This window comes from Pan troglodytes, chromosome 14 (genome assembly GCF_028858775.2).
Source record: "Pan troglodytes isolate AG18354 chromosome 14, NHGRI_mPanTro3-v2.0_pri, whole genome shotgun sequence".
NCBI classification, from domain to species: Eukaryota; Metazoa; Chordata; class Mammalia; order Primates; family Hominidae; genus Pan; species Pan troglodytes.
This window is the reverse complement of record NC_072412.2, coordinates 93,957,820-94,178,544: the sequence shown is the minus strand read 5'-3', so window position 1 is coordinate 94,178,544 and position 220,725 is coordinate 93,957,820. Positions and strand designations below refer to the sequence as shown.

The 220,725-nt window shown below is 35.3% G+C and overlaps 1 long non-coding RNA gene across 1 annotated transcript; it reads right to left on the bottom strand.

Annotated features, from left to right (window-relative positions):
* Positions 1-52,247: 52,247 nt before the first annotated feature.
* Positions 52,248-206,330, bottom strand: LOC107968073 (uncharacterized). Its single transcript, XR_001708956.4, has 5 exons — positions 205,847-206,330; positions 132,946-133,138; positions 91,038-91,152; positions 58,704-58,778; positions 52,248-53,583 (listed from the first exon to the last, which is right to left on the bottom strand). It is a non-coding gene; the product is annotated as an uncharacterized LOC107968073 (long non-coding RNA).
* Between the last annotated feature and the right edge of the window lie 14,395 nt (positions 206,331-220,725).

Genomic DNA, 220,725 nt, shown 5'->3' with positions numbered 1-220,725 from the left:
CTGTGAGGCTGTTTGTTGAGATTAACATGTATGGTAGACTGAATAAAGCAGACTGTCTTCCTTTATGTGGGTGTTAATCATCCAAATCAATTGAAAGTGGGAATAGAATAAAACATGTTTGACTCTCCTCTGAGCAACAGGGAACTCCTTTTGCTGAATGGATGAGCTGGAACGTGGGCCTTTTCTAGCCTCTGGACTCAAAAGGAAACACCAGCACTTGCTGGGTCTCCAGTGTTCTGGCTTTCAGACTGAAATTTGTGCCATTGTCTCTCCTGGTGCTCGTTGGACTGGGCTAGAACTACATCTTCTAGGTCTTCAGCTTTCCAACTGCAGATCTTGGGACTTGTCAGCTTCCATAATCATGTGAGCAATCCCTTATAATAAATCTCTTTATCTTTGTGTATATACATTATATTGGCTCTGTTTTCTAAAGAGCCTTAATGTAATGCCAATTTTTCGCATGCTTGCTTCCATTTGGTCAGTGCGAGGCACCAGAGGAAATGGGACGGTCTAAGGAATGTTCTCCGTTAGGACTAGCGGTTGTAAAAGATCCTCCACTGTTCCCATGACTTTATTTATAATGTTAATTTTTAAAATGTGAAATACCTTACTGTAATATGATTTTTATCCATGAATAAAATAAAATGTCATTCACTTAAAAATTATAAATCTGGCCAGACTCAGTGGCTCGCGCTTGTAATCCCGGCGCTTTGGGAGGTCAAGACGGGCAGATCACGAGGTCAAGAGATTGAGACCATCCTGGCCAACATGGTGAAACCTCATCTCAACTAAAAATATAAAAATTAGCTGGGTATGGTAGCAGAAGCCTGTAATCCCAGCTACTTGGGAGGCTGAGGCAGGAGAATCCCTTGAACCTGGGAGGCGGAGGTTGCAGTGAGCCGAGATCGCGCCACTGCACTCCAGGCCTGGCCACAGAGTGAGACTCCATCCCAAAATGTGTATATATATATATATATATATATATATATATATATATATGACCAGCAAAGAACATATATATATATATATATATATATATATATATATATATATATATATCTTTTCTTGGCTCAGGGAACTTCTTCTCTGCTTCTCTTCTAAATACTAAGAAATATTCTTTCTAACCACATTGAAGAGGAATTTTACAATGACAGCTAGTAGGTTTTATTTCTGCCATGCTTTTGTGATTGATTTTGTTAAGTTTTGCTTCATTTCCTTTGAAACATCTTTTTCCCCAAGTTGAAGAATCAATATAGCTGCTACAGTTATATATAATTTAATAGGAATAGTAGTTTAAAATATTAACCCATCATAGTTTTTTTTTTTTTTTTTTCTTAAATGCATTTCTTTTCATCCTTTCACTAACTAACTTGAGTCATGAGGGTTCTCACCACAGCATAAGTAGTTTGGTGGTAGCTGATTACAGTAGGAAAGATGGGGATATTTGAATTGTTCTTTGCCGGTCCAAAAACAAACACCACAAAGAGAGGCATATTAAATAGTGTGAGGACAGGAAGGAAAATAGTATTGAGGCAGCTGTGTTTGGAGGCAAGAAAAAAGCTTGTATAAATACTCTGCAATTGTCTTGGCACCAATATAGCATTGAATGGATCCAAAGTTCTTCAATACACCAACAAAATATAGTAAATATCAGCAAGTGTCATACTGGGGTGACTATATAAGAGATTATTTAGGCAGAAGAAAGTGACCAGGTACTTGAGGGCTTTGTGGCAGTCAGTTCTGGCAAGGAACAAATTTGTGTCCTAGCCATATTTCAGAACATGCCAAAAAAGAATAAAGTGTGGCCAAGTCATTAGTGGAGGACCATAATGTACAAGCAACTCCAAAGAAGAGACCATATGTTCTCCAAATTCTAGAATCAATAACAGATGCCGGCAGAAGTTCAACACCCAGTAGAACAGGAACCGTTGCCCCTGTGACCAGTATAGTCAACACATTGCTCAACTCCAGGATGCCTAGAGTGTATCACAATGTAAAACAGTACAATGTAGAGTACCTAGAGGTTTATAGATCCTGTCTCCTTGATACAAGCACATGACACAAGCTTCTTTAACCCAAGCACATGACACAAGCTTCTTTAACCCACCATCAACATATATACATCAAAATTCCATAGGGAATAAAAAGAAATCTCAAAGACAGAGATGTCCTTTCTTTTCCCATAAAACTTATATTGATAGAATTAAAAATTGATTCAAAATTGATGAAATTCAAATGCTTATGTGTAATGAGATTTTACATATTTTATCTTTGAAAATGTCTTTTCATGCAGACAGGTACTGCCAAATGCTGATTTAAATGCACAAGTATATTATTTTAATGAGCATATTTATTAATTACAACGTATTTATAGAGTTCTATTTTTTTCTTTTCTTTTTTCCTTTTTATAAGAGACGAAGTCTCACTCTGTTGTTTAGGCTGGAGAGCAGTGGCATGATCATAAGGAGACCATTATATTTGTGAAGAATACTGCTAAATCTAAATGTTATTTTCATTTGATAAATTAATATGAAATATTAAGGCAGCTCTATGATAAGTGTTGAATCATTTCAATGAATGAAACTGTGAAAGTTCTGGTGAAAATTTGTCTTTATACATACTTATCACATGATTCAAAAACAAAATAAAAAGGCAGGATAATACCAATAATTTAGTAACTCTTTTATGTGCTTTGACATCTCTGCCAACATATATACCCTCGTTTTCCAACTATTTGGACTTAATTTTACTTAAAAGTGAAATAGATTGTTTCAGTTATAGGAGAGAACTAAATTCCTATTTTGTCTCTGTTTTCTATAGATTTGTTTCCTGATATTAAGTTAGGTTTCTTGGTGTTAATTCTACATTCCAATTTCAGGACTCTGCAAAATGGTAATAAAATGTTAAGTGAATAAACTATATTTGCATTATGTGTCACATATCAATAGATAGGGCAGATAGGAAGAAAATAAGAAATGGAAGAAAGAAATAACAAATGAAGAAAGGAAAGAAGAGAGGAAATTAGGGAGGGAAGAAAAATAAATAAGAGGGAAGGAAGGAATAGACATATTAAAGATATAAGTAATATTAGGAGTGTTCTCCCACTCCTTTCCCGTTAGATATCTGTATAGCTCATGTTTTGCTAATGTTATTTGAACTTTTTGATTAATCTACGTGTTATACAATGTACATACATCTCACTAGACGCATAACAGTCAAATTGTTAAAACAAATAAAAATTATTAACAAAATTGAGTTTCGTTTGGCTTTGATATTAACCATGGTTTGGTCCTCTTCTCAAAATTAAGAAAAATCAGGCTGCCTTTGATATTTTTAGTCTATCTCTTAAAATTAAAATTTAATGTATGCTAAAGTTTCCTGCACATATATTTCTTTAGAAAGTACATTATATTTTTCCTCAAATCATGTACATGTAATGTTGAAATATGGAAAATGTGGAATTTCTTATTCATATTGGAGATGCCACGAACATACCTTTGTAATTCGCTATTGTCAGAAAAAGTTTCTTTCTCTATTTTCTACATGTTATGAATAGGAATACAAAGAATTTAATGATATTATAATATACTTCTTATTTAGGTTTTAAAAATACCATTAAGTGAATAGAAAGTAAAACAGTTGCAATTACAAACTTATAATCTCAGGGCTATAACATAGTATAGTCAAATTGCATATGCTAAATATACACATATTTATATAACTAAAAATATTTTTATAAATTTTAAATATAAATATTATTTTTAAAACTATGTTTAATTTAAATTTTTTTTAACTATACCAAAATCACATTTCTGTAAACTGTGACAGAGTATGCAATTCATAGCTCCTTTGCTGAGTTTTGGACATCTATAAATTAAATGTTTGGTGAATTTAGAAATAAGACAAATTCCTCTTTACAATATTCCTAAAGGTGTGTTCAGTGATACTGATTTCTTGTCATCATTTTGAGGTAATATTTGTGTGAAACATCTTATTCATAATTGTGATTATTCTTTGGGCTACCCCAGACTTCTGTTGCTGAAGTTAAATCATGAGTATATGTGGCTGAGAATCGGGGGCTTTCTACTTATTTTCTGGCCCCACCAATAGGACAAGGTTCTCTCATTGGCATAACACCACAGGGAATACTGATGCCAGGATCCCCATTAACCTTGTACTAACTTGTGGTTCCACACAGAGATAGGTCAAGTGTGACCTGCACTGCTGCTATGTGTTGAGGAAAAAATATTGCTGTAAATGTCTATATTAGGAAAACAAGACAAATCTCAAATCTATAATTTAACCTCACCACTAGGACATTGGGACAAAAGAAATACAAACTGAACTTAAAAGAACTGGAAAAAAGAAATTATAAATACAAGAGCAGAAATGAATTAAGTATGGAATGACAATGAAAAGAAATAAAAAGGTGTCCTTTGAAAAGTTTAAGAAAATTGACAAATCCTTAATTGGATTGACCAATTGAAACAAAGAATACTCTATTAAAATCAGAAATTTAAAAAAGGGTAAAATATTGCCAATTTTGCTGAAATTTGAAAATAAGTAAAGATAAAGGAATACTATGAACAACTGTGTGCCAGTAGACTAGACAACTCAGATAAAATGGAAAATTCCTAGTAAGACAAAAATTATCAAAATTGACTGAAGAAGAAACAAACAATCTTTATAGACTCACAATATATAAATAGAGTAATTAGTCAAAATAATTCTAATACCAAAAAAGAAAATTCCAGACCAACATTGATTTGCTGAAACATTTTACCAAACATTTGAAAAATAAAATGTTTTATTTAATTTTTCACAAACCATTACAAAAATAAGAAGAAACCCTTTCCAACTATTTCTATGGTGTGACTATTAACTTGATATTAATGTCAGAAAAATACCTCAGAAGAAAAGAGACTACAGATCAATATATTCTATAAATATAGAAATAAAAACCCTCAACACAATACTAACAAACTGAATCCAGCAACATTGAAAAAATAATTATATAACAAGACTAATTTGGACTTCTCACAGGAATGCAAGTTTGGTTTAACACCCAAAAGTCATTCAACATAATACATCATATAAATACAATTAAGAAGAGGCATGGTAATATCGATAGACCAAGAAAAAGCATTTAGCAAATACAAATTGTCTATAATGAAAACAAACTCAACAAGAAATAAAAAAGGCTTTCCTAAACCTAATTAAAGTATTTATAAAAAACTCAAAGCTAATATGTTATTTAACACTGAAAGATGGGTAGCTTTACATATAGCTTTGAAACAAAACCAAGATGTCTGTTTGGCCCATTTTATTTAGCACTGTACTAGAATTCTACCAGAGCAAAGGCATGAAAAAAAATTAGAAATATCCAGAATGGTAGGGAAGAAACAAATTTATCTACATTAAAAAATGGCATCATTACACCTATAAAATATTAAGAAATACACTTAAAATAGTTTAAATTAATAAATGTGTTGATCAAGGTTGCAGGATGCAAGATCAATACACGAAAAGTAGTTATATTTTATACTCTTGCATTGAACAATACAGAAAGGAAATAAAGAAAACAATTCCATGTTATGTAGCATAAAATAATAAAATATTCAAGAAATAATTTAACCAAAAAGAAAAAAAAATATGCTTTGAAAACTACAAAACCTCATTGAAGCTAATTAATTATGATCCAAAAATATAAAAAATCATTCCATGTTCATGGATTTGGAGATTTCACACTACCAAGGTGACAATACTCCCTAAATTAACCTACAAGTTCAATATATTCCTAATAGAGTTTCAGCTGCTTTTTTTCTAGAAATTCATAAATGGATTTTAAAACTTACATTGAATTGAATGGGGCCCTTAATAGCCAAAACAACATTGAAGAAAAGAATATAGGTGGAGGACACACACTTCTTGATTTGAAACTTACTACAAATCAATAGTTAACAAGTTAATATGGTACTGGCATAAGAGAAGACATATATATATATATATATATATATGTAAATGGAATAGAATGGAGAATTCTGAAATATATCTATGTCTCCATGGTCAACTGATTTCTGAGAAGGATCAATAAGATTAAAAGGGAATGCATAATCTTCTCATAAATAATGCAAGGGCACCAGGATAGCCACATGCAAAACAATGAAGCTGGACTTTTACTGCAGGGCATATCCAAAACAGATCAATGCCTTACATATAAGAAGAAAAACAATATTATGTTTAGAAGAAAGTATGAAGCTATATATTTACTATCTTGAATTGGGTAATGGATTCATAGATATGATACCAAAAGCACAAGCAATACAGGAAATATAGATAAGTTAAGCTTTGTAAAAGATAAAAATACTTTTCTTTTAAAGGATACAATCAAAAAAATGAAAAGAATTCACAGAATGGGAAGAAATGTTTGTGTGTTACATATCTAATAACAAACTTGTATCTAGAATATATAAAGAACAAATACAACTTAATAATAAAAAGACAAATAATTCAATTGAGAAATGGGCAGAGGACCTAATAGACATTTCTCCAAGGAATATATACAACTAGCTGATAAGCATACAAAAAGATGCTCGTATCATCAGTCAGGGGAAAACGAAAATAAAAACTGTGAGATATCACTTCACACACACTAGGATGGGTTAATGAGAAATCAGATAATAACAAGTGTTGGTCAGGATGTGAATAAACCAAAACTCTCATATACTGCTGCTGGAAATGTAAAGTGATTCTGCCACTTTAAAAAAGTCTGGCAGTTTCTCAAGTGGTTGAGCACATTAAACATTGAGTTAACATATGACCCAACTTTTTCACTTATAGGTGTATATCCAGAAATAATGAAAATGCATGTCCTCAAAAAAACTTGTACATGGATGTTTTTAGCAACATTATTCATGGTAGCCATAAACACCCATCAATAGATGAATGGATAAACAAAATGTTGTATATCCATAAATGGAATAGTTTTTGACCATAAAAAGTCAAGTACTAATATGTGCTACAGGATCAATGAACCTTGAAAACACTGTGCTAATTGTTAAAAGCCAATCACAAAAGCTATACGTTTCCATTTATATAAAATGACCACAATAGGCAAATGTATATCAACAGACGAGATGCAGGTTATTCACCACATAGGGCTGGAGGAATTGAGGAATAGGGGGTGAGAGCAGAAAGTGTACAGAGTTTTCTTTTTTTTTAAGTTGTCAAACTGTTTTAAAATTTACTGTGTTGATGGTTGTACATTTCTGTGAATGTTAAAAACCATTGAATTGTCCATATTAAAGGCTTGCATTATGTGGTTTGTGAATTATATCTCAATAAGGCTGTTACAAAAAACTTACAATAAGTATAAAAATGACTGTGAAGTTAGTCCCAATAAAATTCAGTGCATAAATTCCCATATAAATTGTGTTATAGGTGTATGGGCACATGTATATTTCTGAATACTTATACAGACATACACATGTGCCCATACATGTATAACACAAACTTAGTATTTAGAACCCAAATGGAAAATATTTTTCCATTGATACATGCACATTTTTATATTTATGTATGTACTCATACTTGCTTGGTATATTCCAAAATGGCATAAAAGCAATTTTATGAAATGAATAGTCATGGAGTATTCACATGCTTAGAGGTTAAATAACAAAGCATTTCACATATTCATTGCAAAATAGGCTAAATAAAAATAAAATATAACACTAAATCTTTTTGTTTCCTCTGTCTATATTCTTTATTTTCTCTACAATCATGGACAACTCTGATATATTTCATCAAAACTTAATTATAATTTCCAAGGCATTAAAATTTCATTAGTTTATCAATTGTAAAATTAACACATTTTGGCAAATGACTGTCATGTTACAATTTTGGGACAATTAATCAGTTTGAACTTATAAAATTACATTTTGATTTTAAACATAACAGAAGAATAAAAAATAGTAATGTAAGTTAAAAGATTATGGTATGTATCATGCTGCTGTTGCTTCTTGATTTTGCATTGTCTGTTTAGGTCCAAGGTTTTTTTCATCTACAAATCTGTTACAAATTAGCTTTTGGAAATCTCATTTATATATTTGTTGAATCTATTAGTAAATCACATTGTTATCTGTTTTTTCAGTAGAATAAAATTGTTTTTTTTCTTAAGTAAACAAATTTAACTGAGTTTACTCACCATTACATAATGTATTAATTAGTTCTATTAGAGAAGATAATACAAATTAAGTGATGCATCTTTGGTTTATGCACAACACCTTAGGAAAAATTAAAAGTTTAGGTTTTAGAATCATTTTCAAAAGTGAAAATAATCTTACATGTTCATAATCTGACCTAATTGTAGTTTAGTGAGATACTTAACTATTCTTAACTGAAATAAAGCTAAAATATTTGTAAGCAATTTTCTCATACTGGTTTTGCCTGGTGTTGTCGTTTGCATGAATGTAGTATCAATAGATTTTATGCTTATTCAAACTAGAAAATAGAAACTATATGGTTAAATGATAGCTGATATAATTGGGAATCTATTCCTAATGAACAAAGTGGTAACTATCCTTTGGGATTTTGAATTTCATTGTAATCTCCAGATTCTTTTTTTTTTTTTTCATTTTTGAGACATTGCTACCATTGTATACATATAAACAGGACTCTAGGTAGAGAATGCTTGCATAAATATTTTGCTAAAAATGCCTGAGAGCTTCTTTGCTCTTTTCTGGAGTAAGTTATGCTTGCTTAGCTGTCAGAATTAGATTTTGAACTCTCTGCCACAGGAGTATCCCTTTAATAGAAACAGATGTGTATCATTGAAAAATATATTTTTAAAAAACCCTTACTTAAAAAACAATTGTACAGATTTAAAAATATGTATTTTCAAACTGGTTCTAATAATAGTATTACATTTTGTACTTCGAAATTAATTTACCTTGGTCATTTTCCTGTCAAAACATAAAGATCTGGTGGAATAACTTAGATGCAATGGGTTTTGGCCACAGTAATTTATTCTATAAGCTTACCTTTTCAGTTAACATTAATTAAAAGCAGCTTTTGAGCAGAATGTGCACAGTGAGGTAAATAGCAGCAGATACTGTTATACACATTGAGAGGTACAAAAACTTTCAGGTAGAGTTAGGAAGTCAAGAAGAATTTGTTCTGATCTAACTATTATATTCTGAGTCAATCTTCATTATCCATTACTGGAAAACGATAAAGCCTAAGACATTTATCCTTTCCCTATCTTATCTGCTTCTTTTGGAACATACCAATTATTTTATTTGATCTAAAATGCTACAGATATTCTTAGAATCAGTGAGCGATTACTCCCTAAAATGGGGAAGAGATAAGTTTATCCCTAAAGCATAATTTATTAACATTGGTTGGGAGACTAAAAGGAGGAATTTAAGTCTTAGTCACTTGGGAAATGACATATATTTAACATGGCAAATGCTTTGAGAGAAAGCTAGATGAAACTCTAAATAGAAAGAAAATAGTAGCACAAGACACAGAAAATGTCAAGCATTTTAAATATGAAAGTAAATGTAATGCAGAAAAATTAAGAAAAATATGTAATTATTAGAATGGTGATAGAGATGGAAATTAGTAACCTGGATGTGATTTTTAGTATCTTTAGCATAAGAATGAATAAGAATTGTAAGGGGAAAATAAGGAACGGGTTTCTACTCAATGACACCCAGAACATAGAAACCATTAGAATAAGTGTAAAACTATAAAAAAATATATATTTTATATGGTATTTTCATCCTCCAAGGTTTATAAGCAATAAATTCAATAGCAAACCAATAAAGTGAGATTGGTGGGCCAGTAAAGGAGAATGTGTGTCCTGTTAATATCGTTCTCCACCTTGCTGAAGCAGACCACGTGTGTGTGATTTCCCGACTTTCACATACCTCAAATCTCCGAGGCAGGAGCAGAATCCGCCGGAGGCGAGAGTTAATGCATGAGGTCATGTGTACAACTGATAGAGCCAGCAGCCACACAAGCAAGGAATTTTAGATCAGATGAATCCTAGAAAATATTTTGAAATGTGTGTAAAAAGGCTTTTATTTCTAGAGAATTGATGGTAAATTCACAATTACCCGTGAAAGAAAACAGAATCTTGGAATCCCAAACTTGCTATTTCAAATGGAGAGTTAAAATTTGGACCTGAGACACACAAAACTGCCTTCCTATTGTTCTCAAACAGACAGCTGTAATTTCACAAGCTTATGTCATAACGTCATACATAAGCCAGGTTCCCACAGTGGTAGAAGGCTACAGGTCTTCCCAGATGGCCTGTCTCACAAATGTTGGAAAAAATTTCCTAGTGGGCCCCAAATTGTTTAGAATGCATGCTCCCCCTTGAAACTAGCCCTGAAACCAAGTTCTGTTAAATCTTTTCTCGACAGTGTCAATTACCAGCTTATCTTCACAGGTACAGACAAGACAAGGACAAAATTAGAATTCATCCCTCTTCCCACTCTGAGATGAATGCATCATTGATTTTTTCCTCTACTGTCTGCGCTTTCACATGTAAAATGTAGATTCACTGAGCAGTAATTCGAGCCTCGTGAGAATGTAACCACTTGCTTCATTGCTCACCCTCCCCTCTTTTTTTGTTCTTCTCCTTCTGCTTGCTCTGTCCCCTTTAAATACTGAGGTTCTCAAATGCCTCTTTGGAAAACGTGCAGGTCACAGATGCTCCTGTGATTTGTGTTTCTCCTGGGCACATTCTCGACCCTGGCAAAATAAACCTCTAATTGATTGATACCTGCCTCAGTCACTTTTTCATTTATATACTCTACCCTTTATTTTTTTAAGATAAAGACAACACATAATTCATTAAATAGCCCTGAAAAAGTAAACAATATTTTGTTTTTTAAAGTTAGAGTTTTATAAATTTAAAATTTCAATAAAATTTTGATTTTGATTTCCAACACCATTATTTAAAAACATCAAAAGAAGGAAATTATAAAATTATCCCCAATAGATACTGAAGCACAGTTTCATTATAAAGGTGGCTTACTGTAAAAGTATACATGTATAAGATGCATATATATGTGTGTGGATGTAATTATACATACAATAATATGTTAAATATATTCTTACATGTAATTTCCATCAGTAAAAAAAATCCTGGGAAGATTAGAAGTTATTTCAAAACCAGAATGTAAAGTTGTATTAGGATTCTCTAATACGAGATATAAGATCCTCTATCTATATCTGTATCTATATTTAAATCTAAATCTATCTATTTACCTATCTATCTGGAGAGAGAGAGGGAGAGAGAGAGGGAGAGAAGAGATTTATTATGGGAGATTTCTTACAGGATTATGGAGGCTGAGAAATCCCACGATATTCCTCTTATGAACTGGAGAAGTAGAAAAGCTGATGGTGTAACTCAGACCCAGTCTGAAGGCCTGAGAACAAGGAGTTCCTATGTCTGAGGAAGGAAAAGTTGGATATCTCAGAGAAAGAGATACAATTCACCCCTTCTTCACGTATTTATTCTATCTGGGGCTCTCAATAGGTTGGATGAGTGTATAAGTTCATTCTCACACTGCTATAAAGAACTGCCTGAGACTGGGTAATATAAAGGAAAGAGGCTTAATTGGCTCACAGTTTCAAATGGCTGGGAAGGCCTCAGGAAACTTACATTTATGGTGGAAGTGGAAGCAAATATGTCCTTCTTCATATGGTGGTGGGAAGGAGAAGTATAGAGTGAAGTGGGGGATAAGCCCCTTATAAAGCCATCAGATCTCATGAGAACTCACTCAGTATCATGAGAACAGCATGAGGGTAACCACTCCCATGATTTAATTACTTCCCACCAGGTCCCTCCCATGACACTTGGGGATTATGGGAACTATAATTCAAGATGAGATTTGGGTGGGGACACAGCCAAACCGTATCAATAAGGCACACCCTAATAGGTGAGAGCAAATCTTCTTCATTCATTCTACTGACTCAAATCCTAATCTTGCCCAGAAACACCTTCATAGACACAACTAAAAACACGGTTTTATCAGTGATCTGGTTATCCCTTGGCCCAGTCAACTTGACACACAAAATTTACCATCACCACAGTGTTTTTGGAGTGAGAGAATCCTGAAATTAGAACAGTAAATAGTGTACTAGAAGTAAGAAAGAAAAGGATGGAATAATTATCACAGATTTAGAATTATTAACTTGATCTTAAACACAAAGCTGGAGGGTGGTGGATATCTGTGCTTTACTAGTGCAAGTTTGTCTTCGTTTATTGAGCTCACATAATGGCCTGGTTATACTTACTTTAAAGTTGTGTATGAGCAAGTCTAGGCTTGACTATGTATTACAAATATACTCAAAAAGCACTGTTGTAAAAATGATAGAAGGCTATTTTTTACGAATTGTCAAACAAGTACAGGAATCATGAATCCAAGACTTTTAATCCACTTGAAGGTGAGATAGATTAGTTACTCTCAATCATAGTCCTGTACTTTCTTATTTTCTTTTCCCAGATTTACCTCTTAGTACAAGATTATAGCTGAAGATTCAGCAGTTACACTTGGCATTTCAAACAGCAAGAGTAAGAGAAGATAGATACAGGTCTCTTCTCTATAAGAATACTTCTAAGAACTATTCTTGAGTGCCAACCCTATGAATTTAATCACATTAGCAAAACTGTCTAAAAAATCTCTAGAATATTCAGTCTGTACTTTGCACCTATGCATCTAACCAGATTTTCATTAGTGAGAAAGAAAGATTACACACATAAACATTTCATAAATATATAGAGGGACTTCTAACATCAACATTCAGTTGTAAATCAGTATAACCTTGAGTTAATAATGACACGCCAACATTGGTTTACAGACTATGAAAAATGCACCATAGTAACCTATTAGCATGCTCAATGTTTCACGTATTTCTAGGTAGAGTGTTGGAGATGCCACCTTGTTTCAATTGACTGCCTATAGTAAAATTAAGAAGGAGATACATGAGGTTAAAATTTAATAAATATCTTTAAGAATTTAAGCAAAAATTAAAATCATATTAATAAGATACAGCTTTCTGGGTTTAAAATTTAAATTATTTTTTATTCTCTCCTATTCAAGTTTCTCAAATAAGAAGGGACTTCAGAGGAAAAGTTAAATTCAGTATGTAAATATAATATCATTGGCAAAGACCACAGAAAAATCCAAATTAATGCCTCAAAAATATTCAGTTAGACAAAATATTCATTAATTATTAGTCGGCATGCCTCATACTTTTCACTGAAGTGCATCTGAAAATATTAAGAAAAGTGTCCTAATCACCCTTACAGGAAATTCAAGGCAGAGAAAGTCTTATGTTGGAGATTTTTATTGTGTCTTTTGTCTAATGGAGTGAATAACCAATTAATTCATAAGACCCACAAAAATGTTATATAGAGCTATTTAAGCTTGAACTAGAAGGAACAGAAACAGTGCAAAATTAAAGGGGATCTTTGGACCCTCAGACTTCTAAAGGCCAACAGCAAGCTCACGAAACGATTTCACCGGCCATCTCTGCACAGTTGTGCTATGAATGTTTGTATCTTCTAGATGTCAGCCATTCCTCTCCCACTTTTGAGTGGGAGTGGCTATAGTGATTATTCAATTTCTGTTCCACCATTGTATTTGGGTTGAGAGGAATACCTTGTCTTGTTGGTTCTTTATTCTTTAATTGAGATAAACTAAATGTGCAATGTTTTACCAAAGAAAACATTTCTGAGGAACTCTATTGATACATGGGCCAGATTCTCATGTGCAGACCTTGAACCTCAGGAATGAACTTGTTGCAGTAGATCAGTAGTCAGCAAACTGTGGGCAGCACAAATGTGACTCCACATTTCCTTCTTGTACTGCCCTAGCAGAGGTTCTCCATGAGTACCCCACCCCTGTAGCAAAATTATGCCTGGACATCCAGGCATTTCCCTACATCCTGAAATCTACAAGTCCTTTTACCAAAGGAAACATTTCTGAGGAACTCTACTGATACTGATACATGGGACAGATTCTCACATGCAGACCTTGAAACTTGAAGAAGCACTTCAGTGAAAAGTATGATGCATGCCAACTAATAATTAATGAATATTTTGTCTAACTGAATATTTCTGAGGCATTAATTTGGATTTTTCTGTGGTCTTGGCCAATGATATTATATTTACATACTGAATTTAACTTTTCCTCTGAAGTCTCTTTTTATTTGAGAAACTTGAATAGGAGAAAATAATCTGAACTTGTTGCAGTAGATCAGAGGTCAGCAAACTGTGGGCAGCAGGGCAATTCTGACCCACATGTTTGTAAATGAAGTATTACTGAAACACAGTCATATACATTCATTTACACATTGTCTGGGGCTACTTTCAAGCTATAATGGCAGAGCTAAGTAATTTGGACAGAGATTGTATATACAGTACTAAAAACATTACTGTTTCATATATGATTCTTTGAAAATGGGTCTTAGAAAGTGGGATATATTTTTTTATATGCAAATAATGTAAACCTCATGTGGCCAGAGGTCAACAAAAAGGTCTGCACATATTTTGGTCAATTCTCCAAGCTATATTTGCGTGTACTTTCTTTCTCCTCAAATATAGGGTCACCTTAATTTCTAATTTGTAATGTGTACACTGCAATAGAAGTAACATTGTCTAAAGCATGGTACTAAAAATTATTACAGCTCTTGCTGTCCTTACTTTTTCTCAGGACACACACTCTTGGAACCCAACAACTATGCTATAAGAAAGCCCAAATTAGCTTACAGGGAGAGAAACATAGAGAAGTCCAAGTAGAGAAAAGTTGACAGCCCAGATGAAAGCCACCAACAACCACCAGGTGGAAGTCGGAAGAATTTTCAGATGATTTTGGCACCCTAGCAAATAAGATATGAATGTACAATCTTGAGACTTATTGGTTGTGGTAGATATCTCACTATTTAGAAGTAGCCAACCTAGTAAAATGGTAGAATGTCTTATAAAATCTGAGTTAATTTGCCAGACTGGAAACAAGACCCTGTGTGTTTGGATGTTTTCCTCTAAGATGCAGTATATGAAATAAAATATAGTGCTGTGTCCCAAACTACTAGAATTTGTGACTTCAGGAGTAATATTGCCCCTGCTCTTTGTAAGTCCCTGTGGCTCACCTGTAGAATTTTTGCTTAAATCCTCACAACTTCTGGCTCTGCAAATTTGAGATCCTGATTTTGAATTAGGAATATGAGTGCATATCTAATAAACAGAGTTGTAAGAATTTCAATAAACTCAAAGCTATGAATAACACCTGGTCATTTAGGACTCCTCATTACCTCATTAAAGATGAAAAAAGACTGTATGAATACTTATTATAAGTTTTAAGATTTTTTGTGGTTAACTATTTGATAATTTTAGTATACATTACAAAAACTTACAAAAATATATGTTCTGGATGTGAAAGATTTAAAGCTCAATTGTACTATTTTCTGTTTTTACTTTTTATTATGTTTTTGATTTGTGATACACTACAATTGGTAAATCTGAAGAAGATTTTATGTTTCCCATTATAACTTTATTTATGCTTTCTTAAATTATTTCTGCATTTCTTACAGTTTTTGGCTAAAAAAAGGTATGCTACTAAGCTCACTTGGAATTTGTATTAGTCTGTTTTTATGTAGCTGATAAAGAAATACCCGAGACTGGGTAATTTATAAAGAAAAAGAAGTTTAATGGACTCATAGTTCCATGTGGCTAGGGAAGTCTCATAATCATGGCAGAAGGCTAAAGCCATGTCTTACATGATGACAAGAGAGATAATGAGATCCAAGTCAAAGGGTTTTCCCCTTATAAAACAATCAGATCTTGTGAGATCTATTCACTATCACAAAACAGTGTGAAGGAAACTGCCCCTATGATTCAATTATCTTCCAGTGGGTTTCTCCTACAACACATGGGAATTATGGGAGCTATAATTCAAAATGAGATTTGGGTGGGGACACAGCCAAACCATATTATTCTGCCCCTGGCCATTCTCAAATCTCATGTCCTCACATTTCAAAATCAATCATGTCTTCCCAACAGTCCCCCAAAGTCTTAAATCATTTCAGCATTAACTCAAAAGTCCACAGTCCAAACTCTCATCTGAGACAAGGCAAGTCTCGTCCACCTATGAGCCTGTAAAATCAAAAGCAAGTTAGTTACTCCCTGGATACAATGGAGATACAGGCATTGGGTAAATACAGCCATTACAAACGGGAGAAAATGGCCTAAATCGAGGGGCTACAGGCCCCATGCAAGTCCAAAATCCAGTGGGGCAGTTAAAGCTTCAAAATGATCTCCTTGGACCTCAGGTCTCACATCCAGGTCATGCTGATGCAAGAAGTGGATTCCCATGATCTTGGGCAGCTCTGCCCCTGTGACCTGCAGGGAACAGTCCCCCTCCCAGATGCTTTCAAGGGCTGGGTTTGAGTGTCTGCATCTTTTCCAGTTGCACGGTGCAAACTGTTGGTGGATCTACCATTCTGGAGTCGAGGACAGTGGCCCTCTTCTCACAGCTCCACTAGGCAGTGCTTCAGTGGAGAGCCTCTGTGCACCCACAGCCTCAACACCAAGAAGAAGTTGCCAAGGCTTGGGACTTGAACCCTTTGAAGCCATGACCAGCGCTTACCTTGGCCCTTTTTTTTTTTTTTTTTTTTTTGAGACGCAGCCTCGCTCTGTCGCCCAGGCTGGAGTGCAGTGGCGTGATCTCTGCTCACTGCAAGCTCCACCTCCCAGGTTCATGCCATTCTTCCGCCTCAGCCTCCCTCCCGAGTAGCTGGGACTACTACACCCGCCACCACACGCGGCTAATTTTTTTGTATTTTTAGTAGAGACGGGATTTCACCGTGTAAACCAGGATGGTCTAGATCTCCTGCCCTCGTGATCTGCCCGCCTCGGCCTCCCAAAGTGCTGGGATTACAGTCGTGCTCCACCGCTGCCGGCCACCTTCACCCTTTTAAGTCGTGACTGGAGTGGCTGGGATGCAGGGCACCAAGTCACTAGACTACACACAGCAGAGGGACCCTGGGACCGGCCCAGGAAACCGTTTTTTGTTTTTTTTTTTTTCCTCGTAGGCTTCTGGGTCTCTGATGGGAGGGGCTGCTGCAAAGGTCTCTGATATGCCCTGGAGACATTTTCCACTTTGTCTTCGTGATTAACATTGGGCTTCTCATTACTTATGCAGATTTTTGCAGCTGACTTGAATTTCTCCTCAGAAAATGGGATTTTCTTTTCTATTGCACTGTCAGGCTGCAAATTTTACAAAGTATTAGGCTCTATTTCCCTTTTAAAACAATGCCTTTACCAGCACCCAAGTCACCTCCTGAATGCTTTGCTGCTTAGAAACTACTTCTGCCAGATATTCTAAATCGTCTCTCTCAAATTCAAAGTTTCACTAACCTCTACGGCAGGGGCAAAAATGCTGCCAGTTTTTTTATGAAAACATAAAAAAGAGTCACCTTTGCTCCAGTTCCCAACAAGTTCCTCATCTCCATCTGAAACTACTTCAGCCTGGATTTCATTGCCCGTGTCATTATCAGCAACTTGTTCAAAGCCATTCAACAAGTCTCTAGGAAGTTCCAAACTGTTCCATATTTTCCTGTCTTCTTCTGAGCCTTCCAAACTGTTTCAACTTCTGACTGTAACCCAGTTCCAAAGTCGCTTCCACATTTTCAGGTAACTTTTTAGTAGAGCTCCATTCTTGGTACCAATTTACTGCATTAGTCTGTTTTTACGCTGCTGATAAAGACATACATGAGATAGGATAATTTATAAAGAAAAAGAGGTTTAATGAACTCACAGTTCCACGTGGCTGGGGAGGCCTCACAATCATGGCAAAAGGTGAAAGTCACAACTTACATGGCAGCAGACAGGAGAGAGATTGAGATCCAAGTGAAAGGGGTTTCCCCTTCTAAAACCATCAGATCTTGTGAGACTTTTTCATTCCCTACCATGAGAACAGTATTGGGGCAACAGCCCCCAGGATTTAATTATATCCCACTGGCTCCCTCCCACAACATGTGGGAATTATGGGAGCTAAAATTCAAGATGAGATTTGGATGAGGACACAGCCAAACCATATCAGACCCCTATAACCAGGAAGGGCTAAGGTAACTTCTGCATATTTGTAGTAAATACCAGGATGTTTGGAAGCCATATCTGAACTTTGTGTCAGAAATTTTTTACATATTCCTCTTGTCAGGCCTCTGAGCCCAAGCCAAGCCACCGCATCCCCTGTGACTTGCAGTTATACTCCCAGATGGCCTGAAATAACTGAAGAATCACAAAAGAAGTGAATATGCCCTGCCCCACCTTAACTGATGACATTCCACCACAAAAGAAGTATAAGTGGCTGGTCCTTGCCTTAAGTGATGACATTACCTGGTGAAAGTCCTTTTCCTGGCTCATCCTGGCTCAAAAAGCACCCCCACTGAGCACCTTGTGACCCCCACTCCTCCCCGCCAGAGAACAAACCCCCTTTGACTGTAATTTCCCTTTACCTACCCAAATCCTATAAAACAGCCCCACCCTTATCTCCCTTCGCTGGACTCTCTTTTCAGACGCAGCCCGCCTGCACCCAGGTGAAATAAACAGCCATGTTGCTCACACAAAGCCTGTTTGGTGGTCTCTTCACACGGACGCGCATGAAATTTGGTGCCGTGACTCGGATCGGGGGACCTCCCTTGGGAGATCAATCCTCTGTACTCCTGTTCTTTGCTCCATGAGAAAGATCCACCTACGAGCTCAGGTCCTCAGACCGACCAGCCCAAGAAACATCTCACCAATTTCAAATCCGGTAAGCGGCCTCTTTTTACTCTCTTCTCCAACCTCTCTCACTATCCCTCAACCTCTTTCTCCTTTCAGTCTTGGCGCCACACTTCAATCTCTCCCTTCTCTTAATTTCAATTCCTTTCATTTTCCAGTAGAGACAAAGGAGACACGTTTTATCCATGGACCCAAAACTCTGGCGCCGGTCACGGACTGGGAAGGCAGCCTTCCCTTGGTGTTTAATCACTGCAGGGATGCCTCTCTGATTATACGCCCACGTTTAAAGGGTGTCAGACCACACAGGGACGCCTGCCTTTGTCCTTCACCCTTAGCGGCAAGTCCCACTTTTCTGGGGAAGGGGCAAGTACCCAACCCCTTCTCTCCTTGTCTCTACCCCTTCTCTGCTTTTCTGGGGAAGGGGCAAGTACCCCAACCCCTTCTCTCCTTGTCTCTACCCCTTCTCTGCTTTTCTGGGGAAGGGGCAAGTACCCCTCAACCCCTTCTCCTTCACCCTTAGCGGCAAGTCCCGCTTTCCTGGGGCAGGGGCAAGTACCCCTCAACCCCTTCTCCTTCACCCTTAGTGGCAAGTCCCGCTTTTCTAGGGGGCAAGAACCCCCAATCCCTTATTTCCGCACCCCAACCTCATATCTCTGCACCCCAATCCCTTATTGCCGTGCCCCGACCCCTTATTTCCGTGCCCTGACCCCTTATTTCTGTGCCCCAACCCCTTATTTCTGCACCCCATCCCTTATTTCCACACCCCAACCTCTTATCTGTGTGCCCCAACCCCTTTTCCCACTTTTCTGGAAGGTAAGAACCTCCAAACCCCTTCCCTCCGTTTCTCTACTCTCTCTTTTCTCTAGGCTTGCTTCCTTCACTATAGGCAACACTCCACCCTCCATTCCTCCTTCTCCTCCCTTGGCCTGTGTTCTCAAAAACTTAAAACCTCTTCAACTCACACCTGACCTAAAACCTAAATGCCTTATTTTCTTCTGCAATGCCGCTTGACCCCAATACAAACTTGACAGTAGTTCCAAATAGCCAGAAAATGGCACTTTGAATTTTTCCATCCTGCAAGATCTAAATAATTCTTGTCGTAAAATAGGCAAATGGTCTGAGGTGCCTGACGTCCAGGCATTCTTTTACACATCAGTCCCTTCCTAGTCTCTGTGCCCAGTGCAACTCGTCCCAAATCTTCCTTCTTTCCCTCCCGCCTGTCCCCTCAGTCCCAACCCCAAGCATTGCTGAGTCTTTCTAATCTTCCTTTTCTACAGACCCATCTGACCTCTCCCCTCCTCGCCAGTCCGAGCTAGGTCCCAATTCTTCCTCAGCCTCCGCTCCTCCACCCTATAATCTCTTTATCGCCTCCGCTCCTCACACCTGGTTGGGCTTACAGTTTCGTTCTGTGACTAGCCCTCCCCCACCTGCCCAGCAATTTACTCTTAAAAAGGTGGCTAGAGCCAAAGGCATAGTCAAGGTTAATGCTCCTTTTTCTTTATCCCAAATCAGAAGCGTTTAGGCTCTTTTTCATCAAATATAAAAATCCAGCCTAGTTCATGGCTCGTTTGGCAGCAACCCTGAGAAGCTTTACAGCCCTAGACCCTAAAAGGTCAAAAGGCCGTCTTACTCTCAATATACGTTTTATTACCCAATCTGTTCCCGACATTAAATAAAACTCCATAAATTGGAATCTGGCCCTCAAACCCCACAACAGGACTTAATTAACCTCACCTTCAAGGTGTACAATAACAGAAAAAAGTTGCAATTCCTTGCCTCCACTGTGAGACAAACCCCAGCCACATCTCCAGCACATAAGAACTTCCAAACGCCTGAACCGCAGCAGCCAGGCGTTCCTCCAGAACCTCCTCCCCCAGGAGCTTGCTACACGTGCTGGAAATCTGGCCACTGGGCCAAGGAATGCCCACAGCCCGGGATTCCTCCTAAGCCTCGTCCCTTCTGTGTGGGACCCCACTGAAAATCGGACTGTTCAACTCACCTGGCAGCCACTCCCAGAGCCCCTGGAACTCTGGCCCAAGGCTCTCTGACTGACTCCTCCCCAGATCTTCTCAGCTTAGCGGCTGAAGATTGAGACTGCCCGATCGCCTCGGAAGCCTAGACCATCACGGATGCCAAGCTTCAGGTAACTCTCACAGTGGAAGGTAAGCCCGTCCCCTTCTTAGTCAATACAGAGGCTACCCACTCCACATTACCTTCTTTTCAAGGGCCTGTTTCCCTTGCCTCCATAACTGTTGTGGGTATTGACAGCCAGGCTTCTAAACCTCTTAAAACTCCCCAACTCTGGTGCCAACTTAGACAATACTCTTTTAAGCACTCCTTTTTAGTTATCCCCACCTGCCCAGTTCCCTTATTAGGCTGAGACACTTTAAATTATCTGCTTCCCTGACTATTCCTGGACTACAGCTATATCTCATTGCATCTCTTCTTCCCAATCCAAAGCCTCCTTTGTGTCCTCCTCTTGTATTCCCCAACCTTAACCCACAAGTATAAGATAACTCTACTCCCTCCTTGGCGACCGATCATGCACCCCTTACCATCTCATTAAAACCTAATCACCCTTACCCCACTCAATGCCAATATCCCATCCCGCAGCACGCTTTAAAAAGATTAAAGCCTGTTATCACTCGCCTGCTACAGCATAGCCTTTGAAAGCCTATAAACTCTCCTTACAATTCCTCCATTTTACCTGTCCTAAAACCAGACAAGCCTTACAAGTTAGTTCAGGATCTGCGCCTTATCAACCAAATTGTTTTGCCTATCCACCCCATGGTGCCAAATCCATATACTCTCCTATCCTCAATACCTGCCTCTACAACCCATTATTCTGTTCTAGATCTCAAACATGCTTTCTTTACTATTCCTTTGCACCCTTAATCCCAGCCTCTCTTCACTTTCACTTGGACTGACCCTGACACCCATCAAGCTCAGCAAATTACCTAGGCTGTACTGCCGCAAAGCTTCACAGACAGCCCCCATTACTTCAATCAAGCCCAAATTTCTTCCTCATCTGTTACCTATCTCGGCATAATTCTCATAAAAATACACGTGCTCTCCCTGCCAATCGTGTGGGACTGATCTCTCAAACCCCAGCACCTTCTACAAAACAACAACTACTTTCCTTCCTAGGCGTGGTTAGCGCGGTCAGAATTCTTACACAAGAGCCAGGACCACACCCTGTAGCGTTTCTGTCCAAACAACTTGACCTTATTGTTTTAGCCTAGCCTTCATGTCTGCGTGCAGTGGCTGCTGCTGCTTTAATACTTTTAGAGGCCCTAAAAATCACAAACTATGCTCAACTCACTCCCTACATTTCTCATAACTTCCAAAATCTATTTTCTTCCTCACACCTGACGCATATACTTTCTGCTCCCCGGCTCCTTCAGCTGTACTCACTCTTTGTTAAGTCCCACAATTATCATTGTTCCTGGCCCAGACTTCAGTCCGGCCTCCCACATTATTCCTGATACCACACCTGACCCCCATGACTGTATCTCTCTGATCCACCTGACATTCACCCTATTTCCCCAAATTTCCTTCTTTCCTGTTCCTCACCCTGATCACGCTTGATTTATTGATGGTGGTTCCACCAGGCCTAATCACCACACACCAGCAAAGGCAGGTTATGCTATAGTACAAGCCACTAGCCCGCCTCTTAGAACCTCTCATTTCCTTTCCATCATGGAAATCTATCCTCAAGGAAATAACTTCTCAGTGTTCCATCTGCTATTCTACTACTACTCAGGGATTATTCAGGCCCCCTCCCTTCCCTACACATCAAGCTCGAGGATTTGCCCCCACCCAGGACTGGCAAATTAGCTTTACTCAACATGCCCAAGTCAGGAAACTAAAATACCTCTTAGTCTAAATAGACACTTTCACTGAATAAGTAAAGGCCTTTCCTACAGGGTCTGAGAAGGCCATCGTAGTCATTTCTTCCCTTCTGTCAGACATAATTCCTCAGTTTAGCCTTCTCACCTCAATACAGTCTGATAACAGACAAGCCTTTATTAGTCAAATCAGCCAAGCAGTTTTTCAGGCTCTTAGTATTCAGTGAAACCTTTATATCCCTTATGGTCCTCCGTCTTCAAGAAAAGTAGAATGGACTAAAGGTCTTTTAAAAACACACCTCACCAAGCTCAGCCACGAAAAAGGACTGGACAATACTTTTACCACTTTCCCTTCTCAGAATTCAGGCCTGTCCTCGGAATGCTACAGGGTACAGCCCATTTAAGCTCCTGTATAGACACTCCTTTTTATTAGGCCCCAGTCTCATTCCAGACACCAGACCAACTTAGACTGTGCTCCAAAAAACTTGTCATCCCTACTATCTTCTGTCTATTCATACTCCTATTCTCCATTCTCAACTACTCATACATGCCCTGCTCTTGTTTACACTGCCGGTTTACAGTTTCTCCAAGCCATCACAGCTGATATCTCCTGGTGCTAGCCCCAAACTGCCACTCTTAACTCTTGAAGTAAAGAAATAATCTTTGCTGGCAGGACTATGCTGAATCTCCTTAGGCACTCTCTAATCAGATATCCTGAGTCGTCCCAATTCTTAGACCTTTTATACCTGTTTTTCTCCTTCTGTTATTCCATTTAGTTTCTCAATTCATCCAAAACCGTATCCAGGCCATCACCAATCATTCTATAGGACAATATTTCTTCTGACATCCCCACAATATCACCCCTTACCACAAGACCTCCCTTCAGCTTAATCTCTCCCACTCTAGGTTCCCACGCTGCCCCTAATCCCGCTTGAAGCAGCCCTGAGAAACATCGCCCATTCTCTCTCCTTATCAACCCCCCAAAATTTTTGCCACCCCAACACTTCAACACTATTTTGTTTTATTTTTCTTATTAATATAAGAAGGCAGGAATGTCAGGCCTCTGAGCCCAAGCCAAGCCATCGCATCCCCTGTGACTTGCAGTTATATGCCCAGATGGCCTGAAGTAACTGAAGAATCACATAAGAAGTGAATATGCCCTGCCCCACCTTAACTGATGACATTCCACCACAAAAGAAGTGTAAATGGCCGGTCCTTAAGTGATGACATTACCTGGTGAAAGTCCTTTTCCTGGCTCATCCTGGCTCAAAAAGCACCCCCACTGAGCACCTTGCGACCCCCACTCCTGCCCGGCCCCACCCTTATCTCCCTTTGCTGACTCTCTTTTCGGACTCAGCCCGCCTGCACCCAGGTGAAATAAACAGCCGTGTTGCTCACACAAAGCCTGTTTGGTGGTCTCTTCACAGGGACGTGCATGAAACCTCTCTAGCCTTTTCATTGTGTGTATTACCACAGCAGTCACAAACTCAGATACATCACGTTAGCAGAAAACAAAGAACTGAACATCAAAAATGCACACTATGATTTTTAAATACTAAATATAAACATGCCTTCACTTTGAAAGCTATAAAATGAGCATTTAAAAATATTCTTGCAAATAAGTTGAAGCGGAGATATCATTTGAAATGATGCAACTACTATATTTTTTATTTCCTGTAATTTCACACATTGGAACAAATGTCAAATCTTTCTTTCTCTTGTCACACATTTTCTCTTTCTTCTAGCTTTGTGCCACACAACCTCTTCCCTTCCTCCAGGAAGAGTCTATATATTAAGCTAGGAACATTTGTTTATTTCCAGAACAAGTTGGTAAAGGGGCAAAAAAAAAAAGATGTAAAATCAGAATTGAACCATATTTCCAAATTTGAGACAGAAAGTTGAAAACATTGGCCAAAAGCCCTATCTAATTCTGAACATGCATTCATCTCCTTGATTTAAAATATATTATCAAAGATATTTGATTTGCTTTGTATTTGAAATTAATTTTCTAGAGAATTTTTTAAATATAATAATTTCCGTATCACCTTTTGTTTCACTATCACTACAATTCCCCTGAATAAAATTAATCTCTATTCTCTTCAGATTACTTTGCTGGCTGGTAGCAAAGTGCTGATTTTCAGCAGGATAATATTTACAATATTAACTGATTATTTGGTTTTGAACATCCTTTTCATTTCCTCTTCCATGTTCAGTTTGCTCATATCTTTTTTCTCTCTCAATATAACAGTGAATGAATAGCACGATAGAATACAAAACTGCTTATCCTTGACTTTTTACTGAAAAAAGAGTTTGGAAAAACAAACATTTTTTTTTCAATATCAAAACCAGCATACTGAAGTGAAAATAAATAATGTTTATATCAGACGTAAGAAACTGAGAATATCACAGACTATGAGGAAATAAAAGTAATATCTTGTTGGGAAATTGTTTTAAGCTAGTGATAAAGAGAGCTAAATTTCTTCCATTTATCCTTCCCACCTCCACTTGCTCCCAGGGTAATGCCTACAGCATGCAGAAAGGAGTAGGGGGAAATATACATCCAAGAAATGTGAAACAAAAAGTTTTAGGAAAATGTATATCAGAATAGGACAGTTCTGCACTTCTGGGTAGAATTTGGGGAAGCAGCAAAGCTGTGCACTCATCATGACTCAGAAATAGCAGAAGCAGGAGATTTGAGATGGCAGACATGTCCTCAGATGAGAGTAACTATTTCCTACATATCAATGAGAGAGGGGCTAAGCAGTCTGGAAAGAACTTTTAGTGAAGAAGGTATACTGCAGTCTAAAATAAAGATTTCTCACAAATATCATTAGATGATGAACGAGGACAAAGATTCTCCCCTGTTCAAAAACAAAATAAACATATTACTTGATTTTCCTTAATGGCTTTGTAGGTTATTCTGTCCTATCCAGAATGGGATGATGAGAAACACTAAAATTTATTTATTGAGACTAAGTTTCACAGACTGGGGGAAGAAAGATTCTAAGTAAAATTCAGACTCACTTACTAAAATAAAAAATATAATTTCTTCCATATCTATATTTATGAAATGAAATATTTTAACTGCTATATTCAGAAATTTAGGCAATTAAACATTAAACGCTAATACTATTGATAAAAAATGTTAATGTGGAAAAATATACTTTGATGTAATGTGTCTAACTAGTACATGAGCATGGCATTATGTGTAAGGCACAAAATTCAGTGTTTAAGAGGAATTTACTTACTTCAAAGAGTAATAATTATAAGTCACGTAAAGAAAGAAGTCACAAAATGTTCTTTTTTTTTTTTTTTTTTTTTGAGATGGAGTCTCGCTGTCTCACCCAGGCTGGAGTACAGTGGTGCGATCTCGGCTCAGTGCAACCTCTGCCTTCCAAGTTCAAGTGATTCTTGTGCCTCAGCCCCCAAGAAGCTGGGATTACAGGTGTGCATCACCATGCCCAGCTAATTTTTTTGTATTTATAGTAGAGACATGATTTCCCCAAGTTGGCCAGGCTGGTCTCGAACTCCTGACCTGAAGTGTTCTACATGCCTCAGCCTCCCAAAGTGCTGGGATTACAGGCGTGAGCCACCACACCTGGCCAGAAGTCACAAAATATTCTATATATGATTATTTTTAAAATTACAAGAGATATCAAAAATATATTTAAAAATTAAAATTAGCTAAAATTTGTTATATTAATCTGCTTAGGCTGTGATAACAAAATATCAGAGACTGTGTGGATTAAACAACAGATATTTATTTTCCCATAGTTTTGAAGTCTAGAACTTCCAGATCAAAGTCTGGCAGAGATGATTGCTGTTTAGAGCCCTCTTTTTTATTCACAGACAACCACATTCTTACTACATCCTCACATGGCCTGGCCTTATTTACATATGTAGGTTAAGAGAAAATTTTCTGATTTCTGTTCTCTATGGATATTAATTGATATTGTGTGGATATTTTTTCCTTCCAAATCTTACGAGTTGTGATTCCTAGTGTTGGAAGTGGGGCCTGGTGGGAGGTGATCGGATCATGAAGGCAGATCCCTCATGAATGGCTTAGCACCATCCCCTTGGTGACAAGTGAGTTCTCACTCTGATTTCATGCAGTATGTGTTTGTTAAAAAGAGCATGGTATTTCCCCACTCTCTCTTTTACTCTCATTCTCGCTGTGTGGTATACCAGCTCCCCTTTCTACCATAACTGTAAGCTTCCTGAGGCCTTTGCCAGAATTAGATACTTCTGTATAGCCTGCAGAACCATGGGCCCATACTTCCTGTGAGCCTGCAGAACTGTGGACCAATGAAGCTTCTATTTCTTTATAAATTACCCAGTCTCAGGTATTTCTTTATAGCAACAGAAATAGCCTAACACAAAAAATTCGTACTCGAAGTGAAACATTGCTAAAAAGATACCTGAACATGTGAAAGCAGCTTTGGAACTGGGTAATGGGCAGAGGTTGGAAGAGTTTGGAGGACTCAGAAGAAGACAGGAAGATAATAAAAAGTTTAGAACTTCTTAGAGACTGCAAAAATGATTGGGACCAAAATGCTGATAAAATATGGCCAGTGATGGCTAGGCTGATGAGGTCTCAGATGGAAAAAAGGAAGTAATAGGGAATTGGAGTAAAAGTCACCTATGTTACACCCTTGCAAAGAGCTTGGCTGCATTGTGTCCACATCCTAGGAATCTGTGTAAGTCTGAACTTAAAAATGATGACTTAAGTTATTTGGTGGAAAAAACTTCAAACCAGCAAAGCATTCAAGAAGCACTGCAGCTGCTTCTAACAACCTACAATCATAGATGGGGGCAAAACATGTTAGAACTTATATATAACAGAGAAGCAAAGCATAAAAACTTGGAAAATGTGCACCCTGGCTGTTTGATAGAAAAGGAATAGGCATTTTTCAGGAGAGAAATACAAGTGGGATGCAGGGCAGCCACTTGCTAGAGAGAGTAGCATGACTAAAAAAGAGCAACGTGCTAACATACAAAACAATGAGAAAAAGGCCTCAAAGGCATTTTCTGGGATATTCAAGGCAGCACCTCTTAGGACAGGTCTAGAGGGCTAGAAGGAAAAAATAAAAGGCTTCAGGGACTAGGCCCATGACCCCATTGCCCTGCACAGCCTCAGGAAACTGTTCCCATCATCCCAGCTGCTGTAGCTCCAGCAGTGGTTCAAAGGTCCCCAGGTACAGTGTGGACCAACACTCCAGAAGGTACAAACCGTTAAGTCTTGGCAGCTTCCACATCTTATTAAGTCTGCAGGCACACAGCATGCAAGCATGAAGGAGGCTTGGAAGCTTCCCCTAGGTTTCAGAGAATGTATAAGTAGCCTGGGTTCTCAGACAGAAGCCTGCCAGAGGGGCAGAACCCTCACATAGAACCTCTATTAGGACAGGGTGAAGGGGAAATGTGGGGTTCGAGCCCCCAACAGAGTCCCCACCAGTGTACTTCCTAGTGGAGCTGAGGGAAGCCCTTCAGATTCCAGAATGGTAGAGCCACAAGCAGTTTGCATTCTTGTCTAGAAAAGCCACAGGTACTCAACTCCAAACTGTAAGAGCAGCCGTGGGGGCTGCACCCTGCAATGCCAGAGGAGGGGAGCTACCCAAGGCCTCAGGAGCCCACCCTTTGCACTGGTGTGCCCTAGATTTGGGATGTGGAGTCAAAGGAGATTATTTTGTAGCTTTAAAATTTAATGACTGGCCTGCTGGATTTCAGACTTGTGTAGGGCCTGCAGTCACTTTCTTAAGTCCAATTTCTCCCTTTTGGAGAGGGAATCTTTACCCAATGCCTGTACCACCATTGTGTCTTGAAATTAAATGACTTGTTTTGAACTTTCAGGTTCAGAGGAGGAAGAAACTTGGCCTTGAGTTGCAGATGAGACTTTGGACTTTTGATTTAGTTGATGCTGAAATGAGTTAGGACTTTGGAAGACTATTGGGAAGGGATGATTGTATTTTGAAACTTGATAAGGACTTGAGATTTGAAGGGCAAGGGTTAAATAATATAGTTTGGATGTTTGTCCTCTCCATGTCTCATGTTGAGATGTGATTCCCAGTCTTGGAAGTGGGGCCTGGTGGAAGGTGATTAGATCATGGGGATGAATCCCTCATGAATGGCTTAGCACCATCCTCTTGGTGATATGTGAGTTCTCGCTTTGAGTTCATATAAAATTTGATTGTTTAAAAGAGTGTGGCACTTCCCCTTCTTTTTGCTCCTGCTCTCACCATTTGATACAACTCCCCTTTCACCTTTTGCCATGATTCTAAGCTTCCTGAGGTCCTCACCGGAAACAGATGCTGGCACCATGCTTTCTGTACAGCCTGTGGAACTGTAAGCCAATTACACCTCTTTTCTTTTTAAATTACCCAGTCTCAGATATTCCTCAATAGGGATACAAATTGCCTAACACACTAGTCTTATCAAATCAGGGCCCACTCTTGTGCCCTCATTTAATCATAATTATGTCCTTACTCTAAATATAGACACACTGAAGTTTATAACTTCAGCATATGAATTCTGGCAAAACACAATATTCAGTCCATAACAGTCACCATCCTGAGATGAAATACAATAAACATAATTTTTTCATGAATTCTATAACATAGCTTATGTTATATTACACCTGAATTTTTTGTGTTTTTGTTTTGTTTTGTTTTGAACTTGGGCACATATATTTACTGAAATGTATAAGGGCATTTTTTATTGACTTAGTTCTGCATGGCAGAGGAAACCTCAGGAAACTTACAATCATGGTGGAAGGCACCTCTTCACAAGGTGGCAGGAGAGAGAATGAGTGCTAGCAGGGGAAATGTCAGATATTTATAAAGCCATCATATCTCATGAGAACTCACTGGCTATCATGAGAACAGCATGGGGGAAACTGTCCCCATGATTCAATTACCTCCCACTGGCTACCTCCTATGATACATGGGGATTATGGGGATTAAAATCCAAGATGAGATTTGGGTGGGGAGACAGGCAAACCATATCATTCCATGCCTGGCCCCTCCCAAATCTCATGTTCTTATATTTCGAAACACAATCATGCCTTCCCAATGGTCCCCCAAAGTCTTAACTCATTACAGCATTAAACCAAAGTCCAAATCCAAAGTCTTATCTGAAACAAGGCAAGTCCCTTCTTCCTATGGGCATGTAAAATGAAAACCAAGTTATTTACTTCCTAGATACAATGGGAATATAGGCATTGGGTAAATACAACTATTCCAAGTGAGAAACTGGTCAAAAGAACGGGGCTACAAGGCCCCATGCAGGTCTGAAATCCAACAGGGCAGTCATTAAACCTTAAAGTTCTGAAATAATTTTCTCTATGTCTTATATCCAAGTCATGCTGATACAACAGGTGAGCTCCTATGGCCTTGGGCAACTCCATCCCTGTGGCTTTGAAGAGTACTGTCCCCTTCCTGGCTGCTTTCACAACTGTCATTGAGTGTCTGCAGGTTTTCCAGGCACATGGTGCAAGCTGTCAGTGGATCTACCATTCTGGGGTCTGGAGGATGGTGGCCCTCGTCTCACAGCTCCACTAGGCAGTGCTCCAGTGGGGATTCTGTGTGGGGGCTCTAACCCAGGTTTTCCTTCTGCACTGCCCTAGCAGAGGTTTTCCATGAGGACACCATCACTACAGAAGACTTCTGCCTGAACATCCAGTCACTTCCATATATCCTCTGAAACCTAAGTGGAGGTTCTCAAACCTCAATTCTTGTCTTCTGTGCACCTGTAGGACCAACACCATGTGAAAACTGCCAAGGCTTTGGGCTTGCATCCTCTGAAACAATGGCCTGAGCTGTACCATGCCCCCTTTTAGCCACAGCTGGAGCAGTTGAGACACAGAGCACCAGGTCCCAAGGCTGCACATAGCAGGGAGACACTAGACTGAGCCCAGGAAACTATATTTTCCTCCTAGGCCTCCATGCCTCTGATGGAAGGGGCTGCCATGAATGTCTCTAACGTGCCCTGGAAACATTTTCCCTATTGCCTTGGCAATTAGCATTTGACTTCTCGTTACTTATGCAAATTTCTGCAGCTGGCTTGAATTTCTTCCCAGACAATGAATTTTTCTATTCAACTGCATTGTCAGGCTGCAAATTTTCTAAACTTTTATGCTCTGTCACCTCTTGAGTGCTTTGCTGCATAGAAATTTCTTCCTCCAGATACCATACATCATCTTTCTCAAGTTCAAAGTTCCACATATCTCTAGGGCAGGGACAAAATGCCACCAATCTCTTTGTTAAAGCATAGCAATAGTCAATTCTGTTCCATCTCCCAACAAGTTCCTCATCTCACTATCAGCATTTTGGTCAAAGCCATTCAACAAGTCTCTAGGAAGTTCTAAACTTTCCCACATCTTTCTGTCTTCTTCCGAGCCCTCCAAAATGTTCCAACCTCTGCCTGTTACCTAGTTCCAAAGTTGCTTCCACATTTTTGGGTATCTTTGTATCAGCACCCTACTACGTCAGTACCAATTTACTGTATTAGTTTGTTCTGACACTGTTATGAAAAAAATACCTGAGAGACAGGAATTTCTAAAGAAAATAGGTTTAATTGACTCACAGTTCCACGTGGCTGAGGAGACCTCAGGAAATTTACAATCATGGTGAAAGGCACCTTTTCACAGGGCAGCTGGAGAGAGAATGAGTATCAGCAGGGGAAAGCTAGATACTTACCAAACCATTAGATTTTGTGACAAGTCACTCACTATCACAAGAGCAGCATGGGGGAAACTGCCCCCATGATTCACTTACCTTCCACTGGGTCCCTCTCATGACATGTGGGGATTACAATTCAACATGAGATTTGAGGGGGGACACAGCCAAACCTTATCTATCAAATAGATAAGCCACTAGTTAGACTAATAAAGAAGAAAAGAGAGAAAATTCAAATAAACAGAATCAGAAATGACAAGGAGAATATTAACACTAACCCCACAAAAATGCAACCATCAGAGAATATTATGAACACCTCTATGCACATAAGCTAGAAAATCTAGAAAAAAATGGATAAATTCCTGGACACAAGCCAGAAGAAATTGAATCCCTAAACAGATGAATAATGAGCTCTGAAATTGAGGCAGTAATAAATAGCCTACAAACAAACAAATAACAACAACAACAACAAAAAGCCCAGAACCAGATGAATTTACAGCTCAATTCTATCAGATGAACAAAAAAGAGCTGATACCATTTCTGAAACTATTCAAAAAAATTGAGGATGAGGCATCCTTCTTTAACTCATTCTATTGTATCAAGCCAGCCTCATCCTGATAACAAAATCTGACCAAGATACAACAAAAAAAGAAAACTTCAGACTAATATCCTAGATGATCATCAATGCAAAACTCCTCAACAAAATACTGGCAAACCAAATCTAGCAGCACATCAAAAAGCTTATCCACTACTATCAAGTAGGCTTTATCCCTGGGATGCAATGTTCGTTCAATATACACAAATTAATAAATGTGATTTATCAGGTAAACAGAACTAAAGCCAAAAAACACATGATTATCTCAACAGATGCAGAAAAGACTTTTGATAAAATTCAACATCTATTTATGCTAAAAACTCTTAATAAACCAGTTATTGAAGGAACATACATGACAATAATAACAGCCATCTTTGACAAACCCATGGCCAACATCATACTGAATGGGCAATAGCAGAGAGAATTCCCCTTGAAAACTGGCACAAGACAATGATGCCCTCTCTCACCACTCCTATCCAGCACAGTATTGGAAGTCCTCGCCAAGGCAATGAGGCAAGAGAAGGAAATAAAGAGCATCCAAATAGGAAGAAAGGAAGTAAAACTATCCATTTGCAGACAACATTATTCTGTATCTATGAAACCCCATAGTCTTGCCAAATGCTCCTTAAGCAGATAAACAACTTCAGCAAAGTCTCAGGATACAAAGTCAATCTTCAAAAATCACTAGTGTTCCTATAAACAAACAACAGTGAAGCTGAGAACCAAATCAGGAATGGGCTCCCATTCACAATTGCCCACAAAAGAATAAAATACCTAGGAATACAGCTAACTAGGGGGGTGAAAAATCTCTACAATGAGAACTACAAACCACTGCTCACTCAAAGAAATCAAAGATGATGCAAACAAATGAAAAAAATATTCCATGGTCATGGGTAGGAAGAATCAATATCTTGAAGATGGCTAAATTGCCCAAAGCAATTTATAGATTCAAAGCTATTCCTATTATACTGCCATTGAGATTCTTCATAGAGCTAGAAAAAACTGTTTTAAAATTCATATGGAACATGAAAATAGCCCAAATAGCCACGGCAATCCTACACAAAAAGAACAAAGCTAGAGGCATCATGCGACCCCACTTCAAACTATAATACGTGGTTACAGTAACCAAAACAGTCACCAAAATAGTATGATACTGGTACAAGAACAGAAACATAGAACAATGGAACAGAATAGAGAACCTAGAAATAAGACTGCACACCTATGACAGTGTCTTTTCTACTAGCATATGCATTAGATACTTGAAACCATTTTTTCATTATTTTCAGGTTAATATTTATATTTTGACAACATTTTAAACCCTAAAATAGTTAATTATTAATATGTGTCATGTTCTTTGATTCTATAATGAAAGAACAGTATTTGGACCTTTGTTTTATCATATCTGCCATGCGTGATTTCAATGATAATCATTCATCATTTTAAACTGCCTTTTACCTTTTCTTCAGCAAAGCTGACAAAGACAAGCAATGGGGAAAGGATTCTCTATTCAGTAAATGGTGCTGGGATAACTGTCTAGCCATATGAAGATTAAAACTGGACCCCTTCCTTACACCATATACAAAAATTAACTCAAAATGGATTAAAGACTTAAATGTAAAACCCAAAACTATAAAAACCTGGAAGACAACCCAGGCAATACCATTGAGGACATAGTCATGGTCAAAGATTTCATGACAAAGATGCCAAAAGCAATAGCAAGAAGAGCAAAAACTGACAAATTGAATCTAATTAAACTAAAGAGTTTCTGTACAGCAAAAGAAATTACCAACAAAGTAAACAGATGACCTACAGAATGGAAGAAAATTTTTTGCAAACCATGCATCCAAAAAAATACAGGCGGTGGCCCAAACCTGTAATCCTAGCACTTTGGGAGGCCAAGGTGGGCGGATCACCTGAGGTCAGATATTCAAGACCAGCCTGACCAACATGGAGAAACCCCGTCTCTACTAAAAATACAAAAAAAAAATTAGCCAGGTGTGGTGGTGCATGCCTGTAATCCCAGCTACTTGGGAGACTGAGGCAGGAGAACCTCTTGAACCTGGGAGGCAGAGGCTGCAGTGAGCCAAGATTGTACCATTGCACTCAAGCCTGGGTGACAAGTGAAACTCCATCTTAAAGAAAAAAGAAAAAGTTTTCAAAAGACATGAATAGACATTTTTCAAAAGAAGATATACATGACCCCAACAATCACTTGAAAAAAAGCTTAACATTACTGATATTAGAGACATGCAAATCTAAACCACAATAAGATGCCATCTAACACCAGTCAGAATGGCTATTATTAAACAACCTAAAAACAGCAGATGCTGGTGCGGTAGTGGAGAAAAAGGAACACTTATACACCTGCTAATGGGAGTGTAAATTAGTTCAACCCTTGTGGAAGACACTGTGGCAATTTCTTAAAGAACTAAAGACAGAAATACCATTCATCCAAGCAATCCCATTAGTGGGTATATACCCAAAGGAATATAAATTGTTCTACTATAAAGACACTTATATGTGTATGTTCACTTCAGCACTATTCACAATAGCAAAGACAGTGGAATCTATCCAAACACCCATCAATCATAGACTGGATAAAGAAAATGTGTATATGTGGAATATATACACCATGGAGTACCATGCAGCTTAGAAAAGAATGAGATCGCATCCTTTGCAGGTGCATGGATGGAGCTGGAGGCCATTAGCCTTAGCAAACTAAGGCAGAAAGATAAAACCAAATACTGCATGTTCTCACTTATAAGTGGGAGCTAAATGATGAGAACACATGGATACATAGAGGGGAACAACACACACTAGGGCCTATTGGAGGGTAGGGGGTGGGAGGAGGGAGAAGATCAGAAAAAGTAACCAATTGGTACTGAGCTTACTACCTGGGTGATTAAATAATCTGTATAGGAAACCCCTATACAGATAGACATTACACAAGTCTATCTATGTAACATGCCTGCACATATACCCCTGAACTTAAAAGTTAAAAACAAACTTTGCATTAAATATAGCTCTATAAACTCATGGCTAATCTTAGACAATATTCTTATAGTATTCAAAACATTTTCACTGACGATTTTATCCCAAAATTAGTACACGTAACTCTTTTGTGTGCTATTAAAATCTGTACATCATTTTGCCTCATCTCTAAAATTTTAGTAGTATGAAGGTATTTGGAGGAAATGTTATTTCTCTTTGTAAATAGTTAAAAGTTATTTTGGTTGTTGAGCATCAGGTCCTCTTTCAATTAAAATGTCTGTTATTTTGGGAAAGCAGCTAAACATAGATACTAATAGCATCCTCTGCACTCAGATTACATAGATGCAAATCATCACTGTGGGGAGAATTACTTAACATTTCTATTTCTTAGTTGCTTTCTCTCTAAACTGGGAACACTAATATTATTGACTTCATAGCATTTTTGTAAAGATTAAATGATGGATATTAGAATGTTGCTTGGCACATGGTAAGGAATAAAAATGAAAGGCTCTGGTTTGAATTTGTGCTAGTGAAATTCCTGCTCCGTGTAGCAACTATAAGCTTTGCTTTTATAAATTTGTCTCTGCTTTGAAATATATTGAAAGGTATTCACACTGGGTAAATATGACGTCTTTATAGCTGCATATGCATTTTCTGAAAAGAAAAGAAAATACATCATCCAATCGCCCTGGTGATGAATATTTATGTATAAGATGTGCCTGAATTTCAGCACTGTAAGTTATACTCTCAGGATATAAAGTAGCCATGTTTAGGAGCTAATGTAACACTCTGATACTTTCAAAATTTACTATTTCAGTGAAATCTTAGTTCTTGTGTGCATGTGGAAGTTAATTTGCTTGTTGTACAGTGTCTTTTCTATTAGCATATGTATTACTTAAAACAATTTTTTCGTTATTTTCAGATTAATATTTATAATTTGACAACATTTTAAACCCTAAAATAGTTAATTATTAATTTGTATCATATTCTTTGATTCTATAATGAAAGAACAGTATTTGGACCTTTGTTTTATCATATCTGCCATGCATGTTTTCAATGATAATCGTTCATCATTTTAAACTGCCTTTCACCTTTTCTCAAGATCCATTCCAAAGTAATCTTTAGAGCAGAGCTGCCTGCTCTTTCGTATCCTCACCTCAGTATATGAATTGGTAAACTCTACCCCATCTTCAGCATGTGAGCTGCATAACAGATTCTTTAATTAATATGAAAATCTGACAGGAGTATTGTGCAAATTTTATCTACAAGGGATGATTAATGAGGTTTTGACTGACAACAATTAAAGAAAAAAACTAAGACTCATTGGTTTAAGTACAGGGTCTATCAAAAGTGACTTATAGGCTACTAAATTTAACACTAATGAGAATTTTATTAAAGTTTCTAAAAAATCGGAATTCCAAGTTTTTATAAAAAGGAAATGATTCCTGGATTCTAAGTACTAATACAGCTTATTGTTATGGGTAGTATAAACATGGATTTAACTGTGATATATTTAAAAATAGTCAAAAATAAATTTATCATGAGTTACTACAAATCATGCTTATATTTACAAGTTATTTATAAAATACTGATCCACAAATAAATAGTTTCTATATTGTGTATGCCTGTGCATGTAAAATATCTATCCATTAAAAAAAATGGTGATGAAGAGGTGCTACACAGAAGCTATCACTTTTCAATACTGTACCACTATTCAGAGACTGAGAAACCAGCTCTGTGTGTGTGTGTGTGTGTGTGTGTGTGTGTGTGTGTGTGTGTGTATGTTGAAGTTGGCTTATCCCTTAGATTTCATCAAATACAAGCTTTGTATTCCCACAACTGAATTTAATAACATATATTAGGTTGGTGCAAAAGTAATTGCAGTTTTTCCATTAAAAGCAATGGCAAATACCACAATCACTTTTGCACCAGCCTAGGGATTTCCCCCCACCTTTTTTTTTTGAGATGGAGTCACGCTCTGTTGCCCAGGCTGGAGTGCAGTGGCGCGATCTCGGCTCACTGCAAGCTCCGCTTCCTGGGTTCACGCCATTCTCCTGCCTCAGCCTCCTGAGTAGCTGGTACTACAAGCGCCCGCCACCTCGCCCAGCTAATTTTTTGTATTTTTAGTAGAGACGGGGTTTCACCATGTTAGCCAGGATGGTCGCGATCTCCTGACCTCGTGATCCGCCCGCCTCGGCCTCCCAAAGTGCTGGGATTACAAACGTGAGCCACCGCACCCGGCCCCACCTTCTTTTTTTTTTGAGAGAGAGTCTGGCTCCTTTGCCCAGGCTGGAGTGCTGTGGTGCCATCTTGGCTCACTGCAAACTCCGCCTCCGAGGTTCAAGCGATTTTGATGCCTTGACCTCCGGAATAGTAGCTGGGATTACAGGCGTGCACCACCACGCCAAGCAATCCAATACATATAACTTGGTGTCAGTCATAGATTAGGCAGGTGAAAAATAATGGTTTGAATGACTTAAAATATATTTCTCAGTAACACAAAAAGTACTTTATTGGAAGATATCAAGATAAAAAAGGGACCTCTTTACAAAACAGTGAATATTAAATTTGATAGTATCTTATTGTCAATTTTTAATATAGACCTGGCTAGCGATTAAGCACCACGTGGTCATTCCTCATGTTTCTTTATTTTCTCTACTTACCTTGGATGGCAGTGCTGACAGTCATGCAAAAGCAGCTGTAAAATACAAACTCAATTTTTTAAAAAAGGCAGAGAAGATCCTCAGAAAAATTAAATAAATTGTGTGCATGTGTGACGTGCATACACAAAGTGCTTTTCTTAACTAATTTTCATTTCTGAATGGTACTATTACTTTCTAATCAAGAACGAACTGTTAGAATTGACATCTGGCTATTAGTGCATATTATCTACCAATATTATAGAATATGATACTAAAAAGTTTAATCAAATGTGCTTATACAACATATATATATATCTCTCTCTAAATTTTACTACTCACTACATGAAGTTCAATTCCCAACATGTAAAATTAGAATTTGCATATGATTTTATGCAAATAAAATTATCCAAAAAAATAATATCCCATATTCTTAGCATTTCATATAAATAAAAGTTGTAATTTAATAATATATCACTCTTTCATTGACATGTGAAAGAATAATGTAATAATGTAAATTTCCAACATTTAAACATATTTAGGTGTAAGTAAATATATTATGGAACATTTTAGTCTGCAGTGGAGCTATGTCATTTGGATTTAAGTTAAAAATAATGACTACTAAAACAGTGAAGCAAATAATTTTTTTTATAAATTAAAAATATGAGTTACAAATCATTGTATATTCACTTGATCAAAATTTACACTTATGCATTTGAACATTAAATTGATATTTGATAAGACATTTTAATTAATTTTTTAAACTGTGCTAATGATATTGTGTTTATATTTTTTAAATAAAACTTTATCTTTTAGTGGTGCTTACTAACTTTTAGGAATGTAATGGGGATGGAGAACAAATGGTTGAGTATATACGTAAAACAAGATTGTCTATAAGTTGAGAGCTTTTTAACTCAAGTGATTTATGCCTGCGTTTTTTGTTGTTTTTTAAATTTTTCTACCTACTGTTATATACATTTAAAATGTTTTTCTTAATAAAATATCTTAAAGACAAAAAAATTAAAGCAGAGTAAACTTTAAATTTTAAATCAAAGCTATCTTAAATAATTTTACATAAGAAAATATAATATTACATAATATATTACAGTGCTTATACAAGAAAGCTCTGTAATCCTGACATTTTTACTTTAGAGATGTGTGTTACCAATTGCTTGCCTCTATACCTGTCTAACAGAGTTGATCTTCCCTTAAAGTTGTTGTCAATGTGTTGTGATACAACTGGAACACACAGCTCTGCCAGCAGAAGTAGAATGCAAAAATTATTCTATAAACATGTTTGAGAAATTGTAGGCAGCAGGGACACACACTTGTGCCTAAACGTGAATCAAGCATATCTGAGCATAAATGGTGAAATGCAGATTCATCCCATAAGTAGTAAATTTTCAAATGTTGTTTTAAATGCTGTTTTTCTTTACAAAGGAGGAGTTTGAAAATGTCTTCAGGGGGCTGGGTGCAGTGGCTCATGCCTGTAATCCCAGCACTTTGGGAGGCCGAGGCGGGTGGATCACGAGGTCAGGAGATCGAGACCATCCTGGCTAACACGGTGAAACCCCGTCTCTACTAAAATAATACAAAAAACTAGCCAGGCATGGTAGCGGGTGCCTGTAGTACCAGCTACTTGGGAGGCTGAGGCAGGAGAATGGCATGAACCTGGGAGACGGAGTTTGCAGTGAGCCGAGATCGCGCCACTGCACTCCAGCCTGGGCAACAGAGTGAGACTCTGTCTCAAAAAAAAAAAAAAAAAGAAAGAAAGAAAGAAAAAGAAAATGTCTTCAGGGGAGCAAATAATATGATACTCATCTTGGGAGTGTTTTCAGGACTGGTTTCTTGACTTAGATCAGAGCCAAAAGTTTGTTGACCTAAGTTTTAGGGCTTCTTTTACAATGTAATATATGAGATAAGGAAAAAGAAAATACTCTTAAATAGCAAAATGTAGACATATGGTGAAACATTTTAACCACTTCTGGTTGAAACTCAGTATGGTTTAGCTAAATGAGGGCTCCGTTGCAGCTTGGACAACTAGGCCAGCTGCAGCTTGCACCCTTGGCAGAGATGCAGCTTTTTCACTGACAGCTCCATGTTCAGAGTCAGGGTACACTTAACTTCAAGGGAAATAAGCATTGTGAACTGGAAATCTGTGCACTAGATATCATTAAGGGTGAAGGAAGACTATATGTGAGGTCATATGTGATGGATACACCCAACAACTGAATGAGACTTTTGAGCAGGGCTACAATAATCTCTGAATTATGAAGTTGGAAGCATGGTTCAAGAAATGTCAGCTACTCCTGTAAATGTGACCATATTAGAACAATCATCTGATCTGATCTCGGAGAATTCTATTAAATGCACTCCATAAAGTACAAAAACATCTCAAGTCCACTATGCTAATGCAGGTCAAATCTACACAAAACATCATTTTGTTTTGTTTTGTTTTTGTTTTTGGACAGGGTCTGGCTCTGGCTCTGGCTTTGTCACTAAGACTGGAGTGCAGTGATGTGATCTTAGCTCACCGCAACCTCTGTCTCCTAGGCTCAAGGGATTCTCCCATCTCAGCCTGCCCAGTAGCCAGAACTACAGGTATGTGCCAACACACCTGGCTAATTTGTTATATTTTTTTGTAGAGACAGGGTTTTGCCAAGTTGCCCAGGCTGGTTTTGAACTCCTGAGGTCAAGACATAGACCCAATTTGGCCCCTCAAAGTGCTGTGATTACAGGCATGAGCCACCACAACCAGCCCATTTTTTTTTTTTTTGAAAAAAGTAATATTAATAATGGTTCAGAGGAAAAGGAAAAATATTTTGTAATTGGAATATTGTGTATGTCATTGGTATACTTCTACAAACACAGATCATATATTTGTATAATATAAAAAATAGATTAAAATTAAAAAATATATATTTAAAAAATAAAGTTGTAATATAATATTAGTAGAATGAATATCCAGGATATACTTCTTATCTTACCAACCTTACTACCTCCCTAGTCCCCAGAGGGCTGTTTCAAGCTCTCTTAAGAACAAGGGCTGACTTTTATCATGGTCACCATTGTACCTGTTACGTTCGCAGCTCATCAACTTCAGTACCCAGGTCCAGCTCAGTTGGAACCACGCAGACCCTGACTTTTCCAGTGAATGCCAGACAGGGCAAATTAATACAGGTCACAAATGTGGGGGTGTTCAACCCATTGAGGCAAACTGTAACAATAAAATACAGGTGACATAAAGGAGTTAGCCAGATAAACATCTTGATTCACTTTCTCTAATACCTAAATGGACAATTCCAGACGTAGTGACTCCAAACATCCTGTTAAGAGATGCCTTTGCAACTCAGCAAGCCCTGTATTCCTTGTGAATTGATGGATGGTTATTCACTAACATGTATTTCTTCCTCTCCTTCCTTCCCACCTTCCTCATATTTATTCTCTCAGCCTTGTTGTCCTGGTAATGCAGCAATCCTTCTACCACCTCTCACCCCTTATATATATATAATCATACATATACATATGCTATACTTGTGGGTAGATTTTCAAAATAATCTTTGATAAGATAATTGGTTACATTAGTGGTCCTATAAATAAATCCCCAGGATGAGATTTTAGCCTTGCGCTTACCATTGATCTGAAGTCAATAGAGATATATTTCTGTGGGTAATTAGGGCAAGTAATAATCCCTGGGATTCGTTGGTATCATATTTATTAAGGCTTTCAGCAGTGCTTAATCAGGAAGAAGTTCAGATGCAGTGTAAGAAGTTAGAAGGTGACTAAACTTGTTTTGTGTAGAGGAATGATAATTATAAGAAATGTCATATGGGGTGTCTGTTTTGACAAATTTGACAAATTTGGAGACCTTGAACAAAACACGCACACACATACACACACACACACACAGAGAGAGAGAGAGAGAGCGCGCTCAGGACAGATTTTTCTTCGACCTTAAGGGTGCTATAAATATCTCACGAATTCCTTGGTAGTATTAAAAGCAATTTTAACTACTTTAACCACTAGAAAGATTAGGCTGAAAATCAGGCCGAAGATGATGGTTACAAGTTTGGAAACACTGCAGTGAAGACTCAACACACAGTCTTGGTATATCTCGACCTTTATAAGGAAAGAATGGGACTGTGAGAAAAAACTGGCAATATTTGGGATAAAAGGATTGAAAATATTGAAAACCTAAATTTTCCTGAACTCTGCTGGTCAGGAGGCCTCATGAAATGACCTGGTCTATAGCATGTGTCTTAAAAGATGATGATGTTGTTTTCAATATCTGCTGACTTTATATGTTAGCCTCCAGATTTATAAGAATCAGTTCTGAGCATAGAGTGGGGAAGTGCAAGTCCTGGTCAGGGAAAAAAAAAATAAAGACAAAAAAATAAAACAAACCCAACAGCCTACACACCATGGGGATGTGGAAGATTTCACCTGAAGGAATGGGATGGTATATAAAAGAGTTGAGGCTCAGGTTGCTGTACAAGTTGCCTTACAACTGCATCATGTAACACAGAGTATTTGATGGTCCTCTAATTATCCATGGAGGATAGGAATGCTAAGTAATGTCTTTGGAATGCCCAGCAGAAGGTGAAGGCTCCCAAGGTTCTGTATCAAAGCCAAGCATGGTAATGTTTGTTTTCTAGAGAATGAAAAATAGCACATAGTCTACATGTGACTTATTGTTTCCTGTTGATTAAATTAATTAAGCATTATTTGATTGTCTTTCATAACTACTCAGTTTATTAAAAGACATGTGTAGCCAATCCTTTCTTTTTCCTCAATAATTATTTAAGGAAGCCTATTAGTCACAATTTTTTTACAATAGAGATATTACTGGTAACAGGTAAGTCACAACAAGCAAATCTTTTGAGTCTTTAGATGAATGTTATAAATCAATGAACATTTAGGTTAAATTAGAATTTCACATGCTGACTTTCAACCTAGAGAACACAATACTCTCATTATACTACACTGTACCTAAGTATCAAGATCAATGTATCTTTAGAAACACTCTTATTCATTCATTTCTATTAATGAACATCTGATCTACCATGTGTCAGCAAGCCCAAGGCCTTAGTATTAGAATGGAGTACAAGACAGACACTCCAATTAAGGAAGTAACCCACAGTTCACACTGCCATGACACACAAATCACATATAAATAACTTGGAAATATCTTACCCTAGAGCTATGCAACAATACCTGCGTTTTGGATACTAAATCTTATATGGTGTCAAATATACCATAAATAAAAAAGGTGACTTCAGAGAATGATCAGTTCCATGGAAAAAAGTTTAAAAGTCAATGAGATGAATAGGGAGTAATGGGGAAGAAGTGTGCTTTATCTGGAGAGGTTGGTTGGAAGCCAGTTTAGCTTATTTGAAAATGCCTAGCAACAGGAATCTCTACAGAAAATCATTCTGAGCAGAATTAATTGCCAGTGCAATGGCTCAAAAGTAAAATAAAGATAACTTTATTGGCATCTTTGAGGGCCAATTTTTTAAAGTCATTCTGAGTGGGTTGGGAATTAGGTAACAGTATTGCTATATAAAAGCAGAGAAAGAGATAAGGTCCAGGTAATACAGGGTCATACATGTCATAGAAAAGGATTCATATTTCAATTTCAGTCAAAATTTCTTGGTGCATTTTAAGCATGTAACATGTACTGATTTGTGCTATAAAGTTATTACTCTACATGAAATGACAAGAGGAAATTGTAGGGGAGTTGAGAAGAAGTGAGACTTGTTAGGAAGTTAACTCACAGTTTTCAACCCTGAACAACTGACTGGTGAAAGCATTAATTAAATGGAGAAGGCTGAAGGATTCAAAGGTGTTGCAGTTTAGGAGATTTTCCTTAGGACACAGGAATTTTGAGGTGTCTCATACATATCAAAGTAGAAATATCAAGCAATTGTTACCAAAATGCAAGGGGCTCTGTCTAGGTCCTGCTGCTCACCTCGCAAAAAGCCAATCACTGAAACAATGAGTATTTCCAGAGAAGAAGGCTTTATTTGGTTGCTGCAGCAAAAGAGATGAAAGATCAGTCTCCAATCAGTCTCCCTGAGCAACTCTAATAGTGAGTTTATATAGAAGGAAAGGAATGTAACTACATGCAGGTAAACAGGAATTAGGGAGGGGTAAGAAAATCATGAAAGATATGGGTCTTGTTTTTCACTGTCTGAATATAGTGATCTAGGGAGTTTCAGCTCACTGATACTATCTGGAAGGCCTGAGGGTTGGTTTTCTGAGGAAGAAACTCAGGTAAGACAAATGTAAGTTTTAAGCTTTAAGACCGGGAGAGTCCATTTCTATGTTTATTTTAAAACACTGTAAACATCAGTTCTATGGGACAATTGGGCCTGTTTTAAGTCCCCCGTTTCTATTTATCAGTTCCAGGGAATTAGGTTAAAGATCTCTTTGATTGTTTCATGCTGAGGAATGGCATTGTGAGATAATCATGAGGAATGAAAATATTACCTCTGTTATTGGAAGTACTCATGAGTACCTGGTCAGCACCTGGCTTGTTGAAGCACCACAGTCTGAGTACTTTTATTAATGGCTTTAGAACAGCATTTTAACCCAAGTTGACTAGGATGATTAATAACATAATCAAAATTTAAAAATATCAAAGAATATGGAATGAATATCCTAGAGAATCCAAGAGAATTATCCTGAAAACCACATTTTCCGTAGGGTATTTGGACGGGCTTTGAATATTAACATAAAGTCATCCAACAGTTCATAAAACCAATCCCACAGGGACTGGTTTTATCTAAGTTTGGTAAATCCATGGCTTACCATCAGCTAACTTGACAGATTAATGGGTGGTTATAGTACTTCAAAAGGCCTGACCCATGGTGGTTGCAGCTGGTTTTCAACTTGTTTGAATTTCCAGGTCTTCAGAAAGACCTGGTCCTTTAGTTTCAAAGCGTGACGAGGCATGTCTATAGGGAACTGAAGCCTGTTGGAAGCAAACTCAGAGAGACTGGTTAATACATCTCCTAGTTGTTTTATACATGACCTAGCTTCTTTATCCAAGTAAATGCCCCTTAATTTTAATAATGGTAAACAGAAGGTAGCTTGAGAGAAATCCCAGTCAATCTAATTTTCTTAGAAAGTCAGTCTTCCCCAAACATTAAAACTTCCTACTCACATCACAGTTTTTCCTCATTAACTAAAGGAAAAGATCTAAAACAAAATCAAATTATTGATTGAATTGAATTACATTGGTAATAAACACCATTTAAAGATTTCTACTCTCACCTACTTTTCCAAATAACAAAGAATTGATTAGTTCTGTTCAGAACTTATAAAAATGAGTCTTTTTTTCCCTCCAGGAAGCTTAAAGCTCTGATAGCTCTGTAGATCATCAGAAGTAAGCAAAACCAATCGAATATTGAATGGCTGATGTGCTCTAGCAATTTTTGGAGGCTTGACAAAGGTGGCTTAGAAACTTTATATTAATAAAGCAAATGATGAATTGTTGGAAATGCATAAGAAACAAAATGACATTCCCTGAAAAAGTTTTCATTAGAAACTGCCAACATCAATAGTTTTATATATGTATATATAAGTAAAATCCAAAGTAGACCAGATAGCAAATGAATGAAAATTAGAAGCCAAACCAAATAAACAGGAAACGAATCCCACTTTTTACCCTCATCTTTTTTTTTACCAAAAATATATATCTTCGTATCCATAACTTTCTGTACATCTCTCTCCCCTACTTATTGGTTCCTTTCTATGTTACTTCCTAAATAATCTTTCTAAGTCCATAATCTGAGTTAATCTTTGGATAATTTTTGAACTGGACAAAATGATTCTTTTTCTCAATAAAAACACATTTTTTGGTATGTTTTATATACAGAATTACACATTAACTAGAATTCTTATTCTTAGCAATTTCACTAAATTCTTAATTTTTTTAATTTTTTTTAATTTTTTTTTTTTATATGGAGTCTCGCTCTGTCGCCCAGGCTGGAGTGCAGTGGCGCGATCTCGGCTCACTGCAACCTCTGCCTCCCAGGTTCAAGCTATTCTCCTGCCTCAGCCCCCTGAGTAGCTGGGATTACAGGCATGCACCACCACGCCTGGCTAATTTTTTTTGTATTTTTGTAGAGATGGAGTTTCACCATGTTGGTCAGGCTGGTCTCGAGCTCCTGACCTCGTGATCCATGCGCCTAGGCCTCCCAAAGTGCTGGGATTACAGACATGAGCCACCAGGCCCAGCCAACTTCACTAAATTCTTAATTTTAGTGAAAATCTAGGAAGCAAGAAATCCTGAACTATCAGATATTAGTTCTGATTGGATGCCACAGTGTTAACCAGAGCCTTAAAAAGAATATGTGATAGATATTTTGTTTCTGGCATACAAATTAATGCCTTTAGGTCTACTAAAACCATTATACATGTGTGCAGCTAACAAATTCACTTCAGGCACATGATGAGTAAGTACAGTAATGCTAGTACCACCTTTGCAGAATAGCAAATATAGTATGAAAGAAAGCAATGCAGGCATTTTTGTGAAATTTGGCTTCATGCTAAATTTGGCTTCATGCTTAATTATATTAAAAAAGAATTGTCAAACTGCCAATGTATTTCCTTGCAATATTTCTTATTTTACCTTTATCAAGATTAAGAGCTTTAACTATGAACAATGTCAACTGGCCAAATTTCTCAAATTTCCTATCAGGTTTTACAGAATATTTTACTATACAAGCTTTTGCAACTTCCTGTTTTCTCTGTATGTAGATGAAGATACAGAGAAACAAACAAACAAAATACTGCATATGACTTACACATACCATCTATAACATGCTTAAACTTTCTGTTTTGTCCTAAAGTTTCTTCTTGTTTTAAATACTTATTTTAAATTTATCATACAAGATCATTTTTCATATAAAATTATTCTTTTTTCTTTATAAACTTCTTTTATCAAAATATATATCTAGAAGGTTTTCATTAGAAACTGCCAAAAACAATAGTTTTATATATGTATATATAAGTAAAACCCAAAGGAGACCAAATAGCAAATTAATGAAAATTAGAAGCCAAACCAAATAAACAGGAAACCAACCCCATTTTTTACTTCCATCTTTTACCAAAAATATATATCTTCATCTTCATACCTTTCTTTATATCTCTCCCCTACTTATTGGTTGCTTTCTACTTTACTTCCTAAATAACCTTTCCAAGTCCATAATCTGAGTTAATCTTTGGATAACTTTTGAACTAGACAAAATGATTCTTTTTCTTGATAAAAACACATGTGCTTTGGTATGTTTTATATACTGAATTATACATTAGCTCAAATTCTTATTCTTAGCAACTTCATCACAAATTCTTAATTTTAGTGAAAATCTAGGAAGCAAGAAATCCTGAACTATCAGATATTAGCATTTTATAGATGAGAAGATTCCATAATTTTCAAAAATATGTTTTCCCATATTAAAACCCTTTCTCACTTGGAAATGACTCAGACAATCTAAAGGCATCAAAAATAATTTTGAGATTTTAAATGGTATTGTACCAATTTGCATTGCATTCACTTTTCTCATTTTTAACAGTTTTATCGAGATTACTTTTCAGAACTGAGATGTTAGAAAAAGCTCATCATTATTTTCCTGTTAACCATTTTATAACATGTGAATACTAGGTGTTCATGTAACTTAAAGTTACTTCATGGGTATTTTCACGAAGAATTCAGACAATTCAGCTATTTTCATTAAACCAACAATATTAAATAGTCTTAATTAGTTAAAGGGGTCACACATACGAAGATCATTTTGTTTTGTCTGGGTTTATAGTTTAATCACCTTCTGTGCCAAACTCTGACACCTCAAAATATCTAGCAGAGACATATGTAAAACTCAGACAGAAATATGTGCTGACAATTTCAAAGACATTTTATTTATATCTTACCAATAATTTTAAAGATAGCCTGTTTATTAATGATTTACTTAAGTCATGTGAGTTAAAAAATGCTTGGATATATTTACTTAATATATGAGTGCTCTTTCATTTATAAGTCAATTTGGTAGACATAACATATGACATAATAAATGTACATACACATAAACACATCCAAACATGTATATACGCAAAGATTCAATAGCTTTTACCTTGAAACTGTAGTCATGAGACAGCAATACAAACTCACCAGTCTATAAACATGTTCAAATGGTTAAACGTTGTTTCCCACAATAGGTAATCTACTGAAGGCTGTGAACCAAAATTTCAGGTAAAGTAGTTTCCATGGCAGTATAATTTTTAAAGGCTAAAACCTCCCCAGACTCCAGAGAGTACTGGGGCCAAAAAGCACCACAGAAGAACATCACATACTAACCAATCCCAACCCTGTTTAAAACTGCGCCATAAAAGCTTGGATACATAGAACTCAATCCAATTTTCCCTTTCAACCACAAAATAGATCCAGAAAGAGGCAAAACTTCCCTGGATCCCAAAGAATATGGGGCCAAACAGTATTACAAAAGATTATGAGTTCATTAATTCTGATTTCCTTGACTATATTGATACACAATCATCAAAACAAAATCCAACTGTTGCAGTAACTAACAAGCCCCAAGAATATCCAAACTGAAACAGTCAGGGTGATTTATCCTCTCCCGGTCAGCTTGGCTTGTTCAACCTGTGAAGAGAAACTTTCTCAGTATTTCCCAAATTGAGTGGTGCAGATTCCACTGTCTGGTACCAAGAAAAGAGACTCACTTGTCCAGATACAGATGACAAATTTCAAGGGATGTTCTTCCTAGGCAATCAGGAACACAGCTGGGGCTGGAAGTGGAGAGATCAGAGAGAAACCACAACCCAACTTCAGCCAATGAAAGGGCCTGGCAACTGCTTAGGAAGGCTTCTGAAACTTCAAGTCTGCAGCAGCCATGCCACGAGCAACATATTCTTAGTTAGGGAATCAAAATCTGTTTCCAAAGTGGTAAGAATTTGGTAGAGGTCCTTTTGTTCACAACACGGAAAGCCAATCACTGAGACAATGAGTATTATCAGAGCAGAAGGCTTTATTCAGGTGCTGCAGCTGAGGAGGACAGCAGATCAATCTCAAATCCATCTACCTGACCATCTAAAATTGGGAGTTTATATAGCAGGGAGTGAATATAACTACTTGTAGGTAAACAGGAATCAGGAAATGGAAAGAAAATCATAAGGGATGAGAGGTCTGGCTTTTCATTATCTGAATGTTGTGATCTTGGGAGTTTAACTACTTTTATACTATCCAACAGGCCTGACGGTTGGTTCTCTAAGGAAGGACTCAGATAAGACAAATGCAAGTTTCATGCTTTAAGATCAGGAGGGTCAATTTCTATGTTTATTTTAAAAAATTATAAATATCAGTTTTATGGGATAATTGGGCCAGTTTCACATCATGTGTGCTAATGTAAGTAAGGTTAAAATTCAGATAATATGATAAATTCTGGAATATTTGCTATGTAGATTAAATTGTAATCCCTTTCTTTCCCACTGCACAGACAAAACCAATTTACTGAGACAGCAGCATTGCAGTAGAGAAAGAGTTTAATAATGCACTGCTAGCCAAGAAGGAGAAAGGGAGTTTATTACTCAAATCAGCTTACTTAAGGACTCAGAGACTAGGGTTTTTATGAATAATTTGGTGGGCAGGGAGCTAGGGAATAAGTGCTGATAACTGGTTGAGAATGGCATCATTCAGGTGTGGAAAATGGTCCTCATGTGCTTAGGGCAGGGGCCACAGGACTGATGGAGTCATGAGTCATAAGTCTGGGTGGAATCAGTGGGTACTAGAATGCAAAAGTCTGAAAAACATCTCAAAAGACCAATCTTAGGTTCTGCAATAGTGATCCTATCTACAGACACAATTAGGGAAGTCAAAAATCTTGTGGCCTCTGGCTCTATGACTCCCAAGCAGCAGGGGATTATAGAAAAGCAAACTAGGAAACAATGGCTGGTTATTGTTTAACTATGCCTACTTCTGAGCAGTATTCAGGCCACTCCCATAACCCTAATTTTGTGGCCTTTTATTTATCTTATAAAGGTCATTTCCATTTCCAAACAAGGAGGAGATCAGTTTTAGGGAGGGGCTATTATCATCTTTGCTGGTAAGTTAAAGTACAAACTAAATTCTTCCCATGGTTAGCTTGCTCTACACCCAGGAATGAGCAAGGTCAGCCAGCCTGAGAGGATAGAAGCAAAACTGAGTCAGGCATTCTAGCCTTCTCTCACTGTCATAATTTTTGCAAAGTCAGTTTCAAAATCACCTGGTGCTTGGGGATTAGTAAAACAGACTGGAACTTAGTGACAGAGCCCGGGTACTCAAATATTTAACTGAACAAACAAGGTGCCAGGACTTTAAAAAGACAAAGAAAGTATACCAGAAGAGTTTTGGGGTGCAGATAACAATACTCCCAAGTTTGGTTCTTTGGCATGCTGAGTACTTTGAGTTAGAAGAAATTGGAGGGTCTTAGAAGCTGCTTCAGAACCAAGGACTTCCTAATCTTCTCTTGTTTCTTCCCACACACCCCACCCCCACGTGCAAGGAAGGACTATCTTTGGAATTTTCTTATCTGACTAAGAAGACTTCTTTCCAAGAGAAATGCAATTGTCTTAAGGTCCCCTCCCTAGGAATCTCATCAAATAACCAGTAAAGATCAGCCTAGAAAAAAAAGAGACTAAAAATCACAGTACCCAGATAGGTTTCCTGCCTATTCTTCTGAAGGAAGCTTTGAGAGAGATTACCTAGGAGACTTTACCTACATAAAAAGACAACCTTTGCTCACAGTGCAATTTGGGCCCTCACCTAACTTGTTGGACACATTTTGTTTTCTAAAAAGAATCATTTACAAGATAATGTCTACTGCCTAGGTTCATTCATTTTCCCTAAAAAGTATTTATTATTATCCACCTAAAATTTCCTATAGCTCTCTCAGTTTCCTCTCCCCTAATAAGAGAATATTTAAGCCTCGATTATCAGGTCCTTTGAGTCTCATATTTGAGGGATTTTCATGTTCATATGCACATTAATAAATGTGTGACTTTTTCTCCTATGAATGCAACTATTGTAAATTCATTTTCAGTGAAACTTCAGAGGATAAAGGGTAAACTTTCCCTATTCACCCCTACAAGAGGAAGGTATCATGGAAACCTAGAAAACATTTCAAGAATGACATGGTGGTAAACTGCATTTAAAATATTGAGATATTAAGGTAAGTGCAAGAAATAGAAAATTGGAGGCAAGGTTTCCCCACTTCCATAAATGGCCTTATAGTGACCTAAGTCAAAAACTTCAAGTCATATCTAACTCTATTGTTCTCACCCCGCCTCCTACCTATCAGTACAATATGTTGCATCTATTTTAAAATACATATCTGTAATGAGAACATCTACTGTAATCTCTAATGCTATTATCCTGGTCCAAGTCATAACCAAGTCATAATAGCCTTTTGAGTGGTCTCCAAGTTTCTATTCCAGTCCTCTTTTATTCTATTCTAAACACTATAATCAGTGTGCTCTTATTAACTTGAAAGTTACATTATAAAAGCATCCTACTCAAATCTTCTAAAGGCTCTTCATCTAATGACAGTAAAACTAACATTTTTACAGTGTTCTATCAGCCTCTTCCCCTTTTAGCCTCTGTTGCTTTTTGTACCATCACTCCTACTATAGCTTAAGTCACTCCAGTTGTTCTGGTCACCTCTGTTCTTTAAATATGCAAATATCTCCTCCTTCAGAGTCTTTGCCTTTTAATGTTGTCCTGTGAGATATTTCTCCTAGACATTGGCAAGGTTTTCCCCTCAACTCCTCTATGTCATCACTTAAAGGTCATTTTTTGGTTAGACATTCCTTGACCATTGTGGTAAGTAGGATAAAGAATATTCTAACTCCATAATCTGCAAATATATGTTAACTTTAAATGGAAAAGGGGACTTTGCAGATGTGATTTAGTTTTCTGAGTCTGAGGTGGGAAGATTGTCTTGTATTATCTAGATAGGCAATACTTTAATCATATAAGCCTTTAAAAGTGGACAACTTTTCTGTCTATATTGAGTGAAAGAGAGAGAACCAGAGAGATGGCAGTGTGAGAACCACATGTACCTTTTTTAACTTTGAAGATGGAGGAAGGGGTCATGTGCCAAGCAATGAGGGTGGCCTATAGTAGATGGAAAAGGGAAGAAAATGGATTCTCTCCTAGAGCCCTCAGAAAGGAATAAAGCTCTGGCAACACCTTAATTTTAGCCAAGTGAGACTTGTATCAAACTTATTACTTGAAGAAATATTAGAGATTGAATTTTTGGTTTAAGCCACTAATTAGTAATCTTTGAGAGCAATAGAAAAGTAGTAGAGCCAAGCTATCTAAAATTGCAAACTTCCCATCAAATCTCCCATTTTTTTCTGCCTTTTTTTCATAGCACTCACAGCCCTCTGCCTCCATTTTTATTCATTCATTTCATTTATTGACTGTATTTTTTTTTTTTTTTTTGAGACAGAGTTTTTCTCTGTTGCCCAGGCTGGAGTGGAGTGCAATGGTGTGATCACAGCTCATTTCAGCCTCGACCTCCCGAGTTATTGCTGACAGCCTTTTACCACTGGATTATAGGTTAAATAAGCAGAAATTATTGTCTCTCTTTTTCTTTTTTTTTTTTGTCTTTTTCAATTAAAAAGGTGTTCTGCTATACCTCAGAATCCTTTTTTAAATGTTTTATTGACACATAATGATTATACATATTTATGGGGTACATGTGGTCTTCTTATACATGCATACAATGTGTATTGATCACATCAAGGTATTTAGGATACTCATCAAACATTTATCATTTATTTGCTTTGGGGACATTAAAAATCTTGTATCAATTTTGAAATATACAATATATTGTTGTTAACTACAGTCACCCTACTGTCCTACTGAACACTAGAAATTATTGCTTTATACCACAAAATTCTTGATAATCATTTAATCCACAAGAGCTCTTGAATTAAATCAGGTAAAATAACTAACAAATTAATAAACTAATATACTCTAACCAGGTTTATATTTCATCATTCAAGTAAAACAACTGCAGCTCTGTCATCCCCGGCTGAAAAATCCAGTAAATAGTTTTACAGGCTCAACTTTCTTGACTCCCTAAAAGTCAAAACTCACCGAAGAGAACCAAGTTTTTGATAACAAAACACTGTTTCCTCCTCTTTTATGATTCCATATTCTCCTATAATCTCTTATTTACTAAAAATATTCAAGTAAAATTATCTTAAGGACCCAAACTAGGTCTCTTTCTGCACATGCTCACATTAGCTAGCTTCATGGATTCCCACATTAATCACACCGCCTATATGCTGAACACCAGCTGTACTTCTCCAGCCAAGGCCTGTTTTCTGGGTTTCAGACATCTATATCCTAATGTTTGCTAAGCATTCCTACTTGGTCCCACAAAAGGCATGTCAAATGCATCCCCTCCAGTTTGAACTCTGAAATCTTGCTGACTGTATGAAGACAGTCATTTTACATATTTAATCTAAGGTTCATAAACCAATAAAGTTCTGGAATCACCACGCATTTAATACTTACACTATACTAAGATAATTTCCACAGGAAAATTAAAAAAAAAAAAAACTTAGACTGTGATAGAGTCAAGTGGGTTTAACACTATTCTAATGGAGTAAAAATCATCCTTTCTTCTGAACACAGTGTTTTCTATCTATCATCTGGAATAGAGGATATTTCACCACTGTCACTCTTGGTATATTCACTATTATTGGAGATTGGAAAAAGGAAAGGAGATTAGGCTAAATTAATCTGTTTTCTGTAGGGCATACACTTTTATTGAAACTGCCAGTTAAGGTGATATTCCATTTTAGCTGCCAGGTCTCTTACGTTGGCTTTACCTTCCTGGGTTAAATGACTATCAGTTCTTTGGAAACAACCTGTCACTGATGGCAGGTGATGCAAAGAATGAGGAGCTCAGGCAGCTCACTGGTGGAATCCTCCTGTTACTTGACTCATTTAGAGAGGAAATTAATGGCATTCCTTACCCTAAAGGAAAAAATAGAAGCAACATTAAAATACAATAAAATAATTCATAGGTAAGAAAACAGATATCATAGCTCATCTCCCAGTTGAAACTTAATTTGGTTAATGACTTTCTTTAGGTCACTGGTTGAAATGATCATAGTATTGTTAGACAAGAATAACCAATAATATTGTTAAACAAGTTTAATTTGAACTTGTTAGACAAGTTTAATTTGTCTAACCTTATAGACAAGTTTAGTTCAAGGTTTTCTTGAATAATTCTACCAAATTATTTTGTTTCTTTTTAAGCTGTAGGGAAAGGACTCACCTCTAATCAAGCACGTGAAGGCTTGGAATATAATAATAACAATCATAATATTTATCAAACACTTAATATGTGCCAGGCTTTGTGCTACATACTTTACGTATTTTGTCTTCTTACATTATTCCACCTCTATTTTCATAGAATGAATTCACTATGAATCTAAGATCTCCATGAGTTTTCTATTTTTTTCTAATATTTGGAGGTTTTAGTCTGAAAAATATTTGTCTTCTTATTTCTCACATATCTGTTTTTTTTATTTTAAAGTAGTTTTCTGCCTTTTTAATATTAATATTTTTACCTTCAATTTCTGGCTTTTTTTCAAATATCTGATAATGTTTTGTTTTTCAACAAAATCTTACCTCAGAAAAGTATTGGCACACAGTAAGCAGTTAAGTGATTCTTAAAATTATTATTTCAAATTATAATTTTTCTTGTAATAATAAGAAAAGATTAGTTATATAGAGGCTTTCCTTTACAGTGAGCATGAGAGGAACTAACCCTTATGTTCAGGTTTATCCAAATGCTAGAAAAAGGAAGGCTATTCTTAAATTAACAACATCCATATTAACTGTACACTCTTTTCCCAGAGGGATTATATAATCCATCAGAAAAGAATAGTATTTTTTTTTCTCTTGGTAGGCAAATTCCTGGCTGCCCTGCAATCTCTAAATAAAGGCAGAGGTGGGAAGTGTGAATGCATAATATACTGTTATGTAAATGACATTCAAGTTTGCAGTTAGGATTTCTGATTTCTGCCTCCACCTCTCACTCCTTTCCTCTGATAAACCTGCTGTCTCTAAGTCCAGAGTTCCTTCGGTTTCTTTGTTCTTCTTAGCATCCTTCATCAGACTGTGACTTTCTCTGCTCTAAGCCATCCATAAATAGTCTGTCATCCACTTTTCAAATTCTAGAAATTCGTTAAAATTTGTCATCCGTGGAGATGCTCCTTTAATTATTATGAAATCATGCTCATTAAATGCTCCTCTATTGACTTAATATGGTTGGGAACAAGGAATATTATGAAAGCATGGACTCAGTCTTTTATTTTACTCTAGAAGTCACTTTGAGGATATTTATGACTTTAAATTTTTATCAGCCTTCCAGCTTCCAATCCAGATTACAGAGACCTGGAAAGAACATTACTCCAATGCTTGCAACAAAATGTGAAGTTATTTGGGCTAACAAAATTCACAATGTTTTTAACCTATTAAAGAGGAGAGCACAGAGCAACCAACTTGGACAAAATTCTCAAGACAGGATGGAGGCAGTGAAAAAAGAACTGTGAGGATTCATTTATCCAAAGTAGATACAAGGATAAGAAGAGTTCAGTTAGAATAGATGTGGACCAATGAAAGCTGAGTGTGGGCTGGCAGGACAGTGTGAAACCACTGGGAGCTGAAGATATTGGAGTTTATACCTTCTTTCAAACATCCACCATGAACCCTGCTGAGTGCAGGCTGGCAGGACAGTGTGAAACCACTGGGAGCTGAAGATATTGGAGTTTATACCTTCTTTCAAACATCCACCATGAACCCTGCTGAGTGCTCAGAGGAAAAATTGGAAGAGGCCCTGAGAAGTGACCATGTGGTGCAAACCTAGGGTAGGAAAAAGCAGCTGCACAAAAGGGCAAGAAATTCCACGTGGACTTGTTTCCCTCTCTGCTACAGAACAAAACCTTTACTCTTTGGGAATGAAGGGAAACCAAGAACTGCAATCCTTAGTGCAATGGTGAAACCACATTGCAGTTGGAAAAAAAAATGTCAGGGTTAAAAAGCAAAAAAACAAAAGCTATTGTTTGAAAAGTAGTTGGATGATACATAGAGCCCACAGCTACAGTCAGAAGACAAGCAGCAGGACAAAGAAGGCTGTATCTCCCAGATCCTGAGACATCACTCCAGGTCAAATACTGAGGTTTAACTACTAATTAGAGAATGCATCTCATTTCATGAATTAGAGAATGTACACCGTTAAGTGAAGCAGCTTCAACTTGTAAGTCGCAGCAGAGCATGCCAAGAGACTTTCTGAGGCTCAGCACAGGGGCAAGGCCTGAGACTCAGCATTGGAAAGGCATTGCTCTGGAAAATCAACCTTGCTCTAAATACAAGGTATTTATACAGAAATTTGAAGCCTGTGGTATACTAATAGCAACCATAGCAATAACCCTACAAAATCAGTACCACTCTTAAATATGTTGATGCAGACTTTTCCATTAAATATTTAGGGGAAAGGTGTCCCCAATTCCAAGTACACATATTATTTAGCTCAAACTGTGCTTTACCTACATATGATGTCACCAAGAAAATGAAATATGATGTAAATGTAAAAGCAAGAAAAAACATTCTGAAGAATACAGAAAATAAAATCTGAACCAGACTCTGATATGACACAGGTATTGGACTTGTCTGAGAGGGAATTTTAAATCACTATAATAAATACCTTAAAGGCTCTAATTAAAAAGATGGACAAAATGTAAGATGAAATGAATGATTTCAGTTGAGGGATAAAAATTCTATAAAAGAATAAAAAAATGGGGAAAATAAAAACACAGCAACCAAGACATTTAATAGAGCCAAATAAAGAATCAGTGAATTTAAGAAGCAGTCAATAAAAATTACACAAATTAAAACACAAAGGGGGAAAAGAGAATAAAAAAAAAAAACCCAAAACACTAGGAAATTCAAGAGCTGTGGAACAATATTAAACATTCTAACTTAGGTGTGATAGGAATCCAAGAAGGAAAAGAAGGAAGTTATTTTAAATAATCATGAAAAGTTTTCAAAATTAATTATAGTTAATATAGTACATATCCAACAAGCTCTTGAACACTAATCAGAAACAAACACACATCAGATACTAAAAGGCTAAGGACAATGAGAAAATATTAAAGTTAGCCAGAGAAAAAAGAAACACTACAATGAAGCAAATAAAGCAATATCAGAAATTATGCAAGCTGGATGATACTAAAGAACCTTTAAAATGAGGAAAGAAAATAATTCAGTCTTCCTAACCAGAAATTTATACTTGCAACCCATATCTAAAGAAATCCATATCTAAAGAAAATAGCTTTTAATAATAAAAGGGCAATAAAGCCTTCCACAGGAAAACAAAAACTCTAAGAATTCACTGCTCACAGACTTTCTCAACAAAAACATTAAAAATGTTCTTCACGCATAAAATATATGATGTCAGATTGATATTTGGATCTACAAAGAAATGAAAAGCTCTGGAAATGAAATAAATGTATGGTAATGAATTAACTTTCTTGAGCTCTCAAAAAAGTGAGATAAAAAAGAAATGTATCAATGCCTAACATGGTCTCTTTTTTTTTCTTTTTTAAAAAGACAGGGTCTCGTTCTGTTGCCCAGGCTGGGGTACAGTGATGCCACCTCATAGCTCACTGCAGCCTTGAACTCCTGGGCTCAAGCCATCCTCCTACCTCAGCTCCCTGAGTAGCTGGGACTAATGGTATGTGCCATCATGCTCATTTTTATTTTGTTTTTCACAGAGACGGGGTCTTGCTATGTGCCCAGGCTGGTCTTAAACGCCTGCCCTCAAGCGATCCTCACATCTGGGCTTCCCAAACTGCTGGGATTACAGGCCTGGACCACCTTGCCTGGCCCCAAAATGCTCTTTCAAAGAAACTTTTTTTTTTTTTTTTTTTTTTGAGACGGAGTCTCGCTCTGTCGCCCAGGCTGGAGTGCAGTGGCGCGATCTCGGCTCACTGCAAGCTCCGCCTCCCGGGTTCACGCCATTCTCCTGCCTCAGCCTCCCGAGTAGCTGGGACTACAGGCGCCCGCTACCACGCCCGGCTAATTTTTTGTATTTTTAGTAGAGACGGGGTTTCACCGTGTTAGCCAGGATGGTCTCGATCTCCTGACCTCGTGATCCGCCCGCCTTTTTTATTCACATATCAATGCTCAGGAATAACTGCCAGGTTGTTATGGATCAACTTTACTCAAAGTAGTGAAACAAAAGCTGTGTAGACCAATTATGCTTGATACCAAAAGTGTAGATATAGACATGTTTGCATAAAGTGAAAGCTATAACAATTAGAATGTGAAATAAAGTTTATAAATGTTCTTCTTTAAAAGTAATTTGGTAATTTATACATTCTTCAAGTTGTTTTTAAACTCAACTCAATGATTTTGTAGCTAATTATATCAAAGTGTTTTCATGCTTGAAATTCTGATGGTATTTAAAATATATATTTTTCTCATTGTAGAATATGCTTTGATTGGTATTTATCAAGCATAGGCTTTGATATGAAAATCAAAATTATTATCCAAAAATACTTAATTTTTATGGTTGAATTGCAATATATATTGTCAAATAAAGTAGTAGGGTGGAAAGATGACTTGTCCAATAAAAGCTTTCAGGGAAAAAGAAACATTTAGAAGGTGTGAGGATTCTCCTTCTGGCTTGAAACCAGAGTGAGACTTCTAAAATGGAAAAAGCACTTGTCTTTTTTTTTTTTTTTCTTTAAATGTTGTCAAAATTTTTGATTGCCTTAAAAAAAGTTAACACTGTTTGATATAGTTCTAGAAGTCATGGCCTGTTTATCCTGCCTGCCTTATTTTTCTCCATCCATAACTTTTACCTCCTCTCACCTCACAGCTATGGTTATATTGAACACCTCTCAGTTACAAGCATAAAATGTCTTTGGATTCTCAAACAATTTTTCATCTGCCTCAAACAATTTTGACCATTATACTTTAGTTATCAGATGAAATGTAATTCCTACTGACCATCCCTAGGCTGATGTGTTAGATAATGTTTTTAGATGTAATTTGTGAAGCTTTTTTTTTTCTTTCTGCCTTACCACATTTTCTTCTTTCTCTTTCTCTGTAATTTTTAGCATAGCGGGTCTCATGTCTTTCTGCCTCAGGGGAATTGTCTGCCAGGTAAAAAAATAAATAGAACAAGTCAGCAGGACTTCTGGATTTTGCCTTAAAAATCTTAAAACCTTCAAGAAAGGCTAGGGTTGTCAGTAAAAAGGTGTACATTAGTAGAAGAAAGAGAATCGACCCAGTCAATAGTCATAGGAAAACATTATACCAGCAAAGGAGAAGCAAGAGAGTAGTGTTGGATCTATACAGCTCAACACCTGGACTTTGTTCCCTGCCTTTGTCCAAGTAAGATGAACACTAGAGATGATTTATGCATCTGCAATATATTGGGGGATACAGAGGTGTAAGATGTAGTGTTTATTAAAGATACTCAATAAATGTTCTTTAACTATATGATTGCACCAAAATATAAATGCAGAACAGAATAATGCTAGAATTAATGAGGCAGCATCTCCTAAGAGCCTAGAGGTGTTGAAGGATTGAAGAACAAATTGAATTAATTTACAGGAAATTAAGTGACATTTCTTTATACCTGTGTGCCTGGAGACATAGTGATACTGCTAATAGTAATATATGGTCCCATAGAAATTTATCACTATTGTAATAAAGTTTGCCACATTTTATGCCTACTGTTTAATTGTGCATGTTTTCCCCTAGAATGGGGACAGTTTGGGATTGTCCACAAGTCTATTTTGCTTTACAATTTATTCTCAAATGCCTAACAATAAATGACAATTAATGATCTTATGTTTAAAGAATAAGATAAGAGATGAATGAAAAGTTTGATCGCCTGGGATGAATTCAGGTTCAAATAACAGTATTGTTACTGGATATTTTAGAAACTATCTAATTCAGAGTTTTATCTGTCATCTAAAATTCACTCCACTCTGTGTAGTTCGTATCGGTCTTTTTAAAACTGCAACCACATACCTTGCTGGCTATGGTATGTAAAACATGCAAAGCGATGCATACATTTACTTTACTTTCATTGGTATTGAAAGATAATTTTCTCCTGGATAAGAATTTAAATCTATTAAGAAAGAAAGACGCATATGAAGATCACTTTGAGAAGATGATATATATCTGTGGACGAGTGGGGTTCATAAAGCACTGACTGTAGGGGTCTGACATTGGGGACTGCCCTATAATGTTTTCACATGAAAATGGAAAGGAAACTGTGTTGTCTGCAGACAGGTAGTTAAGAGAAAAAGAAAGTTGTTGAGCCAAGAATTCCTAGTTCATTATTTCCAAATTTATCAGTTAAGTATGTCAGAAACTTGGCTCATCTTACAATCACTGAAGGCTAGGTAGGATGTTGAATTTGTTGTCATTGTGTTCCATGAGCATCAAACTTTCAGGATGGGCTTTAGCAGCTGGGAGGAAAATTCTGAGATAACAATTCTTAAAATTGTTATTTTGAGAAATGTGGCAAACCAAGCCTCTTGATTTCTCGGAGGTTGATATTGTATGAAGAAATATGAACATTGATGACTCTGAGTACAAACACATTTCAAACAGTCATTAGACCATTTATTTAATTTGTTTTCCTTCCTCATGTATACACATGAATGATACATAATAAATATCTAGGTCTAATTAAACTTGAAAGACTTCTTTCTGTAAATATAAAATAAAAAGGCAACACAATCAGAAATCTTTCCGTAATTGGATTTGTAAATTTTTCTATTAATTAGTGTTAACAGAAAATAATGGTGTGCCTTGTAATTGATGGCATCTTATGTTAAAGGAAGTAAGATAGTTCATTGAAATACACTTGTAATTAACAAGTCCATATCCAGTGGGAGTAGTACTTACTTAGTATTTCAAAGTTAACCACAGAACAGGCTCTTGCTCCTTTGGAAAATTGACTATGGATATTAATTTAATTCAAATAATCTAAGTTAGTAAGTAATAAAGAAAATGCTATTTGAAGCAAGATTCCTGTGAAACATGCTGAACACTTGGATGGTAATAGCTTAACAGTTACTTATCTTTTTTAAATTAAATTCTGGCCCCCAAAACCTACTTCTGCCTTCTAGAATGAGAAAGTGTGACGATACATTTTATTTCTATTCCCCTTTTGCTGTGAAGAAATAAAATGTCATTAGACTAGGCAAGTTCCTTGCAATAATCTTGGCTATTGTATTCATGTTCTCTTCATAGATCTTTTTCTTAGCAGATAAGATTTAGATATTCTCTTTTCTAGCTAATATAATTTCAAGCCCTTGTTTCATTTTCCTTAATTTTTGGTATTCGGTGTGAATATCTTGGCCATAAGCTGTCCTCTTTGGCTCCCAGGTCTCTCGATTTTACTCTTATATTCATGTAATGGATCTGTATTTTCTACCATAGGGCCTTCTTTTTATTACAGCTCAGCCTTTACCTTGGGTGAAAATTCTTCACTGAGATCCTGGACTCCACAAGTCCTAGAGAGAGTCCTCTGTCTTCCTGGCAGACAGCAGAGTTCATTGGGCATGACCCGCCAGTGTTTCTGCTTTAATAAATCTCCCATCTCTCACTGATCTGGGACACTTCCTCAACTAACTTGTCCAGTTTTCCAACCACCTCTATTTTTACAGGTAGAATTAAGCTCTTGGAATCTGTTAGAGACTTTTCTGGTTGTGCTCACAAATAACTGTATATTTTAAGTTCCAGAATAGTACAATATCCATTCATGTTGTCTCTTAAGTATCTGGTTTAATATAGTTTTGCATTAAAAAAATTCTGAAGCTTCTTTTTATAAAAGTGCTTAGCTTATTGGAGTAGAAATAACTCGACTTTACTTTTTGGACATAATATCTCAGCTCCAGCTGCTATTTCTTTCTATCTTTCTCTCCTGCCCCTGCAATTTCTCTTTGTGATGCAAACTACAGAATAACCCACAGGTTAGCAGCATGCAGTCAAATAGTTCTTATCACACCTCTTAAATTTTTTTGACTAGTTAACTTTCACTACTATTATAGTACCCACTTTCAATTATCTATACTTCCAACTGCCAATCTGCTGAAATTTCTAGATAATAGAAAATTTTTATAAAACATAATTTAATATATATTCAGTTTTTCTTTTTTTGTTTGAGACGGAGTTTTGCTCTGTCGCCCAGGCTGGAGTGCAGTGGCGCGATCTCGGCTCACTGCAAGCTCCACCTCCTGGGTTCATGCCATTCTCCTGCCTCAGTCTCCCCAGTAGCTGGGACTACAGGCACCCGCCACCACGCCTGGCTAATTTTTTTTTTTTTTTTTCTGTATTTTTAGTAGAGACAGGGTTTCACCGTGTTAGCCAGGATGGTCTCTATATCCTGACCTGGTGATCCACCAATCTTGGCCTCCCAAAGTGCTGGGATTTTCAGGCGTGAGCCACCGCACCTGGCCTATATTCAGTTTTTCTAAACTCATGTCTTCATATACCAATATTCTTGTCTTCTATACAAAAATTATTCTTTGTGACTCTTTTAAACACAGCATATCAGAATACCAGATATTGAAATATAATTTTATAGTATAGTGTTCACATATAAAACTACATGTATTTTGTGAAAAGGGGAATGTTTGGTTTATGAAAAAGTAAATAATTTTCTGAAGATATCAAACATCTAGCTTCTTCTCAGATCACTGTTATGGCAGTGTTGTTCTTATTTTCCTACTATGTATTTAAATCATATCAATCAACCATAGAAAAACTAATGTATACTCTCCCTTATTTTGCAATTGTGGAGGCCATGAAAATAACAATTAAGAATGAACATTTTGTCTAAGAAATTTAAAAATGGAATTTAGACATTCAGCAAGTATTGTATGAGTGTTCGTTCACCAAGAATGATTTTGAAAGTAAGGCAAGTATCCTGATATTAAGAATAACAATAATCACAAATTGAGGTTGTCCCAACAAACCAAGAAGGCAAAGTCTCCATAATTATAAATATATCCCTGTCTAACATGTAAACACTTCTTGACTTTATTTAGTTTACCGGACTGACATAACTTTTTTTCTTTCTTTCTTTCTTTTTTTTTTTTTTGAGACAGAGTCTCACTCTGTCCCCCAGGCTGGAGTGCAATGGCGCAATCTCGGCTCACCACTACCTCCGTCTCCTGGGTTCAAGCGATTCTCCTGCCTCAGCCTCCTGAGTAGCTGGGATTACAGGTGCACACCACCGTGCCTGACTAATTTTTGTATTTTTAGTAGAGACGGGATTTCACCATGTTGGTCAGGCTGGTCTCAAACTCCTGACCTCATGATCCGCCCACCTCAGCCTCCCAAAGTGCTGGGATTACAGGCGTGAGCCACCATGCCTAGCTGACATAACTTTTTTAGGAGCAAAATGAAACTATTGAAAGAACTTATATGTATACAAATACATACATAAATATGTATGTTATATACACGTTATATACATAGAGTTGATTTATGAGCTCACAGAGAGTATGCATTTCAATTTTTGCTAATGAGTGTCAAGTTGTCTTATAAAAGAACTGTACTTAATTATATCCTCACCATTGGTGGAAATCTTTGTCAACACTTAGTACTGTCAATGTTTCAAGTTTTATTCCTTGTTTTTCATTGTTGCCAATCTGGCCATTGTAATATGTTACTACTCTGTGGGCTTGATTTACATTTATCTAAAAATGTACTAATACAGAATACACTTCCTATATTCATTGACCATTCAGTTTTCCTCACCAGTGAAATTCTTGTTTTTCTCGCCATGCTTGCCTATTTTTGTACTGGGTTTTTTTTTTTTTTTTCTCTCTCTGATTTTCAGGTGTTCTCTATAGATTCGGAATTCTAATTCTAAGTTGGGATGTATCTTCTTCCAGTTGCAATTTCCCGTTTTATTTTTATGTTGTATTTTGGAGCACAGGCATTAGGTATTTCAGTATGTCACACTTTATAATTTTTCTTTTAGGTGTTATGCTTCTTTTGCATTTTTGAAATATTGTTGTTTTAAATTCTAAAATTTATTCTCATATAATCTTTTATAATTTAAAGTTTTTATATAATTTAAAGTTTTATATACTTAAGTCTATGAAACACCTTGAACTGAATTTTATAATTGCACATATCAAAAAAGCAATTTTTAAAAGACATTTTATCAGTCTAGGTTTGGTTAGTAAACTGGAACCACTATAAGTATTACAGACACTAAACATAAGAAATTAGATGTTAAGTATGGTGGAAAGTGGCAGAATCTGGGTGAATGAAGATCTAGAAAAGAGTAGAAAGATGGCAGAGTGTGTCACTAACAATTTAATCTGAAGCACAAGATCTCATGGAGCAGCTGAAGCTTGTGGGGAAATTTGAAAAGCAGCCTGTATCTGTCTTCCTACGTAAGGTTCTGAAGCAGGAGCTTGGAGAGAATCCTGCAAAGAGAATGCATCTTTTAAAGATACCCCATCTGATAAAACCAGGGTTCCTAGTGAAGCTGCCACATCTGATTGCTATAACATATCAAGAATGATAGCTTCTGTCTTACTTCTGCCTTCACTATGGCACTTAGTTCCTTTCTAAACCTGGCTAGAATTTACAGGGCAAGGAATTATAGAAAATATATCGCGCAGCTTTATCCTGGATAGGTAGCACCAATTCATGGGCAATTCAGACAATTCCCGAAACTATTTATTAAATAGTTGAAAATTTACATACTGCTCTTCAGTTTGGCCACACGTGTGTTATAACAAGTTTCCATATGTGGATATGTATGTTCTGGGTTTTCTTTTACTTCTTTCAAATTGCTCTTTTTCTTCTGTATCTGTATCTCAGTCTTAATTATTCTAGCTTTATGTTAAGACTTGATATGTGGTACAGCTACATCCCCATAATGTTGAAGAAGCATCTCTACTTTTCCCAATAAAATGCAGAATCAGCTTGTTAAATTTCATTTTAAAAAATAAAAACCTGTTGGTGTTCTGAAGATAATTTTATTGCATGTATACATTAATTTGGCTATATTTCCCTGCCAAACAGTTCTGTTCTTTACCTTCCTCCAACTTTCTGAGTCTTAATTCAAAACCACTTCTTCTACTGATAGCTCAGGACTCTTGTCCTATCTCAGTGATCAGGCACCAAAACTGTGTGTAGCCTATTACAGAATTACAACTGAAGAATATTAGCTTTCTGGAGAGGAAGGTCCATGTATGACATTGGCTATGAAGCTGGAAGGGACAAATTTTTCTCCACTGGGACAACTACATCCCAGGCCCTGACTTTAAGAAGTGATTATAGATCTAATCTTTTCCTTAGATAGGATTCTGTAAACTGTTTTACACTAAAGAAGCCAAATTCCAGGTAACATTTTATTGTTTTCAGACCTTGAACCCAGCAGGCCTGCAGCCTCAGTGACTAACTTTTGGTATTGGCTACATTTATATTTTATTATTAAAAGTATGTATATTCATGACCAGCCTGGGAAACATGGCAAAAACCCATCTCTACAAAAACTACAAAAATTAGCCAGATGTGGTGGTGCGGGCCTGTAGTCCCAGGTACTTTGGAGGCTGAGGTGGGAGGATCGCTTGAGTCAGGGTGGTCAAGGCTGCAGTGAGCTGTGATCATACCACTGCACTCCAGCTGGGGTGACAGAGTGAGACCCTGTCTAAAAAAAATACATATATATATATATCATTTTCTGTCAGTTTTTTTCTATTTGTTTTACATTTCATCAATTACTGCTATACGCCTGTAACAGAGGGAAGTCTCGCAGTGAGAATTCACTAATTGTTTTGTCTGAAATTATCATTGGTGGACATTAGCATCATGTCAATCCTTTAAAAGTGAACTTTTATTTTATTTTCCGTATTTCTTTTTTATTGTAAAAAAATTAAAAATCCACTATATTAACCAGTTTACAGGTACAGTTTAGTAGTTTTAATTATATTTACATTGTGATGAAACAGATCTCCAGAACTTAACTGTCATTACTGAAGCTCTATACCCATTAATAAACAACTCCCCCTTTTCTCCTCTGACCAGCTCCGAGTAAGCAATATTGTACTTTTTATTTTGATTTTGACTACTTTAGATACCTTGTAAAAGTGGAATCACTGTGTTTGTCCTTTGGTGACTGGTTTATTTCACATAGCATAATTTCCTAAAGAATTATTCATGTTATAGTATGTAACCATATTCTCCTCCTCTTTATGGCTACATAATATCATATGTATTACCATACTTTCTATATCTGTTTAACTACCAATGGACATTTGGGTTGCTTCCACCTCTTGGCTATTGTAAGCAGTGCTTCTATGAACATGAATGTGCAGATATTTCTTAGAGACCCCTGTTTTAATTTGTTTGGATACACAGTCATGCATTGCATAAGGACAGAGATTTGAGAAATGTGTTGTTAGATGATTTTATCATTGTGCAAACATCCTAGAGTTTACTTACACAAACCTAGTTGGTATAGTCTTCTACACACCTAGGCTAGATGGTATAGTATTTCTCAGAATGTATATGTGGTCCATTGTATATGTGGCTTGTCATTGATTGAAACTTTATGCAATACATGTCTGTATAACCAGAAGTGTGATTGCCAGATAATATGATTGTCCTGTTTTTAATTATTATTATTATTTTTTGATACAGAGTATCACTCTGTTGCTCAGACTGAAGTGCAGTGGCACAATCAGGTCTTATTGCAGCCTTGACCTCCCAGGCCCGTGTGATCCTCCCACCTCAGCCTCCTGAGTAGTTAAGACTACAAGCATCCATGACCATACCTAGCTAATTTTTAAAATTTTATTGTAGAGACGGAGTCTCTCTATATTGCCCAGGCTGGTCTCAAACTCCTGGGCTGAAGTGATTCTCCTGCCTTGGCCTCCCAGTGTGCTGGAATTACAGGTGTGAGCCACCACACCCAGACTATTGAAGAACTACCATAGTGTTTTTCACAGAAGTTGCACCATTTTACAATTCCGCCACAGTGCACAAGGGTTTCAGTTTCCCCAAATCAATTGTTTTTTTATTGTAGCCTTCCAAATGTAAATGTGTGTGAGGTTTTATATACATATATATGTGTGTATATATGTGTTTATATACATATATACACACATATATATGTAGTGTGTGTGTCTGTCTTGTGTTTCTCTGATTAGTCATTCTGTTTCTCATGTTTTAATAAAGTTCTTGGGCATCTGTTTATCATCTTTGCAGAAATAGCTATTCAAGTCCTTTTTCCATTTTTTTAATTGAGCTTTTTAAAATTATTGAGTTGTATGAGTTCTTTATATATTTGGGGTATTAACCTGTTATCAGACATGTGATTTGAAATTATTTCTTCTATTCTGTAGATTTCCTTTGTACTCTAAAGATTTTATCCTTTGATTAGCAAGTTTTTTTAAGTTATATGCAGTCCTCTTTGTCTACTTTTACTTTTTTTGTTTTTTTTTTTTGCTTGTGCTTTTGGTGTTGTGTATAAGGTATCATTACCAAATCCAATGTTGTGAAGCTTACTCTGCTTTTTTTCCCTAGGAATTTTATAGTATGGGTCTTCTATTAGGTAGTTAATCCATTTTAGTTTTTTATGGTGAAGATAGGGGTGAACTTCATGCTTTTGCATGTGGCTAATTTTTCTAAAACCATTTGTTGAAAAAACTGTCATTTCTTCATGAATGGTCTTAGCATCCTTGTCAAAGATTTTTTGATAATAAATGCAAGAGTTTATTCTTAAACAATCTCTTTTATTTCATTAGTCAATACATCTGCCTTCAAAGGATGTTGAATATTGTCAAATGCCTTTTCTTCATTAATTGAGATAATTGTGTACTTTGGTCCTTCATTCTATTAATATGATATATTACATTGATTGGCTTTTGAGTGGTGAACCATCCTCAAATTCCAAGAATACATTCCACTTTGTATTGATGAATAATCTTTTTAATGTGCTTAAGAATTTTATTTACTAGTATTTTGTTGAGATTTTTGCATCAATATTCATCAGGATTATTGGTCTATAGTTTTATTTTCTTGTAGCGTCTTCATATTACTTTGCTATCAGTTTAACACTAGCCTCACTAGGAGCCTGGAAATGTTTTTTTCTTCAATTTTTGTAAAGAGTTTCAGGAAAATTGGTGTTAATTCTTCTTTATGTGTTTGATTAAATTCTCTACTTAAGCCTTCTGGCCTTGGGCTTTTGTTTGCTTGGGGTTTTTTGATTATTGATTTAATCTTCTTATTATGTTGGTCTGTTTAGATATTCTATTTTTGCATAATTTCGTAGGTTACTTTGGTAAGTTATGTGTTTCTAGAAATTTATTTCTTATAGGTTATCCAATTTGTTGGCATACAATTGTTCATCATATCCTCCTATAATGCTTTTGATTTCTGTAACATTGGTAGTAATGCTTCTTTAATTTCTCATGTTAGTTACTTGAGTCTTCTCTCTTTCTTAGTTAATCCAAATAAGGTTTACCAATTTTGTTGATCTTATTTCTCTTTGCTCTAACTATTATTAGTTTGTTTCTGCTAGTTTTGTTTGGTTTCATTTTCCCAATTTTTTGAGACATAAAGTTGTTAGTTTCAAATATTTCTTCTTATTTAATATTCTCAATATTAAATATTTTAATAGTTTCAAATATTTCTTTTTATTCATGTTTGTAACTACAACTCCACTCTTAGCTGTGCTTTCCATTCATCCCACAAGTTTGGGTTTGTGGAGTTTTTGTTTTCACTTATCTCAAAATACTTTCTAATTTACTTGTATCCTTTTTTGACTCATTGGATGTTTATGAGGGTGTTATTTATTTTCCACATATTTATAGATTTTCCAGTTTTTCCTCGTGTTATTGATTTCTAGTATTTTTTTCTATTGTAATTGGAAAAGATGCTTTGTAGAATTTAAGTGTTTTTAATTTATTGAGACTTATTTTGTGGCCTAATATGTGGGCTATCTTGGAGGATTTTCCATGTGCACTTGAGAAGCATGTATATACTGCTGTTGCATGGAGTAATCTTTACATCTGTGTTCAGTCAAATGGACTTATAATGTTTAAGTCCTTCATTTCCATACTTCTGTCTGGTTCTTCTTTCCATTATTCAAAGTGAAGAAATGAAGTCTACTATTAGTGTGTGACTGTCTATTTCACTCTTAAATTCTGTTCAATTGTGCCTCATATATTTAGTGTATAAATATTTATACTTGTTATATCTTCCTGGTGAATTGACACTTTTATCTTAATATAATGTCCTTATTTGTCTCTTGTAACAGAATTTTTTACTTAGTTTATTTTGTCTGATGTTAGTATAGCCATCTTTGTTCTTTTCAATTACCATTTGCGTAATAGTTTTATCATCATTTCACTTTTAGCCAACATACGGGGTTAGACCTAAAGTGAATGTCTTATAGACAGCATGTAATTAGATTCTGGTTTTTTTTTTTTAATCTATTCAGTCAAACAATGTATTTTGATTTGGCAGTTTAATCCACTTACATTTAAAGTATTTATTGATATAAGAGCCTTTTTGTTCATTGTTTCTGAATGCCTTGTAGCTTTTTTAAAACTTTTTAGTTCAAGGGTACTTTTCCAGATTTGTTATACACATAAAATTGTGTCATGGAGGTTTGTTATACAGATTATTTCACCAACCAGGTATTAAGCCTCGTACCCATTAATTATTTTTCCTGATCATCTCCCTCCTCCCATGCTCCACTCTCTGATAGGCCCCAGTGTGTGTTGCTCTCCTCTATGTGACCTTGTGTTCTCATAATTTAGCCCCCACTTATAAGTGAGAACATGCAGTATTTGGTTTTCTGTTCCTACAAGTTTACTAAGAATAACGGCCTCCAGCTTTATCTGTATTCCTCCAAAGGGCATAATCTCATTATTTTTTATAGCTGAATAGTATTTCATGATGTATGTATAACATATGTTCTTTATCTAATCTACCATTGATGGACATTTAGGTTGATTACGTGTCTTTGCTATTGTAAATAGTGCCCCAGTGAACACTTGTGTGCATGTCTCTTTATGACAGAATGATTTATAGTCCTTTGGTTATATACCCAGTAATGGGATGGCTGGGTCAAATGATATTTCTGTTTCTAGGTCTTTGAAGAATCACTACACTGTTTTTTACAATGTTTGAACTAATTTACACTCCCACTAACAGTGTATAAGTGTTCCTTTTTCTCTGGAACCTTGCCAGCACCTGTTTTCGACTTTTTAGTAATAGCCATTCTGACTGGTGTGAGATGGTATCTCATTGTGGTTTTAATTTGTGTTTCTCTAATGATCAGTGATGTTGAGCTTTTTTTTCCATATGGTTGTTGACTATATGTATGTCTTCTTTAAAAAAAGTGTCTGTTTATGTCTTTTGCCTACTTTTTAATGGGTTGGGTTTTTTTTCTTATAAATTTGTTTATGTTCTTTACAAGTGCTGTATATTACACGTTTTCCAGATGCATGGCTTGCAGAATGTTTTTCCTGTTCTGTAGGTTGTCTATTTGTTCTGTCAATAGTTTATTTTGCTGTGCAGAAGCTCTTTAGTTTAATTAGATCCCATTTGTCAATTTTTGCTTTTGTTGCAATTGCTTTTGGCCTCTTTGTCATGAAATCTTTGCCTGTGCCTATGTCCTGAATGGTGTTGCCTAGGTTGACTTCTAGGTTTTTCGGTTTTTGATTTTACATTTAAGTCTTAAATCCATTTTGAGTTAATTTTTGTGTATCTTGTGAGTAAGGGCTCAAGTTTCAATCTTCTGCATATGGCTAGTCAGTAATTTCAGCATCATTTATTGCATAGGGAGTCCTTTCCCCAGTCCTTGTTTTTGTCACCTTTGTAGAAGAACAGATGGTCGTAAGTGTGTGGCCTTATTTCTGAGATCTCTATTCTGCTCCATTGGTCTATGTGTCGTTTTTGTACCAGTACCATGCTGTTTTCTTTACTGTAGCTGTGAAGTATTGTTTGAAGTCTGGTAGCATCATGCCTCCAGTTTTTTGTTTTTTTTTTGCTTAGGATTTCCTTGGCTTTAGGGTTCTTTTTTGGTTCCATATGAAATCTAAAATTTTTTTCTAGTTCTATAAAGAATGTCATTAGTAGTTTGATAGAAATAGCATTGAATCATCTTGGAATTGGTGTGGGCAGTATGGTCTTTTTAAATATATTGATTCTTTGTATCTATGCACATGAAATGTTTTTCCATTTGTTTGTGTAATCTCTGATTTCTTTGAGCTATGTTTCATAGTTCTCCTTGTAGAGATCTTTCACTTCCCTAGTTAGTTGTGTTCCTAGGTATTGTATTCCTTTTGTAGTAATTGTAGATGAGAATACATTCATGAATTGGTTCTCTTCCTGACTTTCGTTGGTGTATTGAAATGTTAGTGATTTCTGTATGTTGATTTTTTATCCTGAGACTTTGTTGAAGTTGCTTATCAGCTCAAGAAACTTTTAGGCTGAGAATATGGAATTTTCTAGATAATGGCATCATGTCATTTGCAAACAGGGAGAGTTTGACCTTCTCTTTTCCTTTATTTCTTTGTCTTGTCTGATTGCTCTGGTTAGGATTTCCACAACTATGTTGAATAGGAATGGTGAGAGAGGGCATCCTTGTCTTGTGCTACTTTTCAAGGGGGAATGCTTCTAGCTTTTGCTCATCCAGTATGACATTGGCTGTGGGTTTGTCATAGATGGCTGTTATTATTTTGAGGGATATTCTTTCAATAACTAGTCTATTGAGAATTATTTTTTAAAAAGTGTTGTTGAATTTTATTGAATGCCTTTTATGCATGTATTGAGATAATCATGTGGCTTTTGTCTTTGGTTCTCTTCATGCGATGAATCACATTTATTGATTTCCATATATTGAACCAAATTTGCATCCCAGGGATCAAGCCTACTTGATCATGGCGGATAAGCTTTTTGATGTGCTGCTGGATTTGGTTTGCCAGTATTTTCTTGAGAATTTTTGCACTGATGCTCATCTAGAATATTGGCCTTAAATTTTTGTTGTTGTTTTATCTCTGCCAAGTTTGGGTATCAGGATGATGCTAGCCTCATAGAATGAGTTTGGAAGGAGTCCCTCTTCCTCAAAAAACTATTTTGGAATAGTTTCAGTAGGAATGGTACCCACTTTTCTTTGTACATTTGGTAGAATTCAGCTGTGAATTTACCTGGTCGTGAGCTTGTTTTGGTTGGTAGGCAATTGATTACTGATTCAGTTCCAGAGCTTGTTATTGTTCTGTTCAGGGATTCAATTTCTTCCTGGCTGAGTCTTGGTAGAGTGCACGTGTATAGGAATTTATCCATTTCTTCTAGGTTTTATAGTGCATAGAAGCATTTGTAGTCATCTCTGATGGTTATTTGTATTTTTTTAAGGTCAGTGGTAATATCTCCTCTATCATTTCTAATTGTGTTTATTTAGATCTTCTCTCAGTTCTTCTTTATTAGTCTAGCTAGTGGTCTATTTGATTAATTAAAAAAATAAAAGCTCCTGGACTCACTGATATTTTGAATGGGTTTTTGTGTCCCAGTGTCCTTCAATTCAGCTCTAATTTTGTTTATTTCTTATCTTCTGCTAGCTTTGGGGTTGGTTTGCTCTTGGTTCTCTAGTTATTTTCATTGTAATGCTAGGTTTTTAAGCTGATATTTTTCTAACTTTTTTATGTGGGCAGTTAGTGCTACAAATTTCTCTCTTAATACTGCCTTTCCTTTCCCAGAAATTCTGGTATGTTGTGTCTTTGCTATCATTAATTTCAAAGAACTTCTTGATTTCTGCCTTAATTTCATTATGTACCCTCAAGTCACTCAGGAGCAGGTTTTCAAGTCCCATGTAATTATATGGTTTTGAGTGAATTCCTTAGTCTTTATTTCTAATTTGATTCCACTGTGGTCTGAGAGAGTGGTTTCTAGATTTCAGTTTTTGCATTCACTGAAGAGCCTTTTATGTCTAATTATGTGGTTTTATGTCTAATAATATGGATATTCTTTTGTTTTGGAGTGGATTTTTCTGTACATGTCTATCAGGTTCATTTCATCCAGTGCTGAGTTCAAGTCCTTAATATCTTTGTTTATTTTCTCCCTCCATGATCTAATACTGTCTGTGGCTTGTCAAAGTCTCACACTTTTATACCCAGCCAAACAAAGTTTCAAAAGTGGAAGAGAAATAGCATCCTTTTCAGATAAGCAAATGTTGAGGAAATTTGTTACCACCAGACCTGCCTTGCAAGGGTTCCTGAATGAAGCACTAAATATAGAAAGGAGAAGACCATTACTGACCACTATAAAAACACACTTATGTACATAAACAAGTGACACTGTGAAGCAACCACATAAGCAAGTCTGCATAATAACCAGCTAACATCATGATGATAGAATCAAATCCACACATATCAATACTAATCTTGAATGTTATTGGGATCAATGCCCCAATTAAAAGGCACAGAATCACAAGCTGGATAAAGAATCAATACCATTGGTATGCTGTCTTCAAGAGATCCATCTCACATGTAATGACACCCATAGGCTCAAAATAAGAGGATGGAGAAAAATCTACCAAGTGAATGGAAAACAGAGAGAACCAGTGGTTGCAATTCTAATTTCATACAGAACATACTTAAAAGCAACATAAGGTCAGCCAGGTGTGGTGGCTCATGCCTGTAATCCCAGCACTTTGGGATCCCAAGGTGGGCAGATCATCTGAGGTCAGGAGTTTGAGACTAGCCCGCCCAGCATGGCAAAACTCTGTCTCTACTAAAAATACAAAAAATTAGCTGGGCATGGTGGCAGGTGCCTATATTCCCAGCTACTCAGGAGCCTGAGGCAGGAGAATCACTAGAACGCGGGAGGCGGAGGTTGCAGTGAGCTGAGATCACACCACTGAATTCCAACCTGAGTGACAAGAGTAAAACTCCATCTCAAAAAAAAAAAAGAAATCACCTAGATTTATAAAGCAAATTCTTAGAGGCCTTCAAAATGTCTTGTAGCTTTTGTTTTTCCTTTCCTGTCTTATTGTCTTCCTTTGTGTTTCATTTATATCTTTTGTAGTAACATGCTTTTTTCCCTTTACATTTGCTTTTGTGTATATTATACAGATTTTTTTGTGGTATTACCATTGCAATTACATTAAAAAATCACAGTATTCTACTTTAAACTGATAACAATATAACTTCAAGTGCATACAAAACTATACTTCTATGTAGCTCCACCCTTCTTCTACTTTACTGATGTTACAAATTGCATCTTTATATATTGTACACCCACTGACATGGATTAATTGTTATTTTTATTCTTAGGCTAGGTGCAGTGGCTCATGCCTTTAATCCCAGCACTTTGTGATGCTAAGGTTGGGGGAGCTCTTGACCCCACGAGTTTGAGATTACAATGAGCTATGTTCATGCCGCTGCACTCTACCCTAGGCAGCAGATCAAAGTCCTGTGTCAAAAAAACAGTAAAACTTATTTTTATTGCTTTGCCATTTTAAGTCTGCACAAGAACTAAAAGTGAATTTATGCACCAAATTCACATAAATTAGCCCATGTGTGGCTTCAGTTGGCCCAGGTGTGATAGAGGTTGCAATGAGTACCATTCCATAGGGCACAGGTGGTAAACCTTGTAGGCTTCCTTAAGGTGTCATTTACACAGATGTGAAGAGTACACAAATTATTAGGATGTGGTTAAATCTACCTAGATTTCACAGGATGGAGACAACTGGAGCATTGGATGTGCAAGCCAGGCAGGTCACTGTGAAGGTAGTGCACCACAAACAGCCCCCACTAGGGGACTGCCTAGCGAAACCATGGGGAGGGTAATACCTCCATTAGGCCAGTGCCTTATAAACCCAAAGGGCCTAAGTGACCTCAGCTATCCCAAACTGATAAAGCAACTGGTGTGCAACTCTAGCTAAAGAGAGCCTCAGGTGTGCACCTTTAACCCATGACAGTGGAGACAAGGGCTGTGCCCATCAAAGCTATTGGGGCGGAGCATCCCGGAGCTTAGGGGACTGAACTCCCATCCCTGTGTGCTCAGAAGATGGGGTATTGAGTCAAAGAAGATTATTCCGTAGCCTTAAGATTTAATGTTGTTTACCATTTTGGGCTTCAGACCTACATGGAATGTGTCATTTTTCTTTTCCTTTCTTTTTTTTTTTTTTTTTTTTTTGAGGAGTCTCTCTGTCACCCAAGCTGGAGTGTAGGGGCATGATCTCAGGTCACTGCAACCTCTGCCTCCTGGATTCAAGCAATTCTCCTGCCTCAGCCTCCTGAGTAGCTAGGACTACAGGCCTGCAGCACCATGCCAGGTTAATTTTTGTATTTTTAGTAGAGACAGTGTTTTGCCATGTTGACCAGGCTGGTCTGGAACTCCTGACCTCAAGTGATCCGCCCACCTCGACCTCCCAAAGTGTTGGGATTACAGGCATGAGCATGAGCCACTGTGCCCAGCTTCTTTTTCCTTTTCTATTCCTCTCTTTTGGAATGAGATGATCTGTACTATGCCTGTTCCACCACTGTGTTTTGAAAGCAGATAACATATTTGACTTAACAGTCTCACTGCAAAAGGGAAATTTGCCTCAAAATGATTTATAACTTGAGTTTCACTCATATCAGATTTAGATGATATTTAGGTGAGAATCTGTACTTTAGACTTTAATGTTGATGCTATTGGGATGGAATGCTATGGTCTGAATGTATGTCCCACCAAAATATATATGTTAAAACCTAATATTTAATGTGATAATATTAAGAGGTGGTGACTTTGGGGGAAGTGATTAATTCATAGGGTTAGAGCCCTCATGAATAGAATTAGTGCCTTTATATGAGAGTCCCAGATAGCTAGCTAGCTCTTTCACCATATGGAGATGAAATAAGAACAAGTCATCCAAAAGAAACTGGGCCAATGCCTTGATCTTGTAATTCTCGGTCTCTAGAACAGAGAGAAATAAATTTTGGATGCTTATCTGCAACCAAGTCTATGGCATTTTATTATTAACAGTCCAAATGGACTAAGAAAATATTCATTTTGCCTATGCATTATTTTCCTGATTTTGTGTAGTTGACCATCTGTTAGCTCATTTAACATCTTTAAGAGAGTTATATGATTTTTTTTGTCAGACAACTCATATTTGTAATTTTTTTTATTTTTTTGGACAGGGTTTTACTCTGGCCCAAGCTCACTGTAGCTTCAACCTTCTAGGCTCAGCCTCCCAAATAGCTGAGTCCACAGGCATCCACCAGCATGTCTAGTTAATTTAAAAACAGCATGTCTAGTTGTTGTTGTTGTTTTTGGGAGATGAGGTATCACTTTGTTGTCCAGGCTGGTCTCAACCTCCTGGACTCAAGCAGTCCTCTTGCCTCAGCCTCTCAAGGTGGTGGGATAACAGACGTGAACTATCACACATGGCCAGATTTGTATTTCCTCAGGGTAACTTTCTGGAGATTCATTTTGTTTCTTTGATTGAACCATGTTTCCCTGTTTCTCTGAACACTTTGTGTTACACTGTTGTTGTTGTTATTGAGACTTAAGCATTTGGAAAAAAAAAAAACAAGTAGTTCCTCAGTGTTTCTGGATTGTCTTCTTGCAGGGGAAGACCTTTGTCTATCAGCAGAGCTAGAGGTCTAGGAACTCTCAAACCTTTCTGAGTAATCTCTTTTCCAGGTTTGTGCATGTGCTTTAGTTATCTGAAATTACCCAAGGAGGTTTTCACTACTTCTTTTCAGAATCTCTTGTTCGCACTAGTTCCTGCCTGTGAAACTGCAGTTTTAACATGCTATGGTAATTGTGTCTGTTTTCGGTGGCATCCAAACAGTGCCTTTAGTTCCATCAGTGTTTCAAGTCTGACACAACAAATATAAGTCCCTCAAGCAGCTCCCAGACTAGCTTAAATATTGGATTCTTGGCTCATGTTTTGGTTTCTGTTTCAAGCGGGGATTCCCGCTGTGGGAGATTTTCTTCTGATTGAATCACATCTGATAAAGAAAGGTAAAATTCTCCTTGTTTTTCTTCAACTATGTTTTCCAGTTATCAAAGTATACATTTTCAAGAGTACATTTATTTTGTTATACTTATTATTAAATATATTATTATTTGTGATGCCATTCTTAATGGAACTTTCTTAATTTTAACTTTTGTATTGTATTTGATAAAGAAAGGGATACAGAGAGGCATATACATAGAAACTCTTCACAGATGAATAATATTCCATTGTATAGATATGCCACATTTTGTTATCCATTTGTCCATTAATGAACTTTGGGGTTGTTTCCACTTTTTGTTTATTATGGATAATTCTGCTATAAATATTTGACTACAATTTTTTGTGGACATATGACATCATTTCTCTTAGATGTATAAATAGTAGTAAAAACTGCTAGTGAAATAGGATAACTATGTTTACTCATTTGAAGAATTACACTGTTTTTCACAGTGTCTGAACTATTTCATATACCCCCCCAGAGGGTTCCGACTTCTCCACATCTTTACACTTGTTATGTGAGTTTTTCCATTTAGCCATCTTAGTGATATGTAGAATTATCTCTTCATGGTTTCGATTTGCATTTGCATGTCCCTGATGAATAATGATGCTGAGGATTTTTCCATGTGCTTATTGCCATATGCATATCCTATTTGGAGAAATGTTGATTCAGATTATTTGCCTATTTTTAATTGGATTATTTGTCTTTTAATTACCAAGTTGTTAGAGATGGTTATATATTCTAGATAGAAGTATCTTATCATATATCTGAATTTGCAAATATTTTATTCCATTCAATGGATTGTCTATTCACTTTATTGATGGTGCCTTTTGAAGCAGAAATTTTTTGTAGCCTTTTGCATTTCCATATGAACTTTAGAATCAACTTTCCAAACGCTACAAATAAGTCAACTAGAATACTGAAAGGGATTGTGTAAACCAGCAGATCAGTTTTGGAAGGTTTGCTGCATTAAAAATAGTGTCTTCCAATTCATGAATTTGATATATTTTTCCTTTATTAAAATTCTCCTTGTTTTTCATCAACTATGTTTTCCAGTTATCAAAGTATACATTTTCAAGAGTACATTTATTTTGTTACACTTATTATTAAATATATTATTCTTTTTGATGCCATTCTTAATGGAACTCTATTAAGTTTTGTATTGTTCATTGTAAGCACAAATACAATTGATTTTTACATTTTGATCTTGCATCATGCAGCCTTGCTAAGTTAATTTATTAATTATAATAGTTTTACAGCAAAACCTCTCACGATTTTATTATCTGTGCCTAGAGATATTCTTAATTCCTGTTTTTCAATCTGGAAGCCTTTTATTTATTGTTATTGTCTTATTGCCCTAGCTAGAACTTCCATTACAGTGTTGAATAGCAATAGTGAAAGTAGGTATCCTTGCATCAGTTCTTAAGTTGATACTGTCTAGTCTTTTGCCTTTATCTATGATGCTAGACGTGTGTATTTCCTAGGTGCCCTTTCTCAGACTGAAGAAGCTTCCTTCTATTTCTAATGTGTTGGTGTTTTTTTATCGTGGAATTGTAGTGGATTTTGTCAAATGCATTTTCTTTATATATTGAAATAATCAGGTGGTTTTTATATTTTGTTGCCATAATGTATTAGATTAATTGACTATTATATATTACACCAACATTGCATCCTTATGGTAAATAACTTGGTCATAAGTATTTAGTTTTCCTCGTTTTTTTTTTTTCTTTCTGGTCCTGAGACTGGTTAATTTTAATTGAACTATGTTCATGTTCACTGATTCTTTGTCTATGCAATTTGCAAAATATTTTCTAGAACTGCATCCCTTGCTACAAGAATCATAACTACTGTGTAGGGATATGGGGGAAAGGTGAACAAATAATAATTGCAATGATATTACCAAGAACCCAGGTTTTCACTGTGAAAGAAGAAAATACAAATGAGGAGTATCTGAGGGCAAAGGATCCTGTGGGTAAACAGAATAGAATTTAAGGTAATACTTTTAATATATAATTTAATTCAAGAGCTCAGAAGTAAAGCTACCCTGATAGCAATGAGCACAGTTAGCATTCTAACTTCGATTTATAATTTCATTACCCACTAAAGAAACTAGAGCTCCTTGGAGAAGTGGCTGATTCAAGACCTAGGACAGGAAAAGTCTAAGGTAAGCCCTTAGCATCTAATTATAATATAAAGTAAAAAAGTCCTGTGCTCTTCCTCCTGCCAAAATGTTAGTAGGGCATGTTAAAAGAACACAGAAACCAAGTTGACAGGCCTCTTCTAGCCAAATCTGGGGCAATTTAAACATTACATTCATCAAGAACAATAATGAAATACAAATAATAAAATACATGTAAATAAACAGAAAAACATAGACATAACTCCCAATAAACTCACGATGGAAAAGGTAAGAATCTTCCTGATAGGAGAATGGAGACTGATCGATGTTCACAAAATGCTGAAGTTAGAAAATCATCATTTTCCAACCATCATAGTGTAGGCTGCTCCAATCAAGAATAAACCAATGGATGCTAAAGCAGAGTCAGGGACGTGAATGAAAGGTGTTAGGAGGGGAATATTCCCATTGTCTCAAATGTCTTCTTACAGATTGCTTGTTATTTGCAAAAAGAATGTGATAGCTATGTGATGGTGAAGCCAGAGAATACTGTGACCAGATTATCAAATTTAAAATCACAAATGAGGAACAGAAGAAATGTGAAAAGTTCAGAAGTAACTTATGTAATGTTCTGACTTGAAATGCAGAATCTGACTCTAATCATGAGAAATTATTTCAGATTAAAAGAGAATAAGGAGCTATGATAACATTATGCAGGATGCTATCCTGGAACTGGTCCTATACTGGAAATGGGAAACTGCTGTAAAGGTCATTCATGATTTTTAGGTAAACTGACAAAACAAAATAAAAATGGAAATTAAAGAATCATATCAATGCCAATTTTTGTTTTTGTTATGTAAGAAAATGTCCTTGTTTTTAGTTAGAACCAGACAGGATATATCCAGAAAACTTCCAAATAATTGAGGGAAAAAAGTGTGTGTGTGTGTACACTTTCAGAGAGGAAATCATTTTTAAAATGGAAGAAAATGTTATCAATAAATATTTTTTGGTAAAAAATACATTGAGGATTTTTTGTTTTTTCAGCTCTTCTGTAAATTTGATACTATATTCAAATGAAAAGTTTCTCTATATATAAAGGAAAGAAGGGAAGAAATATGATTAACAAAAACACAAAATCTTCATTAAAAATTTACTATCAATCTCTCAGTTGAACAATTTCATAGCATTTTTATATTTATCACTGTCTTTAATCTACACTTGCGTTTTCTTTGATATGCCAACATTGTCTAATAAACATATTGAAGTATATAGCTTCAGACTTGGACACTTCTGAGTACATAACAATGATCTAACACCATTTACTGAAAGAAAAATGAATAAGTGAACTAATAAAAGGAAAGATAATAAACATGCTTATCTGTAAGGATGTTGAGGTCCACACTGATAAACGATTTGCATCACTTTAAGTATTGCATCAAGAAGTAGTTTGATTCCTTCTCCAAATGACTTCTCAATTATTTTGTTCTATTCAACAAATTTACCTGAAATGTACTGCCTGCAACAGAACTGTCAGAATCCACAGCCATGTAAACATGACTTAATTTGCCCTCAGGCAACATTAAGCTTATGGTAGAAATGGTAAGACATTCAGCATGCCTATGAAGTGGAATATTTTAATTAGCTAAAATTAATTTTAAGTTCTAGTAATTATGTTGTAAATTTTGTTTTTTAAATTGCAAATGTATTGCTGCTACATGTAAGAGTTGTGAATATAATAATATGCAGCCCACAACTATTTTTATTAAATCATATCAATTATATTTAGCTCTCTAATTGTGAACTCTAATGATTACTTCTTTATGAATATGATTTACGTGAGTTTTGTGTTTGCTGTGACCTTTTCCTAAAAGGTCTAAATTTTTAATTACCTTACATCAAGTAGTCTTTTGGTGATTTTTTGTTATTGCCTTGAAAATATTTCTCAGAAAGGTTTTTTTTTTTTTAATTTTGTGATGTTGAAAATGACTATGAAGAGCTGTGGGGATACTGTGAATTGTATTCCCTCCATGTAATTTTTTTTACCTGTCACAATATTCATAATATTTTTCTTTATCTTTGCAGTTTAGTATGTTACTGGAATATATTTTATTTGATTTGACTTTATTAAATTTTTCTGGAATATTGTGATACATTTCAATCAACAGATTCAAGCTTGAACTTTTACAATTTTGAATAATTTTCTGTGCTTTTTTTTGCTAATTTATGTACATTAGTTATAATATGTTTGGTATTTATTGACTGCCCTTTTTTATACCCTTTATTCTTTTATCACATTTATCTTTTTTCTTATTTGTCTGCATATCATGCAGTTTGCTCAGGCTTTCTCTATTAACTCATTTTCATTTTTCCTTTGGGTAAATTCTATACATTGTTATATGTCACATGTATTTATATTATTTACACTTCTAATGTTTACAATACATTTTCTGCTTTTTAAAATTCTGGTTTTATTGTGGATTTATAGAGGAGAGAATTTTCAGATTACCCTTATCACAGATTTTGTTACCAGATGTCCTTGAAGTAATTTTCTCCTGTTAATTTAATGTTAGTGTTTTTCCAAAAATCTCTGTCATATTTCATTCTACATTCTGATACACCTATTAAAATATAAAATATGTGTTCTTAAATATATAATATTTTCAGTGTCTCTCTTTTAAATCTTCATACCTGTTTTTTTCTATAAATTATCTTTTTAAAAACCTTTTCAAACACTCGCTTTTCCCTTAAAAAATATTAGCTACGTGTCCATTTTCCTAGTAACGAACATTTAGATTACATCCAAATATCTTCCACGAGAAACATCGCTATTGTAAAAGTATAATCATGAATGCTATGGTTTTGATGTTTTCCCTCAAAACACATGTGGAAATTTAATCCTAACATTGGAGGTGGAGTTTATGGGAGGTATTTTGGTCATGGGAAAACATTCTTCATAAATAAACACGTTCTCTGAAGAGTAGAGGAGAGTGAGTGATTTTTTTTCTCTATTAGTTTTCCTGAGAACTAGTTGTTTAAAAAAAAGTCTGGCACCTCCCCTCTCTCTTGCTTCCTCTCTCCACATGTGATCTCTGCACATCTGGCTCCTCAGCCTTCCACCATAGTGGAAGCAACCTGAGGCCCTCATCAGATGCAGATGCTGCTGTAATGAAACTCATACAATCTTCAGAACTGTGAGCCAAAGAAGCCTTTTTTTGTTTATAAATTACCCAATCTCTGTTATTTCTTTATGGCAACAAAAAACAGACCTAGACAATAAAATTTTTGAAAATTTGTTTGGAATATAAATCAATAGATGAAATTGCAGTCTTCAAGTATACACATACTGATTTCACTGAATAAAACCAGATTATTTTCCACAAGACAGATGTTCCTTGATTTATGATGGGTTTGTGTCCCATCACATGTTGACAATATCATAGGTTGAAAATGCATTTAATATGCTAACATATTGAACATCCTGTCTTAGCCTGGCCTACCTTAAACGTGCTAAGAACACTTATAGTAGCCTAGAGTTGGCCAGAGTCTTATAACTTAATGTCTATTTTATAACTTGAACACAGGACATTGGAGAGTACAGTACTCATGAGAGCAGTATTGCTTGGCTGACTGGGAGCTGGGGCTCACTGCTGCTTCCCAGCATAACAAAATAGCATTGTATTGCCTATTACTTGCCTAGAAAAGAACAAAATTCAAATTTGGAGTATGTTTCTACTGAATGTGTTTCATCTGCACACCATTGTAAAGTCAAAAAACTGTAAGTCAAACCATGGCAAATCAGGGAACTGTTTGTGTATTTACCAGTTCAAATGCTCAGCAGCATTGGAAAATAGTACTAATCTCCCAAAATATGATGTTATTCAACATTCAAAGTTTTACAAGTTGACAGCTTTGAGGTACTATCATGTTGTTTCAATTTTCATTAATCAACTTATGAGCGGCAACACAAAACATAGTCATATATAGCATTTAGTTATCTTACTTTTCCTTTCTATTCCTATTTATTACTTGTGCTCATTTCCATAATGTATTTCACTTCTTTTTCTTGTCAATTTCTAGTTCTTTGTACATTCCAGATATTAGTAATTGTTTTAAAAATTAAGACATTGTAATCATGTTCTAATATTATGGTGACACTTTTATTTCATATCAAGTTTCCCATATGCATGTGTCTATTTCTGAGCTGTTCAGCTGTTCCATTGGTGAGTGTGTTGGTATTGGCCCTAGTCCCTATATATATTTTACTCTTGCCTTGCCATTATTATTTAATATTTGATACGCTGAGTATCACCCTTTTGGGATTTTTGAAGTACATTTGCTATTTAGAAAGATTTATTCTTTTGCATGCATTATACTATTTTAATAGTTTAACTGTATGGCATACACATGTATACATAAAATTATAAATAAAATTGCTATAAACTACCTCTGCCTTATCCTATAAGTAGTTTGGAAGATCTCTGTACAGGCTTCTGTGGCATACATACTTAGAAAAAGCATAACTGTATCATTGAATATGTATGTCTTCAATTTTAATAGATAATGTCTAACAGTTATTCAAAATGTTTATACAATTCATTTCCAATAGCAGTGCTTTGGAATTGCATTTGATTTTTGACACACCATATTGTTAATCTTTCAAACTTTTTTAAAATTATTTTTTAAAATACAGCCATTTTGGTGGGTGTGCTGTGGTTTCCCAGTTTGAATTTGCATTTTCCTTATGACTGTTGAAGCTGGACACCTTTTTATATGATTCTTGGTCATTTAGGCATCCTCTTGTGATATGCCATTGGAAGCATTTTGTCTAAATTTCTGTAGGGTTGTATGCCATTTTTTTCTTAATTTCAAAAATTAAAAAATTATTATTATAAGTCATTGTTATATAGATGTAAATATGTTTTATACATAATACATATCTTTTAATTATATAACATTTAATAATGTTTATATGTAATTATATATGGTTATATGTATACATATTTCTATAAACATATGTGTATTTATTTGGGATTCAAAAAAGCTATTCTTAGGCATCTCTGGCTTTTTATGACTTACTGGTTAGATACAACATTATCGATGACAACAACAATAAAACAAATAAGATCATTTAATGGCTAAGAAAACCTGCAAACTGCACTACCCACCTATGGATAATAATGAATATATATTATAGTGTTGATATACAAAGTTCCTCATTGAGCCATTATTTCACCCAGTAGTACAAATTTACTTCTCAAGTTGCTATGAATTACACACCACACAGAGTTTATATAAAGAACAAGATTAACTTAGGAGTAACAAGACTTTAAATTTTGCTTGAAACCCTAAAATCCCTGAAGCACAGTAAAAAGTACAGTTTCTTAGTCATTGGTGTGTAAACATATAAATCATGAAGGTTTACATAAACAGAATAATATACATGGAATGGATAGATTTTCTATGTTCAATGTAAGTTTTGTGTTTGGACTAAACCTCCGTACTAAAACTCATACCTTAATATATTGGTGCACAAAAGGATGTTTGAAATGATAAACTTTCATTCACATATTGAATACACAAACTAAATGCTATTTGTGGTCCCCCCAAAAAAACAACAAACAAAAAAGTTATTGCACAATGTTTATGTTCTTCCATCATTTTCTCCTTTTCTTCAGAGAGTTTATAATATCCAACACCCTTAGTTAGAGGCTTTTGAAGTATAATTATTCTTTAAAGTTCACTATTACAATTCTTAAGGCAGTTAGTACTATATTTAAATATTTTTACTGACCTTGACATTCGAATTGTAATCTTTACTATTCTTTGTTTGGCAATTCATTATTTGGGCTCCAGTGGTATTTACTTATTATTGATACATGCCTCTTCAACTTGGATGACTTAACAACCACTTTCCTTTGCTGTTTATCATTGATGTGATAATTTCAGACATATTCTTGCTTTCATGATTCTCTTAGACCTGTCTTAAATAATTTGTAACATAACCCGATACTTTATCTTTTATGTAGTGTTTTACACATGATATACCCATTTGATACAGTTATAATTTAGATATGTTTGATGCTGAGATTATTTAGCAATTTAATTCAATATAACTTACAACTATTGAGCACCTATTACGTGACAATAATTGAGTTAATTTTAATGAAGGAACAAAGTTGAATAAGGCAGTCACTACTGAGAAGTACATATTTATTCACAAATTTAGGTAATTAAATAGTAATTGTGAGCAAAGTATATATGGTAAGTGTCAAATCCAGGCAAAAATACCACAGTTAGGTGGGCATCTCTCTTTTAGGCATATTTACATGCCATAAGAAATAATCTAAAGAACTCTGTCTTCATGGATCATAAAAATAAGAGACAATTCAACCTTAGCCTGACTCCCATACAAATTGGTCAATTACATTATTATTTGATTTTAATATATTTCTCAACTGCCACTATACCATCAAGTAGAAACTTTGCAAAAAATAATAATAAAGTATCTACCTTAAGACTTCTGGAAATTCATTCAATTATATCCAATATAAAACAATATACGTTTGTTATTGGAATAAGTTTTACATTCATATTTAATAAAGATTTGATAAAATCGTGATAACACGAAGAGCAAACTGCCAATTGAATTTCCTAGAGAATATAAAATGATCTAAAGTGAAAGAAATTATATTGTACTGTAAAGTGCAGAGGCAAAATCTGTTTTGTGGAAACACACTGGCATAAGTAAGAGTGTCATAAAAGTAAAAGCAGTGCCTAAGGCATAGAAAATGTAATAGATCAATATAAAATGTGTCATAAGTAATTAAATCTAGATACATGACTCAGATACACCATATCATTGAAGATAGGATTAGTGATGGCAACTCTATAAAGATGAAACCTACACTATTGGATCAATATTCAATATGATTCAATTTTTCCTTGTTTGTTTTATTGTAAATAACTAAAAAAGAAACACATCCAGTTGTAATCTGACACAAAAGACTCCAACAGTGCAGATATGAAGTGTGTTTTTTTAAGTTGCAAAATATTTCACAGATGAAGGGAATGCTCATTCAATGTCATCATTTTAACTTTGTTTTTATATACATATTTTAAAATATTTGTAAAAAACACAGGTTAAGTTAGCTGTACTCATGCTAGCTATTACTTTTATGTGAAAATATTGTATTAACTTATAGCAAATTTGTATGAATTTAGCTCAGCAGTGTAGCATATAACCTAATATCTCTTGGAAAACATACATATGCTGTCTCTCACACACATATTAATACATGAAGTGAATTCTGGAATAATTTAATAATTAGAAGACTTAAGAAAAACAATGATTCTATGACTTGAGAAGTAAAGTCTGAGTTAACAGAGGGTATGTTTTATATGTATAGTAAAACAAGGAGTAATGACAAATGTAGTTAAAAATGAGGAGTATCTGGCACCCATAAGAGCAATTTTAAAGTAAAATATATAATTTCATCAGTTACAGCATTCAAAATTTATTATTGACTTTTATTAGATGAGAGAAAGAAGAAAATTCTTTTTTTTCTAACTTTTCATTCAACGAAATATGTGTTCCTTAAAGAAGAATGTTAAAAGGGTAGGAACAAATTCCACTGGTGAAATACTGTTGAGAGGGGTAAAAATCTTATCATGGTAGAAAGAATAACCAAGACAAAGGAAGAGACACAGGAAACCAGTGCATTTGACTATTGTGTTAGAATCATCAGATGCTCGGCTTTTAGGTATAGACTTATCAAAATTGACATGGTTGCAAAAGATAAGGATAAGCTCAATAATTAAAATACAAAACAACAGAGATTCAAGAAAATGGCCTCAAGAACGATGTCAAAAATTATCTGGCCTATTGGTATACTTAAGGAAAATAAAGTACTATTGTAAACAACTTACAAATGATAAAGCAAAAAATTGTGATGGACAAATTACAAATGTCTATAAAAGTAAAATACTCCACAAAATAGTAATATTGTTCTACTTAGTAACAAAAAATAATTTGCTCACTTTGTTTATTTTCTAATTTAATCTAGTTACCACAATATTATGCATCTATTTTAATTCAAGAAGGTTGCATTTCCTGTATTTTAGGAGGACTCAAAATGTCCGGTGAAAGGTGTGAGACACTGTATATTGTCTAATGAAATGTCAATTACTATTGAGATGTAACAAGTGATGTCTGGGAATAAATGCTGTGGCTAGAAAACTTTACATGGGTGACATTTCCACAACCATGCAATTTGCTTATTAACAGGTATTCTGTGACCAATCACTCCACTATTATTTACTAATAAGATCTTAAGGATGGTTTTATATTATGTTAAAATGTTACTTTGTATTTTGGAACAAAAAAAATCATAAACCAAATCAGAATATGGATTCAATAACAAACGCTAACATCAAAATATCTTTATTACAATGATAATTTTTATAATTATGAACTAAGAACGTTAATTAGCAGGTGATATCCCCTCTTTTTCTCTCTGTTCCCGTTGCCACATTAGCAACAGAGTTAATAAATGTATATTTTATTTACTCACAATGCAAACCAAGCAAAATTTGACATAAACACTATACTAGGTTCATTCCCAGGAGCAGCCTCTAATTCTTTCAATAGGCTTGAAACTGACACACAGTCTTCTCATACCCCTATAATGGGCTGCTCCAAATTTGATGATTTAGTCAGACTTTGTTAGATAAATCTTCTTTCCTACAAAACACTATTCCACTGCACTTTCTAGGCCTATATTTAATTTTCTTAACAGGAAAATTTTAAATCTTGAAAAATTTATCTGTTATTATACTAAAAAAAAGAGAAAAAGGCCCAATCAGCCTTTGTGTGTGTGTGTGTGTGTGTGTGAAGAATAGGGCTATTCTCGTCATAAATCCCAGAAATTCTAAGTTGAGGACTGGTGCTTTATAGCGATACCCAACTTAGAATTTCTGGGATTCATGAAGTAGAATGAATTTGATTAAGGGAAAATTTTATCAGCATCAAGCAGCACTATGAAATTTATTGAAAAAAGTTTGAGCACACATCATGTGTGTGTATATCCAGTAAGTTAAACACTACCATAATGTAATATCAATACGGCACATCAATTTGCAATTGGCTTGGCATTTGCAAATTACTTTCCCAAATATTGCTTCATTTGTAATTATAAAAATAATTATAAATATCATTTACATTTAAATTATGATAAAATTTATTGTAGACTACTTGTTAAAGATTACAAGGTAATAATTAGCAGAGTGGAACTCAAATCCAAGCTCTGACTTTTTGCGATCTTTTTATTTTATGACACTTGCTGCTAAATAATTGCAAAAATAAAATATTTTGTTTCGTTTTCTTTGAATGTTAAAGATTCCTTGTTGTTTTTCCTCATCTCCTCTCCTCTTCTGTTCCAGTGAAAAAGACCTCTGATTTTTAGCTGCTGTGTTACAGGATAGAATAAATATTATTTCCTAAACCTCCTCGCAGGAGGGTGGGGACATGCATCTGAATTATGGCCAATGAGTTGCATATGTGAAACAAAATAAGTGAAACTTTGCTAATGTACATTTTCTTAATTTTTATTTTTAGTTCTGGGGTACATGTGCAGGATGTGCAGGTTTGTTACATAGGTAAATGTGTGTCATGGTGGTTTGCTGCACCTATGTACTCATCACCTAGGTATTAAGCCCAGTATGCATGAGCTATTTTTCCTAATCCTCTCGCTCCCCACACCCCGACAGGTCCCAGTGTGTGTTGTTCCCCTCCCTGTGTCTATGTGTTCTCATTGTTCAGCTCCGATTTGTAAGTGAGAACATTCAGTGTTTGGTTTTCTGTTCTTGTGTTAGTTTGCTGAGGATAATGGCTTCCAGCTTTCATATATATATATATATATATATATATATATATATATTTTTTTTTTTTTTTTTTTTTTTTTTTTTTAAGACAGTGCCTTGCTCTGTCACCCAGTCTGGAGTGCAGTGGTGTGATCTCAGTTCACTGCAATGTCCGCCTTCTGAGTTCAAGTGATTCTCCTACCTCAGCCTCTGGAGTAGCCGGGACTACAGGCACATGCCTCCATGCCCAGCTACTTTCTGAATTTTTAGTAGACACACGATTTCACCACGTTACTCAGGCTGGTCTTGAACTCCTGAACTCTAGTGATCCGCCAACCTTGGCCAGCTTCCACACTTTTAAAAGGAGAGATATTTCTCCTCTTCCTTCTATTCTATGACCCTGACAACTGATGTTTTAAGGAGAGATCTTGGAACAAAAGGAAAAAAAATTCTAGGGATGCTAAGAAATAAAAAAGAAAAGAAAAGAAAAGCAAAGGTTCTTTTTTTTTTTTTTTTCGAAGTCTTGCTCTGTCGCTAGGCTGGAATACAGTGGCAAGATCTCAGCTCACTGTAACTTCCGCCTCCCGGGTTCAAGCTATTCTCCTGCCTCTGCTTCCCGAGTAGCTGGGATTACAGGCGTGTGCCATGATGCCCGGCTAGTTTTTGTATTTTTAGCAGAGATGAGGTTTCACCATGTTGGCCAGGCTGGTCTTGAACTCCTGACCTCAGGTGATCCACCCACCTCGGCCTCCCAAAGTGCTGGTATTACAGGCGTGAGCCACCACAGCCAGCCAACATGGGTTCTTAAATTAACCACTGCAGTAAATTTATCAAGCTGTCTGTTATGGAATGAACTATGCACCACCACCTCCAAATTCATATGCTGAAGCCTTAACCTCCAATATTACTGTATTTGGATATCGGGCCTTTAATGAGGTAATTAAAATTAAATGACCTTATAAGGAGTTGGTCCTAAGCTGATAGGACTGGTGCCCTTATAAGAAGATAAAGAGACACCGAAGTTCTCTCTCTCCACTCACACGCAGGGAAAAGACCAGGCAAAGTCACAGAAGAAAGATGGCTATTTGCAAGTCAAGAGAAGAGGCCTCCCTAGAAAGCAACCTTGCTAGCATCTTCGTCTTGAAAGTCCAGTCTCCGGTACTATGAGAAAATACATTTCTGTTTTTAAAGCCACCCAGTCTATGGTATTTTGTTATAGCAATCCCAGCAGACTAGCATACTATTGCTTGAATATCTGTCCATCCTATAAAGCAGCAGTCCCTAACCTTTTTGTCATGAGGGACCAGTTTCACTCAAGATAATTATTCTACAGACGAGGAGGGGGAGGATAGTTTGGGGATGATTCAAGCACATTACATTTTTGCACACTTTATTTCTATTATTACATTGTAATATAAAATGAAATAATTATACAACTCACCATAATGTAGAATCAGTGGGAGCCCTAAGCTTGTTTTCCTGCAACTAGACAGTCCCATCTGGGAATGATGGGAGACACTGATAGATCATCAGGCATTAGATTCTCACAAGGAGCACACAACTTTGATCCCTCACATGTGCAGTTCACAATAGTGTTCGTGCTCCTATGAGAATCTAATGCAGCTGCTGATCTGACAGGAGGTGGAGCTCAAGCAGTAATGCAAGCAATGGGGAGCAGCCTCAAATACAGATGAAGCTTCGCTGGCTTGCCTGTCACTCACCTCCTGCTGTGTGGCCTGGTTCCTAACAGGCCAGGGACTGGTACCAGTCTGTGGCCCGGGGGTTGGGGACCCCTGCTATAAAGGATAATGTCTTAATAGATTATTGGCAATATTGTGGAAAAAAAAATGTTTCCTAAGAAAAGTCAGCGTTTTCCATACTTTGATGTGACAATTTCAGAAGCAGAATAAAGTTGTCATTTTTCTGTAATCTTTAATAATTATTAAAAATTATTATATTATTATACTATCAGCTGTAGTATAATAATAATACAATTATTATAGTTTCAGCTATACAAACACTCAGCTGAAAATGTTACATCATCTGTCTAATTTACATTCATTTCCTCTTTAATGTCTGATTCTAAAATAGAACTATCAGATGTCTTATTTTGAAAGCAAACTAATGTCATAGTCCAAAGGTGAATCTGAGGTCAAAATTCTTAAAAATGTAAATAAAGTTAATTAAAGATAAAATAGCTAATAGTAAAAAGCAATTACACCTTTATCATCTTTCATATCAAAATAAAAATTATAGTGCCTTTCAAGTTATTTTATTCTGCCTACTTTTCCTCATTTTTTCTAAAAAACTCTTGAAAACTGTATTCTTTGTTATCAAAAACTTCCTTTCTTCCCACTCAGTTTGACCCTTCATAAAACAGTTTTCACCTTCTGGGTTGTACTGAAACATCTTTAACTACTTTACTCTGTTCTTACCTTCCTCTTCAAATTTGCTTTTGTTGTTGACATAATCAATCATGCACACCTGTAATGCCTTCCATTGCTCTATCATCTCCTGTTGTTTTTCATCTCCCGTTGCACTGGAGTATGCCTTAGAGACAAAGAAGAAAAATAAAACAGCAACAACTTTTTATGATAGTTAAAGATGATAGAACAACTTAGACCTTACTTTCATAAAAACTTTTATTAACTGAAAATAGCAAGAATAACACAAAAGTATTTACACAGAAATACATTATTTACAGTGAGATAACATTGGCATCATTTTTCTAACCAATATTACTTAAACTAAGAAATTTATATATTTAAGAAAATTACACATATTATTTTTTCTTCTTCTTGACTTTATATTTTTAATTGGAAATATACCTCATATGCATTAATTAGAATTTAACTGCATAAGCAAAAATTATTTAATAACCAAGTTATTTGAGGTTTTAAGGCACCTAGTAACAATATATTTATTATGTTATGTAAATAATAAATATATGTAAGAAAAAACTAATCAGTCTTCATTTTTAGAACTAGGACAAATTTTACTACAATGTTTGATATTGAATATTTATTTATAGTCTATCTCTCAAAAATAAGCTAAGTAATGTATTTACACATGCAATTAAAAACATTAGTCATAATAAATATTACATTTCATTATGAATGAAACCTAATGACTCATAGTCTTACCTTGCAGTAAGGATCCACTTAAACATTAGTATCAACATGTAGAGAACCATTTGCATTTTTAAATGTGCCATTTAACTCATTAGTAAAAACAATGGATTGAATTGTGTCCTGCCAAGATTCATAAGTTTAAAAGATAACAGGCATGCATGATGGCTCATGCCTGTAATCCCAGCGCTTTGGGAAGCTGAGTGGGGAGGCTCACTTGAAGCCAAGAATTTGAGATCAGCCCGGGCAACAGAATGAGACCTCATCTCTACAAAAAAATTAAGAATTTGCTGGGTGCAGTGGTGCATGACTGTAGTCCTAGTTACTCTGAAGGCTGAGGCAGGAGGATTGCTTGAACCCAGGAGGTTGAGGTGGCAGTGAGCTAGGATCCCGCCTCTGTACTCCAGCCTGAGCGACAGAGCGGGACTCTGACTCGAAAACAAAAACAACGATGAAAAAAGAAAGTAACATAGACCAAAGACCTTAACAGACACCTCATCAAAGAATATATACAGATAGCAATTAAACATAGAAAATGTTCTACATCATACATCATGAAGGAAATGTATATTAAAACAACAAGATATTACCATATACCTATTAGAATAGCCCAAATCCAAAACACTGAAAACACTACAGGCTGGAGAGGATGTGAAGCAATAAAAATGCTCATTCACTGCCGGCAGGAAAACAGAATTGTCTGCCCACTTTAGAAGACAGTTTGATGGTTTCCTAAAAACCTAAAAATACTCTTAATATAGGATCCAGCAATCACACTTCTTGGCATTTACCCAAGGAGTTGAAAATGTATGTTCACACACACACAAAACCCAGCACACAAATGTTTATAGCAGTTTTACTTAATAATTTTCAAAATGTGGAAATAACCATGGTGCCCTTAAGTAGGCAAATAGATAGATAAACTGCGGTATATCCAGACAATGAAATATTATTCAACAGTAACAAGAAATAAACTTTCATGCCATGAAATGACATGTAGAAACATTAAATGCATATTACTAAGTGAAAGAAGCCAAACTGAGCAGGGTACTTACTGTATGATTTAAACTATATAATGTTCTAGAAAAGATGAAGCTAGGAAGACAGTAAAAAGATCAGTGTTGGCCAGCGGTTAGGAGGAAGGGAGGGATGAATAAGAGAAGCACAGAGGATTTATACAGCAGTTAAAATACTCTCTCTGATATTATAATAGTGGATACATGTCATTATATATATATTTTTTAATCTATAGAATATTCAACAAGAAGAGTGAACCTTGATTTAAACTAAGGATTTGTGATGATAATGATATGTCAATGTAGGTTAATCAATGTAACAAATGTAGCACTTTGGTGTGGGGATGTTGATAATTGGGGAGATCATGCATGTATGGGGCAGGAGTAATTGGTAAATTTCTGTACCATCTTTTCAATTTTCCTCTGAACTCGAAACTGTTCTAAAAAATAAAGACTATCACAAAGAAAAAAGGCAAAAAAAGAAAAATTATATACCGAAGTGCTTACCCCCAGTACCTCAGAATGTGACTTTGAGAATAGGGTTACAGCAGATACACATAATTAACAAAGTTACAATGAGACTGGAATAGGGTAGGTCCCTGATCCAATATGTCTGGCAGGTATTTGGACATAGGCATGCACACATGGAGAAGCCCATATGAAGATAAAAGCAGAGAGTGGCAGATGTGGAAGACTAGGAATGCCAAAGATGGCCAATAAAGCACCGGAAACTGAGAAAGAAGCATGGAACAGATTCTTCCTCACAGCCTTCAGGAGGAATCAACTCTGTTGACACCTTAATCTCAAGCTTTTAACCTCCAGAGATGAGAGACAATAAGTTCCTATTGCTTAAACTGATCAAGAAAGCCGTAATTTTCTGCTCAGCTTGATGAAACTTTAGACAGCACTCTTCCTGACTACAGAATTTTCTTAGAGCATTCACTTAAACTTGCAATTTAAATTTTTTTCTCTTTTTTGAGATATAAATCTTCTTCCATTCCTTTACCTGTTTTATAATCCATGAATTCTTTCTCAAGGACTTGGGAGCCACCCCTTTGAAATGTAAACATCAGATTAGAGCCCCTACCTCCCCTCCCCCATCTCTGTGGGAGAGTAGGAGTCTGTTTTACATAGCAATTAGCAAACACAGATGACCTACTCATCTTGACCAACCTGCCCTCTGTCCTCCTCCAATACTTTTTTATTAGCTCACCCTAGTACCTAGAAACTCGCTCACCTTTTGTTTTCTCAGCAAAGTTGAGTCAATTCTCTCTTTCCTATTAGAGTAGTCCTGAATAAAGTCTTCCTTCCGTGTTTAACTTGTCCAGTACAATTTTTCTTTGACAAAGCCACCTAGTTCATGGAACTTTGTTACAAAAGCCCTAGCAAATTCATACTCCACGGATTGTGTACAGTACGTTTGGTAAATTAATAATACTCAAATGCTAGATTTAGAAAGAGTGGGCATTAGAGGAGCAAGAGTTCCATATGTAGAACTGAATAGCTAGTTACACTTCGCTATATATAGTTCACACAAATCTAAGACACAGTTTTGGCAGCTATCGAATAGCATAAAAAGAGCATCAACTAAGTGTATGTTGAGACATAAATGAGATAAGATATGCAAAGTATTGAAGGCACGGTTAGCGTTCATTTATAATCTCAAATGTTAGCACATATATTTATTTGTATATATATACATATAGACATGTGTGTGTATAAAAGCTTATATATACATACATATTTAGTCATATTTAGTTACTATTATTAAATGTAGATATTCTAAAATTTTTGTGTAGATATAGGTGTGATTAATATTAAATTTTGTAAAAGCACTGCTGAATGATCTTATGTTTTTTATTTTCATTTCCTTTGTAGATAGATGTTAAAGGCATTACCTGCTTATAACTCTTCAGAGAATCCCTCTCATGGAGAGAAATAAGACAATGCATACAAGTTTTTTCTTAGATATTTCTGTAGCATCACATCTCACAACTCCCCACCATGCTTTTATAATATGCATTTATTTGTCATTTCCTTTTATACAACGTATTTTTCAGGCCATCTTTCTTTTCCTTATGCTAATCCCTGTTAGGAAAGCCCTTATCTCTGTTCTTTGCCAGCCATACTCATGCTCATTTCTTCCAGAGTGACCCTAGGTACTGTCTCTTCTATGAAATCCTCCCTGAATGAAGAGGTTGAAAGAATTACTGCTGTGGTGTGGGGTGATCTTTGTGTCTTCTTGTTCTTGAACACTTTCCATATTACATACAAATAATCAGTTTTTATGCCTGATTTCCTCAGAAGATTGTAAAGTCCTTGAGGGCATAGTCTAGGGCTGGTATTTTATAAATGTTCAATAAATGTCTGTAAAAACAAACAGAACTGTCAATTCTGTTTTTTTCTAGGTAACATATGGGTAAGTAAATATTTTGTATTTGCTTACAATCATATAAATTATTGTTATCAATATATCCAAATCAATGTAACTCATGGATTTAATGTACATAATTTAAAGACTTTTAATTTAAATATCAGTGACCAAACCACTGTTCCTGTAAGAAAAAGTGGCTGTTTTCTTCCCTAAAACCTTCTAATTTTATATGAATACTCAAACATTTCACTTTATTTTCCAAAAGTTCTACTTTCCCACTCCTCCCTAGACTGCTGAACTCTCACAGTGGTTGCATCTGCCACTCATGTGTTTACACACTGAAAATAAATCATTCTGTGTGAGAAAATAAAAAGGATGAAGAAGAAATACAAAATACTATGTGTTTCAACATTCAAGTCTTAGATATTTGACATGGTGTCACACAGTTGTAATCTGATACACCAGTTGTCAAATGCTATCTTCAGCCCTGTTCATCTTTCTAACCTCTAATTCTGTGCAGTAGGACCATGTTATAATTCATTAATTAGTGTAATGTGCTAATTAAATTACTAAGGATGGGATTTTCTTCTGAACCAACATTTCTGAGTAAATCAATGTTCCCAAATGTATCCTCTGAGTCTGTAACCAAGCCATTATCCCTTACATCTGGATAACTGGAACCACTTCCTAACACATGTCTTTGCCTTCTCATTTCCACTCCTATGATCCATTCTCCACACTACAGTCAGTGTGAAATTGTACCACACAAATCAGATTATGTTATTTTCTTTCTTAAAACCCTCCAATGGCATTCTATTGCCTTAAAATAAAATCTAAACTTCTTCCCATGACCTTGTAGGCAGTACAGAGAGGACCTCTGCCTTATTGCTTCCCCACTCCCTCTCACACACTCACTACAGTCCACAGGCTTCACTCTGATCCTCAAGTATACCATGTTTTTTATTTTTATTTTTTTGTGATCTTTGAAGGCACTGATGTCTCTACTCCCCAGAAAATTCTGACTGCAAATTTCTTTATGAGTGTCCCCTTCTCATTTTTCAAATTGCTACTCACAGTGACATTTCTTGACCCCCAGTCTAAAGGATGTTGGCGGTTGAATAAATAAGAGAAACTTGGCCTTTAAACATTTATTGAATAACTAATATCTTTTATAGAACTGTTGGGACATTCATATTAGCTTGTTACACTATTATATACTAGTTAGACCAATGACTGGTATGTAATAGTGTAAAAAATAATGTGTTTTTATTTTATTATATTATAATAATTATATATTGTTATATTATATTATAATAATTGTATATTATTATATTATATTATAATAATTGTATATTATTATATTATATTATAATAATTGTATATTATATTATAATAATTATATTATTATATATATTATATTATATTATATTTTATATTATATATAATATTATATTATAATAATTATATATTATATTAATATATAATAATTATACATAGCATTATATAATAGTATAACAAGCTAGCATTTATTGGGCTATAAGTATAGCATGCAGTGTTTTAAGTTATAATTGTAATTTTTAACAGTTAAAATATGATCTAGGTGCTATTTTATCCTCCTGTTATCAAGGAAGACCTTTAGGCACAAAAAGGTTAAATAACTTGGCCAAGGTTGCACATCATATATGTGAGTAAATGGAGATTCTTACACAAGCACCAATATTCACATATGCTACATTGAAAAACTACATTGCAAATATTATTCCTCCGCAATTCACCTATCATCATTACTATGAGAAAGTATGCAACTGTGCAACCTCAATTCAATACTACCGTAAATTGAGCAATCTTTTTAATTCAGTCACAAAAGTGAAGTTCAATTTGTTAATTAAAATCCAGGGTAATTTTCTATCTATTCTTAATAATAAAACAAATTTTTTCTTACATAACTTTCCATGTATTTATCTTATATTTCTGTAAGATATATGTATGCATAAATTGTATTTACATTTCATTTTCAAGTATAAGAATGTGTTTTTGCTTGAGTTGGCACAACTGAAGTCATACATTTAAAATAATAGCATGATGTATAAATGTAAATCAAATGCATTTAAATGAATATGTACTTACCACTTATGTGTACTCAAAGACAAACTGGGGATAAAAAGAAAGTAATATAGAATAATTCCAATTTTAGGAAATATTTTAATACAAGTAAGTGAACAAAAGGCAGAGATTATTATATATTTTCAGCAGATAATGGTAAATGCCAATAGTTGCTGCAGTGTTCTAAAGTGATAAAGAACAGAATTGGCTCAAGATCCAAGTGTTAAAGGATAATAATACAAGACGGCATCACAGGAAGGGTATAATTTTGACAGGCAGAAATTAACAGGGACCAGTCTGGGTTTTAACACTGTAATTCTTTCTAGGAATAGCAGATTAACTTGAGGAAGGGCTAGGGTCCCAAGAAGCTAAGGCACCCATGGTTGATTAATTAACCTGGGAAGTGAGTCTAGAGAGTAAAGTTGTAAATATAAGTCCCATCTCTGCATTAGTACACAGTATGAGGCAATAATGTTATAGTGTGTTTTGCAATCAATGAATCGTTCTGAAAAAGAGAGAAAGAAGAGAGAGAAAGAGAGAATTAGAGAACTAGAACAAAAAGTAGATTAAGTCTTTCCCCATTTCATGCTTTGGAATGAGGAAGAATTTGTTCAGGAGGAACCATGGTTTATACACAAACACACAGCGATTTAATATCTTGCAGGTGAGAAATTGTATTGACTATGAGCTCATTAGATCACAGTGCAAGTCTCTAGAAAGACTGGCTATTGTGAGAAACTAGAGTTTCCTGAAGCAGAGACAAATGAGTACATTTCACTTAGTAGAGTTCTTTCAACAACAAATCTGAGAACTGAATCCAGAAAAGCACTTAATTCCAGGTTCAGCAGCTGGAGGAGGTGAAAATATTTTGGAGACATAACTTTTCAGTAACTATGTGCAGTTCAAGATGTAATATTGCATGCATTTTATAATCTCTGTGGTTAACAAAAACTTTTTTTTTTTTTTTTTTTGGAGATGGAGTCTTGCTTTATCTCCCAGGCTGGAGTGCAGTGCTGCAATCTCAGCTCACTGCAACCTCCACCACCCAGGTTCAAGCAGTTCTCCCACCTCAGCCTCCCAGGTAGCTGGGATTACAGGTGCATGCCACCATGCCCGGCTAATTTTTGTATCTTTTTTTAGCAAAGATGGGGTTTCACCATGTTGGCCCAGCTGGTCTTGAACTCCTGACCTTGTGATCTGCCCACCTCGGGCTCCCTAAGTGCTGGGATTACAGGGGTGAGCCACTGCACAAAGCCAACAAATACTCTTAAAATAAATTTATGCCACAAATTTGTCCTATTTTTCAAAAATTCTGAAAGTGCTGTTCAAAAAGCAAATATATTTCTTATGATATTTCCAAAAACTTGCTTGTTTGGAAGTTCAAGAGACAGAAAAATCTTTATTGGGAGTCAACAATTATTTTTCAGTGAAATGCTTGCCATTGGTGGCTCAGCCTGGTTTGGAGGTATCTGTGCCCTCATGATTAGGGCCGTCAAGTCTCTGCAGCAGCATGTACTTCCCCTTGTTGTTTATCAGTTGTGAAGCCGTAAAGTCACTTTCCGCTTCAACTACAACTTGGAGGAGTTCACATTTATATTTCTCAGCTTGAGTGGAAGAGGGATTCCACCCTTCTAAGTATTTCTTTTTTTATTCACGGTCAGATTTACCCTCTGCTAAACACAGCTGGCAAAAATCCACAAAGCTGAAAACTACTTGATTATATTAAGGGAAAAAAAGAGAAGTATTTTCTGTACCAGAATGTTTCAATTTTCTTCTTTACTGTTTGAAAAATAAACTCCAGTTGTTGTGAAATAGGGGAAAAAAGAAAAATAAAAACAATGATTTTAGCTGTATAACTTGGTTCATGTGATCTCAGAGCAGGTTTTCTAAAAATACTGATCTACCTTCAGGATCAGAACTATTTAGTATTTGCTGATATTTAGATTCCTGATTCATACCATTTCTCCCTCTCTCTTTTTTTTTTTTTTTTTTTTTTTTTTTAATAGAGATGGGCTCTCACTGTGTTGCCCAGGCTGGTCTTGAATTCCTGGGCTCAAGTGATCCTCCTGCCTCGGCCTCCCAATGTGCTGGAAATACAGGTGTGAAACACTGTGCCAGGCCCAAACCACTTCTCATTTGAGTTAGAATATCTGTAGAGTAGAGGCTCTGTATTGTTTCATGCATTCCACAACTTCTGTTATGCTAATTTATGCTAATTACTGAGAAATTTTGTCCAAAATCTCCCAACTGCCTATAAGTCCAAATTCCATGATTCATATTACAAAATTAATTGAAAACTAGTCCTAGCACTTTTAAAATCAGTTTCCCTTTCACCTTATTTATTTAACAAAAACATACATAGCACTTACCTTATGCCAGTCACTGTTCCAGGCACTTTACAAATGTTAACTTACTTCCCATATAAACATTATTTTCTTCACTATATAGATAAAGGAAGTAAAGTACAGGAACAATTTAGGTCACATGACTAAAGAGAAGTCAGTATAACGAGCGTGAATTTCCAACATTTTGGTTTCAGAGTATTTTCCTTTCCCTCCACAATTATGCTATTTTATTGCTCTAAACTTTGCATATTGAATATACAGGTTTTTGTCAAACTTGATGTGGGTCTGTCTTTAGGAGATTTTCTTTACTCTGTTGTTTCTTCTTGGGAATCAGACATGGTAATTCTGATTGCTTTTTTAAAAAAAATATGAAATATAATTTCATTTCCCTGATGCATCCTTTTTCAATCACTTTCTACCTTCATCTCCAGTGATGTAGGTTCTTCCTTTCTAAAGAAGAAATAAAACACATCCCTTCATTTTTCACAGAGTAATATTTCATCATATTTTAAATAAGGGAAGTGGTTCCTGTTCACCTATATCACAAGTGATGGTATTTTAGGAAATACTTGGAGAAACCATAAAATAAAATATCAATAGAAGATGACTTAAAGAAGGATAAAATCCAATATTTACTGAGAGATTACCATGTACCAGATATTATACTGAGTATCATTTTTCATATGTTAAGTATATCATGGCCTCTTAATGACCCTATGTATTGGGTGCCAATAGCATTACTTTATACCATTGAGGACACTGAGGCACAGTAAGGTTAAGAATAAAAGAGGCTAAGAACTAGTATTCGAACCCAGGCAGTCTGATGTTAGAGGACAAGAATATAACTTCAGCATTCTATTATTTTCAGTGGGAGATAAAAAGGAGGCAATGTTTTTGTGTCAGAGTTTATATATAATCTTCTGGCTGGGTGTGGTGGGAATTCACAGTAAGGCCAAGACTGCACAATGAACCTTATCAGGCAAATAAAAGATAGGAAAGTAAAAAGGAAAATGTGTGTGTTCTCTATTAAAGTTAAATGATATCTTATATCTTCAGATATGTGTATGTTCTCTATTAAAGTTAAATGATATCTTATATCTTCAGATATGTGTATGTTCTCTATTAAAGTTAAATGATATCTTATGTCTTCAGATGTACACCATTACATGTGTAAGTATGAATCAGAGATACTTAGTGCAAATAAGTACCACTTACAAATAATTTTCAGGCCACCTGACATTAGGTAATAAAAACCTTCTCTGCCAATTATCATCTAAATATATTAAGCTTTTTTGAAAAAGGGTTCAGACATATATATTTATGCATATTTGATATGCACAGGAGGCAGAGAAATACTGGGTAGAAGAAGGTGGTTCCCAGTAAGGGCCACACCCTCAAGCGTGGAAAAATGCCCCAAAGTGAGAACATGCATTCCTGTTTTCCTACTTGAATGTTGCTTTTTGGCCCATCCCACCCCCCATTCTGTACCCATAAAAACCCTAGGCTCCACTGGCAGAGGGGCACCAGCACAACAGAGTGGAAAAGTGGAGGAGAAGAGAGGGAGAGTGGAGAAAAACCAGCCAGACTTTGGAGAGAACCATCTTGACTTCAGAGGAATGGCTTGACAGTGAGACTTTAGAGAAGAGTTTGGCTGCAGACTGCCGAACTCCAGGAAAGACCACCTTCGCACTCCATTCCCTTTCCAGCTCCCCATCCCACTGAGAGCCATTTCCACTGCTCGATAAAATCCTACACAGTCACCACCCTTCAATCCATTCGTGTGTCCTGGATGCCAGGACAAGAACTCAGATACCAAGATGGAGGGTGCAAAAGCCTGTCACCCTGACCCTCCACTGAGCTGTTAAACACTGAAACCATCTGTGGATGGCAAAGCTAATACATGCTGTCTGGGTGTCTGGGGTCACGGGTATCCCCCTAGATGCTGCTGCAGGGCCACTTGGAGTTCATCCTGGCTGCTGCACTCACTCACCTGCATGCTCCCGTTCCCATGAGGGGTTGAGAGCTGTGGGCTGCGTAAATGAATCAACCTCTTCACAAGTACCATGAAGGGGTCCATAGAACTACCCTGTTTTATCTTCATATTCACAGTCAAACACACATACATATATTTCTATTTTGTAAACAAACAAACCAGAGGGGCTTATGTCCATTACACTTTTCAATCACAGCTATTAAAATGGCATACTGGTTGCAATTTAGAAAAAGACAAATAGTAGTCTTGTTTTCTAGCTCTATATCTCAAGATACATATTAAATAATTGTACATATTAAATAATAAAGAGAATGGAGATTCAAAAAGGGCTATGACCAGATGTTAATCTAATTAATATAACAAATGTGGAAAAGGAGGCATACTTCAAGTAAAAATTGTTCAGCATTAAAAGTTGTATGGAGGCCGGCCGCAGTGGCTCATGCCTATAATCCCAGCGCTTTGGGAGGCTGAGGTGGGTGGATCACGAGGTCAGGAGATCAAGGCCATCCTGGCCAACACAGAGAAACCCTGTCTCTACTAAAACACACAAAAACAATTAGCCGGGTGTGGTGGCATGTGCCTGTAGTCCCAGCTACTTGGGAGGCTGAGGCAAGGGAATCCCTTGAACCTGGGAGGCAGAGCTTGCAGTGAGCTGAGATTGCACCACTTCATTCCAGCCTGGTGAAGAGTGAGACTGTCTCAAACAAAACAAAACAAAAGATGATGGACGATGTGGCTCTGAGATACAGTGAAGCAGGAAAAGCAAGTTGATCTCTCTGATGTTAATATGGTACAATCAACTCAAATACTAGGCAGGCAGTTAGATTGAATGTCTTTTAAAAAATTAAAACATATAGTATATTGCTTCTTTCCATGAATACAAGAAATAACACAGTGTAAAATCAGGAGTTCTCATCTCAGAGCACAGCTCAACCCACTGAAGGTTCTCACAGGTGCAGATTTGTTTTAATTGACAAACAAAAAGTGTATATATATCTCTTCTGTGCAACAGTGTTGTTTTGAAATATGTATACATTATGGAATGCCCAAATGGTCTGGGGGTGTGGGAAGATATTGGTCAAATGATACAAAATTTCAGTTAGGAGGAATAAGTTCAAGTGATTTATTGTACAATGTGGTGACTACAGTTAAAATTGTATACTTGAAAACTACAAATAGAGTACATGTAAAGTTTTCTAACAATTAAATAGGATAATTATGTGAGGGAATGAATATATTGATTAGCTCAATTTAGCCATTCCACAATGTATTGTAAAATTTTATATACAAAATGGCATCCGTGGTTCAGAGCTCTAAAATGGAGCCTGGAAGCCATTCTAAGAAGGACTCCCTGCATGACCTTGCAAAACTGTAGCTTGCCTTGAGTATTTCAACTGGGCCGTATCACCACAACAACATTCTGGACAACAGCTAAATTTCACCAGCACTGCAATTCCTGAACAGCAACAATCATGAAGTATGGACTCATACTAAACTAACCACCTCCACCAATGATAATTCTTTCAAAAAAACCTGTCATACACCATCAGGGTTCTTTTAAATATTCCTAATCTCCTTCCTTTTGCAGAACACAATTTGGCTTTTAGTCAAATCTGTATGTCCCAGATTGTAATTTCTAAGACCCCAATAAACACCTTATCTTAGGCACTTTTTGCCTTTGGTCTTTCATCTCTTCTTGGTTGGCAGTATACATGTTTTAAATGCCTTTTTTTTGAGACAGAGTCTTGCTCTGTCACGCAGGCAGGAGTGCAATGGCACGATCTCAGCTCACTGCAAACTCTGCCTTCTGGATTCAAGCAATTCTCCCACCTCAGACTCCCGAGTAGCTGGGATTAGAGGCATCTACCATCACTCCCGGATAAATTTTGTATTTTTGTAGAGACAGGGTTTCACCACGTTGGCCCGCTGGTCTTGAACTCCTGATCTGAGGTGATCAGGCCGCCTCAGCCTCCCAAAGTGCTGGGATTACAGGCATGAACCACTGCACCCGGCCTTAAATGCCTATTAAAATACATTCAAACTCTGAAATTCTGAGATTCAGACCTGAAAAATTAAACTGTTTCTAAATGAGATCATATTATTTTCTGGCATAAAAACAAAAAAGACTGTTAACATGGTTGTTACTTTACTAATAGAAACTTTCTAAGATTGTTCCTGGGGCATGTGTTTCTTACACATGAACATACATATTTGTGTGAATATGTCTTTGTTTATGTGTGTATGAGTAATTGCTATATTTAAAACTATTCTAAAGATTTTATTTTTATCCTGATGGGACTCTATTTTAAAACACAATGATTTGCAGGTGGCAGCCACATTTATCTTATCTTTTGTGTTGTAAATGTAACATTTATTGTAGAAAATATGAAAGCTTAATTTAGATTGAAAACAAATCAGGCCATAACTTAATCTTCACTTCTATAAGTTTTATTGAAGTAGAAGCAAAGCCAAAATGCATATCTGTTTTGTTAAATTGGTAAGTGTATGAATTTGATTCTTTTTAAATTTATGGTTATTCATATTCCTAGGTGGATAACTGTTTTTTATCTATATACAGAGGAAATCATACCTGATATAGTTTGTGGAAAATGTAGCACTTTGTTTATATCTGCTGCCTAAATGTGTGTATTTTTATCTCTGTCTAAAATGGTTTTATTATCATATTAACTTAATTAAACAATTCAAAAACATTAAATATACAGGTAAAATAGAAAGCAAAGTACTATAAATATTACAGCTGTGTAGTTGCAATAAGTTCTCCTTTCCCAGGAAACATCCTGGGATTTATTATACAAGGTCATGTCTGGAAAAAAAGATTAAATATTGCAGGACCATTACAGTCTACAACAGCTGCTCCTTGCACTTTTATTTAAAGGCTACATGATTGACACATTTTATTAGCTAGCTCTATGCCTGCAGCTTTGTCATAGCAATTGCTAAATTAATTTACAAACTTCAGTCAACTTGTTGTATTTGTATCGCTGTCTCCCTGGATATCCTTCACAATACTAGAATTCCCTCTAGACAAAGCATTGCTGTTAAAACCTTAATTCTTCCCTTGTTAAATACTTGCGTTCTTTTGATTTCAGCATAGGTCTAAAGGGTATGCTTTCCTGACATACATTCTATTTTGTCAATGACTACTTCAGGAAGAAGTCAAATTGCAATGTGTATGGGATGGGTTATTTACATTTTATTTTAATAGAAGCTATTATAATTCATTGTATTCTACAATAATTAGGTTTTAATGTAGTCATTGGCAACAAACTTAAACTCAAGGAAGGGTAGCAGTGACTCAGAGAAAGCTGAAGATAGCTTGACGGTTACAAAAAATGTTTACAAAGGAAATATGGTTTATGAATAAATCAAATAAATTTGGAAAAAATATTCACTGGAAGAAGTCTTCAACAATGAACAGGTACAATGTGATCCTTTTAGCTTCCTAGTGACATCAAGCTTATTTTGTCTTAAAATAATCAAATGTTTATGTCATTTATTTTGCTTCAAATAAAATCTTATTCCTTTGAGACTTACCTCACCTTTCCTGTACTAATACCTGTGGGATCATTTAGGAACATAGGAGACATACAGAGATTGTCTTTGGACTATCAATGCTTAAACATAGGTATTATTGCTGGATGGTTCCCTACTCTTCCATGACAACTTCACTGAAGGTAATCTTTTTCACAAATTCATAGGGAGAGAAATGAAAAGATGCTGGAATATATTTATGAACTGGAGGAGATGAATGAAGGAGGCAGGGCGATTCAGACATAATGAGACAATGTTAGGTAATAACAGGTTCTCATAGTTTGGAAGAAAAACTTCACTCAGTATGTCTATGTGATTTTCTTTGTTGATTTCTAGTAGGCAAAATTTACTTCAGTTATTCATGCAGACACAAAACAATACCACCACCACCACCATATCTAAAGTCTCATAAAAATATTTACAAAATGCCTATTCCTTTCATTTAACTTAAACTATGTGTTTCCTATTCTTCCTGAGTGCTGAGATTTTATGTATAGGCCTGAAGATAACGTTTGCAGTTTGGCAAAATTATCCACTACTTTAAAGAAACTTTTTAAACATAAGTTTAATGAATATTGAAATATTTTCCATATATTATTTTCTAAGCAAATCTTTGTGTAATGTAATTTTTGGAAACCATATATGTAAATAATAAATTTAAAAATGCATTGAAGTCCATAGACATTAAGCCACATAGTCAAGGTAATACACCTCATGAGTAGCAAAGTTAGAATAAACACTCAAGCCTGGCTGATTCAGTATTCCTTTTTAAAAAAAAAGAAAAAAAAAACTACACCCATGATCTGTTAAGCTGCTTCTATGTTTAAAATCAGAGTTACAACCAAAAGCATAATATAAATTTCAGCTTTCTGAATTTAGGCCTTATTGCTTTTTGGATAATTTCTTACACTATTAGTAGGCTCAGTTAGCCATGATTCTACTGATGAACTTCAGGTAATGTTTCAGAAAAAATAACTCTCAGCTTGATGCTTACATTGAAAATTCATTGTATGTCTTAGTCAGCTTGGGCTGCTATAACAAAAATATTGTAGACTATGACGCTTAAAGAAAAGGTTATTTACTCCTCATAGGCTAGGAAGTCCAAGATCGTGATTTCAGCTGATTCAGTTCCTGAAGAGGACTCTCTTCCTTGTCTGCAGATGTGCACCTTCCTGCTGTATGAGGGGGAATCGGAAAGAGAGACAGAATACGAGGAAGTGCTCTAGTATCTTCTCATATAAAGACACTAATCCCATTATGTTGGTTCTACTCTTACAACCTAATTATCTCCCAAAGGCCCCACTTCCAAATACCATCACACTGGTTATTAAGGGTTTTAATGTATGAATTTTGGGGGAACATCAATATTCAGTCCACAGCATTGTACAAAGGAAATCTAACCCAATTAAATATTGTATTAACCATGATGTCAGCTCCAATCTCAAAGTCCTTACTTTAGGACTCTTAATTAGCCAGGTACCTTCAGAAAAAAATCAACCAACCAAACGAACAAAAAACTATATAAGAACTGTATCTGGCTTCCCATGTTTTATAGTAAGGAATTTTTTTTTTTTTTTTTTTTTTTTTTGTAAAGTGCTTATACAGGCCTATAATCCCAGCACTTGGGGAGGCTGAGGCAGGTGGATCACGAGGTCAGGAGATCAAGACCATCCTGGCTAACATGGTAAAATCTCACCTCTACTAAAATACAAAAAATTAGCTGGGCATGGTGGCTGAGGCAGAGGAATGGCTTGAATCTGGGAGGCAGAGGTTGCAGTGAGTTGAGATCGTGCCACTGCACTCCAGCCTGGCGACAGAGCAAGACTCCACCTCAAAAAACAACAAAAAAAAGTACTTATACAGAGATTCTGTAATTTGAAATATAAGAATAGAAATAAAAATAAAAACAACTATAATATAAATTGTGATACTGAGGAAGATGTTTGAATCTTCTATAAGATTAGAGAATGGAACATTAACTTCTATCTGAATTGATCTAAGAAGATATTAAATTGAATCTTAGAAATATAGTATGTGTTATTTTTGCTTGATACAAAAATTAGCAAGATTGTGGCAATCAGAAAACAGGATACTCATCAAATAATATTAAATTACTCAAATTTCTGGATAGTAGAATTCTGCATTAAGATTATATATACTACTCCAATATAGAGTGTTGGAGTAGTTAATTGAAATAGTAGTTAACTTAAAATGAATTGCCTTTGAATGTCAATCCAAGGATTTTGAATTTTAGGTTTATTTTTAGCAAACAGCTTTATCATGGGAATATTATTCTTACAGATATATCCAGTATGTCCTGAGGAAAAAAAAAGTCATGACAATTGGAGGGTGTAACTATAAGAATAAGGTAATATGGGCCGGGCGCGGTCACTCACGCCTGTAATCTCAGCACTTTGGGAGGCCAAGGCAGGCAGATCAAGAAGTCAGGACATCAAGACCATCCTGGATAACACAGTAAGACCCCCGTCTCTACTAAAAATACAAAAAATTAGCAGGGCGTGGTGGCGCACGCCTGTAGTCCCAGCTATTCGGGAAGCTGAGGCAGGAGAATCCCTTCAATCCGGGAGGCGGAGTTTGCAGTAAGCGGAGATAGCTCCACTGCACTCCAGCCTGGGGGACAGAGCAAGACTCGGAGACTCTGTCTCAAAAAAAAAAAAAAAAGAATAAGGTAATATGGGTTAAACAACATTGATGATGGTAGTAAAGGGTATGAAGAAAAAGCACTTTTATTAATGGTGTCTCTCAAGGTCTGAGTACTGGCCTGACACCCTTTGAATCACCCTTTTGGCACCTGCAAACAATTACATACAATTGGCTATTTAAATGTTTGTCTCTCACTAAAATGTAAGAGCCATAAGAGCTAGGACTATATCCTATTTTTCACTGAGTTGTAGTAACATCAAGAGTTAAATTCTAGGCCAGGCGCTGTGGTTCATGCCTGTAATCCCAGCGCTTTGGGAGGTCGATGCAGGCAGATCACGAGGTCGGAGTTCAAGATCAGCCTGGCCAACATGGTGAAACCCCATCTCTACTAAAAATACAAAAAAAGGCCGGGCCCAGTGGCTCACGCCTGTAGTCTCAGCACTTTGGGAGCCTGAGGCAGGTGGATCATCTGAGGTCGGGAGTTCGAGACCAGCCTGACCAACATGGAGAAACCTTGACTCTACTAAAAATACGAAATTAGCCGGACGTGGCGGCACACATCTGTAATCCCACCTACTCAGGAAGGCTGAGGCAGGAAAATCGCCTGAACCCAGAAGGTGGAGGTTGCAGTGAGCCAAGATCGCACCGTTTCACTCCAGCCTAGGCAAGAAGAGCGAAACAACCTCTCAAAAAAAATAAAATAAAACAACCACTTAGCTGGGAGTGGTGGCACATGCCTGTAATCCCAGCTACTAGGGAGGCTGAGGCAGGAGAATCGCTTGAACCCAGGAGACAGAGGTTGCAGTGAGTGGAGATCGTGGAGATTGCACCATTGCACTCCAGCTTGGGAGGTATCTCAAAAAAAAAAAAAAGAAAAAAAAAGAGTTAAATTCTACTGTGTACTTACCTGCGATTTGGATTCTACTGTCTAGCAACCTGTGATTTAGAAAGTATCTAAACCAACCTGTGATTTAGATACTGCCCCATATTATAGTTGTTTTTAAACAAATTCAAATATCTAGGTAACTTGTCCCAGATCACACGGAGTACATGGAAGAGCTGGAACACGAAACTCAGGTATTTATCTGCAGCACTGTTTCTATCTATGCACAGCAACAAAATTTATCTTTATTTTCACAAAAATATGAAAGATGAACGCATATTCCAAAGAATGCCTAATAGTGTTTTAGCGGTATAATTTTTAAAGTATTTTTAATAAGTGAAAAAAATGACAATTTTCAAATATCATAGGAGAGAAATCAGATGCTCATGAATTAAGACTGGAAGAATACTGAGGAATACACATTGACCTATTATGAAACTGATGAGGCCGGGTGCAGTGGCTCAACCCTGTAAACTCAGCAATTTGGCTGCGAAGGCAAGAGGGTCACTTGAGGCTAAGAGTTCTAGACCAGCCTGGGAAACATAGGGACACTCTGTCTCTACCAAACAAAAAATAATAAACATTAGCCAGGGTTGGTGGTGTAAGCTCGTAGTCCCAGCTACTCAGGAAGGTGAAGCAGGAGGATCACTTGAGCCCAGGAGTTTGATGCTGCAGTGAAACATGGTCATATCATTGCCCTCCAGCTTGGGTGACAGAGTGAAACCCTGTATCAAAAAAAAAGAAAAAAGAAGGAAAGAAACTGAGAAATAGTACTCTTACCAAGGGCATGCTGTGTGCTTTATCCTTTGGTGACTCTGGGGTTATCCTCCAATGCATGTTTGCTAATTCTTTTAGTACTTGCACTCCATTTTTCTGTAGCTAGCTTTATTGCAAATTTTGTCTAGAAAACTACTTTAAAGTTCATATGGAACCAAAAAAGCACCCGCATCGCCAAGTCAATCCTAAGCCAAAAGAACAAAGCTGGAGGCATCATGCTACCTGACTTCAAACTATACTACAAGGCTACAGTAACCAAAACAGCATGGTACTGGTACCAAAACAGAGATATAGATCAATGGAACAGAACAGAGCCCTCAGAAATAATGCTGCATATCTATAACTATCTGATCTTTGACAAACCTGAGAAAAACAAGCAATGGGGAAAGGATTCACTATTTAATAAATGGTGCTGGGAAAACTGGCTAGCCATATGTAGAAAGCTGAAACTGGATCCCTTCCTTACACCTTATACAAAAATTAATTCAAGATGGATTAAAGACTTAAACGTTAGACCTAAAACCATAAAAACCCTAGAAGAAAACCTAGGCATTACCATTCAGGACATAGGCATGGGCAAGGACTTCATGTCTAAAACACCAAAAGCAATGGCAACAAAAGCCAAAATTGACAAATGGGATCTAATTAAACTAAAGAGCTTCTGCACAGCAAAAGAAACTACCATCAGAGTGAGCAGGCAACCTACAAAATGGGAGAACATTTTTGCAATCTACTCATCTGACAAAGGGCTAATATCCAGAATCTACAATGAACTCAAACAAATTTACAAGAAAAAAAACAAACAACCCCATCAAAAAGTGGGCAAAGGATATGAACAGACACTTTTCAAAAGAAGACTTTTATGCAGCCAAAAGACACATGAAAAAATGCTCATCATCACTGGCCATCAGAGAAATGCAAATCAAAACCACAATGAGATACTATCTCACACCAGTTAGAATGGCAATCATTAAAAATCCAGGAAACAACAGGTGCTGGAGAGGATGTGGAGAAACAGGAACACTTTTACACTGTTGGTGGGACTGTAAACTAGTTCAACCATTGTGGAAGTCAGTGTGGCGATTCCTCAGGGATCTAGAACTAGAAATACCATTAGACCCAGCCATCCCATTACTCGGTATATGCCCAAAGGACTATAAATCATGCTGCTATAAAGACACATGCACACGTATGTTCATTGAGGCACTATTCACAATAGCAAAGACTTGGAACCAACCCAAATGTCCAACAATGATAGATTGGATTAAGAAAATGTGGCACATATACACCATGGAATACTATGCAGCCATAAAAAATGCTGAGTTCATGTCCTTTGTAGGGACATGGATGAAATTGGAAACCATCATTCTCAGTAAACTATCACAAGAACAAAAAACCAAACACCACATGTTCTCACTCATAGATGGGAATTGAACAATGACAACACATGGACACAGGAAGGGGAACATCACACTCTGGGGACTGTTGTGGGGCGGGGGGAGGGGGGAGGGATAGCATTAGGAGATATACCTAATGCTAAATGACGAGTTAATGGGTGCAGCACACCAGCATGGCACATGTATACATATGTAACTAACCTGCACATTGTGCACATGTACCCTAAAACTTAAAGTATAATAATAATAATAAAAAGAAAATGTGTTTTATGGTGAATATTGTTTCAAGTTATTAAAATCGATTTGAAATTACCTCTCTTGAAAAATGATTGTGAGATCACTGGAGATGTTAATGGATGTTTTTAACTGTCTGCTTCTAGTACTATTCTTTCTTCTCCATGAGAAAAAATAAATAAATTCACTGTGCCTCTGTGTATGAGGCTTCTAATATACGTAAAATGCAGAAGTCAAATATGTAAGCAGAACCATTTCAACTATTGGTGAAGGGCATAGAAAATTTCTGGATCTAATGAAGGCTGCTGTGTACTGACTGTCCTCTGAACTCACAATTAATCAAATTTGACAACTGACTACAAAATGCAGATTACTTGGCAGATAACAACTTAGGTATCAAATATTCTCCTTACTCTCCTTGAACTATGTGTTTGTTTTTTACTCCATGAATCTGGTGTTTTATACATACTCAATAAATCTATTATCCAAAGTTGCTTTAAATAGCTACTACTTATGTGTCCATTTAATTATCTGATACGTTAGCAATGTATCAAGTGACTTGAACTGCAGTGAAGAATGTTTGATTTCAAGGACACTTATTTTGTTTGCCAATAATCATAATGCATGTTTTGAATACATGTAGAGTCCTATTTTTGATGGAAAAAGGATAATTTATTTGTTATATTTCATTGCCATAGTAAAAACAATATAACTGATTATTATTACTAATACTAATTGTAATTAAGTAAAACATTTAATAATTTTCATAGCCAAAAATTTTTTTAATATATATTTAATACTAAATGTATCACTGAACATTAATCATCCATAATCTAATTTTCCAAGTGTTATTTTGTAAAAATATATGGAGTATTAAAAGGTGGCCATTATCAAAAATTGTTAAGAAATATGCAGAATAAAGGCATTTACTTGAAATAAATGTGGAATGAAATGAATCATATAAGTTGACTAAGAAATAAAATAGTGAGAAAAAATATAGCAAATAGGATTATAATAATTGTCAAGCAAAATAATAAATATCCCCTTCAAAATACCATGGTTCCCTGTTGGTATTTGTTTGTTGAGAGTACAGCAGTGGAAAATGCATGGATGTGGATAATAATTTGTTGAAGATAAATCAATTGAAATACATTAAAGGAAAAGAAGCTTATTTGTAAATTAATTTAACCCACTCAAGTGCAGAATTATATCATGTTGATTATTGTTGATTATTATTTCCAAACTTTGGAGCAGGAGATACTTTAGATACAAATATGTACACATAATTAATTACTAGAGAACCAGATTTGGCTATTATTTTCCCTCTATGTTTTATAAATAATCACATGAAACAAACAATCTGAGTTTGCTAATTGCCTTCTGAACTTTAATTTTGAAGTATACTGGAGGATTCCAGATACTAATGCTACTTATAGCAATGACTAATTTTAATCAGTCATTTTATGGAAGTGATGATTAAAAAAAAACAGAAGCAGATGATAAAAAAAAATCTCAGACGGAGTGAAGTATTCCTTTAAATAGAACGTTGCATAAACGGTAAAGTCATAAACTATTCTAGGCTTCAGGACAAAATCAGCAAACTAGAATACTGTAAATACTGTAGTTTTATAACTGTAATCAAAAAGATATAATGACCATATATATGGAGTTATATTTTAAATACTCTGCAAAGACCTTTCTACTTCAAGTCATCAGGTGGATAAATACATTAATTTGTTACTGTAAAGTAGAAGTCATTCTACCATAAGTACAAATGAAATGCATAAACATACTTACTTCATTAACATTTGACTAGAAGTTGGTGTAAAATATGAGATTGGCTTTTCTTTGTCCTAGTTCAGTTGCTACAAGAAGATATCTATTATCAGTGGTCATACTGAAACCTAGCTAAATTTGTGAAATTTGTGGCATGATGTGCAAAGTTAGAACCAGCAAGCCTCAGTCATTTGTATTATTTATATCTATGATCAGGAATAAAATCATAAATGTAAGAGTTTACTGATAGTCTTGGTACATGTATTCAGGGTCTCCGGATAAAGAGAACCAATATAGTATTTATATTTATTTATTTATTTATTTATTTATTTATTTATTTATTTGTTGGTTAATTATAAAGAATTTGCTAACTTAATTATGAAGGCTAAGTACCAAGATAGCAAGATGGCAGGGTGAGTTGGGAATCTGGAGACCCAGGAGAGCTGATATTGTCTTTCCAGTCCAAATCCAAAGGCCTAAGAACCAGGAAAATTCATGGCAACTACCTCAGGGAAAGGCTGTTCCTCAGCAAATGCAGGGTTAATCTTTTCAGATGGGAGCGGAGTGGCTGCTTCCACTGGCAAAGAAGACTCATCGGAGTCTAGAGACTCAATGGCTCCAGCTTGATCAGTTTCTTTTCACATCTCCATTTCAGTTTTTAGTTTTTCATTCTTCCCAATCAATGTATTTATGTTAAGAATAAACACTCTGAGAGGTGGGGACATTAACTCTCATTGGGATTCAGTCAGTTGCAAGATGACATTCCGAATTGATTTTTAGCAATATCAGCCCTGCAGCTGCAGGACATAACGGTCTCCATCAGGGCCCACATAGAAGCTTTAAGGTAATGTATGTAGTGCTTGAGGCAGGAATTCAATTCACAGTGCTCATCATTTTATTTCCATATTTTGTCCAGGAAACTCTAGAAGCAACCAGCCAATGCCATTTTATTTGTTAGTTTGACAATTATGGTTAAAAGTATCATATATACAGTTACTCAGATTCTTATTTATAAGTGGTTGGTTAGGAGTGTACAATGGTAATATTTTGCTCGTCTCTATTGCCACATCATACCATGAACTACTAGCTTTCTTATTACTGGAAACAGAGCTATTGGCATATTTAAGTATTATCATATTACATATCCAATTACAGAAACCCCAGACCCAATTCAGAAAATTTATCTTTAAAATTTTATTATTCTAGAACCACTCTTGGTACTTAAATATGTATCAGTCAAAGTTTTCCAAGAAACAGAATGAATAGAATATAGATAGATAAACAGATAGTAGATGGGTAAAAATATAGGATATATATATATGTATATAATAGGATATAAATGACAAAATAATAGAATATATATATGTATACATGCACACAAAAGATTTACTATAAAAAATTGGTTTACATGATTATGGAGCCTGATAAGCCCCAAGATTTGCAAGGTACATTTGCAAAGAAGACCTAGGAGAGCCGTGGTGTATTCCAGTCCAAAGGCTGGCAGTCTTGAAAACCAGGAATAAGCAATGTTTCAGTTCAAGTTTGAAGAAAAGAAAAAGTGAATGTTCCAGTTTAAAGGTAGTCAGCCAGGAGGAATTTCCTTTAACTCAGGGAAGAGTTAGTATTTTTGTTCCATTCAGGCCTTCAATTAACTGGTTGATGCCTACTCACATTAGAGAGGACAATCTACCTTACTTAGTCTTCCAATTTAAGTGTTAATCTCATCCAAAAGCACCATCACAGAAACATCTAGTTTAATGTTTGAGCAAATATCTGGAAACTCCATGGTCCAATCAAGTCAACACATAAAATGAGCCATCACAGCCTGTATGTTCTAGCAATTTCTGCTAAATAGTATAAGAAGAATAAAAATTATTTTTAGATATACATAAAATGTTAGCTTTCAATTGCTGTGTAACAGATTACCATGTTGAGTGGCTTAGAATAACACACATTAGTTGTTTCATAATCTACTTGAGTCAGGAGCCTGTGCACAGCTAGAAGGGTCCTCTGCTTGAAGTATTTCACAGTTGCAATTAAACTGTTGACTGGGCTGTGTTCTCAGCTGGAGGCTCTGGGGAAAAATCTGCTTTGAAGCTCTTTCAGTTTATTGGCAGAGTTTATTACCTTTTGACTATATGGTTGAAAGTCCACATTATTACAGACTATTAAATGTAGGCTGCCCACAGATCCCACAGGTCTAGTGTAGTTACCAATCTGTTGAACCTCCCACAAGCAGTTCACCACATGGCTATTTTTCACTTCTTCAGGGTCAGATGTATGCCCTTTCTCTCCATCCTGAATAAGTAATATCCTATCACTATTGTTATATAATGTAATCTAATAAAGTTAGTGACACCCCATCATCACCATCACCGTATTTCATTGATTAAAAGCAAGTATCATCTTCAGTTCAAGACAGGATATTATACAAATATGTGACTCATTTAAATTCAACAGGGTGTGTTCATCACTATAAGAAAAATTGTGTTTTTTTCCCACTTGAAGCAAGAGCTGTTAAAAATAAGTTTTGTTATATGGTTTATTAATTTATTACACGTTAACAGAACACAACGCCATTGTAAGATAAGGAGCATTTGTACCTAAAAATGATTATGCAAAAAAAAAATCCAGACACAATTTGAAACACATAGCATGCTAAAATAAAAATAGTGGTATTATGACATGGAGTAAATGGATTTTGTACTAATTTAGATTAGAACAACTCTTTATCAAAATGAGATTTCAGCTGAGGTCTACATTTTTTTTGCCAAAGTCAATTGGAAACCATCTGTAAAGGCTTTGTCAAAAAGAAATATGACTTAATTTACATTTTCAAAACAATGCTTTTCTTATAGAGAATATCTATAGAGAATGGCCATTGTGCAGAAGAGTATAAAAGGTTAGTTAAGAGGATATTACATAGTTTGTGTTAGGGATGATAGCAGATTTGAATAGGACAGATGTTAAAATAAAAAAGAGAAAAATCATCCAATATATATTCTATACACCAGATCTAAAGATTTGACGCTTGACAGATTTGATATAGGAAGTACATATTTCACAATGTTAAGAGAAAACTAGACAGTAGCCCTAAATTGTCAATGTTCCTCTTATATCCTTAAGCAAACTGCATTGACCACATCTCTGAATAAGAACAGAGGCGGAAACACTGTTTGATGTAGTTATTGTGCTTTTGAGATACTCAAATAAAAATAGGAATTTATTGTATCAGTTAGTATATGGTATGTGCGTGTGTGTGTGTGTGTGTGTGTGTGTGTGTGCATGAACACAAAGTTCCACAACCTAGAGAAAAAAAGTAGGGGGTCTCTATAGTCACATAGACATGAAACAATTGCCAATTGCCAGTTTGCGAGAAAGTCTCCAGAAGAGAAGTGAATATATAGCATTCTGGATATTGTATTCTCTTTTCCTTCCCTTCCCTCCCTCCCTACCCACCTCCCTCCCTTCCTTCCTTCCTTCCCTCCTTCCTTTCTTCCTCCCTCCCTCCCTCTTTCTCTCTCTCTGTCCCACCCTTCCTCCCTCCCTTCCACCCTCGCTTCCTCCTTCCCTCCCTTCCTCCCTCCCTTCCTTTTTCCTCCCATCTTTCCTCCCTTCCTCCCTTCCTCCCTCTGTCCCTCCCTTCCTCCCTCCCTCCCTTTTTTCCTCCCATCTTTCCTCCCTAACTTCCCCGGCTCTCTTTCTTTCTTGTTTTCTTTCTTGACAGGGTCTTGCTCCATTGCCCAGGCTGGAATGCAGTGGCATGGCATACCTCACTTCAACCTCAAACTCTTGAGCTCAAACAGTCTTCCCACCTCAGTCTCCTGAGTAGCTGGGACTATAAACATTCATTATCATGTCTGGCTTAGATATTGTGTCATATATCCTTTTTATAACCTGCATGAACAGTTAATATTCCAAAAAGAAATACCCTTAGAATTTGTTTGCATCTCTAATTGGCTCCAGGTGTAGTCTTATTGTCTACTATTTGTTTTTACTGAGAATTTATGTAATTGCTCAAACACTTGTGATTTTAGAGTGAGGAGGGAGATGATCATAGGTCATTTTTTCCTTACTTTATATCTCCTTTTAAAATCCAGACCCAAACACAGAGAGGTAATAAGGTCTATGCACAAATATCTTAGATAATTGATTACATAAACTTAACTTTTACTCATTAATGATAGCATAACTAGAGAAAGATTAAATGGCATTGTTTCTTTTTAACATTCATAAACTATTTTGCTGAGAAAATAAAAGAGATATTAGACCATACTCTATAAGGGCCTAAAATAAAGTTGAAATGAGTAATAAATTATGAAATAATTAGAACGAACACAGTTACTATATGAAATATGGGAAATTATGAAGTTACTCTGGGGAAGTTCAGATTCCAGCCACAAATATCTCATCAATTTAAAAGTCACATAGCAAAAGCCCTACTGTGAAGACAGAATGACATGTGGCCAATGAAATGTGAGAGAACCCAGATTATTTGATGCCATCTCAGGCTGGCTTCATGACATATGACCAGTGCAGCCACATAGGGTCCCACATTTGGTTTAATTGTTTTTTACCATTTTCAAATTATATATATGTGTGTGTATACATATATATATACACACACACACATTTACATATATATGTGTGTACATATAATTACATACATATGTATATATATACTTTTAATATTTGGTTTTAATTGACAAAAATTGTGTATGTTTCTGGTGTGCAGCATGATGTTTTGCTACATCCATAAACTGTGGAATGACTAAACTAAGCTAATAACATAACCATTACCTCACAAATTTATTAATCTTTTGTTTCATTTTTGCTGTGAGAACATTTAAATCTACTCTGTGGTTTCTGCATAAAAATGCTTTGTTGTTAACTATGGTTACCATGTTGTTCAGCATATCTCCTGAACTTATTCTTCCTGCCTCAATGAAATTTAGTGAGATCCACATGTCAGTGAGATCATGCAATATTTGTCTTTTTGGGTCTAGCTTATTTCACTTAGCATAATGTCCTCCAGCCTCATGAATGTCATTTAAAATTACAGGATTGTCTTCTTTTTAAAAGGTGAATATCATTACAATGGGTATGTATACCACATTTTAAATTCTTTCATCTTTGATGGACACTTAAGTTGATTCCATATCTTGGCTATTGTGAATGGTGCTGCAGTGAACACAGAAGTACAGATATCTCTTTGACATACTGATTCCTTTCCTTTGGATATACACCCAGAAGTGTACTTACTGGATGATATAGTAGCTCTATTTTTTTATTTTTTGAGAAACTTCTATACTTATTTCATCATGGCTATACTAATTTACATTCCCATCAAGGGTACAAGATCTCCATTTTCTTCATACCCTTGCAAGCACTTGTTAACACTTGTCTTTTTGATAGTAGTCGTCATAACAGATATGAGGTGATACCTCATTTTTGCTTTGATTTGCATTTCCCTGATGGTTAGTGATGTTGAGCATTTTTTAATACACCTATTTGTCATTGGTATGTTCTGTTTTGAGAAATATTTATTCAGTTCCTTTGCCCATTATTTTAATTGGGTTGTTCTTTTATTTTGCTATTGAGTTGTTTATGTTTATTATGTATTTTGGATATTAACATCTTATCAGATGTGTGGTTTGCAAATATTTTCTCCCATTTCAGACGTTGTTTTCATGCTGATATTTCCTTATCTATAGAGAAGCTTTTTAGTTTCATTCAATCCATATCAATTTTTGTTTTTGTTAACTGCACTTTTTAGTGCCTTTTCCAAAATATCTTTGCCCAGACCAATGTCACAAAGTTTTTTCCTATTTTTTGTTCTAGTAGTTTTATAGTTGCAGGTCTTGTGTTTAAGTGTTTAATCCATTTTGAGTTAATTTTTGTATAAATTGTGAGGTCAGGGTCTAACTTCATTCTTCTGCATGAGAATATCCAGTTTTTCCAAGACCATTTATATAAGAGATTGTCCTTTCTCCACTTTATGCTCTCAGCCCCTTTGTTGAAAATCAACTGGCTCTGAATGCATGAGTTTTTTACTGGGCCCTCTTTTCTGTTCCATTGGGCTGCATGTCTGTTTTTATGCCACTAATATGCTGTTTTGATTACTCTAGATTTATAGTAGGTTTTAAGATCAAGTAGTGTGATGACTCCAGGTTTTTTTGTTTGGTTGGTTTTTTGTTGTTTTATTTATTTTTTGCTCAAGATCTGTTTGCAGATGACATAATCTTATACATAGAAAACCCTACAAATTTTTAAAAAATACTTATCAGAACAAATAAACTAATTTTTTAAAGTCTCAGAACACAAAATCAACATACAACAATGAGTAGGGTTTCCACAGAGTAATAACAAGATATCTAAAAAAAAAAAACAAGAAAACGTTTATCACGCGAACCCACCCCCAATATTTCAACGTAGGTTCTTTCTATTTTTCGTAAGTGTCGGCCAGCTGAGAAATAAAGACAAAGAGTACAAAGAGAGGAATTTTACAGCTGGGCTGCCAGGGGTGACATCACATATTGCTAGGACCGTGATGCCCACCTGAACCTCAAACCAGCAAATTTTTTATTAAGGGTTTCATAAGGGGAACAGGTGTAAGAACAGGGAGTAGATCACATGCTTCAAAGGGCAAAAAGGAGAACTACTGATAAGGGTCTATGTTCAGCAGTGCACGTATTGTCTTGATAAGTATCTTGAACAGCAGAAAACAGGGTTTGAGAGCAGAGAACCGGTCTGACCTCAAATTTACCAGTGCGGAGTTTTTCCCCACCCTAATAAGCCTGAGGGTACTGCAGGAGACCAGGGTGTATCTCAGTCCTTATCTAAACCGCATAAGACAGACACTCCCAGAGTGGCCATTTACAGACCTCCCCCAGGAATGCATTCCTTTCCCAGGGCATTAATATTAATATTCCTTGCTAGGAAAAGCATTTAGTGATATCTTTCCTACTTGCACGTCCGTTTATAGGCTCTCTGCAAGAAGAAAAATATGGCTCTTTTTGCCCAAACCCAGAGGCAGTCAGATCTTATGGTTGTCTTCCCTTGTTCCCTAAAAATCGCTGGTATTCTATTCTTTTTCAAGGTTCACTGATTTCATATTGTTCAAACACAAGTTTTACAGTCAATTTGTACAGTTAACACAATTGTCACAGTGGTCCTGAGGTGATGTACATCCTCAGCTTATGAAGATAACAGGATTAAGAGATTAAAGCAAAGACAGGCATAAGAAATTATAGAAGTATTATTTGGGAACTGATAAATGTCCATATTAAAATTAAATCTTTACAATTTATGTTCCTTTGCCGCAGCTCCAGCCGGTCCCTCCACTCGGGGTCCCTGACTTCCCGCAACAAACATTCCCATTTATAATAGTACAAAAAATAATACTTAGGAATAAATTTAATCAAGAAGATAAACTATTTGTACACTGAAAACTATAAAGCATTCTTAAAAGAACCTGAAGACACAAATAATTGGGAAGATATGAATTGGAATACTTAATATAGTTTAAATGTTCATACTACCTAAAGCAATCTATAGAGTCAATGCAATTCCTATCAAAATCTTGATGGCATTCTTTACAGAAATAAAAAGATAATTCTAAAAACTATATGGAGCCACAAAAATCTTGGTTTTGAAACTTAATAATTTTATAAATAAGACACTCTACATTTTAAATTTTGTACCATGTTTCATAAATTATTTAGCTGGTCCTAATGCCATTAAAGCCAAGAAAAATAAGGAATTGCTTAATGGACCAAATGCAAATGTGTCTTAAAGAAGGTGTGGATTTAAAAAATTGGTTGGGATATCATGAAAGTCACTAATGACTTCACAACATGTCTTTGAGTGAACATTTTAGAGCATGAAGCCACATTGAAATTAATTGTAGTATAGATTTTAGTTGAGAACATTACTGGGGCTCAGAAAATGGTACTCCAAAGGATGGCTTCAGAAGCAGCCTCAGAAGCAAAGTTTCCCTCTGACTTTCTCCTGCCCTCCTGTCTCTCACCCCTCACTGTTCCCTGAGACAAGCCATAGAAACAAAAATTTCTCTTCCCCAGGTGAGTCATAGAAACTAGAACTCCTTCCCCCAAAGCCAGGCATAAAAACCTAAAATATTGCCCTAACTTTTCCCTGCCTTACTGTGTAAAACTGGCCATAAAGAAATACCCTGGCCTACTTTGTTTGATTGTAGGTCACAAGATTCCTTATGTAGGGGGGGTCCTGATAGTAAGTTAATTATAATTGCAATATGGAGTAATTACAGAACAAATGTTGAGTAGAAGAAGCCAGAAATAAAAGAATACATGTATGACTCAATTTTCAGTGTGACTCAATTTTCACAAGGTTAAAATAGGCAAAATATACTTATGATGTAATAAATTAGGGTGCTGGTAGTAACACTATTTTTTTTAACTCCAGGGGCAATTTCACTCTTATCTTGATTCTGCAATAATTTCCTGAGCTGTGAATTTATGATTAATGAGCTCATTAGGATATGAATTATACTTCAATTAAAAACTCAAAAATGCAACTAAAAAAATCCACAAGATAAAAGTCAATAATCAAAGTTAAATCACCAATGTTCAACCAGTAACATCCAGGAAGAAAGGTTAATTTCTTATTTTATGTCCTTAAAAAGGAAAAGAGCGCAATTTGAGTAAAAAAATGCTGATTAAAAAAAATTGAAATGTGCTTTCTTATATAATTTATCACTCTGGGCATGTAATACTCTAAAAATATTATAGTTAAAATACTTAAATATATCTTTTCGTACCAGTGTCAAGTATGAGATGATGTAGAAGAAAATAATTTAAAAGTTGTTTGGCAATTTCCTATAAGAAAAAATAAATAATCATGATGCAATGCACAACTTGTATTTTTCTCAAAATATATCAATGCTCTGTTTTCTAACTATTGCCTTTAAATTTTTTTAAACCATGGCACAACTGGGATTAACTCAAATATAATATGGAGATGGGAACACAAGTGTTCAGCATGATCTCTGCTTGGTTAGTGGGTTTCAAATGGTGTGCCATATGTCCAGGAAGACAATTAATTTTTTGTTTCAATGCCACCATGTTAGCCGGGATGGTCTCAATCTCCTGACCTTGTGATCTGCCTGCCTTGGCCTCCTACATCTTTTTATTTTTTATTTATTTATTTATTTTTGCATGTGCAAACCCATCTTTGAGAAGCGAAACATTTTCTGAGTAGGGACGCAGTTCTTTCAGCGTTTTTATTTTCTAAGATTACATAGTCATAATCTAAATTTAAGTTTCACAAAGATGAGAATAAGGTGTGTTGTGTTGGCTGGGTGGGCCTGAGCAACAAGGTACAGGCCATGAATCCACTGTTTTTCAAAGATCTTGAAAGGCAGAAGTTATTAAACGACACATTTTGTTTTCTTTCAAACACTGGAAATATACCTAAGCCATAAAATGCAACAATAATTTCAATCAGGTTTGTGGGACTAATGAAGCATACACAGGAAGTGAGAGTCAGAAAGCTCCAAAAATTCTATTGTTTATAAAATGAAATATAAGGTATTTACATTGAGCATTTGTCTTTTAATATTTTCTATTAAGGTACCATGAAAATACTGAAACCTATTTTCAGGAAAAAGTTAAGATTAAAATTAGTACATATTAAGAAAAATATTTCATTTTATTTAGAAAATGAAGAAGTTTGCTTAATCTTTGGATGTATCAGAACACCCATCTACTCAAATATACATTTAAAGTTTGACTTCCTATTACTAACTCAACAAATAGAACATATGGAAAGCAATTTTTAAAATTTAAGATATAGTTATTTTTTCCCATAAAAGAAAATAGTATTTGATATGGTTGTATTAATACATGTCTCAGAAACATGTGTTATCATAATTAGGTAATTACATATCATTTTAATTATACATATGTAATTATAATTATACATAATTTGACTTATACTGTACATTATGTAATTATACATAATTTTAATTATACATTTGTCATATCATCTAAGAAGTTAGAGATAAAATATCTGCTAGGTCACCTAGCAGTCAATCCTTTTCTTAGGATTCTGCCCCAGAGATTTTCTTCTCCTAAATATTTATCTCCTAAATATTTATTTTTATTCTTCAAATGAATTAATGAGACTGATCTTTTGTGCTTTTGTGCTCAATGAGCTTTTTTTTTGTTTTTTGTTTATAAGGTTTTGTTTATATGTTGAAATTTATTATGCCTCTCAAAGTGTGTAGCAACTCAGGTGATATGGTTGTTAATGTATTTGTAGCGAAATTAAATTAAATGAGTCTCGTTTATAAATAGGTTAAGGTTATGAATTGAAGTTGCCCACAAGATTTTTTCTCCCAACCCGGTTGGTATCTGTGATGTTGATAATCAGAATGGCAATGTATAGAAGATTATTGCTGAGGAAATGTCACCTCTAACACCTTTGGCTCATATTACAACTAGCTCTGCCTATTTAGAAGTTTGGTTTTCTGCAGTCCTGAACTGATGACACAGCTATCAGAATACTATGGTGCAGATAAGGAGGTCAAAGCTATGCTAACCTCAGAACCACTAAAATAGCATTTACTCTGTACGGGGTTTTGACATTCAGATCATTTGGGCAGTTGCTTTTAACTTGAAAATAAATTGAATACATAAGTTAAAGCTTTCCACAAGCAGTATTATCTTACATGATCAGCACTTTCTTGGAAAATCACCTCAGGGCTGACTGATCTTAGCAATATGTTTGCAGTATTCCCACATGGGTGAATTGTTCTTTTGTACTATTGCTAAATTAGAAGTAAACACAAATTTCTCTTCTATGGTAGGCAAGGTAAGTTTAAATATCTATACCTCGGCCTCTCTTTTTTCTCTGTGTGTGTGTGTGTGTGTGCTTTTACATTTACATGTATATAATATACATGTCACATATGTATATGAGAAGCTATTTTTCTTTACTGTGAATATGTTAGTATATGTATAACGTACATATGTGCATATGTGTGTGTACTTGTGTTTATATTCAAATTCACAACCATCCCATGGCAATTTCAGTAAACTGCAGATACCTGCCTTAAGTTTTCAAGTAGAAAAAGACAGGTGTCCTGCTGATGGCATGTACAGTGATAATTACTAAGATAACTCTTTTTTAATCAGAAAAGTCAAATTACGCATCTTCTTGTTAGCAACAGACTTTAAATCCTAGTGGACATCTGCTCCCATTAGAATGTATTCTATTTGGCAGTGTAGCAAGCTGCAATGAAAATGAGGTGAAATAGTTCCCTTGACCCTTTTGCAGGACTTGTGAAGGGGGTGGCTTATTTACTCGGCCACCGCACTTAATCCCATATGGGAGGGAGCACACAAGCGGAAGGGTGCGGGAACCAGAGAGAATGAATGCTGGAACTGGCAGGTTGCTTCTCTCTGGCAGGAGCAGGCTCTGTGCGAACCCCACAGCAGCATCCAAGCATATTACAATGCTATTTAAGCTCTGCTGTCCAGGAGGTGGTGTCTGTGAACTGTGGAGACCCAGAGTGTATATGTTACAATCAGTGCCTTTTAGCAGTTGCCATCTGTGGAAGGCTAAGTGTTAACTACTTTGGTGGAGGGCCAGGGTGACACCCTGCCTTCTTGGTACCTGAGTTATTGTCTGGCATCCAGGAAGAATCAGGTCACATGAACAAATTGGAAGGTGGTGAATGTGATGGATTTTACTGAGTGGTGGAAGTGGCTCTCAGTGAGATGGGGAGCTGGAAAGGGGATGGAATGGGAAGGTGGTCTTCCCCTGGAGTTCAATTATCCCCTGCTGAATCCTCTCTGACCATCCCCAGCTGAACCCATCTCTGACCATAGTCTCCAACATCCAGCTGCTGCTTCTCCTCTTGATGTTCAGATGCTTCTCTCTTCTGTGTGTATGTGTGTCTGCTGAGTCTCAGGTTTGGGGTTCTTATGGGCACAGGATAGGGGGTGGGGTGAGCCAGAAGGCAATGTTCAGGCAGGAAAACGGGTAGTTCTCACTTTGGGCCACAGGTCCAGGCTTGAGAGTGGAGCCTTTGCCAGGGACCCCACCCTTTTCTATCTGGTATTTCTCTGTTTCCTGTCTGTATCAGAAAAAATAAAATAACAATAAGCTTTGGCTCCATGAGAGCCACTATAACATTGAATAAGTTATTTAATCCATTTGAACCATAGTTTCTTTGCCCATTAAGTAGAGTTGGTTATACTTTCCCTTTTAAAGCTTAGGTGAGAGTTTTCACTAAACATCTTAACAGAATTCTTAGAAGAAAGTAATTGCTGAATAATTTTTTTTCTTTTTTTTTTCTCTGTGGTTAAGTCACCATATTCTGGTCAACTCTGACTTACATGTTCTGTCCCTCAGTGGCTCATGCTTTTGTTTACCTGCTGCATTTGGAAGCCCTGGAAATGGCTCAGAATAACTATATATGCATCCTTCGTAGTCATTAGCATCTAGTTGCATCTACTATGCATCAGTCAACTAAGTGCTGAGAACTGAAATAGGAAAAAGTCATGCACTGAACATGCTTGTGCTTTAGTGGAGATTTGGCCCTAAGCCTAAGCTGAGCTACTGCTTAGTCCATAATTATGCCTTAAGCAGGGAAATAGGGTAATATAAAACTTTATTTTTATTTTGTCAAGGAAGTTATATTATCTTACTAAAACAACTTCAATTTTCTGATCTGTAAATTAGGGATAATAATGGTACCCATTCTGTAGTATCTTCATGAGGATGATTGTTAATATTGTATGAAGCATAAGGACCAATGCCTCACACACAGTAAACTCTAAATGGTTTGAACAAGAAAAGGAGTTTTGTTTTAACTCTCAGATGACAATTTTGTTAAATAATTAAATGCAACTAATAAAATAGGGCCTTTGTATCAGTAATCTGGTCTTTCTAACTTGCTTCTTTTCTGAGCCTCTGAAGCCCTCTTGACCTTTCCCAATGAGTATTGTTATGTGGATAATTAACAAAATAAACTATAATTAGACCCCAAAGTTATTTTTTCTATATGATTTTGTATATCGACTGAAATTCTTTTAATCTTATAATTTAATATTGTATGTCATAAGGTGTGCACAATACCTGTTGTATATTGAGTCCCTACCAAATATTTGCCAGCTACCTGGATAATGCAGGAGGAGGGTGAGATACTTGGAAATTAATTATGGCTATAGTGTGTTGTTTTTCACTGACTGCAAGCTGAGTCCATGAAGGAGTTTTTTTATTTATTTTTCCCTCTGTCTATCTGAGTTTTTTAAAATTTCAGAGTACAATTTCTCTTCATTCTCTGTACACTTGGAAAGACTGTTTAAATCACATTTATGGCTTCAAGCATGCAAGTTCCAAACGTCTGTCTCATTCACATTGTATGTCCAGTGGTCTCTTTAAAAAGCACTAATATATTAATGATCTTCAAATCTGTATATTCCACACCTATTTCCTAGTTTCTACTCCCATATATTTGATGGCCACTGGACATTTTCCCTTTGATAACCACATAGGCATCTTGCTGAAAATTCAAATCATTTTTTCACTTGAACCTAATATATTTCCTATCTTATTTAATAGCACTGTCACTCATCCAGTTGCCCAAGGCAATTTCTTGGGAATCATTCTATATTTTTCTCTCTCCTTCTCAAACATAAGTCTCCCATCTCTGCTTCTTTCCAATTAAAGTGAGAATGTGTTTTGGCTGTACTATCTCTAGTGCAAATTATGATAATGACAGACTGCTGGTCTTCAGCTTTCCAGTCTGTTCACTGTCCTGCCAATCCTCAACATTTCTATCAATGCCTTTGGACTAAAGACAAATCTGATTCTGCTACTGTTCTACTTAAATTCCTCCTTTTCTAATATCTCACAGGCTAACAATTAACTTCTTAGAAAAGTCTGTATGTGCTTCTTGATTCCATGCTTGTCTACATGTTTAGTCTCATACAAATAACAAAAAAGTGCTGCAAGCATCCTAAACTGTATGAAACATACCAAACGAGACATGTCCTATCAGACCCTTCACCTTTTACTCAGGTTTTTTCTTTCAGCCAATACTGATCTCCTCTCCTTTTGGTGCCTCCTGTTTCTACTTTAGAAATCTAATTGAGGGTCTTCTACTCTATGAGTTCTTCTTAAATTGCTGAAGTAACGTTTGTAGCTCCATTATATATTCTCCTAATTGCTAGAACATCATTTTGAAATGGAAAATAACATATACTGTAATTGTATATTTATGAAGCTTTCATCCCAGCTCTTCCGTGAGTGCTTGAAAAGCAGAGATACAACCTATGCTTGGCACAGTATTTGAGGTGTGATAGAGAGCAGGGGTTTAGTAAATGTTGGTTTACTGTATTAATGCATTAATAATATTTATCTAACTCAGAAAAGACTACAGAATACTCCTTCAGTGTCAAATGAGGCTGTTACTTAGTAAGTCCACCTGTAAACTCTGTTTCTTTTTAGAATTTACTCATGGTTGGCTTCAAGATTTACTACTTGCTTAAAGCCGTAACACTATTAGGTTATATGTTAACTCGGAGATTTCTTGTCAGAAGAAAAATTAAGTCCAATAGTTATGATTGCATTGTCCTGTAGGATATTCACCAGCTTTGCATGAATACAAAAACTATAAAAAATAAGCCTCAGCCTTGAGCAGAAAATTTCAAGTCACAGACTAGATGGATTTGGATGAAGTATTTGAATAGCACTATTCAAGTGCTATTACTTAATGCTTTAAATCCTTATGGCCAATCAGCTGAATTGTACTTATTGCTTTCAAGTTAATTGTTGGTTTTATGAACTATGAAATGTATCAATCTCAAATTATAACACCTTAGTATAGAAATAAAGGCCTCAGTTCTGGAAGGTAAGCCCATTCAATTGTACCCTCAAATAATGGCATAAATAAGTGAGTCGCATTCTGCCAGTGTGGTGATAAATAAGAATAAATGATTACAAAATGATAGTATTTCTACCTTCATTCCTATCTCCCTTCCAAGAAAGTTTTAATCCTTTCATAAAATAAAATCCAATGCTTCGTATAATTATAATTGGAATTGTTCAACATTTATTTGTATCTAAAAATGACCCTGTTGATAAAAATAATAAATCTTTGAGAAAAAAAATTATTCACAGGAAAATTCATATTGGTTAAAACTCATTATATTGAAATAGTTTTTGTTTTATAATTTGATGTATATAATATCCAAATTCAAACATGCATTTTTTATCTATTTAGCAAAGAATTGAGTTCATCTGATGATGAATTGTGTATGGCTAAAAGCAATTAACATAAAGTTCTGCATGACGTTTAGGCTTAAAGATAATAATAGTTCTCATTGAAAGACTCAACAGCTATATTTCTAGCTATCTCTGTTAATCTGACAATATATACTGTCACCTTTATTGTAGCTAATATTTAATAATGATTTAATAATTGTATGTAAACAACACATCCTAATAATAATGATGTTGTTATTCTCATTTTGTGGATACAATTGCAACATGAAACCATCATTACAAAAAAGCAATGTTACATATAATAGTATTAAACTCAGTTTTATGATAAATATTAATTTTCTATAAATGTTTAACAAGTTTTATTTATGTTTTTAAAATACATGAATAAATTTAAAGACATTGATTATCTAAAATTATTTTGAATTGATAGATTTCTCATATAGTTTATAATAGTCTCAAAATCCCAGCTCAGATTTTAATCTCACCCAAAACTTTCTCAGAATTCCCTAGACTGATTATTAGAAGGCATGAGAAGGAAACCAATTTATAGCAGTTTCAGAACAACTAGAGATAGACTGCAAATGGATCAATGAGATGTTACAGCCACCCAGATTACATCCTGTCAAAAGGTCCTCACAAACTAGTAATGAAAGACAACCTGTCAGGAGTAGTCATGGAGTTGTTACACACTTTTAATAGAGCAATTTTGAGATCATGATGTGCACAGAATCCTACTTAAAATGGCTCAGATGAGTTCACCTATCTCAGCCAAGGCTGTAATTGATTTATAAAAGACTTTACACACACACTGAAATTTGGCCTCCAGGTATCTTTAAGTCTTGTCTTTAATTTTCCCAATTTTCTTTTTAATTTTCTTGAAACCCATCTCCTCCAAAAATATCGATAAGAATGACAAAGGAAATTTTGGAAAGAATATCAATAAATTCAACAATCCTGTACTTAGTTTCCAGATCTTTTATTACTTTTTTCAAGTCTATAATTTTAAGATTTCAAGTTATTTGTCCAATATATAAATTTATTTTATTTTTTTTCATGCAATAAAACTCACTGCTCCTGGGTGGCTGGTCATAAATGAGATAACACTCTATTCAATATGGTTTATATCTGGGAGGACCTCAGTTGCCTGAAAGCTGAGTAGTATCTAAAAACTCTTAAACATAATCACCTATTAGTACATTTAAAAATAAATTCTTCTGAGGTCATAAATTCTAGACTAGCCTGGCCAACCATGGCCAACATGGTGAAACTCTGTCTCTACTAAAGATACAAAAATTAGCTGGACGTGGTGGTGCACACCTGTAATCCCAGGTACTTGGGGGGCTGAGGCAGGAGAATCACTTGAACCTGGGAGGCGGAGGTTGCAGTGCACCAAGATTGCACCACTGAACTTCAGCCTGACTGACAGAGTGAGACTCCATTTCAAAAAAATAAAAAATAAAAAATAAATAAATAAATAAATAAATAAATAAATAATTCAGTACTTTAAGGTTAAGACACTGACAGTCAGTGATAGTTTTCATCAGTAAATTAAAGTCTGCTGAAATTAATGTGGAATACATTGTTAGGAAAGGAAATTTAATAAGAGAGCATACTTAGATTTATTTGGAAAACATTTAAATTAGCTTTGAAGAAAATATAGTAAAACTTGGATCAGCAATTAATAATACAATTTAGAGGAACAAGAAGAAAATAGAACACAGAATTTGGGAAAACATGTAGATGATAATATGCTAAAGTTGTGTGTGAACCTGAATTATCATGGTGTGCACCCATGTCATCCATGTGCTTAAGCCTACAAAGCAATTTCAAGCATATTCTCTCTCTCTCTCTCTCTCTCTTTCTCTTTCTCTTTAGGAGACATCATCTCACTCTGTCACCCAGGTTGGAGTGTGGTGGTATGATCATTGCTCAACGGAGCCGCAAACTTCTTGGCTCAAGTAATCCATCCGCCTCAACCTCCTGAATAGCTAGGACTACAGGTGTGCACCACCATGCCCAGCTAATGTTTTAATTTTGGGTGGAGACAGATGGGAGTCTTGCTATCTTGCCCAGGCTGATTTGGAACTCTTGGCTTCAAGTGCTCCTCCCACTTCAGCCTCCCAAAGCACTGGGGATGCAGGGGTGAGCCACAGCACCTTTCCTTTAGTAAAACACATTTTCTATATTGTCAATGTATTGTGTGAAGGCACAGGGCATTGGTTGTTGGTGAAGATAATGTTACCTATAGATGTAGGTACAATGTACCTACATCTAAATATGCACATATTTCTTCAGTCAACTTTCTTACTCAGGAGATACAGAGTATTATCAACTTCTTTAAGAAAGGAGGAATTTAGTGACTATTTAATAAATGCCCCTCCTGGCACTGGAAAGGTGTTAGTCATCATTTTTCCCATGAAAGTATGTTAAAACATCTAGTAAGTTGCCTGGCATATGTTAATTGCTCAATAATGGCTAGGAAAACTTCCATCTGAAAAACTTATTCTGCAGGAATTTCAAACATATTACAAAAAGTTATCCATATGCTTGTTCCAATAATCATTTATAATTTCAGCAATATTCAAAATATTTAGCAATAGACTGAGCAAGAACAAACAGAAAGTGTTGTATATTATTTTTTATACATTGAAAGAGGCTCCTGGATGACTTTTGTGGTATACTTAACATTAAAAGCTGAGAAAGCAATTTCATTATAAATGACATTATCGATCCTCACAAATATTGATATCTGATGTTTGTACAGCTTTAAGAAATGAAGAATGATCAAATACTAGGGAAACCTACTCTAGTCAAGGGGGGTTTATCCAAAAATGTAGATTTTTGCATAAACTTGGCCCTGGCAGTTCCAAACCATAGGAATCACTCCAACAAAGCAGTTGGATACACACCCACACACATACACATACATGTTTACTACATAGAAATTATGTAAATAATATATCCTCCCACAAGAAACTATTTATGTATCAACTGGTTTATAAAATAATAGACTGGGGGCTAGAAATAGAAAAAAGGCACTTAAGTAAAAATACTACATTTCACAAAATTCTATGTCCTTTGAATTCTTATGAAACATTTTTAATAAATCAGTTTTATATTTACCCTGTGATACAAATTTTAATTTTATATTTATTATTATAGACTGATTGTTTGTGATCCTTCTCTCAAATTTATGTGTTGAAATTCTATCTCCCAAAGTGATGATACTAAGAGGTGGGGTCTTTAGGACGTAATTAAGTCATGAGAGTAGAACCCTCATGAATAATATTAGTGCCCTTAGAAAAGGATTTCCAGAGAATTTCTTTAACTTTTTTTGCCACATGACAATACAACTGAGAAGCTGAGAGTCTGCAACCCAGAGAAGGGCCCCCAACAGAACCCGAACATGATGGCACCCTGATGTTGGTTTTCCAGCCTCTAGAACTTTGAGAAATAAATTGTTACTAATAAGGCACTTAATTTATGGTATTTTGTTATATCAGCCTGAACTGAGTAAGACAAATTTAGAGACTTCAAGATATTAGTATTATTGTTTTGTGTGTTCAATGTTCATTTTCTTTTACCCATATATTTTCCATTCACATTGCTGTTATATTGTTTTCTTTAATTCCCTGTTTTCTTCTGAGAAGAATTCTCATTTATTATCTCTTTCAGTGCAGATATGTTAATGACAAATTTCTTCATTTTGATTTTTGTGAAAGGATCATTTTTCTTCTTTTTGTAAAGATGTTTTCACTAGATAAAGAATTCTAAATTGTCTTTTTTAAATTTCATTATTTTGAAGATAGATTTCATCATGTCATTTTTTTCTGGCTTCTACCAATTCTAGGGATAAGTCAACTAACATTCTTGTTGTTGATTCCTCAGAGAAAATATTTATATTTTCACAGGGTGTTCTTGACATCTTTCCTGTTTTTGGTCTCTTCACTTTGAGTTTGTGCCTATAGATTGCTCTTATTGTGTATAATTCAGTGTTTGAAGAGCTTTTTGAATCCACAGGCTGGTATATTTCAGCCATATTTGAAACAATAATTAACTGTCTTTTCAGTATTTCTTCTTCTGCAATATATTTACCCTATTCTTCTTAGAATCCCTGTGTCACACTTGTTATTTTTTTCTCTTCATTACTTCTAACTTTTTTTTTTTTGTATTTCTTGGCTTCAATTTTGATACCTTTTAGCCAGTTTTTAGTTCACTCATTCAATTTTCTGTTTTGACTATGCTGCTTTTAAACCAATCTATTGATGTCTTAATATTACAAATTCTATTTTACAGGCTTAAAATTTCTACATTAATCTACCTCTCTTCCTTGTATTTAACCCTTCTGAATATTTAATTGAGGATCTATTATGTCCAATAGAGACCCTCCTTTTGGCATGTCTTTGTCTACCCCTCGCCTAGAAACTATAAAAAGAGCAACTCTGCTTTTGAAACATTTTGGCTTATATATTCATTCATACCACATGGAAATTCAGACTTCAGCAAAGCTGACTTTGTATTGATGATCTTCATGCTGCTAATTTTGCTACTCTAACTTCAAGTGACAGACAAAATCTCTGCTGCTTTCTCTGTCCCGGTGCAACGGCCTTTTACACAACATCACACTAGAATTTTTAAATTTTAGCTTTTGCCTTGAATGAGAAATTATCGCTAGGGAAAGAGGAGTTGTAGATTCTCAGCTCACCATTAATTGTAGAGTTCAACTGACAGCCTATTATATTCATTGAAGCACCTTCCACTAGCATTAAGAGGCTAGAAATAAAATCTACTGTTTTACACGTTTTATTTTAACTTTTAAGTTACTTACCTCGTATAGGTTCATAATTAAACAATTTTCCAAGAGAAAGACCAGGCATATGGCTGAGATGTCTAGTCCCCATTTGTGTCATTTAATCCTGGTGACATGACAAAGACTGTTGGACACTCTGTTCCGCAGTAGCTGCTCACTATGCCGAACTTTAAATTTACTCTCCTGTTCAGTCCAGAATTTGCATGCTTACCTAGGAATAAAGCATCCATAGATCATTAGCAACTTTCCCTGAGAACAATTTTTTTCTGAAATTTTAGCCCCATTTTCTATACTTTGATTCTGTAGTTTCCTGATGGGTTTCAAGGAGTATTTTTATTTTCTTTCTTTCCTGGATTTGTCAATTGGCATATTAGTTTGCCAATAACTGTTTTATTTCTTGTAGAAAAATAAAAATTAAAAATTTGCTCTAAAAATTACATCTTGAGCTACCTTAAAATACTAATTAAATTTAATTCCATTTAAAATCTAGGGTGCTTTCTACTCTGCATGTGGACCCTGGCTGACAAACTTGAAACAAACTTAAAGTAAGTAACTCCTCATGTCTTCACAACACATAAATAGCTCTTGGATCTTAATCTGGAAATCCTCTTAGTTTCTTAATCCATATTTAAATAACATTTATGGTTTGAGGCACTATATAATTGACAGATGTATTCGTTGTATTTTCAAAATACAATGAATAGATATGTTCTTTAGATGACATTGTCTTGGACAATTATATTTGCATTTTCAACAAGTTATATTACACATATGTTTGATTTTAACTGAGATAATACAAAACAGGTTTCATGTATCATGTGAACAATATAATACAAATCTTCACAATATCTTTCATTCAGTCTAAAAGTCAATAATATCTCAGTGATGTTTTCATTTTCTCAAACTAATATAGGTCTTGCACTGCTATTTTCAATTACTGCTACCACTATAAAGTGTGGAAATTTGAAGCTTTGTTAATAGCAGAAAGAAAATAATCATCAAATCAAAACTGAAAAGATATATAATTACATATAGCAATACAGCAGCATATTAATTTAATTGCAAAAATATGATCAAGATATGCTTCAGAATCCAAATTTGACTTTCAGTTGAAGCTGTGTTTTTTCCTTGTTAAAAAATTATATGATTTGAAAATCTGCAGAGGCAAACTACAGTTGATGGGTCATTAAAGAAATCTTAATATCCAATGTAGCCAATAGTTCTCCTAGTTATCAATTACTTGACTCAAATACAGTGAACTGTTATTACCTAAGTCAGCAAATTTCCTCATACCTGGCAACACTCAAAGCTAAGTGAGAAATGAATGACATTTTGAATTTATTACGAAGGAAATATTATATAATAAGGCATAGATTTTCTTGTTGAGAAGTCAAAGTTAAATATTGATCATCATTAGAATTCCTTATAACAATATCCATGCTCATTCAAAACAAATTTATTTCAATGAAAATCTAACTGATTAATAAAAACATACCTTCACTGCACAGTTTATTTGAACATATTACTGCTGAAAGCCATCAGAGCAACTAGGGGCATCCATTTCTCCTAACCATAGAGCTTTATATTCATATGGTTAATTAAAATACAGCTGGTATATAAATAAATGTGGTCTTCTTGAGGGGCAGTTTAGAAAAAAGTTAAACAAAAATAATATTGTGATAGTTGGGCACAAAGAAATTTCACCAGAAAAAGTATTGTTGTTTTTCAATTGCTGAAACACTGCACTGTACAATATTACAAATAATATATTTTTGTTAAGTGAAATTACACAGGCAAACAAAATTATATAATTAAATAATTTTAAGAAAAATACCTAAATATAAAAGTTTCTAACATTTACATAAAATATGTAAAAATAAAATATGCTTAATAAAATATAGAGGAGTATGGAATTGAAAATTGATCAATTCTAGGAAGCAGGATGGCGTTTTAATTTTCAGTAAGGATGAAAAGCTCCCAACAAGCCAATCATCCTGAAAATGTTGGATACAATCTTTGAACATGGTGTAATTACTTAAAGCTCCAAAAACCAAAATGAAGCAGTTAGATTTTGAACATTGTTAAAACAGGAAGAAGAGATGGTCACATTGCTAGCTGTCCCAGTTTGTTTGTTTGTTTGTTTGTTTAGGCTTCAGACTGAAAGCTTTTCTACATGTCTAAAACTAGCTCCCGAAAGTCTTGCTTTCTGGCCAGGAAACAGAGAAGCCTTTTATCAAGAAAAAAACAAGAGATAGTATCAGGAAAACTCCAGGAAGGAGAGAATCCGAAAAAAAAAGGAATTACTAATTGTGTGGATAGAGTAAATCCAGTCGCCTGGATTAATGGTGAGAACAGCCCGGCTGTTCTCTGAACCTCACATATGAAAGGAAGACTAAGTCCCTTGCAAATAAAGCTGAAACAATTAAAGCGAATTCTAAGCCTCTTTCTACTTCAGGTATAACAGTCTACAATTTGAGTTTAAAGTTAATTTAAAAAAATATTTTTAAGAGTCCACAATATTTGATACAACCAGAAGAATTCTCAATCTCTGCAATATAGCATTTATATTATCTGTGATGCAATAATACAAGACTCAAACTGTAAAGTACTGGGGACTATGATCCATTCTTGTTTCACGAGATCAACAAATGTCAATCCTGAGATGACACAGATAAGAAAAAACTATATATACAGAAGCCATTATTGTTGTGCTCAATGTAGTAAAGTTATATGCAATTTAAATGAATGAAAACTTAAGAATCTCAGCACAGAAATATATCATAAAATGGTAAATCACAGAACTGAAAAATTTGGTGTCTAGAACAAATAAAATAACGGAATGAAGTTGAAAGAAAAATGTCACAGAAATTTGAAGAAAAATAAATTATTCAATTTGAGTAGAAGAGATAAAAGGACTGACAAAATTAAAAATAGCTTCATGATCTTTGGGACAATATCACATTTAACATATCGTTCATTTGAAACCCAGAACAAGAGGAAAGAGAAAATGAACTGCTCCCGAATGAAAAACACATAAGTGATAGAATAATGGACACAATCTTCTCTCACATTTTGAAGGACATAGCTGTAAATATTGAAGAGCTCAGCAAAGCTCAACAGAAAAAAAAAAAAAGTTGAAGAGCACATCACTTAGACATATCAAAGCCAACTTCTGAAAACTGAGGATAAAGAAAAAAATCTCAACAGAAGCCAGAGAAAAATGATAAAATACTAAGAACCTGATCAAAAACAGTGGAGAACAAAAATCTATGGAGCAATATCTTTAAAATACTGAAAGAAGAAAAACCATCTACCCTTTTTCTGGATTTAGCAAAAATATGCTTCAAGGTAAGGTCATTGAAAGGTACATTCACGAAAAAGAAAAGTAAGGTAATAATAGATTGTTCTCATGCAAGAAGTACAAGAAATACTAAAAGATTTTCAGCTTGAAGAAAAATGAAACTGGAAAAAAATCACAATCGTTAGAATTGAATGAAAATATTAGAAATGTTAAATATATGGGTAAAAATAAAATCTTTTTTATTAATGTATTTAAAATATATATGATTGCCCATAACAAAAATTATGCAATATTATGGTGGGAATATATGTAGAATATAATACCTGTGTCATTTAAAGCACAGAGGGTGATGGGGACTGGACCTAATATGGTTGCAAGTTTTCTATGCTTTATTTAACATAAATCTTAATAGGCTGCAACAATTTAAGTATAATATTGTAATTACAGAAAAATTATAAAAAATATAAAGGTGTATAGCTAAAACACCAATCTATTAATAGTAACAAAATTGGAATATTTTTGCATAATAAAAATGGAAGTTAATACAAAAACAGAAGGGACAGTAGTAAACATATAATAATAAATAGATGATGTAAGTGCAATCATATCAATCATTACATTCAATGTTAATGAACTAAACTCTACAATTAAAAGTCAGACATAATAATAGATAAAAACATAACACTCAATTATATACTATTCTGCAAGAAGTTTATCTTAATTATAAGGCATAAAGAGGCTGAAAAGAGTGAGTGAAAAAATGTGATCAATAAAAACCATAAATATAGGCTGATGTGGCTATAGTAGCATCAGAGGGAATAAAGATGGAGACAATATTAGAAATAAAGAGGTAATTTCACAATGATGAAAGGATCATTTCTCAGTGTAACTTAAGTATCGTAAGTTTTTATGCATCTAATTAAAGAGTCTCATTATTACAAAAGGCAAAAGTTGGCAGAAACAATGAAAGAAATAAATAAGTGCTCAGAGTGAAAATTTTAACACTCTTAGCAATTAAAAGCACAACTAGTCAAATAATTTATAGAGTATTCAAACAACATTATCAACAGTCTTGGCTTAAATTATATGTACAGGGCACTGTAAACCATAAAGACAGAATATCTTCTAGGGTACACATGGATCACTCACCAGGATAAAGATATGCTGGGCCAAAAAACAAAGACTCAGAAAATGTGTTATGTTTGATATTATATGCAGTATAATATGTAATGCATAAATAAATAGTAAATCAAAAACAAAGAGTAATCCAGGGACAGTTTAAATATTTGGAAATTATTCTTCATATCTTGAAATAAAACATGGGTCAAAGAAACAATCTCCAGGAATTATTTTATCCAAATTCATGTCAGAAACAGATATTGCTAGGAAGATAATACAAGACAATACTTCAAACTTTTATCCACCAATACCATAAATGAATAATCTTCAATAAAATTTGATTCATAGAATACAGCATTACATATATATATATATATATATATATATATAATGAAGGAGTCAGGTTTATCTCAGCAATGCAGAGTTGACTTAACCTGCAAAAATTATATCACATAATATAATCTATTCGTAGAAAAAGAGGAAACTAAATCACATTAGCATCTCCAAAGGTGTGAAAAAATATTTAAGAAGATTCAACACATATTCATAACTCTCACAGAAAAAGGAATAGAATTGAATTTTTTTCATCTAACAAAGGGATTTTAGAAAATTATACTCTCCCTCTCTTTTTCTCAACACACACACACATACACTGCAAACTACAGAATGCTGACGTGCATTAAAAAAGACTGAAATAATTGAAAAGATATATAATATCAATAATTTGGAAAATAAAATTTCAATTTACAAAAACTTGCCAACATATAGAGGTCAACTCCATGCAAATCTATCAGGCATTTTGGTTGAAATTGGCAAGTCAATTTATATATTATATGAAAATATAACTGCCAAGGCAAATTTAAGAAAGTAGAACTGCACTGAAGTACTTATTGTACATAATCTTGACTTATATAAAACAACAGGGTGGGGCGCGGTGGCTCATGCCTGTAATTTCAGCACTTTGGGAGGCCGAGGCAGGTGGATCATGAGGTCAAGAGATCGAGACCATCCTGGCCAACATGGTGAAACCCTGTCTCTACTAAAAATACAAAAATTAGTTGGGCATGGTGGTGCACACCTGTAGTCCCAGCTACTCAGGAAGCTGAGGCAGAAGAATCTCTTAAACCTGGGAGGCGAAGTTTGCAGTGGGCTGAGATTGCACCACTGCACTCCACCCTCGTGACAGTGAGACTCCATCTCAAAAAAAAAAATAAAAAGTAAAGAAAATTAAGAGTTGGTAAAACAAAAGACATATAGATCAATGAAACTGATGAGACAGTCCAGAAATAGACCTTCACACATGTTCAATTGCTTTTTTTATTTTTACTTTCATTTTTTAAATTTTTAAATTCAGGGATACAAATGCTGGTTTGTTACATAGGTAAACTTGTGTCATGGGGATTGGTTGTACAAATTATTCCATCACCCAGGTATTAAGCCTAGTACCCATTAGTTGTTATTTCTGATCTTCTCCCTCCTCCCACCCTCTGCCCTCCAGTAGGCCTCAGTGTGTCTTCCTCCTCTGTGTCCACGTGTTCTCACATAAAAGTGAAAATATGCAGTATTTGGTTTTCTGTTCCTGTGTTAGTTTGCTAAGGATAATGGCCTCCAACTCCATCCATGTCCCTGGAAAGAACATGATCTTGTTCTTTTTTATGGTTGCCTAGTATTCCATGATGTACACGTACCACATTTTCTTTATCCAGTCTACCAATGATGGGCATTTAGATAGATTCCATATCTTTGCTGTTGTGAATAGTGCTGCAGTGAACATGTGTGTGAGTGTGTCTTTATAACCCATAACTCCATAAAAAGTGAGCAATGAATATGAACACTTTTCGAAATAATAAATACACGTGGCCAAAAATCATACTAATTCAAGTTCAAGATCACCAATCATTAGAAGAATGCAAATCGAAATCACAGTGAGATACCATCTAACACCGGTCAGAATGGCTGCTATTAAAACATCAAAAAACAACAGATTCTGGTGAGGTTGTGGAGAAAAGGGAAAGCTTGTACACGCTTGACCGGAGTGTACATTGGTTTAACAATTGTGGATGACAGTGTGGTGATTCCTCAAAGACCTGAAGACAGAAATCCCATTCGACTCAGCAATCTCATTACTGGGTATATACCCAAAGGAATATAAACCATTCTATCAATTGCTTTTTGACAAAATTATTTCATAACTCAATGTGGGAAGGAAGGAAAACCCTTCTAGAAACGGTGCTATGGGGGAAAAGAAAGCATCAACACTTAGCTTACACAATAACCTTTTTTTTTTTTCAAATTTGATTACCCTAAATGTGAAAGACCACACTAAAATCTCCTCAAAGCCCTCCCAGGACTTGGGTTTTTTATATAGTACACAAATAGAGTAAATTATAATATTAAGAAAAATGAAGAGTTTAAGCTTTATCAAAGTGAAAAACTTTTGCTCTTTGTTTCCATTAACAAAATGAAAACACAAATCATATGAAGGGAGAAAATACTGCGACTCAATGTAAAACTCAATAATAAACAGTCCAACAAGGTAATGGTGGTGGAAAGTAAAATGTCACTACCAGTTGGAAAAAGTTTAACAGTTTCTTAAAATGTTAGTAAGCACTGACCATAAAACCCAGAAATTCCACTGCTAGGCATTTAACAAAGAAAAATGAAAATACATTAGAATCAAACACTTGTACATGAATATTCATAATAGCTTTAATCATAATGGCAAAATTTTCAAATAACACAAACATTCATCAACAGGTAAATAGAAAACAAAATACACTGTTTTCACTCAGCAAGACATTAGACAAGGGTGAAAGGAGATAGACTATTGATAAAAGCAACCCTAGTATGCATCTCAAAGGCATTAGGTTCTGTGTAAAATGAATTTTGAAAGAGTACATACTCTATGATTCTGCTTATGTAACATTTTTGAAATGACAAAATTATGAAGAATAAGAACAAAATAGTGGTTGCCAAGCGACAGGGATGGTGTGTGGGAGGAGTGAGAATATAAAGGGATAGAATGAGGGATTTCTTTATGGTAATATAATAATTTTGTATGCTGATTTAGTTGGTGGTTATACAAATCTCTATATGGGACAGAATTGCATACAAATGTACACACACGTGTGGATACATGTAAAGAAATGGTGAAAACTGAATATGGTATGTAGTCTATTTAAAGTTATCATATCATGGTTTTGATATCCTACTACAGTTATATAAGGTATCACCTGTCAAAGAAGCAGAGTGAAGCATTCAAAGGACTCTATGTGATAAACAGGGATGACTACTGTTATGCCAAACAACATAGATGAATCTCAAAATCATGTTGAATGAAAGAAACCAGTCACAAAAAATTTCATGCCATACAAGTTCATTTATATAAAAAGGCAAATTAATTATAGTGACAGAAAGCAGATCAATGTTCACACGGGCCAGCAGCCGAGAGAAATATACACTGCAAAGTAATATAAAGAAGCTTTGGGGGTGATTGAAATGTTCTGAGTCTTGATTGTGTTTGTGGTTTTACAGGTTTGTGCAACTCTCAAAACTCACCAAATTGTACACTTTGGAATGATGCAGTTTTATTGCATGTGAATTATTCCTGAATAAAATTACATAAAGTAAAACACAGGAAGGAGGAAGGTGCCATTGGGGTGTTTCAATTCTACTCATAATATATTAATAGAAGTAATATTTAATTTCTTTAGAAACATAGTTTGAATTTGTCTGTTTACAATTATATATGTATTTATTTGTATTTAAATAATAGAAAATTTTAAGTTGATAAGAAAATGCAAGATTTTTAGCCTCTGCATAAATGTATTTCAAAGATTTGTCAAAAATATATCAAAGAGTACTTAATTCAATTACATTCAACGAACTTCATTTGCAGTTTGCAAAGTAAATGTTTTCTCTCAAGTCAGGTCATAATAAGCTATCAAGTGGAATCAGTTATTTTGTGTGTGTGTTTATACTGACTAATATAGTCAGCTATTTTTTAAAAATTATCTTTATTTATGTAAGGGATAGGAAAAGCTAAACCAGTGAGTAATAATAAAAGTATATATTGCTGCATTTATGGCATGATATCATCTTACTATCTTTAAGCTTATTTTACTCTAATGTATAATAAATTTCCTAGTGAAAATTTGGAACATTATTTTTACAATGAGCTGATTTTTTTTGTTTTAAAGTCTCACTCTGTCACCCAGGCTGGAGTGCAGTGGCGTAATTTCAGCTCACTGCAGCCTCCACATCCTGGGTTCAAGCAATTCTCCTGCCTCAGCCTCCCGAGTAGCTGGGATTACTGGCACATGCCACTGCACACTGTGCCTAATTTTTGTATATTTAGTAGAGAGGAGGTTTTACAATGTTGGCCAGGCTGGTCTTGAACCCTTGGCCTCAAGTGATCCTCCTGCCTCAGCCTCCCAAAGTGGTGGGATTACAGTTATGAGTCACTGCACCGGGCCACATTGTGCTTTTTATAGAATGGGTTTGTCAGAAGCAGACTCTGAGATGAAGAATTCTATGAGGGTGGTTCATTAGAAAGGAAGCATTTCCGGAAAACACCAGTACAGAGTGGGAGAGTGGGCCTGAGAAAGGAAGAAGGGCAAGCACGTTTGTAATATTAAGTCCCACTGAGCTCATAAAGCAATGTAGGTTATACTTCAGTGAAGTCCAAATCAATTGTACGAAACCAATCAGACATTAGCTAAGGGCTGCCCCTGAGGAGATGTAAATTCGCAGGCACTTCCAGCTACCTCTGCACTTGCAGAAAATGTGCTCTCCAGGAGACTAAGGGTAGCTCTTCCATAAAGGCCCTCAGTTCTGGTTGTTGGTAATAAAAGCACATTGGAGAGCAATGTGCACAAAATTGATGAAGGAATATGACAGTGATCAGACAAAGCAACACCAACATTTGTTGCAGCCTTGGATACACTCATGCCTCACACTGGATTCTCTACATGGATTCTTCAAAATGATAACTAGTCATGATTACAAAGGGTTGAATTCTACAACAGAACAATTACTGCAATGAACTGTAGTTCCTGCTGCTGAAGTTGTTGCCAAGGCTATAATTGCCAAAAGATATTTCAAGCCTCATCAGAACAAATCATTGCACCTTTGAGGTTGAAAAGACTGTCTCTACCATCCACTGTAGTTTACCCTGAGTCTACACTTCTGTAGTGTATGATGCTCTCCTGAGTACCCTTCAAGACTCACATCCCTGTACCTCTGGTGGCCATTCACTTGCCTGATAATTACCTGACCACAGTTCAACAATATATGGGAGCATGAAGAGATGGACAGTGGATTCCCGAGGTTTCCAGACTTACATTTTCCTACTCGCATTCAATGTCTAATATCCTACCATCTCATGATGATCAAGATTAATAATTTGTTTCATTTATTTGCCTACTTGCTTATTGTAACAAGTATATAAAAATGACCAGATGGCAGTGGTACATCTATTTTCAGTGGAAGTCTTGATGTGTTCCCTGGTGATTCCCAGGAACTCTAGATACTGTGTTTAAAATTGTAAGGACAAGAAATATATCTTCTTCAAATAAATTCCTTGGAATGAAGGTGAGAAGAGACATTCTTACTTCAGACCCTCGATTCCCAGACATGTTTATTCATTCTTTCAGAGGCATAGAACTACACAGTGGCCATTGATTCCTGGCATATACTGCATGTTGAAAAACAGTATCCTAAACCCATAGTGTGCCATTGAGATAGGAGGCAAGACTCAATTCTGGAGTCAGGATTAGGATACTGACCAAATCAAGGACTTGCTAAAACAGGGACAGGGCAGAAGCAGCAGCTTTCTATAAAGATATGCCCACCTGTGTGCCATGTTTGTTTACCATTGCCATGGCAAAACCCAGGAGTGACAATGATCCGATGACCCAGAAGTTATTACGCTTCCCTTAGAAATTTCTGCATAAACTGCCCTTTAATTTGCATGTAATTAAAAGTAGGTTTACATATTTCTGCAGAACTGCCCTGAGCTGGTTCTCTCAGCATACTCACTATGGGGTAGCTGCACTGCTCTGCAGGATCAGTCATGGAGCTATAACACTGCCTGAGCTGTAATACCACTGAAGCTGTAACACTGCCACTTCAGTAAAGCCATTTTCTTCTACCACCAGCTCATTCTTGAAATCTCTCCTGCGTAAAACAAAGAACCCTCCCAGACTAAGCCCCAGTTTGGGGTTCACCTGCTTTGCATCACCATCAGGAGCTTCAAATTGGCACTTTAGGTATGTCTTTAAAAGGTCTTTCCAATGTCCTATCAAAACAGCAGCCCTAAGTAATTTACTATGAGGCATGAGCAGTAGGTCCCACAATGTCGTATTCTCATTGAAGAGCAGATATTTTGGCCTGTGCAGCATCAGTGTTGTGTGGGATCCCATGATCGTAAAGGACATATTCTCTTAGTCCTTGTATAGTGCTGCTATTCCAGTGTTCTGTAGTCAAAAAGGCAAACTCTTACAAAAAACACAAATTGACCCTGTTCAGAATAAATTACTGCCCTTTAAAAGTTTGAAAAGCCTTACTCTGACAACTTGACACAACTTCTGGTGGATTTCTTTGAGACATATGTTGGAATTCTATACCTCACAATTTAGATTTTCAGTAATGGGAATAACCACATCAGCCTTGGTGACAGGAAGACTATGTTGCTGGGCCTACACATAGCTGTACATCTACTTAATTTATAAGCCCACTGCTCAATCACTGAGAATAGAGGCTGGCTAATATCTATGTGATAAATATTTTTGTTCCCTTGTGGTTAGTGCTTCTTTTTAAGTGTATGATCTAGGTTATGCATTAATTTGAGATTCAGCCTTTCTCAAACCTTGGTACCATTGTTCCACCCACATGACTATTCCCCAGACTTCTTTATCTCTTTCTTCAAATATTGCTCCTTCCAAGCTCCCAAACCAACAAGCTAAGCTATTAGCCATTCTCTAAGAGTTCATAAATATTCTTATCTCAGACTATATCACTCTTCACCGTGGATGGCCAGGTGCATCTCCTGAACTCTGTTATTTAGAAGATTTCCACTCACCCCTCTTTCAAGGACCTCCATGCTTGGTGGTGGTGTTTTCTGGCAAAGTCATTTTCAGCTCATAAAAATATGCTGAGGTAAACTATACACAAAGTAGGACCTATTTTTCCTCCATCAGCAGATTCTAAAGAAATCCCTTCGGCACATAAACGTAAGCTAAAGGAGCATCATTACTTGAGTAGATGTTTATGACCTGAGGCACTGGCTATCTAGTACCATAACTTTCTATGTCCTTGGCACCTAATAGTCTTTACTCCAGGTTGACCATTGCTATTACCTGGTAGACAGCTTCTGTGCCTACTCAAAGTTTGCAGATGACATATGGTTGTTTGTTGCAAACAGCATAGTTTTGTTCTTGAATCCTAGGTTCGTGTACTACAACTCGCTATAGAGCTTTCAGTTTCCAAATGGCACACAATTTACCACTGTTATCTCCAGTAGCACAACTGAATATATGAGGTCTCATGGAACAAAAAGAATATGCGATTGTACCCACTCACCACTGACAGCCTTCAATTTATCCAATAATTATTCAGAGAAGTACTTCCCAAAGTAGGCCAAAATCCAAACTGGCTTACCAGGCACAGAGTGGTGGTGTAGGAACTCCAGTATACAAAGACTTTTCTTTCAGCCTGGAGGATATATCTTGTCATCCTCCTCATTCCTAGAATCTTAAAAGTTTATACATTATAGAAATCACTAATGTTTTCTACAGTTTATTTTCCGCCCTCTGGATTTTATCTTAGAAAGACATCTAGAATTTTACCACTATGTGCTCTTCATGTCTAATGGACACAATATAACCAATATATATATGTGGTGTATATACATTTTCAAGGTCCTTTTGGAATATATTTTAGTAGATGGCAGAAGAATAAGTATAGTCTTAGAACAATACCTTAAATTTGTAGTATTGTCCAAAATGAGTGAATGTTTTTGTCCTCATACATTTTTAAAAGAATACCTATACCAAATCCATAACATATAACCTATCAGGGCACAGAGAGTATTGATTAAGATTGCAGAGGTATACCATCATCTACAATAAGCTGTTTTTTCCAGGGGCTAGAATGTCAAATAAATGAAGACATGACAAGCACAAATAACCCTTTATCTTTGTGCCAGTGAAAGTGGTTTTGATCTCTGCCTTGCTTCTCAATATATGTCACTGCTTTTAATTTAAAATCTTGAGAAGTGGCAATAATTGAAATTAATGCATTTTACAGGTTATATATATATATATATCCATTTTGAATTTATACTGAGCCACTGCTAACTAGCTACCTTGGATGTACTGGAACCAATGAGAAACAAACTTTGGCCAGGCTTCTGCTTACTATCTGTCTTCTGTATACCTCTGCACAAATGACAATCCATAGTATCAATGTAACTTTGACAAAATGTCAAATATCTCTTATAGAATTTGTGTATTTCTCTTTCCCCAGTCTACAGTTACTTAGGTGAATGATCACACATTTGGAGAAGGAATGGAGGGATTATTAGTGCATATATTTTCTGTGTCATGGTATGATTCTTCAAGAAATATTAGTCTTTTCAACTGATTATCTCCGGTCTAAGGAATATCTCAGATACTACATAAGATATTGTGATTTTTTTTCAGTGGAGCAGCTGATAACAGCCTTGTAATCATTCTCTTTTTAATATCAAATGTATCATTAGACATTTTTGACTATTAATTAATTTTTCACAAGGACCACTATAATCAATTGGCCACTGTCATAATTCTCTTTAGGTCATGTCCCATGCTTTCCATTTGATCCCAGAGTCTGTTAAGGTGATTATGTCTGTCATACATCTAGTGGTTTAGTGCTGCCACCTGACCGCCACTTTTCCAGCAGCGTTTTATCTACTCTACTGATAAGGAGACCAGATTAATAAAAACATGTCTTAACAGCTCCCCTGGTTTACTTAGACACTGGTGATTTGCCGAAGCTTAAAGATTACCCTTCTTTCTAGTTCTGCTCGCCTTATGATCAAAGCCTCTAAGTATTGGAGATAAAGGTCTCTGATCCCATGAAGACAAGCTGAAATGCTCACCATGCCATGAGTTGGTAAACAGTTGGCTCGATAGCTTTGTTTTCCTCCAGGGCACCGGTGGAACTTAGCAAAACCAACAAATGCAAAATCTTTTATTTTTTAGACCTCAAGGGAAAAATAAATTTGCAATTTAAAAAAAATTGCTTTGAGACAGGATCTTGCTCTGTTGCCCAGGCAGGAGTGCAGTGGCATGATCACACTTCCCCCTCAGCCTCCCAAGTAGCTGAGATAATGGGTGTGTACCACCACACCTGGCTAATTTTTATTTTATTTTATTTTATTTTATTTTATTTTGTTTTATTTTATTTTATTTTAACAGAGACAAGTTCTCACCATGTTGCTCAGGCTGGTCTTGAACCAGCCCGATCCTCTTGCCTCAGTCTCTCAAAGTGCTGAGATTACAGGCATAAGCCACTGTGCCCAGCTTCATTATGTCTTAAATTACTATTTTTCCCCATATCTATTTAGTGGTAGATATTTTTTAGAAACTATTAGATTTCCTTCAATGTGAATCACATCCCAATTACCTACAGGCTTTCTTAGCTACAATAATGCTACCATATAGCATGAATAATTAATACTCTACTTTTATGGACGCCGTGGCCCCTTTTGTTATCTGGCCAAAGAAGACTCAACTCGAGAATTCTATCCTGAGACTCTGCTACCTAGAACCACATTGGAAACCAGATGTCTCAGTTTGGATTTCCTAGAAGCAAACGCTGAAACAAGAATTTAAACAGAAGTGCATAGGAAATATTCCAGGAGGTAGGTGGGGTGCTGTGAGAGTGAGAAAGTGAGAAAGTAAGAATCTAAGGAGCTCAGGCAAAGGCACAATATCAAGCAAGTTTCCACAGGTGGTAACTTTGATTAAATGAAGCTTTGGAGTTTTGGAGATAATATGGATCTTACATAAGTTGTGGTAATCAGGAACAAGAAAGCCAGAAGATTTATACCTCATTGCCTATCTATTATTGTCTACGCGATACCTATTGGGAGACATGAATTCCCTGTCACTGAAGGTTCTTAGTACATAGATGAGGGGCAAAATGAGATATGGAAGGCTAGGGCAAGGGTCTGGTAAAGAGATGCAAGTTCTGGCTGTTGGAAGAGAAAGCACACCAGAAGTCCATGTGCATGAAAATGAGAAAGGCATCAGAGTAATCATTGGTGGAATATTGACAATATCTGAAAATAACATTTAAATGTTTATGTATTTGTGAATATTTTTTAAATGCTAGGAGTTTAAATAGGATATAACAATATTTTTAGTGGCTACAACTTATTACTAATTTTCTGTGCTTTGAGATAAAATTATTTTTACAAGGCCAGCAGAGGGGACAGCTTATGTACTTACAATTATGTATTAGTTGAAATACTCTGATATTATTTTCTATTTGCCTTTCATATTATCCTTGTGTCAATCCTTGTATTATTATTATCCTTGTATCCTTTCCATTCCAACAACAGTTGTACAGTTTACGTAACCCTGATAAATCATTAAAATTATGATTTTCCCCCAAGCTGATGTTAGGTGGCCCATAAAACATTCCCTCTCCAGAGGTCCCGCATTGTGTATTAGTCCATCTGAAATATTAGTATTACATATTTTTATGGTGCCCATTATCAAAATAAGGTAATAGTTACATTTCAGATAGATTAAAGCATAAGAAGATATACTTTTGATAAATGAATAATTATTGCAATTAAAATAATTACATAAAAAATTAAAATTTGGCCTATAATGAAGCATAGTGTCCCTACTAGAATAATAATGGATGTATTGGCTTGCCCTACTTGTGAAGGTGTGTGTTTATCATTGGGCTAGAGGATGAGGCCAGCCTAAATCTGAAGTGAAATGAAAATGTGAAACTCATTCCCCTCTCCAGAGGTTTCTTCAGGTGGCTAATGAAAAGAAATTTTAAAGTAAATTTTTAAAGTAATTATCAAGTATGCATATACTTACTGCAATAAACTCTACTTTTCCTGAAACTTTATTGTTTGAAAATTGATTCTGTCTAAGAAAATAGTGTTTATCTGGCATTCTTCAGCATTCACTGGAGAATATCCATCAGTTTTCAATGAAAGCATCTACTGAGATTGAACAGAAGGGGATTTTGATACAAGCAGATAAAACACTTGTTAACAAGACATAGAAGAAACAAAGAGGTATGTAAAGGAAAACTAGAATTGTATAGGATTTATGCCATGAATAGATAATTGCTCTGGAAGAGACAATTTACTGTAGAGTGACCTCATTTCCTGTCATATGTCAAATTCAGTTATTTTCATCACAATGACATGACCTATTCTTAGGTTCTATATATACAGGGAACGTGAAATGACAGATGAACATTTATTCAGTGACTTTAATCAATGTGGACAGATTGTTTATAAATTCTTGTTTTTTAAGAGAAGCAATTTGCTTTTCACTAATTATCTGAATAATGGTCTCCATTCTTCCCCAGATTTGTGACTCTCCAAATTTTTTCTCAGACACTAATTTGCTGACAGTAATTCAATGTTCTATTTACATCATTCTATGAAAGACAACTGCGTATGTTTTTATACTACATTTATTTTCACAACTCAATTTCTTTGCCCATCTTTTTCTTTAGTTCTTTAGTCCATTACATTTCAGTAATATGCTAAATAAAAATCCTACAACTTGAAATGTCTAGTTCACTTTTCTCATTGCATGATTTGTGTAGTAGGGGTGGTGTGAACTTCCAGAAGCACAGTTCTTAAACATCAGAGTAGCTGATGATTCATTATCTTGGCAGATGTCTTTGTCTGCTGGCCTAACAAGCACATCCTAGAGCTCTTATTTTAATATGATTTCATACACATTTGTTAACAATACGACTTTCATACATCATATACTGTTTAATAAAATCTTTAATAACTGATATATGCAAACAGAAAAAGGAAACATCTAGGAATACTTATACGATCCTAAAATTTCTAAGCAAAATTTCGAAAAGAACAAAGCTGAAGGCATCACACTACCTGACTTCAAACTATACTACAAGGCTACAATAACCAAAACTGCATAGTACTGGTACAAAAACAGACACAAAGACCAATTAATATGTTAGAGGACCAGAAATAAAGCCACGCATTTACAAAGCCATCTAGTCATTGGAAAAGTTGACAATAATGAGCAATGGGGAAAGGACTTCCTATTCAATAAATGGTGCTGGGATAACTGTATAGCCTTATGCACAATATTGAAACTGGATCCCTTTATTTTACCATACACAAAAATTTACTCAAAGACTTAAATATAAGACTTAAAACTATAAAATCCCTAGAAGAAAACATAGGACAGACCACTCTGGACATAGGCCTTGGTGAACTATGCTTCCAACAAAGGTCTGATATCTAGAATGTATAATGAATTTAAACAATTCGACAAAAAAAACCAAACATCCACATTAAAAATGGGCAAAGGACATGAACAGATGCTTCTTAAAAGAAGACACACACATGGCCAACAAGCACATGAAAAAATGCTCAGTGTAAAACAGAACTACCATTCGACCCCAAATCCCAATATACCTTTGGCGATGTAACTGGGTATATACAAAACGGAATAAAAATCATTCTATTACAAAGATACATACATGCACATGTTCATTGCAGCACTATTCACAATAGCAAAGACATAGAAGCAACATAGATATCCATCAATGGTGGACTGGATAAAGAAAATATGGGACATACACAACATAGAATACTATGCAGCCGCATGTTCTCACTCATAGGTGGGAATTGAACAATGAGAACACTTGGACACAGGAAGGGAAACATCACACACCGGGGCCTGTTGTGGGGTGGGGGGAGTGGGGAGGGATAGCATTAGGAGATAAACCTAATGTAAATGATGAGTTAATGGGTGCAGCACACCAACATGGCACATGTATACATATGTAACAAACCTGCACGTTGTGCACATGTACCCTAAAACTTAAAGTATAATAATAAAAAGAGAATACTATGCAGCCATTTAAAAGAACAAAATCATGTTCTTTATAGCAACATTGATAGAGCTGAAGGCCATTGTCTTAAGTGAATTAATGAAGAAAGAGAAAACCCAATACTGCATGTTCTCACTTGTAAGTGGGAGCTAAACATTGAGTTCACATAGACACAAAGAAGGGAATATTAGACCCTGGGGCCTACTTGAGGGTGGAGGGTGGGAGGAGGTTGAAGGCTGAAAATCTACCTATTGGATACAATGCTCACTACCTGGGTAATAAAATCATTTGTACACCAAACCCCAGTGACACATACTTTACTCATGTAACAAACCTGCATGTCTATCCCCTGAAACTCAAGTGAAAATAGAAAAAGAAAAAATAAACAAATAAATAAAATTTTAAAGATGCAAATGCAATAGCTCTAGTTCTTTTAATTAGAGATGATGCTTTTACAAGTGGATATTAGGAACCCATATAGTCTTATAATTTTATATATGTCACCAGCCAGTTGATGGGTTTGTGCGGTGTTACATATACAACAAGATCTTGCTTACATGTAGTATAAACCTTAAACAGAAAACAGAGGAGTTGGTCAATGAAAAGGAAGAATAAAAAGGTGTGTAGAAATCTTGATCAAAGGTCACCTTCTGGATAGAAGTTTACCGTAGTTAGAAACATAGGTCATCAATAGAAGCCATCTATGACTTTTCAGTATATCAAAATATCTGTTTTTTTGACAAATTAATTAGAAAATAGCACAATAGTGTTTGAATTAATTAATGTGAATAGTTTCTTAAGTATAAAAAGAAGATTCAGGCTGGGCACCAGTGGCTCACACCTGTAATCCCAGCACTTTGGGAGGCTGAGGCAGGTGGAAGGGTTGAGGTCAGAAGTTCAAGACCAGCCTGACCAACATGGGGAAATCCCATCTCTACTAAAAATACAAAAATTAGCTGGGTGTGGTGGTGGGCACCTGTAATCCCAGCTACTCAGGAGGCTGAGGCAGGAGAATTGCTTGAACCCAGGAGGCAGAGGCTGCAGTGAGCCGAGATTGTGTCATTGCACTCCAGTCTGGGCCACAGAGCGAGACTCCATCTCAAAAAAAAAGAAGTGACTGCACATTTTCTCCTTTATTAAGCATTCCAAGTTATGCTCTAAAATAAACTAATTTAGCCTCATATTAAAAGCGCTAATATCTTTTAAAAATTGTGGCTATTGCCTAATCAAAGGTTTCAAAAGGCATATTTTTAGCACATAAGAAAATGATGAACGAGAAACATTGATCAGCCAATAGGTAAGTCTTATGGGAGCTCCATCAAGCACATAACATGGTTTATCTTTAAAGTCTGTGCCCATGAGACAGAGACAGGCAGAGACACAAAATTTTATGTCTTTAAATGGTAACCATATAAGAATAAAAATGTAGACAACTATTGTCATCAAATTCTTAGAATGCTCAGAATATTCTTTGACCTGATACCGTTGCTGCAAAATCAAAAAAATAGAAAGGAACAAACTATGAGTTCATATACATTACCCTGAAGCATTGCAACTCTGTCACAGAGATAAGTTCCTTGTTCCAAGATGCATATACTTCGGTTGTGAAAGTAGTTTATCTCTGTTTACCATGATAAACATAAAACCACATGCAAGAACCTAATAATAGTTTTCTGTAAGTGGAATGTATCCAACAGCACAGAATTACATTAAGTTCTTCACTTTAATTTGCAAATGGTAACTAATCTAGTCAAAATGTTAGGAGTAATGTGATCATTATATGTTAACTACCAATCCCTATATAGTGAGAAGGTGAAGAAGGAAAATCTAACATTAATGATATATATAGTTTTCTTGTAATAAAATGTGTCCAATCCATCTACGATTTTGCCCTTTAAGCTTCTGAGTGTGTATCAGTAGGGTACAGTCTATATAAAGTATGTAAGACTGTTGTCTTTGCATTTAGGGTGCTAGATCCTGAACTCAGTGGCCGTCAGGAAGAGAAGATGAATGTGAAGTAGAGAATGGAAGGGAAAACTAGAACTTACAAGATCAATCTATCTTGTAATTGACAGAATGGAACCCATATTAGTATCTCACCATCCTCAAGCTTCCAACCTCAATGATGGTGGTGTCCTGAAAAGAAACTTGTACCTTTCCTCACAGAGCTATGCATGCACCTGATTCAGCAGTCACAGAGGCTAAAGAAGGCTCTAGCAAGTGGCGGAGCTGAAAACTCTGCTGGTGCCCCCCATCAACAAAGTGATTCAGCAGATAAAATAACACACGAGTTAACTACAACAGTGTTTGCTGCACTTTTCTTAGTCATCTGGGTATAAAAATAACATGGTCATTGATTTACTTTTACCTTTCAAATCTCTTAGAAATGTCTCACGTGGTTTAGGATAACTGAGAACTGTGCTAGGAAAGTAATTATAAGAATCAGTGCTAGTTTAGCTAAGTTGAAATAATACAAATTTGCCAGACTGGAAAGTGAAGAGCAATAGGGTAATATCATAAGACATATTCTATGAGGGAGACATGTTGACACGAGTGGCCCAATTCAGATCTGTATATTTGGATACAAGTGAGTGATGTGTACTTGCATGGCCTGAAAAGGAACTTCTATTTGCAAATAAATTAAACTAATTCCTAAAAGAAAAAATAACCCCACCTTAATTATCACTGAGGAAAACTTAAGAAACTTTCTTTTAGACTTCCAATTTTAGAATAATGATGCATGGAACATTATAAACCTACTCTACAGATCTTCTCTCCAGGAGGAAAAAAAATGGGGAACATTGTGAAAAATCCACCATATAAATCTCTGAAATTGTCCTAAAGTTTTACAACACATGAAGAAACAATTATTCAAGAAAATAAATTAAATTTCTGCAAGAACAGTGAGACTCTGGAAACTGAACCAGGACCCACTCCTTCCTTTCTTCCTCCTCCTTCCCACGTCAGCACAATGACTATCCAAACTGAGTAAGTACAGCCAAATAAAGAGGGCTTCCTCTCAGGTCCCAATCAAGGGATATGGTATTTCACCAGGAATGCAGCTGTCAGCGTTTATCATTGCACCAGCTCCAAATTGCAGGGAGTAAATTCTTAGCAATTGCTGTTTAAAGATTGGAGGCTTCCTTCCTCTACCCAGCTAAAACTATTAAGTAGATGCTCAACTCTAGGTATGCCAGGCTCAGAACATCACTACCCAGCTTGCCTTGGGGTAGAGGTTTCATGCCAGGAGTCTGAGAAAATCTGAGAAAATCAGAAGCTTTAATTCCCTTCCAGCACCCTGCTCGTAAAGCCGGGTATGACTACAAAAAGATGAGTTATCCTGGTTCAGAAAATAAACTCAAAAACTTTCCTAAAAAACTGTATCTGCAAAGGAGTTAGAGTTTAGTTATATCAGATGGTGTAGCAATTTATTCTGCATATGGCTATAAAGTTATGCCAGCACCATTTATTGAATAAGGAGTCCTTTCCTCATTGCTTGTTTTTGTCAACTCTATTGAAGATCAGAGTGCAGCATTATTTCTGGGCTCTCTATTCTGTTCTGTTGGTTTATGTATCTGTTTTTGTAACATGATAACGTATCATGCTATCATGCTATTTTGGTTACTGTAGCCTTGTAGTATAGTTTGAAGTCAGGTAATGTGATGCTTCCAGCTTTGTTCTTTTTGTTTAGAATTGCCTTACCTATTCGGGTTCTTTTTTGGCTCCATATGAATTTTGTAATAGTTTAATTTTTTTAATTCCGTGAAAAATGTAATTGGTAGTTTGATAGGAATAGTATTGAATTTGAAAATTGCTTTGGACAGTGTGGCCATTTTAACAATATTGATTCTTCCTATCCATGAGCATGAAATGTTTTTCCATTTGTTTTTTGACACAAACATTTGTTTCTGATTTCTTCAAGCAGTGTTTTGTAATTTTCATTGTCTAGGTCTTTCACCTCCTTGGTTAGCTGTATTCCTAGGTAATTTTTTCTTTTGTGGCTATTTGTGAATGGAATTGAATTTTTGATTCTGCTCTCAGTTTGGATGTTGACATATAAGAATGCTATTGATTTTTGTACATTGATTTTGTATCCTGAGGCTTTGCTGAAGTTGTTTATCAGATCAAGGAGCTTTTGGGTAGAGACTATCGGGTTTTCTATGTGTAGAATCATATTGTCTGCAAACAAGGATAGTTTGACTTCCTCTCTTCCTATTTATTTATTTTTTTTCTGTCTCTTGCCTGATTGCTCTAGCTAGGACTTCCAGTACTGTGTTGAATAAGAGTGGTGAGAGAAGGCATACTTGTCTTGTTCTGGTCTTCTGGGGGAACGCTTCCAGTTTTTTTGCCCATTAACGGTGATGTTGGCTGTAGGTTTTTAATAGATGGCTCTTATTTTTTGAAGTACGTTCCTTTAATGCCTAATTTGCTGAGAGTGTTTAATCATGAAGGTGCTGAATTTTATAAAAAATCATTGTTTATTGAGATGATTATGTGCTTTGTGGTTCTGTTTATGTGGTAAATCATATGTATTGATTTCTCCATGTTAATCCAACCTTGCATCCCAGAGATAAAACCTACTTGATCGTGTTGGATTAGCTTTTTGATGTGCTACTGGATTTGTTTTCTTTTCTTGTTGTCTCTCTGCCAGGTTTTGGTATCAGGATGATGCTGATCTCATAGAATAAGCGAGGGAGGAGTCCTTCTTTCTCAGTTTCTGGAATAGCTTCAGTAGGAGTGGTACCATCTTCATACATCTGATAGAATTTGGCTGTGAATCCATCTGGTCCTGGGCTTTTTCTGGTTGGTAGGCTTTTTAAAACTGATTCAATTTTAGAACTTGTTATTGGTCTGTTCAGGGACTGAATTTATTCCTAGTTGATGACATATCTTCTCAAATACAGAAACTCAATAATAAAAGCAAAATGGAAATTTTGGATTTAAAAATTACAAATGAAATTAAAAGTTCACTAGAGAAGTTCAGCAGTCAATTTGAAACCCAAATGTCTTAAGAATTCACATTCTCATAATTTAGAAATATTTTTGGAAAACAAATATTGGTTTAAAGTGTTGGTTTAATAAAAACAGCTACATCCCCTTAGTTATCAGTGTTAACTATAATACAAGCATATGTTATTCTGTTTGTATAGTTTCTTCTTAACTTCATACAGGTTTGCTGTCCTAAGGAGCTATATTACATCTGTTAAATGTGTGATACGAAAAATGTGAATTTATGTTTAATTAAATTGACAAACTTTATTTCAACAGTCACTATATTTGGTGGTATGTCAGATTGAAGATATTTTCCAAGTTCTTTATATAAATTAACATCTTAAACTAAATTACATTAGTAAATGAATACTCACTGAGTATGTACATAATTTCTAAGTAAGAGAGAATAGTGAAGCATTAATTGCTAAGCATAATTTTAAGTTTATGTGGTTTCTGCTGCTTCCTTTTATGAGGTACTGAGAAGGGACATATATATTTGCGTCTGTTAATAAATGGGATCCTTTTTCACACTGAGAAGTTGTAGTCTGACAAAGTATATATCTATAAAAAGTTTTGATATGTATGTTCATAAACTTTGCTAGTTGGTGCAAAATTCTGCTGTACGATAAACAGTTGAAATTATCCACATTTGAGTTCTCTCTCTGAAGCTGAGGTTACTATGAGTAGAAATCATAATATCTGTGAATGAGACACTTCTAGGAGCAATAGTGGCAGAGAAAAAAAAGTTTTTTGTGTAAGTTAAGCAGCATTGCTTTCATTACAGAAAAACAGTAGTTTTGTCTGAAAGTAAAATGACTGGTTGTTTCAGAATGAGAAAGCAGAATATTTAGAAAGAAACCTGAATCAATTTAGAAAGTCATAGAGAATTCATAGAAGTTTGATTTTATTTGCCATGCTTAAAGCTAGCCAAAGTTAATGTATAATTTTTTGTCAATAAAAATATCTTTTGCTCTTTTGTTTGAAAGTTGAGTTGATGAAAAACTAAAATTCAACTTTTTTGTTAAAATCTCAAATATCCATGGATTATTGGGCTGCCCTCAGTAGGACATTATTTTCTATACCTCTGAATAATCTGCTTAAGAAGCAGAGATTCTGTGTCTTATCAGAAAAAAGTCCCGTGCTTTATGTTGACTTTTTTCATGTCATTGATTATTTAAGTTAACAATCTCACTTTTAAAACAGCTAAGATTCTTTAAGATCATATTAACTCCTATATTTTCTTTTAAAATCTGGCACTGGTTTAAATAGGTAGCCAAGTATTGTTTCTCATTAACTCATGATTCTATTTAATCAAATGTTGAAACCTCCTGACAACTTCTGATATTTTGCCTTTTCCAAATCAAACCCTAAATGATATCCCTTGCACATAAAGCCATCTTTAATATTTCCCAGGGGTTCCTGGAAATATTTCACAGGATTTGTTTTTTTTACTATATAAAATGCTATAAATAATTAGGTTTACTTGATATGATTTGCAGGAGAATTGTTGTCAAATGAGAACAGGTGCTAACCCCTTCCTGTGTTAAATTTATATGGGTAAAATATTATTAATATAAATATTGCAGAAATCATATAAAATTTTAGAGATGTGTCTGTGCACTTGCTGTCTATGATATGTTTCTATTTATCAGAGTCCTGGTGCTGCTTTTGTTAGAGAGCAACAGTGTTGTACCATATTGTTAATTGCTTTTTAATATATTAATTTGGTCATGATGTTCTGTTTTAAATTAGATTCAGTATATTTTAAAGGTTTTTGATTGGGTATTAATGTGGGGATATGAGAATCCCTCACACTACTTAGGTTTGATTAATATACAGATGTTTAAAAATTCAGACTTACTGAATCTTTTGCTTGATAATCTTAATACATTTTGGTGTGTTTAATTGTATGCATGGTATATTCATAATATTTATATTGCTGGATTATTTTTTGTTTTGCAAAGACATATTTTTTAAAAAAATTGTGAGTACATAATAGGTGTATATATTTATAAGGCATATGAGAAATTTTGATACAGGCATACAATGTGTAAGAATCACATCCAGGTAAATGGGGTATGTATCACCTCAAGCATTTATCCTTTCTTTGTGTTACAAACAATCCAAATATACTTTTAGTTATTTTAAAGTATACAATAAATTATTGTTGACTGTAGTCACCCTGTTGTGTCATCAAATATTAGATCTTGTATATTCTATTCAACTGTATTTTTGTACCCATTTAACATGCCCCCTCTCCCCATACTACCCTTTTCAGCCACTGGTAACAAACATTCTACTCCCTATCTCTATGAGTTCAATTTTTAAAAAAATGTTTTGGCTCCCACGAATAAGTGAGAACATATGAAATTTGTCTTCATGTGCCTGGATTATTTTAGTTAACATCATGACCTCCAGTACCACCTATGTTGTTACAAATGACAAGATCTCATTCTTTTTTATGGCTAAATAGTAGTCCATTGTGTATATGTACCACATTATTTATTCATGTGTCTCTTGATGGACATTTAAGTTGCTTCCAAATATTAGCTATTGTAAATAGCACTGCAATAAACATGGGAGTGCTTGGCTCATGCCTGTAATCCCTGCACTTTGGAAGGCCAAGGTGGGACAATCACTTAAGGCCAGGAGTTTGAGACCAGCCTGGCCAACAGGGCAAAACTCCATCTCTACTAAAAATAAAACATAAAAAAAAAAAATTAGTCAGGTGTTGTGGTGCACGCCTGTGGTTCCAGTTACTTGGGAGGCTGAGGCATGAGAACTGCTTGAACCCGAGAGGCAGGAGTTGCAGTGAGCCAATATCATATTGCTGCACTCCAGTCTGGGCAGCAGAGCAAGACTCTGCCTCAAACAAACAAACAAACAACAACAACAACAAATGGGAGTGCAGATATCTCTTCAACATACTGATTTCCTTTCTTTGGGGTATATACCAAGGAGTGCTGGATCATACGGTAGTTCTATTTTTAGTTTTCTAAGGAACCTCAAACTGTTCTCCATAGTAGTTGTACTAATTTACCTTCCCACTAACAGTGTATGAGCATTCCCTTTTCTCCACATTCTCACCTACATTTATTATTGCATTTTTAAACATAGAAGCCACTTTAACTGGGGTAAGATGATATCTCATTCTAGTTTTGATTTGAATTTCTCTGATAATCAATTATATTGAGCACATTTTCATATACCTGTTTGCCATTTGTATGTCTTCTTTTGAGAAATGTCTATTCACATATCTTGCCCATTTTTGAATCAGGTTATTGGATTTTTTTTCCTATAGTGTTCTTTGAGTTCCTTATATTCTAGTTATTATTCCTTTTCTTGGATTTTTTTTCCTATAGTGTTCTTTGAGTTCCTTATATTCTAGTTATTATTCCTTTTCAGAAGAATAGTTTGCAAATATTTTCTCCCATTCTGTGGGTTGTTGTAGTTATTATTTTTGATAGGTTCATCTTTATCTTTCTACAGATGATCGGTTCCACACCACAACAGTGTTATAGTAGTCTATGTTTTTCGGTGTACTTATTATTACCAATGAGTTTTGCATATTCAATTGATTTGTTATTGCTCATTAACATCCTTTTCTTTGAGACTGAAAAATTCCCTTTAGCATTTCTTGTAGGTTATGTCTGGTATTGATAAAATCCATCAGTTTTGTTTGTCCAGAAAATTCTTTATTATTCCTTCACATTGTAATATTTTTTCTGGATATACTATTACAGGACACATGCATTTTGTGTGTTTTTCCTTCAGCAATTTAAACATATTATGCGACTCTCTCCCGGCCTATAAGGTTTCCACTGAGAAGTCTGCTGCCAGACATATTGGAGGTCCTTTGTGTGTTATTTGTATCTTTTATTTTGTTGCTTTAGCATCCTTTTTTTATTCTTGACCTTTCAAAGTCTGATTGGAATGACACATTGGAATGACTGGGGTAGTATTCTCTGGGTTAAATCTGCCTTGATATTCTACAAACTTCTTGTACTTGAATACTGATAGCTTTCTCTAGGTTTAGGAAATTCTGTTACCCCTTTGAATAAATTTTCTACCCAAATATCTTTCTTTGTCTCCTTTTTAAGGACAATAGCTCTTAGATTTGCATTTTGCGGCTATTTTCTAGAACTTGTAGCTGTGCTTCATTCTTTTTTATGTTTTTTTTTGTCTCTTCTGATTATATTTTCAAACTGACTGTCTTCATGCACACTAATTCTTCTGCTTTATTAATTCTGCTGTTCTGTGATTCTGATGATTCGTCAGTGTGTTAATGGCATTGTCAGCTTCAGAATTTCGGCTTGATTCTTTTGAATTATTTCAATCTATTTGTGAAATTTATCTAATATGACTCTAAAGTCCTTTTCCATATTATGTTAAATTTTGTTGAGCTTCTTCAATGCAGCTATTTTGAGTTGTCTGTCTGAAAAGCTCACGTATCTCTGTCTCTCTGGGATTGGTACCTGGTGCCTAATTTTTTTTGGTGGGGTTGTGTTTTTCTGGATAGCCTTGATGCTTGTAGAAGTTTGTCAGTGTCTGGGCATTGAAGAGTTAGGTGTTTATTGAAGTCTTGCAGTCAGGGCTTGTTTGTACCTGTTCTACTTGAGAAGGTTTTCCAAGTATTTGAAGGGATTTGGGTGTTGTGATCTGTCTTTAGTCACTGCAGCCATATCTGTTTGTTTGTCCAGAAAAGTCTTTATTATTCCTTCACACTGGAATGATATTTTTTCTGGATATACTATTACAGGACACATTTTTTTTTCCTTTAGCAATTTAAACACATTATGTATGCTAGTCTTTCCTGGCCTTTAAGCCTGCTGCCAGACTCCTCAGTGGAAACCTAGCCCAGTAACTCTGTGGCTCTTTTACACTCATAGAGGCCCTGCCTTTGTGATCTTGGATAGGATCTGGGACAATTTCATGGGTTACCAGGCAGAGATTCTGATTATCTTCCCTTACTTTCCCCCAAACAAATGAAGTTTCTCTCTCTGTGCTGAGCTTCTGGGAACTAGAGGAGGGGTAACACAAGAACCCTTGTGGCCACCACCAATGGGACTGTGTGAGGTTGGACCTGAAGCTAGCACAGTGCTGCATCTGACATAGGGCCTGCAGTGATCGCTGTCTGGCCCCTACCTTTGTTCACGCAAGCCTTGGGCTCTGAAATCAGCAGGTAGCACACCCAGCTGGGCACGTGTTCTTCTCTTTAGGGTGGTAAGTTCCCCCTCAGCCCTGGACAGGCTAAAGATGCTGTCCAGGAGCCAGAGCCTAAATAAGGAACATTAGGAATCTACCTGGCGCTTTATTCTACTATGGCTGAGCTTGCATCTAGGCTACATGACAAAGTCCTTCCCCATCCCTTCCTCCTTTTGCTAAAGCAAAAGAGCCTCTGAACATGGTCACCACCATCCCAGGCTGGCAAGTGCTGCCTGACTACCATTGATGTTCACTCAAGGCCCAAAGGCTCTTCAGTCAACTTGTGGTGAATACTGCCAGTCCTGAGCCTCTTCCTTCAGGTTAGTGGGCTCCCTTCTGTTTCAGGACAGGTCTAGAAATGCTGTCCAGGAGCCAAGGTGTGGAATCAGAGATCGTAAAAGCCAGCTTAGTGCTTGACTCCAGTGTGGCCGAGCTGTTACCCAAGCTGCAAGACACAATCCTCTTTACCCTACCCTCTGCTTTCCTCAAGCAGAAGCGTTCTCTCCCTGTATCCACCACAGCTGGGAATGATCTGGATCCCACCTGAAACCAGCATGGCTCTGAGTTTCATCTAGCACTGCCTGGGTACTGCTACTGATTACACGGGGCCCAAAGGTTGTTTAGTTAGAAGGAAATAAATTCTGCCAGGACTGAGTCCTTCTCTTCAAGGAAATAGGTTCTCTTCTGGCCCAGGGTGTGTTTATAAATGTTTTCCTGGATCTAGGGTCTGAAATGGAGGCCTCTGGACCCTGTCTGGTGGCCCCAAAGAGCTTTTGTACTTGGATAAATTGGTATCCAAGTTGCAAGTCAAAGTCCCCTTTACTCTCTCCTCTAGAGGGAAGGAATCTCTCCTCCAGCTGGGACCCTCAATGCCAGGAGTTCGGGGACAGATGACACAAACACTCCCTAAGCTGCCCAGGCTGGTGTCCCACTAGGTCATGTGGACCCTCAGTCCAGTGGCTCCCAGCCCAGCTCAGTACCAAGAATTGCCCAGGAATTGCTGTCTTTGTGGTCTAGATTGCTTTTGAGGTTTATTTAGAACCCTATAACCCTTTAGTCCATGGTGGTGGGCCCAGCTGGAACTCAAGTTCTGACTGATGGAACGGATAATTGCCTCTGTCTAGGACTGGTCTGAATACCCCTTCCATGGGTGTAGGCTGAGTTCTACCCCATGTTGCTTTCCACTGTGACAGGGTAGCGCTGATTCAATGCAAAGTTTCACAGTCCCTACATTATTCCTCCCACAAGCACAAGATTCTCTCTCTGGTCCATGTGGCTGCTGCCAGGTGATAAGGGAGGGGTAGTAGGGAATTCAAGCCTATCTCTCCTACCCACTTTAGTTTCTCCTTCCATGATATGATGTTAAAACTAGGTTCTATGGTCTGTCACCTGATTTTTGATTCTTATAAAGATGCATTTTTTTGTGTAGCTAGTTGTTCAATTTGACATCCCTACACGGGGGATAATTGCTAGGGGCTTCTTTTTAGTTACCATTCTTTGCCTCCCCTCTCAAGATTGTTATACATCTGAATGCTTTTTTTTTTTCTGTAAATACCATGTTCACTCATTTTCATAAATTAAATATTATATCTACTCTTTAAAAATAGAAATATCTATTATGTTTATAGTTATTTTGTCTAATTATTTCCCAAGTGATTTTTTTTATTTTTCTTTTAATATTATTATTTTAAATTTCATAGACTCAGGGGCTACAGAGGTTGCCCTGTTAGAGGGATATATTGCATAATGGTGAGGCTTGGGCTTCTAGAGTCCTCATTACCTGAGTAATGAATATTGTATTTAGTAAGTAATTTTTCAACTCTCACCACACTCCCACCATCATCCCCTCTCTTGAAGTCTTCAGTGTCTGTTATTTCCTTCTGTAGTCCATGTGTCCTCATTGTTTAGCTCCCACTTACCAGTGAGAACATACAGTATTTGATATTCTATTTTTTAGTTACTTTACTTAGGATAATAGCCTACAGCCTCATGCATTTTGCTGCAGTAGACATGATTTTTTTTATGGCTGTGTAATATTCCATGGTGGATATGTACCATATTTTATTTCCAATAATTCATTGATGGAAACTTAGTTTGATTCCATGACTTTGCTATTATAAATAGTTCTGCTATAATCATACAAGTCCAGGTGTCTTTTGATGTAATGATTTTTTTTCTTTTGGGTAGATAGCAAGTAGTGGGATTACTGGATTGAATGGTAGTTCTATTTTAAGTTGTTTGAGAAATCATACTGTTTTTCATGGAGACTGTACTCATTTATATTTCCATAAACAGCATGTAAGTATTCCCTTCTCACTGCATGCTCACCAGTATCTTTTTTTGATTTTGATAATAAACATTTTGACTGGTGTGAGATTGTACCTGCTTGTGGTTTTAATTTGCATTTCTTTGATGGTTAGAAATGTTGAGCATTTTTTAATATTGTTAGCCACTTATCTGTATTTTGAGAAATGTCCGTTCATGTACTCCGCCCATTTTTAATGGGGCATTGTTTTTTTTCCTGTTGAGTTAATTGAGTTCCTTTTAGATTCTGGATATTAATCCTTTGTTAGATGTACAGTTTGCCAATATTTTCTCCCATTCTGTATATTGTCTGTTTTCTCTACTGAATATGTATTTTGGTGGGTAGAATCTCTTTAGTTTAATTACATTCCATTTGTATATTTTTGTTTTTGTTGCATTTGCATTTGAGGTGTTAGTCATACGTTATTTGCCTATGTTAATGTCAAGAAGAGTTTTTCCTAGGTTTTCTTCTAGGATTTTTATAGTGTTCAGGTCTTACATTTAAATCTTTAATCTATTTTTAGTTACTTTTTATATATTATGAGAAATATGGTCCAGCTTCATTCTTCTGCATATGGCTATCCAGTTTTCCCAGCACCATTTATTGAATAGAGTGTCTTTTCCTTTCCTCACTGTATATTTTTGTAAACTCTGTTGAAGATTGGTTGGTTGTAGGTATGTGGCTTTATTTCTAGGATCTCTATTCTGTTCAATTAATATAAGTGTCGATTTTTATGCCAATGTCATGCTGTCTTGGTTACTACAGTCTTGTAGTATAAATTGAGGTCAGGTAATGTGATGCCTCCAGCTTTGCTGTTTTTGCTTAGGATTGCTTTGGCAATTCAAGTGCTTTTTTGTTTCCATATAAATTTTAGGGTTGATTTTTCTAATTCTATAAAAAGTAACATTGGTAAATTAATATGAATTGTGCTGATCTGTAGATTGCTTTGGGCAGAATGGTCATTTTGATGAAATGTATCCTTCAAATCTTAAATATGTTTTCCCCCCCTTTGTTTGTGTCATCTATGATTTCTTTCAACAGTGTCTTGTAGTTTTCCTTGTAGAGATCTCTCACCTCCTTGGTTCAATGTATTGCTAGGTGTGTGTACGTGTGTGTATATGGATGTGCAGGTGTATGGCTATTGAAAATGAGACTGTGTTTTTGATTTGGTTCTTAGCTTGAACGTTATTGGTATGTAGAAATGCTACTGATTTTTGTATATTGATTTTGTATCCTGAAACTTTATTAAAGTCACTTATTAAGTCTAATAGTGTTTTGGAGTCTTTAGGATATTTTATGTATAAGATCATGTCATCAGCAAACATAGATAATTTGACTTCCTGTTTTCCAATTTGAATGCCTTTTATTTCTTGTTCTTGCCTGACTGAACAAGGAATTTAAGGACTACGTAGAATAGGAGTGGTAAGAGTGAGCATCCTTTAGGAGAAATGCTTTCAGCTTTTCCCCATCGAGTATGATGTTTGCTGTGCGCCTGTTTTAATATGGTTAGTATTATTTTGAGGTATATGCCTAATTTGTTAAGGATTTTTATCATGCCTATTTTGTTAAGGGTTTTTATCATGAAGCAATGTTGAATTTTATTGAACGTTTTTGCTGCATCTATGGAGGTAACCATGTTTTTTTGTTTTCAATTCTGTTTGTATGGTGAATCGCATTTATTGTTATGTATTGATTTGTGTGCCTTGAGCCATACTTGCTCCCTGGGTTAAAACTCACTTGATAGTGATATATTATCTTTTTGATGTACAGTTGGATTTGGCTTGTGAAAGCAAAATGAATCTTGGGGACCCCAAATCAACAAGCTCAATAGAAGAGTCAAGCTGAGAACTGCTTAAGGCAAACCTGCCTCCTATTCCACTCAAAGTCATCCCTCTGCTCACTGACATAAATGCATATCTGATTGCCTCCTTTAGAAAGGCTAACCAGAAACCAAAAAGAGCTAATTGGAAACTAAAAAGAATGCAACCATTCCAGGTCATCCTGTGACCTTGTACATCTTACATATATTGATTGATGTCTCATGTCTCCCTAAAATGTATAAAACCAAGCTGTGCCCTGATTACCTTGGGCACATGTCATCAGGACCCCCTAAGTTTGTGTCAGGGGTGTGCATCCTCAACCTTGGCAAAATAAACTTTCTAAATTAACAGGGACCTGTCTCAGATATTCTGGGTTCGCTGGTTTGCTAGTATTTTGTTGAGGATTTTAGCATCTATGTTCAACAGAGATATTGGTTATAGTTTTCTTTTTTAGTTGTGTCCTTGCCTAATTTTGATATCAGGGTGATACTTGTTTCACAGAATGAGTTAAGGAAGAATCCCTTCTCCTAATTTTTCAGCGATAGGTTTCAGTAAGATTGGTACCAGCTCTTCTTTGTATGTTTAATAACTTTAGTTTGTTTTGTATGCCACAGAAACAACAAAATTTTCTTGTCAGTTACATTGTTCCTATAATGAACTCTTATTAGATATTTTACTTTTGAAATTTATCATTAATAAGTTAAACAACAGTGATTTTGAGCCTTTTATCATCTAAATATAGTTATTTTGCTCTGATGCTTCCCTGAAAGCTCTTGAAAGTCAATGAGAGTAAAATGCTTTGACTTTCACAAAAAGTGTATCAGAAACTTAGAAAATAACTATGCTACCCACGCATTCTTAGACATAAACTTCTGATGGCATTTTGTAAGTAATTTTGGGACTATACCAGTAGACTGACTCAGAATTTTCAGAACTCTCTTGGAGAAGCAGATGTGTTTGTGAGGTTGCTACACCAATATCAAGCAAAACAAGGATTAAATCCATAGGACTGAATGCACCTGATTAATGATGATTATGGGGTTTTTTTGGAATATTGCTACTATTTTAATATATTTTCTCGACATACAGAACCATTTATTTTCTCTTAAGCTATCTATAACTCATAACAATTTAGTAGACTAAGCTTCTTATAAACAGAAATGAAGCATTTATTATTTTTTTACCTGCTAAAGCTCACAGAATTTGGAAATTGTTATTGAACATTCTTATGATCATGACAATAAAGTTATTGGTATAGGTTCTATAAGTGTCTGCTCAACGTATTAACATGAGATAACTAGAAATTTTCTATGCAAATTTTAAATTCTTGCAGTTTCCTTCAATGTTAGCTACAGCCCTCTAAATGAATGCTTCCAATTTAGTTCCAAGATTAAAACTTCAATGTTCAGACACTTATTGGGACTGTAAGGTGACTCATAGCTGGTTTTCCACCCCAGCACCTGAAAAAGTATTCTCAGCAAAAGCCCAATAATTTTACATAGTCCTTGAAAGACTCATGATTGCAGTAGATGAAGCATGGTCTGGATTTCTCCATGACTGAGCCAATGTTTCAGCCACTATGTAAAATGCTTTGGTCATGCGTGCTTTTATAAAAATGATAATCAAAACTACAGGTAACATCCCCAAGAACATTGAACTCTTTTTTCAAAAATCTCAATGAGTAATGGTATGTAACCAAAATATTTTTACTAACCTCTTGGAACCTGCTAGACTAAATAGACTCAGGATTAAACTCCTGGCTCTTTAAACAAAACTTTTAAATTAATAATTATTTTGTTTTTATTCCAAGCATTTCTCTTTTAAGAGGTACAATCTTCAGTACTCTAAATTAACTGATGTTTATCGCCATGCCGCAAAATAGTTCAATTAACTTTGCAAAGACTGCACAAACAACAGTCTGTCCAGAGACTATTTCATAGACCCAAATTCACTCTACTCAAGGAGGTTTATGACTGTTACTGAAATTTTTAGTAATGAATAATCACCATAAAAGGAATGCCAATATTTTTACCTTGAGATGACAAACCAAAACTGTAGCATGCAGCTAAAGCAGTACTTATAGGAAAATTTGTAACTTTAAATGCCTACATTAAAAAAAGAATGAATAATTCAAATCAATAGCATAACCTTCCATCTTAAGGCATTGGAAGATAAGAGCAAACTCGACCCAAAGCAAGCAGACAGAAATAAATGATAAAGATTAGGATGGTCATGATGTTGTACTTTACCTGAGCCCGGTAGTCATGGAAAATAGTAATAATTAAAAATTTTCTTCATCCTCTAGTGGTCTGGGAAGTGGTTAACAGCAAAGAACTAACCTGTCCCATATTATTTAGGTAAGATTTGCTCCTCATTCCTTCTCATGATTCCAGTCAGACTCGAAAATGACTCATTGATTTAACTGTGACATTATCACACATAGATATTTTTCCTTTACCTGAAGCTACTTAGGATGCCAGACATGGAACCACAAACTCCCTGTTTTATGCCTCACAAATAATTAAACTTTGTCCCTGTGAAACTAGCTAAAAACAGAGATAAAGATTTCCTGTTTAGCTGATTGTGACTTCCCACCATCATAATAACAATACCAAATGTAAATTATCCAGTAATCAGTTCTTTATTTCTCCCTGTGAAGGCATAAAACAAAACCATCCTGCTGAGATACTGATGTTTGGATGTGTGGTGCTGACTCTACTGCATTAGCCTGAATAAAAACATCTTCTTTACTTGACCAATTTTGTCTTTGCAACAGAAATTAGTAAAATAGTGAAAATCAACAAAGCTACAAGTTGGCTCATTGAAAAGTTGAACAAAATCTGACAAATTTTTAGCTAGACTGATCAAGTAGAAAAAAGAAAATTCCAAGTACTAAAATCAATGATAAAGAAGAATTTACTAACAAGTTAATAGAAATAAAATGGATTAAGTGAACACTATGTACAACTATAAACAAAAAATAGTTAACTTACATGTAATGGACAAATTCCTAAAAGAATACAAACTATAGAAACTGGCTCAAGAAGAAATAGACAATCTGAATGGACCTATAACACAAAATGAAATAGTAAATAAAAAATACCCACAAGGAAAGCTTAGCCCCAGATTGTTTAATGGTGAGTTCTGAACATATTTAAAGTATAATTAATGTCAATTGTTTATGGGCTCATCCACAAAAGATAAGAGTATGTTACTGCTCATTCTATGAAGCCCGTGTTACAATTATACCAAAATTAGACCACAAAAAAAAGAAGAAAAGAAAACTCAAGGAAAAAACTATAGACCAATATTTCTTATAAATGTAATATTTTTGAGAAAATACTAGCAATCTTAACTGAGAAACCATATAAAAAGGTTATATACCATGACCAAGTTGGATTTATCCCAGGAATGGAAGATTGGTTTAACATCTTTAAAACAATACATATGCTATACCATAATATTAAAATAAAGGAAAATAAACACATCCTCATCTGAATAGATGCAAAAATAACATCTGACAAAAAGGAAACACCCTATCATGATAAAAATATTTAACAAATTTAGAATAAAGGGAGACATTCTCAACTTTATAAAGAGCATCTGAAGAAAAACCACCACTCACATGAATCTTAGTGATGAAAAATGAAATGTTTTTCTCCTAAGTATATGAAAAATGTAAGAATGTTTGCTTGTGTCACCTCTTTTCTGGAGGTTCTAGCAAGACAAATCAGGAAATAAGATTAAATAAAAGTCATCAAGATTGGAAGGAAAGAAGTAAAACTATCTCTAATTGCAGAATACATGATCTTTTATATAGGAAATTCTGAGGGATCCAGTGAAGAACATTATAGATAGTAAACAAAGTCAAATCTATAGAGACAAAAAATTGGTTAGTGATTTTTAGGGACTGGAAGGAGTGGGCAATGGGAAATTAGTGCTAATAGGTATGAAGTGATGGAAATCTTCTAAAATTGTTTGTGACAATATATGTAGAGTTCTGAAATACTAAAAACCCTTGAATTTCACACTTTAAAGGTGAATTACATGGCATTTGAATTACATATCAACAAATTTATACCTTAAGAAAATAAAAATGAAAGAAATAGGTTTTTCTGGTAGAATATATGGTAAAGCGAAATAAAACATACTATTTTTAAATTTAATGCAATTAGTTCAGTTTCTGTAACTGGTGAAATAGTAAATTAAATAATGTAATAACATGGTACATATATAAAAATATATACATTATATATACTTTAATATACTTCATATATAATTTTTATTGGAATTCTTCATTATATTTTCTTACACAAATTAGTAAAATTTTTACTTCTGAACTCCTCAAAATATAGTGGAAACCTAAATGCAGTATATATAGTAAACAATGTGGAATGCATCTCAATTTAGTCTTTTCTTCACCTGATTAAATTTTATTTCCCACATAAAACTCGTAATTCATTGGCAGGTTTAATAGTGACTGTTCTACGACTTGATCTTACCAAATGATTTAACTTACTTTTCAGTAAAAGTTATTCTTTTTTAATGCCCTCTTTCCACTAGTTTCTACAATAATTTAATAATATATTTACAATAACATAGGAAACCAGCATTTAAAAGGATTGGAGACAAATGCTAGTTAATTGTGTTAGCCAAATCAATCAAAACAGGGAGCAGAAGTGAGCATCCATATTAAAAATCAGTAAATTAATTTTAAATTATATTTATATGGACATTTTTAGGACAAAACAGACTATTTTAGTAAATATGGTAAATTGGTTAAAAGTTGGTTAAGATATTTTTTATACTAGCCTTTTTTTATGTTCAATTCATGAGAATTTATATTGATTATGTAAAATTAGGTAAAAGATTAACTAGATAGAAGGCTGTATTGAAAACCCCTGTTGTTTTAAATACAATAATTACTATCATTGGGTATAAGAACAGTAGTTTTCTTAATCGAGGTTAAATCATTTTAGTTCATTGCATAATGGTGATAGACTGTAAAAGACAATTCAATTCAACTATATCTTGCTAAATTTTGGAAGCCAAAAAATGGGATATAATTATTTGTATTCTGGAACACTTAGTACAAATAAAACAAACAACTTATTAATAGTTGAGGTTAGTTACCAGATATCATGGCTTCTCAGTTGTACCAAGATAAATTATGTTGACACACCAGCAAGTCTTTTCTCATTAGGGTCAATGGAGCTGGGGGAGGATTGTTACTCATGCTATTTGGCTTGGTCATGGAGAACTATGATTTATCTTTTAGACTTGGGCTAATGCAGATAAAATAGATCTACATATGGTAGATCTATTTTGGTAAATAGCCATCATAGTCTGAAGATGCCCAATATAAGAAGCTAAAATTTATGTGCAGAATTCTAAATAGAATTCAAAAGAGTTCCTGCCAAGCCACTCAAATTGTTGTTTAATACATTATTAAACCTATCTGAAAGAGTATTAATAATGTCAATACGTACTGAGCAGTTATATGTATTTACAATCCACAAATTTATGCAGTAACTTTTTATCATTTAACCACTTAAAATTAGACTATTAATTGAAACAAGAAACAACTACTGTTACTAAGGTTTATTTAAATTATGAGAAAGTCTTAATGGCACTGGTGGAATTCAAAGGGCTTGTCTTTTCAGAAATCATAAATCTTGTAAATTTAGAAATATCTTTGAAAAGGGAATCCCATTTATAGACTTAATCATTAAACTAATTATTACAGTGATTGTAATTAAAATAGTCATTAATGAAGCAATCTCCAATTATAGTCTGACTCAAGTTCATTTCCTATCAAGTGAAGTGTGGTTTCCAATATAGTCTATACCAATTTTCCCAAATTTAAAAAATATGGTTTTTTTAAATTTTAAACCACTGGTTTCCTTATTTTTTAAGTAAATATTGTTTTTGAGTTAAAGGTTTTAAGTAAAGTCTATTGTTATTGAGTTAAAGGTTCATATAAAACTATTGCAGTTCCTTTCTCCCACTAACACCTAAATACGTTTAAAAATCACATTCCTGGAATAAATGCAGATGTTCACCATGTAGACATGTAGGCATGTCTGTTTATGTCATGCCTGCCATTCACTTCTCTATTGGCCGTGGCATGTATAATGTGTCTTAGAGAATGCAAGCAAACCTCTGATTGGCAATGCAGTGCATTCTCTGGCACTCAGCAGCCACAAATTTGGGAAATTTATTTTTATATTTTTTACTAAACTGTGATCCTCAATAGCAGTTTCTTTTATCTGACAAGTGTATCAGACTGCCCTTAATTTTCTTGCCTTAGTGACCAGTCAAATTTCGAGAACTGCACTATATTCTAGTCATAGGTACCTAGACCCAATCATCATTAGATAAGAGATCTTCTGTTTCACCATATTTATGATGTAATCTTGATTGAACCTGCAAATAGCATCAATCCTGTTATTAGTTATGTACCTAAGATATCAGTCCCATAAGTAGCACAAGGGAAAAAATATCCCATCAGGATACAGAAGGAGGCTACTATAGTGGCCATGTTCCCGCATGCCATTCAGAGCCATTTGTGACACATGTGTCTTAAATGGTCATTAAAAATTCAAGCTCAAAAATAAGCTTGGACTGAGGGGAAACTACGTGATGGAACATATGCCTTAGAATTACAAGTACCCTGTTTATGCATTATCCTTGTTTTTAATATTATCGTCTCATATACAATGTAATTTATATTTGTTTTCTTCTACTGTCAATAGAATAGTGATTTTTCATAGCTTTTATGTGGGCAAAGGAAATGAAAAGACACTTCTCAAGAGAAGACATACAGGCAGCCAACAAGCACATGAAAAAAGCTAAACATCACTGACCGTTAGAGAAAGGCAAATCAAAACCACAATGAGATATCACCTCACACTAGTCAGAATAGCTATTATTAAAAAGCAAAAAGTGATACATCCTGGTAAGGTTATGGGAAAAAAGCAACACTTATACATTGTTAGGAGTGTAAATTTTTTCAAGCATTGTGGAAAGCACTGTGGTGATTCCTCAAATACATATAAACAGAGTTACAATTACTGGATATATACCCCCAAAGAATATAAATCATTCTATTATAAAGACCCATGCAGGTATATGTTCATTATAGCACTATTCACAATAGCAAAGACATGGAATAAACCTAAATCCCCATTATTGGTAGAGTGTTTTAAAAAAATTTAGTAAAAATGTGGTGCATATGCACCATGGAATATTATGCAGCCATAAAAAGAATGAGATCATGTCCTTTGCAGGAACATGGATAGATCTGGAGGCCATTATTTTTAGCAAACTAATGTAGGACAAAAAACCACCAAATACCACCTGTTCTCACTTATAAATGGGAGCTAAATGATGAGAACCCATGGACACATAGACAGGAACAAAACACACTGGGGCCTACCTAAGGGTGGATAGAGGGTGGGAGGAGAGAGAGCATCAGAAAAAAATAACTAATAGATATTAGTCTTAATACCTGAGTGGTGAAGTAATCTGTACAACAATCTCCCATGACACAAGTGTACCTATACAACAAACCTGCACATGGACCCTTCTACTTTCCCCTAAAGGGGTTTTTTAATCCCTAAAAGTTTTTTTAAAAAAGAAATACACTTTTTATGAATAAGGGCTTCCATTCTTACTTTCTCATGTGTCTATTTTTAACATAGTCTGAGAATTCTCTGAAAATCTTATGTTATATTTTTCAACACACTGCTCTTTAAAAAAATTTCAACTCACTAAAAAAGATACATATATATGTATATATATAAAGATATGTATATGTATATCATGTATATGTTTCTCTCTCTCTCCCTAGAGTGATACATATACACAAGCTAATAGGCCTATCTCTGTGGAGTTCCTCAGTCTAATTCTATATTTAATGTATACAGAAGAGATAGATCTTATAGAATAGCAGATTGGTCCACTGAACATTTGGCTAAAGGGTCAACTTAGAGAAAAACAACATAATTTCATTTTATATGTGCTATTTTATGTGAACAAATATTTAATATTTGGTGTGTTTCATAGCAAAATCATAATACATTTATCCAGAAACAATATATTGAGAAAGGGGTTGAGATACTCTTGGCCCTTTCTGCCCCTGCTGATGATAGTGATTACAGCATTCACACTAATTTCTTTTAATTCTTCTGACTAATAAGATTTATTTTGTTGTATATAAGTTTTAAGACTAGATTGGGCACGGTGGCTCACCCCTGTAATCCCAGTACCTTGGGAGGCTGAGGTGGGTGGATCACCTGAGGTCCGGTATTCAAGACCAGCCTGGTAAACATGGTGAAACCCCATCTCCACTAAAAATTCAAAAAATTAGCTGAACGTGGTGGTGCATACCTGTAATCCCAGCTACTCGGGAGGCTGAGGCAGGAGAATCGCTTGAACCCAGGAGGCAGAGGTTGCAGTAAGCCGAAATTGTGCCACTGCACTCCAGCCTGAGCAACAGAGTGAGACTCCATCTCAAAAAAAAAAAAAAAAATTAAGACTAATGGGCAGGAACATTTTAATCAGAAGACAATAATATATGAACTTAATTAGATGCAGACACTGCAGGGTAGTGTAAGTGAGGCAAACAGGCAAAATATTGGGTATTTCTTGATGTAATTGATGTTTCCTTTTCTGAAACAATTTTATTGAGGTATTGTTGACATATAAAAAGTTATACATGTTTGAAATATACAGATTTATGAACTTGGGGATAAACATGCACACTTAAGTTACCCACTCAGCAAGTGAGCTAGACCACCATAAGTGCTACTGAGAGTAAGGAATGTTAGAATGGGTTGTAGATACCCAGAAAGGAGAGCATTAATGTGTGTTTCAGATTTAGGATTAGCTGCATCAATCAATAGGGACTGTGGTTTGCCCTAACAATTATTCTTTTACTTTTATTATTATTATTTTTTGAGTTGTGACTACTTACTACTTTAGAAAATTGTTGACAGTTCAGTGTGAATTTTATGTGGTGTATTTGACTAGATCCAGGCAGTGTATGATGGACGGTAGCGGATTCTGAGTTGTACTCATCCATACTCCCTCTCCTCTTTCTATTTTCATCTATGCTTGCCTGACTTCCAGCTACCAAATCTTATGTGTCTTTGCCTGAAAGTTTTTTTCTTTTCTTTTCAGACACTGTAATTTTCTCTATCTATAAATAGGCCAAAGATACAGGGGAAATAGCAACTTTGGAAACAATTCTCTATGTGGCAATGGATAAATACCCTCACCGTCTTATAGTTATGGTTGAGCAAACAAAATCATATAGTCTACTCTGACTCTAATGATTAGCAAGCAGAATTTATCTCCAGATATTCACAGTGGTTGCTTGTCTAATAATCTACCTTTTTTTCTTTTCTTGACTTTTGTATCTCACTTTCATGCTCTTCTACCACAATTTCCTGATATCTCCTCACAGATGAAATATTAGCATCCAAATCATTTTTTCAGAGGACTTTAAACTAACATGGGTGACCTTAGCATAGAGTAAACTTGGATTCATGACTTTTTTTTTTTTTTAATTCTTATAGAGACTTGGTATACCACAGAAGGAAAAAGAGAGATTCATAGGAAACACTGACACCCGAGGGGAAAAAAAAGGAATAATATGTACAAAAGCTCCAGGAAAGAGTAGTCAGAAAAACAGGAGGAAACACAGTGAGAATTTTCTATCAACAAGCTGAAAGAAGGCAGTGGTTCAGAAAGGCAGAAAACACTCAGGGAGCCAAAATTTTAGAAATGTAAAGCATTTTAATAACTAAAAATTGTCCCTTGTTTTTAGTACATCGATTATTTCTGTGTAGGCAGTGATCAGATTCTGGTACATTTAAGACGTCAGTGAGCAGGTGATAGGAAAAGGTAATTTACAGAATGAATGATAGAGAAAGGCAAAGAGTTGTAGAAGAGATAAACTTTCAAGACAGAAGGATAGTAAAGATAGAAAAATAATAACTGATAAACATATAAAGACACCTGAGTGAGAGTAACAGTGAGTGTAAGGAAGTAAGAAATCTGAAAGGATAAGAATTTAGAGCAGAGAATGCCATACTTATAACTAAACTTTAGAAAAGAAGAGGCTGGGAAACAGCATTTCTATGAAGGTATATTTTTCAAATGAAAGCAGTAATTTTGTGACATGAAACACAGAAACCGAAACTTAAACTGTCTTTGAGGTGTGATAAAATAAATAAAGTGTTAGCCCCTGCTTCAAGTAAAGTAATTATAGAAAAAAATTACATACTTAACAAGAAGATACATTTTTTACCTGAATTTCAGGTATTAACAGCCACTATAGCCTAGATTTGTGAAGTAAACAAACTCTACTTAATTAAGGCTTGAATGAATAATTGCCTGCCGTGTTCCTTGGGCAATTGGCATTGCCAAAATTACTCTAGACAGGTGGTACAGAGGAATTAAGCAATTCATGTAGAATGTGTTGCTAAATAATATTTGGTGATCTATGTATCCCAGGTTTATTAGGTAACAACTGCCTTTGTTTCACTTAACTTTTATTTGTATAGCTTTACATTGACACATTTATTTTTAAATTATTAACTTGTGAAGTATGACATATATTCAAAAATGAATGCTATATAAATATTGATTTCAATGGAGTATGATGTAAAGACCCTATGTTTACCACCACTCAGGAAAGAAAAAGCACATTTTTAGAAAGACAAAATTAGTTTCACTTCCAATCACTATCCATTCCCTACTACCCAAAAGTAACTTCTAACCTAACTCCTAAAACTATAATTCAGAACTGCCTAATTTTGCACTTTTAAGTAGAAACATATAGTATAGCTTTCTTTATATCTGACTTCTTTGCCCAATATTAAGTGTGAAAATATTCCATAGTATTGTATGTAGCTGTATTATCTTTAAGTGAAATACAGTATTCCATAGTGTGAATATAATGCTATTTATCCATTTTATTTCTGATAGCTATTTGAACTTTATCAATTTTGTCCTGAAAATGTCTTCTGCCCAGTGTGGCTTGTAATTGTTCTTTTGTTATGTCCTTATACTTAGATTTACATACTATCATGAATGAGTTTTTATTCATGTGATGTTGTACAAATTACAAACAGCACTGATGTGAACATTCTCTTACATTCTCTTGGTATACATAAACCTGTTAGGTAACAGGTTACATATATATTAAAGTTTAATAGGCAAAGTTATCAGTGTGTGAGGGTTTTGGCTATTCACCATTCTACGCATATGTTAATATTGACATTTTTTAGCGATTTTGGTTGTAATACAATGCTATTTGCGTTTGATTTGAATTTGAAATTTTCTAATAGTCAATGCCTCAGTCTCCCGAGTAGCTGGGACTACAGGTGAGTGCCACCACACCTAGCTAATTTTTGTATTTTTAGTAGAGACAGGATTTCACCATGTTGGCCAGGATGGTCTTGATCTCCTGACCTCGTAATCTGCCCACCTCAGCCTCCCAAAATGCTGGGATTACAGGCGTGAGCCACCGCACCCTGCCAACCTTTTCTTATACCTGTTGACCATTTATATGTCTTCTTTAGTCTTTTGCTTATTTTTGAACACTAATTTTTGTTTGTTGCCATTGCCTCATGGAGTTTATATTTGAAAAAGTAACCCCTTATCAGATATATGATCTGAACATATTTTCTCTCATTTCTTGAGCTGTCTTTGAAGAGATAACTGCACTCCCATGTTCATTGTGGCATTATTCACAGGAGCCAAGATATGGAAACCTCCTAAATGTCCACCAACAGACAAGTGGATAAAGAAAATGTCATTCTCTCTCTCACACACAAACACAATGGGTGTTATTAAGCATTAAAGAAGAAAATCTACCACGTGCAGTAATATGGATAGACGTTAAAAACATTTTGTTAAGTGAAGTGTCAGTCACAGAAGGACAAACACTGTGTGATTCCATTTATATGAATTATAAAAAGTTAAGCTTATAGAAGCAGAAAATAGAATGGTGGTTGCCAGGGAGGTATATAAAGTTATTCAATGAGTATAAACTTACCATTATACAAGGTGAATAAATTTAAAAGATCTGCTCTACAACTTAGTGCATACAGTTTAGAAAACAGTGTTGGGCGCTTGAATATTTATTAAGATAGATCTTATGTTAAATCTTCTTGCCACACACACACACACACACACAAAGGGACAGAAGAATATTTGGGGAATGATGAATAGGTTTATTACATTGGTTGTGATGATGATATCATGGATGTATGCATATGTCCAAACTCATCAAATTATATACATTAAATGTGTACGTTGTTTTGTATATCAATTATATCTCAATAAAACTGTTTTTTAAAAAGTAGGTAGAATAGAAATCTTTGTTTTATTCTGACCTCAGAGGGTATAATTTTTTCATAGGCATGATTTTTGTTTGTTTTTTAAAAAGTGCTTTCTAGAATTCACTGGCAAAACAATATAGGTGTAGACATTTTATCCAAAAGAAATATTTAAATTATATAATTTATTTAATAGATTTCATATTCTATTCCATCATGTCATTTGCTATAAGTTTCATTTTAAGGTACCATTTAATTTATATTTTAAACAAAATGTTGAGTTTTTATAATTTATAATGATTTGCCAATATATGCTTTATAATAGTATTCTTTTTAATTCGCATATATTTATTTGTATTTTCCTTTTTTCTTACTTCAGTCTCAGCTTGGGCTATTAATTTTACTGGGTTTTTATAGAATTATTATTTGTCAGTTATTTCTATTTTTTTATCTTATCTGCTTGCCGAGACGTTGGGCACCACATGCGGAGACCAGCTCGGTTGGGGAGACCGTAACCCAGCAGCGCTAGAGGAATTAAAGACACACACACAGAAATATAGAGGTGTGAAGTGGGAAATCAGGGGTCTCACAGCCTTCAGAGCTGAGCTGTACACAGAGCATAGTGCTGGCATCTGCTCCGGTGAGGACCTCAGGAAGCTTGCAAGATTTACCCACATATTTATTAACAGCAAAGCAGTCATTAGCATTGTTTCTATAGATATTAAATTAACTAAAAGTATCCCTTATGGGAAACGAAAGGATGGGCCGAATTAAAGGAATAGGTTGGGCTAGTTAACTGCAGCAGGAACATGCCCTTAAGGCACAGATCGCTCATGCTATTGTTTGTGGCTTAAGAATGTCTTCAAGCTGTTTTCTGCCCTGGGCGGGCCAGGTGTTCCTTGCCCTCATTCCCGTAAACCCACAACCTGCCGATGCAGGAGTTAGGGCCATTATGAACATGTTACAGTGCTGCAGATAATTTTATGGCCAGTCTTGGGTCCAGTTTATGGCCAGATTTTGGGTGGCTTACTCCTAACCTCTGCTAATAATATTTTACCTTCCTTTCTCTCCTTTATGTTTAAATGTTTAAAAATATTTTAATATATATTATTGATATAAATTGGTTATTTGTCCCATCCAAATCTCATGTTGAAACATGATTCCCAGTGTTGGAGGTGAGGCCTGGTGGAAGTTATATCATGGGGGCAGATTCCTCATGAATGGTTTAGCACCATCCCCTTGGTTATAAGTGAGTTTTCCCTCAGTTAGTTCACTCAAGATATGGTTATTTAAGAGATCTGGAACCTCCTTATTTTCTGTCTTGCTCCTGCACTCACCAGGTGACATGCTGGCTCCCCTTCACTTTCCACCATGTTTGCAAGCTTCCTGAGGTCCTCACCGGAGCAGATGCCAGCACTATGCTCTGCGTACAACCTGCAGAACTGTGAGTCATTTAAACCTCTTTAATTCACCCAGACTCAGCTGTTTCTTTTTAGAGATGCACGAACAGACTAATACAATAATTATCTTACTTTTTTAGCCTATGTGATTTTTGTAATATAGACTTTTGAAGCTATAAACCTCCCTCTAAGCACAGATGTGGGTAGATTACTAAAATTTTGATATGTCCTTATATTTCCATTAAATATATTTTCTAATTTCTACTGTGATTTTCTTTACATTTACATGAGTTATTTGGAAGCTTATTTTTTATCTCCCAACTTACGGTGCAGTCAGGTGACTTTAAAAAATAATTGATTTATAACTTATTTCACATTGGTCAGGTACATAATCTGAATGATATAAATCATTTAATATTTCTTGAAACTAGTTTTATGGAATAGAATTTGGTACATTTTATAAATGGTCCCAATGTTCCTAAAATAATGTATTTTCTGAAGTTATTAAGGTATTTCAAGTTTGTGTGTATAAAAATATGTATGTTATACATTTATATTATGTAACTATATAATATATACACATATATGAATATATATACACATTTTGTGTTTATCAGTTGCCTTACAAGTCATATTGTTAAAATCTTCAAAGACATTATTATTTTTTAAGTCTGCTTATATTTTCAGTTTCTTAGAGGCTATGTTAAAATACCCCACTTTCATTGTGAATTCTTCTTCTATCTTTTTGTAAATTTTTGTAGAAAATATATTTATTTTTCTTACTTTCTTGAAGGGCAGTTTTACCTAGCACAGAATCTAGTATATCAGTCAGTTGTCTTTCAATACTTGAAGATATATCCCTTTTTTATGTTTTTTTTTTTTTTAATAGAGTCTCACTGTGTCACCCAGGCTGGAGTGCAGTGGCACGATCTCGGCTCACTGCAAACTCTGCCTCCCAGGGTCATGCCATTGTCCTGCCTCAGACTCCTCAGTAGCTGGGACTACAGGCTCCCGCCACCACGTCTGGCTAATTTTTTTGTATTTTTAGTAGGGATGCGGTTTCACCATGTTAGCCAGGATGGTCTCGATCTCCTGACCTCGTAATCCGCCCATCTTGGCCTCCCAAAGTGCTGGGATTACAAGTGTGAGCCACCGTGCCCTGCCGATATCACTTTAATTCTTATAGACATCCACAGTTTCTGTTGAGAAGTGAGTTGTGAGTCCTATCATGACTTCTTTAAAAATATTCTTTTAATTCTTCTGTGTTGCTATGTTTTTTCCTTGTTTCATTGGGCTTCTAGTATTTTTGTATTCTAATTTTGCATTTGCATTAAAAATTGTGCCTTGTTTTTTTTTAAATTCGGAGTTTTTGGGATTTTTAAGTTTTTTTGAATCTGTGCCTTGATATATTTTATTTGAATATTCTCAGCATTTATTTCTTCAATTATTGCTTCTCTTTCCTTTTTCTGTATTCTCTTGGTGTGACTTTATATATGAATATGATTGTATGCATAAAATATATCTATTTTAATTCTTACCACCGGTGGTAATTAATTTTATATGACAATTGGGCTAGGCTATGCTGTTTGTTCAAATACTGTAGATGTATATTTAAAATGTGATTCACATTTACAACCCGTAGACATTAAATAAACTTGGCTATCCTTAATAATGGAGGTAGGCCTTATTCAATCAGTTTAAAGTCTCAAGAGCAAAGATAGGTTTCCTGAAAAAGAAAAAAAAAAATTCTGCCTCAATATTGCAACATAGAGACCCAGCCTGATTCTCCAGCCTGCTGGCCTGTCTGTGAGTCTCAAATTCAAGACTGCAATATAATTTCTTATCTGAATGTACAGACTGGCAGCCTGCCCTACAGAATACATGCCAAAAAACTCTCATAATCTTATAGGCCAATTTCTTAAACTTTCTTTCTTTCTCTCTTTCTCTCTTTGTATATATAAGTATACGTGAATATATGAATATGAATTGAATATGAATATATTATAAATATTAACATATACACACCCGCACAGACACACACACACACACACACACACACACACACACATTCTCTGTTCTCCAGAGAAACAGACGAGTATAATAGGATTCTATTGGTTCTGTTTCTCTAGAGAACCTTTAATAATACAGCATCTCTGCTTTTATTCCACCCTGTAGTTTCTCTAGGCTTCAGTCTGGATAGTTTTTCTGATTTATCTTACAGTTTACTAATTCTCTCAACTGCTGAATTCACTGGTTGAATTATTTTATTCAGTTTCTGAATTTGCATTTAATTTTTTCTTAAGCATTGTTCTTCCAAAGCTAACATCATTTGTATTTATATCTTTAAACATATTAAGCATAGTTCTTTTAATGTCTATTTATTCTAACTTCATTATCTGGAATCCAGGAAGCTCTGTTTCTATTATGTGTTGTTTTTCTTGTTTTCTCATCATGTTATGATGTCCCCTCTTGTACCTGATTGTTAGCCAAATTACATGAAAAAACACAGACAAACTCAAGACCTAGAAAGGTGTTACCTTACTCCAGAGAGTAATTCGTTTTTTTCTAGCTAGTAGGTAAGGGATTTATCAATTATGATTACCTACATCCAATTCCAGGTACTGAAATGACTCTAAATGGTCCGTCTAGTTTCAATTCACCCTTATTCCTATTATCTATTCAATCCAGATATTGATAGTGTATCAGGACTGTCAATTTTGCTGAGCACTGAATTCAAATTTTCAGTATTTTCTTCATGACCCTGTTTAAAGATCATTTCATTTGCTCATCTTCCCAGCAGCTTTTCCTGGAATTGTCAGATATCCCTAGGGGAAAGCTGTCTGCAATAATGAGCTCATCTCTCTAATTATTTTTAATCCTTGACCTTATCCCTATAATTTCTCACTGTATTTTAATCTTTTCAATGCCTTTCAATAGATTTCAAAAATAAGATATTTATTATACTTCTTTTAGTTATGTTCATATGAAGCACTGATCCAATTTAAATATTCTCATTTCCAGAAGGGGATATCTTTTGAATGTAACATATTGCGACACGTAATTTAAAACAATCTGAAACTCCCTACTACATTTAATTTATATTTAGTCATCAGTAAAAGTGAGCATATCTAGAAATACTGACATTTGTGCATTTCATACTATAATTCATCTAGCCTATCCCTTCTAGAATGACAATATTCATATTTGGAGTTAGACTGTAGTAAGACTTCAAACATTCAGGCACATTATTTAACTTCTTTGAGCCTAAGGCTTTTCTCATTTAAAAAAAGACTAATATGATTTATCTCATAATGTTGACAAAGTCATATTAAACAATGGACTAGAATGGAAGGCCCTTGCACAGTAAATGTAGTCAACAGATCTGGTTCTTTGCACCTTTATTTTTCAAATGTAGAAACAAGGCCCAGGACTTAAGTTGATTAAATGTACATTATCAAAAATTTCTAACAGAAACCCTAGTGCTAAAAAGCAGGACCTCCTAATTTACTCCCTAGCATTCCTCTAATAATTTGGTGCCAGGCATTGTCAACAACAGCAAACTAACAGCTCATCTGGGTTGTGAAATAGAAGATGGATTCCCCAAGAATATCCTACTGCCAGCACTGGGCCCTGTCATCTCAGCCTCAATGTGAAAAAGACAGCAACTTCTTCTGCAGAGAGAAAGATTTAATTAAGATCTAGTGTCCATCATTCAAGTAGACATTTTTTACATCCCCTTGCAGCTCCTGTTACACATTCAAAAAAATCTCTTTTGCTGCTGTGCTTACAAAATACATCTTATAAGCATTGTACATCCATCTATGCCCAGCTATTAAACATATGCAGCAAATTTTCTATCCATGTTCTTACAATCCTTTTCTTAAAGTATAATAAAATTTTGATGTTAATTTTGTTGATATTAACCATGATTTTCTGTTTATTTGTGGATTCTTCAGTCCTATTCTTAAGAGTTTTAAGTGCTTCACATAAATCCTTGGTCATGTAAACATTATTTGGCATATGTTTAAACAGACCACTTGCATTTATTTTATTCCATAGAATGCTGAAATAAAATATCAACAATATTTTCTCCCTGGTTTCTTCACATGATAATGTAAAAGACTGAAACAATAATAAATAAAAGAGTAAGTTGCTATTCAGATGCTCCAGACATGTTTCCTCTGAAGGTCACATTAATATTACAAATTTAAGATAACCTGTATGCTTAATGAGTACAATTAGCCAGTCAATTTGCTATACTCTTCCATCTGACCTTCTGTGGATGAAGTTATAACCTAACACTTTTGTTAGCTTTTGCTTTTTTTAATAATGCACATTTTAGAGTGATAATAAGTCACACACCATGGCCTAATGATGCTATTAAAATTCAACCCACTGCTCATAAAACAGTTTAAGTCTCTTTGCCCTTTGTAAGCCACATTTCTGTAGATATATCAGTTGGAGGTGGAGATGTATAAAGGTGTCTCCAGGCTCTTCTCAGCAGGTTAGCATGATTCTTGAATATTCACTGGCACCAATTTCTTCTGTGCCACTGGCTTACCTGGAGCTATGTGAATATACAGAGGCAGAAGACTTCAGTCTTCATTGACTACTCTGGCTGAATCTTTAGTTTTTTGTCAAGGTCTGATACCTGCTTTTGAGCTTCATCCTGTGTAGCCTCTATGGAAAACACATTTGGATTGGATATTTGTGGAAAATAAAAACATATTAAAGTTATAACGTCAAGTTCCTTAAAATACACAAATACTTAGGGATATTGAGTGTGCGTGTACCTACAAGTCTTCATGAAAAGAGCTAAGAGATATGTTTGATGTTTGACACCAATAACTTTTCAAATGGTTTCATGTGCCAGAGCCTGAGAAATACATTAAAAATCCTTTTTAATTTACATGTCACTGAAAATTTGTGTAGCTTCTAGGGAGTGTATGTTTTATTATAAATGGTCTTTTAGCCTCAAACCTGATATCTCCGGCCTGAAGACATTTTCAAGGTCAGAGATCAAATGGATTCCTCTTTTAGTCCCACTTTTTTAGTCCCACATCATCTTTTCCAAAGTCCTATTATTTCAAACATATCACATATTTAAAAAGAAATCAGATTAAACTCATGAAATCTTGTCTCCGAAATCCTACTACTCCAAACATAGCACATATTTTAAAAGAAATCTTATTAAATTCATAAAAATTTTATCTCTACTTTCAAAGTATAGTTTGTTGATTACTTTCTTTTTGAAAATGCCAATAGAGTTGCATATAAAACTCTGTGCATATGTTTATACCTTTTTGTGTATGTGAATCTTCTCAGTGATAAACACGTTAACCTTCATCAATTATTTTTCCTCTAATTCCTTGTGATATATTACTTCCTAGATTATTCAATGAAAAGGGCACTATAAGCATAATACTAGAAAAAATACAAATGTAATTAGAAAGATGTGTATCTGTTAGGAAGTGAATTCAGCATCATCAGAATAAAGAGTTTTCTATTTTATTATGTAGTATTTATTAATTCATTTATATTAATATTAAAATAATATTATAAGCTGGGTAGAGGAGGCACTTCTACCCTCAATAGGTATAGAAATTGAACCTTTGATATATTCAAATGTATTTTTACATATAATGTATATTTTATATACATAATATACATTATATATACGAGGTTATCCACCTGCACATTACAGAAAAATGAAAAGAAACTGTGGCTTAAATAAGAAAATAATTTATATCTCTCATACAGTTGAGGTATTGTCATTCCAGGTTTGATACTGTAACTCCATGTTTTCAGTTCCCAGGCTCTTTCTTTTTCTTGCTACTTTTCTTAAAACCCAGCTCTTGTCTTTATGGTTCAATATATCAGTTGGAGTTCAAACGAAAGAAGAAAATTGTGTGTGTTGTGTGTGAGTGTATATATATATATATAAACATATTTGTATATATTCAAATTTATTTATATATTATGTATATTATATTATATTATATATTATATATATGTGAGGTTATCCACCTGCATATTACAGAAAAATAAGAAGACTTAAATAAGAAAATAATTTATTTATCTCAATTTACTTGTGTATTATAAAGTACTTGTAAATATTTATATAAGTAACTTTATAATATATATAGTTATATATAATTAGTAACTTTATTATACATATTTATATAATATGCTTACATCGTTACCCAAAATGTAGTAACATGGCCACATTCAGTTGCAAATGTGGCTAGAAAAGGTTGTATTTTCACTCAATGAATACAATTACTGCAAATGAGATAAAGGGGGAGATCAGATTGCCCAGTAGGCAACTAAAATTATTTTCCTCACAAATGAATTACAACACGTCTCTAAATTTAGAATCTCTTGCTCTTTCTGTTAATCTTCTCTACTTATTGTACTATTATATGTTTCTCTCTCTGAATGTGAACTCCATTTATATTTACTTTCACATGCAATAGTTGAGGTAAAGGAAATATCATAGTAAGGAAATCTAATAATAGCACGTGTCTAAAATAGTATATTTATACATTATATGTTATGCATTTAACAATAAATACTATGTGAATCTAATTACATATGGTGTAAGATAAATGTGAAAAATAGGTAAGTAACTTTAAGGGACTGTTTCTTATAATAGATATAAAAATATTTTATTAGAATGAAACATTCTCACATTTCAATTTCTTTATTTACAAGCATTCCTTAATGTTGTTGTTCTAGCCTTATGTCTGGATTGCTTACAAAAGACCCACAAAACATATGAAGGTCAATTCAGGATTTGATGTTATTAAGATCTGCTATACATCAGACTTTAGTTTAATAACCAAAAATGACAATAACATTAACAACCTAATTTAATGGTGATGATAACGATTTTCAAATGCTGCATATGTTTCTCTACTTTACACTTACATTCAATTTGAAGTAAAAAAAACATATTTTTCTTTAAGAAGAACATTTAAATGTGTCAGAATTTTTCTTAAGTGGGTATCTTTATACTCCAATATCTTTCAAGAGCAACAGATATTCCTGTGTGTGCAGAGAAATTTCATTCTTCGCAGTTTGATATTCCCCCAGGAACTTTTTAAAACACACTCTCCTCCTCTAATCCACTTATAAAAATAATATACTGCTGTTTTCGATACTTTATCCAAAATATATTCTTAGTTTTACCATAGAGAAAAAAAACACATATATTTTAGTAAAACTTTAACTTTTCTTATAAAAATTATTTAGGGCACAAAATTTTAATTTTAAGGCTATAAAACACTCACCCAACCTGACATATATTTCCTTTAAAGAAGATTTGTCCTCATCCAGGGGAGAAAACTGATTATTTTAAATTGCTATTTAAGACAATTTAAAATATTACTATAATTTAACACAAATTCAATAATGAGGTTAATATATTTCTTATTTGCAGTGTTTGCTTTAAGAGAAGATGGCAGGAAATTTTGCAAGATCCTAAAGTCAATCTTAAATACCCTGCATGATTTGAAAGGTTAATCTTACTTTATATCCATCCAGTACAATGAGAAGTAGAATAGATAGTTTGGAAATGTTAAGGAACTGAAAAGCAGCTCCAAAAAGTCTGCCTTCATCTATTATAAGCAGACTTCTACTCTGGCTATCATAAACTCACTAATACTCTTTTTTTGTTTGTTTGTTTGTTTGTTTTTTTCTGCAAGCAACAACTACAACCATAAGCCAGGATCAACTGTTTAAAAATCAGTTGGTATCTTTAGGAATTGCAAATTATAACACTGAGATATTTCTACACACATATCAAAATGACTAAAATCCAAAACACTGACAATACCAAATGCCGACAATGATATGGAGAAACAGGAACTCTTGTTAGTTACTGGGAGAAGTGCAAAACAGTACAGACATGTTAGAAGACAGTTTGGTCCTTTCTTACTGTAGTCATCATACTCTTATCACATATTTCAGTAATCATAGTTCTTGGTATTTAAGCAAATGAACTGAAAAATTACATCTACACAAAACCTGTACACAAATATCTATATCAGATTTACGCATAATTGCTAAAACTTGGAAGCAACCAAGATTCCTTTCAGTAAATGAATAAATCAGCATTCTATGACACATCCATCCAATGAAATATTATTCAGTAATAAAAATAAATGATCTCTTATGGAGAATCTAGAAAAAGGTTGATCTCATAGGTGTAGAGAGTAGAATAGTACACACTAGAGGTGAGAGAAAGCAGGAGGAAGGGGCAATCGGGAGAGGTTGGTCAAAAGGTACAAAGTTACAGTTAAATGGGAGGAATTTGTTCTATTGCATAGTAAGATGACTGCAGTTAACAATAATGCATTATATATTTCAAAATAGCTAGAAGAGAGGATTTTGAATGTTCCTACCACAAAAAAGTGATATGTATGAGGTGGTAAATTTGCTAATTACCCTGAATTGACCATCACATAATGTATACATGTATTGAAACCTCACATTGTATCTCAAAAATATGTACAATTATTATATACAACTTAAACTACAATTTAAGGAAAGGAAGAAATGAGCTATCAAACCTCAAAAAAATATGAAGCAACCTTAAATGCACCTTGCTAAATGAAAGAAGTCAACCTGAAAATAGTACACAGTGTATGATTCTAACTATATGACTTTCTAGATAAGGTAAAATTATAGAGACAGAAAAAAAAAGTCAGTAATTGCCACGTGTTTGGAGGGACAAATGGCAGGATGAATAGGTGGGGCACAGGGTATATTCAGGGCAGTGAAATTATTTTATAAGATACTATAATGGGCCGGGCGCAGTGGTTCATGCCTGTAATCCTAGCACTTTGGGAGGCTGAGGTGGGCAGATCACCTAAGGTCAGGAGTTCAAGATCAACCTGGCCAACATGGTGAAATCCTGTCTCTACTAAAAGTACAAAAATTAGCCAGGCATGGTGGCACATGCCTGTAATCCCAGCTACCCGGGAGGCTGAGGCAGGAGAATCGCTGGAACCCGGGAGACGGGGGCTGCAGTGAGCAGAGATCACGACCGTGCACTCCAGCCTGGGAGACAAAGCGAGACTCTGTCTCAAAAAAAAAAAAAAAAAAAAAAAAAAAGGATTATATAATGATGGAGAGATGCCATTATACATTTGTCAATAACCATAGAATATACAATACAAAGAGTAAAACCTAATGCCAAACATGAACTTTAATTAATAATTTATTCGTGTTTGCTCATTAATTGTCATAAATGTACCACACTAATAAAAGATGTTAATAACAGGAGAAAAGGAGAAATTGGGAAACAAAAGTTAAGTTTCAGTTCAAATTTTCTGCAAACTCAACACTTCTAAAAAGTTATCTATTGGTTAAAAACATAAATAAAAGCATCTCAAAAACAGTTTTACACTCTGATAGAATTAGTAGGTAGAATTGCTGTTATGAAGAGAAAAGAACTTAAAACATAAAATGTGGTTTGTAAACCAGTGTCTGGCAAATTCTGTAAATAAATGTGTGTATCAGTCCTTATGTTCTAAAATATTTTAATTTGAGTTTTTCTAAGCACTGAATATATTTATTTTATTTTTGCCAAGTTTCCTTAGCTTTGCAATTCACTAAGTTAATAGATGTAAGTTTCCTGAGTGGATCCTATAGCATTTTATGTTGGTGGTCCCTAAGATCAGAACAAAAGCCATATACTTGAAATATTTTATGTTTTAGAGGAGGTCAAAAGATTAAGCTTAAATATCCCTAAGGAAGTTTACATATCAAGTCTCTTTTAAACTTTTTAATATCATCCCAATCCCCTGTTTTCACCCGGACGAGCACACCAGCACAGAGGTTTTCTTCAATCAGTTATTTTTCAAACATTTATTCACCAAATATACATTATAGTCTCGGTAAGCAGATGTTAACAAGACAAGAAAGTTGTCTGAAGCTTACGTGTCAATTGAGGGGGACAAAGTTTACATGGAGACAAAGGAATAAAATAGTAATTTTAGACGTTAAGTGCAATCTAGAAAATAAATATATGAGAATGAATGGAAATTATTCTTGATCAGATATTCATGGAAGGTCATATTTGCTTTTGATTAGTTATCTTAATTATTTATCTCTCGGTTGAAATATGTTTGTTTGTTACCATTATGTTGCCTTTAAGAAATTGTAAGAAGTTGATATAAATTTTGTACCATAAAAATTTCTTAAAGTAGCACATATATTTGGGTAACTTAGGACCAAGTTATATACATTGCACACATGTGGACATAACACATTAACAGAGTTCACAACGAAAAGCTCATTAATGAAAGAAATGTTGCTGAAACCTCAATCACTTATATTCAGAGATTATTATTGCTTTTAATCACTTAAATTGAGATATCCCTTTTCATGGTGCCAACATGGATTTCTCTTCTCACTCATAATTCCCCATTTCCTAATCCTAGTCTGCACAAGAAAAATTGGATTCTCTTACCAACGCTTCTCTGGTTCCTTTTCAGCTCAATGTAAGCCCTGTTAAAAGTATTCCAGTTAATCTTCACCTCAGGAAGAGGGGAGAACTACCCTAAGAAATGTTTGTGTTGTCCTGAATTAGATCGGTTGAACTTGACAGTTTCTCACTGCTTTCATGTATCAGAGGTCCCTCATGGTGTCCCAATAATTTTATTCTTAATGTTTTCTTACAAGGAGCCAGAGTCCAAAATGTGCACATGCACACACACACACACACACACACACACGTATATATAGTATATGAAATTAGAGGTAATATCTGTTCTCAGTGGAAGTATTATTCAATGGGAAAATTCAATGTATTTATAATAGTATACTTGCAAGTAGAAAAACAAGAAACTCCATGATTAAGCAAATGTTTAATTTAAATGATTTAATTTACAGCTGATTAAATTTGTTGGCGTTTTCTCAAATAATGGATCAATTTACTCTAATAGGGAAAATAACTTACCATATAGACCTATTAATGTAATATATTCCATTAACACTTACACTGATGCACTCTGAAGCTGTTTGGATCACTGATGAGAGAAACAGACTAATCCGCGTTCTAGTCTCGGTTTCCCATCAATTAGTTGGGATTCTTGAGTAAATGTGGTTATATCTCTAGAGATCAATTCAAACGGTTTTTACATTCCCTATGTCATAGTTTTGCATGTGTGATGCACATGAGCTATCATGTATTAAACATAAATACTGATAAAATATTTTATTGTACAGATATTTTCAAATATTATTTTACTGATAAAATATTTTCTATTTATAAATGTAATAATTGTATGATGTAATACATTCTAAAATATTTTTCATTTTAACAATGGGCAAACGTGGCCTCCTTATACATATCTGTTTGTTTTAATTGGCTATGGGATAATTTATATTTTTGACTGATGATAGACAAATTTCAAAAGGTTAGCCATTATTGAATTATAGTTTCACTTTTGTTTAATCAAGGGATGCCAAGTCATGAGGAAAAGTAAATACATATGGAGACCACGTTTCTTATGAAAGTTTTTATTAATATTTAGTTTATTAGAGTTTATGTCTTTGCACATCAGTAAGCAACTTTTAGCTTTCTTCAATGCTTAGTTGGGACTTTTTGATTCACAAGGTTTTATGTGAACAAACCCATGAATATGTAACTCATGTTAATAAAACTTCAATATTTGCATATTGAAAGACAATCCAGGCAAACATCCTCACACATACAACAAGAGCTCTTTTCAGTTATATGTCACATGCTAAACTAGAGTTGCTAATATATATGTAAAACTTAAAAGAAAGCAAGAAAATGATTATCTTACTCTTCTGTTGGCATGTAACATATTGCCAGTACTTAGTCTCCCCGTGTGCTCCTGTGCTCTTCTCAACCACCTCATTCTGTCTCTGTTTCAGTCTGTCTCTCTATCCCCATGCCCAGTGCCCCCTAGATACACACTTTGTATTTTTCTGTTTTTACACTCCATAGATAGAAAATCTTAGAGGATATATTCTGTTTCTTGCTTTTTCATGCTCAACATGACACTTTCTTCTTCATGGGGTAAACGAACTCTATTTGATGTGTTTCCATTGATATATAATATTGCATGAATATTTTACCAATTTTGATAAATTAGTCATTCCAGTTATGATGATTCATACTGATTCATCAATCAGTTTGGTATTTGGATTTTTTGCAGTATTATAATAAAATATCTGCTATTGAACATGGGTAAGTACCCTGTAATTGTCACCTGTTCTGCAGGAGTCTCTCTCTCTGTCTCACACACACACACACACTCACACACACACACACGCACACACCCAGACACGCATATACACACACACACACAGAGGCAATTTAATCTTCCAAGTTCTTTGAAAATCTTTTTACCTGTAGTAAGAGATTCCCCTTTCTCAATTTGTTAACCACCCAGTTTGTCTCTTCCAAGGATTGTCAAAATGGTTAGTTTAGATGCTGTTTATTATGGTTTTGTATGTCATTGTTTCCATCACGTATTACACACCCTCTTAAGCGGGAAGAGTTACGGGGATGACCAAACACTGGACAGATGAGACTGAGATTCGTCATATGCATTCACAGCCCAGGGAAGAAGGCATCACTTGCCACTCAGGGACATATGGGTGTGTATTTGAGAAGAGTGAAAAACCAGAAGCTGTGGGAAGCTGACTTTGTGATATCAAGAAGATGAAGTGCCCCTTGGACCCAGTGGGGGATGTGATTGGCATGTTTGCCTATTTCTAATGGGTGGTGAGAAACTGAAACTCACTATTCAGTGATAAGCAGTACTTAACTTGGTCCAACTGATAATGAAGGTTGTTTGGCTAGGAGAACAGGAGAGCAGAGTGAGGAGGGGAAGTTGTGATTAGGCCATAGTCCTCCTGATTTTCCCAGCTGTCTAGAAAGCATAAATTGCTAATTTTAGGCCTTACCATATTCATTTACAATTTTCGTATGGTTTTAGGTCACTTATTGATTTTCTGTGCATTGCTGGCTTTTGACTCTTTCTACTTATCCTTACTGTTATTTAATATTTTGCTTTTTGATTAACAGATATATTTTATATATTCTGGATACTCTTCCCTTATCATTGCAAATTTGCTTTCCTAGTGTTTGATGAGTCTTTTCTCTTTCATTTTATATATTTTGATGTACAAACATCTTAGTTTAAATATAGTCAAAGGTATATTTTAACATTATTAGTAAATTTGGTGCCATGTTTACTATATCCTTAAACTCCTAATATTAATCTGTATTGCATCTTAAAATATATAATTTTGACTTTTACTTTTTTTTTAATCCACATGGAGTGAATGCTGTAGAGTAAGTATTCAATTTGGATGTTTCTTTATTCCCTTGCATATACACAATTGTCCTGAGAATATTTAATATATAGGGCATGCGTTTCTCAGTCATTTATAGTGCCATCTCTACAGTAAAACAAATGTGCATATGTATATCTCCAATTTGAGATCATTTTGGTTTTTCAGTGGTTTTACATTGTCCTATTCCTGTGCCAATGCAACACAATATTAGTTAATATATTCATATTATAAATCTCATTTTTTCCACTTTTATTTATATTTTTATGGATATATGAGTTATATGTTTGTATAAAGTACACGTGATATTTTGATACAAGTATATAGTGTGTAATTATCAAAGCAGGGTAATTGGGATATCCAACACCTCAAATATTTATCGTCTAATTCTGCTTCCCTAGTTATTGTGAAATATACAATAAATTATTGTTAACTATAGTTACCCAGTTGTGTTACTAAACACAAGATCTTAATCCTTCTATCTGTATTTTTGTACCCATTAACTATCTTCTCTTTATCCCTCCCTTCCCACTACTCTTCCCAGCCTCCATCAACCATCATTCCACTCTCTATCTCTATGAAGTCATTTTCTTTTTACTTCCCACATATGACTGAGAACATGTAATATTACTCACTCTGTGCCTGGGTTATTTCATTTAATATGACATCCTCCAGTTCTGCGTTGTTGCAAATTACAGGATTTCATTCTTTTTATGGTTGAATAATAATATTCATATATATATATATATGTGAATTTCCTTTATCCATTTATCCATTGATGGACACTTAGGTAGATTCCATAACGGCTATTTTGAACAGTTCTGCAACAAACATGGGCATGCAGATATCTCTTCAATATACTGATTTTCTTTCATTGGATATATACACTGTAATGAGATTGTGGATCATATTTTAGTTTTATTTTTAGGTTTTTAAGAAACTTTCATACTGTTCTCCATAGTAGCAGTACCAATTTACCTTCCCATCAACAGTTTATGAGGGTTCTTCTTTCTCCACATGCTCACCAGCATCCGTTGTTGTCTATTTTTTGATAAAAGCCACTGTAACTGGGGTGAGATATCTCATTGTAGTTTTGATTTGCATTTTTTTTCTGATGATTAGTGGTGTTGGGCATTTTTAATATACTTGTTGGCCATTTATATTTCTTATTTTGAGAAATGTCTATTCAGATCTTTTGCTCATTTTTTAATCACTTTTTTCCCATTGAGTTGTTTGAGCATCTTATATATTCCTGTTATTAATCCCTTGTCAGATGAGGTGTTTGAAAATATATTCTCCCATTCTGTGGGTTGTCTTTTCACTTTTTCCACATCTTAGAAGGAAGGTTTTCAGTTTTTGCTGTTCAGTGTGATACTACCTGTGGGTTTGTCACATATGGCTTTTATTGTGTTTAGGTATGTTCATTTTATACCCAGTTTTTAAAAGAGTTTTTATCATGAAGGGATATCAAATTTAAAAAGAATTTTAATTTTAATTAAATTTTAATTAAAAATTTGAAAAAGTATTTTATCAAATACTTTTATGACATCTACTGAAATAATCATATGGTTTGTGTCCTCCATTCTGTTAATGTCGTGCATCATATTTACGGCTGGCATATGCTGAAACATCTTTTCAGTCCTGGGATACTCCCCTTTGATCATGATGAATGACATTGTTAATGTGTTGTTGAATGTAGTTGCTCATATTGTGTTGCGGATTTCTGCATCTATGTTCGTTAGGGACATTGGCCTGCAGTTTCCCTTTTTTGGTTATGTCTTTGTCTAGTTTTAGTACCAGGGTAATTAGTAGCCTTGTAGAATTAGTTTGAAAGTTTTCCCTGCTCCTGGATTTTTTGAATAGTTTGAATAAGATTGATCAGTTAGTTGTTTTTTAAATGTTTGCTATAATTCAGCAGTGAAGACATCAGACCCTGGGCTTTTCTTTGATGGAAGAATTTTTATTACTGCTTTTATCTCATTACTTGTTATTGGTATACTCAGGTTTTGGATTTCCTCATGGCTTAATCTTGGTAGGTTGTATGTATTTAAGAACTCATCTATTTACTTAGGGTTTTCTAATTTATTGGCTTACAATTGCTCATAATAGTCTCTAACAATCCTTTCCATTCTATGGCAGCAGCTAGATATCTCCTTTTTCGACTCTGATTTTGTTTGGGTCTTTCCCTTTTCTTCTTAGTCTGGCTAAATGTAAATTTCATTTATCTTTTCAGAAAAACTTTGGTTTGGTTTATCTATTTTTCATCTCAATAGTGTATATTTCTGCTCTGATAGTCATTCTTTTCTTCTACTAATTTGCTCTTTTCTAGTTTTTTATGATACATCATTAAGTTATTTGAAGCTTTTTTCTTTTTTGATGTAGGAATTTGTTGCTATAAACTTCCCTTTAATACCAGTTTTGGTGTATTCCATAGATTTTTGTACACTGTATTTCGATTTTCATTTGTTTTAACATTAAAAATGGATTTCTTCCTAATTTCTTATTGACCCACAGTCATTTAGGAGCATATTATGTTCCTTGTGCTTTCATAGTTTCCAACATTCCTCTCATTACTATTAGTTTTATTCCATTGTGGTCCAAAAACTTACCTGATATGATTTCAATATTTTTGAATTTTTTTACACTTGTTTGCAGCCTAACATATGGCTTATCCTTAAGAATGTTCCATGTGTGAGGAGAAAAATATGTATTCATCAGCTTTTGGATAAAATGTTCTATAAATGTCTATTAGGTTCATTTGGTTTATAGTACAGATCAAGTCTGATGTCTATTTGTTGATTTGCTATCTAAGTAATATGTCAAATGCAAGTGGATTTAAAAGTCTCAAACTCTGTTGTATTGGGGTCTATCTCTCTCCTTATCTCCAATATTTGTTTTACATATTTGTATGACTTAGCACTGGCTGCACATATATTTAAAAGTTTTATATCCTCTTGCCAAATTCAGCCCTTTATGATTATATAAGGATGTTCTTTGCCCCTTTTTATAGTTTTTGTCCTAAAATCTATTTTTTTCTGATAAAAATATATCTACTCTTGCTTTTTTTGTTTGCATTTGCATGTAACATCTTTTTCTATCCCTTCATTTTCAGTTTACGCATGTCTCTATAGGTTAAAGGATTTTCCCGTATGGAGAATATAGTTGGGTCTTTTTTTTTATTAATTCACACATTCTATGTATTTTGATTGGATTATATTTTTCATTTCCGTGCAATGTTATTTTTGACAGGTAAGGACTTACTGCTGTGATTTTGTTGTTTTCTTATTGTTTTATTGGTACTCTCTTCTTTCCCCCCCGCCTTTTTTGTTTTGTTTTGTTTTCTTTGTGTAAATGTGATTTTACCTGGCAATATGTTTTAACTTCTGGCTTTATTTTTTGGTATTTATTATGGGATTTTGCTTTGTGTTTACCATGATGCTTAAAACAACATCTTGTAACCAATTATTTTAAACTGCTAACAACTTAAATCTAATCATAAAGAAAAGAAAAACCAAAAAAAAAAAGCAAGCAAAAAGAACATTTAAAAAAACCTCTTCACTTTAACTCCATCCCTCTCCTTTTTTGCTTTTTCTGTTCACTATTTATCTTTTTGAAATTGTTGTAGTTACTCCTCTGTGTAGGCTTATCTTTTAGTCTTTATACTAAAGATATAAGTGGTTTACCCACTGCAATTATGATGCTAGGGTATTGTCTTTGTCCATATACTTACTTTTACCAGTGAGTTTTATTCATTCATATAATTTCTTATTACTCTTTAACATCCTTGTCTTTCATACTGAAGAACTCCTTTTAGCATTTCTTTGTAAGATAGTTCTGGTGGCGATAAATTCTCTCACCTTTTGTTTGTCTGGTATAGTCTTTACTTCTCATTCATGTTTGAAGGATAATTTTGCTGGACATAATATTTTAGGTTGAAAGGGTGTGTGTGTGTGTGTGCGTGTGTGCCTTAAATATGTCATCCCACTCCCTCCTTGCAAGTAAAGTTTCTGCTAAGTCTGCTGCCAGACGTATTAGAGCTTCTGTATATGCTGTTTGCCTCTTTTCTTTTGCTGCTTTTGAGAATCTTCTTTTATCTTTGACCTTTGAGAATTTATTATATACGCCGAGATAGTCTTATTTGGGTTGAATCATTCTGAGGTTCTCTAACCTTCTTGTACCTGTCTATTCACATCTTTCCCTATTTTTGTAAAGTTCTATGTTATTATTTATTTGAATACGTTTTCTACCCCAATCTTTCTCTCTCCCCATCCTTCTTAATCCCAGTAACTCTTAGATTTGTTGTATATATACACATACAATGGACTGCCTTCTGGTTCAGAGTGAGTCTAGGAACATAGTCCAGGAGTAAAATCCTGGAATCACGGGGTTTAGGAATTTTCTTGGTGCTTTATTTTACTGTGCCTGAGCTGGTACCCAAGTTGCAAAACAAAGTCTTCTGTACTCTTCTCTCCCCTGAGTGGGAAATGTCATTCCCTGAGCTACTCTGCCAGGAGTTGGGGGGAAGGTGGTGCAAACATTCCCATGGCCACTGCAGTTGGTGTCACACTGGGTTACATCCAAAGTCCACTGCCTCTGAGACCAGGGCAACTGCATGGCTTGCCCAAGAATTGCAGTCCTGTGGCTCAACTGCCACACAAATTAATTCAGGCCCGCATCATTTAAGTCAGTCAATAGTGAAGCTGGCCAGCATTTAGTTTCCTTCCACTGGAGCAGAGGATTCTCCTCTAGTCCAGGGCTGGTCCATATGCCCCCTCCAGGGGCACCAGCTGTATTATTATTCCACTGTGACAGAGAGGCACTGAGTTCCAGTGCAAAGTTCCACACTCACTTTGCTCTCCTTCCACTAGGCACACAGCTTCTCACTCCATGCTTATACTAGCTGGAGGAGAGGTGGTGCAGGCAATGTAAGACTGTCTTTTCTACCCTCTTCAATGACTCTCTACTTGTTATTATGTTAAAAGTAGGTTCTGTGATCACTGACCTGAATTTTTTGTCCTTATGAAGGTGCTTTCTTGTGTAGATAGTTTTTAGTTCAATTTGATGCTCCTACAGGGAGATGAATGCTAGAAGGTTCTACTAGGCCATCTGGTTCTGCCTCTTTCTCCCAAATCTGAGTATTTTTAAGGCAAATATTTTTATTTTAAGCCTTTTTAAAAAATTTTATTTGTCTTCTTGGGTATTCTTGGCCCTTTGCTCTTTCTTATATATTAGTATGAGCTTGTCAAGTTTCTTGTAGCCTCTTTTAGAATTTTGATTACATCTTTTTTAAAAATACATTTTACTATAAATTGGCAATTTATAATTGTATAAATTTATAGGGCACAAAGTAATATTATAATTTGAGTACAACGAGCAATAATTAAATCAGCTAGTTCACATATCCATTACCTCAAATATGTAACACAATGTTGTAGTGAGAAGAGTTAATATTTACTCTCTTAGCAATTTTGAAATATATAGTACTCTATTATTAACTACTTTCACCATACTGTGAAATAGAACTCTAAAAAAGAAAAAAAAAACACATCTTTCTCTTAATGGAAACTGTGTACCCTTTGACCATCATCTCCCCATTTACTCAACCTTTCAGTGTCTGTAATCAACATTCTACTTCCTTAGAAGTATGTAAGCTATTTTATTCTAAACACTCTTTGCCCTCTGATGACAGCACGTTTTTCTTTTATCCACAAGAAGAAGCTAAAAGAGTGAGACCAAAAAAAACACATGGAGTTCCATAATCATTGGTGTCATCAAAATATACAGGAATTTCACAGGCTAATTAATTTGCTCTCAAAGTCTTCTCTGTCCTACTGACATTTGTTTTGTTTTACTTTTCCCTTTATGCACTCCTTCTATCATAAAAAATAATAAATCTATTATCTCTACTTGCTAAAACTAATTTTTAACAGTAAAACTATGTCAATTTTAAAAATTATTTTAATTATAATGCCTGAACATTCATTTATAAAAGGAATTTTTTTCTGAACTGAGTATAAGTATGATTGAGTAGACATATTGTAATCAATCTTGGTACACTTATATTATTGTGGCTGGATGGAAAACTTCTAGGAGTGGAGGTGACAGGTCAAGAATACGCCAATTTTAAATTCTGGTATATATTATCAAATAGTCCTGTCTAATGACTGTACAAGTATAAGCGTCTATCAAAAATTTACAAGGGTGACTAATTTGTTATGCCCTTATAATCATTGTGTATTTCAGTTATTTAAATTACTATATAGTTCATATAATAGAGATGACTGTTTTCTTTTTATTTAGTATTTTAATAATTATTTAATCATCCATTGTTTTAGAGCCATATAATTAACTATATTTCAATGTCAAAACATAACATGTTAATATATACTAATACTTAGGAAGAGTCACAGTGTGTCTGTGAATGAAAAAGGAAGTTGAAAGCAGTGTGTATAATAAAATGCCAATTTGTAAAATATGTTAAAGTTTGTGTATATCTGGATGTTTATAAGTGCACTAATATGCACACATATAAAGATCTATATATATATACTGAAAACTTTGAGAGGTACCACTGGTATTAATAACAATGGTAATTTTAAGAAGAATACTTAGACTTTTTAAAATTTATTGTAATAACATTCTCTAATAGTCACTGGCTTCTCAAGATGAAGCTAATACAGAATCTATGACTCTTTCCTTCTTATGATGTTACAAGTAGGTACTATGATTGCTAACCTTCATATGAAGGTGATGTATTTTGTAGATGGTTGTTCAATTTGGTGTTCTTAAAGGGGAATGATTGCTAAAAGGTTCAACTCAGCCATCTGGCTGTGTCTGTCTCCAAAATCTCAATATTTTTAAGGCCAATATTCCTACCTGTGAAATCTGAGCTTGCTCTCTGAAAATACAGTATGACTTAGTACCTACTGATAGGAAAGCGTTGATGCGTTTTCACTAGAACTTAATTCATCACTAGCATAAATCTAGACAATGTAAACAAAATCTGTTTTAATAGCTGTTGAGCTCTGTTAATCTATAATGTAAAAATATATGAATATATTATCATCTATGTAACCTATTACATTTATTCATTAACTTGGATGCCAAAATTTTTAAATTTAAAATTTCAAAGATTATATTTCTAATTAATATATATTAATTTATGCTGCATAGTTCAGTTATCTTGGAGATAAAATAAAATTACATTCCACACTTGTAAAATTCACATTCCATATATCAACATTAATATGCTGGGCATGAAGAAATGAGAGACTTTGTTCACTGCAATAACTACTTACTCTTGACACTGCACTCATGTACATGTATACGTTCATATATATCTCAAGAAATGTGTTAAATCCAGTGTTTACATAACTGATGGCAATATAAGTATTTATTTAATGATACTGATGAAAACAGTAAATTGAAGACAGGCTTTCTGAAAAACAAGTCAATGTTCTTGTTCTGATAAACAAGAAAATGTTTTATGCAAATATGTTAACTCATGAATAAGTTGATTACAGCAGCATTACTCTTTTTATATTTGCATGTATTATTAACTTATTTTAAAGCTAACAGGCCAGTCCTATAATTTAATATAGTATAAACTGGATGTTTATTTAAATTGTTAAAGTTTGTTTAAGTGGCACTTTTATTTCTTTTTTAATATGGATTTACAGAAGAGTTGGATGTATGATGAATATTCTTAACCTTTGGATATTAATATTCAGGTTTATCCTGAACAATCGAACAGAACAACTGGACTTTTCACTAAGTGGTTAAAAATAACTGAGTCAACAGAAATATTTTTAGTTGCCATTTTAGTACTTATTTGATTTTTCTCTTAAAATAAATAAGCTCAAATTCACCTTTATTTAATCTTTGCACCCAATAGTTATTCTCTTCTATCAGACTTTTTTGACAAATACTGGATATCCTCTTAGTCATAATAAGATCTGATGAACAGAGATGAGAACAATGACACTTTTAACAAGTGCACTTCTGATTTCTTTTCTCACTTAATGAAAGACATCACTTTAGTGATTTACTATCACTAGAATTTTGCCACATATGAATACAACTATTATATTTTTAAATTATTTTTAAGTTTGTAAAAAGGCATTTATGGCCTTAGCATCAGACAAATCCTGGTATTTGATGATATAACTAGAAAGTGACTTACATAGAAATTATAAAGATATTTTGGTATTTTTGCTGGAAATTTTAATGGCCCTTCCATTATCACGAATGTAAGATAGATAACATCAAGTAAATATTAGTAAGTCTTATTAGCATTGATGATATTTATGCATGGGAATTAAAGAGAAGACTAGACTTCCTTAATTTTGAACGTTAAAATAATGTGAGTATTTAAATTGAGAATAAATATTTCCAAGAAATGTCTAAAATTAAAGCATGGAATATTAGGGCTTCAGGTAATTTTCCCTTAATTTATGTTGTAGCATGATGCATTTTTCTTATTCTAAATTTCTGACCACTACCATACAAATCATTTATTCTGCTAACAATGGAATGTGCCAAGTGCTTCCTATTTAAGACACCAATGCTATACAACACAAGTTGGCTTAACGCCTACTTGTTTTTCAAGGTCTAGTGCTAACGTTATTGCTTTCCTGAAGCTTTTCCAAAATCCATCATTTCCAGACAAAACTAGTTATTAGCAAAACCTGAGGTGTTAAACATGATATTCACAACTTTAAATTAATATAGAATAAAATACTATGGATATAGTTCATAAGCTAAGAAATTATTATATGAAAATATTTCTGTATGTGTAAAGTTGAAGTGTGTATCACATGAGGTGCCTTGATTAATATGTTGGTAAGATTTTTAAGAAATTTGTATTGCTTTTTATTTAAAATAAAATTATTACTGTATTTAAAATAAAATAAAATTTCTTCAGCATTAGTAGCCATTAGACATGTTTTAGCTCAAGAGTCAGACTCTCATTCATTCAGTACAGAGTAGAATTGGTAAATGATACTCTCAGAAAAATACTAGATTTATATATCAGACATTAGAATTAGGGAAAGGACTGTTACAGTACTATGGTGAAAAAATGTAACAGAGGAGAAAAAATGAAAATCATTTCTCCCTTTAGAATATAAAATTTTAGGATGTAATCCCTTTTTTGGATAAGAAAAACACAACTTAGTCATATGTTTTCCTATGGGAAGAGACAAGCTCTCACAAACACATAGAAAATTTTCTCCGCCGAAATGAAAAAAAAAGGAATATCTTGCCAATTTTTTCTTTTTCTTTTTGCTTCTTGATTAAGCCTTTTTATATCACAGGGGAGAGAAAATTGATTAGAAGTATTTAAATGTTTCATTTGGATGACATTATTTTTTTAGTTTCCTACTTGATACAAGATTTATTCAAAGATTGATTTGTAATAATATACTAATTATCTCAATTTTAAAATAAATATTCTTAAATAAATTATGTAATCTACACAACAGTTTTCTTGTCAAAATTTCTCTTTGTCAAAAATTCTCATATAGTGTTCAGGCGTTTTGTTACTATTCAACATATTAATTTAAATTAGCTTTTTTATTTGCCTTTGCTTTTCCAACATTTGCTGGTTGCCCTTCCAAAACAATGTCTTTTTGGCAGCCTCTCTCAGAAAAGGTTTGATTAACTTATGAATGGGCATCATGCCACGTAAACAGATGAGGTAGAGTAGGTAGAGTATAAACAGAATGTATCTGTCAGTGTAGCCATTGTGCTGGTATAATCCATGATTTCATTCTAAGTAACTGTATTAATGTACATATTAAGCCATAGTCACCTAGAGCATAAACTCTTTAATGATGAACAGGGACTTTTAGAAGCTGCTAAAAAAAATTTTATGCCAGTAGGATAATGTGCTATGTATTAAGGCAGCTTAATAAATTATACAAGCTAAAAAAATTTGCACTCTACCAGTCCATTGGTAGAGTGGTGATGACAGCCTAAAGGCAGTCTAAATTCCCATGCATTGTTTTATCTCTTCTTCAATCAAGTATTAAGGTCAGCTAATGTTCAAGCAGTGTGATATACACTTATAAAAATATGTTATCTCATTTACGAGGCACAAAATTCAATTGAGCAAATATTCCTATTTTTAGCAGATGGGGAACACCGGCAGAGAGATTGTTCTGCCTCTTTCTCTCTTGGTCCTTGTAACGATTTTTGTATCTTTTTCATTGTAAGTAAGAGTTTATCTTAGCTCTGTGTAAATCTGAAAATCAGCTGCTAATGTAGAGTTTGGATTTCTTTTTTACCTTTTTTTTTTTTTTTTTTTTTTGCGACGGAGTGTTGCTCTGTCGCCCGGGCTGGAGTGCAGCGGCGCGGTCTCCGCTCACTGCAACCTCTGCCTCCCGCCTTCATGCCATTCTCCTGCCTCAGCCTCCGGAGTAGCTGGGACCACAGGCGCCCGCCACCATGCCCGGCTAATTTTTTTTGTATTTTTAGTAGAGACAGGGTTTCACTGTGTTAGACAGGATGGTCTCGATCGCCTGACATCGTGATCCACCCGCCTCGGCCTCCCAAGGATTTATTTAAGAATCTAAATATGTGAATGAGTGTAGATAAACCATCTTTGGGTGCTGCTGAAATTGCAAGATAAAATTCCCCACAACTAAGACTGTGGTTTCATTAAAAGTTGAGCAAAATATCCTAAGTAAAAACAAGTACTTTTGGTAGGAACATGTTCACCTCTGAGACAGATGATAAGCTGTAAGTACTCAGGGTGGTCGATAAGTAGATGTTTAGGTTCCTATTTCTCATTCAGGGCAGAATCCTTGGGCAATTTTCATTTGACACCCAGATTATGTAAATCAAGACCAGAGTAAGACAACTCTCCCTTTTCCCTTCCCAGTTACTGAAAGTGAATAAAATTATTGGAAACAGATTTCAATGTGCAAACCTTTACTCTCACAATATTCTGCAGCCATTTCTCTTCATGCTCATTATTGAATCCCATACATTAAAAAAAAAAAAATTGTTTAGGCTGGACGCGGTGGCTCACGCTTGTAATCCCAGCACTTTGGGAGGCTGAGGCAGGCGGCGGATCACCTGAGGTCAGGAGTTCAAGACCAGCCTGACCAAGACGGAGAAACCCCGTCTCTACTAAAAATACAAAACAAATTAGCCAGGCGTGGTGGCACATGCCTGTAATCCCAGCTACTCGGGATGTTGAGGCAGGCGAATCGCTTGAACCTGGGAGGCGGAAGTTGTGGTGAGCTGAGATCACGCCATTGCACTCCTGGCAACACGTGGCAACACTTGTTGCACGCCTGGGCAACAAGAGTGAAACTCCGTCTCAAAAAAAAAAATAGTATTAAACCAATGTCTGACTTCCTCTTTTTTAAATGCCATGTTTAATGGACACAAAAATAGAGAAAAAAAGTCAATGAAATAAAAGGAGATGGAATTTAAACCTACCCCATTCTACGTAATGAACAGTTCCTGAGATGGAAAACTCAGAAAGGTGAGATACTAGAGTTATAAAGTGAGACATTAAAAGTACTCCAAAACATTAAAGCATCAATCTATTTTTAGACTAAATACAAGGAGGTCTATAGTGCCCTATCCCCACCAAGTGCTTAATAAGAGGTGCAAGTCTGGACAGAATAAGGAGTAGTATTTACATGAGAAATAAAGCCACATAGCAATGTGCAGGTGGGACAGAAAATATGGTGAGTGCACCCTGAATGCTAGCTGTATGAAGTGGCAAACAAAAATTTGTTTCTAGGTGGTGGTACTTGTACTACTCTATTTGTTCTCTCTCTAGCTTCCTTCCTTCCTTCTTTCCTTCCCTCCTTTTTCCCTCATTCCTTCCTTCTTTCCTTCCTTCCTGCCCTCATTCCTTCCTTCCTCCCTCCTTCCCTTTTTTCCCTTCCTTCCCTCATTCATTTCTTCCTTCCTTCCTTCCTCCTTCTTCCCTCCTTCCTTCCTTTTTCCCCTTCCTTCCTTCTTTCCTTCCTTCCTTCCTCCCTTCCTTCTTCCCTCCCTCCCTGCCTCCCTCCTTCCCTTTTTTCCTTCCTTCCTTCATTCATTCCTTCTTTCCTCCCTCCCTTTTCCCCTCATTCCTTCCTTCTTTCCTTCCTTCCTCCCTCCCTTTTTCCTTCCTTCCTTCTTTCCTTCCTTCCTCCCTCCCCTTCCTTCCTCCATCCCTCCCTTTTTCCTTCATTCCTTCCTTTTCCTTCCTTCCTTCCCTCATTCCTTCCTTCTTTCCTCCCTTCTGTCCCTTCCTTCCTTTTTTCCTTCCTTCCTCCTCCCTCCCTTTTTCCCTCATTCCTTCCTTCTTTCCTTCCTTCCTCCCTCCCTTTTTCCCCTTCCTTTTCTTTCTTTCCTTCCTTCCTCCCCTCTCCCTCCTTCCTTCATTTCTTCCTTCCTTCCTTTTCTTCCTTTCAATAATAATAGCTAATTAATCTTCAATTTTCTCCCCCATTCAGTGTCTTCCAGTTACTATAAAATCTAGATCCTCTCAAAAGGTGAGGATTCCCAAATCTTAGTTGAGGAAAAACCAAATAATTTCTTCATAGAGATTAAAAGGGATTAGTTGCTGATGCTAGAATAGGTATTAGTGACTTCAATCCTAATTTTGCCTTACTCGTTTCTGTAAAAAGCCAAAAACGAATTTAACATAAACTGATTTGAGTTACATATAAATGGTGTGTAAATGACATTTGAATAAGAATGTATTAGGTGACAGTAACTTGAGTTCTCTAAAGAAAAATATTAAGAGAAGTCTTCATTATCTTGTAATAAAAATCATTTTAATATAAAATATAAAAATAAAACCTAATTTGGTATTTGACATATTATCCTTGGCCAGTATTTGCTGAAAGCCATTACAGTACACCCGTGAGCATCCCACTATAGAAGCTATTATTTCACCTTAAGTCATATTTCATCCAGACCTTAAGTTTATACTCTAACTGCTAAACACGTTTATTGCTTCACAAATATCAGAAAATAGTTTGTTCTCAAATAAGCTGATTAGTAATTAACAAAGTAAATTTGTGAGTATTCCACTCTTGTTTGGGTAAAATATTTTAGAAAATTTGGCTAATCAACATTTTGGTACTTCAGCAAATGTAACATCAGTTAATGAACCTGGCTATAAGGACTTTATAAGTAACAAATGAACAACTTATTAATTGAAGAATTATTTTCTGGGGAAGAAGGAAGGAGTTTATCTTCTTCATGGTAATATAAATTAATTATATATTTTAAACAACAAATCAATATAGTGCACAGTACCAGAATATATGTTGTCACACTATGTGTTCTTATCCCGCCATATGCCAGAAAACCTAAATATAAGCAAGATGTCATATATTTAAATTATGTTCTAACATTATAATGATCTAATACACAATTTTTCAGTTGTGCTTTCTTTCAAGGCTTTTATATTTTCATCGAGTGATAGTAAAATAGATTATCTTCTGTGTTTCTCACAGCACTTTAGGCTACTTCAGAGAAATCAATGTAGAACAAAGAAAAATGACGTTTTCTTTTCAGAGGACATTTAATTACGGTTAAGCTCTATTTTATTTTATAATATGCTATTGGATAATAAGTATGTTTTTACACTTAAACTTGAGTTGAAAAACTCTCTCTGGCCTTATGTAAATCCGAAATGAAAGATCTGGCTAGCATCTTCATAGAAAAGATTGTCTGACTAAGCATCTATGCTTATCTCTATATATTTTCATCTACCTCTCTGTCATTCTATCTATACATATTTTTGTGTAAACATATATATACAAAATACATATGTGCATATTTATGTAATTTAGATATCGATCTGTGTCTGTGTTGATACATCTATACGAATACCTACACATATGTGTAGCTATGTTATCTATATATAGACAGCTAACATTACATATGAGACAGTGGTAGAGTGTTGATATTCAACTCTTCATCTATCATTACTTAAATGTTGAATCTGGACTTACCTTTGGCTTTTCACATTGACAACCTGGAGTAATAATGTGTTCCAGTTACTGAGAGGTGACAACGTGCTAGCAGCCCTCACTCACTCTCAGCACCTCCTCGGCCTCGGAGCCCTTCAGCCCGCCACTGCACTGTCCCAGCCCGTCTCTGGGCTGGTCGAGGCCAGAGCCGGCTCCCTCCGCTTGTAGGGAGGTGTGGAGGTAGAGGCGCAGGCGGGAACCCGGGCTGGGCCGGGCGGGGCGGCACGGCTCGCGGGCCAGCGCGAGTTCCAGGTGGGCGCAGCCTCAGCGGGCCTGCACTCAGAGCCGCCGGCCCGCAATGAGGGGCTTGGCACCCAGGCCAGCCGCAGCGGAGTATGCGCTGGGTCCCCGACCGCTACCAGACCTCCAGCGCCAGGCTTGAATTCTCACCGGGCCTCAGCCGCCTCCCCACGCGGCAGGGCTCGAGACCTGCAGACCGCCATGACCGAACCGCCCGCGCCCCTGCGTCCCCCCGCCCCCCCCGCCCCCTCCGCTCCCTCCGCCCCTCCCCGCGCACCCTCGTCCCCCTCCCCCGCGCACCCCGCGCTCCGCGCACCCCCCCGCCACCTCCCCCCTCCCCCTCGCACATCCCCCCCTGCCACCTCCCCCACTACCGCACCCACCGCGACCCCCCGACCATGGGCTCCGGCCGCGCCGGAGCCTCCCCGACACACGCACCGCCCCCTCCTCCGCAGCGCCGGGTCCCATCGACTGCCCAATGGCTGAGGAATGTGGGCCTGCGGGATCTAGTAGGCAAAGCCAGCTGGGCTCCTGAGTCTGATGGGGACTTGGAGAACTTTTATGTCTAGCTCAGGGATTGTAAGTGCACCAATCAGCACCCTGTCAAAATGGGCCAATCAGCCCTCTGTAAAATGGACCAATCAATCCGCCCGATGTGTGAGGGTTCAGATAAGAGAATAAAAGCAGGCTGCTGCAGGCAGCAGCGGCAACCTGCTCCAGTCCCCTTATACACTGTGGAAGCTTTGTTCTTTCACTCTGCAATAAATCCTCACCATGAAGGTCTGCAGCTTCACTCCTGAAGCCAGCGAACCCACCAGAAGAAAGAAACTCCAGACACATCCGAACTTCAGAAGGAACAAACTCCGGACATACCATCTTTAAGAACTGTAACACTCCACGGGAGGGTCCACGGCTTCGTTCTTCAAGTGAGTGAGACCAAGAACCGACCAATTCCAGACACATTACCATAAATATATGCAACTTCTTTGCACTAGGTTTCCTGTCACTTAGTCCCAACAATGCACTAAAGAACTTTCCATCAACTCCCATGTGACTAATTTAAAACTACTTCTACCTCAACCATAAATCAATCCCACCATTACCATTCTTCAATTGTATTGTAAAATCCTATTTTTGACTCCACTAACTATACTTAGTACATCATTATCTCACTTTCTTCATTTCCTTCCTTGTTTAGATTCATTCCTATACTGTTATTGCAAAAGTATGTTTTGAAATACATTAAATTTCCCTGTGTTGATGTACTTCTAGAATACTTCTAATGGGTGCAGCACACCAACGTGGCACATGGATACATATGTAACAAACCTGCACATTGTGCACATGTACCCTAAAACTTAAAGTATAATAATAATAAAATTAAAAAATAATAATAATATATATTAGTTTGGACAGGTTAGTTTGAGTAATAAACATACTCCAAAATTTCAGTGTAGTACTAGATGTCAGCAAACTATGGTGTATAGATCTGGTTCATGGTCTGTTTTAGTAAATAAGTGTTTATTGAACACAGTCATGTTTGTTTGTGTTGTCTCTGGCAGCTTTTTCATTACAATTGCACAGATAAGTACTTGTGACAGAGACCTTATAGCCCACAAAGCTTAAATTATTTACTATCTTGCCTTTTAGAATAAAAGAGTGCCTACCATTTATCTATCACAATTAAAATTTATTTTCTGTTGGCAAAAATATCTTGAATAGATATAAGTTTTGCTGGGAATTTCTCTGTCACGTGGTTATTCAGGGAACTTGTTTGATGGTCTCTCTGCCTTCTGCAACATGTGACCTCCAAGATTGTCCTGACATATTTATCCCAGTCAGATGAAAGAAGACCACAGAGGAATGGATGGGAATATTTCATGCGTCAGAACTGAACTTACCTAAGATAAATTTCACTCACAGTTTTTGGCTGGAAATCAACTACTGGTCTTGTTCAGATACAAGGGAGAATGAAATAAGTAGCCCAGTTTTGTACTCCAGGAAAGAATACAGATTTTACTGAACAACCTGCAGTATTTGCCACAAGCTGTCTGTTAGAATGTTAATCTTGAAAGACCTCAACAATGTGATTCTTCTAGGCCTCTCAGTGAACAGTCTAACAATGCTGTAGAAATTCACAAAACAAGGTTAATTTTTGTCACAATACAGAGAGGCATCAGATTCAAGTGGGATTTTCAACTTGTTCTAAAAATCATGTTAGAATTCTCTAGTGAACTATCATACTTCCAAGTAACAATTTCAAACTTTCTTTACTTTATCCAACCTTTCACTTCTCTTTCAGCACTACTATCCCCTCTGTCTTAGAAGATAACCTTATCACTGGCTTCAAGGGGAAGTATAATCCATCAGATGGTAAGTCTTGAAAACTTTTGTACCAGTGATATCAACTTAACTTGCATCTGCAGCCAACCTTCACTTTTTCCCCGCTCTTATAAAACAGGAGTTCTTTCACTGAAGGACAAAACTTTTACTTCTACTGGAGATCCTTTATTTCTTACTAATTAAGAATATTACATAGCTTAGCCAGGCGCGGTGGCTCGCGGCTGTAATCCCAGCACTTTGGGAGGCCGAGGCGGGCCAATCACGAGGTCAGGAGATGGAGACCATCCTGGCCAACACGGTGAAACCCCGTCTCTACTAAAAAAAAAAATACAAAAAATTAGCTGGGCGTGGTGGGCGCCTGTAGTCCCAGCTACTCGGGAGGCTGAGGCAGGAGAATGGCGTGAACCCGGGAGGTGGAGCTTGCAGTGAGCTGAGATTGCGCCACTGTACTCCTGCCTGGGTGACAGAGCGAGACTCCATCTCAAAAAAAAAAAAAAAAAAAAAAAAAAAAAAGAATATTACATAGCTTATTGTCCACGTGACAATAATTCCTCTGATAATAAGCTATGTAACTGATATTTATTTAAAATATAATTCTCAAGTTATAATCCTTTGGATAGTCTACTTCATCTTAAATGAAACAAAATAAATGAAATTATCCAGTCATTACCTTATATAATCATCTTTACATGGCCTCTAATTTATGGCATTCTTTAAAACTAAAACTTAACTCACTGATCTCTGCTTACATGATCTTAGACAAAATAATATGCAGATGGTCTTTGTATCATCTCCTCTCCCTATTCTCTGCTCCAGATTCAGGTATCATATTGTACAAAAGTACATACATTGCCATCCTGCTTATTCTCCCCATTGTTTTTCCTCTAATGTTACATAGCTCAAAAAATGTTATGGATATCAATTTGATTGAATGGGAATCAGCAAACCTGGGGCCCATCTTCTCATCTTTCTCTATGAACTATCTTCAGAATACATCCTTTAAACACATAGTAACTTCAAAATATACAGTCTCAGAACACCTCAAATTTCTTACAAGTGTTTTTCTTGTTTCTACTTCAAGCTATTGTCATTTACTAGAAATGATAGCAGATAACATCCATCAGATCCGTCAGTAAGCCACCCTTTCCATTTCTATTCTCCACAATGTAGGCAGTGCAACATTATTTGCTGGCAAGACAATTACTTCCCCACATGCAAATATTACTATTTCCCCCTTTCACATTCCACAAAATGTTTAAGACAAAGTTGTCACCAATTCTATTGTTGTTGAAAAATGTTTATACCCTGAATAATCAAGCTATTTCCTATCCTGAAACTCACCCCTTGTAAGCCCCCTACATTTTAGCCTCATGAATCTGCTTTTCTCCATGGCCGCCTTTGTCCATTCTGTTTTCTTCCTTCTGTTATTACCTACCATACCACTCTGAAGAGTTAAAATCTGCTTAGCTACTAGAACTCAGCTATAATATTACAAGGAAGGTTAGAATTATACTAGGTGTTTGTTTTGTTTTTTTGGTATTTCCCCCTCCATGTGTGCCTCAGCAGCTGCTCTGCTGAGTCTCCACGCAGCTCTGTATGTCAAACCCAAGGTGGTGTGGGCTCATAGGGGACTCTGAGATTGCAAAGATCCATGAGAAAAGCGTGGTTCACAGGAGTTGTATCTTCACTAACCACTTCTCTTGGCTTTACATACTCCAGCTCTGGGATTCCCTTCAAGGTGAGAGGTCTGTGCGTATCCCTAGGAAAGGGGATGAATCCAGGCGTCTGAGCAGCATCGATTTTGGGGCCTCACTTTGATGGCACCTTACAAATGGCACCATTTACTTTTCTTGTATAGCACTTAATAGAGGTGTCATTTGGTTTACTGTGACTATTATTTATGTGCTCATTCAATTAATGTGTGTATAAATTAGTATATTGTGAACTCCAGAGAGGCAGGAACTTGATCTGATTTTGCTCTCCGCTTTATTTTTAGTGCTCAGGAGAATTCTTGAAACTGAGTAGCAAATAAAAAAGTGTTTACTTAAAAACCATCTCACAAATAATCTGATGAATAAAATCAAAGCAACTAGACTGTTTAATAAGCTCATGACATTATCTAGTCCAAGCTTAACAAGTTTTCAACTCTCAACTCTAACTTCTCATCAAATATCAAGGTGTTTTTCACTGTGCACTTTTAATAATATAGTATTTAAGAAGGCAGTGCATTCTGTGGTTGAGCTTCTGTAATTTATTGGATCAGGCTTTGCTGTGCTGAATTAATCTTCTAAATTGTCACTCCAACGATATTGGGCCTTGTGTGAGCAGTAGCGTCTGCTTTATTGACCACAACATATGTTTTTATATGCAAACACAATATATTATTTTCCTTATGTGTTTATTTTTACTATGATAAAAAATAATTTGTTTTATTTCTCATAATACCTATCTTTATCTTTCTCATACTGTAGGGCAGAATTTTTCACAATAAAATGTGGATATTTATTTCATTAAAATTGATACTGAGATAATTGTAGATTCACATGCACATATAAGGAATAATAGAGACAGAGCCCATGTGAAATTTTCGTGGCTCCTGCACGACAACATTTTACAAAACTATAGTATAGTTTCACAATGAAAATAGTAATTTTAATCAAACCTACTGATTACACTCCTTTATCCTCAAATTTACCTTCATTCAATTGTGTTTGTGTGTATATGTTTTATTAACATAACATAACATAACTGTGTTTATTTCTATACAATTTTATCAGATATGTGGATTCTCATATCCCTCACCACATTCAAGTTACCGAAGGGTTCCAACACGACTATAACTTCTATTGTTCTATGATAGAACAACTATGCCCATCACATCTGAAACTTCAAAACTTACCCCTAGCAACCACAAATCTGCTCTCCATTTCCACAATTTTGTCATTTCAAAAATGTTATATAAATTAAACAGTATATATAACCTTTTTGGAATGGCTTTTTACACTCAAATGACATGGAGCTATGTTGTAATTATGAATCATTCGTCCTTTTTTATAACTGAGTATTCCATGTTATATAAATATATATTCGAATTTAACCAGACGTTCATTAAAATATATTTAGGCTATTTCCAGTTTGGGGATATTATGAATGATGCTGTTATGGGCATTCATATGCAAGGTATCGTGTGAAGGTATGTTTTTAGTGTTATGGGGTAAATGGCAAAAAGTCAATTGCTAGGTTGTATGGTAATTGCATAGATTTACCATTAAAAAAAAATGTATCCCTAAACTTTCACCACTTGTCATAATAAGGTGATTTCTGAGTAGCAGAATTACTTGAACATACGATTATTAATATACTTGAGTAGTTCGTATGCAAATTTATTTTAGACACCCATCCCCAGCTAAGAGACTTGGTTAGTGAAGGTGCAACTCCTGGGAACCACGCTTCTCTCATGGATCTTTGCAACTCTCAGAGAGTCCCTTGTGAGCCCACACCACCTTGGGTTTGACATACAGAGCTGTGTGGAGACTCAGCAGAGCAGCTGCTCAGGCACACAGAGAGAGACCCAGGAGCTTTACATAATCCAGCTCTGGGATTCCCTTCAAGGCGAGAGGTCCGTGTATATCCCTAGGAAGGGGGATGAATCCAGGCGGCTGAGCAGCATCGGTCTGGGGGCCTCACTTTGATGGCACCTTACAAGATAAGATACCCTGGCTGGGAATTCCAGCCAGCCACCAGCAGCAGGGTGGAGCCTGCTTGAGACTGGATGGAGCCCCCCTGTCCCCCGCCCCGCAATCTGTGCAGCCGTGTGTGGGAGCTGCCAGCCGGCTCTCCCTTGCCTTCAGGGTCAGCAGCTTAACTATTTGTGTCTCTGGTAACGAGTGCACCTGTACAGTGTTGGCAGGGCATTATACTTTTTACAGACAATAGTGGTGTAGAGCCAAGTGATGACCTTCCCATTTTATGGCTTGATAGCTGTTCATACATTATATATGGAATTGTGTGCCTGTGCTCCAAACTCACTGAGTCATGCGGGATGTTTACCTCAGCCTCTCCTGCCTGGCTGCAGTGCAGCCATATTCCTCACAAGATGCTAGCGAGGTTACAGAGAAAAAAGGAATGCTTTTATACTCTTGGTGGGAGTGGAAATTAGTTCAACAATTGAGGAAGACCGTGTGGTGATTCCTTAAAGATCTAGGGACAGAAATACCATTTGACCCAGCAATCCCATTACTGGGCATATACCCAAAGGAATATAAATCATTCTTTTACAAAGACACGTGCATGCATATGTTCATTGTGGCACTATTCACAATAGCAAAGACATGGAATCAACCCAAATGCCCAGCAATGATAGGCTGGATAAAGAAAATGTGGCATATATACACTATGGAATACTATGCAGCCATAAAAAGGAATGAGATTATGCCATTTTCAGTGATATGGATGAAGCTGGAAGTCATTATCCTTTGCAAACTAATGCAGGAACAGAAAACTAAATATCACATGTTCTCACTTTTAAGTGGGAGCTAAATGATGAGAACATATGGACACATGGGTGGGCACAGCACACACTGAGGCCTGTCAGAGGGCAGGAGGTGGGAGGATAGAGAGGATCAGGAAAAAGAGCTAATGGATACCTGGGTGATGGGATGATCTAAGCAGCAAACCACCATGGCACATGTTTACCTATGTAACAAACCTGCACATCCTGCACATGTACCCCTGAACTTAAAAGTTGGAAATTTAAAAAAAAATTACTTTACATACTCTTTCCACTCTTACTGAGATAACACAAAAGTCAACTGAAAAGAAAAAAAAAAAACATTTCTTACTGTCAACAGTTTTACTGATAGTTCAAATGATATGAACAATCTCAGGCTACTGGTTAACAAACTTTGTGATGCTTGAGACTAGCTTTTTATGTCTTTTTTTCCCACATTAGGACAGGCTCTTATTCTGATTAATATGCAAGTTTCTACGATATACTTCAGGGTACCACCTGTACAATGTAGTGATTTTAGCTGTGCGATTTTTTTTTTTTTTTGAGATGGAGTCTTCGCTCTTTCGCCCAGGCTGGAGTGAGGTGGCACAATATTTTATTTTATACTCTGACCACTACAAACTGTCACTGACATTTTCTGGCTTCCTATATTGCATAAATTTGAGGTTTGTTTATAAGCCATTTAGATGGACAAGATATATTCTGTTAAAAATATTTCATAGATAAATCTCAGTTAGATTTCCACTAGTATATACCACCAGGAGGTCAGATTAGCATGTTTAAAAGCAAATTTGACCACATCATTATTTTAATTTAATTCATGAGCATTTCTAGGGGAAATGGGGAGGGAACTTGATTTTATTCAAGCTATTTATCCTTTCTTTTCCATCCATTTTCTTAGTTTGGAAGGTCCTAAATGTATTTTTATGACATATTTGGAATATATGTATCTACATCTATCTTTGTATGTGCCTTATGTGCTTTTCATGGTTTACTGAAAAATAAAATGAAAATGACCTCCTGTCCGTAACATCATTGTCCAGTGGTATTTTTTCCTAGTAGATTCTATCGCAGCTTCTTCTGAGAGGAAAATACTGATAACTCTCATCATAAAGGTGTTGTCAACCTTTACTCCCATCTCTAAAACTCATTTGCAATCTTGCGCTAAACCTAATTTCAACAACACTCTTATATTGATTTGTGTGTGTGTGTGTGTGTGGTCATGTTTTGCAATATCCGTGGTAGGAATCTTACGTCATGAGCTATTAGAACATTTCTGAGGAACCTCATTCTATAGGACATTTTTTATTTAGCATTCAATATGAACTTTATCAAACCTGAATATTTCAGTGAGTGTCATAAAACTGGCAAACATAAATTAATTTTAAAATAAATGAGCATACATTTGAAAAAATTGCTGTAGTCAACGCCTCTAATATTGAATAAAATAAAACAAACAAGAAGCAAAATTTTTAAAAGGACACAAAAGAAGAAATATAAATGGCTTTGTGCCTTTAAATAGTCAGATTCATGTGTCAACTCGAATCCCATATTAAGTCAAATGCATTTCTTTATATGACAGTTATATAACATAAATATTGTCATGATGGTGACACAGTATATTAGTTTAGAAGAAAAAGAGCAGTTTTGGAAGATAGGCTTGCTCAACTTTAAGAACTGTATAAATATTTTTCAATTGCATTGCCTAAGAAAGCTTTCTACATTCTAAAATCATTCATTTAAATAAATCTATTATTAAGAGAAATATTCACTTTATTTAAATGATATTTAAATGCTAACTTTGACAGCATCAGCAAAGTAAAAGAGAAAGGAAACACTAAAAGACCAAAGAGAGGGAAAGAGCAGCCAGCCATGTTAAATTCATAACATACACCAAACATTAAAAATATGACTGTCAAATAAACATGGAGGTATTTTGTACATTTTTTATATATTATTTTTACTTAGTTTTTCTTTACGAATCATAAAGACAAAATTGAAAGTCACATTTCACTTTTGAGTGTATTTTGTATTTATATACTAAAATGTACTTTTCTTTGTTTTGATTTAAAAATAAAAAGAGATCCACACTTCTCGTAACTTTACTATATATTTTTTTCATGAGCCAGAAAGTCATTATCCCTAGCTGAGAAAGAACAAATCACATTTAAGCCCTTGAACTTGACTTTTTGTGAAAATAAGGAACAAATAAGAAGAAAATTATCTTATTCTCAGACCCCCTAAAGAGGCAATTTCCCCAGAATCCCTGTTGTGAAAGGCTGGGGGGTGGGGGGCAGCTATAGAAACTAGACACTTCAAGATATAAGCAAAAAAAGTATATGTGAGTAGATTATCTTTAATATCACTACCAAACCTGATTCTGTATGTTTCTATGATAGTCCTTTACAATAATGTAGCTAATAATGGAAAATGCAAATATCCAAATATTACATAACTATATCCCATCGTGAACTTACGTTACGCTACCCAGTCCCTCCATCATCCTGTAACACATGGATTAATTTACTAATCCTACAATTTCTCTTTATTCTGCCTTCTCCAGAACTCATTGAAAACTTGAGAAAACTTGCTTTTAAATGACTTATGGACATTTGATAAAATTCTAACTCATTCTTTCAAATATGCCTTTTAGGTTTTTTGTCTGTTTGTTTTTGTTTTGTTTTGTTTAGCTTAAATCAATCTCCCTTTTCCACCTCTTTTTAAAGATAATAAGCCTTGGATAATTTATGTAGTTATTACCATACTCATTCAAACTCAAATTTGACAACTAAGCTTTCAGCTTCTGGAAAACACAAACATATTTTATTCATCTTGGTATGCTCACAGTATAGTACAGTACTTTTCCCACATAAACACAGAGGTGTTTTAACCCTTCACATGCTGAACACGATTGCATAACTGAACTGCAAATTATCCAGGTAGAAAGATGTGTCCAAGTAGGTTTATAGCGCCAATTTTTTATCTCTGCAACTTCAAGTTTTCTCACTTAAGAGGAAGGCTCTTCTGAAAAATATTGAATGGAGAGCTTCTAAAGTATTATCATAAAATGTTAAATATTCCCAGTGTTAATTTTTTTTTTATTGAACACTGCAACCATCTCCAAAAAGATGGAAAGAAAAAAAAAATCCAAATTGATATGGTTTGGCTGTGTCCCCACCCAAATCTTATCTTAAATTGTAGCTCCCATAATTCCCATGGGTTATGGGAGGGACCCGGTGGGAGATAATTGAATCACGAAGGCGGTTTCCCCCATACTGTTCTCATGGTAGTGAATAAATCTCATAAGATCTGATGGTTTTATAAGAGGTTTCTGCTTTCACTTCTTGCTCATTCTCTCTTGCTGCCACCATGTAAGAAGTGCCTTTCGCCTCCTGCCATTTATTCCACAGGGAATAAAATATTTAGCCAGGCATGGTGGCTCACAACCATAATTCCAGCACTTTGGGAGGCCAAGACGGGTAGATCACCTAAGGTCAGGAGTTCGAGACTAGCCTGAACAATATGGTAAAACCCCGTCTCCACCAGGGATATATTTAGCAATATCAAGCTGCTGGGATTGGTGATTTTCCTCTGACTAGGGCTGGTTTAAATGCTCCCTCTGTGGACAGGCATCAGTTGAGTTTGGTCTTGTTTTCCTTTTTGCTCTAACAGGACAGCATTGAGTTCAATGCCTCACAATTGTTGTGTTCTCCCTCCCTCATTGTCCATAGATGGTCTCCAGACTGCACCACACTGGAACTCCCAAGGGTGGGAGAGGATGGGGATGTCAGAAATTCAGGACTGTTTTTTTCTGTTTTTTTAGTACTTCTTTCAGCAATATGAAGTTAAAACCAGGTACCATGAGTTCTCACCTGATTTTTGGTTCTTATGAAGATTATGTGTGTGTGTGTGTGTGTGTGTGTGTGCTTGTGTGTGTGTAGATAGTTGTTAAATTGGTGTCCTTGTAGGAGGGATGATCGGTGGAACTTTCTACTCTGCCATCTTGCTGTTCCTCCTCTCTCCTTATTATGTCTAAATTTAGGGGGAATTTTTCTATGTTTGTTTTATATTTAGCTGTACACCAAGCTCTGTTAAATGAAACATGTATCATATTAACTTTTTAATGTTAACAAGATTAAAGTCTATGCCCATGGTCTCATTATGCACACGCATAGCAGCTCTATTGACCTGAATTGTTTGAATTTGCAAAACAGAGAGCGGATGATTTCATATATTCTATGTCATTTGAAAATTTCAGCTGTGCTTGCTATAGAGCTTTCCAGTAAACCCTGCCATCACCTAGGGCTTTTCCAAAAGCTGAGTGGTCATGGATTTGGATTTGGAGATCCAGTTGCTATATTGCTTATCCATAGAATTAATTTGTCTTTCCCACAGCAATGATTCTGTCTCCCTCATCTTATTTACAACTGAAAAGCCACAAAATACAAGGCTTTAAGTAATACAGAGGTTCTATGCCTTCAATGTGCAATTTGGAATTTTCCTACCCGGTTAATACTTGTTCTCATAGCAGACATCCGCTATTCAAATTGTTCACTTTCTTATAACATAACTTTTAATGCTAAAATTAATTTTTTATCTAGAAAAATCTTCTTTTGTTTTTTGTTTTTCTTGATAAACTCCCTCCCTTACATTGTTGTTTGTTAGTTTGTTTTCCTAAAAAGATAATATGGCTCTCTGTAAGCCTCAATTTTTTTTTTCAATTCTAACCTCTCAAATTGTCAGAGGTTATACAGTCTGCTTAAGCCATTTTTTTAAAAGACACATGCATTATGTGCTAATAAATTAATTCATCTATTGTAGTAAATAAAATACAGATGCTATCTTCCATAAACTCAGAGGATAAAAGATCATACTAAGAAAATATTTATTTCCTACAGATGTGTGAACATCATGACTTTTAACTTCTACTACAGTTATCCTTCAGATAATATGGTAAAATTGAGACCAGCCCAACTGCCCCATAGAAACGATGTTTATGTTTCTTTTTGAATACATATAAATTGATCCTCCCAGTCATAAAACTTGTGAGTTAGAATTGTCTTATCTGAGTTCCTTTCTCAGGAAACAAAACATCATGCCTTCCAGATACTATAAATGAACTAAAACTTAACTAGATCACCCTGTCTGGACAATGAGACTCCAGACCCCTCATCTGTCATAATTGCCTAAATGACCACCTGGTTCCTGTTGACCACCTCTTCTTTCTTACCTCTCCCTAATTCCTATTTTCTCACACATGGTTATATTTCTTCCCTCCTATGTAAGCCCTTCATTTTAGTCTATCAGGGAGATGGATTTGAGGCTAATTTCCCAACACCTCAGCTGCAACATTTGATTAAAGCCTTCTTCTCTGGCAATACACATTGCCTCAGTGATTAGCTTTCTGTGCAGCAAACAACAGTACCTAACCTCTGGTATTTTGGTAACAAAATCTAAAGTTTATCTTTTAATGGGTTTAAAATATTGTTAGAGAAACATGGGAAAGCAGTTTGTATTTCTAATCCCTACTTTGAATATATTTCAAGGGATTTAAGAAAAACATCAACCACAGACATTTTTCAAAACTTTTTGGGTGACTTTTCTGCAATTAAACACATTTATTGACTTATGAAATACTATTATTTCCTGTCCTTTCTCCTATAAATTTTAAAGTATTTATATGTTCTAGTTTTCAGAGACAAATAGCAAACATATTAATAATGTTGCCAGTGTTTGAAAATCTAGGTAATGAACATGACTAAACAGAGCCAACATTATTTTTTTTTAATTCAGAGCCTTTTGTTGGAATATATAATGTTTAAACATCTTTTTTTTTTTTTTTTTTTGCCCCACCAGTCTTTGTGCTGTGGATGGGACAAGTTTCTTATCTGTTTTTACTTATGAGTAATCTTATTTTATGTAAAAATAAATTCATTTTATAAACTTAAACTTTTTTTCTGTTAAAATGAAACAAAACATTTGAGGTACAATTGAGTAATTTACTAATCAATGTATTTATTAATACATATTTGTGTGTGCATTCTTATACACGGTTTATCCTATGTATAATTTACCTTGCAGGTACATGTTTTTGTTTTTGTCAGTATTCGCATGGTTTACTACAAGCACAACCCCCCAAACACTCATCTAAAAGTATGTACGGCTAGCCATGTAGGGTTGCTATATCATATACAAAGCAGCTCTTCATTTTCAAAAAATGTTTAGTGTAATTTTGTAACTTGGGGAGAATATGAATAAAGTTATACAAATATCATTTCAAATATACCATTATTATTATTATTGAATTGTTTCGAATCTAAATTTTAACATCACATGCATTGGCTTTGAGAAACCTAATTAGTAATAAAATATTATTAGCATCATTGCCCTGGAGTGATACTGGATTTCTCAAGCCTGTGTAACATCACCAGGGTCTCGGCTTTTAGCAATATATTTTTAAGCAAATTCTTCAAAGCAATGATATTTGGAAGACATGCTACAAAATTACAAATGATTGCACAAGGTAGTTGGAATCTTTCCTCATTTTTATAGATAATTTTGTGTTTATCATAAAATAAAAACAGGAAGTCAATACATTCAAAGCATCAGAGTAAGTCTCAAACCATTGCTATAGGCACTTACCCAGCTACTGGGTTTACTTCTTATGGCTTGAATGCAGATTGCCCTGTCCTGTTCAGTCAAACAAAACAGTCATATTTTAATGTTAAAATTGAAGCATGCTGAACATCATCATCAGTGTTTCTCCCCAGTCTTTGTCAATATTCATTCTTTCTATTTTCCTTGGGGACACAATAATTATTGCTGCCCTCTGGATAACATAAGGTCCCCTCTACAGATGCTCCTGGCATCCAGCCAGGAGCTCTCTCTTTGGTTTAGCAACCAAAGTTCAAATAGGAACATCATTTCAGTTTTAAAATGCAGAAAGTTAACCTGATTAACAATGTATGTGTATGTGTGAGTGTAAATATACATGTATATATATATATATATATATATATATGACTCATTGTATTCTTGAGGTACACAATGCCTTCTGAGCATTGTTTACATTGTTTTTTTATAGCTTTATTGAAGTGTAACTGAAAAATAAAAATTGTATATATTCTGTTATGATATATGTATACATTGTGAAATGTTTACTGCAATCAACTTAATTGGCACATCCATCATCTCATGTAGCTACTGTTTTGTGTATGTAGATGTATGCTGAGGACGATGAGGATCTCTCTCTCTCTTGCACTCTCTTGCTCGCTCTCTCTATCTTCTCTGTGTGTGTGCATTTTATTACATTAGGAAAATTTAAGCATTTTTCCAAATTAAAATGAATAAAGTGAAAAAAAGAACAAACTCCAAAGTAACATTAGCTATTATGTTTATCTTAACGTGTAATTAAAAATAATATCTGACAGGCCGGGGGGGGAGTGGCTCATGCCTGTAATCCCAGCACTTTGGGAGGCCTAGACGAGTAGATCACCTGAGGTCAGGAGTTCGAGACCAGCCTGACCAACATGGTGAAACCCCTTCTCTACTAAAAATACAAAAGTTAGCTGGGTGTGGTGGCATGCGCCTGTAGTCCCAGCTACTCAGGAGGTTGAGACAGGAGAATTGCTTGAACCCGGGAGATGGAGGTTGGAATGAGCTGAGATCGTGCCATTACACTCCAGCCTGGGTGACAGAGTGAGACACTGTCTAAAAAAATAATAATAATAAATAATAATAATGCTGGGAATAGTGCTCAAAATCCTAA